The 239,543-nt window shown below is 42.5% G+C and overlaps 9 protein-coding genes and 1 long non-coding RNA gene across 22 annotated transcripts; 6 read left to right on the plus strand and 4 right to left on the minus strand.

Annotated features, from left to right (window-relative positions):
• The first annotated feature begins 25,713 nt into the window (after positions 1-25,713).
• On the plus strand, positions 25,714-28,198 carry LOC121614507 (aquaporin-1-like). Its single transcript, XM_041948391.1, has 4 exons — positions 25,714-26,117; positions 26,869-27,030; positions 27,222-27,302; positions 27,619-28,198. The coding sequence occupies exons 1-4, from the start codon at positions 25,755-25,757 to the stop codon at positions 27,796-27,798; spliced, it is 786 nt and encodes a 261-aa protein (XP_041804325.1). The 5' UTR covers positions 25,714-25,754; the 3' UTR covers positions 27,799-28,198.
• Positions 28,199-33,700: 5,502 nt separating this feature from the next.
• On the plus strand, positions 33,701-36,816 carry LOC121614902 (aquaporin-1-like). Its single transcript, XM_041948999.1, has 5 exons — positions 33,701-34,063; positions 34,559-34,717; positions 34,894-34,974; positions 35,051-35,141; positions 36,707-36,816. The coding sequence occupies exons 1-5, from the start codon at positions 33,701-33,703 to the stop codon at positions 36,814-36,816; spliced, it is 804 nt and encodes a 267-aa protein (XP_041804933.1).
• A 4,052-nt stretch (positions 36,817-40,868) lies between these two features.
• On the plus strand, positions 40,869-47,882 carry thoc1 (THO complex 1). The gene is made up of 21 exons (XM_041949441.1): positions 40,869-40,933; positions 41,165-41,238; positions 41,354-41,414; positions 41,518-41,587; positions 42,542-42,660; positions 42,759-42,807; positions 42,889-42,984; positions 43,088-43,170; positions 43,263-43,336; positions 43,426-43,534; positions 44,166-44,300; positions 44,598-44,698; positions 44,816-44,882; positions 45,151-45,201; positions 45,335-45,405; positions 45,538-45,633; positions 46,411-46,476; positions 46,563-46,646; positions 46,764-46,911; positions 47,027-47,111; positions 47,440-47,882. The coding sequence occupies exons 1-21, from the start codon at positions 40,886-40,888 to the stop codon at positions 47,715-47,717; spliced, it is 1,965 nt and encodes a 654-aa protein (XP_041805375.1). The 5' UTR covers positions 40,869-40,885; the 3' UTR covers positions 47,718-47,882.
• Positions 47,883-47,947: 65 nt separating this feature from the next.
• Positions 47,948-55,533, minus strand: usp14 (ubiquitin specific peptidase 14 (tRNA-guanine transglycosylase)). Its single transcript, XM_041949384.1, has 16 exons — positions 55,407-55,533; positions 54,327-54,472; positions 53,714-53,746; positions 53,486-53,590; positions 52,459-52,562; positions 52,194-52,252; positions 51,942-52,072; positions 51,386-51,466; positions 51,196-51,278; positions 50,890-51,004; positions 50,613-50,678; positions 50,407-50,499; positions 50,178-50,306; positions 49,983-50,043; positions 49,173-49,280; positions 47,948-49,014 (listed from the first exon to the last, which is right to left on the minus strand). The coding sequence occupies exons 1-16, from the start codon at positions 55,420-55,422 to the stop codon at positions 48,869-48,871; spliced, it is 1,476 nt and encodes a 491-aa protein (XP_041805318.1). The 5' UTR covers positions 55,423-55,533; the 3' UTR covers positions 47,948-48,868.
• A 699-nt stretch (positions 55,534-56,232) lies between these two features.
• Positions 56,233-87,173, minus strand: rock1 (Rho-associated, coiled-coil containing protein kinase 1). 2 transcript variants are annotated; one of them, XM_041948661.1, is made up of 33 exons: positions 86,351-87,173; positions 75,962-76,043; positions 73,860-73,960; positions 73,622-73,759; positions 73,256-73,431; positions 71,637-71,721; positions 71,290-71,434; positions 70,954-71,092; positions 70,600-70,691; positions 69,458-69,617; positions 68,979-69,054; positions 68,761-68,849; positions 68,382-68,430; positions 68,027-68,162; positions 67,486-67,577; positions 67,147-67,393; positions 66,498-66,604; positions 66,208-66,358; positions 65,348-65,508; positions 65,064-65,248; positions 63,955-64,024; positions 63,762-63,865; positions 63,419-63,584; positions 63,202-63,295; positions 63,029-63,117; positions 62,735-62,926; positions 62,477-62,642; positions 60,252-60,322; positions 60,030-60,118; positions 59,854-59,932; positions 59,430-59,691; positions 58,427-58,634; positions 56,233-57,753 (listed from the first exon to the last, which is right to left on the minus strand). In XM_041948661.1, exons 1-33 carry the CDS (start codon positions 86,441-86,443, stop codon positions 57,750-57,752), a joined length of 4,098 nt encoding a protein of 1,365 aa, XP_041804595.1. In that variant the 5' UTR covers positions 86,444-87,173; the 3' UTR covers positions 56,233-57,749. The 2 variants fall into 2 exon arrangements, with proteins under 2 accessions (XP_041804595.1, XP_041804594.1); XM_041948660.1 differs by having other exon boundaries at positions 56,233-58,220.
• Positions 87,174-89,229: 2,056 nt separating this feature from the next.
• Positions 89,230-130,325, plus strand: greb1l (GREB1 like retinoic acid receptor coactivator). Of its 6 annotated transcripts, none has more exons than XM_041949427.1 (33): positions 89,230-89,366; positions 107,039-107,150; positions 110,473-110,641; positions 110,897-111,064; positions 111,287-111,463; positions 112,377-112,553; positions 112,689-112,811; positions 113,988-114,110; positions 115,252-115,380; positions 115,917-116,054; positions 116,342-116,527; positions 116,787-117,086; positions 117,207-117,335; positions 117,896-118,030; positions 118,480-118,680; positions 118,778-118,958; positions 119,560-119,749; positions 120,825-120,961; positions 121,080-121,422; positions 121,970-122,085; positions 122,219-122,451; positions 122,716-123,281; positions 123,545-123,650; positions 123,782-123,928; positions 124,045-124,184; positions 124,363-124,524; positions 124,714-124,918; positions 125,773-125,935; positions 126,397-126,624; positions 126,714-126,855; positions 126,958-127,158; positions 127,770-127,908; positions 128,146-130,325. In XM_041949427.1, the coding sequence occupies exons 3-33, from the start codon at positions 110,485-110,487 to the stop codon at positions 128,307-128,309; spliced, it is 5,706 nt and encodes a 1,901-aa protein (XP_041805361.1). In that variant the 5' UTR covers positions 89,230-89,366; positions 107,039-107,150; positions 110,473-110,484; the 3' UTR covers positions 128,310-130,325. The 6 variants fall into 6 exon arrangements, with proteins under 6 accessions (XP_041805361.1, XP_041805365.1, XP_041805364.1 ...); XM_041949431.1 differs by having other exon boundaries at positions 120,828-120,961; XM_041949430.1 differs by having other exon boundaries at positions 118,483-118,680.
• Positions 130,326-135,054: 4,729 nt separating this feature from the next.
• On the minus strand, positions 135,055-145,113 carry abhd3 (abhydrolase domain containing 3, phospholipase). Its single transcript, XM_041949851.1, has 9 exons — positions 144,952-145,113; positions 143,574-143,737; positions 141,578-141,760; positions 139,790-139,835; positions 136,662-136,774; positions 136,144-136,317; positions 135,673-135,721; positions 135,406-135,571; positions 135,055-135,236 (listed from the first exon to the last, which is right to left on the minus strand). The coding sequence occupies exons 1-9, from the start codon at positions 145,111-145,113 to the stop codon at positions 135,055-135,057; spliced, it is 1,239 nt and encodes a 412-aa protein (XP_041805785.1).
• Positions 145,114-145,813: 700 nt separating this feature from the next.
• Positions 145,814-150,791, minus strand: LOC121615374. Of its 3 annotated transcripts, none has more exons than XR_006007258.1 (4): positions 150,126-150,791; positions 149,972-150,048; positions 149,058-149,154; positions 145,814-145,969 (listed from the first exon to the last, which is right to left on the minus strand). It is a non-coding gene; the product is annotated as an uncharacterized LOC121615374 (long non-coding RNA). The 3 variants fall into 3 exon arrangements; XR_006007259.1 differs by having other exon boundaries at positions 148,672-149,154; XR_006007257.1 differs by lacking the exon at positions 145,814-145,969 and having other exon boundaries at positions 148,553-149,154.
• Positions 150,792-151,571: 780 nt separating this feature from the next.
• Positions 151,572-204,459, plus strand: mib1 (MIB E3 ubiquitin protein ligase 1). Of its 5 annotated transcripts, XM_041949390.1 has the most exons (23): positions 151,610-151,717; positions 152,214-152,454; positions 153,264-153,435; positions 156,145-156,274; positions 160,250-160,354; positions 161,447-161,513; positions 162,014-162,218; positions 162,653-162,836; positions 164,193-164,337; positions 164,460-164,593; positions 165,463-165,570; positions 165,705-165,902; positions 166,110-166,261; positions 193,284-193,416; positions 194,478-194,564; positions 195,074-195,232; positions 197,216-197,397; positions 198,146-198,335; positions 198,444-198,522; positions 198,679-198,819; positions 200,305-200,376; positions 201,115-201,215; positions 202,114-204,459. In XM_041949390.1, the coding sequence occupies exons 2-23, from the start codon at positions 152,226-152,228 to the stop codon at positions 202,252-202,254; spliced, it is 3,114 nt and encodes a 1,037-aa protein (XP_041805324.1). In that variant the 5' UTR covers positions 151,610-151,717; positions 152,214-152,225; the 3' UTR covers positions 202,255-204,459. The 5 variants fall into 5 exon arrangements, with proteins under 5 accessions (XP_041805323.1, XP_041805325.1, XP_041805326.1 ...); XM_041949389.1 differs by having other exon boundaries at positions 151,572-152,454; XM_041949391.1 differs by having other exon boundaries at positions 151,572-152,454; positions 200,308-200,376.
• A 21,879-nt stretch (positions 204,460-226,338) lies between these two features.
• gata6 (GATA binding protein 6) lies at positions 226,339-232,282 on the plus strand. Its single transcript, XM_041949082.1, has 7 exons — positions 226,339-226,408; positions 227,035-227,943; positions 228,484-228,656; positions 229,509-229,634; positions 229,747-229,834; positions 229,955-230,052; positions 230,495-232,282. The coding sequence occupies exons 2-7, from the start codon at positions 227,094-227,096 to the stop codon at positions 230,654-230,656; spliced, it is 1,497 nt and encodes a 498-aa protein (XP_041805016.1). The 5' UTR covers positions 226,339-226,408; positions 227,035-227,093; the 3' UTR covers positions 230,657-232,282.
• The last annotated feature ends 7,261 nt before the right edge of the window (positions 232,283-239,543 follow it).

Consider the following 239,543-nt stretch of genomic DNA (forward strand, 5'->3'; position numbering starts at 1 on the left):
TGCAAGACAGCTGCCTTTTCACAGCCTAATACTAAGGTACACATACTCACCATCAACTATTGCTTATTAGCATGCATATTAGTAGCATGTCGCCACTTATTAATGCATTATTCTGCATGACCATATTCCACGACTACTAAGCCATTAACTATGAGGTTTACCTCAAAATCCTCCTGACTGCTGCTTATTGATACTAAATAAGGAAGGTGTTTTACATGCATTACGATCTTAATAAGCCAACCCTGACCCTCAATAACCCTAACCCTCAGAGTTAGGCATTAGTAAGAGCTTTATAACGACTAATGGAGACATAATATGCTACTAATATGCCTGCTAATAACAAACAATCTGACCTGGTTTTCATATTTGACTTCCATTTTTCCAGTTGACTGTCTTCTTAGGGTTATTGCATTTATGTAAGACTATCTGTATTTTTCTGCATATATTTTCATTGTATTTGTAGCTTTTGAGATTAATACAACAGTCATTTGTAACAAGGACACAGGTTTGCATCAAGAAGCAAGAAGCATCATTCTTACATTATATCCCTCATTTTCTTTCTATTATTATTAAACCTTTAATTATTTAACCGGGTAGATCCCACTGAGATCACAAAATCTGCTTTTCAAGAGACTCCTGGCTAAGATGACAGCATGACAGAGTTTCAAACCACAAACACCTGAATATTAAGAGTCCAAACATTTCTGTCAGTGGTCTATAGTGCACAGGGAGATATGGATTTCAGTGCAGCATACCGTCACTCAAGCACATTTTCGACAGGGCTGGGAGAGAGCGAATAGTTATTGAGCTGCTACGCGTCTGAAAAAGAATGCTTTTTAGTAATCACAACATCAGCAGGGGGACATCCATCATCGATCTTGCTTCAGTTGTTTGTTTCGTGCTCCTCCGTTCCCAGCTTCCAAGCAGACTTCTGCCTCATTACAACTCTTGGCGCCTTGAAAGCCCAGTCGCTTAGAATCCACGCAGACGAACTGAAGTCAAGTGAAATCAATTTCACAGTGAGCCGATATAAAACGATACTGTTGGAATGATTCAACTCAACTTGTGGCGATGAAATAAACTCAAATTGAGAGCCGTGAAGAGATGGGTGATTAGATAATCCTCTCCCTCAGCTGCTCTGGTTATTTCTTCTATTGCTTTAGAACAATGTGGTGTAAATGAGATTTTGCATGCTTAAGAGCTAACAGCAGCTATTTTTAAACTGCTCAGGGTGGGTGTGCTGCGGCCTGATGTGATTAGAGGTGAATAAGTCACAGTTTACAGTTTAAAGGCATGCTTTCCAGTCAAACATACTAGAAGTCAGTGCTTTAGACAAATATGCCATCATTTTCAGTGTCACCAGTCGCAGTGGCGCAGAGGGCTTGATGGGAGAGGAAGAGCAAAGAGAAGGGCTTAAAGTTCTCGGTATGTTGCTGACTGGCAGTACGATTGTTTCAAAACAGATAATGAGTTGCCATTTCATTTGCTGGGAAAAAAAAAAAAACTTGCGATATCACTAACATTAGCCACATAAGCTAGATGGGTAATATTTGTGGCTATTGTATTGCCACATCAGCTCATCACATTGTTGCATTTGCTGACACTTGAACCACATGCAGCAGTCGCAGCAGCACCAGCAGCAGCAGTGCTACCATTGGGCTTTGTCTTGCAAGCTGTTTGTCCATTTCCAGAGGCCTCAGCCATAAGCAAAGTCAGAGTTAACAGCTTGACTATTGGTGTGCAACTTTTGCTGCCTCGTCGGCCACAAATGACCGCTATACGATACTGGAAAATGCATAGTATAGCAGCTTCATGTAGAAAGCAAGCAGCAAGTAGATAAGAGTAATAGTAATCTAGTGGTCATACCAGACCACATAAGGCTGTAGCAGCAAAATCCCCTTAGTGCACTGATCATCTGTGTGTTTTATTGTTCATGAATTCAAAAAAGTTTCATGTTTTTACTTTAAAACTTATAAGTACTTATGAAATAAAGCATGGTTGAAGAGGGCTGTTTAAAATTTCATTTGCTGATATGCCAAATGTTGCTAAATATTAGCTATTCGTGATTGCACCTTTAAGTTACGGGCGAAACAAATGTGTTTACATTCAGCTCTGGTGAAATGGAACTAACTGTGGTCCAACTATGATGACTGTATCCTTATTCATTCACGCTAAGGCACAGTATGTGTGATGCATGCAGGCTCACTGTATGCATTATTTGAAATGTTAGAACCTCATGATCAAGGCAGCGTGTAGTACTGACTCTTCGGGCCTAATTACAAAATCAGTAAACGCACCTGAAGTGTTTGTCCATCTATTCACTTGGTGTTTTTGTGCTTTGCTTGTGTAATTGCGTCTGTCTCATTCAATAAGAACATAACTAGACTTTGGTTTGAAGTGTTTCTCACACACAGCAGCACTGCCTGCCTGTTTCTTATGAAGCTACAAACGACAACTCCATGCACCTGAACTAACAGGCTGTAGGTTGCTCAAACTTCATGATTCGTGTTTACTACAGGGCGATGACGAGGCCGGGGCATGAGAGCAGTGACCCAGGAGTAAGTGCTGATCTCTTATCTCACGTTGCAGGAACATAGTGCATATTTTGTATCTCAGACTGCATCTGGAATGAGTGGAATTCAGATGGAAATCAAGGAGTCCACATTGAAGAAAAGCCTATTGGGAAATATCCACGGACATGTTTTGAAGTCGGATGCAATCACAAAGCATAATGCAGAGGAAGTTCAAGCGCCCTGCTATTTAAAGTTTTTGCACCACAGTAAACAATGAGATCTGTTCAGAGGGAAATTGTTTGGGGCATTATGTTGATTTCAGTGGTGATGGGAGTCAATCTGACCTGTGTCACGTGGAGTGAGTGTGTGACTTAAGCTGTATTGTATCCCAACAGTCTCCCACCTCGGTTGCACACAAGACCCCACCTTGTTGCTATAAATGCCTTCATGGCCTCCAATGGCTACACCATCTGGTGGAGGAGAGGGACAAATCCTCCCACTTATTCCCCAGTGTGCCATTTCAGGAGGTCAAGGAACTGTACGTTTCCCTCAGGCTAAGAAAAGACTCAAATCAAAAAAGAGCATATTTATGCATCACTCCCTTATAATATGACTTTGCTGTTGTTTAACCAAATCAACCATCAAGGACAGATGTGTGGGCAGAGAGAGATGAAAGTCAGGGCAGAATATACAGCACACAGCGACTCCCACAAGATAGCAATAAAGCACTCTCCCAGCCCTTTTTCTCTCGCATTAGCACATGAGGATGCCAACGAAATGCGCGAGAAAGGTCTTCTTATCAACATGTCAGCTCCAGCAATTCATACCACCAGATATTTGCCAAAACAGCTCTGTCAGGTTGGTCTGACCACCCTCAAAAGATAGTCAGAGTTGGGAGAAAAGCTTGTGTTTGAACCCATGAAGGCGTCTTTGGAGGTATAAATAACCAATGAAGACTTGTTTCATTAGTTAGTGATGTGCCTTTACTCCCTCGAGACCTATCAAGCCCTGTTTGATAGACCATACCCAACAATGTGTGGAATCAAGGAGGTCCACTACGTTTTAGCAAAGTAAAACTGATTTCATTTGACACAATTAAACTTATTCAGGATGCTTTGTGCAAGCGGGCAATTTCACTTGCTCTTGCATAATCCTTTTCTGTTGAACCACAGCTGTCTGAGATTTTGCGGAAATCCTTTTCACTTTGATCTAATATTTATCAGCACTGATGAAACATACCGGCTGTTTCACTTCTCCTTTCTCAAGTGTCATAGACGTGACCAGTGTCATCACTGCAGACATGTTGGCAGCCTTGTCATTTACGAAAAAGCTGAGGACTGAGGAGTTACCTCAGAGCAGTTAACTGCCAGAGCATCCCCTTTCACTCTTTAGACACAGAACCTGACGCAACATCCAAGCTTATCACAGATTGAAAATAACAGGAGGGCGATGACTGAGCATTCACCAAACGCGGTGATAAATAATAAACATCATTCATGGGATACAACTTCTTGCGCATCGAAGAACCCAAAAAATTCCATTAATGTGAACTTCGTGGGTGGCCTGATGGGCCTCTGGTGAATGCAAGGTATGCCCTGATACCAGCAAAGATAAAGTGATCTCTGTGTGGTGCTCCTGACCTCGGAGGCAACCTATAAAAGCTCTTCAGAATGTCAGAGTTTATATGTAAAGGTATATATTTACACTTAATGACTCTAGAGATCATCAAGTCAGATACTGGGGGGAGATCAAGCCTGGATCTACATGACGCTGTCACCGATCACAAGGACGTCTTTCTCCCCTCAGCTGATGACAGGTTTAGTTCACAAACCCCATTCTTTCGGTTGTATGTGATCCACTATAGTGGAAATCCAGTAATAAACTACGACTGAATCACTTTTTTAAGTCAATTCCTGATTTTAGTGCTTCCCATCCCATCTTACAATGGCAGGATACTGAGTTGAAATAACATGCAGCCCATACCTTCCTTATTTTGAGTTCAGCAGAGTGTTATCCTAATATTTGTACAAGTGCTTTGTCAATAGTCATGTTTCCTGTCCTCCCATTTTACTTTCCCCAAATAATCTCCATCATGAGACATCTGTAGCCAAATCTGACCTTCAGCGGTCCACTCAAAGCACTCTGATGGAATGGTTTCAATTAGCACCTGGGCAAAAAGCAGCAGTTAATGTCTTAAACAAGTGCAAAAAGCTGGTTAATATTTGCTTTTTTGCATATCTTAATTTTTTATGCTGAAGGCAAATTAGGAGGAGGGAAGAGGAGGAGGAGAGGAGGCATCTCTGACAGCATCTCTGAGCAGCAGTTTAAAGCACTTCACTGCACAAAGGTAGATAAAAATGGTTCTAGGTGTCCTAAAATGAACCCGCTTAGACAAAAACACTCACTCCTCATAGAAAGATGAATTCCATTGAATCCATAGCAGGCACTGTCAACATATTGTTTTAGTCAAAACTACCCAGACTGAGCTGGTCTGGTTGCCAAAGCTTCTGATGTGTTTGCATGTTCTTGGGAGGCAGAATGACGGGGGGACTAGTGCACTATGGGTAGAGATTCCTCTGTGTGAAAATGGCCATATTATCTGATGTGAATGGATTGTTTTGGGTCTGTTATGGTTGGCCCGGTGCAATGGTGCTGTGTAAGAAAACATGATAATGTTTTATCTCTCGCCTGGATACAAAAGAATCAAATCGGTTCCACAAGGCCTAAAGATTAGCGGAGAATGTCTGACTACATTTCTCTGAATTACAGGCCTAAATGTTTGCAGCATTCAAATCCTCATGCTTCTTAGAGGATTTAGCGAGACAACATTAGCTGAAAAAGCTGTTTTTTGTTTTTTTTTTGTCTTGCAGAAATGCCTAAAACAATATGTGGATTCTGCACAGGAATAAAAGCTTTTCAGTAAAATATACAAGTTACACAAAAACGTGTGCACTAGTGGATGGAGCTCACCAGCTACCCACTGAGACAGGATACAATGCACATATCAGACTTTCCAAAAGAAAACAAGCCAGCCAGTCCAGTCTGGAAGGCATGTTCTGAACTTGGCAAAAGGCTGTCACAATGACTGGCCCTTTGCCTGATAGGTCTTGATTTGTAGACGACATCTGCTCTTTTGCTACTTTAACCCATTGTGCAAACATTGCTACTTTGACCCATTGTGCAAAATGGAAAAGCTTAAGAAAGCTGTCACAACTGCACATGCACACACTTCCAACCTATATGCATAGTTTATCAGGAGAGCTTGGCAGTTATTCTCACGGCCTGCTGCTCGGTGGCTTTTTGTTTTACAGGAAGTAAATCGGAGCCACCCTTTATTGAAGTGATTGACTGGGATATTGCTCTAATCAAAGCAATGTAATTTACTCTGTGTGTACGTAGGGTACACCGAAAAGTCCTCTCTGCTCTCTGCTCTGAGTAAGAATGACTCACTCTGCTTTCACCTTGGTGACTTTTAATTTTGGCAGAGACCCCCGTCAATGAAATATGACAAAGTACTTCACCTGCCCAGAAAGGAGGGTCATTTCCGAAGCACTTATCATGTGTGGTGACTAATAGGACTTCAATGCTGAACAGCTGATGATCATTTGGACATTTATTTCTGCCGTACTGCTGTGCCCATGCATTAATGATGCGTGGAAATGAAATCCAAGAGTACATCCAGGAACATTTTGATGTCTTTTCTCCGAGTTTAGTGACAAGTGCGGAGGGTCCGCAGGGTTTAGGCTTCAGTCTTTTCCGCATCCTGAGTCAGAGCTGCTGCAGCGACAGCCTCTTGGCAGTGCTCTCTCATTAACATATAGGTCTGAAACAGCCTTCTGCTCGCACATTTGATCCCTTTTCAACTCAGGGGCCAAACACCCGAGTTGCCTCAAAAGCTTTTATTCCTCACTATGAGGGGTTTTGTAAGAAACAGCATTAAAAATGGCAGCGGATCCTTTCACTGGTGTGTTGCAGTGAGAAAGAGCCAGCATCCCATCCTTGGTTTCCAAAAAAAAAAGTAGGAGTGACCTTTTCAAATACCAGGGATTTTGTAATTACACTTTGTGATATTTATATTCTGACCTGGTCTCATTCAGAGAGGTAAAGCGCAAAGGTGGACCGAAGCAGTCAGAGTATTTTATGTCCTCGGGTCCATGCCACTTGCAGTTTTGTAGCCTCATTCTGTGCAAGTTTAAATTAGCACATATCATTTCCCAAATTAGTGCTGTGATTAGGCTACATGAGATGCTTTACATCCGAGGGGGTTGAGCTGCATCAATCGATGACATTTAAAGTAATGGTCTGAAAACTGCACCCCTTTAACCCCATTAAGCCAGTGGGCAGAGAGTGAGAAGTATGGCGTGAGGCTTTCTTGCTGCCATCTTTGTTAGTGTTTTAGTGGGACAGTGTGCTTTAATTGACCGTCTCAGTTACTGTTGCAACACCTGCCAAGCTTTCCATTCTATCATGTCACGTATGCAGTTTACAAAGTTAACGATGGAAGATTAGCTGTCAGCTAAAATATTATAATATTATTATAGAATGCATGCAAAAAAATTATCATAAAATAAGATGGAGAATAAAACACTTGATAATGATAGTGAGCTAAAAAACAGATTACATAGAATGTTCAAAATCAAGTAAAATATATCTATTTAAAAGAAGTACAGCAATGAAATGTATACTGATGATGCTGATGTTTCCAGATTATTTGGTTTAAACCTTGTAGAAGAATCTTAAGAATCCACATGATGGCTACATACATGATATGATGTGATGATTGAGGTATGCGTTCATGGAAAAAAGTCGGCGGCTGATGATCCATGCAGAAGACATGAAAATAAACCAGCAGCTTTGACCTTGTATTAAGGCAGAGCTTGCTAGCTTTCGCAGTGCGGGAAAGGGGTCTAGCTGACGGTCAGTTTGTTCCATACTGATTTGCTTGCTGACAGATCTCTAGAGAATAATGAGAGGGCACCAGATATAAATGCTGGCCTGATGATAAGAATATCAGCAATACCCTTAAGATGGTTTTAAACAAGCATCATTAATTTGAGTTTCTAAGGGTAAAAGTAAGGTTTCTGGAAGATTAATCTAATAAGGTGCACCATTCCCAAGTGAGGAGCCCCCTAAACGCCCTGTGGCTGCTGGATCAAGATTGAGTAAACTGTCTAGCTTTCAGGGGTAAGTGTTGGTCAGGTTACAAGTCTGTATTGTATCAAGTCCTTGGCCTGGACAGCTGAACAGCAGCCCAGGATTTCATTAAGCAAAGACCATAAATACTGCTTTAACTGTTGAACCTTTTAACAGCCCTCCTAACATCTTAGCACAGACCAGAGCTCGGCTCCAACTGTTACTGTGCGCAATTGGATATTGAGTCATCCATTGAAGATTGAGCGGCGTGGCAGCGAGGCTATGTGTGGAGGGTGCACTGAAAGACAAGTAATGGTTAAAAGTGTCAATGTTGTGATAATGTGGACGCCTACGGTGCTGCTGTCTGTCCAAGAAATGGAAAAGGACATCCTCTGTTCTTCTACCAAGTTGGCATTGCATGCTTTTTGGCAGGGTTGTCTGCCAGGGGAAGTGAATGCACAGGCCTCTTACTATGCAGCTGCACAACTCAGCTGTTGAATGAATTTCAGGTGGAGGGACAGTCACTTGTAGCTGCCGGATAAAAACTCACCAAGGGATTTCTAAGAGCACCAACTTAGTTCTGATGAGCGTGTCTGAAGATTTCTTCTTCTCATCCATGCATTTTTCCACTCAGGGAGAGTATCCTATCTTGTGTTTTCAGTTACTTCTTTCACAAATAGTTTTCAGCTCTCATCGGCTTTTACCGCCATGTCAGCTGCTTCACAATCGCTCACGTTCCTGTGTTTGTTTCCTGTGAGTCAAAACAACTGATATTCCTCGAAAGCACAAACAAACTTACCTTGAGCCACCGCTAAGCACCATCTTCCTCGTGCTGACTAATGCAGCCTCCTCTCACTAGGGGGAACAATAACACACAATGCAGGGAAGCAGCTCCCAGATTGTTTCCTTCCCTTGATAAGGCAGCGGCTACTACAGAATAGGAGACAGGAGAGCCCTTTCGGCACCCGCGGGACCTGCGCTGTGTGAGAAGATCCTGTGCCTTCGGAGCCAACACCTGCCCCGTTTGCCACCCATGAACTCCTGCTACAGTTCCCAGTCGACCTCCCACTGATTATCTGCCCTCGCTGGTTTCCACCGCTGCACACACAATGCTTTGTATGTAAGATTTAGCGCTGACACTCAGGCATCTAGGAAATGCTTGCAATGTGATATAACTGTCTGTCTGTGGCTTTGGGAGGAGTTCGCACAGTACATACTGTAATTGTCTGTTTTTTAAGCAATCAAAACTGGCCATTTGGTAAGTGCCCAGGTTGCGTAAGTGCTAAAAGAATAAAAAAGTTAATTTAAGTACTGAACCATGTGCACTATGCTGTTTGGCCTGTCTTAACCTTTTCAGACACGTTGGTCAATATATTTCAGATTTTTTATTAAAGCAGTGAACACATCCAAACAAACCTCAAACATTGTTGATTATGAATCCAAAGCGAGAGTGCATCCAAAATCTAAAATGTTTCATATTGATAGATTTTCTCAAAATTTTATTCAAAAATTTCTCCAATGCTCATAGCTTGTTACACGTACGCATCCTGTATTTTCGTCAAAATAAGGCTAAATAGGCTACTTCCGCCGGATTTTCACCGCTGTAAACCGAGGTGCGGCATGACACGTGTGAGTTTTTTTACAATCAGAATATACAATAGAGTCACCGCATATAATAGCTTACTGTGATGTTTTATTACTCCCTTCAGAGGAATTTTGTTGGCACTTACGTCAGACCAGGAACTAGCAGGGATGTGGTGCCTCGTTTAAAGCCGCTCGAGCACGTCAGACGGCGATTAACGCACATGCTGCAGCCGCTCTCTCTGTGCAGTTCAAGGACAGTTCGTCTGACCATGAGGCCACTCAGACGAATCTGAATCCCTAATGTGACTCTCTTCCTCACCCAGGAGCTTCAGAATACTGTCATTGATCATTAGGGAGAGACCTGCAGACAGCATGGGACCCTGTCCAACATCAGTACCCCACATTGTTCTAGTTATTGATTTTGACCACATCAAAGACCTTGACGTCCACCACCAATGACTCTCACAGAGGCAGGATTTCTAGGTCTCGCTGGTGGACATGGGAAGGGAAAGAGGGGTGCTTTCTCATTCCCCAGTGGACAGACAAAGGCTGATTTTTATTTATTTAATTTTTTCCATTAAGTTTAGACATACTTAAAGAAATACATTTAAGCCCTTATCAAACGAGTTCACATAATGCTGATTAAGCCACCACTGGGGAAATCTCTCTGCATTTTGCAGTTTTACCAGATTTTAAAATCTGCTGTCAGTCTGTGACAGAAAACATTTGGAGAAAATGCATGAGCTCATTCAGTCATTTAATCTATAATGGAGACATGAAAGGAGATAAAAAACGGTGCCAGCTGGACTGGATCACCAGGCAGTCTTTATTTTTTTTATTTTATTCATTTATTACGCTGTGCAATCACCAGTTTACCTCACAATGATACGCTAAAACAAAAAACTTGTCTAGTGCCACTTAAATGCTCTAAAACCTCTCATTCTCTGTCATAATTTAATTTATACAGTTTAAGGTCATAATGCACAACATACAATTTGCTTGTTTCTTTTTATCACATGTTTTCCAACGAGTTGAGTTTTTGAGTGTTTTCACAATCTGTACACTGTTCTTATTTGCACCTTCCAATGCTGTTTGCACCCTCCACTCCCCTTGTGTGTTCTAAAGAGCTTCTGTAACAGTGTAAGAGTGAATTTCTCTGATGTGAGATTAATAAAGTCTTATCTAAGGTCTTGTCTACTCATATTTCAATCGTCAGAGTCATTGAACATGTTTTAACTGTGACTGATACAGTGTCACATTGGTGAGTCCAAAGGGGAAAACGCAGCCCCGCCCAAATATCAACACTCTAAGTTCAATCTGCATCCTGGCTGACTGTCTCCGTCCAGTTCATCCTTTCTGGAGATTTCTTTTGTCTGCTCAGTATGTTTGTCTTGGATGAGGCTGCTGAGAGAGGGCCTTTCCCAACTTCTTCCTTTTTCTTTAATTTTTGAAAAAGCGGAATTCTGATGCATTTTAACCCACGTGCCTTGAAAACAAAGCATGAACAATCATCTTTTTAAATCAAAGATCTTGGATGACACAAGCTGCTGTTATACATGATGGAACCTGCAGATAGATTCTTTCTCTTTTTTTGTGAAATGCACATCCCACGGCAACGCAGCACCTTCCACTTCCAGTGCTGATGTTTATTTTTGCATGCGCTGGCAGCAGCCCCCTGTCTTCCCCTCACAGGAAAAAGACACACTGATCATCAGATAAACCTCTGACGCAACTTTCTATCGTGCTATCTGATCTCTTGCTGCCACAAAGATCTCATGCCAGATAATGCATCCCAATTCCTTGCATTGTCAGACCAAGAGCAGTAAGAGAGCCTTAATGCTGCCCTGGCAACTAATTGTACCAACTTCTTCTTTGGTCCCCAAGAAGCATTTAGACGTTCATTCATATGTTTATGAGCCCCTGTGTACTGTGGCTATAAAAGCAGAGATACTGCATGTTGCAATTATGAGCAAAATGAGAAAAGTGACAAAAACTGGCATCAATTCAGCAATAAACAGTTACAGTAAAGTAGCCTGGTAGTGCTGTAAAAGACTAATTAAAAAATAAGCAAGAGGGACACAATATAAATAGAAAGAGATCTTGAGAACATTGTTCTGTTTAGTTCAGTTGTTTAGCGTCATTTAGCAAGAAAATGGATTTAAACAAGCAAATGAAACAATGAGCCAGCAAGAACAAGCAAGAAATCCTCAGTAAGCAGCAGCTTGTGGTCAGCAATCCACAGTTTCTTTGAATGCCAGGCAAAAAGGCGAATTATCTGAAAGGTCTTTAAAACTGTACTGTACAGGTGCTCTTCAAACAGACAGAGAAGAAAAACCACCACTGACGATAAATCTCAGCACACAATACTTAGAGTGCAGCTGGCTGTTGAGTATGAAACACTCGCATGCTGGTGGTTTGACAGATTACAGTGAAGAAGTTGTCGTTTTCTTCAAGACATTCGGATTGTCAGCAGAAAGTTGTATTATCCTGCAGGAGCAGTTTGAGGCTTCTTTGTGGATGTGTGGAGGTCCTTTTTTTCCAATATACACAACTCTCCTGCCCACCAGATGAAGTCTTATTTGAGGCACTGGAGCATGTAATAACATGGTAAATCGACTGCATTTATATAACCCTTTTCTACCTTAATGGACAATATTGCCTCTCATTCAACAGCAACAGGAGGAGCCTGGGACTGAACCGCCAACCTCGGGATTAATGGATGACCTGTTCTACCTCCTGAGCGACAGCTTCGCAGAATAAATGAATTTTCCATGTTTGGGGGGCACTTTGTTTCCACCATGACACCTTGTCAGTGTTGGGATCCGTTGTAGCTACAGCGAATCAGGGCTGCTTCAAGCTTTCTTGGAGATCTTATACATATTGGTACAGTGGATGCATGTAAAATGACATTCACATCCCACCAAAAACATTACATGCTCTAAGACCTTGAATTGTGTAGTTTATGGAGGCAACAGGTCACTTGTGGAATGGCGTTGCCTTAAAGCCATAAATACAACACTGTATTTGTTGTTATTCATATTCTATCTATCTGGCTAGTTGCTGCTGTATTGTTGTAATGATCTCTCTATCCTTGACTGGTCTCTCTGGTCTACAGTTGTTTCTGGCAGGCTCTCTGGTCATGCTGTACTGTGGCTTCCTCTGCTTCTGCTACCGAACTCTCAGTGACGTGTCTCTCGCCCCCTTTCTTCGTCCCCCTGCCTCCCTGCGGCTGTCACTGGTCCTGCACGGCTGTTTGTTCACTGCTTCCTTTTTCTTTTGTCGCGTCTGGATTTTCTGCGTGGTCTCTGCTGATAGCCGTTCCTTCTGTTGTTGTTTCCTTGTACCCAGTACGTGTTGATAGGTGAAACCCACTTCACATCCTGCCAGAGGGCATCAAGGTGGTTCTCCTCGTCATATAGCTCCTGATGTAGTCGGAACATGGGGCTGACTGCCAACCTGTAATCTGTACGGATCTGTTGGACGTGCAGGGGCTATATATTCAACTTCTGCCTTTTGTATTACCTCATTGCTAAGTTCATTCACAGTTTCAGTCTTGCAGTTAGTACACAATGGTCTCTTTTGGCACCCGCCCTGCTTTACCTGCACATCATGTAGTGATGTTGAAACTTATTGGACATGCAGAAGTGCTAAATACAGTTCTCTGGGGATTGATCCAGGAAACCTGACTGGCTTGGGAGCAAAAAAGCTTCCTCCAGTGATCAGATTGTTCTCCTTAGTCCTTTCCACAAACTAATGCTACCTAGTGATCTCTTTGAGTCGCTTCTGGATTCTGGTCCTCCATCAGCACATGTGCATGTCTATCACCAAGCAAGGATTCTTGAGTGTTTCCACACTGTGATGATTTTGTGGCCCATAAAAGGAGTTTCGAAAGCAATAGCCATTATTCTTGACCTTGTCACCCCACCAAAGGGCCTCTCATGGACTGCACCCACTATCAATATAAGTCCTATACCCTGTGTGCGCAAGACATTATCGCACTCATGTCCAGAGTACAACAGCTTTTCATTTATCACTCTGTGTTCATCTCACTGTGGCCATCTGTATAAAGATAGGGGAGAAAGAATAGACACCTTAGGATTGGAAGACAAGATACCTTATCAGGGTGTCAGTGAAAGGTGACCAGAGCCTTTGCATAATCTGCAAGGGTATCACACTGCTGTCAGTCCAAGCAAAGGTAAATCATAGGATTTTGTTGAAGGGACGAAAGACAATGGTATAGGACCAGAAGATGAGACACTCACAGGCAGGACAGACCAGCTTCTTCCACCACACATAATCATGAAACAATCACTGGAGCACAATTCGTCTTTATATGCAAGAAGTTGGATCAGATAGGGGTCCCGGCCATCACCTTTTCTGTTTCTAACCGTCATTGATTGGATCATGAAGACACCACCAACAAGAAGATAGAGATCAAAGGAGGCCAGTCATTCTTGTAGACGTAGATGATGATGATGACTTGGCGGCACTTTCACTTTCAGAGACACCGTCTGATGTAGATAATGTGTGGATCAATTCCAACGGTGTAGAGCCAGTCATGTTAGAGGCGAAACGCTTGGTGGAACGCGAATATGCCTTCGACACTGTGACCACTGTGCATCAGGACACAGATTGCGCTTAAAAAGACCTGAGAGCTTACCGGTGCAATTTGTAAGAATATTGATAAAGTGATCAACACAATGTGAAGAAACAACAGATTTATTGTTATGTCAAAGGTGCCCATGTATTGTGTTGCAGAGGAGTTAGCATGCTAACCAGTTAGCCCCGGTCCACCCTGTCTCGTAGTACCACTTTGTACCTCAAAAGGCAATAGTCCGATAATATAGCCCCCGTACTTTCAGCTGTGAGATGTTTGCGAGGGGCGAGTTTGCTCTGTTTTACGATTTCTTTTAGTTTTTTAGCCTAATGAATAAAATAAACACACAAAACGTCAAGAAAAGCACTCTTCATTCAAACTCGATAGAAACAAAATAAAAGTCACCCAAACCGTCTTGGGTTGTCTTTCCACTGTTGCAACAATCACCAGCTCTGGTTTGGTCCAAATAAGGCCTCAGTTCATAAAGTTATATATGCTGCTTATGGCCGACTTTCCACCTCACACCTCCTGTCCCGTCTCGTCATCGTTGTGGCTGGAGCTAATGTAAATCACTTTCGTACCATATTTTCTGTCCTCAAACTGGCCTCCTTCAGATTCAGAGGCTGCGTTCGGTCCTAATCCAGACACGTTCACCGGGAGGCTCCTGAGTCCAGCTCCGTTGCCCACAGTGTTAACACCAGCAATCCCACCAGTGCTCCGAGCCCTCAGTTGACAGGATATTTTAGTATCATTAGAATATGTCAAATTATGATCTTAAAATCATTAGTTTAAACATTCATTAGGCAAAATGATTCTTCATTTGTTTTATATCTTTTTAACCCAAAAGATCCTTTTCAGTAAAACAGAGGCATAAATTAACATGTCATATAAAGATATTGGCAATGTTCCGTTTTGATATGAAACATGCCATAATGATCATAATTAATGAACTTGTAAACCAAATTTACAGAATTTTTGACCGGGCAGAGAAATGGGAACAGCTCAACGGGACTTGTGTTGCTTTTTCTCAGTGCCAGTTTCATCAGACACTTACTGCTGCACGAAAACATTTTGTTTTCAACTTTGGGGACCACAAGCAGAGAAGATTTATGGAGCCTTTGTTTTGGGTGGGACTCCAGACCGAGCTTCAGACGCTCTCCGCGAAATTAAAAATATTTGAGGACACGTCCTAAATCACTGCTGACCATATTTTCATTTCATATTTTCAATTGCCCTCCGATTCCTCTGCAGCGAAATCTCGGTCTGAAGCGTGCACCTGGAGACTGCATGGAGTCATTTGTGTTCCCTCTTCCTTATGGAAAGACAGAGCTATACACCGAGCACAGTCGCGCCCATTGGCATGTGTGGTATCACGAGGCTCGCTATATGATAAGGAAGTCAGCTTTATTGTCATTATTCCTGGACCTCAGTTGATTGTCTCTTAGGACATATTGTAATTTACTTTCATTGTTTCCCTTCTCAGTATGAAAACAGATGGCCGTACACAGACATGCACACACCCACGCCCACTCTCTTGTGCATCTGCACACACTGTACTGAGCAAATGTACTTCACATTCAATAATGTGAGACTTTGTGACTCCTGTTTATTCAGACAGGGGTTTGAATTTGTCTCCTCACACTGCAGGAGCTTATCAGTTGTGATCATACATATATATTGCATCTCTGGTTTTATAAACCTGTTGTTTTTTCTAAATTGGAATGAAATGTGCACACAAAGCTTATAATGTGTGCTATCACGTTTCATTTTCATTGCTTGACGCAGCACAGATGACTTTTTACTCACAGCAGCTTTTAAAGACATTTCCTGGAGGGAATTTTTTTGATATCTGGCCGAGCCTCTGTGAGCAGCAGGAGTGTTTGTAAGAAGGGAGTCTCCACCACCACAGAGGCCAGAGGGTCAGCCTCCCATGACAGCAAGTACACACCCTCATGGAGAGTCCCTCATACTTCCGAACAACATCGCTCTGCTGCTGACACAAAGCTCTGCACGTGGCAGGGGACAAACCGAAAGGCAGATGATACCGTCACTGTTATCTTATGTTGTGGCTTGATGTCTGAATCCAAATGATCTAACCTTTCCAAAAGAGATTAAGTGTGTACTGACACACTGTTCGATATAAATAAACGCTCTCAATATAAATGCTAATTTGAAAGAAACAGAATGATTTTTAAGAACCAAGAACGCTTAGATGACATTCAGCATTAAATCTGTGTACATTTTGATTAAATGCTGTTTGTATTTTCCCCAGATTAGTGTCGTCTTTCCATTTAGGGTATTAAACTGTTGCACGATATGTCTTTATCTCAGTAAGTTTGCCTGGAAAATCTTGCCTAATGTCTAAAGGATGATTTGATTAGTTCTGCCTGAATAGCAAACTCAGCCGAGACTGTGGTACCACCGGTTACTGCAGTCTCTTATCCCAAGCACTTTACAATTGCTGATATCATTTGAATGGATTTATGTTGTGATAATAAATTGTGCTGTGCATCGCTACTAAGATTTACTGCACGTGGTAATTGGAGAATCCCACTTTCACCAGAGGGAGGCCTTTCCACTATATACTGTATATATAGCATCTATATATATATATATATATATATATATATATATATATATATATATATATATATATATATATATATATATATATCAGTGAATCTTGGCTCCCAGTGAACCACGTTTTCACCGCAGCACCATCTTTCAGTAGGTTTAAGGAGTCTGTCAGGCTGTCATAAATAACTTTAGGTGCTGCTCTGTTTGAAATAGAAAGATCACCTTAATATCACTATTTCACTTCAAGCAAACCCCCACCAAACACACCAGGGTTCAACTGCCATGAAAGCAGCTTAGCTTATGAAATATTGTTTTTATCATATCCTTTATTATTATTTTATTTTCCAACTCATCACATACAACACTACATGTTGAAAAGTGATTCGTGGCCGAGGGGTGCTGACAGCGTATTGTATTTTTATATTAACAATGGACCACATGACTTCATGACTTCACCAAAACAGAGCTAAAAGAAGAGTAAATATTGGACTTACTGTCACTAGGTGGAAGATAAACAAGTACCAAAATGCTAATGTTGCTACATGTCTGCAGGATGTGCAACTTAGGCAGCCTGACACGTGTGTAGTAAATATGTAAGCACATGAACACATGTAGTAAATCCTCAGCGCCACTGGCTGGTAATACAGGGGTTAATCCCTTTTGACATATGGTCATACTGTGCCTACAGTTACCACCTGGTTGTATAGCTGCACGTCGGTGGTTGTCAGCATTATGTATACAGCTTGTTTTACTGCCAAGTCGCCAAAATTTTATTAATATTGATTTAAATAAGATATGCTCATGCACAAGTAGAGTATTTGAGTGTGATCTTTAGACTGCAGAGATGTGCAGACAGATATGCGGAACCATATAAATCAATGAAAACAATTTTGGCTCTCCCAGAGCACTTTGTGTTCCAGCTGTTACCCGATAAGGAAAATACAAAAATCGAAACACATCAAATGAAACTGGGCTTGTGTGGGAGTTTAGGGTTAATAATGTATCATTATCTGTGTTGGATTAAAGCCAGAGATGAGCATGCTGACAGTACGAAGTCCATCCTTATCAGTCAGCACACAAAATTTTATTATTTTATAAACTTGTTTTCATGCCAGAGAAGTTAATGTTATCCTAAAGCATCCAGGACAGCAGCCTGCCATAAAGCCTTTATAAAGGCCAGCGATCAGTTTCACATCACAGTTTTCCTGTTCGGCGTTCAGCAGTGAGCCGCTGGGCAGTCCGTCTGTGCCAAAATCCTAATTTGCTCAGTCAGAGAGGTCTCCTTGGTGATCTCGCCACAGAGATGCGTAAAACATGATATGGTCTCCGAAGCGGGAAGAAGTCTATAATGTTGGGGCTGTTGTCATGGCATCGCAGACCCCTCGCTAAGCCTTTCAGAAATGTTTTTGTATAGGTTTTGTAGAGGCGGGGGATACAGGCGAGCGGCTTTACAATGGTAATAAATAGGCAAAGAGCGAGGAGCTACACGTAACAATTGAGGGGAACTGATCCCCCTAATAAAGGCCCCCTGTGCGTTTGTGAGTCTGCCATTCTCAAAAGAACACACAGAGTGGAAATATAAATCTCTCTGGAGATGGACATACATGAGCATCAGCCCAGGACCAGATTGCAGAGGCTGGGTCGATGAATCCAATCTCAAAGCAACTTGTAACCGAACAAAAAGTGCGTTTTACAACTGAGATAAATCTCGACAATTCGCCACGGTCGTCTCATTTAATGACCTGAGAGGGCTGCATTTCATCCAGCGAGTAGAAAATTCCTTCAAACACTAATCAGTTAATGTGTAAAGTTATATGAACCCACCACAGATAAGACTGCCTTGATGCTGCTGCAACTATTGTAAAACAATCTGAGGGTGCTAGCAGAGTCGTTTGTTGCACTGAAGAGGTTGAGATGTTTCCGTTCCAGAGATAAAGTAGAGGAACACACACCCCGGGTGTTTCAGTGAGTTACAATACATTTATTTATTCACAGGGCCTCCACCAAACTCACATGGTAGCAGATCTGCCCAGTCTGGTTAAAGGAACTCACATGCTGACGCCCTGCCAAAATTCACTGATCAACGCTGTGGGGGGGGCACACAACTCTACTACTGTTCTCCTGAGACCAGACACATGCAGAATAAGAGGATATCCTACGATGGCTGCTGCAAAAATAAACAGTTTCACCTTATAACTCTCTAATTACGTTCCCACTGTGGAAGTCAGATAAGCCAAAAACCATTAAAGTGACATTAGACCTGCTAATGCTTCCCATTCTGCGCAGCCACGCCAAACATTACACCTTGGATATTTTCTAAACAAATAAAAATGACGCAGACGCAGCAGGAAGTTTCAGGGATGTCATAATTCACCTGTCTTTTCGAACAATATCTGGACTCAAGGCTGTTTTCGCCGCTTTGAGGTTGTTGAGAAAAACTGATCAAACAAGGGTAAGAGCTTAAAAATAGCCCTTGAATGCAACATGCGGAACCTGCAGGGACTTATTTATCCTTTTTCTGATGATCATGATATTTTAAACTCCTGCAACGAGAATGTTGAGAGAAGAAGCTAATTTGGGCCAGTCCTCTTTATTTTCAGATGGTTCGTGTAAGTTACATAACTGATAGTCCAGTCTGAGGGCGGCTCACGCGCTGACCCGAACTCACTAAGTAGCAGCAGTCTCATGATTGTGATTTGTTAGCTAATGCTACTGCCTCCTGGGGTTGAACCGAAGCCTTTGAAGGAAGCCGTTCACCGGTGATGATTTCAGAGTGTTTGCAGGAGGTTGTGTTTGGCTGTTTTCTGCAGCCAAACATGTGAAATCTGAGCTCTGGCAAATTATTTAATCCGTCATTTTGTCTTTTGTCCCCGTCTGGTTTCACAGGCTTGTTGCTAAATTCCTGTCCTTGTCAGTGTGAGGTCATTGTGAAGAATGGCCTCTCTTTATCCCGGCAATCAAAACATCTCTTCAGGAACAAATTTATCAACCTTTGCCACCAAGTGCTTTCTCTTTTTTCTTTCTATTGTGGCCTCGACAAAAAGTTTGATCTTTTCCATTTTTTTCTTTTTTTTCAGAGGAAATGATGCAAGAAACTATGCAAATGTTGCGTATTTGTTTTGCAGTGTAGAATGTTTCCTTTGGACACAGAAGACCTTGTGACCAAACTATAATTAGATAAGTCCGAGCAATTAGTAAAATGAGCTCCTAACTGTCACAGGCGGTTTTGCGGGTCACTGGATTTCTGTGTTGCTCATGCTTGACAACCTTTAACCCGTCGGTCTGTTTGTTCAACCACCAGCTCACAGTATTCACGGCAAACACTCGGAGCTGGTGCATGTTTTGATTTCATCCTTACCTTCTTCAGTGCATTGCACCACTTTGTATTGGCAGAAATGACTGGCACCTGAAACCGATGGAGTGGGCCAGAAAGTGACGATTCTCTCCTGTCAAGCTTTTTCTGAATTTGTTCTGTTATTCACTGTAGTCCAACAATAACAGCCACGAGAAAAGGCTTTAAGCAGAGTGTTTGGAATGGCATTTCCCAAATCACGACTTATCCATCATGCACTGACCTTCAGTCACAACAAAGAAGGAAATCTATATTCTTCTCTGTTTTTGATAGTGTTTGAGCATATTAAGCACATTTCCTTCAAGACTTTTTTTTTTTTTTTACATGTTTTCACTTTCTTTTCTTTCAGCACAAGAATAATGACACTGCAATCATGGAAATAATGGAAATTAACTGGTGCGCTCTTGCAGATTCTCTCATCCTCTCACATCCACACAACATCATCTCCTGTCGAGCGGCTGCAGATTCAGATTTTGAAGTGTTGAAGCAAACAGCAAAATTCCGGCAAAATTGTTCCACTTGAATACTCCTCACTTTTCTGAAAATCAATGCATGATTTCCCCTCATGTCAGAGAGGGTTTCACATTGGAGATCAGACTTTTGCTGCTGTTTGTACAGTTATTTATGGCTGTATGTGCAATCTGCATGCACGGTCAGATTATTATGGCGTAATAGCGGCGACCTCTGTTTATGGTATGTGTCACCTTTGAACCTAAATACCAAAACAACCTCGTGGGATAATCAAGCCCACCGTGACCTTGACCTCCCCTTGACGCTTCGCCTCTGCTGTCGTTACAGCCTTCGCCTCCATTAGTGGGAAATCTGAAAGGTTTTCATAACATTTGTTTCAACTCTGACATAAATCACTCACACGGAGCATCTCGCTGTGTTAATACTTTGTGTGTGTTTTCAAGCATTCTCCACATTCCTCTGCTCGCGGTCCCAGCACCTCGCAAATTCAGCCTAAAGTGACGTCCCTCCAGCAGAGGTGAGGCTGGAGTGGTCTGAAGGCCTGATAAGATGCAAAGATATCTGTCATGCTGTCAGCTGTGAAAGGCGTACACACACACATAAAGTTTAGGAAAGTTTTGCACTTGCGTCAGTGTTCAGGCTTCAGCTGATGGATGTTGATGCTCCTCTTCTGTACGAGGATGGAGCTCCACAAAAGCAAGACAGCAAGCTTAAAAACGACTAAAGCAAAGCTCATAATGTAGATGTGAGTGATTCTTTATATTTCTGTGTTTTGTTTTCTGTGTGGTTGCAGCTCACATCAGATTGAGGTGATGATAAAAAATGTTTGTGTTAGAATAGTGTTGAACATAATAGAAACAGGGCTAGAATGCAGTTAAATGGACAGTTTTAAATATTGATAAAGGTGAAAATATGAGGAAATATGGTTTGTTGCATTTTGGGGGCATCTGGATTATCTTAGCGTGCATGTTTTTCTATTATCCAGAGATATAATATAAGTACCACAGGTCTGACTGAAATTTAAATGAAGGAACCTAGTTAGTGAAGTTAATGACAAAACTGCCGAAGTTTGCAGCCGACATCAGGGCTTTCACAGACAAGCCCACCCTACGCCCCCAGAAATATTACAGCGTGCATAACTGCATAACTGTGAGTTACACATTACATCCTACATTATGTAAGCTCACCCTTGATGTATTTTTGACATTTGCCGTCTGAAATCTGATCCTGATTCTCTGACACTGATCATGACTTTGAATGCTTCAGCAAAATGTCCCTGACGGCTCACTTTGTCAATCTGCTGAAAACTCGCTTCATTCTTTCCAATTTCATATTAGAAAAATCGCCTGTAATCAGATGTAACTACTGAGATGTGACAAATGGCGATTTATAAATCAGCTATTTGTTCTTTTATCAGCCATCATGTTGGCTCTTTTAAATGTTAGCAAGTCATTACTTGAAAGGCCGTCTCTCTGCTGCACAGCTGTCAGCTCACCCCGGCAGCGCAACGCTTTTAAAGGGATTGAGAGGAGCTGGTTTGAATGACTGTTTGAAGCGGTGGCAGGCTTGTACTGTACGACTCTTGAGTCCCATCTCATTTGACTGTGCTGCATGTGCGCTGCACACCTCTGGCCATGAAGCTTTCCAAACCTTCACCTCTCCAGCACACACGCAAGTTATTCAGCATTTCCATTACAGCACTATTTCTCAACGTTGTTCTCGGGCCACACCTGTCCTGGAACTTTTTGCTCCAGCGCTGCACTTGCACACCAGACCACATAAAGGAGTCATGAAAAATGTGTAGCACTCAATTGCATCAGGTATGCAAGAGCGCACCTGGAACAAAATGTGCATCTGCAGAAGGTTGAGAACTGGCCTGATAAATGTTCCACATCAGTCTCTTCAGTTCAGGACTTCATTTTAAAATTAACGCTGATGCCTCCCGTTTGTCGCTGCAAGGAGCAGATTAGAAGAAGTCGATCCTCAACACATCAGTCCTCACTCATGAATGAATCTAGTTAGTTACTAGATTAAGCAGTACTCTAATTATTTTCATGCTAATAGCTTAACTGGGTTACTAAATTAAGGTCAAAAACGGGCTAGCCAACCAAACAGACACAGATTATTTGTCAGTCATTCAAATCATGTGGAATTAATACACTTAATCTAATTTCTTACACTGTCTTGATTCTGGACATGCTCCAGTAAAGCCAGACAATAATATGGACTGTATGTACTGTTGTTATTTTGTTTGGTTTTGTTTACATTTTGCATAACGTCTTGGCTAACCATGAAGGACAATTAAAGTCATGAGTGCCAAAAATACAGTAGCATTTTCCTTCTCCTATTTTGTTGTACTAATAAAATGCTTCCTGTTGGCTGCAACGCATTCCTTCGGATATGAGCGCAATTATCAGAGGGATCAGGTAAACCCAGGTCAGTGAGAACTGCGCACGCAGTTTAGTGAGACTAATAGCTTAAACAGTTTTCACAGGAGCCACGTGTACTGATTACGCGTCTACGGCCTCAGCTGTGCATCGCTAGTTTCATCTGCTGTCCATCGGGCTCAGCTGGGCCTCTGGCTTAATTGTTAACATGCAACTGTTAGCACTGCAGAGATGTAAGCTAACTTTTCTGATTGCATTGCATTGATACCATCTCAAAGTGCAGCTGATAAACTACAGATAACGAAGAGCTGAAGAATAGTAGTGCAGTACGTAATTACTGTACTACTTACATCTCATCACATTCTAGAGGGAAATCGTGTACTGTTGTAATTTACTACATTTGTTTGAATGCTAATACTCAATACTTTGCAGACATTTATATACAGAACATATAATAATCAGCTCAATACAACATTACAATGCTTGTTAAAGGACTGTATAGCAAAAATAATATCCAAAAAATATAATGTTTGTTTTATTCTGTAATTTTACTTGAGTGAGATTTTGAATGTGGGAATTTTACTGTAATGGAGTATTTTTACACTGTTGTACTGGATCTGAATACTTCTTGCACCACTGGCTTTTCCCGATTGGAGCTCAGCTGACAAATGAGCTTGAAATGTGAAATGTAGAAAATGCTCCTGTCATGAAACCCAGAGGCTTCAGTATGCCTGCTAACAGCTGAGTGTGCCGTAGTTTATCTTCTATATTCAAATCAAACTGTATTATGTGCAGGACTAAAGAGGACATGTGATCATTCCTTGCTGACAATTGTTGCTTATCTACATCCTGTTCCTGGCCAGCAAAGCACAGTACAGGAACATAAAAAAAAAAAAAAGAGCTGTACTATAGGTGTGTCCCGGTCAAAAATTTGGTGAGGTATAATATGAAAGTCAAAACAGGTACTTTTACACGTACAACCCATTGCCCTTTTGCTCTTAAGTAAAAGGTATAAAATGGAATAAAAGTTAAACATTTGCTGTGGTAAGTAAAGTAGTAAAGTAATGAATTTAAAATGTTACCCAAGTAGAAGTACAAAAGTAAATCAGCATGAAAGTATATTGAAATTAAAAGTACTCTTTTTGCAGAATGGCCCATTTCAGATTAATGAATATTATGTGAACAGGTTATGATTATTGATGAATTAATAAGCATCACTTTAATATTGCAACTAGTAAATATAAAAACAAACATACACACACACACATATATATATACATATATTTGTTGATTAATATTTTATAGTATTAATCTGAATCTGCAAAGTAACTTTAAAGTAATCAAATAAATGTCGTGAAGTAAAAAGTACAACATTTGCCACTGAATTGCAGAGGAGTAGAAGTATAACGTAGCAGTAAGTGAGTCAAAATTGTACTTAAGTACAGTACTTGAGTCAAAGTACTTTCTAGCACATTTAACCCTCGTAGTTTGCAAAAGGTCACATTAAAGCATCTGAGGATTCAATTAATAAGAAGCTGAGATAAGAGAGTTGTGACGCATTGTCAGCGCAACACCGACTGACACACATTTTATTTAATGAGGTAATGACACAGCGCTGAGCAAAGGGCAGTCGTCCTCCGAGCATTAGTCGCTTTAGTTTCAGAGCGTGTTTTATGGCACTGCTTTTGCGACTGTCCGCTCTCACTGCCAGGAATGTGCCAAATATGAGCCTCACGAGGGTACAAGCTGGCACAGTTGATAATTAAACACTCATAAATTTGTTTAAGGACAAAACACTTTCTCTCATCTAGCTTTGATGTTGCAGTTAATAAGAAATCCTGTGTTGCAATGACAGAATTAGTCATAACTACATGTACGTGCATTTTTGTAAATCCTAAAAAAAAGACAGCTTCATAATAAATGTTCCACCCTGTGGGAAATGATGTGTTTTGGTAACACGGTTCAATTTGTTTCATTTGAATTAAATCAGACACTTGATATCCTCTGAAATTAAACACAAAAATGAACGTTTTAACCCGAGAGCCAGAACACACGGCGACATCCACTCTCCCGCGGTGGTAGCAGAGTAAATTCCATGACAGACTTTGCGGTGGCTGCTGTTTGCTGTCGCTCCCCCCTGAGTTGGGGTCCAGGTGCAACAGGCAGCTCATTTCTCAGAGTTGATGTTTTACTCTGCTCCGACTTTTTTACCTAGCAAAACATCTAATAATTATTTAGCAGACCCTTCCAGTTAATGAGTTGCTACATGTTTTAATGTGCTTGTTTAGGTTGCTGAAATCAGTCTCATTTAAGTTTTTTTTCTTGTTTCGTAACGTACAAATGCCAGTTTCATCCAGTTTAAGCAAAGGAGGGCTGTGTTTTTTCTGACAATAAATTCTTTATGTTGTTTTTAGTCTCTCAACTTTTATTTTTATTCCCTTCCTTTGTCTCAAAGTGTGCCTCGGTGCTGGCATTTCAGATGTCATTTGGGTGGTCTTGTAAAAGCTTGAAAACCTTATCTGTGGAAGGAGGGCTGAGACCTGAAAAGACTATTTGGGAGTCGCCTGGCTTCTCTCTGGCTTTCCCTTACGTGCTGTCAGTCATCCATGGTGTGATTCAGCCCGCAGGAGCACAAAAACGACTGAGCAAAGTTGTATTTTTGTTGTTGTTGTTGTGTTTTTGCAGCTGAGGCACAAACATAAATAGGGCAAATTAAATATAAAATGCTTATTTGAAGCGAAAATATATTTCTGAAAACTCACATTCAGAAGCTCTGCAGTAAAACTGTAAATGCTTGTGTGAGTGGAAGACGGACCTTTGGATACAGCTATTTCAGGACCAACTTTTCTTACTCACAAAGGTCCAAAGACCACAAAGCGGTGGACAGGGAGGTACTGGGAGGGGGGCTGGAGGACAGGCAGAGGAGGAGGGAGGGTGAGGGAGCAGAGGGAGGGAAGTAAGAGACCAGTCTTTTGGATTTCTCATTAATTCAGCGTGGCCCTCTCTTTCAGTTTTTCTAAAGCCCGCCCACTGACCATTATCAGCCCAGGCCTTATATATGCAGCCTGTCACTGTTGTTTGTGAGTATACACACTTCACAGAACTCAAACCCACAGCCTGACAGCCACACTGCCACCGCCATGAGAGAGTTCAAGAGCAAGGACTTCTGGAGGGCCGTTCTGGCCGAGCTGGTCGGCATGACCCTTTTCATTTTCCTCAGCCTCTCAGCAGCTATCGGGAACACGAACAACACTAATCCAGACCAGGAGGTGAAGGTGTCTCTGGCCTTCGGACTGGCCATCGCCACGCTGGCCCAGAGTTTGGGCCACATCAGCGGAGCCCACCTGAATCCCGCGGTGACCCTCGGGATGCTTGCCAGCTGCCAGATCAGCGTGTTCAAGGCGGTCATGTACATTGTGGCTCAGATGCTGGGTTCAGCCCTGGCCAGTGGCATTATGTTTGGAGCACGTCCAAGTACCATTGATGCACTGGGGCTCAGCGCTGTAAGTGAAACATTTCATATTGCTGTTGTTGACAGAACACGTGATAACATGTGATTGAAAACTGGGAGCTCGAAAACAAGCCGCATATTGCTGTTGTTGACAGAACACGTGATAACATGTGATTGAAAACTGGGAGCTCGAAAACAAGCCGCACTACCGAGATATGTGATGCAACAGTATGTAAACAGTATGTATGTGAATTTTGAGGGACTTTTGTGAAGATGCAGGTGCTTAATTTGGCACCGTTTGTGTTGTTCTTGGGACATTCTGTCATTGCTTATTATTGAATAGTGATGACACATGATTAAAGCACACAGCACTGCCACAGCTGAAGGAATCTGCAAATAAAAATATGCAATGTCAACTCTCTGATTTCTCCTCAGCTGCTCGGCTGGTGAATTTCAGGTTTGGCAGACTAGAAATGCTAAAATGCACTTTTCTTTAATGATCTGTAATGTGTCACATCAGCTATTTTTTTTCTGAACAAAAATCACACCATCATCCAGGCACCTGCACATTGTGGGGAAACTGGACAGCTCTATACGCAGCTGAATTACACTAAATAACAATAATCAGGTTTTCCACAAATGAAGAATGAATTAGTAATGTAGCACTTGGGAGTCCCTGCCAAACTGCTGTCAGACTTCGAGGGCGATGCCAAATAGGAAGCGGTTGTGGTGGGAAACTATTGGTCTAACTGACACAGACTGATACGCTGTTGTTGTTTTGGATTCCTCCCTCACTCTCGCAGCTCAACGGTGTCACTGCCAGCCAAGGCGTGGGCATAGAGCTGCTGGCAACCTTCCAGCTGGTGCTGTGTGTCATTGCAGTCACTGATAAAAGGAGACGTGATGTCACCGGCTCAGCTCCCTTGGCCATTGGCCTCTCAGTCTGCCTGGGACACTTGGCAGCGGTAAGTTGTACTTCACACCGTCCCCACAGCAGCGTAATGTTTATCAGATGCGATAGAGCTCTTGGAGTGAAAGAATTACACGCATTTTCATTGTTTCAGCTAATGCTGCTAACCTGCAGATTCTATCATGTCACCGGGCCGTGCCGCTGAAGATGACCTCTCATGTGTTGTCTCTTTATTGCTGATTGCAGATCAGCTACACGGGCTGCAGCATCAATCCTGCTCGCTCCTTTGGTCCAGCTTTGATCCTGAACAATTTCGAGAACCACTGGGTGAGTCAGGGAGGGAAGCACGCAAGCTCTTTTACGCGTGCCTCACATTTTTCCGCATGCATGTTACATGTCAACCCTAAATAATCCAATAACTCCGCAGCAGACAGACGACTCCATCACCCGTGAATCCTCCTTCACGAGTTAATCAGTCATGGCATTCCTATTGTTTTCCAGTTAGCCCGGCTGAGATATTGACAAAAACGAACCTTTTGATCTTGACTGGAATCTTTGTGTTACTCCAGTTTCTTTCTGCAAAAACGATGTCAGGTGTTAACTTGTGCCCGATCCGGAGATTGATCAGAGTTATCCATTGCAGGTGTTCTGGGTGGGGCCAATGTGTGGTGGCGTAGCAGCAGCTCTCATGTACGACTTCCTGCTGTACCCCAAATTCGATGACTTCCCCAAGCGCATGAAGGTCCTGGTCGGCGGCCCAGTGGGTGACTACGACGTTAACGGAGGCAACGACACCACAACTGTAGAGATGACGTCAAAATAGACCCACACAGTCACAGCCACGTAGTTTCATTGTACATGTCTATAGTCTTGTAAAGAAAATAAAGTCTTGGTGTAGGATGTGAGTGTTTTGGAGCTGTTGTGGAAAACCAATGAGGACTGCGTTAACGGGTCAGTTAGCGTCTCTTTCTAATTCACTCCTGTGTTCGACCCCACACACACACATTTTATCAAAGCTGCAGCATGCAAGTCGAGGTTGTGAGAATCTTGGCGAAGCAGTTTGTTGAAATTTTTGTCCCATATCAGTATTCTATGATGAGCCATTTTTTTTTTTTTTTTGTATACTTCATGTGCCTGTATCACTTTTTATTTCTGATGGATAATGTATTTGGTGTACACTCTTGAAATGTCTCTCACTTTTTTAAGTAAATAAAACACTTGTTGTTAACAGCTGCTACTCTATGTGCTTTCTTCCTTATATAGATACTGATTAGGCATACAAATCCCTTCAAATCGTGATTATGAAAGCAGAAAATAGCATCGATTCTCACTTAAATATCTGATAAATATTAGCTTGACAAAAGAGAAAATATTCTGTCACATTGTGCAAAATCAAACCAGAGTACTGTATATCAGAATGTAGATACTGTTTACTGAATTTTCCAGAATATTTTCTGATAAATATATACAGAGTCAGTCATGGCTGGATTAACCTTTTAGGGCGACAAGGGCAAACATTTGCTGGTGGGCCTCTTCTCCTCCCCATCCTCTGTGCACAGTTTAAGTACCCTGTTGACTCCAAGTTCACGCAGCAAGAATTACATGACTTCAGGTTTACTGTCTGTAATTTGATGAAGCACAACTTTTTTATTTTTGAAAATGCACCATGCAAGCACAATTTAAGATAAAGATGAAGACAACTTTCCTATAAATTAGGTAATGAAATGAGGTAATGAGATTATCAGAATCATTTAACATGCAGTCAACCTAGGGTTTTTGGAGGTTTGTTCAGTTGGTTATCCAGTCTTGGATTTATCTGAAATAAGTGTGCAAAGGCCTGAATTCCTGAAGAACTTGAGCCTAATCATCCAATCATTATTTCTGCATTATTTATCAGCCAACATTTCTCTGTGGCAGGATGATTCAACAAACTAATAAGCAAAGCTGTAATCAGTCATGTCTCATATGTGATGGAGGCTACGGAGGCTACATGCTGATCAGGAAAACCAAGGACAGGCTACCTAAAGGGAAAAGCAGACAAATAATAAATATGAAGTGTGTAAAGCTGAGGAAACAACAACTCACATCAATAGCTAGTCGACAGTGAATTTAAAGACATAATTCAAGTGTAAACTAAGTCAAAATTAAAACAGAGGATCAGAACCTGCCACCAGACCCAGATTGAGCGATAGCAAAGATTTGACTTTGTAGCTGTTTGAAGTCCTGACTCCTTATAAGCGAATACTTAAACTGGTGACAATTTAAGTTGGGAAGAGAAAAGCATCATCATCCATATGATGAACAGTACGAATCCTCAGCTTGAGAGGAACGCTGGGTGCTCAGCTATCCTTCCACTTCCTTGTGCTTTCATTGTGCTGTGCAGCTGTTCTGGCTGATTGATGAACAGCTTCTCTCTCGCCGATGTTTTCAGCAGGTGAAGCATCCAATGGCAGCTTGCCAGCATAGTGAGAGTTTCTCCCCAGCAGCCAAGAAGCAGCACATGCTGGAAATTTTTCTGACTCACCCTTTCTCTGGTACTCCCCCGTAGGTCAGTTGGTCAGCTCGTGGCTGTTTGCCAGCGGGGTGGGACTGAGAAAGGCGGAACAGCTTTTTAACTTTGACCCTGCAGCTTTTTGCTCATCCTCTGACAGAGTAGGCTCATGTTAAGCTTCCATTTCAACAAATCGCTGCACAATGGTCAGCGGCAAAGATGAGAAAAGGGGCATCTGCACAGCATGCATGATAAGTGCTGGGTATAAGGATAAGGTTCATTTTTGCTTAGATTGCCAGAGCTACAGAGAGACACAATAGCGCTTACCATGTTTTTTTTGAAGGCCTGGCTATAGGAGAACTCATAGCTCACTTGTGCTGATCCACGGTCATCCACTGGTTCCAATGGGGCTGGACTTTGAATGGAAACAAAGTTTGGAAATGAAGACAAATTCCCCCATTGGTCAGCAAACAACTGCATCCTTGGCTGGATCCAAATATGTTTTAAAGCCACATTCAGACCAGCTTCAGCCACGCATGAAAAAACAACATGCACCATGACTCCATCCAGCAAGGCGCTGCGGTGGCCAATGAAATATGTGCAAGCATACATTCCTGTTGGATCAATTTATAGCATGAATGCTGTATTTCTACTATCTATCTTGCAAACGTCGTGGAAAAAAGATAACACACTTGCCAGGATGATAACTTTCCAGAGCTGTCCAACTGTGTGAGGAGTATAACGAGTTTTTCAGATAAGGCTTCGAACTCATATAGCTGTTACTCTTCATCACTTCATCCAGGAAGTCCACCTGTACCCAAAGCTGCATGCCCCCTCCGATCAGCGGATCACAAGGCTGTTTTTTTTTTTCAGCCCGAATGCCCTCGAATGAAGCAGCCACTTCTTACGTCTTCACTGATACATCCCTGAGAGCACAGCCAAGCACTTGATGAGAGCATATGCGATACATGGTCCAAACAATGACTCATCACTTCAGCCTACTTGAGCAATGCTCAGTATCTCTCAACACAGCAAAGATTGACAACCATACTGAGGTCTACGTCATCAAGCAGAAAAGAAGTCAGGTCTATGCATGACTTTCAGGCATAAAACAAAATCCTCGTTCTTTCTGGTGAGAATCAGACTTGGAGTGACTGGTTGCACATAAACAGTGAGGGATCAATGGAGGATCATTATCAGAGACAAGCACTTAGGCCTGCAAATGCAGAGTGAGATCACCTCTGAATATGCAGTTTTCCAGGAAATCCTAATTTTCAGTGTTTTCTAAGAATTACAATTCCCCATTTCAAGAAGTCTGTAATGGCTTGCTCCTGTCCCTCCTCTCTGTCGTGTGCCTATTAGGTCAGGAAGATGTTTCAAGGGGTATCATTATGTTATTAATAATCATATTTAAGTGTGGCACACACCTCTTCTTATACATTAGACAATAGAAACTCTTCCATCACCATTTAGACTTCAACACATTGTTTAAACATTGTTTTTTCTGTGGCTAAACACAATTTTATGTTTTCTCTGATTTTACACAACCCTTTGAAGCAGCAAGTATCATTTCACTCTGCCTAACAGACCAGCTTACATATTGATTATATACCTGACTTGCTTCCATTCCTGCATGGTTGAATTCTTTAATCTCTGAGTCAGGTTGAGGGCCAACTCTCATGACAGGCCGCAGTAATAAATCCTCTTAGGCTTTTCTCAGAACACCTGCATTTTGCTGCTATTTCTGCCTCTGGAAGACCAGCATTTGCGGGATGAGTCACATTTGTGTCTTATTTACATCTGAAAGCCGGAGGCGAGAACATCACGGTTGAGTGGAGGACACACGTGATGAAGTGGTCCCACTGGCACAGGATCAAAACAGGTTTTGGTGGGCTCTAAAAACGTTTGTTGAAAGTCATTTGAAAGCCATCCTTCTGTCTGAACAGTCAGCTGGTCGGAAATAAGTTGCCTCCGCTTGATAAATTCACACCACAGCTGTTAATGATATTTATTTGATATTAATGAGATGACATTTTATTTGATATAAATCATACTGATTCATTTTAAAAACTTTTTTCAAAAGAGTTCAATATTATAAATGAACACCTAAACAAAGCAGTTCAATAATGCGGCATCTCAAGTCCTACCCTATAACAAACTGGTCAAAAGCCCATACATTTCCTGCTTGTAATAATCATTTAGTTTTTTCATATTGTAGGCCCAACCAAATGCTCATATTGTCTTATGTCAACAATATAATACAATACAATATAATATGCTAGTTTACTTGAATCAATTGTTTACATTTTACTTGAATTAATTTGCCAAATTCAGTCATTTGGAATGGAGGTTAACCGCTGGACTCCTGAGCAGCATTAACACATTACACATTGTTGGACTTTTTATTGGTGATTTCTGTGTATTTGTGTATTTTTGAATTTCTGTCACAATTCCCAAAAAGCTGGGACACTGCGTAAAACATAAATAAAAACAGAGAGCAAATGTGAAGCTACATTTGCAAACAAACTGACAACAGCTTTATGAAGTGTCTCTGAGTCCATGTGCTAACATCCTTTATCCAATCATGTGTTCATTAAGTGGTGAACCTCGCTCAATTCTCAACCTGTTTACCTGTGGAATGTTCCAAACAGGTGTTTTTGGAGCGTTCCACATCTTTCTCAGTCTTTCATTGCTCCTGTCCAACTTGTTTGAAATGTGTTGCTGCATCAAATTCAGAATAAGTAGATATTTACAAAAATCAATGAAGTTGATGAAGTCAAACATTAAATATATTGTCTTTGTGCTGTTTTCAATTGCATATATGTCAAAAAGGATTAGCAAACTGCCACATTCTGTTTTACTTATGCTGCAACTTCTTTGGCATCAGGGTTGCACTTCATGATGTGCAGCTCTTTGCGTGTGTTACTATACTCCTCTTCCAACAGTGACAAATCCTACGTCCTCCCAACTGTGTTATCATCTATCATCTCAGGTATCTTGTCTGCAAATGCTATGGAGTAAAAACTGCATCAGATCTGCACTGCGCTTTTAAATGTCTGAAAACAATCGCTAACAAATCTCAGATAGAGGACGGAAACAACTGTTTGATTTGAGAACTCGCAGAAATGAACTGAAATAATAAATTCAGGTGATATTTGGCAAAAAATAAAGAAATGTTGAAGTGAAGCTACATTTGCTTGATAAAGAAAAATGGGGATGCCTTCCTCTTTTTGTGTGGAGTATTGTTGCCCAAGTCAAAGGTGAAGCTTTGATTTTCGACTGACAGAAGACAAGAAGCAGGGTGACCTTTTAACCCGTCGGCCCGTTCGCACAGAGAAGCAGAATGGGAGGCTGGTTTCCTTGTCGTGAATTCAAAAGGTCCCATTTCCTTCACAGCGGCACATGACTGATGTTAACTTCAATGCAGCCGGCCCTGCATGACATCTGCTCAGAATAGAATAAGAAGATAGAAAGATAAGGACACCATTTACAAAGGCTTGAAAAAAGGAAGGAGGCCGTGAGTGTCCTTCACACACTTGATGAGTGTCCTTCACACGTTTGATGAATGTCCTTCACACGTTTGATGAATGTCCTTCACACAATTAACAGCTCATGTGACTGCAATTAAGCCAAAATATTAAAAACTTGTCGCATAATATCAAGATGCATCGCATTATTTAAATCCCTGGCTCATTTGGAAGGCCTATTTTTCATTTTATGTTACAGCAATGATAAAAATGCTGAATAAATAATAAATGAATAATTTCTGCATGCAAGTTGCTGATTGCTACATGTGTTATTTTGCACTAAAACTCATTTTTATCCCAATTAAGCCTTCAGATCATTGAACATATTCTCCATCTTTTTTCCTCTATTGTTCAGTAAACACCTCATGTCACACATAGTAACAGTTTGAGTCTTCAATGAGCTGTGAATAACAGTAAAAGCAGCACCGCCTTCTGTTAAACTGGAAAAGTACTGAACAGAGCAGGAGACGTGGAGGTCATTCTCACTGGTGGAAACACATATCTCTCAGCTGTTTCTAATTAGGCCTGACTTCTTTTTTTTTTTTTTTTAAGCCACACACTTGATGAATGCTGAACGTCACTCATGATGTTTTCAATTGGGCTGCGGGTGGAACCAAATCTGTGCCTGTGCCACAGCCTGTGGTGCACCACTCAAATACTGCCCAAAACCTGTTTGTTAGCATGAAGCTGACATTCTCTGAGCCGCCATGTCTGAAATTAAAACGTGGGCATTTTGGAGGGCACTTCTGGCTGAGTGTCTGGGAATGATCATCTTTGTCTTCGTCGGCCTGTCAGCTGCAATAGGGGACCGAAATAATTCTTACCCTGACCAGGAGATAAAAGTGGCGTTCGCCTTTGGCTTGGCCGTCGCCACGTTAGCCCAGTGTATAGGCCACGTTAGCGGCGCCCACCTGAATCCTGCCATCACCCTGGGCCTCCTGGCCAGCTGCCAGATGAGCGTCCTCAGAGCCTTTTTTTACATGGTAGCACAGATTTTGGGAGCAGTCACTGGCAGTGCCATTGTGTATGGTATTAGGCCAGAAACCACAGCTTCACTTGGCGTTAACAAGGTAACGAGGAACCCATGTGCTTCTAATTTCCCTGTGCAGTGTTCCCCTCATTGAATGACATGTCCTTCTCGAGTTGAGTGGCATTTGGGGAATTGCCTCAAGCCTGATCTAGTGTGCTGAAAGCCAGACACTCATTGTCTAAAGTTTTGTTGTAATCCACATTTGCAAACTGCTGTCGATAAGCTGTTTAATTTAAATGTCAAATTTTAATTCGGTTTGTAGCTGTCCTGCAACAAAGGAAGGCCTTCTCTCACCAGACAGTGTTTACAGGATGAAAGCTTGTGCTGTCCTCTGCTGTTATTTTGTTAAAGACTAAATGAGTTAGGGAACTAAATACCCTAAGCACACTCCAACCATTGCTATTTAGCAACATGCTTAGTTCCATTTTATGTTTTTAAGGGCTTTTTCATAATGCAAGGACTGCACCATTAATCATAATTAACAGGAGACAAAAGAGGCAGAGCAGAAACTGAAGTGCTTTCTCCTTTATTGCAGCTAAATGGAATCAGCCCTTGTCAAGGTTTTGGCGTCGAATTCCTGCTCACCCTCCAGCTGGTCCTTTGTGTGCTTGCAGTCACCGACAAAAGACGTGATGTTGGTGGATTTGCACCTCTGGCGATCGGACTGTCTGTAGGGCTGGGACACCTTGCCGGAGTGAGTATATCAAAACATTTCCCCTCCTGTTAATTCACTAGATGGCTTCTCCAAATCGCTATGGCCTGATACAATGGATTGGCATAGGATGAACTGGCTGTAAATCAGGCTCGCATGTAATGTGCTGATGTACAGCCAGAGAGGCAAGTGGTGTTTTCCTCTGATGTGGTTTTCAGATCAGCTACACAGGATGCGGGATCAACCCAGCTCGATCCTTTGGGCCTGCAATTATACAGGAGTCTTTCGCTGATCACTGGGTTTGTATAGTGGAGCTGTAAATCCGATTTTATTTACTGTTTATCATTATTATTATTAATCATGATAATTTTTCAGGTGTACTGGGCAGGACCAATGAGTGGCGGTGTGGTGGCAGCTCTTCTGTACTATTATGTGCTGGCATTCAGAGACGAGCCCTTCAGCCAGCAAACACAAGTCCTGTTCTGCTGTGGCTCAGCAGTGCACGAGCCTCTTCTGGAGGAAGCTAAAGATGGTTCAAAAGAGCTGGTCTGAGTGGAAATTACTACTATCCGCCGCTTATTTGCATCCAATAAAAATACTCTTTCAACGTACAGAATTTTCTTCTCTCTGATGCTCGAATGTGTGACCTGAAGTCTTTTTCCTGTTTGTCTTTCTCTGCTGCCCTCTGCAACACAAACCTCTTCACTACACTCACATTGTCAGCTTTTTTTTTTTTAACTTACATTTGACAGGACAGTTATTCAGGAAAATAACTTTTTGCTTTTATCTTGTTAGTCTTTTGCAGCTAGACGAGGAGACTGCAGGACAAGGCTTCATCAGCTGCTTTACTACCCTTCAGCTGGTTTTGTATGTGATAGCAGTGACTGATGAGCGACAGAGTGATGTTAAAGGTTCTGCACTGCTGGCTATTGGGTTGTCAGTGGGGCTCAGGCACTTTGCAGTGAGTCACCTATCCTATAATTCTGCTCAATCTGCTGTCAGATTTTTCAGCAATTTTAACAAGACCAGCAGCAAACAAACATCTCAGGAGACAAATGTATGTAGTCGAGACTCTTCATGGAGAAGGTCATCTTTAAGACCAGTACTGTGAGGATTTCATTTAGAGGGTGGATAAAATAGAAGCACTTACAAAACAGCTCTGCAATAAAATTTTGCTGAAAGGTTTTGTTAGATTTGTTTAAAGACTTTCATGTATTGATATTTTTGGGGGCCATTTGTTGTGTCACGAGGAGAATATCACATTCAGTGCCGGTAAGGGCATACTTGAGACCACTTCTCTTTGCCATGTATTTCCTGTGTTTGGCAGGAATTGCCTTGTTTCAAGACTTTTCTTCCATGCCTTGTTACATAACTTTGCAGCGTGTGTTTGCTGATGTGCCGGCAGCTCAGGAAGCAGGCGCAGCAAATCACAGTTGGAACGACAGCTTCACAAACGGCAACTGCAGAGTTAGAAATGGGTAAATGCCTGGTGCCAAGAGTAACTTGCATAATAAGACCTTAAAAAAAGTTTTGAAAATCTTTAGGGCTCATGCTTAACACAGGAAAGCTGCATGACAAAGATGAACGGTGGTCATAATTAAGCTCTCATCATAAACAACTTTAAAAAAAACTTAGAGATATATAATACTGTCAAAATCTGTTTATTTTGCTCGATCAACACATCTTTATTGTACCACAAAGTGACCTTGCAAGAATTGCAGGAACAGCCTGCACATTTAATCTGTACATGTGTATGCTGACTGTGTATTCTCAAACAATTGTTATGCATTCCATGAATATGATTTGTCAAATAACTGACTTTTCCATTTCCATTTGAGTTTCACTGGATGCGGCATCAACCCTTGTCTCGATGAGTAGTGACAGTCTGAAGCTATTCCTCTATAAACCTATTTCATGCATTTTATTTTGCTGACAAATGTCTCACTCCAGGTGTGCAGGCTGGGGCCTATACAAAGCAACTGCTCTTATCTATGATTTCCTTGTGTGTGCAAACATGTAACTTCAGTCCGTGCAGGAACGTCCTGTTTAATGGCCCGGAAGATGAAAACGATGCATTCGAAATAGGAAAGAGAGAAGAGAGAGGGCGGCGGCAGCCCAGGGCAAAGTCAATGGTCGAATGACTGAAAATGCCAAATTTTAGCACTTCTGTGAACAACATAGGATTTCCAAATATGATTAGAATATCACTCTTGATTATATTTTTATGATTGTAGTGAGTGTTTTTGTAGTTACTTTAATCATTTGATATTATTTAAAAAAGATTCTTGTTTGTCCAGTTTCAGTGTTTTCATCTCAAACAAATTTCTAAGTTCAAAGTAAGGGCAACATATCCTTATTTACATTATGCAGCTACCAGAATAACACAATGTATATTTAGACCCGCTTCACCTTGACACTGCTTTCCTCATAATGTATAACATATTGTATGCAATATTATTCTATTCAAGGTGTTTGGCGAGAGTCCCAAAAATCTCTCTGTAATAAAACAACATGAGGATGTGGACCAGGTAATTGCACATAAAAGCACTTTGAGTTCTTCATAAGAAAAAAGTATGATTAGACAAGATGTGGCCATCATGGAGATTTCCTGTTTGGCTGTGTCACAAGAATGTCCTGTCTCCATCTACGTACACGGCCTCTTTCACATCCCGTTTTATGGCTTATGGGTATTTCATGATTCCCACACCCTGGGCTAATCATTGAATAACCATCAAGTGACTTTAAACTCCACAGCCGAAAATTTCTCAATAGAAACCCTGCGCTCTGAGGGCAGCGCAGCCAAGGACGTTCAAGTTATTGTTAGCTAAAGCGCCAATCAGGGGCAGGATGACCGCTGTGGTTGGATGCACATCCCCTTGTTGAGCATTCTCATTATTCTGCTCTGTGTGAGATGATCATTAACAACATGTCCCAAATTATTTTATGCTCTCCTGCGAGGGAGTAAAGGTGTACATTTTGTTATATTGTGACATTGTGGGGCAATAAATTGCCACACAGCTTGGCAGGTAAAATCCAGGATGGAAAGTCACTGATATATATCGCAAGCTTTGATGCACTGTTATGCATGAATGCAGCAGATAGACATGCATGAGGGAGAGGCTATAAGGAGCTACAAAGCCTGAATAAATCATCGCATTTCATTATATTTAATTGCAATGGCTGGAGTAATCAGAATAAAAATATTTATCCACATTTAGTATATACATCATCCTTTATGGCTTTCCTCCCTTCGAGGAGGAATATTGCTCTGCTCTGGTGTATGTTACCACAGCTCTGTCAGTTCGGTTCTTTATAAACACTAAGGTGCACTGCACTTTTAAATCTACCAATGAAGGATCTCTGTGCTGACGACATGACACTTCTTCACATGATTTTTTATGGTGGAATTTCAGAGGGCGGTCATGTGACGGCGGCCAATCTAAAATCTCCCCCTTTGTGTGCTTAACCTCGGAGGTCAGTGCATTGTGTTTGGCCTCTTGTTTTGAAGTTTGTCCTCGACAACATGGACAATGCTCTTTTTGTTGCCCCTCAGTCTTTTCGTCTCAGACTGTCCTTCATCAAATTATTTGGCTCTCATGTTGAGCTTGATTATTCCGTTACTTGGCCCGGGAGAGTGTGCAGTGGTCCACTCATTATCTTTATCTAGACAAAATAAACAAGTGGGAATGAAAGTTCACTCTGATCTCAACTGATGTGACAAGTTATCAGTATAATGTTCACCCCAACGATATGGCTTATCGAACACACATCCTGAATATTCTAAAGTGGTGTCCTTTATTTTCACTTTACAAATAAATAGCAATAAATAAAATGATAAAGCGGGCAGTATTACATATATTTTCAGCAACAAATTTTAATGCTGTTTGCCAATAAATAGCATGAAAAGAGCAAAACTATCACTGAATTGATGTGTAGATAAGAACTGATATACCTCTGTGCCATAGACCTCAATTGTTGTCAAAAAAAACAAATGAAAACATGAGCCAGCCAGTTGCATTCAATGACATTCCTTCATCACAATGAACCCCACATTCATTGCCATTTGTTTTTAGTCAAATCCAACATCCTGTTGCAGTAAATACTCACTAGCGCAGCAAATGTCTCCAAATCCCGACTGAAAATAGTCCCAAACAAATGCACTATTAACTTTTTTTGAGTAATATTCGCTTAAAGTTGCAGTGCCAACCCATTGTAACAAATTACTGAGCCAGTTTAAATATAAAACTAAAAAACTAAACAGACTGACACACTATTGGTTTTGCTCTTGTCATGGGATTTATTGTCAGAATGAAAAATCTAAATGTATGCATTCAACACCAGCTTACTTAGAGCCTTCTAGTAGAGTGACATCGCCAACTTGAAGACTACCTTAACCCCTCCCATCAGCACTCTTCTCCCCATCTTCACATGTTGACTGACGCTGGACTCTTATCTGCAACCCAAACGCTACTCGCTGTGCTCACTCCCCTTCTGCTTTACATTGGCTTTTGGCAACGGTTCAATAAGCACTGTGTCAGAAAAGGGGTGTTTTGGGAGGTGTGCAGAATTATATGCTGATTTGAGAAACAAGGCGCCAGTCAAAACTGCAGAGTAAAACAGCTCTCACTTCCCCTTTTTATGACCACTTCAACCACACAGATGTCTTAAAATCATCCCTCAGCTCTTGCGCCATGACACTGCTGGCCTATATTTTTATAGCTTTAGTGTTTTTCTCCAAACATCAGCACAACACCTGTTCACAGTCATTATAACTGCAGACCTATAAACACTTGTCAGACAGTGCAGAAGGGGAATGGTTCCAGTACTGCAAACTACTTCAGAGGACGTGACCCATGAAGCTGCTTTGTAAACACAGATCAAAATGGGTCATTGGTTCTGTCAAAGTTAAAGGCAGAGTGTGTGATTCATATGTAAACCAAAGGGTCACCCCCCCCAACCAAAATTCACAACAAGGGATTTGAACCTGCTATCACTCTCACATTGATTTACAGGTGTTTTAAAGCACCGACTAACACAAAACCCAGATTATTAATGTTTTCTGGGTTTGTTAAAGGTGTGTTTACGTCAATAATAAATACAGCATTAAAATGCCCTGCACGCAAATAACATCTGATTCTGATTAAAACAGCCTTATATTTTCAACTACACCCATAAAATGATAATCTAATCAGTTGCATAGCTCTATAGACCTTGATTTTATGTATCTAAAACATTATGGATTGGACCTTTTATGATTGATGTTGCAGTGTAATGCACCACTGGTTGTAAATGTGCTGTGTGACATTGTTGAACAGTGTCAAACCACTCTGTGTAGCAGAACTCTGATTGGATGATCGTATGACTCAGGCAGCTCCTATGTGCTTACACACACGCACACACAGCCACCACTCAGGATGTTATGTGTGCCTACGGAGGAGTGTAAGAGCTGACAGCCTCAACTAAAGGTGGCAAACACAGCGTGCAACACTGCCACCCTCTGGACTACATTGGATTTCGGCCAGCATGCTGATAGTCACACTAAAGGTCACAAAGCAGTTGCATCAATAACTAACAAATTCAACTTAGACTAACATCTTCCATCCTAATAGGAGAATGAATCTTCATTTTCCAAACACATTCATTTCACACAGGCCTTTCAGACAGAGACAAATGAATCCCTAATATCACTCAGTATCTTCCCTGCACACTGAGGCCTAATAGTTTTAGACATTTTAGATTTTAAAGAACGCATATTTCTGACGTGCATTACTTATTATATCCACCCATCGTATCTGGAACTTAATCTAAGTTTTGTCATTTTAGCAGGCTGCAAGATATATGTTGCTGGAACTGTTCACATTGGATTTATTTATGATTTCATATAAAACTTAAAGACTCTTAAAGACTCTTCCGCATTAGGTCTTAAAAATAGCGCTCGCTCTCTCTCTCTCTCTCTCTCTATATATATATATATATATATATATGTATATAATATTTATTTGTTTAATATATATTAAACAAATAAAGTAAAAAAGAGATTGACAAAAAGCATATTATACAAGTAGAAAGTATGTGTATTTATTTATTTTCACGATATTTGTGCGATAAACGGAATATTCTGAAACAGAGATCTCCTGCACGCGCACTCCTCCACACAGTCGAAGAAACCGGAAGAAGTTTAGCGGCAGTTCCGGTTGCAAAGGCGTAAAGATGTCGCCGTCCTTATTTAATTTTGTCGACGCTAAAGACAAATTTGCGGTGAGATATCGCAGAACTGCCTTTATTTACCAAAGCGCGTGTTTTTATACACGACGTGTCGTGATAAAATCATAGCTAAATAGCAGCCTTGTTACTGCAAGTTAGTGGTTGTTCTTGTTCTGTTAGTGTTCTCATGGCAGGTAGCAGATGCTAGCTAAGCTAACAAAAACGCTATCTTAACTATGCATTTTTCTCATACATGTTCTCTCCGTCCCTCTCACACACCCACAGACGTCTGCCAAACATGCCCTGGCTGGTAAACCCGGCAAGCATTTGGTAAATGCTTTCAACCAGATGCCTGGGAAGTAAGTAACAAGCTAATGTTAGCTTAGTCTGTGTACAAGTTATGAGAGCACACCAGTAACGTTAGTTTAGCCAATTGTGAAACATCTTTTCGCTAATGTGTCTCGTCTGTTACAGTGAGTCAGAAAAGAAGACCACACTTGACCAGGCGCTGAGGGGCGTTCTTGGTGACCAGATTGTTAGTAAATTAACGCTCATTCACTGAAAATGATGTCATCAGACTTCTTTAAAACAATCTAGCTGTATGTGAAAGTCTGACATTGGTGTGTCTTGGTCCACAGGTTGAGCAGAAGGCAAGCTGTGATGAGCACTTGTCTCTTATCTACCTGAGTATTGATGCAGTTACAGAAGGTATGTTACTCTGACTTGTAGAAAAGACAATGAATGAGGGAATATATTCAAATTGGCCGCCTCAAATGGGATTACATGACACTCAGTAATACCACATATTATCTGTATTGCTCTGATTGTAGGAAACTTTCAGCAGTTTACCTTCATGTTCAAAAGAAAGACAAACATGATGTATGATGATGATCTGTGCTGTATGATTCTTCCTCTTTTGAAATGATAGAAAAGATGGTAAAATGTGTTTGACACTAAAACAGAACTGAGACATCAGACGCTGCACATACACAACCTATACCCACAAATACCAACTTTAATAGTAGTGCTTCACAGCACAAACCCCCAATGAAATTGAGGGTTGAATCATAGTTGTTATCGTAAAGGACTTACTCAGTGTGGCTGCATCTTATGTTAGAGTCTTTTTAATTCCTAGAAGTCCACATTTTCACACTGTGTTTTTTTCTGAGTCCCAAATTTGAGTAAAATAGTCCCCAGTCCCGCTGCTCTGCTTTCAACTTGTTTACCACTGTCCATGTTGTCTTTGTCAACTAAGTGCTTGTTTCATTGCCAACCTCATGTCATTAGTAGTAGTAATGAAGTAGTACTGGTTGTGTTGTAACATGTGACTTGAGGTTGATCTTAAATTTTATCCTCTTCACATTTATCAGTGAGACCCTTTGTCATGTGTACAGTCTATGTTCTGACCAGGGTTTCTGTTAGAAAAAAATGTTACCGGTCCATGTTCCCTGAAACCCAACTTCTGACTATAGTCAAACTGTTCAGCAGCTCATTAAGAACTACTATCAGACAGACCACCTTGTACTGGTGCACATAGATTTCTTAGAGTTCTTGAGTGTTTGCAAAGTGTTCACTAAACTGCTAATGTGAAAGCAAGCCTGGAACAAGCTTTCTCGGCTCAAGTGTCAAGCTTTGCTCTCTTGTTTCTTTCTCTTCGTGCAGGTATCTGTTCTGCTACAACTCCTTTCATTCTGCTGGGAGATGTGCTGGACTGTCTCCCTCTTGACCAGTGTGACAAAATATTCTCTTTTGTCGAGGAGAATGTTTCCACCTGGAAATCGGTAAACAAGCTAGAGTCTCTCAGTAAAAGCAGTTGAAGTATTTCTCCAGCATGATGAAGATCGTGTGATCATTATGTCTGTACTGTCCATTTTCTCAGAACTCTTTTTATACTGCCGGGAAGAACTACTTGTTGAGGATGTGTAATGGTAAGGATAATATTTCACTGTTGCTGATGAACAAGACTTTATGTTTAGAGCCATTTTTAACACACCCCTCAATCTGTGTAGATCTTTTAAGGAGGCTGTCCAAATCCCAGAATACTGTATTCTGTGGGCGAATCCAGCTTTTTCTGGCTCGTCTATTCCCTCTGTCTGAAAAATCAGGTAGGAACAGTATTTGTGTTATTTTTGAGTGAATAAGACCAAATTAATTCCAACCTTGTCTGATTCCATTTCATTAATGTACTGCCATTTGTGTTTTTTCCAGGTCTCAATCTACAGAGCCAGTTTAACCTGGACAATATTACAGTGTTCAACAGAAACGAACAAGAAAGCACTCTCGGCCAGAAGGTGAAGGGTCGGCACCTCATAATGACTGTGAGAATTTTAAATTTAATTTGAAAACTTGAGTTGAATCGTGTTTTATGGTTTCCTGTCTATAGCAAACAGAAGAGAAGGAGGATGGTATGGAGGTGGAGGAAGGAGAAATGGGAGAGGATGACGCTCCTGCACCATGGTATATGAAGGCCCTCTCTGAAATTCACAATAAAGTTTATCAATGACTGTTTTTAAGTTTGTGAAAACTGAGTCAAACTTTACTTTCAGTTCCATCCCAATTGACTACAACTTGTACAGAAAGTTCTGGACGCTGCAGGACTACTTCAGAAACCCTGTGCAGTGTTACGATAAATTCTCGTGGATGACTTTCCTTAAGGTAATACACCTGATTACAAAACCATGGAGCGTTTTTCTCCCTTGCTTTACATTTGTCACATCAATACAAATGCCAAATTGCAAACCAGATTCCCAAAACATTGTGACATTGTGTAAAACATAAATAAAAACAGAATGCAATTATTTCTAAATTGTGTTTACTGACAGCAGCTTAACAAAGCGTTCCTGAGCCCATGTAGTAACATCCTTAATACAATCATGTGTTCACAAAGTGGTGAACCTCACTCCATCCCTGCTTGTGAACAAGTGAGCCTTTCCAGGATGCCCCTTTCATACCCAATCATGATACTATCACCTGTTACCAATCAACCTGTTTACCTGTGGAATGATCCAAACAGGTGTTTTTGGAGCGTTCCACATCTTTCCCAGTCATTGGTTGCTCCTGTCCCAACTTGTTTGAGACATGTTGCTGCATCAAATTCATAATAAGAAAAATCAATGAAGTTGATGAGGTCAAACATTAAATATGTTGTCTGTCTGTACTGTTTTCGCTTGTGTATATGTCAAAAAGGATTAGCAAATTATGGCATTGTTTTTTATTTATGTTTTGCACAGCGTCCCAGCTACATAATGACTCACTGCTGACGTGAATTTGTTTTTGTCATGCACAGTTCTCAGATGAGACCTTGGCAGTGTTCAAGAGCTACAAGTTGGATGACATGCAGGCCTCTAAGAGGAAGCTGGAGGAGTTGAGAGCATCTGGAGGAGAGCATGTCTATTTTGCCAAGTTTCTAACAAGTGAGAAGGTAAGAATACTCTTTTTACCCCGAGAATAATCAGCAGCTCAAATAATTTTATCCAGCGTTTAGAGTAAAAACTGGAAGAGATATTTAATTCCAGCAGGAATAAAGGTCTGATTTTTTAATATAATATAGATATTCATTTTTCCATACATGTTAAAATAAATTATGTTCTTAAATGTATTTTATAAATCCACCTGGATTCTGCATTAAATGTGTTCATTTGCATCCTTTATGCTACAAAGGAATGATAAAGATATAGGAGGCACATTATCTCACTTCTTCTTCCCTCTTCGTCTCCAGCTGATGGACTTGCAGCTCAGCGACAGCAACTTCAGGCGGCACATTCTACTGCAGTACCTCATCCTCTTCCAGTACCTGAAGGGTCAGGTCAAGTTCAAAAGGTGAAGCCTGTCTCTGCTCAGACTTGTAGAACAAAGAACAAACTTTCATTTGTGTGGATGAAACAGTCATCAGTTGTTTGGGGAGTTCATATTTTGTATTTCTTTGTCCTCGCACAGCTCCAACTGTGTTCTGAATGATGATCAGACTACATGGATTGAAGAGACAACTAAACTGGTCTATCAGGTCAGTCCTAAATCACAATGATAGATCATAAATTCTAGTAGCTACTGTAATCCATAAAGAGGTGTGCCTCACTGTCCTCCCATGATCTTACCTGTTTTGATGTTAAGATTTACCTGGATCATTTCAGACTTGCATACAGTTGTACAGTTGTATCCTGCCAGTGGCTTTGCTTTGATTTGAGCTCTGAGCTATCTGAGATGTCATTTGGACAGTCTTCATTTTTATAGGCGTTTTATTGGCCTGTATTAATTTGTAACTGTTCTCTTAGCTGCTGAGAGAGATCCCTCCTGATGGAGACAAGTTTGCCTCCATGGTTGAGGTAAGCCATGCTTTGGGAATACTGATATTAAATATTAAATGAGGCCCATCCGCACTCACTCACATTATATCAAGTTTGTTGTTAGTGTTCCCGGAACATTAGTGACACTAGAAATGTGTCTCATCTTTGACAGCATATCCTCAACACAGAGGAGAACTGGAACGGCTGGAAAAATGAGGGATGCCCGAGCTTTGTGAAAGAACGGTACAGCAGTTATTTTTATCGATTGATTTTAACATTGATTCGTCCATTCTTTCTAACAAAAGCATGTGCTGTGTTAGCTTGGGCAAGCATGAAAAAATGACAGCTGGTCCTACTTGTTTCCTCTTCTAACAGGACAGTAGATGACAAACCCAAAAGACCCACCAGGAAGAGACAAGCGCCAGAGGACTTCCTTGGAAAAGGGCCAGACCGCAAGATTTTCATGGGAAAGTATGTGATCTAATATAGCAGTTAGCTGAGTAGTGCAGAAATTAGGGAGATTTTTTTTCTTTAAAATTAGAGGACCGGTGTGAAGGATTTAGTGGCATCTAAATCCCCTCAGCCATTCTGTTCTAAGTGTGTAGGAGAACCTGGCTGCAAAATATGTGAACGGCACGCTCTAGAGCCAGTGTTTGGTTTGTCCATTCCGAGCCATGGAAACATGGCAGACTCCGTGGAAGAGGACCCGCTTCCTCTGTAGATATAAAGAGCTCATTTTAAGTTAACAAAAACACAACAGTTCTCATTTTCAGGTAGTTCTGCACCAATGAAAACATGTTTGTGAACATTATATTACACACGTCTGTCTGTTGTGCCAGTATATCCCTCTAAATCCTGCACATTGGTCTCAGTCTCAGGTTTAAACCCTGTAACACTAAGAGTCCACTCTGCTAAACTATCTATCTGTGAACACAGTAGTGAGGTGTGTTGCTATGTGCAGATCATGTGTTTGTCTGCAGTATGTAGAAACTACCGGAAAGAGATGTTTCTTTAATAATCAAATGTAGACTGAAGCTATATGGAATGAATAACAACGTGTGCAGTAGGGTTGCAGTGGTGTAGTGGAAATTGATGGTTATCATACCATGTGTGTTTGCTTTCCTCCTGCATTGAATGTTACCATATTTGTACCATTATTTTCTGAGACAGTTATCATACTGTGAAAATCTCATACCATTGCAACCACGATTACTTCCATAATCGAAGCTGTTGTGTGTGTTTTGTTAGTGATGAGTTGACTCGGCTGTGGAATCTGAACCATGACAACATGGAGGCTTGCAAGTCAGACAGCAGGTCAGTGAGCCAGAAAACTACACAGTGTATATGTTGTTTCATCTGGTGTATACATATCACATTTTTTTTTCATATCTTTCATTCAGGGAGTTCATGCCATCACTGGACGAATTCTTTGCGGAGGCCATTGAACAGGCCGACCCTGCTAACATGGTGGAGGACGAGTACAAGTAAGTTTGCAAGTCTGAAAAAGCTTTTACCCAAAAGAGCATCACTGGCTTTATTCCAACTTTCCTCTCTGTATGGATTTGTGGAACTCTTTTGATTCTTCCTGCAAACCAACGCAGGGTTGTGCGGAACCCAAACTATGGCTGGCGTGCTCTGAGGCTGCTGTCCAGGAGAAGTCCACACTTCTTTCAACCAACTAACCAGAAGTTCAAGAGCCTGGCAGACTACCTGGACAGCATGGTTAGCAAACTAGCCAAAGAACTGCCGGTGAGGTGTTTTGTTTGTTTTTTTTTTAACTTTAAAATGCTGTTGATTGTGCATTATGGTCACAAAACCTCACTACAAACACTGACATCTTCGATTTTTTATTCCACACACGCAGAAGGACATCCCCTCTGAAGAGATAAAGACAGGAGAGGAGGATGACGACGATAACGGAGACAATCTTCTCAAAGACAGCAATGACAGTGAGTTTGAACAGTAATATCATTTAGCCCATTAACAACTTTTCTTCTTTCATTTTCATCTGTTTTTAACACAGATACATTTATTTAGATGAGAGATCTTGAATTGAAGCTTTTCTCTATTAATATACGGAGCATTTATTTTCCCCCCAACATACATCAATTAACGCCTAAAATACTCTGGTTTATCCTTTCCCCAGCCTGACCTCTGTACTTTTTTATGTGCTAGTTTTGATAATTAAGTCACCTCATCCTCTATGTACCCACACATGTCCATTCTTTTGAGATCAAGAGTCTAATTTTATCCTCCCTATTGTGTCTTTTCTTCCAGGTCCGAGCATACAGAGCAAGATGGTGACAAACCAGCAGATGGATGACATAGCAGCCAAACTGGGTGCTAAGTGGAAGACGCTGGCTACTCATTTGGAGATGAAGGCGGCAGAGCTGCGGGAGATCGAAACAGACAGTGAAGATGTTGACATGCAGGCCAAACTGCTGCTTGTCGCCTGGCAGGACAGAGAGGGGACACAAGCGACTGTGGATAACCTGGTCACGGCTCTCAATGCTGCAGGATTTTCCCAGATTGCAGACAGCCTCAATGAGGCATGAAGTAGATCATTCTTTAGTTATATTATCCGTACCACCATTACATTGTTGCAGCATCCTTTTTCATACCAAATCAAATGGAGACTAAAATTTTTGTATGTAGTGTAGGTTGAAACACAAGTTTTTTCACTGTAGCAAGACCAATAAATGTTTTTTTTTCCTAATAAACCACTTGTTAGACTATTCATTATGATCCTGTGCTCAAATTAAAGGAATCTCACATTTTGGTATAACAGTTTATTTTCACCACCTATGAAAAGCGATCAGTCAATAACTTATTACAGAGTGGTGATGGTTAGGTCTTACACATTGTGGCAGGGTGATCAGGAAACCTGCAAGGAGAAACAAAGTGAAGCATAGCATTTTTAGCGATACAGATGTCTGAAATCAGTGTCGGCAAGAACAATGTTCGAGGCTTGTCGAGTAAACCTTCACAGTTGAATCTCAAGTCTTTATTTAACTGCGCACAGTTCACCACAAGGGCAACCTGTTCTGAACTGGTTCCCCCACACACACTTCCCCCAAAAAAGCATTAGTGAAGATTTGGCAGTAAGAACCTCATCTGTCAATGCATTTGAGAACAATTCCAGGAGATGATGCGAGCCAAGCACTTAAGAAAAGACCTGAGATTGAACCCAAATTTCCCAGCAGGCCAACAGGTGAACAAGGGCAAGTCTTTACAGTGTTACGTGAAAATCTCCATAATACATCTGAGAAGATACAAGCCAGAATGTCAAGGACAACAGCTTGGCTAGGCATTTTTGTACAAGTCGATTAAATGACTAAAGAGAAATATTTTGCTTTTATGATATGAGCACCTTATCAAAGGCTTTAAAAAATATACAATGTGTATAAAACATTTAATGAAACTGCAGAGCTAGACTTAAAAACCTCTTTCAAGGATCCAGTCCAGAGATTGCCTCTCGTCATATCTCCATTTTCAAAGCCCACTATGGTTGAATATTTAACACCGTTTGACAGAATTTGTTTTACAAGCATCCGAGTCGGTTACAAAAACAAACAAACAAAAAAATTAAGGTCATCAAATCTTTAAAGACACCAGTTTTACTGCACATCTATGCAGACAGTGCTTGGAAATGGCAATTTGTATGTGTGTTGGATGTTGTCTTTGTCTTCTAGGCAATCTTCCACAGTTACTGTTCCTCTTCAAGTATTTCCAGCCGCCGGGGACCGTACAGTAGAACGTATGCTATATGCCAGTCTCCGCCACCAGACAGTCGCAAGATATCCTCTGGAGACACCACACTCACTTTGTCATCATCAAACTTGACCCACTCATCTAACGGAGGCAGAGACCACAGCAGGAAAAGGAAACATTCAGTTCCTGAACATCTGTGTGCACTTAACATGACGCTCCTGTAGGCTTTAATGAGTTGTGACTGATCTACATAATGACACATACATGCTGAACACAGTGCAGTGTGAAACTATGGTTACCTTCTTTCCTCTTGACCCATCCCACGTAGTGTCCTGATGAGCTGGAGCGGCCTTGGTGTGTCAGCACAGCCTGCAGGTCATAGTAGCCACTGTTGTTGGAGCCGATGTCTGGAAAAGAAACAGCAGTGCGTTCCAGTTGAGCTTTGACTGACTGAAATGGGGAAAGCTTCTCTCACCTTCCATTACGCTGCTAGATACCAAAGTGTAGTGCTTGGGATTGTGCGACAATTAAATTTTGCAGGGGCTTGAAAACCTTTAGAGAGTTCACATTTAATTGTGACCTTTGCTAAGCATAATAGTATCAGCGCAGTAGGAGAAAACAGCTATCAGCCTTTTAAATAATAGATTTATGGCTGAATGTTGAGAAAAACATTTGTAAAATCTAATTGTTTGTCTTACATACAAATCTAAATCTAAAAAGATTTATCTCTGAAACATTAACACCAGATATTGAGGGCAGTTCAAGAATCCGACGGCTGTATACATTTTCTTCTTATGCTATTAAAAAGTGTGCATATATGTGCTGGTGTATTTTAATAATGGACAAGCCCATACATATTAAATTATTTGTATTATTAAACATCCACTTGAGCACCTGAAATCTGATTTTTGTTAGGACACACTATACGTGTGTGATGGCATATTTTCCTTCTTGGGTTTGAAATTGTCTACATTTCATGAAATGTGTATTGTGATAAATGCATTACATGAAAACGGTGAGGTTCATTTACAATGACATGTTTCTGCAGAAAGTGTGGAATCCAGCATTAAAAAGCGTATAAAGGGTGTCAGTATCATGTCCAAACGTACCATCAGAGAATGAGAAAGGCTCATATTTCACTTCCTTCGCTGAGTCTGGCTTCTTCACCAACTAATGCAACAACAACAAAAAAAAGAGAAACCTGAGATGCTGTACAGGGTTGGTTACAGTTAAAGTAGGAGCTTATCTGCTTTTAATATAGGCATGAGCTGTAGAAAAATAAAAAGTCTATAAATCAGCCTTGCCTTTTGCTGCTGCTTCTCTAGCTTCTTGTCTTCGACCTCCTTAAACTTTGACCTGATTGGCAGCATTTTCTCCTGGAGCTCTGCAGTGCACAGCTCATAGACATCCAGCATGAGCGGGAACTTGACATCCTTCAAACAATAAAACATACAATATTTTAGACTTAGAAGTAAATTACCAATTATAGAGAGCCCTGTTATAAATTAGAGTTTCCTGTGGCTGAGGACAAACCTTAAGGACTTTTGCATTGACAGACTCCTTCTCTTTGTAGAAAAATCGGACCATTTGAACAGTCAAGTAGGCAGGGAGACGGCTCAGCTTTGACTAGAGGGTTAAGAGGATGATTTCAGGGGGTAAATACATTTCAATCTTAAGGTTACAAATATAGCAGTGGACTAGAACACTTCTTTCAAATTGAAGGCAAAAGAAAAACTTACAGATTTTATATACAGGGCGTTTCTTTCCAAGGATGTAGACATTTTTGTGATTTCTTCCTGCAGTCTCTGGAGAGATAAAAACAGGCAGACACATGATTGAGCATTGTTACCTTGAAGACAAACATTGTGCCAATTTGACGTACATATGTTGTATTCATTGCTTTGCTCTGACTAAACCTGCACAAACAACATCCAAGTGCAGTTTTAAATATCCAGACACAGTGACAGCTTCTCTCATCAAGAAAACATGGGAGAGAATATTCAGTCTGATATATACCAGCCTCAGTCCTGTTGCAAGGTACTTGACTTCTTGGTTGATGAAGCAACTGAGCTGGAGCTGGCTTTCCTTGCCCTTGATTGGCTCCTCGTCCTCGGACTCTGTGCATTTCATTCTGAACGGGAGAGTTAAAGAAAAGCCGAGCAGAGTAATGTCACACGGCTGGGAGACCTTAGCTGGGTCTGACTTCAACACAACTGTGACACCACACGCTGTTGTTAATGAGCCGAGCTTTCAGGCTCAAACCATACTGAACCAAAAGATAAAATGGAAAGTGATGTGATCAGCAAAAGACAGCAAGGATACGTAGTTTCAAATTCTACGCCGAAATACTGGTCAATGAAGTTCTTCTTCGTAGAGGCAGAGGCAGCGCCGCTCTCGGAGTCGGTCTGTAGATCGAAATACAAAATCAAAAATGGAACATTTGTCCTCAACTAACTTATGAATCATTTCATCATTAAACATCTGAAAGTAAAAGAAACATTTAACATTTTACCTCCATCGGAGTCGCTGGCTCTAGTGGCTCCAGCTTTTGCTGAAGCACCCTCATCATCTGCAGCCAGCACTCGTTGGCATCCTGAGAGAGAAAAAACCCCAAAAGAAGTGAGACCATGTCCTATTGTATTCACATGCCATTTATACTATTAGGGCAGAACAACTAATCAAAATATTATTGAAACTGCAATATGGGCAAGTGTCATATCCAAATCCCTGCAGCTCTGCTTTTGTAATAAAGTGAAATGAAGCAATGTGGTGCTACAGAGATGCCCCGGCCTACAAATAATTTTCTCCAGACATTAGAGAACATGCTTGGCACAGAGCCCAGCAAAAATCACATCATCATTTTTAGATTTATTACAGTAAAAATGAAATAAAAAAAATAACACTCAAATCGCAATATCTGTGAAAATAAGTACAACATGTTTTCTGCATATCGTTCAGCCTTATATACTATGTTTTTCTTCAAAGTTTACGATAAAAATGAAGGTACAAGACACATGGCATGGCTGTATCCATTCCAGAGACAGTCACTGTGATGAAGAGTTTCTCACCTGCTGGAGGTACTGTCCCTGGTCCCCCTTCTCAGCAAACTGTGGAAAGGCCATGTGAAGGAACTGCAGTAAAATGATGGGTGGGAGGCTAGATGAGGTCTTGTCCATGGTCTCATACAAGTCACGAAGGGCTGAGGACACCAAGATAAATACATACTCATTTTATATGCATTAGTCAGTTGAAGACATTAACATATGCCTGTGATTTCACAACAACTGTGATTTCACTCTCCCAAATGCACAGTAACTAACCTGCTGTGATGTATTGTGATGGTGCATTTGCTCCTGAAGATCGCAGGGCACCTGAGTACCTAGTAGGAGAGGGAGGATTTCAGCAAAGTCGCAAAAGCAACGGCAAAAGAGGAAAACAAGAGGAAAAACACACTTCAAGTGAAAGACAAAGAGGTTATTTCGAGCAGTGCATTTCAATGATGTAGACCACTTAAACACAGCATCTATTTAAAATCAGTGTCTTAACCTTCTGACTGTATTCTGAGCAGAATAGCAGAAAACCCACCTTCTGAGTGCAGTTTTGAGCTCTGGCACAGAGCGCAGACACTGCACTGTGGCGTTCATGTAACAGGTGTTGCCCAAGTTGGTCAGCCCACAAGGCAGCTCCAACTAAAAATGAAAAGAGTGGGATAAGTTCCTCTACAACAATCAAGGTAGCATAAAGTTTTAAAAGACTGAAAAATATAAGGACTCCATCTTCCATTTAGTTATTAGCCAAGCATCATTAAACAAGTGTTTCCTAGGAGATGAGAATACAGGGAGATCAATGAGTCACTTTGTTTAGAATTTGAGTGTTCAATATTCATCCACTCCCAATAAGACGGATGTCAGTTCTTAACCACAGCTACAGAAACTGTTCACAAAACATGCTGTTTTTGCCCACTTTTTATGCTTTAATTTAAAAGCTTTTTTTCCCCATTTACATCTTCAATTCACAGGCTTGATTACCACATCAGAGTTTCTCTAAGTGCAGTTACAGTGAGTCATCCAGCTGTGAGGACCTTCTAACGCATGAAATAATTATATTTGTGAGGATTTCAAAGAAGAGCAGGCATCGTCAGAGACAATTAAAACAGCCACTCTTTCCTGTTGAAAAAGAGACTCTTTGCCATGAGAAAGTGACAGTTTTCTAACTGAGATGAGACTGCAGCCCAATCAGTATCAACAGAATCTAGTGACACAGCAGTTTGTAGTTCATATGCATTTAATGTCCAGGGCACAGTACCTCCTCAACAGAAATGTTTTGTAAGCATATGCATAAATTCATGATAATAACAAAACACCTTCCTGACTGTAGTTTAATTTGTTAAAAGTACATTTGTTCAGATCAACACAACTACTGAGCTGATGCAGCTTCTCATTTTCCAAAGTGGATCTTCCAAAAGAGGTGGACATAGTATATCTAGTTTATCATGTTCTCTACTTGGTAAACATCACATTGAGGAAAACATGCTCAATTGGCAATATCATGATGGTAAACAGCAATTACCATATTTGTTTTCGCCATACTGGTAATTTTCAGTCTTACTCACCGCTGAGGCCAGCTGCTCCTCAGTCATGTCCTCCACAAACATGGGCCGCACAGCAGGCTCCTCAGGCAGGGCATCTGCTGAGCCCATCATCAGCAGAGTCATTCCCTGCAAAAAGAATACAAATACACAAAGAGTCACTAACTTATTTGGTAAAATGCATCTGGTAGTATAGCTCTGTGAACTAAGAAATGCTTGTTATATGTATTCAAACAAGGCATAAATACTCACATTTTTCAGTTTAATGTTCCCCCACTCATCGTCCTAGAATGGAGACAAGTCATTGGTTAGCCTCTTATGAACACTTGAAGGATAGGGCTGGCATTACTTTTTTCTTATTGTCACAAAACCCATGAAAAGAGCAAAGCCAACTATGTGTTAAATACACCTAGCAATACATTCCGACTTTGTTTCTGTCTGTGGCACTCTGCCCTCCAAATCGTTCCTACTGAAAAGATAAATCTTAATTTTTTTTTCCCTTAAACAGCTGGACACTGTAGTTTTTAATAAAAACTACACGAACAGGAGTAATTACTGCATGTGTTGGGGATTATTTTGAGAGGTTTACTGATACACACATCAGAACTGTGTATGTCCAGCATTTGACTCACTGGTGCATTTTCATTGTTTGTTGACAACCAGTCCATGATGTTGATAATGCAATAATAGGCTTTGGCTAAACAGGCAACACTTGTTAGTATGATCAGTTGATTGCTGGTTTAGGTCTTTTCATTGGATTGCACAACCAGAAAAAAACAAAACAAAATGCTGCCCAATCCTTTAACAAAAGAAAGCCTGCAGCACAGTAGTTTTTCTGATCCAGATGCTTGACTGTTGTTCATACCTTCAGAGTGCCTCCCTTCACCATGACCTTCTGTCTGTCTGGCTGAACTCCTGTCAGGGCAAAGAGCTGAGCCTTGAAAACCATGGGTGGTTCCTCAGTGTTCAGCTCTACTGCATCAAACTTCTCTTTGCCCCATTTCACATTTACTGAAAACAACAACAACAAAAGAGAGGGACGGTACATCCTAGCATGTTAACTTCCCAGTGTGAATGTTGGTAGGCACCATAAGTTTGTCAAACTGCTGCCATGTATGACACAGCATCTAGATAGCAACAATAAAATACTCCATGGACTCACACAGCTACAATCAAACAACTATCGAGCTAAAAGCACAAAGTGAAAGCTAATACAATGCTACAGCTTCCAACGTAATGAGACAAAAGAAGGGCTGATTAGACATTATAGAAACAAGTATAAGATTAATGTCATGTTAACATGGCAAGCTCGTGTTCTGTAAGCATCGCTCGTCTCCAACAAACCGCAACTGCAGGTAAAAGCTTGTTAAGTGTACACTCATGATTTGGCTAACTTGTTAGCAAGGCTACCTGTGCTAATAAAAAGCATTTCATATTGATACAACATTAAGACATGTAAATGGCTTAAAGTAAACCAACACGAATACAATTTAAGCGGTACGTTGCTCTGATAAACAATAGTTTTAAATAACTACTTAAACCACCTCATTAACGTTAACTGATACTTAACTAACGTAGCTAAGTGACACTTAGCTGCAGTAGCTACTTTCTGTTTTGTGAGACGCCTGTTAGCCTAGCCGGCTTCGCCAAACACATTCTGTAAACTGCGCGAACAGACAGTACCACCGTTAAAGGAGTGTAACACTTTTGTATGTTGCCCTGTCACGAAATATTGTTTTTGTGAAGTGACGACTTCAACAATGGCCTAACAAGGCTAATAGAGTGCCTACTACCGTTAGCATGCAAACTGCATATCATGCTAAAGCTAGCTAAACTAGCGTGCTAAACGCAATTTACGTTATTGCACAAAAACACGTGTAAGCGTTCGTGTTTTTATAGTCTTTTTCCATGACAGTGAATGTGTTGTATTAAAGCAGCAACATACCTGTAAACACCGGCATATTTGGCAACCTTTTACTTCCTCAACTCTTTATTTTTCCGTTTCAATCCACCGGGGCGCGAATGAAGACTTAGCTAGTTCTCAGTCTGAACTTCATTCAAACAGAATGACGCTGCAACAACACGCTGGGAACTTATCGATGCGTTCTGACATCTGCTAGCCATCCTGCCGCATGCAACGCAACCAGACTACACACACCCAGCTTCTCTGGACGAATCATTCTGCCACATTAATTACAGTATTTATGAGTCAGGATTGTTGATACTGAGGCTTGTTCACTCCGAGGAGATGATAGTTTTTCCAACAAATGAAACTGACTTCAGCCTATCTATCCCTGTATCCCTGATGGGGGTGGATTAACCAGCTGAGGGTCCCCAGGACACTCCTGGGCCCCCATTCCTCCCATTGTTTGTGTAGTGTGTGTAGTTTTTTGACACACTAGAGTACAGCCATTAACTGTGGTAATCTGATTAAACATCAATTCATTTAGAATATGCAACATTTAAGCATAAAGAAGTCTAGTCTTAAAACTAGAGTTTGACACGTGGAACCTCTTGAGACGAGGCTTCAAAACTAGAAAACAATATCTTAAGGCCCTTAATAAGTCAATTGATATTGTGCTTCTGTGCTACACATTTCCAAATTTTCAATTACATTAATACAAATCAGCTGGCACAAAGTAAGCCTGGGGCTTTTAGGGCCCTTGGAGATGCTGCCCACTTTGCCTTGTAATCCAGGTTTGGGATGGTCCCATGTATATCCTGATAATAAAACCCGTGACAGTATCTGTAGTGACAACTAGTATACAATGAATGATAAAGATATGTTTATTGACATATCCATCAGTGCGGACTCCAATGCAATTAACCATGCAAATTATCCAAGACAAGAGTAGATCATAGTTCCAGTGCTTTTTTTAACTGAACAAAAAGTTACAAATAAAGAGATTGCGGAGGTATTCCATAATCCTTATGTCTCTCATTATATACACTGTGGGGGGTTTGCATTAACGGGACATTACCGTGTTGGAGAAACAACTTGTAATTGTTGACAAGGACAGTCACTGTCTGTCTGTCTGGGGACTTTGTTTTGACACACTAACTCTATTGCAATGTGTCCATAAAGAGGTAATCTAATATATATACTTTATATACTCAAACCAGAGAAAAGAAGTTCCGATAAAACCACAAATGTGTGGCCATTTCTTAAAAAATAAATGATGGAAGAGTTAAGATTTGTCTTGTTTTGGAGAAAAAAAAAACAAACAGATATGGCAGTAAAATCAATATCCAAACGTTAAGGCACGAGGTGGGCCAAATGCTACACCTGTTTAGTCTTCTACAAATAATTTACAATTCAAACAGTGCAGTTTTACATTTGTTAACTTAATGTTTTCCTTTTGAACCATTTATCTATGAATCAATGTAAGGCAATACATTACAAAAAATAAACAATACAAGAAAAAAAATATTACAGAGACAATGTACCAAATAAACAGAAAAAAATCAATTAAGTTTTAGGACTCCTATATGCCATTATAGTGGAATTTTCCTTATGGCTTGGAGCAATAAAAATAATTATAATAATAAAAATAATGCATAGATTTAAATGATGATCTTGCATGCTCCTCACTCAATACTCAAAACATCTAATACTCATGTCCCAATACTCTGTCCCAAACCTGATAAGTGACTTGCAGAGTGATAAGAATAAAGGCAAAAAGGCCAGAGATATTAGATGAAGGCATCAGTCTTTTTTTTTTAAGCTGGAAACAGAAGTATGCTTGCATTTAGCTCGAGTAACTGTCAGGTGGGGGAAGAAATTACAAAATAGATATTCATTTTCCACCCCTGAGACACAACCACTCACTGCAGATCTGCAATCCCTGTATGACAGTACCTTAAACTCAACACATACTTACAGGAGTCCCAGCAAAACCCCCTTTTACCTTCCCATTTCCATCACAACTGTCATATAAAATGAAACACATAATGTCTCCATGACACGAGTCCCTCTAGCAGTCCATTGTCCAGCTTTAATTCAAGACGAGTGCGCCATCTTCTGGTAGAAATGGAGAGCTGCAAATTTGTCGAGTTGATGAGGTTTATCTCTTGAATGTGGAAAGGTGGCGGAGGGGGGTATCAGGCCTCTTAATGTCCATGATGCTTTGTGTCTGACACGTGTTGCAATTATCCAGCGCTGGTTATTTTTCAATATATTTTTTACTTTTTAATGAAATTTTCATTTAATACAGGTTTCTCCGTTTTTTGAGGATGAGGAAGGAGGGAAAGTTTAGAGTCCAGAAAAAAATCCAAACGGTTCAGATGGTTAGCTGAAAGACAGAACAGAGACAGGTGTCCAGTAAAAGAAAGACACAACATCCTTACTCTGGTTAGTAACCCAATCTAAGTCAACATACAACAGAAAAGCTGGTTTACAGACACTGCAACACCATTAACACCTCTGCATCATGTTTGACAGGTAATGTAGAAATCCTTTACACGGACAATTCTGACGAGAGTTGCATTGTAAGTCTGTAAGTTAGTTACTGGCCCCAGCAACACATTAGTGCCAATTAGAAAAAAAACCCAAGTGTCAACTACAAAGAGCCCAGGAGTCAACAAACCAACCAACCAGGAAGTGTCTTGTGTTAGAAACACCCAGTAACACAATTAATAAATAGACAAATTTAAAGCTGTGGAGAAAAGTCTAAAAAAACACATCAACACTTTCTGAAGAAGTTCCTGTCAACAAGTGCTGGATGTTGTGTCTGCTGCTTGAAGGCTGGACTGCGCTCTGCTACAACACAGGAGACAAACAGCAGGTCACGCGACTGACTTGACCACATTTCAGCCCACCAGATGGGATAAAATGAGACTTCTGACTGCAGCACACCCTCACTTACTGCCTAAAACAACATTACAGTGCCTAATTGTATGTCATGCAATTATCTAATTAGAAAATGCCTCAAGAGCCTACACATCAGTCACAAATTGTCAAGTTACCTCAGTTTTCCTGTATTGCTTTTAGGGTTCTTGCGGAAGGACTGGTTTGGTCCAGAGCGAGTGGACATAGAACGAGGTGAGGCTCTTGAAAATGTGGATGGTGGGGTCTTCGGGATCTTCTTTCCAAGGTGGCCAATCCATTTCTTCTGCTCATCTTGGGTCAGGGCCAGCAGGAGCATGTCCCGGGCAGAGGTCACATCGTAGTTTACTGCAGGGGACGGCACAAGGTGTTTCCAGATCAAGAATCAATTCTTACAAATATGACTCAAGAGTGGCCCCTAAACATAAAAAATTACCTTTTTTTTGCCTGACTAACAGATCAAAACCCAAACACATCCAGTATTTTCAATATTCACATTTACAGAGCTGGAACTAGTACTTTTTAGGCATGTTGGTTAATAAAATTATTTTTAACAATTAATTGTTTATCAAAACAGTTTGCAATTAATTCTCACCATCACTAAACTTGTTGATTCAGTAATTGATTCAGTCAGTTCAGGGTGAGGCTGTATTTACTGCATGAACCCACGAAATATACTGAAAACAGTTTCCTCAAAGTCAAATAAAAACATCAAGTGGCAGCCAATTGTTAAATAGTTATTTCTTCTTTGGTAGTGTTATGTAATATTAATGGTTTACTGAGGAGCTTTTGACATCTGGTCACTCTGTGGAGCTGTTTTTCTAAAAGTGTGACCCTGGTTTTTTCATCCAGTGCACACAGACAGCGTTATACATGTTCCTGCCAGTGGTTTCACGTTATTCCACTGATCAACGAGTAGCGGTAATAAACCAAGATATGCTGCAATTTGGCAACACAGACAGGCAAAGAAGAAGTGCTAGCTGGTTAACATGGATGTAAACAATGCAGGGTTTAAAAAAATTTGAATAAAATAAAAATTGGCTTGTAAAATGTTACAAGAAGGAAATGTATGTTTTTTTAAAAGGCTACAATGACATAATATGTTTATCATTACAGCGTCAACTGTCATGGACAGTACTTTACCTTTGCAAGGAGCAATAACATCCTCCTTTTTGTCGAGGTGGTCCTTGTGGCACTTGACGTGGCAGCGGCGACACTCCAGTGCCGGAGGCGGCTTGAAGACGTGCCACAGAGGCTTGGCGCAGGCCTCACAGTTGGAGGGGAAGTGATATAGCGTTGGGATGAACTCGTGGCCTTTGTGTGGGAGACAGTTGGTCTTGTCGCCCTGAGGGACCGTCTCCATGTCCGCCTCCTTCCTGCACTCTCCCTCGTTGGCATACAGAATCTGAATACAGACAGAGGGCCATGTCAAAACAAATCTGCACTAAAATAAGCTTTTCTGTGGCTGAGAAGAGCTTCACAGAATCTGATTTGACATTCTGACAGCAGACGTCCACGCCGAATGCAAATATGAAAGAAATCTCGACAACAGGAAGAAGCCTCCGACCTGGAATATCCTTGGAATCTCTTCCGTCTCAGCTCGGTACACGTCTCCTTGTGTGACTGGTCTCACGTGAAACAATTTGCTACACAAGAGGGCACAAAATTAGCAATCACATATCACTAACACTACTGCATTTACAACATGACATCTGCGGATAGTTAGGAATGAAAAATACTTACTCGATATCTAGTACCATTGAGGGGCTGGACTGTTCCTTATCCTGCTCATCATTGTAGAACAGAATCTTCTTACTGCTCACCACCACGTACTGCAAATAATGAAAGGACAATGAGAGGAAGACAGATACTGCCCTCAAGGGGTTGGCAGCATTCTGAACGAACCATAACAAAATTCAAAACAATGCAAGCGTACAGAGGAAACGCCAAATAAACACAACATACCTGCTTCTTCCATCCGTATCGCTTGATATTAGCACGGTTAGGAATGGACAGCCAGCCCTCCAGTCTGGATTCTGAAAAGCAGCCCAGATGCAGAAAACAAATTAGAAATCTACGCAGAGAAATGCACTGCAGAAAAAAAGGTCATGCAGTGTTTAAATCCAAACTCTAAACTCAACTGGGCCGGGGGGGGAAAGAAAAGTTAAGTGACAAAGATCATAATTGTTTCAAAACACCACACGAACCCCTGAAGGAGTTCTGCCAGCATTAAGGTAACTGCACTGGAGTAAGGTGATAAGAGAGGAGTTTGGAAATCCCATGCTGCTACTGCACACTTCCCATGCAGGAGGAGAATATTAAATATGGGTAAGTCCTTCCTACAGCATGTTAATTGAACATGGACAATTTATCATCAAATGATGTTAAAAAGCTCTTTAATAAGAGTTTTGCAGCAGGAATTAGTATTTATTTTCTGTCAATCAGCTTGATCACTCACTCCTTTCATTGAAACAACCATTATTTGCTTTTAAATTCCAATTTCAAGTGCATGCAGCTGAAACAACACAAGTTAAATGGGAACAAGAGGGGAACTAAGAGGGGTTTGTCTACTAAATGTGAAATTGTGAAGGAGGTCTTTGTGTCCAAACGAGCAGTACTTCTGAGTGAACATGCTGCAAAAAACAAACAACAAAACCCCCCCAAAACATCAATAAGAGTGTTAAGTGTTACGTGTTGAAACACACAGTGCCATGAATTCAAAAGCAGCTTTTTCAGTTTCAAGACACGTTTTGAAAGGTGCTGAGAGTGAGGCGGTAAACCTCACACAGGGTGTAGTCGAGTATGACTGTAACCTTTGATATGATGTGGTTGTTTTACCGTTAGGCCTGACTGCGTGACATTAAGCAAATACAGCACCAGCATCTTTGCTTAACATCCCATTAAAGTTATTCTTTCATAGATTTTGCTGGTCAGGCTGTTCTGACAATTTGGAAAGATGTTTTTCTCTCCACTCCATCAGGCGTCTTTCAAAAGTGTTTCACTCCCCCCTCAACAGAGGTGGCTTTCTTACCCCTGGCAAAATAATACTAAAATCAGAGGCAAAAAGACAAAAAAAAACAAAAAAAAAAAACCACACAACAGCTGCGGCACAGGCCAGGCAAGAGAGGCTCGTCCACTCGGTTACTCACAGGGGGAAAGGAATAGAAGTTACAAAGATAAGAAGAGCAAGGAGAACCGGCTGGACATGAGGGGAATAAAGAGAGAATGATTTAACCACAGACACCACATACATGAAAACAGACCATATTTGTAAATGAAGACATGTGTTAGAGGAGTCATGGATTCTCACCAACTGTTCCACCAACAATTATTGTACCTCCTTAAGTATGGCAGTGCTTTAGCATTCTTCCCTTTAATGTGCCAGCGCACCTGTTGAACAGTCTGTTCAATAGACACCTGATATTATGTCTTAAATATACATGAGGTTCCTAACACTCGCTCATTACCTCAACCAGCCTCAAAACATAAGACCGATCATTCCACACAAAAAGCAGCAAAATTGAGAAACAAACTGATTTCGACGAGGACAAAAGACGCAACCTGAAATAAAGCTTAAATGCCAAAAGTACGCAAAGAATAAAATACAACTTTTTGGAAATAGGATGTTAAAATGCCTAAACCTGAGCTGATTCAATGCAATCATAACCATTCAAACTCATACTCACGTTAAGTAGAAGTTAAACATATTCATAATTTTCCCGTTTGGCAGTATTCAATGTTACATAAAAACAATTTCTTCTGTTTTTAGGAACCTTATCCAAATACAACTTATTTTAACCAAAGCCCGGCAAGTTAAGGTTTGTAGAAATCTTACATCTTTCCTACTTGATACATAACTTGATATATAACACGTTTGTATCATAATTGATAAACAAGAGGACCTCTGTTGCTTTCTTCCTAAAGGCTACAAGATGCAAACAGCAAGGCTAACAAAGTTGGCAGGTTTCCTTTTGCATCCTCGAGGTGTAACGTACCTAAAAATAGCACACAAACAGCAACACTTTCTCTGCAATTCCCAGACTATTTAGATACTCTCAAATGTGATTTCCACGCTTTTTTTTTTTTCAGACTGAATAGTCTCAGAGGAATCCTGCATTTGCAGCCTGCTTCTCTTATGCACAGTAAAAGCAGCAGCAGCAGTGTCCAGTTAGGCCCTGTGGTGACCCTACCTGCGATGTTGCTGTCTGTCTCATCTGTCTGCAAGCTGGTGACACTGGAGTTATCCATGCGCTGTTGCAGGTCGTTCAGTTTCTCTCGGAGCTGCTCGATGTCGCTCTCCTTGCTGTCCAGCTGCATCTGCAGCTCATTGCGATATGTGCATTCCTCTGCCAGTTGCTGTCGGTAGAAAACCACGAGATTTGGGTTAAAAACAGGGACATTTCTTTGATTTTAATGGGCTCTAGTATCCTAAGACTTTAATAACTCACCGCCTGCATCTCACTCAACTCCTTCTGGTACTTGATGGCCATGTGGTTAAACTTCTCCTTCTCCTGGTTAAGTTCCAGCTGAAGCTTGCGGTTCTCCTTCTCCTTCTTCCGCAGGTCGGCAGTACTGCCCTTCTTCTTCTGGTCCAGCTTCATGTCCTTGCGGTTCATGATCTCTGCCAGCTTGTTCACCGCCTGAAGAATTAAAGTAGGTCAATGGGAAAGCATCAGTCACCACTCTCCTCTGGGCTTACTTCCCTTTGCAAATACCCTCTGACATAAAAGGTGCATCTTTACCTGAGTCTTCAGTGTGCGCTCTGTGTTAAGGACCTTCTCATAGTTGGCCTTGATTGTATTTGCAATCTCTTCCTTCTGAGCTGCATACTCTGTCAAGAAAAAGAGACTCAGCTTGTATAACAACATGATTAGAACATAGCAAAGTGACATAAAGGTCAACGAAGAGACAGTACCTTCCTCCTGAGCATGAAGCTTCTCATTTAACTCAGCCGTCTCTTTGCTGAGGTTCTCCACATCTTTGGTCAGAGTTTTATTGGATTCCTCAAGCTGCCGATAAATTTCAACGTTATCACTTTTTCCACCCAAAATTGAGTCAATAAATAAAGATGCCTTTAACTAAATGTATAATACAATCACATTGTGGAGGATGATAACTGAGGTTTTGCTCACCCGTGCAATAGTAGACTCCTTTTCCCCAATCTCCTGCTTATGTCTAGACGATGCCTTCTTGTTCTCCTGGCTGAGCTCAAAGTACTGCTCCTCTTGAAGTGCCCGGGCAAGCTGCTCCGATTCGGCCTTGGTCACTGTCAGATCCAGCTGGGCGGAGAGGGAGTCCCTTTATCCAGGACAAAACACATTTCAAGTTATATAACCATGTCGTTTCAGCTTTATAGCTGTTTTTATCATCAGACCACAGTAAGTTTGGTTAGTTGATTAATAATAAATATTTGTGTGGTTAAATCAATAGCGGAATGGCGTTGAAGCCTCCTGTGAATAGAACTTCGTTTCTTACCTTTCACTGCACAACTCCTGCACCTTTTTATGAGCATCCTGTACCTGCCGGTTCCTTTCCTCAATCTCCTCCTTTAGTTCCTTGACCTGAGTTTTGTAAAGCGTCTGAGGGAGGACAGACAGATACTTTAACCAATGACTTTCACATGAAACAAAGAGGACACAGACACAGAGGAACGAAGACTTATACTTACAGAAAAATACTGTTCGGCCTCAAGCTGGTCCTGAAGTTCCCTCATCTGTCCCTCATTGCCTCTGTATTGTCTGTTAACGCATCACAATATTTCTTCATTAAAATCCAGGTATGCAGCTAACTGTACAAACTCAAAGGTTTGAGCACTTGTTAGCCAGGCAAACAGAGCCAGCCTCTAAGACCGCCCCCATAGTAAAATTTAACCAGTGACACATTAAGCAGCACTGGCTGCAGCACTAGCCAGAGGATTAGCAATGGAGTGGATGGAGCTGGACTCAGAGTAAACCCTAATCCTTTGATGTAAACACTGTCGCAGAACAGCTTTGGCGTAGTCACCCTCTAAGCTGGAATAATAGCACTTATTTGAAAATAGCAGGCAATTGTAGGGCAGTCTATGCCTTGACTTCTAAAGAGCATTACTGGCCAGTGCAGCAATAACAGAAAATAAGCGCTCCTGGCTGGAGCTACTGCCAGTTAGTTTCACAGTAATATTAAACGGCACTACTAACCTCAAATTGTCCTTATTTTTCCAGTTACCATAAAATAAGTGTTTATTCTTTTTACAACCCCAATTATAAAGAAGTCGCCATGCTGCGTCAACATAACAGAATGTGATATCTTTGTAATCCTTTCTGACATATAGTCAATTGAACATAGTACAAAGACAATATATTTAATGTTTTTCCTCATTAGATTCATTGATTTTTGTCAATAAATGTTGCCATGTTGCCAGAATAAGCAACATGTTTCAAACAAGGTGGGACAGGGGCAACAAAAGACTGGGAAAGTTGTGGATCGCTCCAAAAATACCTGTTTGGATCATTCCACAGGTAAACAGGTTGATTGGCAACAGGTGATAGTATCATGACTGGGTGTGAAAGGTTCACTTTGGTAAACACTTTGTTCTGCATTCTGTTGTTATTCACGTTTTACAAAGCAATCTTGGTTGGATTATAATTTCTATAATTTCTTTCTAGTCTACTTCACACACATCGTAAGAGGACAAGGTCTTATGTAAAGTGATTAGCAGATGGGCAGCATATGCAACAATTCAGGGGAAAAAAAAACAGCTGATCAACTTCAGAATTCTCGTGCAGGAAGGCCACTCACTTGGTCAGCTGTGCCAGCTGGAACTCCAGCGAGCGTTTACTCTCTAGTGCTGTGTTGATCTCCTGTTTGAGCTGCTTCTCTGAACACCTAAGGCGGTCCACCTCCTGCGTGCGGCTCTTCAGGTCACTCTGAGCCAGCACACGCTTGCTCGACTCCTGTTCTCCCTGTATCCGCAGATTCTTCACCTGGAGAGACAGGTGAGATGTGTCAGATGCGAGGCACGCAAATGATGTATTTGATATAGCTGATTTTCAAAAAGGGCCACAGTGAGAGGGACTACTTACCTCATCTTCCAGCCTTTCTTTTTGCTTCATCAGCTGCTCCATCTTCTGCACAGACTGCTTGAGGTCAAACTCCAACATTGAGCACTGCTTCTCAACCTCCACTACCCGGCTCTCCGCTCGCATCCGCGCTCCATTCTCCTCAGACACCTTCTGCTGAACAGCTGGAGTACGATGGTGACAAAAAAAACCAGTCAATACCTTTTTCTAGTCAATTGAAAACCTCAAATGATCATTTCAGTGTGCTGGTCACTTGTTAACCCTGAATTCACAGTGAACAATCCATCTGTCCAATATGTGCTAATTGTGACACTTCCCTTCAATTATCATTCTTCCACTTTCTCTTCATTTTCCATTCCTACCGTACGGGGACACTCTGAGCTTCATTTGTTCCGAGGGAATCTGTTGTCTGTAAACTACTCTTGATGATTTTAAACCTTTTTAAAAACAAAAATCTGGACTGGATGAAACGTCTACAATGATGAGCCTCGCCAAGGACATGCTGGAGTCTATTCCAGCGTGTAAGTGAAAGCCAAGAAAAATCACCTTGACAGATACTTATACCATTACAAAAACTGTCTCAGCTTTAATATGCAAAGAGACAATGTCCTGACATGCTGACTGGCTTACACTCCTTGAATTCCTCCCACCCAAACATCCCCTTAAGGTGAGTATGATCAGATTGTAGACACACAGAAGAGGAGGATGGGGTCAGAAAGAAGTTAGATGAAATAAAATTGGAGAAGCAAAAAAAATGGAGAGAGAGACATTGGCGTGGGACTCTAGACAAAAAAAGAACCAGATAGAAAAAGCAGAGTGAAAAACTGTGAAGGTGGGCATGCTCTGACATAGGGCTGGCATACCATTCATGGCAGCTGATTTGGCTTCCTCAATGGACTCATATTTGTCAGTGAGCTGTGCCCGCGTCACCCTGTGCTCAGTTTGTTCTTGCTCCAGACGCTGCTGCAATGTCTTCAGTTTGTAGTTCAGGTCTATCTCCTGGTTGTTCTTTTCCTATCGGGGGGAGTAACCAGCAGGCAAACAACATGAAGCAAGCAAGTAATTGCTAAAATAGCTATTTGCTAAAACAGGGTGGCAGCACTTAAATATATGCAGCGCTGCTACCACTAAAACTAGGACTGAATGTGTATACCTTCTCCAGGTTATTGCTCCTCTCCTGGGCCTGTTTGCGTTCTGTCTCCACTTTGGAGAGGCTGAGCTTCAAGCTTTTGTTGTCCTCTTGCAGCCCTGACATCCTCGCTGAGAATGGAGAACAAGGACAAACAGTCACAATCACTGTGTTTATGATCTGAAGCCGGTATTTTCATTCCTTATTGCCATTCACAATTTTCAATGTCTGATACTTGTTTGACTTTGAAAAAATTACTTCAATATCCCTCCATCACACTCCCTTCCTTCCACTCTAACTCTCTGACTTTCATAAGCTTGTTCACATTAAAAGATAACTGGCTGACAGATCAGCCAGAGACTGATTTAACTGCTGTGGTGCGTTGTCAGTGCTTGGGCATGTCTGAAATCGGTGGGAGAGTGAGGGATGGCTTCTATTACAAGGATTTTCTGCAGCTGTCTCAAATGTCTGAATGAGAATGAGATTACCAGTCTTAAAGAGTTATTTGGAACCCCACAGAAATGGTTTAATATATGAAAATTCTGCCTTCTAAAAGTATGATTTTCTCCTCTTGATGTGATAAACCAGATAAAAAATATATATATACACATGACAAACTTTGGTCATGCTATTATAGATTGTAGTGTTGTCAGTGTCATCATTTGTGCCTCACCTTGCAGCTCCCTGATCTCCTCAGAGCCCTGGCTGTAGTTCCTCCTCTCGGAGTCCAGGGTGCTCTGAAGAAGCAGGAGCTCCTTCTCCAGCTGGGCCTTCTCCCCGTCCACTGCGCGGCTCCTCTCCTGCAGCTCGCGGTTCAAGCTCTCCAACTGGCTCATTGACTTGGCCATCTCCGTGTGGCTCTTCCGTAGTCTCGCTGCTGTGTCCGACTCTGCGCGCAGGAGGTCATTGGCCTCTTCCAGCTGTCAGTCAAAAAGAGAGGACCGGAAACTTAAATGGATTGTCCTCCTCTTTGTCCAGACTGTGTGCATGTGCGTGTGTGTCTACTGTATACCTGATTCTGCAGCTGGACAATCTTGTCATTTGAGGCCTGAGAGTTCTGGCTGATCTTCCTCATATCTTCAAGCTGCTCCTTTAAAGTCGACACTAGACAAAAAGCAGATGGGGAATTAATTAGACGAGGCTTCATTTAATTTCGTATTTCAACCCCAAACACAGCCCCAATTTCCTGATTAAAATCACGTGAAATTATAGGTACAGAATATCAAGTGTTGAATTCTAACAGCTTATTGCTCATCAATCCACTTAGTGCCGTCCTCTGTTGCACATCAAAGGGAAAGTCAGAGAGACATGTGGCTGGTTTAACAGTTAACTAGATCTGTAGTTAGCAGTGAGCAAGAAGAAGGTCACACCAGGATACCAGATAATCCATCTAGGGCATGTGTCTTACCCAGACCAAATGATACTGAGAGGATGAGTGCATTAACATGCAACAAAAATACTTGAAATACTGTCTGCACCCCTGCTTCTCTCTGAATTACACTTTAATTGCAAAGTGCCTGAATCATACGTCAGCAGCACCTCATTGTCTTTACCCTCATTCTCCAAATTGCGTCTCTTCTCTGCCTCCTGGTCAGCTTTTCTTTGGCACTCGGTGAATCTGTGCTGCAGCATGATCTTGTCCTTTTCCAGCAGAGACACGCTGGCCTCTGCACTCTTCCTCAGGTTTGCCTGTGGCAATGAACAAAAGAGCAGCTGTGATGTGGCAAGACAAAACTAATGTATAACCTAGCCCCTGGTTTTAAACAGCTGTTGTTCTTCGTTGTCTGATTTCCATCACTACCCTTTTCTTAAGGTATTAACAAAGCAAAACCTGCACCTGAAGTGTACGTTTCTGTACATTATGAATTTATCATTTGTCCTTTAAGAAAATGTTGAGAGAAAAAAAACCTCTTCATCCAGTTCTTTCATGATCTTGTCGATCTTGGTGTTTGATGTCCTGGGGAGAACAGAATTTGAGAAAAATACTTAACTACATTCAATGTCTCTTCTCATGTACAAAAAATCTCACGTACATTTCCACGTACAAAAGTCTGCTTTAATCTTTATAAACAATCAAGGATGCACATGCAACCAAGGAGCAGAGAACACACCGGTACCCTGTTTACAAAGATCACAAATTAACTCAAAGCCATAAAATGACTTTTTCTAGAAGTAAAATACGCAAGGCTGTTGTCTGTGTTGCAGACCATAGAATCTGCATCATGTCTGTACTTTGACTGTATAAGTAGGTACCTTTTTGTGTATGAATAAATGTCACATTTCATACCTGCATTTCTGCTCCAACTCATCCTTCAGCTGCATCTCACTGTGAAGCTGTTCCTCTAGCTGGTAGATCCTTTTCTGCAGGTTCTCCAGCTAAACAGAAACATACAATAAACAGATACCTGCATTAAGGGAATGTGAAGTCAGGAAAGGGGGAAAAAAAAAAGAAATTCTACATTTCAACTGTGTTCTTGTTCTTAAAAGTTGTAGCCGCCTACTCACATGACTCTTGTCTTCCTTTGTGGAGCTGCTACGTTTATCACTGGTCTTTGTGGCAGTGGCAGACCTGCGCAAAAGGCTGCAAACAGAACGCATGTTTTATTATTGATATGATATTGATATCACAGCGGTTATATTAAAACCTCTTATCAAAGTGAATACTAACAACTGCCACCATTTCTTCACAGAAGAAATAAGTGTACATAGCAATGTTAGAAATCATGGGAGCGTTTACAAGAGTTAATATATACTGATGCTCCAAAATAAAGCATCCATATAGTGTCCACTATGACAAATTCTCCCATGAATTTCATTATGACAAATTCAGATAGTCATAGTGAAAACATCTAAGATGTGAAATATTGACTAAACAATGCATTATCATAGTTACCTCACTGTAAAAATCCTACATTTGCATAAATGTGTAAATATTGATCTAGATTGCTTATGAATACGGTACAGAGGGAAGTTGGCACACTTACTGATGATTGCTGTAATAAGTGAAGCCCACAAAGGGGAGCTGGTTGCCCACAAAGGCCTTTGGTATGGGGAAAGTCTCCTCCTCCCCCCGATCCTCCTCGATGTCATCAAAGTTACTGGTGTCAACGTCACTGCTCAGTTCAGGCACTACTGGGGCCGCCGCTGCACAGGGCACAAAAAAAGACAGAAGATTCAGTGATGATAAAGTGGGTCGTCCCCAGGGCTCATCAGGTATCATAAGTCATGGGGTGTTATAGGCACAGTCCGTGACGCAATGCAGGTTTCAAAACACACTCCTGAAATGATTAGAAAGTCTTTGAATACAGGGACGGACTCCAGAGAAAGCATGAATCGGGTCACAGCTCAGTTTATGCAGCAGCAAAATAAGCCTAAAAATTTGATTTAGATCTGTTCATCAACATGTTCATGCTTTATCATTAATTATATGTGCAAATATATCTGCAATTTATATGATATTATGCCTTGAAAATGGTCAGTTAACCCAAATCACATTAACATATTATTTTTCTTTATGTTTTTCTTTATATTTTCTTTTTGTTCAATCAATCAGCCATAACAGTATTTTAAAGTAGACTGGCTTCCAGATAGATAAGGGACACAGAAAGCGTTTCAGTTTTCTCTGCACACAGTTTGTCCGGATCACAGATCTCTTTTGAAACCCCCCTTTAAAACAAGGGAACCCAGCCAGCGAGCAGAGCTGGTCAGCTAGTGGAACGACAGGGGTGGTCAACACCAAAGTGCTGACTTCAGCCTAGTGAAGTATTAAATATAAAGCCACTAAAGAACTGACTGTAGCTCCTGGATTTAGCCGTACATTTCTAATCTCCCTCTGCTCCATTGTCAATCCCAGCGCATTAACATTTGCGATGGGCTGCTTCCACGCTGATGGCCTCAAAAACCACTGTGCTGCCAATTGCTCCTATAGGAGCAGGAATCACGCTTAGTCTTGGAGAGGATACGGAATGAATGGCTCGTCTACAAGAATTTCCTGCAACTGTCTGCAGTAGGTCAAATGGAAAACATGATTGCTGGGCTGCATGACTGCGGTAACAGTTAGCAGCCTGCTAAATGAAAAGGGAGGCGTGAAAGTAATCACAAATCTCAACAGTGAAAATGTTCTTACTCTCTCTGATGTTCTCCCATGTCCACTGGTCATTCTTGAAGAAAGGATGCCTCTTGATCTCATCGACACCATTGCGGCCAAGTCGAACTTCCCTGTGGGGGTCAGTGAGGCCATGCTTAGTTTGAGCCTTGAAATTTCAACAATTATGTGCATGGCTTTCATTATGCTTTCATAATAGAAAGAAGGTCTTAAGGGGCACATCTTCATTGTGTACGTTTAAATCAAGATTCTTTCCACTGAGGTTCCTCTAAGCTGGAAAACAATCCGTGCCTAAACAAGGAAAGGGTCTTGTGATAAGAGCCCTCTTCAAATATGCTCTTCAAAAATGCAGTGCTTAGTCTGCCACTATCTAACCTGTCAGTCAGGAAAGCACAGATGAGATTCTTGGCGTCATTGGAGATGTCACTGTCGTCAGGGAAAGTCAGGGCATTCTTGTGGTTCATAATTTTGCTGTAGGTCCCCACCAGCGAGTCTGCATAGAAAGGAGTGTCGCCTGGTGCACAACACAAGACAAAAACACAGGTTACTGCAATGTTCTACTGTGTGAAACATACACACTGAACATGAAAACGGTCTATACTGGGAAGGTTTGGAATCTCACTTTGGTGTTTTAGAATGGAGAGAAAGGTAAAAATGATCCTGGGTTTTTGTTGTACAACGTTAAACTTGACCAATTCAGCAAATACTCACCAACTAGCATTTCGTACAGGAACACTCCAACTGACCACCAGTCACACTCTCTGCCATAATAGCCATCTCCTCCTTGAGATTTCAGTACCTCAGGCGAAATGTAGTCTGGAGTTCCCACTGCTGTGTCACATCGTACCATACCATCCTGAAGAAGAAAAATATTTCAAAAATCACAATTGCAGTACTTTCTTGTAACAATGAATACCTCAAAATAAGTGTCGAAAGCCTAGAATGTTTTTCACAGTCCTAAATAATCACCAAAACCACCTGAAATTTTATACTTAACATATTCAGGACATATGTGGTGTGATATCATTCATAATGTTGACGGAAACCGAATGGGATACCTTGTTCATTTTCATGCAGGTTCCAAAGTCTGCCAGCTTTAAGTGGCCTGCTTTGTCTAGCAACATGTTATCAGGCTTCACGTCCCTGAGAAGGCAAAAATTAAGTGATATCAAACACACAAAACAATACATCCAACTCATAAAACAAGAAAACTAAAGCATGCTGCATGTGTGTATGTGAACAGTTAAAGGTTAGAGCTCCTTCAGGGTGCCATTTGGAAAAAATAGTTTTCCAAATCACAATGTGTCTGAAGGTGCAGCACTATTCTGCAGCGACAGGTCAGATGTAATGAGGTATGAAGGAGGCTGGGAGCTGAGGGAGCGGAATTTATGTTTTCTTGAAATTTCCTTTCACTGCAACTTTTAGCAAGCTAATGGGAACACAGCGAGAACTATTTAATACAGCTGTCTGTCATGGTGCGAATTTTCCACCATCTCAGCTGAGCTTAGTGTGTAAAATAATACTAGTAACCATTTTCGAAAAAGAAAAAAACAATTTCAGGACTGTGGCGTATAGCATTTACATCACACACAAATGGGGCGCTGTCCAGTGCAGAGATTGATTACCCCGCTACTCCAGGAGAAATTACAGACCTACAGCCTGCATCATGGAACTAAACTGAACAGAAACAACTCGAATTGACAATTTAAATCTCATAAATCATTGCTAAAAAATAACAAGAGAAGTGAGATGACAATGACAGTGACTATAAGCCATTTAAAATAATTAATTATAACTGGTATGAGACCCAGGTTAAGAAGCTAGAAATAAAATGCATGACACATGATACTGTAATATTGGAAAAGCATTAGTATGTGATTTCTAAATGAAACTCATGTGGAATTTGGTGTTCAAGTTAACAACAACATCAGTTTTCAGCAGTAATGCAGCATGAGACGTATAGTCCCAACTAGAGCTGCACCAATCCATTAGTTGTAAACTATTAAATTGACCGCCAACTATTTTGATAATCAATTAATTGGTTTGAGTAAATTTTTAAGGGAAAAAAGGCAAAATTCTCTGATTCCAGCTTCTTAAATCTGAGTATTTTCTATTTTCTTCACTCCTCTGTTACAGTAGACTGAACAACACATGACATTTGAAGATGTCATTTTGGGCTGTGCAAAACGCTGACTGACATTTTTCACCATTTTCTGATATTTCATAGACCAAACCACTCAATGAATAATCGAGAAAATAAGAGACAGATTAAATGACAATGAAAATAATCACTAGTTGTAGCCCTAGTTAGAACACTAGCAACTAAAAAGCATTTATGCTAAAAACAGTACCTCTGACCCTACACTACTTCCTTCTTATTACAAAGCCTGATGAGATCATAGGTTGCCACCACACCTTCTAGATCCTACTGCATATCTTGCAGTTGTCATGAACCATAAAAGATAAATGATTTTACACATTGACTTTGGACAAGGTTTAACAGGAGCTTCCTAACACAGTAAAAAAAACCTTAAGGACTGCTCTGCATAGGTAAGAAACTTACCATTAGAAAATTAATAAACATGAAATTTTGCCTCATTTTCACTGCAGCCAAATTGAAAACCAAACCAGCAAACACAAAAGGGAGACATGGAGAAGGTAGAAGCTTTGTTTTTACCTGTGAATGAAGCCCATGGCGTGGATTCCGTCCAGAGCCAGCACCACCTCAGCGGTGTAAAAGCGGGCCCACTTCTCTGGGACATCGTAGTTGCTCATCAAGTTAACCAAGTCGCCGCCGGGCATGTATTCCATCACCATGTAGAGGTAGCGGTCATCTTGGAATGCAAAAAAGAGCTGCAGAATAGAGAAGAGAAGAAATATATCATTGGAACAATGAATAAAAATAGAAAAATGGCAGTCAAATGTGAACAAATCTCTTACTAACTTAATTCCTCACACACATAAGGGTGGGTTTATGTGTGTGACTTCCACATAGTAACTAGGTTAAGTAGGTGTTCGATGCTTTTTCTTTATCATGTCGTACCTGCACTACCCATGAGCTATTGGCGAACGCCATGATGTCCCTCTCCTCCCAAAAGAAAGCAGAGTCCGACCTCTTGATCATCTCAAACTTGCTCAGCAGCTTCATGGCATATACCTTGCTTGTGGCTTTGTGTCTTACCTGTAAAAGATGAAGACATAACAATCAAGTTAGGCTACAAGGTACATGGTTTGTAGATAGGGTTACTCACAACACAAGAAACACAAAATTGCATTCTTACCAACTGCACCTCTCCAAATGCTCCCCTCCCAATAACTTTCACCACCTCATAGTCCTCCGCTTTCATACGCAGATCACGAATTTTACTAATGGTTTCCTTGTCTGGAAAAAAACAAGCAAAGATAGATGTAAATGAAGAGAATGATACTTTGCTTAAGTTACTGCATTGCTTTAAGAGCAGTTTTATCCTGAGTCTTGTGCATTGAAGCATCACAGCAGATCACAAGTATAGGTGGAAAGATCAGTGACCTCAAGGTAACACAGTATAAGGTGGCTGAGAGAGCTTGCAAAGTGTGGATTCTGTTGTATGGATGATCAGCTGACTGCTACCCTGTTTTATTATCCAACTTCACTCAGCTGTCAGGTAACATCTACATACAGCAAAGACCGACTTTCATAGGAACATCCAGCCTGCTGGCAAGCAGGGCAGAGAAAGCTGGCAACGCCTCTGTCCAGCTGGGGGATGCCGTTTAGGGAAAGTTTGTTACATCAGGAAGAAGCCAACTCTCAGTAAGCAACAATGCTTGCTCCCCTAGGGGAGATAGTATTCACTGTTAAGCCAAATTTGGTCATACTTGAACTAGGGGGATAATTTTCAATTCACATGGGTCACAACTGGCACGGGAACGCATGGAAAAGGGGCGTGCGGGGGCATCCAAGTTCAATTGATCTAAAAATAAAAAGCAAGGCCTGAGTTATTAGAATAAGAACATTTAAGAGTGAGTCATTTCCACTCTGCGCACTGGTTCCCGGGAGCATGAACCCTGGTTGAAAAATTCCAGAGGACCAAAAAGACATACAAACCATGTTCAGAAAAAGGTACAAATAGGATCTTATGTTGCTGTTGCATAAATATACTGTTAATATTTGCATGTGTGTGGGGGTGGAGGAGGATTATTTCCAGTAGGTCCCAGCATACATAGAGTAAAGAAGTCAGCTTAGGTGATCAGGGTGCAGAGCACAATGCACGGAGGAGAGAATTCAGAGTAAAGAGCCCTTCAGGCAATGCACGCTACTGAGGACCAGTGTCTCACAAGACAGCTAGTCCATTAGTCCATATCCATCAAAGCATTTCCAACACTTGGCTGATAAACACAAGAGTACTGTACCAAGAGTAATTGAGGAGATGCCTAATAGCAGTTTTTGCCCAAGGGTTTACAGTAGCTTGGGTTGATTATCAAATCCCAAACCGTGAATATCAGTAATCAAAATCGAATAGATTTTGACATGATTATTAGAAAATGCATCAGTATACTGTATTTGTCTTGCAGCCCTAGCGAGAGAAGGCCACATGCAACAATCTGTGCTCTTCCACAGTGCAGAGTGCACGGTTTCCCCATGAAAACCGTCACTACCCGATCACGAGTGCACATGAATTACAGATCTCAATAGATTTCACAGCAAAGTTTATTTACTGGAGAAGAATTCCTTGAGAAACCAAGGAAAATGAAAAGTGATGCCACAAAGGGAGGAAGAAAATGCACAGTCATAGAGGAGGCGGACAGAGTAAGGACTTGTTATTTAGCTTAGTTTGGTTAGAGGTGTTTTGGTTAAATTATATGTTGTAATGTATATGTAATTCTGGAAATTAAAGACATATACCCCCTAAATATAATCATGATGCCCTGGCCCCACCTCTGACATTGTTGGCTTTACAAGTTCTGGGGAAACACTGTAACATAATATTTGCCATTTCCTAGAAATGTAAATGGCATGAATTGGGTAGTTACACGAGCTCTCTTACAGAGAGATAGAGCCTCACTATCAACCTTGTAATTGGTATTTTGTGATGTTCTGTCTAAACATAGTTATGGGGGTTCCCCAGTCTGAGGACGCTGTGAAAAAGAGAAGCCATCACGATAGGCATCATGTGGGTCACCAGCCATTTATGAAAGCCCCTTTGTTGGGGACACGAAGCAGCAGACACCTATTGTGTCCAAGCCTACATAGAGGCGCTGACCCAAAAACAGCCTTCTTTTCTGAGCCTGGGTTTATACACATATGTAACAGGGTCTGCAAACACAAATGGTCCAAGTGAAAGACACGGACAGATCGACGTTGAAGGCGGACATGAGGGGAAAAAGCATGATGTGAGCTACTTACATCTATTCAAAAAGTTGTCAATGCTCTTGTTTTTCCTCAGGGCAGGAAAGTCAAGGTCATACACCAGTGCGTCCAAGCCATCCTGAGGGGAGAGGACAAGGGGTTAACATGCAGGCAAACAAAGCTACAGTGTCGACTACTGCAGCCACATTACAGACAACATGTCAAAGCACACACAGTGTCCTGTCAGGCAGTTGGTCTCTGTAGAACGGCTTTCAACAGACTTCTGCATAAAGCCAGAAGTGGGCTTCCAGCCTGGATTACAGTAATGTCTACGAGGGTTTTATCTTATTACAAATATCCGGATTTCAGTGCTACTACAAACATTCACAGTTTCTTAAAGCGATTAAGAAAAGATTCACTGAAGGATTGCAAAGGGCAGCTGTTTATTAAACAGTGCCTCAAAACATGTCTTACATGCCGTGCACCATGGACTGTACAAAATCGTTGTTGTAAACCCCTTTAAACTCACGCTGTGCATCTTTAAATGTATGTTTCAAACAAATGCTTGCAAAGGCCAAACTGATATCTCACGCATTCACTTCTGCTTCTTTAAGAGGTCGCAGCATCACTTAAAAAAAGACCTAAGGGAACGTGTCTGGTTTTATTGCCGTCAAGGTTTTGTTACTCATACCCAAACAGATGAAAGTGCACATCTGCTCATGTGAGCATACGCATTCTGAGACAAGTTGTTACATCTGGAGGCTTGAGTCAGCTGCTGACCAGAGACGCGTTTATGAGCCATTCTGCCGGAAAACCTCGAAGCCAGTGGGCAGATGCGGACATTCAGAAAAGGAGTATGCGTGGCTACAATGTCTTCACACAAGAAATGGATGATGTAAAAATCAAGGGCAGGGTAGATTTTGGCTGGATGACCAGAATTTCCCACCCTGGTCACAAAGTATCTAATAAAAGCAAATGACGAAACAAAGTACCTTTTGATGACAGAGGCTACAGGGTGGCGCCTAACAGTAACCATACAGTGACGTAAACTGTGCCTGCAACACCCACTGAACTTAAAGAAGTCACTCCCACCTCACCAGCTCCTGACCCTCATTAGAATCCCTTTTATGACAACTGTTAGATTTGTAAATGGGGTTAAGAATGACGGTGTTAATAAATAAAACACCCATAATAAATACCGATTTCAAACTATGCTGTGACAGCTACAATATTGTAATTCCAAGCGCTACAAACATACAGTGCAGGCTAGACTGGCTCGGGCTACGCAGTAGCATAAGCACTACAGGCGGGATTTAATCTAATCTTCCATAATCCACAATGGCTGAAAGAAGACAGACACACAAGCACTTGAACACAACATACTGTTTTGCATTTCCTCTAGCCGGTGCAAGCCAGATGTTGAAACTGAGCAACTTCAGACACTTTGCCACAGGTCAACTAGCCTATATTTTCTTTCTTCAAAAGGCCAGAGATAAATATTTTATCTGATCTAAAGTAAACAACTTTATTTCACTTGTTGACATAAGCTACATCATCTCTGAACTCATTCTCATAGCAAGAATCTTGTTTTTCCTGTATCATGAATGATCTTCTGTTACATAGTGACAGGTTTCTTTTTGCATCTCCGAGCAAAACAATGATGACACAAGGTGAATCAGCAGCTCAGACGAAGCGAGGAATCCTCTTAAGTAACTCTGCTGCTTCTGCTCAGCAGTGGAGGTTAGAGACATGCCCCCCCTCTATGAGACATAAAAAAGCAAGCGCCCTGCGGGATGGGTGGAAGCAGGGAAAAAGGCAGATGGGAGGGGAAAAGGAAAAATGGGAGGTGAAGAACGGCTGTGGGAAGAACAAAAGCAGCGTAGACATTCACAGGGACAGAATGTGGGAAATTAATGAGAGGGTAGGTTGTGATCAACACACATGGCTGAGCTGAGAGCCATCATCTACTCAGCTTTTTATTTAAAAAAAAAAAAAGCTTACAGTCAACTTTCAGGAAGAAGAATTTACACAAGACAGACCATAGGCTGGGAGAGAAAAGGGGCCTTGTTGGCCATACAGTATCCAGCCAGCTTGCACTGGGAAAAAAAGATGAAGAACCGAGTCCTTCAGGACCCTAATCACAAGGCTCTGTGCTCAGCAATGCACGTTTGCATAACTTCCTGCCGCAGAGAACTCTGGACAGCCACAGTAACATTCCTTAACAGGACTGTACACGTCAGAGAGCTATTTTAGGTATGTGGCCAAACAAGTTCTCAACAAAAAGTGAAGGAAGGGAGGAAAAAAAAATCCATCCCAAGTACAGAGCCACATAGTGAGCCTCATTTTCAATCAGCACTACTGCCTAACACTACAGTATGACGGAAAGGAGGAGGGAGTGGCGGCCTGGTGCATGTGGGGCTGGCAAGTCCAACAGAAGAACAAATGAAGGAAAAAACAAAGAAAAATCGGAAGACATCACAAGCCACACTAAGAGCTCTCTACTGAAACACCAGTGTGACAAAAGAACCAGGTTTAGTAAGGGAAGGGGGAATCACACTGCAGGCTAAAAACAAAAACAAGAACAATGCAGGTTTAAGGAACTGTGCAACATTAAATAGCAATCTGAAGCAGTACGCTGGGTGTCTGAGCTGCGGCTGTGCCAGGTTTTAATATCAGCATTTGCATCTCTGCAGCGGTGTCGGTTATCTTCATGGAAAGAGGGACTGCATCAAGGTACTGGGTCGAATTGTATTGAGAGATACAGCGACGTTAGGAGTGGCTGATATTGATTAAGTCCTCAATCTCAATACATTTCCTGTTTGTAATGACATCTCTATTGATATCGTAGATTTTCTGGAAAGCCAATTGAGAAACTACTTATGAATACAGTGTCTGTTTTTGGCTATTCAAGCATATTTAATACCACTGATACTGTCATACTGTCGTCCTGTTGAGTGATTTGCAGGACTACCTACAACTGCCACACAGATATATTACCACAGCATAAATGGTGTCTGTAGTGTATATGTTTATACTGGCCAACACTAAGCGGTGTACCTGAATGCCTCACACATCGGTATATCAGTATTTTTATCTGTAATATCTGCATTTTGTATAAAAACACTAAACGCACACACACAAACGTACACACAGAGAGGCAGGGTGATTGGGTTCAATATATAAATATGAAAAATAAATAACCTCTGCTAACTGGTTTGTAATCATCAAGGTTTAGGGTTAGCAACCAAACATCATTTGTCACTATCTGGCTTCAGCGATCAGACCACTCTGCCGCTGAGCCAGATGGAGCAGCCAGTAGCATCAACATGGCACAGCCCAAAATCAGCTCCAGATGACGCTAACAAATATGAGGCTGAGGATCACTGACAAAGCTTTTTTTTTTCAGCTAGTAATTCAGACTAATTTCAAGAGGTGAAACTGTTCCTAGGTATGCACTTCTACTGCACTTCTTACAGCTTTGAAATTTCCAATGGCTCAGTAGTTTCTGTCTGCCAAAGCATATCGAGGCATCAACGATATAAAATGTTTAGCACAAAATAAACTAAAAGAAATTCTGCAGTAGTGCAGAGAAATAGTAATACAACACCAAATTCTAGCTGTATGTGGATTTAGCCTTTAGCCTGTGATATACCTTCATTCACTCAGTGCTACAGGCACTGGGCGGTAGCAGTCCTCAGGCTATGCTTCATTATGTGGCAGTCTTGGGGGAGGAAAAAAAAAAAGAAGAGAAAAAAAAATTGCTGGGAAAACAAACCAAGAGCTTGCAGGACTCAATGTTATCCTATTTCTGCTGATGCTGCTTCAGCCAGAGGGCAACACATCCCTGGGATTACTAAATAATGTGAAAAAACATCTCATCACCCTATTAATGAAATGTGGTAATTATGTTAAAAAATGTACAGTTATACAAAACGCACAAGCCGGCGGTTGACATTACATATGGCAATTACTTCTTTAAGCTTCAGGGGAGAGAAATCCACACACACATGCACACACACAAGCTCTTTTCCAGACATTAAAGTCTGAGTTAAAATTTCCATGGGAGACTCAGCCACATCATCCCTTTCTGCATGCCAGCACAAGGCATGTGGACTGGCCCTAAGTCGAGCCCTACTTCTCACTTCCTTTTCTGCCACCTCTTCAAGACAATATGCTTTCCACATGTGAGACATTGTGCAGACAGCCATTCAGTTTGCCATGCAAATAAAGGCAGTTCCATTGCAAGCTGTGGCAGTGTAAACACAAATGTGATCATACAAACCAATGGAGGCATTCAAAGCACGAAATACCACACTGCTTCCCCACAGCTTGCTTTCAGGTACAGGCGGTCAGATAGAAATGGAAATGTAATCCATCTGCTTTTGGTACACTTTGAAATCCACCACTGAGAGATTCACATTTGAAACACTTGGTTCAAACTCCTTTTGCACACTCCTACTGTACATAATATCTACTGACAGGAAATCCCACTTACCTAGAAAGACTGCATATCTAACAACTGTACTGGATAAATGGCAGTGACAGTGAACCCAGGGGTGGCAAAACAGGGGCATTCCATTTACTTATGAGGTCCCAGTGAGCGAGAATCACTGTCACAAAGGCTTTCATGTCAAAATATAATTGAGTTATTCCAACAGTGGAGAGCACTCACGAGTTTCCACTGACCGAGCTTTGGATTCTCAAGAAAAACTCTGCTGTCCTGCCTGCTCTGACCAGGATTTCTGGTCAGGATACTACCTCATTACCTCCACAGAGGAGGTTATGTTTACGGTTTGTTTGTTTGTCTGATTGTCAGCAGGATAACAGAAAAAATACTGACCCAATTTTCATGAAACTATTTGGAAGAGTGTAGCATGGGCCATTGGTGAATACATTAAACTCTGGAGGGGATCCGAAACACAGGGTGAATGCATGAATTATTTGTATCTTTTATTAACAATGCGAGATAAAGCATTAAAGCCCAGTAAATGGCAGTTCACTAGTGACAAAATATAGCCAGTTGCTGAAATACAATGACTCCACACCACAATCCACATTCGCAGGTAGCAGTAATCCTCTGAATTAACCCACAGGTATTGTTGCTCAAACTTGCAGAAAGCAGTTGTTATGGAGTGCTAGGGCACAGTGTTTTTCGTGTGAGAACTGGTACAATTGTAACAACGTTTTTTTATAAGGTGTGACTATGGAAACATAATTGCACACATACCATGCAACTTCTTAAACTCTTATCGACATCCAGATGTAAAATTCTAACTGTTTGGGAAACATATCCAGACATATACAGTCTCCTGCTCTCTGAGTGTCCTTATAGTTACGCTTCAACTAAGTTCACTTTGGCCATGTTTACTGGGCAGGGGTCGCAGACTCCCTTGTAACTGTGACAAACTAGCTGGATTTGTAGCCCTTAAGAAACAACATGACAGAAAAGCAGGAGGCTTTAAAGTTCAGTGGGTGAATCAAACGCAAAAGCGTTTCATTATTAAAAGACTGGATCATTTGAGTATGCATTCCTGCACATAACCAGTCAGTTGAGGGAATGCAGCACTACAAATAGCTCAGCCAATTGTTGTTCCCATAGCTGAATAGCTGAGGAGAGCAGTTTACAACTGACAGCCCCAAACCTTACTGACAATGGGGATGGATCAAATGCTGACTATAACCGTTGCAACAAATACAGATGTAATTTATCATTAAAGGACCAAACCAGTAGTTTTCAATATTTAGCCAATTAACTACAAACTACAAATAGATTAAATAGTTGCTGTCTATTTTCCAAAGCATACCAAAAGTTATTAAAGTGCTTTTGTTGCCTCCAGGCAGCACACTATGAAAATCAACTTGTAGAGAATTGAAACACGATTTAAGTAGGTAATCCACCACAATGAGAATTTAGAAAAAGATGACAAAGAAAAAAAAATCATGTCACACTAATATTACCAACCTGCCTTATCATGAATTAGTCTATATATTTGGGTTGGGCGGTATGGCGGTGTATACCGTGCAATGGCGGAAATATTTCTAGCAGCAGAAATTTGCCAATATCATTTTCACTGCAGGAGCTATCCCTTAAGTCGCATTTCCACATTCATTCATTGTGTATGTAATGCAACCCTGCTAGACAGCGAGCAAGTGGACATGCTGATGACATTGCACGGACTGTAGTGTCTTCATACTCTTTTCTGCATGCCTGTGTATTGCTTCCCACTCTTCTGCTGACATTGCAGATGCGCCCAAATACATGTAGTATTGATATCAAAACAAAAATAGTCATCAGTACAGATGGGTTCTCCTCCTGCACACTCGACCCAGGCGCCACCAATTGACCAAACCAAACAGACTACTTCAATAAGTGAGAACGCATCCAACATGGACAACTGTTGTGCATGTGTGAAAGGGCAATTCTGGACAATGTTCGGACCTGATTCTGCAGAAAGTCTGGGATTCATATGACAAAATAGCTTAAGTGTCTATGGTATATAATGATTATACAATGTAGCAATCCATCTGCCTCGCAAGGTCATGTGATTTAGGCAACAGGACTATTTTAAGTCTTTTGTTTTTAAATCTAATGTGATGAATTATGGTGCGGAATGTTCAGCACACTCTTTTGAATATATATGTCAATCACAAAACAAGGCGAGTGACTGAACTTCACCTGCATAACCTGAACTCAACAGCTGCCCAGAATCTTAAAGCATGCGTTAATAAATGGTCACAACTAATGTGAAGTATAATCAAATTAAATGCAGTATGTAATTTAACAGACATAATGAGTATGATCCAGGTGACAAAAAATGAGATTGAATGATTTGATTCATAAGTCACATGATTTCATTTTATTACATCTTTGGGTTAATAGTCAGGTGAAAACTTTTAGGTTCACCCTCTAAAAACGTCATGTAGTGTAAATACACTATTCTTGACTGACAATCACTTCCTTCTGTCAAAACTATGCAGAATTGTCTCTGCGTTTAGAACCAAATACAGACTGCAAGCTGCATTATCAGGTCAACAGCTTGCAGGTAAGGTTGGTCCATTTATGGCAAAGGTCGTCAGAACAAGGGCAGGAACTCCACATGGGCAAGGCAAGGATGGACTTTACTCTGGCTGTTACTGACGCTGGGCCTTGGCAGATTGACTATGCACGCCAATTAGGAAGCATCCCAGTGAAATAGGAAAAAAGAGAAAAATCATTATCATAGCCCAAATTTAAAAAGTTACGAGTGAAAACTGTTTTACTGGCTATACAACAGTCCTTCATGGCCAGCTTTCAGTAGACCCTCATGTTGCTATATGATGGTTTTCTTTAAATACCACAACTCTGAGAACTGGGGTGAATTTAGTTTGAACAACCATCTTAAGATAAGTAAAATGTTTCACACTAGCAATTGTTATTCTATAGCTTCTTTGAAACACAGCACATTTAACTATTTATAATGACATAAGAGGTAATAAGCACTTCCTTCAATTAGTCAATATAAATATTGCTGTGGGACGACATCTAATTTGAGGCAGGTGTTAACCAGCAAATATGATTTTAACACATTTATTATCTCACTCATTAATAAAGCAAGTGTTTCTTCATCTGTAAATTAGCTCATAGCTACAACCTATCTAATAATTCTTAATGAGACCTACTTATCAACTGTCCTACTTAAGTGTTTTTATCATCTTATTCAACGAATATCCTAACTCGCAGAGAAATACCGGCATCCAACCTGACATGTACACACAGCATTCACATAGTCAATCGCTGTCTACAAATAGGGTTTACTAGCCTTGAAGCTTCCTGTAATTACTCTTATTACAGATTTAGAGTCCAAATACTAGATGAAAGAGGGATCAAAACACAGAAGCTAATGCACACCAAGTGTTAAAGTAAGAACAAAGGCTGTGCCAGGAGGCCTTTATATATCTCAGAGGTAATGTCCTTGCAAAACAAGTTCCAACATATCAACTTTCTCAGTCATTCTAATTCAGCAAAAATTATGAACAGACTCTACCTCTGAAGGACAAAGTGAAAAAACTACTCGGAATTTCTATTCAGTAAATTGACAAACACACAATTTCCTCCATACTAACTTGCAGAGACTCCAACCAAGGTGAGTATGTACAATCCAGACATACCATTTGATAAAACGATTTGATGCAGGATGTTGATTGTTGCCAGTAAAAAAAACATACAATGCTCACACCCTGAGTGTCAGTGAGCTTTCACATGACAATGTCAGGAATTCTGTCTGTTCAGATTGGCTCTTAGAGGCTTGTCTAGAGCACAATGATTGGGGAGGGGGCAGCCCATCCAGATAAGGCGCTCTTCTCTCCTAGCAGGATTTATTTAGGGGGTGAAGATAAGGGCGACAGGGTTGGAACACTGTGCTCAACAGGCCAACCCAGGGCTGAGTGGTAAGGTGCACGCCAAATGCCGCCATCACACAACATAGACCAGGTTCCTATGGGAGAAAATGAATAATCCCAACAGGGCTATGGCTTTAGACAGGAAGCAATGCCAGCTGAAGACTCAGGTACAGAAACATGGCCAGTAAAAGACCTGCATTGTGCATTCTGATGGAAGCTATTACTCATAGCCAAGCATGTTGGCTGCTTTATGAGTTAAATGTCCTGATTCACGGCATTCAGAAACATGAGTCTTCAGTCCACATAATTTTGGTTTATGGGTAGAGAGCAGAGCCCACACCCAGCTACCTCAGAGCTGCCTGCCTGCTCTCAACTCTCTCCAGACGTGCAGAACGGCTTTGGGACACACAGGGAACTCCAGGCCAGTCAAAGACAAGAGGTTATTTGATTAGCATGGAATTTTATTAAGCTGTGGGTGGAGTTGCATGGTGGCAGAGAGAGCCTCAGCAAAAGGCCTCCATTCATTGATCAGGCGAGATTGCAGAAAAGGGGAAAAAGAAGGAACAACACCCCTGTGTGTGTGGCTGCCAGCAGGAACAGTCCCCACAGCCTTTTGCCATTAAAAATGCAGAGTGTGTGCACTTTTAGGTGAGCTTAATTGCCTCTTTCTGCAACAGGACGGGAGGTGATAGAGACTAAGCAAGTTTTCTTTTCTAAAGACAGCTATGTACAAACACAACACACTGGGTGTGTGGGTAGGGTTTTAGCCCCCGTCCTAAAACAGCTTCCCTGATGTTCTTTTGCTTGCTAATACATCCAGTATCATATAATCTAGACACAGAAATCATTAATCAAAGACCATGAATGTATGTGCATAAAACAGTTGAATTACAATGAAACTACTACATATAGGAGCCCAGAACCACCAGTCCTTCCTTGCTAATTAAAGCAGTGAATATTGGGGCGAAAGCTCAGGTGTACAAGCAAACACAAATGTAGGTCCCAAGGTCAGTGCCTGGAAATTCAGGTCAACATATTCCATCCAATTACCCACATGCATTTTGGTTTCATCACACTATACATCTGAGTCACAAGAGAGCCAAATCCTTGTGAAAACACTGAGTGCCACTGTCACCCAAGCCGAAAAGGCCTCTGATATCAACAAACACTTGACACAACATCCCCTTGGCATCCACTCCACAGTGAGTCAGTTCCTGGGATTGCCGCATGTAATAAAAACCCATGAAGGTGTTGCTTTAGGGTTTAGCACGTGGCAGCAGCCGCCTTCTATCCTCAAATATGAAAGTCACTTCATGACTTGTCGCCCTGTAGACAGGAAGCAGGCAACGCAAACTCCAGCCAACAGGTGTACAGACGCAGCTGGAGGCCTGCAGGTTACAACAAGCTTGCAGGCAGCCTATCACTTCAAAATGAAGCCTAGATAAGTAAATCGACAGAACAGCACACCTAGCCACTCACTTCCTAATGATCTAAAAGAGGACACTGGTGACATCACAAGCCATTATCAGTTTGTAGTGGGTGGACAGAAACCAATCCAGACTTAACAGCACGATTTGTTATAACTGGCCTAACTAAACATAATCTCAAAAAGTGCGCCTGTATTGTGGAGAACAGAATCACGGTTGCCATCTGTCAGTCTATTTTAGTTACCACTGCTTTCTAATTACTTAACCTCCTTTATTGAAGCTAGGTTATCGAGCACTGACAGTACATAGCCGATACACATCAATCCTACTACTAGAAATTAAGTTTCGATGTTTTACGGGTTTACACAGTATTTGACTACAGAATACCAGAGTTTCAGACTGCTTATTGTTTGCTATTCGCAAATCCCTAACACATTAACGATCACACACAAACACAGGTGCTTGAACTTGATCAAGTGTGTGAGCCAAAGAGGACTGTCGGCGTCGATATCAGCACATTCCTTCAGTAACAATTAAGACGACTTGTTGGTCTCGGAAAGAATTTCTGCTCCAAGGAGTAGACTGACCCCGAACGGTTGACTCGTTAGCTGCCTAGCCAGCTAGCAAGCTACAAACTTACCAGAAGACAATCCGTGTTTATTTCTGACTTTGGGTCCTTCAACATGGCATCGATTTTTTCAAATCGAGCCTCCATACTTTGCCCAGCAGACATTTTTGCTCTTAAACTCAGTCCCGATGTTGGGTTGTGAACAAAAACGGCTCACTGACGAGGCAGAGGGCTGGCTAGCTAGCTTTAGCAGCCAGCTGTAGCTAGCTAGCCAAATGTTCCTTTCTTCGTGTGAACTTTACACCGCACTTCAAAGAAAATACATCGTTCTCCTCGAGCTTTCACAAACGATGAAACGCTTAAGGTTGCGTTGAATATACAAAAGCCACATTTTCAGAGTCGCAAGATGTTTTCCCAGTATGAGTGGCCAGCAACTTCAGTGGCAAAAGATAAATGCGGCGACAGATTAGTCAGCCTCCGCAGGATGCCACTGAGGATAAGGGCTTAAAATGTTGGTGCATCCAAACAAAAGGCAATTAAAACTTAAATGTAATGTCTATTTGAAAAGCACGGTTTGTTGGAAGGTTAGTCCAGGCCCGTTCCCATATCTGTGCCAGGCCCTTGCAGAAAACGACAATTGAATATGACAGCCCAAAAGTAGAAGTGGTGGGAAAAAAACTTCTGCTTCTTCCAAATTTCGATCACTTTAAACACGGAGTCGATACAACGTTTAACGGCAGTCCTTCCGCTGCATCCCGTACACTGTCACTGACTGTCGACTGTTTCCCGTCCAAACGGCTTCATCTCTCACTTCGAAGACACAGAAATGGGGTTTTGCTGTGTGATAGTTTTCGGAAAAAAAACAGCAGACGATGCCCGATTTTCTCCCACAGCCTGACCAACATGTCCGCCTTCCTGTTCAAACACCCCGGAGAAGCAACTTCAAAATGTCAAGTACTGCGCATGCGCCAAGTCGAGGCGCATTCAAAGAGTTCACAGCAATGGCAACATGTTGCAGTTGAACAAATTTTTCCAGTTTTACGGTAGGATCTCATTGAAAAGCCACCCTCACGGGAGGACTAAAACATTAAAAAACAATAATTAACATGCTTTCTAAATGTTTCCCAAAGTTTAAATGTTGTATTCTGTTCTATTTAGCAATGTAACATATCCCTATGGCTTACATACATTGGTTTTAGAACATATTTAAATGGCCTTTTCTATTCTATTCAGCAATGTAATACATCCGTATTGGTGGCATATATTGGTTCTGGAATATATTTAAATGGCCTATTCTATTCTATTCTATTATTTTCTTTTCTATTCTAATCTGTAATTCGTACATTGTTCACATGGGCTGCAGATGCTCTTATTTCTGGACCATAATTACATCCCCTATGCCTTTCTGTTGAGTAATAACTAAGTTAGTCGTGTGGATTTCCTATGCTCTTTGGTCTGGACCAAAATCAAATATTCTATTCTATTCCACTATTCCACACACACACACACATATTTATGTATATATGTATATATATATGCATATGTGTGTGTGTTTGTTCTCAGGTGTCACTTACAAAACTGTAATTATCATACAAGTGCTCTTGGTATGGGCCATAATTTAATTGCCATTTCTATTCTATTAAGAAATTAAAATTAAAATTAGTCATATGGGCTACCAGCGGTCAGACTCATTTTTACTGACTCTGGACCATATTCTATTTTCTTCGGTTCTGTTCTATTCTGTTTCACAACAACAAAAAAAGAGATATGTGAGAACATTACAATTATCATTGACATGTGTAAGATTTAGGAATACCAGCTCCAATAAGGTCACTATACCTCACTCGAGTCCCTGTAATGTCTATCAAGGTCTATAGGAATAGATATATTTTATAAAAGTCAGTAACTCTAGGCTAATCATCTTTTCTAGCTTATGCTGCAGTAATTAAAAAAAAAAAACTTCAGATTTTTCCAATCAGAAGCCTTAGTTTTGTTGTCTTTCTTTTCTCAATTTGGCGGCGCACAAGATTTGATTCAAGGGTTAAAAATTAATATCACCACCTCAGTTTAGCTGTTTATTGCCTTTTATGATGACACATGCACTCTGAATGAATGAATGACGATCTATCTATCTAAATACTTGCCCTTGCCAATACATAATAGAAATACTTGCTACATAAAAACTGCTCTACCTTTAGAGAAATCCTTTAATAGTAACATAAAATTAGAAGCTGTAAAGTCTTGCAGATATTCTTTAAAACAGGTTTTTGTTGTTTCTTTATTCTGCATGCCCTTCAAAAGAGGGCGCTGTTCTACAACTTTTATGGTCAGAGCTCAATTATCAAAACTCTTGAGTCCCATGATATTAACTTTATGTCATTGAAACCTGAACCTGCTGTCGCGTTGTTCTTCATCTACAGTGACAGTCCTATGTGTATTCAGTTCAGTTGCAGTTCAAATCGACTAAATATGCATCCTTTTCTTTATATAAAGCTGGTTTCTGGGCTTTACAGTGCGGCCTGGACTCAACGCATGAGTTGTGTGTTTGTGCCAACAGAGGGAGATGTTTTATCCTTATAGACCATAAGTTGTACAACTACCGTATCTTACACAGGCTTCTTTATGAGAAACTTCAAACAGGTAATGGCCTGTGCCTGCACATTAAAAAGAGAATATCGCTTATAGGTAGACTAATAAAAATATTCAACATAATATATAGCATTATGTGTGTATGAATGCATGTTTGTTTGTACCCAACATGTATGTACTGTATGTATCTGCTTATGTATGAGTGAATGACTGGCTCATTCGTTATTCTCGCTTTGTTCGCGTGCTCGGTACGTTTGTGACGGAACAGATCGTCTTCCTCCAGCTTGTTTTTTTGTCCTCTCGAGCCGAACAGAACTTTTTCTTCCCTGCAGCTGAGCCAAACGGTGCGTACGGTCATTTCCTGACGTCACTTGGCGGCTCCCTCGCCGTGCGCAGATCAGCTGTGGCAGAAGAGAGCGAGCCGAGCTGCCGGCGGTGGTGGTGTCGTCGGAGCCAGGGACGCGAATTTACCCACGGAGCCGCGTCGGTGCGGATCAAGGTAGGCACGCACGCGGACTTTCCGTCCACTCAGCCTCGCTTACAGTCGCGTGTCACGAGAGAGCACGTCGGCCGTCGGGTTAGGGCTGTTGACGCTCCGCGGAGGATGGTCGCCCCGCAGCCTGCGGTGGATCCGTCAGCCGGGCTGGAGCAGATAGGCTTCTTAAAGTTTGTTTCATCACTGGATTTCAGGCGGCATTAAAGCTACTGTTAAACAAGAGAAGAGATGTAATTAAAGTATGACTACAGGCAATTAGGTATAATCAATTCCTAAATCTGCCAGTAAGCCCGTTTGAGTGCTCGAGAAAAAAAAATGCACTTTTTAAACCTCTTTTTTTCGTTTTCTTCTCTCATTTGCGCAAATTACGCACACTGACGCGCACGAACAAGCCTTGCACAATGCCGTGGCTGTCAGGGATGCTCCGCCGCAAATGAGTGTGCAACCTACCTACATCCAAGCGCCTAAATAGCCCTTTAATTAACCTATTTTGCAGCGTAATATGAATGTCAATGTGAAACGCTTGTGAAACCTGGAGCACAAGAGAAGGCCAGTCAAATCATTCTTACGGGTCTTTAAAGAATTGCCTGCTGTGCCTTAAATTGAAATGCATTTTTATTTCATCTTCGAAAAAAATGTCCCTCCTGCTGATGAATCATCGTTAACAAAGTCATGTCAAGTATATCTGCAAGCAGGCGACTGGTTTACACGCTTGCCTGTTGAATACTGGCGCAGTTGCCCGAGGCTCCCTGTTGAAACAGGCTTCGGCAGCTTAGATAAAGTCCTATCAGATAAGAGTGACCAGGAGATGTATTTGGAGGCTTGTCATTGTAATTACAGGCAAACCAGTCTGTCTTGACTACATCTAATCTAATTACTGGTGTTTTATGTCCCAAAGGTTGCATTCCTTATGTCTCAGCTGCCCCCTTCTGTACTTTCCAAAATGCCATTAGAGCTGAGGGCAATTACATGCACATCATAAAGTCCCACACTACATGGACCGTGGACTAGTATGTCCGTCTTTCCAGGCAGACACAACAGCTGCAATGTCAAACACTAGACAACTTTTAATAATAAAGCATCCCATTTTAGCTTTAAAATATTTGCATGCTTGATTACAAATATTGCCAAATTGTTGCTATCAACTGCAAGTTTATCGTATCTGACGTTCATGGTTAACCCCTGCAACTAAACATCCTGTGAAAAGTAACCCTCTGCTAAAGAGAAACATGACTTTGAGTCTGACAGGGAGTACAGTATCATGTGTGGTACGAGCCGTGCGGATTGAGAATTTGCTGGGTGGCCTGTCCCGCCTGGAGCACGCGCAGCCCTGTCAGAGAGGGCAAGGGCTGGAGGGGTCAGGGGGCTCTGAACGCTGACCATCTGGCCCTTGGGGGGGCTGGTTTCCTCTCTGGCTGTCTTTGTTCCCAGCGAACAATTGGGACTTAATCTGGGAGGAGATAAGTAAGGCCCCCGTGACACCACTCCTGCACCCGGACAGGTTTCCCTCTTTAGCCTTGAAGGAGACATCTCCGTCCCATGATGCTTTGTGAAGGCCGTGAGTCGTTGAGGCTTGGCAGTGAGCAGTTTCTTAAGCTTCTATGTCTCAAACACGGGTGGTAACTTGGCTATGGGGATACTGCAAGTGAGCTGGATATAGTTTTGAAAACAGATATCTGCTACTTAGTTTGGTCAGGCCTTTGTTATTTCCATTTTGTTGTACACATGCAGGTCCTCAACCAAACCAAAATTAGATATACCAACCTCAAAATCTGCCCTATTTAGAATATGAATTCATCTTTTTAGCATGCTCAAAATACTGTTTTCCCTTGCTATGACAATGGTTCCCTCTCTATTTTTAGCCATTGCTCATTCACAGTTATTTTATTGTGCAAAAGACCTGCTGTGAGGCAAAGAGGTTTTCCCAAAAAGGCAGCATGTCATTTCTCATATGAAAAAGCTCCAGGCTGTGGACAGAGGACTAGTTCATATCCATTTATACATAAGGCAAATTGTCACCAGGGTAACAGATTGATTTATTCTCTCTCATTATTCCCTCGGTATCATTTGGAGCACATCAGGACTCCTCTTTTGCTGTTATGCCTCGTGTTTGCTCAGTGTTTTCTGGGAGAGAAGATGCATGTTCATTTGAAAGCCATCCTTTTTCGTTCACATGTTCTCTGATTAACGCTCTCTGTTATGACAAACTAGCGTGTGATAGATGGCTCAGGTTTGTGTTGTGTGTCGTAACAAAAGCGCATACATAACAATTGATTACCAATCCAGTCGGTAACAAAGATGTTTCAGTTTCTGTCATATCACATATCATCTTGAGGATTGATCAGCATACAAACCACCCTCACAGACACTCGCAGTACCCGTTTAGATCACAAACACACCACTGGGACTCGTCAGCAAAGCGGGCAGATGCTTCTCTTGATCCTTTCAGAGTTGCTTCTTAGTGACTGTGGGCCTCTCTGATCCTGAGTACAGATGGTACAAAATCCCGACTAGAGAGATCAGTGCTATTGTTTCTCTCTCTTTTTTTTTAAGCGCAATGCAAGGGGACCCAGAAAACAGGTGGTCCTCAACATAGGCGTCATTCATCAAACTGCTGAGGCAGAAGTCACGACCATCTTTTCAAAGTTTTTCCTGGTGGCACATGCTTACGTTGACACGGAGAGAGGATTGTGTCATTAAAACACTGTATGATCCAGTTTGAAAAGGCTCAAACACAAGTAAAAGTACATAATAAGTAAGAAATATCAGCAAAATGTAGCAAAGATATCAAACTAAAAGTATTCATTATGTAAAATATGGCCTCTCTAACATTGTTATTACTGTTGCATTATTGTCTGATCAGCTTTTCAATGTTGTAACTGAGGTGAAGCTAATTCCTGCTAGGTTTGCCAAAATCTGTAAGAATGCATCATATTTCACATATTGATCATATATTTTGTGTGTAGAATATTAACCTGCAAAGTGACTTGTAACTGTGTCAGATGACTGTAGTCAAAATTGAATATCTGTTTTGTAGTACTTGAGTAAATAGCATTAACAGCCTCTAATGTGCGTGCGCTGAAAGAGGTGTATTCCACGTGGACGGTTGTAAACGTTCACAGACTGTAATGGTGGTGTCAGGGTTGTATGTTTTTCTTTCCGTTACACAAAACCAGGTGTGCTTGTGATGAAATGAGTGGCTATTCATAAGCAGTCACCCGAATGGTTTGCTTTAACTGAGCGCCTATCTTGAACCGCTCACCCAAAACCAGAATTTTAGATTAATGCGATGTTTTGCTTCCTGCTGTTTCACCCAGATGATATCCACGGAGAAAAATGCATCACAGGCACAGAGAAAGCGCTCGTCTTCTCCTGCCTTGGCCTTTTTCAGTGACCAAACCCCTCTTCAAAAAAATGCGGCATGAAAGAGGAGGGAGGGAGAGCGCAGATAAAGTCTGGAGAGGAGCAGGGGAGGCTGAGGACAGGAAGTGATGGGAGAGGAGGTTAAAACAGATGTGGGAGTGATGAAGGGCGAAGCAAGGCAGCTGGATGCAGACAGCAAGGGAGATACAGGGCAGCGCTTTTTAGCCTGGCCTCACACTTGGGGCTAGACGGCGTGGTGAGTGGACATGCGCTGACGGTGGAGGGCGCACAGGGTGGAGCAAAATGGGAGAGATTCTGTATGTACTGTATGAAGGTGCATGACACAGTCGACAATTGGATCATTAAAGCCAATCTCACAAAGGCCTCTCCCCCTCCCCCGGCTGAAAGGAGATGTCAAAGGTCTGTGACCTCTTCCATTTATGTGCATTGATCCCTCTGGTGGGGGTGGGGCTTCCTCCTCAAAGCCCTCCACCATCAGCTGTTATATCTTAGTTTCACCTGCAGGAAGCGGAACAATGATTTCATTTTGTTTTTTTCCCCTCAGCCTTTTTTTTTTCTTTTTGTGAGTCTACTTTAATCTGAATTTAATGTTAATGTAGCCCTACTGCATATCAGCTTTAGAGGGTATGGTGTCTTCACATGAGTCTGAGGTATATTCATATATGTAAGCGCGTGGGTTTAATTCGCTTGATCTTCTTTTTGAGTGTGCTTTTGTTCTCAACTGAAACAATTAGTCAATTAAGCAATCAAGAAAATCAATCAGAAGCAATTTACTTTAAGCAAAATCTCAAAAATTCTCATTTTCTTAGCCTTTTAGAGTTTTTTTTTTTTTTTGCTATTTTCTGATGTCTTATAGAATAAACTATCAATTGGGAAATAAGTCTCAGAGTAATTGAATATTAGGATGAGTAATCTGCAGCCCCGTTGTTCCAGAGTTCAGGACACAAAGCAAATGGAGGAGCTACTCACAGCTGGAAAATGAGTTTCAACTACATATTAGATGACGATGTCGGTGCTAACAGCAAAAAAAAAAAATTCAAAACGTTTCTTCTCCGTTGTCTCTCACTTTAAAAGTCACAGCTTAATCAACATCTGTCACCGTGTATCTTGTTTCATTCCCCTTCATTACAAAAAAGTGAACATACATTCAGTGAAACCATGATGCATGATAATTGGTATGTGGTATTGAACTGGGAACCAGTTTATTGTTTGCAATTTGAGCAGTACAGTTGTAGCAATTCATTAACTCTGCAGCTTAATTCTGGAACAAACTCCTCTTCCCTGAATGTCTGACCATGAATTTGTGCTGTTGGGTGTGAGCCTATTCACGCCTTGGCGTTTATGGCCTGCTCAGGAATGAAGGGGAAAGGGAAAGGTTGTGAGGATGAAATTCCTTTAAGCTAAAAAAAAACAAAAAACAAATGTGGCTTATAGTGACGGATGAAAGGAACTTACAGTCAGGAAGGGGGGACGAACAGTGCGTGGGAGTGCAGCCCAAAAGACTGGACTGAACATCCAGCTCTTTGTTGTGAGGGAGGCTTGGGATGCTAATCGTGTGTGTGTGTGTGTGTGTGTGTGTGTGTGTGTGTGTGTGTGTGTGTGTGTGTGTATGCACATTTATGCATGAGTGGAACACACCCAGGGAAGATGGCACTTCCTGTTGTCCTGTTAGTTATCTCTGATTCTGACATGCAGGGCAGGTTCTTATCTGTCGGATCTCCTGGTTGACTAACCGAAACACTCGCTGAACCCAATCCCCAGTTTATCAAAGCCCTCTGTGTGTATAACAATAATAATGCTTATTCGTTTTCATTAACTCTCTTATTGCCAGAAAGTATTTTGTAAATAGCTGAAAGAGTCATAAGAAGTTAAAAGCTCCAAATTTGTTCCCCCGCTGCGCTCCTTTTCTCTGTCCTCCCACCCCCAGATCAAAGCTGAAATAGCTCCCCGGCAGAAATGAATGGAACTTATCAGGACGTGGCCACAAGTCGTTCGTCAGGAAGCGTGTCCGGGGCGAAGTCAAAGGGTCGCCATTAAGCGCGAGCGCGTTTGTGTGTTCGCAGGGGTGTGATGGCATGTCAAGGTGAAGGAGGAATTCCAGTCTTTTGTTCCCCGAGTTGAACTCTTTCATTTGCAGCCGTAATGAACAAATGAGGCCAGTAACCCAGACGCCTCTCGCATGGAAACACGGCAGAATGGTGGCATGAAGTGCTTATATCGTGTCTGCAGTGTTCCTCCTTTTTAAAAAAAAATCAATCTCTTGGATTTTTTTTTTTTTTTTTTGGTGGGCTCCGTTACAGCAGTGTGAGCAGAGTGCATAGAGAGCACTTAGTAATAATATATCCTCATTCTTGCCATTGAAACCTGGGAAGTGTCCAGCTGAGAAGCCCTTCTCGTACAGTGCTGTTGTGGAACAGTGTGTTCTCACAGGGTGTACTGCTGTCCCCCCCCCCGACCATGCAGATGCCAACCCTTGTGGAGCAGCAGTACAGAGATGACTTCTTCAGCTTACGTGTTCTTTTTAAAGAGTACAGTGTGTGCTGTGCCTCGGGCTGGATCATAGTGCAACAGGCTGAAGGAAAGTTCATGATTTTTAGTTTGGATTTCCTTGTTTTAGCATCTCCTACTGGGGTCAGCTTTTTTTTCTCCTTTTTTTTTTGGCAAAGACGATTATTTGAGTCATTCATCACCATGTTGGGTTTCTGTCTTTTGTTTAATGTGGTAGCTAGACGCACCAGATCACTCTCTGTATTTGTTATTTTGCTTTTAATCTGTGCTGCAACACTTTTCAGAACTCCTCTGTCCTTGATTAAATACCACAACTTTTGTGAGACAACTAGTGATATACTGGGTTAGTACAGTATGCAACATTATTGCTTTTTTTCCCCTTTATTTCAGACTTGACGCATATTGGTGATGATGAAATTAGTTCGCACTCAAATGAAGTGATGTTGTGTAAGACCCTGCTCATGATAGATGAATAATTGTGATGCGTGTGAGATTTTATCGCAGCTCTGGCTGATGCGTGCGGTTCATTTTAAACTGTGTCTTCGGTGTTGTTGTCGTGAAGGAACAGGACGTGCGCTAACAAACAGCTGGAAGCGGTCGGGCTTGTAGCCAGATTTCCCACATCACCACCATCGTTGCCTTTGCCCACATGTATTGTCCTGCAATCTGCCTGCCTGCACACACAAACACACACACAGGACATTCACTCTCCCTCTCTTTTCGTATTGAAACACAAGGTCATTTTGTGTTGATGCTGCCAGGCTTTGTGGGGGAGACGGCTCTGTAGCTGAAAGCTTTTCCATAGGCTGTCACAGATTGTTCAAGGCTACGGTGACCAAGACCCAGACCCTCTGCTGCGAGGACTCAGTGTTTCTCTGTGGCGGGGTAGGTCATTCTCTCTCTCTCTCTCTCTCTCTCTCTCTCTCTCTCTCTCTCTCTCTTTTTCATTCCCTGTCTATGAAATGTTTGCAGCAACCAGCACAGACAAGTCAGTAGCACATTCTTTTATTTGCATTCAGGACTGTCCTTAATGCCGTACAGAGTGGTGACAAATGACCGGAAAACCCTGAATGCATGGGTGGAGAAACATAACAAATGCAGATCCCTCTCAGGTAATGATTGTTGAATGATGAATATGAAACATTTGCTATGGACTTTGTGATCACCTGATCTCAACCCAGCTGAATAACAGTTTGGAGTTTTTAGAGCAGCGTGTCTGATGGAGCTCTCCACCTTCATCATTAAAACACCAGACGAGGGAACGTCTTTTGGGAGAATGGTGCTCATCCCTGCAGAATATTTCCAGAGAACTGAGCGGATCTGTGCCCAGGAACACTGCAGCCATCTTCAGTGTGACTGTCTGTATGTTATCTGTTTTGTTGGAAGTTTACCTGACTGCAGAAAACCTCCAGAATCTCATGATTCGATGGCTAAAGTCTCCCTCTGTCTTTGTCCCCTATATTAAGATCCCCTTTTAAACACTTTGCTATGCTTGTAATTTGATAATCCATACGAGTTGTGTTTATGCTGTTTTTGCCCCCTTTCTGTGAACCTTACAACACAAAAAGCAACTAGAGAAACAGCTCTTAAAACGTTGAATTTTCATTTACTGTACACAATTTTTTGGATATTAAGCAAACAAGACACAAAGTGCTAATTAATTAACTCGAGCAGTGTTTGTGGCTTTTTAAACTTTTGAATATGCTAGCAGTTCCCCTCCATTTCCAGTCTTTATGCTAAGCTAAGCTAATCAGCTGCACAGTTAGCGACAGTTAGCGGTTACTTCAGTAACAGATAAAGCTATCTGTCCCTCAGGAATCACCAGGCCGAGCAACAAGAGAGCATCAGAGAGAAACCCAGACAACATTTTCTCCATCAAGTATGAATCAGTTTCACCGAAATCAGTCATTGGTGGTGCATGACGTAGCGCCGTAAAGCGTTCCACACTTCTCATGGCAGATCGAACCCGCTCAATCCAGGTTCCGTAGCGCAAGAGCAGGTGTTCGGGGGCGCAGAGTGGGAATGAAAGAGGCACCATTATCCCTATTGTAAGTCAGTGTACCATCAAAACGATTTTGAAGCTGTTATTTTAAGGTGGAATAGCTAAATAATGTTGCTTCAAGCAGTGCCAACTGTGTCGCTGTGCTAAAGTGTGTTGATTAAAGTAGATTAGGCCTATTTAAAGAGAAACTGAAGCCAGTGTATTACTCAGCCCAGAGTAAATGGAGAATTTTACCTATCATGAAATATCTGTTTTAGACAAACTGGCTCTGTGCTTCAGTATGATAAGTTTCACTTTCTTGTGCTTCGCTGCAAAATTGTTAAGTAGGAACATTTTGAAATTCACTTTCGGATGGCCCACTTATTCATTAATTCAGCATCCTGGCTGTTTTAAGGAGCATGGCTGAAGAGACAGTAGAACACATCTGAAATTACAACATTTTCCTCATCTTTTTATTAAAACTTTCTATCACTTTGCACCCAAGTGCCCATTGGATGTTACTTCTGCCTGGTGTACCACATTTTTCACGGAGACCTGTGTTAACTATCACATCTGTCACTTAGTAAAATATCTCATCTCTCAGAGGGATCAGTGCAGGATGAAGTGCACCAGACCTGAATAGGTTTACTGTCACCTTTTCTCATCAGCAAGGTTTGTGTGTGGGGTCAAGCCCGCCACAAAGGATGGCCCTGCTTCCATTGTCCCACTAAGACAAAAAGAGTCCTGCTGATGCTGTGGCTCTTGCTGCAGTAAGGAGGACTGATGGGATTTAAAGTGTGGGTCCTGTCACCGACGGCAACCTGGTGCTTATTAATCGGGAGGAGGGTGGGGGGGATGATGGAGGAGATGTGGCAAGAGAGTGACGGGGGGTGGGGTGCTGCTGATGCAGCAGTGCCGCCTGGGGTCAGGAAGAGGGGGCATGATGGATACAGCTGATCGCCCGGTAAGGAAGTTTTGAGGGAAGGGGGAGGAGGCTCCTTCGTCGGGACATTAAGAAGCCTCTTTGTCGCGGTGTCACTCAAATGGATTCAAGGTGGCGGAGGCTTTTTTCAGGGAGGAAAAGAAAGGAGAGGTCCTATTGTTAAAGGTGGATCTCTCTCTGGACGCCTGATGAACACAACAGACCTCTTTCTTATGCCCTCTCCGTGAGAGCTCCTGCCTGGCTATAATTGAGTTAGTGTGTCAGTTGTGGGAACTTTTCAGGGAAGCTTTTTGACTGAACTTTGAGTGGATCGCCCCTCTTTTGTGTCTGTGCCTTTTATGTGTATTCCTTTATTTGGGAAAAACAGTTAAAGGTATCTAAAATGCTTAGTAAAGAGCCTCGGACACAGACAATGGATGTCTTTATTTTTTACATGCCCTCTACATTTCTCATGAGTTGCACAGGGCAGGACTCCAACTAATGGCTATTTTCATGATGGGTTGATCTGCTAATTCGTTTCTCAGTTAATTAATTAATCGTTGATATATTCATATATCCATCTCAGCTTCGTTATTTCAGATGTCTTGTGTAGTTCAATGAGCGGTGCCAAACCCAAAGAGCTCACAGAGAAAAGCAAATCCTGATATCTGAGAAGCTGAAACAAGGTACTGCCTTGCATTTCATTCTTGTAAGTAAGCTTAAAATTATGAATTGTTGCATCAATTAAGTTTCAGTTCTAGAGCAGGGTACTTTTGGAGTACCGATCGAAGTGAGCTTGCAGCATTGTATGTGAAAAAGGCTCAGTGTTTTCTCATTTAATTAATTATTCTGGTAACTTATTCATTTCTTTTATAAATGTTTTGTGTATACACAAGCACACAACTTCCCATAATAATTAAAAAGTGAATGAATTATTGGTTTGGTTTAACTGGTCTTTCCAAGAATGTCTAGTTCTCCCTGTAGTTAGCTCCAAGTTACACAGTTTTAAAGTTACAGAACCATGAAATAACATGTTGGTTGTTGTTGTCATGTGACCAACATTCCACACTTGCGTCATGTGATACTATGTGAACCTCTTCCATGTTCTGATGAAGAGCGTAAAATGTGATTGAAAGCTCAGAAAAAGATAATAAATAGAGATTAATTTGCCACACGTACAGTTTGTTTTGGTGTTTTTGAGGTGTCGTACAGGCACCAATGTTTAAAATTGCCACCCATTATGAGGCCATAATGTATTTGAAATGTTAGCAGAGGCGGTATTAGTATCACATGCTCAGCTCCTCAGTTTGATTGACATGTAATGTGGAGGCAGGGTGGACTGCAGCTCAAGCCAGCTCCTGGAAACAGAACCTGACCCCTTTGCTCATTCTGTCATCTGATAAGAGCCAGTGTTTTGATAGCGCCGGCCCTCTCAACGTGATCCATGACTCTCCTTTTACACCCCATTACAAATAGGGCTGTCTAAACAACAGTTTATGGCCGGGACAAGGCCTGGTCAACCATCATCAAAGATCTGCTCCGGGATGAGCCGTTAGGTGTGGACCAGATGTTAGGAGGAGCTGTGGTGATGGCGGAGGATCAGCTTCTATCTCAGAGTGGGATGAGATAATGCGTAGTAAGCTTAATTTGACCTTTCTTTAAAGTTTCATACGAGGTTAGAGATGATTGCTCCAGTCTTGGAAGTAAAAATGTGGATGTGAACAAAGCATTTTGATTCAAACTTGCTTGTGTTTTTAAGCTTTTTTTCTCCTTCCCTCACCGTGCCCTTTACCATTGACCGGTGTTTGACCGCTGCCTCTGACAGCTTTACAGTATGAAATAGAACTCATTGTTGTCTTATTCAATATGGCTTCCCTGAATAAGTCCATAAATGCATTAGGGTCCTGTGTCTCTCCCTGTTGTTCAGACTTAGGTGAACTGGCGTTCAACCCGGCCACGTTGTAAAATGCAGATTGGGTTCACTGACAGGCCTTCCTTTTTATTACACAGTCATGAACAGCATTGTAAACTGTCACTCGTCCTTCACTTTCATTCACTTATTCTGTCAGGGATAACGGCCATGAGAACTGATCTCTCAGCTTACTGATCGTATTATCAAAGAACTGACGCTTTTGGCAAGACGTCCTGGAATTTGACCTTTATTTGTGGCCAAGATGCCTAGATTTGGTGTTTAAAAAGATATTTTTGCCTTTGCAGAGGATGAATTTGGGAGAAAATGTATGTTCACTGTTATAACACAAAACATTTTGAATAGCAGTCGTCAAGTTGTTTTGCTCAGCCGTGTCAAAAAACCCCAAGTAGGCATTATTTTGAGTTGAGCAGAAAAAAAAACTGTTCGTTGGTTAATTGATTATTCAATTCAATGGAAATCTCTCACTATTTTGGTAATTTATTAATCTTTTCAGTGATTTTCCGAGCAAAGATGTCAGACCTTCTCAGGTTCCAGGTCCTCAAATCTTTAATATTTGCTGCTTTTCTGTCATTTTATAGACAAAATAATTAACTTATTTATCAAGAAAATAACCGATTAGCTGCAGCCCAGTTTAGTGTATGCAAAAGCTCTTTATCAGGCTGCCTGTCATGGTTCAAACACCTGAAACTTTGACTGCACCCTAAGGCACACTGTAGTTTTACTGTAAAAAAGTAGAGTGTAAAGTGAACTAGCGGCTCTTAACAAGCCTTGTTTTCCATTCGTGCTGCCTTAGTTATCTGATGGGCCTGTGCCATTAAATGATGCTGCCTTTTGTTTGTGGCTGAGATTTAGTTTAAGGTTAAATGCCTTGCCCTTAAACCCATCCGCTGGGCTAGAGTGTGTGGCAAGGTCACCACTCCAATCAACCTAGTGTTAACACAAAGCCTGCTTGTCCCCTAATGAATTAGCGCTACAGTTCCTCGGCGAGTCGCTACACCGCCCTCCAGCCCCTCGCAGGCCTTCCCAGCCCCGCTGCCCTTTCACACGCACCCCCTAGCCCCTAATTTTGCAATGAGTTTTATAACTGGACAGTAAACTTCCAGTGGCTTAATGATGATGACTTCTTCATCTGCCCAAATGCTCCTTTTGTCCACCCCTCCTCAGGCCCTGGACCCTGCCCCCGTTCCCTCTGGTCACACCAGGCCTTAAACCCTGGTTCACCCCACTTTATAGTTCCACAGATAATCCCCTAGAACACACACACACACACACACACACACACACACACCCTCAGGCCATTATCTCCACTGAGCCCTGCTCTGTCTCCTTCTCCCTCTCTTTCTCTCTGTTGCTGCCGACTTCAGCAATGGCATTCAGCTGGAATGTTTGCCTTTGTTTGTGTGGCCCACTGGAAAGCCATGAATGACCTTAGCTCATCTGCTATCCTCACTAGCACCGATTTGCACTTCAGGGCCCAGCAGGTAGTCCCGAGGAGCGGGAGGAGGGGGTCTTCGGAGAAGCTTGCGTGGGCTTTTATAAGGAAATTAGAGCCGTGGACTGCCACCCGGATAGTAAACAACAGCGCGAGTCCTCACACCCTTGGCGTCAGGTAGCCCACGTGAATCGGGCAGGAAAGGGAATTCTGTCGCGGGAATTTTCACATGGTGGCAGCTTCGTTTTCTTGTTTTGTTTTTGACAGTTGAGCTGCAGGATTGTTTTCTTATTATAAGAGTCAGACGTGCTACTTAGCACCTCCGCTGCTGTACTTCCTCCCCACCTGATACTCATCTCTCATCTCTAGATTTGTCGGTTGAACCTCGTCTGCAGAGCTTTTCAGGGTCCCTGCTCTAGCCATCGTGTGTTTGGCAACTGCTGAGTCAGCTAAGACAAGGCAGTGGCGCTCCTCTGGGAATCCTAAGAAAGGAAGAACACCAATCCCCCTAAATTTAAGAGCTCCGAGCCCAAGAACCCCCCCACAGCTGATCATGTGACTCGTCTTTCCTCAGGTGGCGGTGGCAGGGATACTTCCCCTTTGTCAGGGACTTAAGCAGGAGCTCAATGCGGCGGTGAAGGATGGGCTCGGGGGCGGGCAAGCATTCAATCCACACTCTTTTGTTTTTTTGCACAGCGTCTTTTGAGGCCAAAGAAAATGCCGGGTTTACTCATTAGCTCCGGTTTAAATGGGCTATTTAAGGCAGGCCATGTCAAAGTCAGGGGCTTAGAGATAAATCACACTGACAGCCCCTTTCCCTCAGTTGAACTTGATGGATCCTTGATGGATATTTTTATCACTTAAAAATGTCTCGCTCGCGTGTCTCGTGTGTGTGTGTGTGTGTGTGTGTGTGTGTGTGGTCTCAGTCAGCGACGGCCGGACGCTTTTCACAGTCAAACTCAAGCCCAATGTTTAGACAAATGCGGCTGATTGAGAGAAATGAGCGCATGAAAGCCCCGTAAGGACTAATGGAGGCCCTGATTGGCTCGCGCGGTGGTTTACAGCAGCCCTCGCAGTGACTGTGCCCTAATATAACCATTGGAGGGGAGGTGAGAAGAGCTGCACACAACCTGATTAAAACAACTGTTGACTGTGCCTGTGGTAATGAACTGGAACATCAGTCACACGGCTCAGCGAAGCGAGAAACCAGGGCCAGTAAGAGGAGATGTTTAAAATGAGGAAACATTAGCTGCTATTGTTATTTGGGGTTTTTAAGAAGGTAAAAAAAAAAAAAAAAAACATTTTTATTTCTCCCAATTGTAACTCCTGGGGGGAAATGCTGCTGTTAAAGAGAGACTCTGTCAGGGTAAGTGCTGAGAGCATCTTCCCTGCCATCAAGTAGACGTGAGTTGACTCAGACCTACTATTTACCTGACAAATTCTTGCTGACTCGACATTAATTAGTCGGCCGGAAAACGGCCACAGAGGCCAGGGCAGTTCAAATCCTAACTTTACACGTTCAAGCTCCACGGTAAATGATTCATGCACTGTCTGATGTTAGTGACAGAAACATGGAACTTCAGTCCGAGCAGTGACCTGGCAGTATACAGTTAGACTTGGCGGTCTGACAGCTGGATGTGTTTACCATTCAGAGTCAGGGGCCCGTTCACTGCAGCAACCCTGAATAGCAAGAATGAAGATTTAAAATGTTATTGTTGATGGTGGATTGTCAAAGCATCCCAAACACCCGAGGAATCTGGACTCAGCGGAATTGACAAGTCTTAAAGTTGTAAATGCAGACGTGCATGTTTTAGCTGTGGTGAGTGGGAATGAGTGCCCTCTCCGTTAAATAATACCACGATAAGGCATTAGCGCTGGTCACCGGGCTGTAATGACGCACAATCCCCAACATCTGCCTGCGCCTGTTGATTTGCGGTGCATTACCGTTTATTTATTTTGACCAGATGAGCCCCCTGGTATTTATAGGGGGAGTAAAAGCCCAGTGTGGGGTCAATCCCGGGCAAGGCTACGAAGACAAAATGCTTGAGCTGACCTGACATTCTGGTCCCCATTTTGCTGGGGACGGACTCTCCTGGCTCTGAATTGGCCCCCAATAAAAAAAAAAAAAAACGTCGGCTGTGACAGCAAGAGACTGAACCGAGAGAAAGTTTGATTCAAACCCCCCCCACCCCCACCCTAACTTTTTCCTGAAAATCCAAACCTCCACCTGACACGGTGCCCACGGCGGCTGTGTCGGGGGGTCACGCGTGCCAGGGCGCAGTGGATGTGTGGCTGCGGGGAAACGCCGGGCTTCGTCTTTGTTTCCCCCCCACGGCTCTGCAGGCCTCCGAGAGCATCTGTCACCACAGGGGGTCAGCAGGGCCAAGATGAATGAGCCCCCGGTGGATTCCCTCCCTCCTTGGCAAATGGCACGGGACAGAGGAGGGCATAGGGGATTAGGGGGAGGGGTCTGTGGTTATGTGTGTGTGTGTGTGTGTGTTTGTTTGCATGTGAGTGGGAGAGAGAGAGAGAGAGAGAGAGAGAGAGAGAGAGGGTTTCTGCTGGACTGAGAGGACGACTGGGATTTCTTTCTACAGTGTATCATGACAAAGGTGACTTGAGGCGCACCAGAGAAGAGTGAAACTCCATACGCTGCTGGGATAACGACACATTCTTAAGGATTTATTAACTAAAATGGACTATATTTGAAAAAACAAAGCTTCACATTTGGGATTTATCGCATTTGTTTTGGATTTTAAGGGTTCATCCAGCGGTCGGGTGGTCATGCAAGGTACAGGAGAGGCATTTTAAACTGCTTGTTGTGTGTCACATGTGGCCCTGACGTAGCATTAATGAGATGGGCTCTTAGCACCTAATTTAGACAACATAGAGAGATGTTTGTCGTTTTTTCTTTTTTCTTTTCCTCATTTCTTACCCCATCCCCCTTTCTCTCACGTCCGATGGGCAGCGTCTTTTCACCGCAGCTTTTTCGAATGTTAAGAGCGCGCTGAGCTCTTTCCCGCATTTCAGCCATTGGTATGGACCTTAAATGTTAAAGCATAACAATGAGGTGAAAACAATTAAGATATTTATCAAATTTTCATTAACATTTTATCTGCGATTGAGGTGAAAAGAAAAAAAACAGCTTAGTTAGTTAATAGATTAGATTTTTCAGCATTTTTTAATTACCTGCAGTTGTTTAAGGGCATTTTAAACAATAAAGCCAAGTGTCAAGTTTAACTGTATGGCCTCTATTTCATTGATATTTCTATGCAAAAGTATAAACAGTAGAAGGATTACTCCACATTTATTTAGAAATGTGATGGCTTTGACTTGAAGGATCAAGTCAGGATGTGATGAAACCAGGAGGGGAAGAAAGTTTCATCCTGCCTCTCTGCCTCTATTGTGAACGCTGTAATGTAATTATGAAACAATAGAGAGACTGGAGAGGAAGAAAAGGCTAGTTTAAAAGTCAGAACAGCTCATTTCACTTAAATATCCAAAGGAAAAAAAAAAGGTTTAACATTCAACGTGTGATTTAAGTCAGGATTTTAATAATTTTACTCAAACTTAAATTAATTACATTCATTCTAAGCATTTACATTTGAATATTTAGACCTCAAATTTAACGTTAAAAGCGATCAAAATGTGTTCTTACCTGCTTCATTTACAGCAATGTTTTAAATTATTTGTCCAATTTTTGATAAGCCGAAGTATTTTTGAAAAAAAAAAAGCCTTATTTACAGAGACTTTGATTACAGTCTTCAGTGTAAACTAAGCAGTGATACCAGCGAAGGCAGTACAGATGGAGTTTTATGACTGTTTATACAATTTAATAGTTGCATTTGTGCAAAAACAGTTAATGGAGCCATTGAAAGATCATCAAATACTCTGAACCCAGCAGTGTGCAATATATACTGTGTGTATTACAGGTGGCCATGCACGTGAAACTGTGATTTATTGTACATGTGTTGGGTGTGTTCGTGCTTGCACATGCAGTTGCACTTGTATTAGAAAGTATATGTGAGAAATGTCCTTGAATCCACCTTAGCTCTAAATAAGAAACTAAACCAGCAAGTTAGCCTAAACATTACCTCAAATGTCATTGCTGGAAAAGCTTGCTGAGCACCTCGGGCCGGGCCCCGGTCAGTGTCTAGGTTTACGGCTCCTTCGTCTTCATCTCGGGAGCCATCTGCGTCTCCCTCTGTGTCAGTTACCCCTCATGACTAGATAAGCATCAAAATATTTCAAGACTCTGCTCCTGGGGTAATTAGCAGAGTGGGTGACCTTTGGTTGAGATTCTTTCCTTTGTGGGAACACCCAGCACATGAACTTGTGTTGTGAGAGTTGTATATTTCGCACGATCGATGCCACATCGAATTCTGGTGTCATTTCCTTCCAAATTATTTAAGTAAGCAATGCAGTTGCCCAGAAGGTAAAGGAGCGCAGGTTTCTGACATATTGACATTTTCAACTCTTTGCTTTGATTAGCTGTATCAAGCTGGCTAATCATTCACAAAATACGGTCCAGTGTGGTCAGTGAATGCTAGTTGAACCAGCTTGTGTACACTTTCTGTTTGAAGGACTTGGACCCCAAACCAGCCTCCCTCTTACAGAAGAGCACCACACAGTCACAAGTGACGAGGGGGGAGATTGTGACAGTCAGTGTTTTCAAGGGAACTTTGCTTATGTTATATCAGAGCCTGAGTGGCTAAACAGTACGTTGTCAAAGGGTCAAAGTAACTGGCAGATCCATTCAGAGTGGATTGACTGTGTGTGATGAGCGCAGCTACAAACTAAAACACCCAATTGTGTTTTATGAAAATAGCCCGGGGGCCGCAGTATCACATAGCGCCTTTTTAGCCTCAGAACAGTGAGTACATATGTCGTGGGTCGAGCCTCTCTTGATGTTTGAGTGGCTGTAAGTGCCCACATTCATTCTGTGAATGGGCGTTCTTTGGACTGTGGTGACCTGCAGTGAGAGACTGTAGCGTACATGAGTGAGTCCTACAATATTGGTGTTTTTTTTTTGTTTCAAGTGAAAAAAAAAATGGAAATACAATAAAAAAAATGTCCTCTCAAAGATTTTCCACAATAAATTGCAGTATTCTTGAGATGTGCTCCTTTGATATGCCTTAGCCTGTTGTTTTATATCATGTTTTGCAAAAAAAAAAAAAAAAAGAAAACGTGGGAAGGAAACAAGTACAATTTGGCTAAAAAGCTCATGTTTTTTCCATGTTTTAGGAAAAATAAGTCTTGAAAATTGATTCAGACACTAAATAACTTGTTAAAAGAATGTTTCTGAGGGTTTTCAGCACTAAATTTGCAGCCCACAATTAGTTCCAGGGACCCTACTTGTTGACTTTGTAATAAATTGCTAATAAATTGCAGCTACTGAGAGAATATCTAACCCTGGTATGCTACAGCATGTCTTCAGGAGATGTATAACGTTTCATCTGTGTGTCGTTGTATCCCTGTCAATGAGCTAACTAGAGATCTCCCTGCTCTCCCCCAGGTCTCAAAGCGCTGAGTGAAATGTCTTTGCTGAAAGTTTCTGCTGAGTGGTAGCGATACAGCATGTAGCAGAGGTGAACAAGTCCCTTCACGCCTCGGAACAGACCGACAACGTAAGTCACCTCGCTTTTTAAGGCAGTCCTTGTGTGCTGGCTCTTAGAAATTCAGCTCTTCTTTCTGCGCTCCCATGTGTCCTCTGTCTCGATTCCACCGAGTGGAGGTTAGACCGGCTTATTTTGACCTGGGGTCACATTCATGCAATCTGTCGCTGCCACCCAGGAGCCGAGGAATGGCCTTGACTGACCATCTGATTGGCTGGGAGGTCATTTTAAAGCCACTGCTCACTGACATGAATGCCTTCTTTTTAGCCATTACTCATTGAACATTAAACTGCTTCTCCCCGGTAGAGTCCGCTCATTATGCTTGACTGTTCATCAGGCACGCTGCAGCTGCTGGCTCACCTGAAATACCCCCTCCGCCCTCCACCCTGCCGCTGCAACTGACCTTAGCAAACACCTGAGTCACACCCCAGAAACACCCACTGAGCGACCTCTGCCACACGCAGGCTTTGTTTTAAGTTGCGCAGGTGATAAAAGGTCATTCTCAGTGTTCACCTCCGGGCTGCGCGAGATTAATGACAAATCTGTCCACTGAGACTTGAGGGTCAGCCGGCCAAAGAGGCCTCTGGAGCCCCCTTTGACTCCTCAATCGAACAGGCCGCTTAAGAACACCCTCAGGCTCTTTTTACCCCCTCTGTCTTTGTTTCTCCATGCAGCCGCCTTCCTCCATCAGTTAAGCAAGAAATACTGTAGCTCCATTCTGTTAAGCCTCTTATCTCTTTGACAGCACAGTCAGGCACTGTTAATCTTGTCTTTTGTCTGGGTTGGTCAGATTCCTCCCCAGGAAGGTTGTTAGGTAAACATGGGGTCTGGAACCTGTCCAGGCGTGGGCAAAGTGAGACCAGAAAGGCAACTCCAGCTTTATTCCCACCCTGCCCACTATTGACAAAATAGAAAGGTTCAGGGTGTCTATGTGGCCTAAAGACACTGCAATCTAGTAGATGTTGATGAAGTGACTGCTTCAGTGTGTGGTACAGATGATCAGTATAACCAACATAGAAATCATTGATTTAATTGCAGCAAAGTTCTTTTATTCTTCTTATTTATCCTGCATGAGTGCAATACAAGCACCCACCTCTGTGAGTTTGAGATGGTGTTTGGATTAAGAGTCATCAACAGAAAATTGATTGACAACTTTATTAATTGTCAATAAATTATATTTTCAATTAATATTATCAATTAAGAGCCTTTTTTCGATCCAAAATGCCAAATGTTCTCTGGCTCTGGCTTCTTATATGATGCTTTGCAGCAGTTTATTCATCATATACGATAGAAAAGTGAATATATTTGGCTTTTGGACTGGTCTTGGATGGACATTTTTCACTTCTTTCAGATCATTTATAGACTAATTGACAAATTGAGAATCTGCAGATTAATTATAAATAATGAATTTAGAATGCTGATTAAGTAATCTACAAATCTAGCACAATCTAACACCTTTTGTGACCTATGTGAGGTGCCAAATATCTTAAATTATTTCAGTGTTTTGTAAATCTGCTTCAGTTGCAGCTCATGCAAATAAACATGTGCATCCACATCTACAATCCAAAGCTAATGTTGTGCTGGAGGAAAACATTTGTAGAAGGCCAATCCGCGGATGCAAATCATTACTGTGAGCTCAGGTTGAGCTGAGTTGTGCAACTGACTATCGTCAAAACTGAAGCTACAAAATAACCTTGTCATGTTGGTGCTTCAGCAGCTGCACGGGATCTTTGTTGGAGCTGAAGGAGGATTCGGAGCTGTTCCTCAGCAGCTGAGGTCTTCAGCCTGGCCTCCGCTTGGCCTTTGCTGTGTTGATGAACCACAGCACTGGTCTGCACCAGTCAAATGTTGTCCAAGGACAAACATTGCAGGAATTTCAGGCCAACCTGTGTGTCAGGAAAGCCGCCAAAACTCCCTTTAACTACTTTTTCAGGCCCACACAATTTGAACACCCTTGATTGCTGGCTTGGTATTAAAAACAGATCCTGTGAAATTGTTATGACAAACCAAGAAATGGGAGTTTGAGTAGGATGCTCCATTGTGTAACGAGCGGACGCCTTGTTATGGCATGTCCATGCTTCAGTGCTGCCTTTTTGGACTGCGTTCTTTCTTTCTTTCTGTCTCGTGCTCTCCTCTTTGAGACGGCGTGCTTAGCCCTCTGTCCAGCTGCCACCTGCCACCAGAGAGCCAGCCAACCTCAGGCCCACACAGCCGACCCCTCCACCCCGGCAGATGTCCGAGAGTGGACGCCGGGGTGGAGGGGGCACGGGGGCAGAGCAGGCAGAGTGACACAACAGACAGAAAGAGAAAAGCCAAAAAAAAGGATTGGAAAAAGCCATTGGCCTTGGCTATTATGTTTGGGCTGACATAGAGAAAGTCTGTTTGTGTGTGTGTGTGTGTGTGTGTGTGTGTGTGTGTGTGTGTGTGTGTGTGTGTGTGTGTGTGTGTGTGTGTGTGTGTGAGAGAGAAAGAGAGAGAGAGAAAGAGAGAGAGAGAGAGAGAGACTGCAAAGCATCACAGTAGCCTCTGGTGACAGGACAGATAAACCCAGCAAAAGACAACACACGTGGTCCATAAAACATCATAACACAATTACACAGAGCCCGATGTGGTGTCTAAAAATAGTTTGTTTCGTCTGACCAATAAACCAAAACCTTAAGATGTTCCATTTGCTCTCACAAACGTTGAAGAAAATGAGCAAATCTTCACATTTGAGCAGCCGGAACAAGCAAAGTTTTAGCATTTTTGATGCACAAATGGAAAGATGCGATTTGGGATTGAATGCATCAAAGCTGATCTGCACCTCCTTTAAAATATAACCACACTGTTAATTACAGACAGCATGAAGTGTTATTGCTAAGTTTGGGCAGGTCTGTCTTCTTTATTGCGTTTTTGCAAGTTTGCATTTCATGATCTAGCAAACCAGTGTACAACCTTTCCTCGCAGCGAGTGCCACTGTCTTTCACCGAGTATAAAACACGATTGCTTCAGATTTAAAGGTACGGCACAGCCTGAAAATGCAAAACATTCGTCTGGTGCTGCAACAATTTACTTGTAAAATCTTTTACTGAACCATGAGACACCTGCAGCTTGATGCACGAAGCATAAATCCAGCTGAAGGACTTCTAGAATAATCAGTTTTCATGCACTGTTTGATATCTAATTTTAAATAAAAAGTCAGAGGAGCTCGCTGACCCACCAGAAGGACACAGCTGTGTTCATTTGAAAACATGGATGGATTTGCATGAGATACCTGTTGCTGCTTTGTCTTTGCTGTTCTTCTGTAAGGAAGCTAATCAATGAATTGACATGCGTTTGTGAATCCTGCTCTTAGCTCCCGCAAATAATGGGGAATTCATATGCCGGGCAGCTGAAGTCTGCTCGATTTGAAGAGGCTCTCCATAACTCCATCGAGGCGTCACTGCGCTCTAGCAGTGGAGATCCGCAGCCCATCTTCACACAGCTCTACCTTGAGCCGGAGCCGTATCCTGGTAACATGGAAGGTAGGAAGAACAGGGATCTGGTTTTAAACTGCTTCTTTTTCATTTTCTGAAGAATTTCATTTTTATGAAATTGTTGCAGTTTAAATGACTGATGTTTTGGCCAGGTTCACTACGATTCACTGCAGATTATGTATTTCTTTCCAGCAAGCTTTTCTAGGAAAATATTAAGAATTTCCAGACCTGTAAAAAAGCAGTGTTACAGATGATTTTAATCCTGCTCTGGTGAAAGTAATTGTGATTTAAAATGTCCATCAGACATGAAGCCGAAAGCTGACCTCCATGGTCGAGAGCCGCCAGGCCTTATGAATGGACACTCTTCCAATGATCTGGAGGAGCTGGAGGAGGAGGATGACTCAGACAGCAGCAGCCCTCCGCTTCCCTACCTACAGGCCCCTGCACCCGACGGCTGCTGCACCCTGGACGGTATCCCCCACACCCAAAAAAGCCTTGATTTCAACTGTAAAAGCACAACACGCTTTTGAAGGACAACACCTTGTATTTAAAATGAAATATTAAGCTTCTTGTTAGAGATGATAGAATTACTGATATTATTTCAGTTTCACTTAATTTGTAAACCGTATCTACCCTAAAGCCCTTCTTTACTTCCTCAAATATTACATCTGTTTCCTCCTCTCCTCTCCTCAGGCTTCTGTCAGGCCGGCAAGGACCTCCGCCTGGTCTCCATAGCAACAGAGTCCATCGAAGTCCCAGCAGGCTTCGAGCTGGTCGGCGCCAAATCCCCCAGCATCCCTGAGCACATCCTGGTGTGTGCCGTGGACCGCCGCTTCTTGCCTGACGAGAATGGGAAAAATGCACTTTTAGGTCAGTCTGTTCCCGTGGTCTGAGACAAGAGTGGAGGAGACAGATAGCTATGAGCATCACTGTAAGCGCCGGGTAGAACGAATGCTGGGCTAGACTGTACATAAGCTCTGTAAATGTAAGATAAAACAGGGTTTGTGCAAAGTCTTACAAGTTTGGAAAACTTGTCACAGTACAACAACATGATGCCAGACATCATGATATGCACAGCATCTGGATAACAAACATTATATATTATAGAACAGGGACCGTGGGTCTTATACAGCACTATGTAATTTGTATTTGAGTATCCATGGATGCAGATGCTGCAGAGCATACAGCAAAAGGACGGTAAATAGCATTTTAAAATGCAAGGATGAGTGGGCAAGCCACCAACCGTGGTCTTTACTGCAACGAGTATATTATCCATTTTGTCCATCTTGTGCATGAGTGGGATCTGCAGCCCAAGAATATGCTGCATGGTTCTCCAAGTACTTTCCCAAAACAGTTGTATCTTTGGGCAGATCCAAAGAATGTGGTGGTGATTTGCCTCATCCATTTCTCCAACATGTCATAATCTGGTGTTTTATCCACACAATCACTCACATAAGCCAAAAGAAGTTTTAATATTTCAAATGAAACAATCCCATCATCATGTTTGTAGTGTCCCGGAATTAGGGAACAAGAAATAGTCAAATTACCAAAGTGAATATGAACAGCTGGTAAAATAAACAAAGTATTTGCTGTGGCTATGAAGGAATTTTGTAGACTTTTTTTTTCCATAAATGCAGTTATAGTAATGATTTAGATGTGATGATGAAGGTTTTAAGAGCCTGGGAGTTTTTGGTTGAACTACCTTGAAAGTGCTTGAAAAGTGCTTGAATTTTACTCTTAAATGACCCTTTCAGTAATTCCATTTCTGTTACATTACTTGCAGGTTTTTCAGGAAACTGTGTGGGCTGTGGGGAGAAGGGTTTCAGATACTTCACAGAGTTTTCAAACCACATCAACCTGAAGTTATCCACCCAGCCCAAGAAGCAGAAGCACTTAAAGTACTACCTGGTGAAGAATTCTCATGGTGCTCTGTGCAAAGGACCCCTCATCTGCTGGAAAGGTAACCCCCCCCCCCCCAAATCCAAGTTTTTCAATGCTATGCTTCTATTACATGTCTGTCTAGAGGTGCACAGATTTATCTGCATTGATGTGCTGCACGTCACAGTTTTCATCATTCGTCCCTGTGCCTTCTCAGACTGTAAAACCCGTCAGTTCTCCAGCAGCGCGTCGACGTCCAAACCCAGCTCGTCCTCCTCCCTCAGCAGTAAAGAAAACGGAGGCACCAGTGGACACAGCTCCTCTCCCTTTTCCCTCTCGGGTGAGACTGCACACGGCAAAGATGCATGGATGGATCAACCTCCATGCAAGATGATCAAACTAACATTTACACAGCTGTGCAGCTATAGTTATGCTGAATGTATTGCCTACATTCTCACTGAAATGCACCAGAAACATAAATATTTCACCAAAAGGACTCATCGCCTCTGTTGGTATACGCTGACAGGGTTATGTTGTTGCCATAGAGACAGCTGGTGGTGGCTAAGCCCTGAAATGTATTAGGCGAGCATAGTCTGAGACTTGAACCACCGCACTGATTCAGCTGTTTATAAGTCAGTTTGTGACAAGGACGAGGTTGTGTTTCATCTCTTGTTGCTGCTGGTTTACATACTGATTTTGAATCAATAGTAAATAGCCTTTAAAGTATATTTTCTATCGGTGTTGTTGCAGCAGCTATGACATATCAGAATATTTTTAGGCTAGAAGGGAAATTTTATGCAGGTGGCACAACTTCAAACTTTCACTTCTTAGCACATGTATTCATGCCAAGTAAGAACTGAAGTGTTATATATTACAGGCCTGAATCATTTCTTCAGGTAAACCAATAGCTAAATTCCACATGACAACGAGGCAGATCCTCCGTCTTCTTAACGAGATGCTGTTTTTCTCTGACCTCTTGCAACAGGAGCGCCCTTTCCTGCTTTGATTGAAAAAAAGCTCCTGGGCTTATGCTATTGATTTGTTCTGAACCTGGAAGCTGCCTGTCAGCAGAGATCCCACACATTAATGTGTTAGACAGCCGAGCTGCAGGGCTCGCTGTTGACATAAGCGTTGCCTCAAACCTCCTGACTGTGACCTCCAGGTACATCCTGCTCCCGAAGAGGTCGCTGACATGCACTCCTTGGCTCCAAATGACTGTTTACCCTGAAATGATTAATGAAAAGGAGAGCGGTGGTGTGTTTGTATTGTGCAGTGGACATTGGATACAGTCAGAGGGGTCTGCTAGCATTTGTTTGATACATAAAGTCCAAAGGCAACCAAATGACCAATCAGGGGAACAGTGGGCGTTAAGGCTGCAGCCTGAGTTTTGGACTATCCCAAGAATTTGCAGCCCGTCGGCGGACAAAGGAACATCAGGCAGGACGGGGAGTTGACGAGTTAAATGTGTATTTTATTGATAAATTCCTGAATGGCAATATTTTGTTTTTATCTCCAGATTCTCCGCCTACCAGAACAACACAAGCATCCTCTGTCTTTTTCGGGAGTCAGGACCTCGGCAGAGACTGCAGTTTCCTCAAACCTCTGGCGTCCACACCTGGAAACAAGACTCAACCAATAGGTGAAGCTCTTTTTTTTAATACGCCTGTAATTCTCATATTGTTTTATCAGCTGATTCCCTTATCAGTTTGTCTCCCCTTTGCATTAGGCTGCATTATTAAGCTTATATATGGCAACACACACCACATGTATTTTTATTCACACTCCCACATGGTTGTTTGACACTGGTGGCACTGGTTCAGCAGAAGACGGATGGAGCTGTGACTGACCATGGAGCCAAGATTAACATCAGGCCCGGCCTGCTCAGACGCGCGCACAAACAGACGCACACACGCACAAACACACGCCTGTGTGTGCACTTGTGTGTACACACTAATCAATACTGAAGGAAGGAATGCTGTAATGACTTTTTAAGGCCTTGCTATCCATTAGTCCCTTCACAAGGTTGTGATATTGACAAGTAAAGGCTACACATACCAATCAATGTTTCAGTATATTGCAAACATGGTGAATATGAGACTGGAAAATGTCCGATGCGGTCATTGACGATAGACATTCATGTATAGGAAATCAATAAGTCACTGTTAGTACTGACTCGTTTTTATGTATTGCTCAGCCTCTGCAGGTAGTTATGCTTACAAAAACAATTTAATTTTTGCAATTTATTGCGTTATTTTAGCCACTAATCATTTTTTAGCTAGTAGTAGTGTAGTGGATGGCAACTACGGCAACTACATGATTTTCTTTTAGAGAGGTGCCCAGAGGATGAATCCTAATTATGTTGGTGATCTGATGAATTCTTCTGTAGCGCCATCATCAGGTCAAAATTTAAACCTAATACCTGCACAGCTAATGGCATTTTTATCAGTTCCTGGCTGTTCTTTGTGTTTCGTGCAAATTAGCAAATGCTAGCATGCTAATACTCTACCACTCAGCCGTTTATTGAGCGTTGTCACTGTGGGCATATTAGCATTTAGTTTAAAGCAGAGCCGCTCTTAGTCCTGTTTCCACAATACGACATTCAGTAAGGTGACTTCAAGGTCACGGGTATCACGCTGCTGACCTAGAGGACAGTCCTGCTAAGTCCTTCTCTGTGAAGACAAAACGAAGTCACATGTTTTTAGACGCACAGTATGTTGTTCGTCCATCATCATCTATTTTCTGTATTGATGTTGTTCTCTGTGTCTGTTTTTGATGTTCAGTCTCCCCTGCGATGAATTCGGGGCCTCCAAAGAAGCGCCACCGGAGCTGGCACCCCAACTCGTTGGTGCCCGTCCCACCGCCCACCGCCGTCCCCGTGCCAGCCATCCGGCCGATAGTTTGCTCTCCAGGTCAGCCCAATCAGGGTGGCTCTTTGAGCTAAAGTGTATTCCACACAAGTCTGTGTGAGATGGGTTGTAAATTGACCCTCTTATGTCATGTTTCTTTCTTTTTTAGCTCATTGCACTGTGTGTGTGTGTGTATGTGCAGCAGTGTGTGTCTGCCCTGTGCCAGCATAGGCTACATTGTTTATAACCCCCCCCCCCCGTCATGAGTGTGCCGCATCCCTGACATTCTGTGGTTGTTAGGGATGATTCACTCAGCATCTCCATGGAGACAGAGCTGGACAGTTTGTTGCAGAAGTAATTTTTTTTAAAAATTGCATGATTTCAGTCACATCATGTAATTGTGGTTATATATACCACCATCCTTTCAAATAAAGTGTCAGCCCTGATTTTCATTTCCTTTCATTTATAACATGTCTGTGATTACAGCCTCAAATGTAACTGCAATGTTTTCTGTGAAACACTAATATGTTAAAACGCACACCACAACTTGGCTGAAAGTGACCAATCCTAGTGTTGACAAGTACTTTACTTCCCTCCAGGCTCTGCGTTGGTAGTGTCGTCACCTCAGCCACCCGTAGCAGGAGTGATTCAGCCCCAACCCGTCACCGCTGGAGAGACAGTCATTGTCCCTGACAACCTGCTCAACTCCTCAGGAGTCCGCCCTGTCATCCTCATCGGTACAAGCTTTATTTCAGTGATCTGCTCCTTCCTTGCTTTCATCAATCAGTGTCCAAAAAATAGAATCAGAGTCATCATTTGGGTGCAACATTCACCTGATTCATCTGTTATTTGTAATTGGCCCCCAGTTTTGGTTAGTTTGCCATTTCCTTGTGCCTGTTTTGACATATTAAGTGCATCAAAGGTAATGACTGTTTAACTGTACACGTGTTTTGAAAGTGTATTCATCTTAACATATATTCAGTTGTTGTTATTAGTTTAATCTAATGGTAACTTTTCTTTCCAGGGCATGGCACTTTACCTTATTTCTATGGGAATGTTGGGGATATAGTTGTGAGCCCCCTGCTGGTCAGCTGCTATAAGAGCAGCCAGCTGACAGAGAAAACCCTGGAGACGTTGGGCCTCAACAGCAGCCAGCTTCTCTGTGTGGAGACAATGATTCTGCTCACTTTGCAGTATCTTGCACGTTTAGGTAAGCAGCAAACTCAAACCTCTCTGACATGTTGGGTGTTGCTGCTGTCAAACACTCAGTGGGGTGGGGTGGATGACTGGGAGGTGCTGGTGTCTTATTTGAACAGAAACTTCACCTGCAAAACAGATATCTAACTTTGTTGGATGTTTTGTTACATGGAAGCTTCAATATTCTGCAAACTTCTCATTACTGTGTGTGCATTTGTAGGAAATGGCCCATCAGTGGTTCGGGGGTTTTCACTTTTCAATTTTCCTTGCAGGCTCGGAGCAGATTCCTCTGAGGGAGGAGCTGGAGCAGATTGTTTTGAAGGCCATGCTTTGTTGTCCCGGGGGTCCTGCCATCTCCCCATCCCAGCTGCCCTGGCTGGCTCGGCTGGAGGCCAGCGTCTCTGGTGGCAGCGTCCAAGTCGTGGTCACCCACAACTCTTTGGGAGAGGGCATCTCTGAGTCACTTCGCTCTCTCAGCGAGGGTCCTCACCACCAGCAGTGCCTGCCCACATATGTAGTCATTATATGTGCCTCCAAAGTTAGCGGCAACGAGTTCTGTGTGCTTGTTTTGGGTGAGTGCTGCAGCTTGGTTGCTCCATTTCGGTATCTGCAATCATTTATGACCTCACTACCTTGACCAGTCTGCACAATTTCTATGTGAAAGTTTTAATAATCTTATGTGTGCAACGCAGGAAAGTACCAAGCACGGGCCTTAGCTGAAGGCATGCTCACAACCAACGAGTTTCTGAAGGAAATCAGCTACGAACTCATCACAGGGAAAGTCAGCATCTTGGCGTCTCACTTCAAGACCACGTCACTGGGTGAGTGCCGGGTCCATGCTACATATAATGACTGGGGCATTTTTTTAGGCCGTCGTCTACTAATTGAACCGATCACAGGACAGGTCGAACCTCTGATAACGGTTTCCTCTTGGAAACTCTGCACCTGACACCTGTCGACATTTAGATAGTTGATTAAATATAATGGTTGACATAGTTTTGTCTCATGAATACATTTTAAAAGTGTCATCATTTGTTTTAATTAAGTGAATTCTTTAGTGCATGCATGCCATTTTATTGACATTGTAGTTATAACATGTATATTTGTACAGGCTGCAAAACAGCAGTGTCTGGGTCCGATCAGATTGTAAAATTACAGAACAAGGACACAGCTGTGCTGTCCAAATATTTTGTGAAAGAGCTCAAGGACTAAAATAGAACATGTTTTTCCACATCAGTTTAACATGACTGTGGTATGATGACTGCATTTTTGAGGTTGTGTCTTACAGTGGCTGTACTGTATATCAAAGAGAAGATTTGTGCACAGCTGTGTGCGCCCCGCTCTGGCTCTTTGTGTGATTATGGTGATGGGTTGTTTTTAGGGGACAATCTGGACAAGCAGCTGGTGCGATACCAGCGCCGACGGAAGGGACAGGTCATCCAGCCCTTTCAGGGCGATGTCACCGAGTACATCCACTCCCAGGAGGCTGCCAGCATGTCACCGCCTTCAGACAGAGGTTAGATCGCCGTTCGTTGTGCTCGTTGTCTAAACTGAACTGCTTGGCTCACCTTGCCAGGGGCAGTTTTATACCAGCTGAAACTATCAATATAACACAATATAAGCACAGACAACAATATATAATATGTTGTCTGTGCTTCGGGTTTCATGGCATCCCAGTCACGTGTGGGCCTTAAATCCAGATCACAGCCATAGCCCCGCTTTACTCAGAAATACCTGATAATAATATATAACAATATAGACAAAAGCTGTAGGTTTAACTGTACTGTGAGCAGCAAATGATCACAATCTGTCAATAAATACATAAATTCGTATCAATGTTCATCACTAGTAGCAACATTCTCTGCATTTTAAAGGTCTGTGTTACTTGGGGTCATTTTTAATTTTTTGCATTAAATTGACATTTATATTGATGCATACACTTTCTCCCTCTTTATTTTCCTGCAGCAGAACTTTTAAATAAGGTCTTTCAGATCTACCCGACCCAGCTGAGCGTGGCTCGGAGCCTCCTCTCTCAAGTCTGCTCCATCGCCGACTCTGGGACCCACAATCTTGATTTGGGGCGTTTTTGTAAAGTGGACTTTCTGGTATTGGTCCCTCCATCTCACATCCTGGTACACCAGACGGTCCAGCGCATCCGACAATCAGGTTTGTGTCCGACGGCAACTTCTGAAGATTCGGGGATGACTTTCCCTCCCGCTTAGGTCTTAAACTTTCAGAACTTTGAAATCTTTGTTTTGCTCAGGGGTGCTTGTGGACCTGGGCATCGAAGACGCCTCCTCAGCCCACCAGAAATCAGACAAGTATGTGGTGCGTTTGGACGCCGACGTTCATGCCAAGATGGACGCCTTCATGAGGAAAGTCAAACAGAACCCCTACACCCTGTTTGTCCTCATTCACGACAACTCGCACGTCGACCTCACAAGGTAAGACGACTCCAGAAACATAGGAAGTTACCGACATTACTTTGACATGCTCTGCAGATAATCTGCAGGTAATCTCAAGATGTGTGGAAAGATGAGTTGTTATGGCTGTAAATGTAGCCTTGTTCGCCTTTTTTTATAGTGGAGGGAACAGCTGCCAGCAAGTGAAAAGCAAATAACAGGGCAGAGTATCTGTTGCCTTGAATTGTGGTCAAATGTAGGCCAGATAATTTGAGTTCCCTGTGTTGTATTTATTATTTGCAGACATATTTGGTTTTAAGTGATATCTGACAAACATTTTTTGTTGATGCAGTTTGACATTTTATGTTCCTGTTCTGATATCTTCTGCCTATTCCAAGCAAACTGCCGTTTTCACTGCCAGAAACACAGAACACATCACTTCCTGTTTTCCAGAGCATTTTGTCTTGGGAATGACCTACAACACAGTGGGCATGGTTAGCACAGCAAATGTAAAAGCCTTCACGAACCATGCCCCTAATCGGGTTGTTATTTGCGTCCGTTAGTAACAGCTATGGTATGACTCACACAGGAGTCTAGAACATCCTTCACAGCTTTCAAACACGTTGCCCTGCTCCCCCTCCAGCGCTCTGTCAGGCTCTGTGTGCCACGGGGAGCTGCAGGGTTTGGCTGACCGAGTGGTGAACTGCCAGGAAGTCCTGGACGCAATGAACCTCCTGGTCCTGCAGGTCAGCTGCTTCCCGTACACGCTGCAGACCCGCCAGTCCCGCATCAGCATCCACAACGAAGTTCACTGGCCCTCCAACGAAAGCCTGGTGAGGATCATTTTAACACCAAAAAGCCCCCAAATACTCTGAAGTTGTGAGGAAAAGTTGTGTTTATGCTGCTCCACCTGGTGGACTTCAACTGCACCAACAGCAGAGGGACTTTCCTTCTTTTTAACCATCTTTTTTGGCATTGTTGCATTAATTTGACAGTTGTAGAGGTAGACTTAAACATGGGGAGATAGAAAATCAGAATCAGATTTATTAGCCAAGTGTGTGTGCACATACAAGGAATTTGACTCTGGTTTAAACATTGCACCTGATGTAAAAAAAAAAATAAAAAAGGACATACAAAAATGTGTAAAAATATAAAATGCACAATAAACAATTAAAACAAAAGGTCCACAACTAAAATTATCTTAACTTTTGGACTACTGGGATGCCCCAAGATAATTTTCTAAACATATATCAGTATATCATAACAGTTTCAGGTCTTTTCAGGAGTGTTTGGTCAGAATTCTCTTAACACTTGCTCCATAAAACGGTTTAGGTTAGTCCTAATGATATTTAAGCTTGTGCTGTTCATTATGTGAATGCATAATTCAAATGTTTAATATTATATTTTTCCAGAAGTTTCAGAGCAGAGGAGGGGTGTTAAGGTCATTCAGTTATACTGAGTTGAACTTACGGCAGCATTATGTAATATCGAGGTATTGTATGGAAGACGGCATTCAGAGCAGTGGCCCCCAAACCGAGACTTAACAGGACAGCAGAGCAGATAAAAGAAATTGCTCCACAAAATTAGATTAATAATTTAGACTTTTTAAAATTCAGACTGCATGCTATTCAGGCCTATGAAAGAGTACTCAAATAATTGATTCTGCCTTTTTTCTTTTGTTGATGTGCTTGTAACCCATATGCATCTGTTGCAAGTAGCCTCGTTTTTGAGGAAAAATAATAGTGAAATGAAAACATTTGCTCATGTGTCAGATCATCATGCAGTGAGACTCATTATTTGCATGGTAAATTACTTCTGCTTTGCAACACACTGTACTTGTTGCAGCATTGTGACTGCGTAAAGCTGGAACTGCCTTTGGACACTCAGTCAGGTGTAATTTTCCTCCAGCAGGGGGAGCAGTCTCCTAATGAGTTGCTGTACTTCGGCCTGAGGGACTACAGCAGCTCCCTGCAGTGGGGCGTGGCCAGCCCCATTCTGCGCTGCGATGATGCTTTTGAGAAGATGGTCCACACTCTGCTGGAAAGGTCAGTGTGGGGCCATCACTGAGAAACCGTGAACCCAGAGGGCTGCAAAGAAGCATATCAAACATGTGCCTGTGTTGATAAGAGACATCCGTTATATCTTTACCTGTTTGTGTCCCAGACATCCGCACCTCCACAGCATGGTCATCCGCAGCTACCTGCTGATTCAGCAGTACACTGAGGCCATGATGGCCCTGACCTCTTCCCCGTCCCTGAGAGACCACATCACCCCGGAGACCCTGGCCATGGTGGAGGACCTGATCAACGCCCCAAGCAGAGAGGGCTCCCAGGGCCGGGGCCACATGCTGCTTGTCCGGGTGCCCTCCCTACAGCTGGCGATGCTGGCCCGGGAGCGACTAGAGGACGTGAGGGACAAACTGGGGCTCCAGTTGTGCTTCGCCGTGCTGCTGGGAAGCCCCGCCACCGAGCTCAGCCTGCCCAGAAACTTCACCAACCGCCTCCGGGTGAGAATGACAGGAGAGCACGATCACATTAGGCTTTTTTTGTATTGTGCTTAGTTACTGTTACTGTGGTGCAAACTGGGAATTAACTTGACTCTCAGAATTCACTTCGCAGACATCTCAGGCCTCATTTTAACCACCAGGATACATCAAATATAAATATCTCTACTAAAACCCTGCCAGTGTGTCACCTTTTAAACTGGCAATAGACAAGCTTTTTGCATTAACGTATCATTATGAAGTAAATGTTGCTTGCACAATGTAATGACGATAGAATAATGACACCACTGGTGTTCAGATTGGTTCCCTGTAAGCCTCGCTCGCACGTGTAATTTTGTCTGCCGCTGGCTACGATCACCTGGGAAAATGAAGGCTGGCTGGTGATCCAGTAAGACCGGCACCGTCTCTGATTTCATGTCTCCATTATAGATGGATTCTAATCTGCCCTGACACCAGCCTCTACCTCGGAGGTAGACTGCAGGGACAGATCCTGTCTAAACACCACTTAACTAAACGCTAAACATTATGTAATAATGGTGTTTTGCTGCAGGCGTGGAGAGGCTATGAGAACGAAGACTGGGTGCCGCACACTTATGAGGATCTGGAAGGGCTGCCCTGCATTGTCATCCTTACGGGGAAGGACCCTCTCGGAGAAACTTTCCCCAGGTAAGCTCATGCGTCTGTGTTGTGTCTGACTCAGTAAACCATGCCAGATTAGAAGACAGAAATATACATTCATTTAAAATCTAAATATATGAGCTTTTCTCACAGACTTCTTCATGCTTTTTTACCCTTCTAGGTCTCTGAAGTACAGCGACCTGCGTCTGATAGACTCCAGCTACCTGACTCGGACAGCCCTGGAGCAGGAGGTGGGTCTGGCCTGCACCTATGTGTCCATGGGCGTGGTCCAGGAGCCCACGAAGGCCACAGCCCCTCGGGAGTCGGACGGAGAGAAGGCCGCCACTGGCTTGAACGATGGCGATGAGCTTGAAAGACCTCAGAGCAACGGCAGCGCTGCAACCAGAACTTCTGGTGAGTCCCGGACCTCGCTGAGACAGTGAATCTTAGAATTAGGGATGCAAATGGCACAATTGGCAGCAAGTTAGAAAGTGGAGGGTTTTACAGACATCACAGAAACTGGAAGAGAGGCACGACTTAAGCTTTTACAACTGTTCACATTCATCAGAAGGAAAACTGACCTGCATGCAAATCAGTAAATGATTGGTTTTATAAGGACAATATCACAATATATTTTATTTATTTTTCCCATTTTATTCTCTTCGTGTCTCCACGCAGGCTCTTTGGCAGAGAACGGCGTCAGTTCATCTGACGTTGCTGACTCTTTCCAGCGGCCCTCCACCTCCTCCTGTCCACCTGAAGGTGCCGTCACCTCCGACGTGAGCACAGTGACACACGTGTTCAAGCAGGAGTGCGATTCCCTGGGAAGCCAGCTCTCCTCCAACCCCTCCAAAGCCTCCAAGGCCCCTCCCTCTCTTTGCTCCAGTTCCTCCTCTTCCTCCCCCTCTCCATCTTCCTCCTCCACCCAGAGGCCCAGCCAGTCCACACAGTGCGGCCGAGAGCCTAAGCCCGCCCGGGTGTCCCCGCGGACGGTCATCATGTCACGGGCGGCGTACAACCTGCTGGCGGGGGAGTCGGGGAGTCAGCTGAGCTCCTTCTCCTTGCTGCCTCAAGCAGATGTGGCCTGGAGCAGCCCGCTGAGGCCCCTTATCACGAACAGCCTGCAGGGGGCGGAGCAGAGCATGTACTACCGCCAGTGGACCATCACCAGGCAGCATCACGCCGATTATGAAGCTCCACCTGTGCCACATCCGCGACGCCTGCTACTCAGCGGACCCCCACAGGTAACAAAACACAAGCACTGCTTCCTCTTTAAGTGCATCAACTCAGACCAAATTTGCTATTTTAATAAGTCATATGAGGAAAACAGCAAATTTTAATCACCAAAAATGATTTTTTTACTGACATCCTGAATATTTTTAGCTAAAAATGTGTGTCAATGCTAACTCATTTTTGTCTGTTTCAAACTCTGAAAATAAAATCAGAAAAAATAAAGTGTCAAAAGTGTCACTGTACAGGTATGTTTTTGTTTTGCTAACGTTGCTAGGTGGGGAAGACCGGCGCCTATCTGCAGTTTCTTCGCATCCTGTTTCGAATGCTCATCAGACTGTTGGAGGTAGATGTGTATGACGAGGAAGAGGAGGAGGAAGAAGGTGAAGACCGCTTGGACTTGCTGACTCATGTTTAACAAGAATAACGTAGAATAACGAGGAACTACTAGTCAGATTGTCTTTTTCAGGATTCAGGTTCTGTTCTCACCTTTTCGTGTTCTTTTCACCTCCAGAAACATCAGAGGTCACAACTCCAGTAAAGACCCAGTGGCCTGACATTGAGGAAGTTCGAAAGCTGCCCTTTGACCCCTACCCCCGAGACCCTAAGTTCAGGAATGCCAGCCCTGTTTACGCTGACAAGATGCCAAAGTGCTTAAAAGGTCAAACACACAACAGTGCCAGAGTTAAACATGCTAATTCGCCATTATAAATACAACACGGACGTTCATTTAATATGAACTTAAAAACACTCATGTTTGATTTTTGCTCTCTGCAGACTTTAAGCAAGATGGAGAGAGCCGAGCGCCAGCCAAACGAGTGACCAAGTCCATACGTCTGAGCAGGTTTGCTGCCCACAATGCCTTTCATCACTGCGAACAGTGTCACCACTACTGTGAAGCAGGCCCTGGCACACAGGTGAGGCAAACATCTCTCACCTGCTTCGGCTCGACTAGCTTCAAACGTTGCTCACTTATAGATGCACATACGTATATCCTAACCTGTCAAAATACTTTGCCACTTGAAGGCTTGAGAGCTCTTTGCTCTCTGTCCTCGCGCTCAATGGTGGTTAATAATACATGTGTGTGTGTTGCAGCTGTCGGAGTGCACCTTCCATGCTTTCACCTTCTGCTCGTCTATGCTGGGGGAGGAGGTCCAGCTCCAGTTTGTCATTCCCAAAGCCAAGGAGCAGCACTTTGTCTTCAGCCAGCAGGGCAGCCACTTGGAGAGCATGCGCCTGCCTCTGGTCTCCACCAAGGTTAGTGTACTGTGTGCACATGGCAGTATTTGTGGTTGTGTGCAGGTATGGATGTGACTGGAGAGGCCAGGCTTGCTCATCCCTTCCTGCTAAAGCTAAAACTGAGGCATCACAAATGAAAGTGTTAAAAAAGTCTTTGGATCCTGTTTTTACTCTTTTGTTTGTTTTACTCTCCGTGTCTGTCTGTAGGATCCAGATCTATTAAAGAGTCCCATCTTCACCCCGACTACAGGACGCCAAGAGCACGGCCTGCTCAACATTTTCCATGCCATGGAAGGCGCCACTCATCTGCACATTCTGGTGGTCAAGCAATGCGAGATGCCACACTACAGGAAGTACTGGCCCAACCACATCCTGCTCGTCCTGCCGGCTATGTTCAATAATGCGGGAGTTGGTGAGCAGCTTGATGGCTTAATTAAACTCAGACTGACTCTGAGCTGAGAATAGAAACTAAATTGCATTTAGTTTTTATCACAAAAATACATTGTGTGTATCCTCGAGACCCAACAATCACGTGGACTGCATTTAAACAATTCAAAAAACTTGGCTTGTTTACATCCTTGTGCAACAGCTTGCAGTCTTCCTTTTCCTTGCCTACTTGGTGCACTGTTACGCTTCTTTGCGTGTTACTGCCACCAACATAAGACACCACAACACGTGCACGAAAACATGGCTCCGCCGCGATATGGGCGGTCAAAAAGGGGCACACAGGGGGCCTTTTAAGTCTCCGTCACCTTGTAACTCAGCTCTCTGCTGATAATGAGCGATTTATTACATGGCCATATATTTATGACAGTCAGTCACGTTTGTTTGCAGTAGGTAAAAGGTTAAATGTTCTCTTGAACATGAGCTGTCATGTGTGGAAACACCTACAGCACAGTAATGATCAGGTGCATGGCCTGTCTGAAACAGGTGTAACTAAACTAAATTTCTCTCAGTAACGAGGATCAGTGAGTCTGTTTGCCTGTTTTAGACATTTTATTTTAATGTGGGTGCCTGCTAATATTTCTGCCCTGGACAGACCCAGTACTCTTTGTGCTGTACGTGGAACATGCATTTTCTGAACGGCACAATGCAAAAGTCTGCTTGTAAATTTTGAATGCCTGCACAGACTATGCAAATTTTCTGCTCGGCTTTGAAGTTGGAGCTAGTTTTCATCACCTCCTGCAGCGCTGGTTGAAGGGCATTCGAGGTGCAACAGAGTTGAGAGAGTATTAAATGAAAAGCTGACATGCCGGTCTGTTTAAGGTGCCGCCCGCTTCATGATCAAAGAGCTGTCATACCACAACCTGGAGCTGGAGAGGAACCGACTGGAAGAGCAAGGTGTCAAGAGGCAAGACGTCTGGCCTTTCATTGTCATGATGGATGACTCCTGCGTGCTGTGGAACTCCCACCAGTCAACAGACAGCAGGTAGTAACTAAATCGGATTAACAAAATGTACAGAGACGGGAGTTTGTGGCATTTTAGCGCAATAATTATTCACGCTGGCCGTGCATCCACCAGCATCTTGTCGTACACATTTTCGGAGGTATTTTGGTTGTTTCCGCTTATCTTGATGAACCAACTCCTACCAATCACATAACAGTAGTGGGTGAAACAAAGCATTCATTCGCATTTTTTTCAACCGATTTTATCTCGAAATTCAGTTAAAATCTGCGATAAATTTGGATGCAAACACAACTTTTGATTATTTTTAGCTAATATTTAGCTGTAGTTGCCCCTGTTACTAAGGTTGAAAATGTATATATGATATCTAGAGACCCTTCTTAATTAAAAATGTGGAAATGTTATATTTCTCCAAGCTATGATGCCTAAAAAATAAGAACATTCTCATGTTTTTGTACCCTCTCCTTCTTTTCTCTGTCTCTCAGTGAGACATCAGATGGAGGCTCAACCTTCACCAACGTGTCTCTGAAGACGGTGCTGCAGCACATGGAAACCACACCGAAGATCTCCCAGTACGCCATGTGTGGCACACGCAAGTGGAGCAGCAGCCTGGCTCGCAAGTCTCCCAGCCACCCCTTCAGCCGCTGTCACCTCCACGAGTTTGTCATGCTTAACGTGGACCTGACGCAGAATGTTCAGTATGACCTCAATCGGTAAGTTAGCGGAGGACCGTGTGAGCCGGTCTGGTGATTTGTGCTGTGTCGTCATGTTCTGACATTGCTGCTCTCGGTCACATGTACAGGTATAGCTGTGAGGAGGTGGACTTTAATCTGAGGGTGAACAGCAGTGGGCTGCTGCTGTGTCGCTTCAACGACTTCAGCCTCATGAAGAAACACATTCCAGTTGGGGGAAACAAAGACTTCCTGGTCAAACCAAAACTCATGGTGGGTGTCATGTTCATACAGCGTACGCCCGTTTGTAAGTGGGCTTCACGTGAAATAATTTAGTCTTCTTTTGAGCACTGACCTGCTTTCTTCGCTCTCCAGGAAATAGAAAACCCCGCCCCAATCAGCCCATTCCAGTATGTTTGCGCCCCAGACAGCGAGCAGACCCTCCTGGACGCCCCGGCCCAGTTCCTGCTCGAAAGGTTCCTGCAAAGCTGCAGCCACAGACTCTTTCCAAAGGCTGTTCAGAACAGAAACAACCCAGTTCTGTCCATCGACAGCTACCTCAACATCAGCCCGGAGGTAAGAGCTCCCAGGAGGCCGCGTCTGAAGGCAGGAGAGGACTTGTTAATCGTGAAAACCTCTTTTGGGATGGAAGTCGGGTGCTTTTGTGACCCAAACGTGCTGACTTTCATACATTTGTACAACTATTATTGTTTCTGGGGAATCTTTAAGGTGTCAACTATTAAAAAACAAGCGAAACCTGCTGACCTAGTTAATTTCAAATGCTTCTACAAGCCTAAAGTTTGTAGAACAGTCATAGAGACCCACAGAGAAACACGTAGCATCATTTCACCATCTGTTTCGCTCAGAACATTCTGACCTGCATACTTGCACACGTGCAAACCACGAATGCGAACAATGCATATTTCTACTGTGCATTTGTGCATATGAGGTGATAAGTGTCCACACAACGTCATGATGTGCACACCTACACATATTTCTTGTGTTTTGTCTCCTGAAGTGGACATAAATGACGATGCACAGTTGCACACAATGCAACCTATACATTTTGCTTGTAAAGATAATGATGAATTTGTTCATTTGCAACCTAAAAGATGTGCGCTTCATGTTTCCTTTAGTTTGCTTTCGTGGGATCAATGAAGTGTGTCTTGTTGCATCTTTTGTCACAGATTTCTGTGTGCTACATCAACTCTCGTCCACACTCCACCAACCTGAACCACCAGGGCCTGCTGTTCAGTGGCCTGCTGCTTTACCTCTGTGACTCCTTCGTCGTCTCCGGACTCCTCAAGAAATTCCGCTTCCTCAAAGGTGACTGATCAGTGCTGCCGTAGTTACTGCTGCAGCTTCTGTTGTCGTTGTCTCTGTTGTTATATCATCTACTTAAAGTTATCTTACCCCACAGTGGTCTCAAGTGCTAGTATATTGATTAGATTTAGACTATATTTTTTTAAATACGTTTGTATGTCCTGATTTGTAGCATGTGAGAGAGATAATTCAGGATCATAATACTCCAGGTCTGACTTTTTTGCCTCGATCTGTCCACAGGTGCCACTCTCTGTGTGATCAGCCAGGACCGAAGTTCCCTGCGTCAGACCATCGTCCGACTGGAGCTGGAGGACGAGTGGCAATTCCGCCTGCGGGACGAGTTTCAGACAGCCAACTGCAGCGAGGACCGCCCCCTCTACTTTCTGACCGGCCGCCATGTTTGAACCCGAAACGCCCTGGGTCCAGTGGGCTGCTGCAGAAACGCAATCAGAAGTGACGACAGATTTGATTCCAAACCAGCCGGCAATCACAATTCTTGCCATTCCAATGGAAGGTCAGAGGGGATCTGCTGGAGCACGAGATCCAGTGTGCCCCACGAGTGGACACGTGGCCACCTAACATGGCTTTCCCTACATTTGTACTACCACAGTGCACTATGCCTGGCTCTGCCGAGGGTCGGCGCATGTTTCAACTCTTGCTTGTTGCTGGGCTTGTCTCCATTTGAGCTTGTGTTCTACTGAAAAATGCTGTGGGCGAAAAAGAGCACAGGTGAAACTGAACTCTATTTGTTTTGTTGTTGTTATTTAGCAAAAATGGACGCTCTCAGATCAATGACGTGACTATTCGAAGATTGTACGTGTACATGGACTTTGACAGTATGGCCCGTTCTGGACATACTTGTGTATCTCAGGGTTTTAAAGGGAGATTCAAGGGAGGTCGCTTAAAAGGGTTCGAACTTTTCTCCAAGTTCACCATGTATTTTTAGCTGTTGCTGGCGCCAAAGGCATCCTCAGCCATCCCTTCTCTTTTCCTTTCGCTTTCCTTCTCACCTGCTCTGCCTCTCAAACTCCACAAAGGTCAGCTCGTTACATACAGAAATATAAACATAGAGGTTTTGGATTTATATCATCGAGAGTATCAGATCCAAACAGCAGGCGACCATTAGAGCCGACACATTTAAACCCCTTTTCTCTTGTGCCTCGGAAAAATATTTATGTGGCATCGATAATCCGTCTAACGAGTGTGAGTGTAGTTTTCAAATAACCTCCACACAAATTTATCCAAAGACTTTATTCACAACTATAGAAAAGTACAAGTCGAGTCCTCTCAAGAATGTAGAACGTTAATGTTCTATTATGGGCTTGAATATATAACTATGAAGCAGGTCTGTTGTCCAGACAGACTCATCTGACTTGCCAAAGGGTTTTACTCATCTGTTCATGTGTATTACCAACCAGACGAGCCAACATGGAAGTAAGAGTAGTTTAGCGGTATGTTCTAAATGATGTTTTGTACTTTGGCATCTTCTGGCTTAAATATTGGGTATTTTAAGCATAATCACATTGCGTCAGTAAATGCTTTAAAAGAATCACTGCCAAATGTCCTGCTACTGACTGTGCCTGGGGCGTCACCTCGGAGTCACGCTCGGAGGCTGATTGTACACCGATGGTCTTGGCTACCGCCCAATCATCGAACTCGTAATCTGCCATCTACTGCCGCCAAAACAAAGGGTGATCAAAGACGCTCTACGTGCTGCCGAAAGCAGCTGAACAGATCATTTCATGTACTTGAAAGTAGAATGTTTTTATATGTTTCTCCACAGGGTTGTCCAAAGAATATGCCTTAAGTGACGTTTCATACAGTCACTGCTCATGTCACTATTTTTTCTTTTTTTTGACCAATGAGAATGAAGAAACCATTTAACTGTGAGGCGAAGAAATGTTTGTCTGAGTGAAGCAAAACGAAATAATTGGATTTCGAACTACTGTACTGTTTAAAGCTTTGTTTACATTATTAATATATTATATCATCCCCTTCACCACTGAGGGTTACTGATGTTTTTAAGTCTTGTGTAACTTTTGCCAGTATATTTTGGTCATAATGTCTTTCTGCATTTTATGTTATGTTGCAAAGGCAAGAAGAATCTACCTAGATGTGTCCTTAACCATATGTCTGTATTGAAAATGAAATTCAGGTCCATGAGGGAATCTTATTTATTTGACAAGCATTTTGGCCTGATAATCATATTGAAGTGTAATATTTGATTGCATGCTAAGCTCGCCTAAACAGGGGGAGTGTGTCCTCTTCATAACCATCCACAAAGGCTTTGCACAAGACCCAAACAAATGATTGTTAGATCTACTGAATGTCATTGGGGGTAGGAAATGTGAACTTGCACTATACAAGTTGCCAGCAGAGAAAAAAAAAAAATCCCACTATAAAATAAACCCCAAAATTCGTCCAAATATGAGACTGGTGATCGAAACATTAACTTAAACTCCAACGGTCCGTAGAATGTGTCTTTCTTTTTAATAATTTAACACTTAATATGCAACTTGCTCTCACAATCTTCACTGAAATGTGTTCGATAACCATGTGCGGCCCAGCGGTAGCCTTGGTGTCTCGGTGATCTACCTCATGTTTACCATTGTGGTTGCGGGCTGTGAACATTATATTAGAGCCATGCTATTGTTGTTGAAAATTTATGAATGTAATAAAATGACTTCTAAAATCATTTGTGTGGTTTGTTTTGTGTATGCTTTTCACAAGGAAAAAGCCGGAAACAATGCAGACACGCAACAAAAGCATAACATACAGGACAAACATTTAAGCACACACACGCTTACCTAATTGTCAGCTAAATCTCAGAATATACATTTGAGTATATTTTTAGCTGTTGACGGTATATTTTATTGTTTTACTGATTTTAGTATATTGTATTGTTTTAGTATATTTTTATTGTCTTAGTATATTTTATTTCTGGTATATTTTCTTTTTTATTGCATTTACACATATTTTTTTACTGCATGTTAGTTTATTTTATTCCCTTTACTGTATTTTCTTATCCTTCTAATCTTTCTTACATGGGGGTTGCAATGCAAATTTCATTGACATGCTCAATGACAATTAAGGATTCTTGATTCTTGAAATAGTTGTCATAGATTCCTGAGACAGAAATATTCTACTATTCCACTACTGAAGCTGTGCATCCAAAGATAATTCAAACCAATTTTATTTTGACTTATAGCACACATCCTCAAGTCCCCCAAATGCGATCGCAAATAGCACATGCAGAAATGCACAAGACATCTAATCCGTTTGATGGAATAGTGCAGCTGCAGAAAAATGCATCTCAGGTTTGAATATTTCACCACACCAAATTAAAATTCCTGACTGAAGCAGTGCTGTTTTCCTGTTGAGTAGCATTACACAAATGAGCTTTCTTTTTCCTCCTAAATGTTTCTCAGGAAGTGGCGAAGTGCCCCTTTAAGATTTGTTTTTGCTGTGCTTTCCGTGCAGCTGCTGAGTATTGTGATGGAGTGTGTTGCAAAGTGCATCGATACAAAGCTCAAGCAGCGTTGCTGAGATGCGTGTGCAGCCCAGTCCTTAGCCTGTGATTAATAATCCTCTCACTCTCCGCTGCATCCGCTCAATCCCAGATCTTTTTATTCCGCCAAAGAGTGCATCCCAGGACCTTGCTCATTTCCCAGTCAGCCCCTTTCCTAATGTTTGTCTCACCTCATCTCCTCTATACGCATGCTGTAGCCATGCACAACCGCACTCTTATCAAGAGCAGATAAAGCTTTGCAATGGAAGCTATAGGCTCTTGTCTGGCTTCACTGTAAGGGCACAGGGGCATTGCTGGTCCAGGGACAGTACTATTTCAGCTCCTGCGAAGTAATATTAGAGCATACTTTCCATCAACCTACAGCCCCCTGTGCGATATAACACAAGGCTATTTTCAGGCAGCTGCAGTCAGGATGGGATAAGGAAGAGAGGTCAAGAAAGAGCGGCTGGCGTGCTGATTCTTGAACCTCGTAATTGCTCTTTTGAGAAAAGCAGAAAGATGTTGTCAACGGGGCCCAAGGGAGTTTTGTCTCTAAAGATTTTAGACGTCCCAAAGTGATTAATTTATGACAAACTGGAGAATTCCAGTGCTTACAAAGAGGACAAAGGGTAATTGACTGTTTTACGACTACAACCGTGCAATTTGTAAAGACAGTCTTTCTTTGGCTTCTTGCCACTATGCTGTAATTTAACAGTTTCTGTGATCGATCGCATTGTATGATTCTTTCGGCTGATATTTCAGCAAATCCTTTGAAGGAAGAAGAGAAAATGTCTCCTGATAATTCCCTCTGACATATTTCTCTCAGTTATTCAGTCCTCAGGCCATGCAGTACTTAATATTAAACTACTTTCAAACACTGATGATTAAAAGTATGACATACTACTGAGAAATATCCTTTGTTCTGTCTTAACATTAACAAAATGTCTTGATTATTGATCTATAACTATATAATTAAGCAGAGTACATTCTCACATGAACAGACGTATCAACAACATTTATAATAATCCTGCCACATAATATCAATTTTCGTAGATGGTAAACAACAGTAAATTACTCATCCCTCTTGGCAGTCTACTCTAATTACTCTCAGGCTTCCATAAACCATCTAGCTAAAACCAAAGTTCATCTGTCTGTGGGCTTATGGGGGGGTGAAGGTAAGTGGAGTGCCGGGGGATTACAGTTCGCCTTTGGTGGATCACATCCACTACTGCAGCAATGCATATCCTATCGGCAGCTAAGCCCGTGAGTGCGGAGTCAATTCCAGGGACCAAAACCCAATACTGTGACGTGAGAGGCGAGGGAGTGTGACCCTGCAGCGACACGCTGGCCATGTGGCACAGCAGCTCCAGCGGCAAGAGCGCCAAATGTCTCGAACTTCGGGGCACGAGTCTGTGACCAGGGGTGGAGTCTTGTGCAAAGAAAGAAAGAAGGAAAGAAAGAAAGAAAATTGCTGACAAAAGGCAACTGCAGTCAATTATTCTAGCCGGCAGTACATGGTCAGTCGAGCAATCCAATACACTCTGTTCAGAAAATGCATTACAAGCAGAAGCACGAGAGACAGCACACAAATTAACCTAGGCTCTGTTTAATAATTTATTAAATACAGCATATTACACTCATGTTGATAATGTGCATATACTGGTATTCATACTATAGAGACATTTTTTTTATTTAAAATCTTATTGCTGCACATGTTAAACAGAATGTTTTTTTCATCTTTTTATGTAGTGTACAAAATGAAACGCAGCATCCTATGAAAACAAACGAACAAACACGTCCTTTGTGCTACAGGTTACGACGTGGTGTTAAGGTTCAGGACATGATGACGCTGATGAGACACATGCTACTTGATGGACACTTGGCAGAACAAACAGACACCAAAATTCCACAGGAACAGGAAGTCAGAATCCCTCATGCAGTGCATTACAGAGAGCCTGGCGGCCAGTCAGATCTGGCCGTTTCATCGATGCCATACTCGGTAGCCAGCCCCTTGATCATTGTTGGCGAAACAGACGCAAACCCGGACTGGCAGCCAGGCTCCATTAACGATACTATGCATCTTGTAAAGCAACATCCACCTCTTCAAGCAGCCTGTATGTACACTCTCTGTCTTCATATGTGCATTACTTCACTCGCATCACTGTATCTAGCACCCTCAGACTTCCGCACAATAATAACCACTGACATTTTCACAAAGAAAACCTTGCGGAGTTCATTTGCTGCTCTGCAAAGCCTTTGGGATATACTTTCACATATCGAATGACATGAAGTGCCTTGCATTAAGGAATTAGAGGCATGACAGTATCAACTAAAATAGTGCAATTTCACATTCCTTGTCATTAATGAGTTATTCTCCATATTATACATTTGTAGAACTATTTGGTGTGCATAAAGGTAGAATGTGTGAAAGTAAAAGTGCATGCAAATGGTTAAGGTAGGAGCAGTTTGATATGATGGCAAATATGCTAATTAGCGCTCTTGCCCGAGATGGATGGCAAGATCGATATCGCTCTCCTGCCGGTATGTTAAAAAATATGAAGTAGCCATTTAGCTTAGCTTAGCATAAAAACTGGAAGACTGGAAGCAGCTAGGTTGGCTCTGTCCGAAAGCACAACAGGTGGATTTTATATCCTTCAGGGCCAAGCTAGCTGTTTCTACCTGCTTTCAGTCTTCATGCTAAGCTAAGCTAATTGGCTGGTGGCTGTAGCTTCATATTTAATGAACTGACATGGGAGTGATGTCAGTCTTCCTGTCTCATTCTCGGCAAGAAAGTGAATAAGCGCATTTCCCATAATATCGTACTATTACTTTAAAGACAAGAAACAACCACATGTCAACAGGTAAATAACACCTACCTTGAAAGGGGGGAAACACAGACTAAAGCAGAATGATAGACACAACAAAATTACACATGAAGGAAAGAAGTATGAGTAAAGAAAGACAATCCCTGAGGGCTACAATCCTACTGATATGAGTACTAAAGGAGGCTTCATGAGCAATGATGATTGGATTCCCATGTACAGTACTTGTGTTAACTTCAAAAGAAAACAATTGCAAAAGGTAATCGATTTTTTTTAGCTAGCTAATGCAACCAAACAAGATGGACACAGATTCGGCTTTTCAACAGTGAAATGAACAGCTATGCTTGCTTTTTAATAAGCATATTATTGAGAGTATGATTACATACAATGACTGGTTAACTGTGCGGAATAAATAAACGAACGCTTAATGCAACACAAAGGCTGCATTCAATAAGATGTGCCTTTGAAATTAGAAAGAATGTTTTTTTGCATGTGGCAGGAGGAAGAATGGGACGGAAGGATGGAGGGCAAAGATAAACGAAAGTGAATGGAAGGAAGGGAAACAGGCACAATAGGATTAGGTAGGGAGGGAGAGATGAAGGGCAAGGATGACAGAGGAAAAGAAGGTCAATGGAAGGGATGAGGGAAGGAAGGTAGGAAAAAAACAAGGAAGAATGGAATTAGAAGTGGAAGGAATAAAGGATGGAATGCAGCAAGGAAAGACGGATGAAAATGAAGGAAAAGATTAAAGAAAGGAAGGAAGGAGAGAAGAAAGGAATGAGAGATTAAATTAGAGGAACACTTTGTTAAGTTCTCTTATCAGGAGAGGTCTGTGAGTCGGCTGCCCTGTTCGATGACCGCCTTCGCAAACTGCTTGAAGACTCGGTCCATGTACGTGCTCTGTCGAGGCCACAGGCCCTCCAGGAAACCAATATGGCCGCCGTGACAGGTGATGAGCAGGGCCAGGTTGGGATTCTGCTTCACCGCCTCCACTGGAATGGCTGCAAAGGAAACAACAGGTCCTGTTTTACTCCCTGTGGACTCGATTCTCATTCTTCATGCCACCATATTAGCAGTGCCAGCAAACCTACCACATAAAACCAGTTTCCCCAATGCACTCATCCCATAATAATTCAGAGAGAAAAATCTAGCGAGGTAGCTGGGGCTCACCATGAGACGGGGAAAAGACATCATCAGCAGCGTTGAGACACAGCATTGGCACCTGCACAGATTTCAGCCTGTGGACAGGACTGGCATCGTGGTAGTAGTCATCATTGGTAGGATAGCCAAACATAATGGAAGTGAACCTCTCGTCAAACTCGCGAATGGTCCTCGCCTGCAGGGACACAGCAAATTGATTAAATGCCGGCTACTTCGTTGAATTAGATTAGCATTTATGACATTTACCCTTTAAGTGTCACTGAAAATAATCCTAACCTTCATGACATGATCGATGTCGTAACACTTTTCCAGCACTGGTCTGTGTCTGCGGGGGAGATTAAAAATAAAACTGTCACCGACTAATGTTGGACAAAATGATCCGTGTCTGAAAATGTCCCTCATAAACGCTGACAAGGTTGTAACAACACAATGAAGCAACAATCAAGCTTTCAAAGTCGAACAACAAAAGCATTACAGTGCATTTGTATCATGGCCACGTTTATACAGATTGGAACATATCGAGGGTAATATCATTGTGCTAATGTGACCAGGCTTTTTTTATATGCTTTGTTCATCTACTGACAGATAAGAAATACAGCAGAAGTCAAGTATTTTTACATGGAACTGTGCAAAGCAAAGCCTTGATCAGCAAATAAAAAATAAATAAAGCACAGTTATTCAAGCTCCTGAAACTGGCACTAGCAGAGAGTTAGCGGCCGCGTTAATCCCGCTCTGGCCCCGGCCGACCTGTGCACGGAGGCTTGTAGGCAGCTGGTGAGGTAGGAGTTGAAGAGGAAGCGGTCCAGGGGTTTTTCCAGCGAAGCGGTGCACTCGAACACATCCCAGCCCGCTGAGAAGACGACGACCCCTTTCAGACAGGTTTCCCGGCCCTTGCGCCCCAAGTAGTTGGCCAGCATCATCCTGGACACGCAGAGAGGGCGAGAGGGAGGGACAGATGGGGAGAAACAGGGATTGGAACATGTTCCATTTCTGACCAATCCGTCACTTCATGGGATTAGTGGTGTGCAGTAAAAAAAAAAAAAAAAACACCTTCATTGGCAGTGCCACACTGAGCGACTGGGACCATGCTGAAGCAGGTTAAAAAAAATCTGATCACAACATCTCGGCTGATGCTAATTTCATTTAATGTTTGGTTACCACTAAGGCACCGACAAATGTGCCAGGATGTCTTTGTGTCTGAGATTTGTGAGCTGCGTCGCCGGCACTGAAATGTCCGGTCAGCTGGTAATGAGTGGCTTCATTACCCGCCCATTGATACTCCGGCAGCCATGAGAGGAGCGACTTCATGAGTCCTCTGGATGTGCTCAATAACAGTCTCCAGATCCTCTGTGTTGGCTGCACAGTAGGTCCTCGGGGTCTGTGTGGGACAGGAAGACAATACAGTCACTCTTTTATTTCAGGTTCTCTATCTCTATCTTATGTTCCTTTTATCAGATGTAAGCCAACTTAACTTTTGTATAAAGATGAAATTCGCAAACACCATGTGAAAATTAAGCGATGATCCTGTACACAGGATGGAATAAGAAACTAAAAGACCAGTAGCATCCGTCCAGCTGTGATAACTATGACAGTTCACAAAACTGCACTGAATTTTGCATTAACTTAGAGCATTGTTTTGGACCGTACTGGGTAAATATGGCTAATACAGCATCATATACAGTAGACAGGTATGAGACTCACAGACATGACACATACAGGAACTAATGAACAGACGGATCATTCTGAAACAGGCTCGTCTTCCTCGGCTACATCACAACCTTTGTTATTTGCGGGGAGAGAGCAGAGAGGAAGTGCACCTGCAGATTCTGTCCATGTGGTGCTGCTGCTCTCAGCTTTTGGTATTTTCAATCTCTAGGGAAGATTGATTGTTGTTATCTGCTGGTGCTGTACATTTATACAAGATGCTCTGACAAAGAAATCAATCAATATGATTCGTAAGGCAAATCAAAGTAGAACTTCATACGTGAGAGTATGTTAGAGTTCATATCCATTCACTGGAGCCCAATATTCACTGGTTCTAACTTCTCAAATATGACTATTTGGTGCTTTTCTTGGTCTTCTACAATAGTAAAGTGAATATTTTGTGGTTTTAAAGATGTCACCTGAGGTTTTGGGAAGCTGTAACAGGAAAGTTTCACCATCGTCTGATGTTTTACAGACTAAACAGTTACTCTGTAGTGTAGGAGACAAAAAAAACATCAGGCAGGGACTGAGCTGAGCTCTCTCATGAGTCCCTGGTTTTATTTCATACCGAGGATGCCACCCCTCTACATAGAAAAGGAAAAGGACACTGCCTTGTGTACATCAGCTTCCCCGGCAGCTGCAGGAGCTCCAGTGGCCTAATGGATAAGGCACTGGCTTCCTGAGCCAGGGATAGTGGGTGCGAGTCCCATCTGGAAATCCTCTGATTAGTCAACAATTTCACCAACTGAATATTAGAACCAACTGTTATAAAAAAAAAAAAAAAATCATTCAATTAACTGACAAAAAAAAATCATAAGATTGATAATTGGAATAATTGCTATTGCAGTCCTAAGCCAAACCGTAACATTATATTTAAAGGGTGTGCGTATGACTGACATGACACAATCATAATGACGATAATGTCCACATTTCATTTAACGGCACAGACCGTTATAACTGTGTCATGCATATTTTCTGGACTACGGCGACATGATTTGGGCTGATCATTACAACGTCAGCCTGTCGCGTCATGAATAATCACCTCAGTTATCTTGTCTTTAATAATGTCAAGTTGTCACAAAAACTCCTTCGTGTTCATGACAGGTGATGTCATGTCAGCCTTGTGCACACACATTCAGATAAAGTGTTCATCCCTTTAATGTATAAATAGTAATTATGCAATCGTTATTATGATTATGACTTTCTGCAGGCCAGTAAAGAGTTAATTTTTTACCTAATGTTGCTAAAGTATGACTTCACAGCTCATCTTGAAAAAATTTTCAAGTGCTTCTGCCTGTGAAAACGCAGATGAACACTGCTGAAGCCGTTTTTCAGGCAGAGCAGGTTACTTAACATTGTGCAACTCCGTAGGACCCTATTTAACAGGCCCAGTTTCTCAGGACGCTGTCGACTCTTCAGCTCTTCAAGGCCCGCCATTAAGATTCCACTCAGGCGACATAAATTCCTGTTCTTCTGCTCTCTTGTGGTTCCACCAATAGGCCTGAACAAGTTTTGGACTTCGCAGTCGAAACAGCAAAAACTTACACATTGAATTACAGCCTAAAAAAAGATATTTAAAAGGAAAATATCAATAGTTGGGTGAAATATTTGAGCAAGACTTAAACCCCTGCACTGCAAAGCTACTCCACAGGGAGGTGACATGTAATAGGCTTTTTACCGGGTTTAGAAATAGGGCACTAGCACTCAGGGCGGTCTTTGAGGCAGGGGGCATCTTTCACACAGCGGGTCATTCTACAGCGTCGCCCAATTTAAACAATGGACGATATTCACACTAACTGGACACAGAGAAAACACTCACAGGGGCATACAAATGCTAAATCGTTTGCATTGAATATAGCACAATTCCCGGCTGAAATGAGGGAGAAAATTCCCTCCTTACCACCACCACTTGATACAGTGCCAAGAGTAAAGAGTTTAAAGTTTGTCTGGGGGCAGCTGAGCCAGCAAAATTCTGGATATGACCTAGAAGGCACGTTTAAATCAAACTCTTTGGCTTTGGTGCCACTTTCACCCGTTTCGTTTATCATTGGCGGGTGAGACAGAACGCGACACAGACAACAGCAGGACACAGATCAGCCACTGATTCAGATTTACACGCACTAAGAGCAACATTAGATTGATTGTGGGCAACCCCCGCCTGTAATGAAACACCATTTGTGCCTCAGATGAGCTCTCTGTATGGTCGCGATGGTATGATTAGATCAGGGTGATACAGTCGTCCATAAAGAATGAGCCTCTGTTCCACAGCCGACACGTACAGGCAGAGAGGGGGATATGTGAAACACAGCGGGCGCTATCGGAGCTTGGGCCCATTTTGTTGGCTAAATATACCCGGGTGTATGAGGACAGATTAAGCCAGGTGTCAGAACAGCACGTGCGCTGCGAGGTCATATTTCCGTGGATCGGCATTAAAATACAGTATCTGCCTGCAACTTAATCCCTGCTGTGCAACAACAATGTCTGTGCGGCGTCCGCCCGGGCTCCCTGTGGGCCGAGCGACACGTGTGGAACAGACGTGCTGTGTGTGCTGGCCGGAGCAACGAAAAGGACAACTCTGCTGGGAAATGGGAAGACCAACTGTTCTCGTCTGCCTTTCTGAACACAGGCGAGACAAATGAAGACGTGACACGACAAAGGATGGATAGTTGGAAACAGGTTCGATTCTTACCAGCAGCACTTCACCAGAAACCCCTCTGTTGTTGAATACGACGCATCTGAAATACACAGCACATATACTCCAGTTAATTATTGTAGTCTCCTAAATGACTCCTTGATTCACTTCATCTATTGATTGCAATTGAAACAAGTTCAAGATGAGCTGAAATGATGAGTCAGTTAATCTGCAGAAGAAAACTAAACCAAACAGCAACAATTGTGTCGATTGATTCCTTATTTAAATCATTTTTGAAGCAAAAATGACAAAACTTCACTAGTTCCAGTTCGTCAATTTCAGGTTGTCACAGTCTTATGTGAGTATTAAAGAAATATCTTATATCTTTTGGCCTGTTGGTGAGACAAAACAAGATATTTGATCACCACAGGCAACTTGTGATTTTTTGCTGACATTTTATAGATCAAACAATTTCCACAGAAGATGACAGTTATGATAAAAATAATCGCCAGTTGCAAGGAACGCTTATCCAGTGATTGGAACTGGACAAAAAATTAGAGCTAAATTTTTCAGCCGATGAATCAAATTGATGAAAATTAGCAACTATTTTGAGAATCGGTTACATGTTTTACTCACTTTTGAAGTACCAGCTTACTAAATGTAAATATTTCCTGCTTCCATATACTTCTAATTATATCTAATTGGGGTTTGGGTGTCACGTTTTGGCTCTGAGAAATTGTGGTGCCATTTTTCATGATGGCTCAGATGATTTCAAAAATAATTAGCAGGTTAATCAATTATGAAAATATTTGTTAATTGCAGCCCTGAATTCAAGGGGTTGCTTTTTTGATCAAAAGCACGTGTAGAACAGAACAACACTTAGAAACTTCAGCAGCCTTACGCTTGCTTTTTTTTGTTGTTGTTGTCCCCACAAGTCACTGACTTTGCATGTTCAAAGGTGCACGGTGGCACAAATTCCCTTTAAGAAATTTTCCTTGCTTTAAAATAAACTGGGGACATGATGAGGCATGCAGAGAGGCACAGCTGTGTGAGGAGCATCCTGTTTGTACTGTAGAGCAAAGGCATCAGCGCCTCTCCTCGCCCCACGTCTCTCGCCAGTCATGTATTATCTGGTGGAGTCAGACCTGCTGTTTCTATCGGTGTAACCCAGCAGCAGGGCGGGGCTGGATGGGATGTTGGGCAAGAGGATGGGGAGGTGTGTGTGTGTGGAAGGGGTGCTTAAACACACACTGCAGCATAGACTCGGAAGCTGGTCTGGGCTAAGCTGCAAAGCTTGTACCGGGATAAGCTGTAATTCATTAAGCTACACAGACAGGGGTGAGGGGTGGAGGGGTGGAAGATGCTGAGTTTGCCGGCTCTCTTCCCATGCCTTGCCAAATCTGGGTGAAAGAATGAGTGCAGAGAACACAGTGAAAGGGCCTATTGCAGAGGGAGAAATGTGGGGGGAGGGGGGAAACTGCCTCCCTCTGCAACTCTTCAAGCTTGTGCTACGTTTGGCTATTTACAAAAGCAGCTCTTGACACAAAGCTGAGCTGCACACTTTTTTCTGCACTTCACCTGAAATAACCCCAAACTCCTGTCCTCATGCGCCCATTATATAAAAATTACAAAATCGCGACAGACGCGGCTGTCGGGTTTTACCTTTTAATCAATAGTGTTGTGAAATATGCTGACATATTCTGACTTTGATTTGACATAATATCTGTGTGCTAGATGAAAGGCAAATTAGAGGATAAGACAGAGAGTGTCAGTTGTGGGATTTAGTGTCCTGAGTGTGTGCTCAGCGCTGGACCTCAGCCAGGGTCTCCGGCCAAGACCACCCACCTATAGCCCAGATCCCGGCTCTGTTGGACCATGTGCAGGATGTAGGACTCTCGGCTGGTGCCGGTCAGACCGGGGAGAAGAAGGACTGTGGGCCTGGTGGCGGGGTCGGGATGAGAGAAGCTGTTGTCGTTGTCAAACCAATCCAAAGAGATCTGTCCTCCATCTGCTGCCTTAATAAGCTCACTGCAGAGACGAGTGGGACACGCAACTCAGCAACGAGGATCCCTCTGAACATTATCCTCTGTCTGTATCTCTGTATTTTCTATTTATTTGTCTCATTCAAAGACATGCCGACACTCAAGCACACACGCAAAGGACAAAAAAATGCTAAAATTAACATTAGGTTTGGTTTTAAATGCATATCTGCTCACCGGACGGTCATTAAAAGCTGTTTAAATACTCCACATAATTAATAATTTCTGTTCAGTTCCAGGTAACATGATTACTTCATTGAATCCTCCACAAGCACTGCCAAAGGGGAACTGGATATGTGACGGGAACGATCACCGACAGCTGCCTCATTTCCCTTGTGATCATCTTGTCGGTGTGAGCTTTGCAGCACACAGCAAGTTAAGATAAGGATGAGGGCATTGCACCAATGGGCTCTTATGATCAATCAATTTCTGGGCTATACAACCCTAGCCTGGCAGATGAGGTCATTCAGTCCCAGTGCTCGAGCATTTTAAAACCTGCACTACATACGCACACACACACTCAAACACATACACACACACGCATGCACACAGCAGCCAGCGAGCTAACTTGGCCAGCCAGCGGTACATCAGCGTGAAATTACAGAACCGCCATGAAATATACACCTGAGGCTAGACTTTAAAGTCAGCGTGGGCCAATACAGAGTGACCGGCACACAAAGTGGGAGGGGACCTGGTGCTAATCCCCCGTTCGGACAACGAGATGAGTGAAGTGTCATCAGGACAGCCAACGACAAATAGGATAATTTTCACGGCGTCCGTCCTTGGGTCAACCTTGGATAACTTCATTATGGGAGAGGACGTCCTGTTGTCCCCGGAGGAGACTTAATAAGAACAACAGTCAATCTGACCATCAGTCTTACCACATTTTGATAACGGACAAATGGACGAGCATGAATACAGTCGCTGTGCATTATGGGAATATTTGTCTCCTTGACTAAAGAGGCTGCCAAAAGCAGATGCAGTGTGAATGTGAATGTGAAAGAGATAAATTAAACTAATCAATTTAAATTTTTATGTCTGGGGTTAAGATTTATTTTTTATGTTCAGGGTGAACAAAGCAAAAAAAGAATTAGAGGATTTTTTTTTAATTCTCCAATTCCAAACCATCACATCCCATAATACATGTACAATTTATACAGTATACAGACACCATGGAAATTTGGGAGTGCCAGAATACAAATAATGTGAGAATGAAATAAGAATAAATCAGTAATAAATAGCATTAATGAAAAATAAGCCACTCTTAATTAATTTTAATCTCCTTTATGTGTGCAGGGGGCCAGGAATGCAGTGCCAATTAATCTTCAACAGAATGTACATTATCAAGGAGCAGGCAGGGTGGCCTGAGCCAGCATCGTGGCACAAAAGATCTCTTTCTCCTCTGAGCTTTTGAGTCCTGGCTCGGAACAAGAATGGGATTTGTTTCCAGTTGTGAAATTGGTATGAAAGAAATGAAGAAATTGGCAATAGCATTTTCTCTGTGATGAAGCTAGTTTGGAAGTTTCATGATAAAGCTTTTCGCTGTGGGCATTGGAAAGTTCTGCAGTGGCGTTTGATCAACTGTACATTTACTGTGACTATGTCAAAAGGTGAACTTTCTAGCCTGCAGGCTTCACACTTACCTCTTATTGGATTTGACCTCTTTGACTTACGCTTGTTTTAATGAGATCAAATGCACCTTTAACCAGGTGAAGCATGTCCGCTTGCAAGGAGAAATGACACGGAGAGAAGGCAAATAAACTTGTGTGATGGATAATTAGTATGTCAGTCACGGGACTTACTTTCTGTAGACGACCCCGGGTTTGGCTGTGACAAAGGGTCTCAGCAGAGTCTGAATGCGGCTCTCCCAGCACCAAAAGGTGGGGTAGTAGGTCTCTGACACTACCGGACATTGCTCCCTCAGAAATTGGTAGAACTTCTTACCCCCGGAAATGAGCTGTGGCTTCTGCAAAATACAATCAAATGGTTTGAGTCAAAAAAGGGATTAATTAATGTGACATCACTTATGGCAGTAAAGCCATCACTAGAATAAAACATTTTTTTTTTTACTCTAAGCTGTATGATGTAAATACAAGAAAAAATAAGTAAAAGTAAAGTAAAAGGTTTTTAAGTTGTTTTCCTAAATCCTGATTCTCTGTGTGCACTTCAGGGAATATCGGTCAAACTGTTGTTGGGTTGTTGTGATGTCTCAAACGTTTCCTTTTTCATAAATCATGTCTTTTTATTGTGCACTCAAGAGAATATCAATAAAACTGCTGCTGGTTTATTCATTTTAAAAATGCCCTTTTACCTGCTTTTGCAAATCACTTGAAAGCAAGGTTATTACTGAGTACCTAAAGCCTACTGACATGTGCATGACCCTGCTTTTAAAGGTCTCTATCACACTTGAACATGCTGCTAATAAACGTTATACATGCACTGGCCCTGCATAAGGGAAATCAAAAGTGTTACACGTGCTGTGGCATGGTGGTTTGCACATTTAGCATCATAGATTTGTGCCATAATTTGGTCTTTTAGCAAAGAAGAAAGAAAAGAAAGAAAATGTTGGGCTGTTTGGAAATGCAGCGATCACTCCAGCTCATTTCGCTGTAGCTCAATTCACAGATTAACGTTTAATATAACTTGATTATATTTTTTGTTCATTTGATATTTTATTTTTAAGATCATACGTGATTAACACGCTCAACGGGTGATTAATTATTACATAAAATCGACACTGAGTCTCTCAGCATGCGTTACATAAATCCATCTACCGGCATTTCTAGCTAACATACAGTAATGTTAGCCTAGCTTCATCGAAATGGTCATTTAACTGAAGCTGCCTCGCTATTAATTGAATTAATGTCACTTCAATTAGATAAACGCCGCATATTGGTGTAGCTACACTAGTTTCAGGTGAATGTGCCTGATTAAAATGTCTCGCTGCCTGAGAGCCATCCCACATGTGCAGGCGGTGTAACGTTAGCCCACCGGTGGACAGATGCAGCCCGGTCGAAACCTCCATCAGTAAACGCACCGGTCGACTGTCTTTAATCGCATGGTAGCGATGATGCGCCGTCACGAAAAGCGCAAGTAGCGGTTTTAATTAAAGCCATGTGGCAGAAACAGTCCCTTTAAAACAGCCGGTGTGGTCATAAACAACACGTTAACGGTTCTTACCTTCGCTACTGAAATCAAATAGTAGCAGGTGTACGCTGCGCTAAAGCCCAGGACCAGAGAGAGTCCAACGCCCGAACCGAACAGCCCAACTTTCACTTGATTTTCCAGATAATGTGACAGGTCCCTTGTCAAAATGTTGAAATTGAAGTCCAGCGAGATCATTGCAAGGTCCCTGTTGTCACCCGTACTGTAAGGACAGCGGCCAGCTCGGTTCAAAGTCAGCTGTGTCTGCCTGCGAGCCCACTGTGAAGGAGACAGTCAAGGGGACCTGGAGTGGGGAGATATATGTATCAGCGAGCGGTGGCGCTCTTTGACCGGACAGCAATGGAGGTGCTCACAGCAGTCCGACGCCCCCTGCAGTTAGCAGAGGGGATGTGCACCATGCGGAGCTGCAGTTTCAAGCCCGATGATGAAAGTCTTCCATTCAGCAGGGTATAACCTCAGCCAAAGACAATTAAGGAGGCATTTGCAAAGACAGCATGAGCATCATTACACAACTTCAGCTTCTGAAAAATGATCACGGATTTCCTGCAGTGGTAGTCCACACCCACTGAGCCATTTTCCGTTGACTGCATGTCTAAATGGTGCATAGCCGTCCAGGTGAAAATAAGGTCAAATTTGGTTCAAAAGAAAGTTTAGTAGACATCTCGTCAGAGCCTTGATCTTGTTTCAGTGTCTTTTCAGTGACCACACAGGCATTAATCACATGTTCAATAAATATCTGACTTTTCAAGACATTTTCAGCTTAGTCATTGAATCAAAGTCCTTAGACATAGAATAACACAGACAGCTTATTATAGTGACATCTTTTATTTGAAAACATATATACATTCAAAATATAAAATATGACATTATTAGAAAATCAAAATATGCAAAAAACACTGGCTAAGAAGAAAATAAACAGAAGATTAAATAATAATAATAATTTAATTATCCAGGCCAGTGCAAAAAAACAAAAAAATTAACACAAGGAAGACAGACTGCACACCTGATCTTCTCATCTCAGAACTCAGGTCACCTGGAAAAAAATAAAAAAATCCAATGTTGAAAGACCACAAACAACCGCATTACACAAATAAACTGAGAATTGAGCATGAACCTTTCCCCAACTAACAAGAACAATTAATATCAGAATTCAGTCTTTAAAATCCATGTAGTGGATGGCAATCTTAAAAATCATTTTCCATTAAAAAGACATATTGCAAAAGTTGTAAATGGACAGGATGGTCATTAAACAAAGTCTGTGGTAACTATGCAGTCAAGACAGCATGGTAGATGTGCATTGCCAGGTGTAAAAGATGCAAGGGATGGAAGGGACTCCAAGGTAAGCCGGACGGCAGGTGTTCGATATTATCATAGTGTTCGACAGTGTAGGATAGAATAAATGATAGACGGTAGAAGAGTGACACTGTGTATGAGGGGAACATACTTACAGCTAGGGATGCACGATAATTATTGGGCCGATAGTTATCGGGCCGATAACAGGAAATTATGATGTCATTCCGGTAAGTCCGATATCATGACCAACAGCCCCGATAACATATGTGTTTTTGTCAGCACGGCAGTGCCTCGCTCCCACTATGAGACCCGAATGGCCTGCAGTGAATGCTGCGTTCAGGTGACGTTAGCATAATCAGAAAAACTCTTTCTCACTGGGAAAAATCAAGAATACCCCCTCATGCCAGAAAACAACTCGTTAACTCGGTCATAATTTTGCTAGTTGCTGACTTGAATTAACATTTGCAGTATTTTTTTCACATGTTACACACAAAAAATAGAAACATGAACTTAAATAGGCCGAAAGAATGACTGGCAAACGAGGGAACGGGGGAATGTACGTTACACCTTGAATGCAGCATGCGGCACAGCGTGCTTATGAAAACAAGAGTTCAGACTTCTTCAAAGTTTCCGAAGAAGATTGTTCGCTGGTTATTCGTAACAAATGTTCCAAGCGAGTTCCACTAGGAGCGAGAAATGGCACAAGCTTTAATACCCGATCAGTCACCTGAAACGTAACCACTGCTTTGACGGAGTTTGGAAAGCGTATGAGGACGCCCGGCCTGCTAAAGACGCTAACGTTAGCAAGCCAGCCGCAAAGAAGCCACCGGGACTTACGCGTCGGCGAGGCTTTCGAAAAGTCCAAGAAATTTGCCAAAGATGACCCACAGGCAAGGTTATTGAAGATTTAATCATGGACATGATGGTGCTTGACTTGACTATGGACTGCCTTTTTTCAGTTTGTTTACATAGATAAGTCTAAGTAAGGGATCATGTATCTTCCTTCAGGATGACATAGAAGCCCGACGCGACGCTTCTCCATACATTATCCCGCTTAGAACACGGCTTATTACTAAAGCATTCAGTAGTGTGTCGTCACACACAGTGTGTCGACAGCGTGACGTCACAGCGTGTCATGTCACAGCGTGTCATGTCACAGCGTGACGTTACTGACATCACCATGTGATGTCACTGTGTGATGTCACTGTGTGATGTCACTGTGTGATGTCACTGTGTGATGTCACACTGTGATGTCACACTGTGATGTCACACTGTGATGTCACACTGTGATGTCACAGTTTGATGTAAACATGTACGTTGCGTAGCAACTGCCTCTCACTGTGCGCAGGACGGCAGGCAGGAAAACTTATTTCTTTACAGATATTCAGCGAAATCATGTAAAATGTGGAGAAGTGATGGGATATCCCAGACCTGAGAGAGACGTAGCTGGAGACAGAGTTTGGTTTACCGCTATTTTTTCGGACTGAAGGATAAAAGTCCTGCATCAGCTGATTTCTGCTTTCAGCGTCAGACATTAAAAAATCTGTCTCCAGTTTTGTCTCCACTCAGCAGTCTTTTAGCAGACCGATCGTCCATGCTGTGTTTCTCTTGGTGTTTTTTTCGTGTCTGTCGACTTCAATCTGGTCAATCTCTGCGTCCTCAAGTCTTTTGTGTCTTAATATCGCTCCTCCTGTCGGTCCAGCATTGTTCTTTACTTTTCTCATCTTTTTTGCAGGGGACATCATTCTCCAGCCAAGTGTTTGGTCCTCTCCAAACAAATTAAAAATAATGTACGGAAAATGCTCCATATTATGCCACTCAAATCAGCTGGCGATTTGTTATTGAGCTTGGTACATTAAGGGATTGCCCCTTTAGTCTGACTGTTAGGAACACCGCTGAATTTTCGCGATTGACCAATCAGAATTGAGTATTTAAGAGCGTAGTCTTTTAACGTCTGTCAGTACAATATGCACTGTGCATTATTTTTGTTGTCATTGAGGAATGCACTTTTTCAGTTTGTTTAAATAGAAATGTTTGAATCTAACTTGTGCCAGTGCATTAATTTTCTATGTATATTTATTTTTTGTAAACTTCTGGAATACACTTTTTCAGTTTGTAATCCTGATGCATGTATTTGCATCATTTCAAGTGGCCTTTATTTTTTATATCAGTAAGTAATGCACCTTATTTAAATTGATGTGAGACATCAAATAGGTTTGTTTGATAACATGTTTGAGAGGCTTACCAATAGTTTTTCATTGGAAAAATAAATATCTCTTCATTTAAAGAGTCAAAACTGTTTTTGGTTTTGTTTGTGGTATTGATGTCATGATGTTAGGTATATGTGTGTGTTATTGGTTATCGGTATCGGCCTTTAGGAGCTGAAAGTTATCGGTTATCAGTGTCGGTTTTAAAAAACAGTTATCGTGCATCCCTACTTACAGCTTATAGTCATTTAGTAGCCCCCATCACTGATCCCGGCTGGGGCCTGCCTGAAATGGTCACATATGTAGAGTTTCACATGTATCTCTTAGACGTCATCAAAAATTGGTGTCACAGCATCTTGTAATATAAAACACTAAAAAAGGGGGGGAATTACTTGTAAGAATTAACAGTAGAGTTAAGACTTCACTTAACACTCACTGTATCATTTACAATGCTTGAGTTCAGGGCTGGACTGGGACAAACAAACTTTTGTCCTGATCCAGCTTAAAAAAAGAAAAACAGGACAGCAGCATTTGGCCCAGACCAGCTCATGACAAACAGCCGGACACGTCCTATCCGTGTAAATGCCTTCAGTGCATGAGGTGTTAACTGTTATGTGTCACCTTGTCATAGAGGCCTTTTTGTCCCAAGAAGTATGATGGATGAGCCACACTGCAACAAATCAGAGGGAGATCAACTCCTCAAAGCAGTGAGGGCAACCTGTAATACACAGAGAGAGAGAGAGAGAGAGCGAGAGAGAGAGACAGAGAGGGGGGGTAAGGAAAGAGATAGATAGATAGATAGATAGATAGATAGATAGATAGATAGATAGAGAGAGAGGGAGAGAGAGGGAGAGAGAGAGAGAGAGAGAGAGAGAGAGAGAGAGAGAGAGAGAGAGAGAGAGAGAGACTGATAAATGATTAAGCCACATAATCATCATTTTGAAAATTGGGGAAAAAAACAGTAGTCAAACATAAAGTTTGTACCACAGGAAAGCTGTTATGCCACCTGCATAGAGTGTTTTGAAAAAGTGACCTTAGCACTGAGAAATGCTTTCACAAATTACTAAACAGTAACTAAATATGAATCATTTTGTTTTCAACAGTAACCGTTTCAGACTGCAGTTGCTCTGAATCATTCTGTTTTCTGGTCTGTATCTGCTTCATTCAAGTTGGATGGGAACACTTCTCGTGAGGCTCTCATTCTTGTGACAGGGAAGAGTTTAACAGACCAAACTTGGCTTCACCCGCAGCTTGTGTGGCATCAAAATGTTCCTCCACACCTGATTTCCTTCACACTCAATTACCAATGCAACAACACTTCTCATATGGAACAGAGGACACCTCGAAAATGCATTATAAACAGTAGCATTGCACCATATAACCTGTGACAGGGTTAAACTGAATTGTACGAAATTTTACTTAAAATGTACCTAAATGCATCATATTAAACATGTAAAGAGGTATAATGAATTGCTCTCAGTTAGTGAGATGTCCATCCCTAATATTGTGCCTGTTTATATAGTAATATTACATACCATATTCAACTTGCTGAACAAGCACCTGCTTTTAGTTTAAGTACCACCATGGCATCTGCACGTCCAGGTTTCACTACCTGTAGAGTAGAGGCTATTGATAAACAACATTTACCTCACTCAAACACTGTACCAGATATTGCTGAAATATACATACCAGTGTATGAAGTTCATGCCATCTTTGTTCAGTCTCAGTGCATGATAGGACAGAGGGGCACTAAGGACATCCTGCACTATGGGTAGTGGGCTGTCTGATGAAGTAGGGCAACCGCATTGGTTGCACAAGACACTTCCAACCGCATTAGAGCGGCTCAGAATCACAACTAATCTAAAATTAAGTATATATATAAGTATATAAAAGAGAAACTGAATCAAAGTGAACAGGAATACAGGGATTGCCGAGTGAGTGATCAGGTTTTTCTGTTTGTACACCTGACAAAAAAAGCCTTACATCCAATTCAGATGTTCCAAATACGAACGAACCGACACCTTTGTGGCCGTGTCTTTCCCTGACACTTGTGAGAAAAATATACATGTACATTTACAAGTACAGCAACACTATCACACAAAACTTCGGCTGCATCACACAATATTGACAGCGGCCGATATTGGTTTGCCTAGCTAGCTAAGTTAGCTAAAGTTAGCACTGGATACCTTCAAAACTGTACAAGACGACTCATGTAACTTGAAATCCTCGTTGTTTGGCATCCACACGCACGGTTTGTAATTCTCCGCACACTGTCGAGAGTTAATTTCGATAATTGTAACAAACACCGGGTATGGGGTGGGATGCCGTCTCTTTTCTTCCGGCTAAGGCTTGTGTGTCGCGTTAGCCGGAAGTTGGTTCAAATGCAGCGGAAGTACTGCGTACGTAGAGCTCGTAGAAACTCATTTAAAATTAAAGCCTTTTGGTTAAAATGAAATTTGTCCAACCCTTAACCCTCATACATACATAATGCACAGAGTGTGAAAAACAGGTAATCCAGGTCCACCATAGGTTTATGATTCTTATTATATATATATATACGTATATATGTATATGTATATATATATATACGTATATATGTATATATATATGTATATATATATGTATATATGTATATATGTATATATATGTGTGTGTATATATAAATATAAATATAAATATATATATTTATTTATATTTATATATATATATATTTATATTTATATTTATATATACACACACATATATATACATATATACATATATACATATATATACGTATATATATATACATATATACGTATATATATATATACATGTATATATATATACATGTGTATATATATGTATATATGTATATATACATGTGTATATATATGTATATATGTATATATACATATATATATATATGTATATATACGTATATACATACAACATTTACCAACAATTATATATTATGAGTAATATCAAATTCATAAATATCTATCTCAAAGTGTATCATTAAAAGGGTTCAAATACTGAGAATATGAAGAATATGTTCTTTATCCTTTACTGGCAATGGTGCACATGCGCACGCGCACCGTGGGCCGCGCTTGTGCTTGTTTTCCAAGCCTCGAGTCTTCGTGCTTTGTCGTTTACCTCCGTAGCTAGTTGTTGCTCGTCTGAGGACTGAACGATGATTGACAATAATGGCGACGCATTTATTCTGAGTTGACTCCAGGGAACCATCTCTGGTTGACAAAGGGAGCATCTTGGATGGATTTTCAGCACCACAGACAACAGCAGTAAGGATAAACATCCACCAAAAGGACTACAGTTGCCTCAACGATAAGGACTTGCTAGCCAGGAGAGGTTTATCTTGCTAGCATTGCAATAGCTAGCAACTCGGCTCGCTAGCTTGCTAAGTTGAAGAGGTGGCATTCTCGTGTGTGGAGTGGAGGAGAGAGCCAGCTTACTGAGTACTGAGATCAGGCTAAGACAGCAATGTGGCTACTCAATAGGCTTTTAGGGCAATTAGTTTCTTATTCTCAGATGCAACACTGAAGAGACACTGTCTTGCAGTTAACATTAGCTTGTGGGAATAGTTTGGGTAAGAGGGTCCAACAGCCTCCTTAGGAAGCTAACTTAGCTAGCAGGCTAGCTTTGTGGATCGTTCCAGTCTCTTTCCTGTTGGGACTTGCTTGCACTTGCATTTGGAAACTGTCCACCAGCACACCGATAGCTGACTAGCGAAGTCTGCTAGCGTGCCAACGAACTAACTAATTTCTGTGTCACTGCAAGATCTTTTCGTAAATGACCACCGGCAGGAATAACCGAGCAATGATGGAAGGAGTAGGAGCGAGAGTGGTCCGCGGACCTGACTGGAAGTGGGGGAAGCAGGATGGTGGAGAGGGACATGTTGGCACCGTCAGGAGTTTTGAAAGTCCAGAGGAGGTGGTTGTTGTCTGGGATAATGGGACGGCCGCTAACTACCGTTGTTCTGGAGCTTACGACGTGAGGATATTGGACAGTGCTCCAACAGGTAACTTTACAGCTGAGTTTGTTTGCCAGCACTTTCAAACTAATTTAAGTCAAGTGTCTTTCCATGCATCAGAGTTATTCAAGATTCCTTTGTCATTGAGCATGACATGTCAATGAAATTTGCATGAAATTATTAATGAAATTATGCACAACATACAAGATATTAGCCCTTCAAAGATATTTATTAAAGAACCAGACAATGAGAATTAATTTCTACCGGCAATAAAAGATTAGCAACGCAGTATCTGACGTTTCGAACAGAAACTATTGGTGCATAATGCAAATCTCAGAAGCAGCACATTAGCACATTAGTTGGAGCTTGTTTATACTGTGTGTTAAACGCAGACAATGTCTACTTGACCTTTTTATAAAAAAACAAGACGAGGATTCAAATACATCCTGTCTGAACAGATGTATGTCACAAACAGCTCTGTGTGCAGGATATGCAAAAAAGATGGATGTCAGCATAGCCTGTGACTCCAAATGGCACATAAAGACGAAAAACGTTTTTCGTGGTCATTGTATAGAATTATCTTTGTAGGATGTGCACTGTTAGAATAGACATGAATTACTTAAGGACCACTTCACCATTGTTTAGCTTTAGCTCTCTGTACTTCTCATGCATTGCATGCCAATATAGGTACACTGCTCAGCAAGTATCCCATTCCGTGCATACAGAATTAGTGTTTTTTTGGAGAGATAGTATATATATTGTTGACAGCAAGATGCTGAAAAGTTATTCCAGTTATTCATATTAACACACAATACAAACCAAATTGATTAATGTTGTCCTATTCTGCCTCCCCTCAGGCATCAAGCATGATGGAACAATGTGTGACACCTGCCGTCAACAGCCCATCATTGGTATTCGCTGGAAATGTGCTGAGTGCACCAATTACGACCTCTGCACAACCTGTTACCATGGAGACAAGCATCACCTGAGACACCGGTTCTACAGGATCACCACCCCAGGCAGTGAGAGGTTAGTTAAGCCAGCAACATTTACCTTTATTGTGCCTCACCTTGGACCCACCAATGATAAAATAGACACAAGGTAGCCAGGTCATCCCTGCACTTCATTACGATTGGTTGCTTTACCCTTTTACTCTTGTAGTTTGGCTTTATGTTGTTTTATGTGTGTGTGACATTTGAGAAGTCTTTTGTGCACCATGCCTCACAGGCAGACAGAATCTATCGCTATGCTCCCAGGCCTCAGTTGCCAGGCAACAACTCAGCCTCGTTTTAAGATCCAGTCAGACCTTTTTAAAAATTATATTAATGTAGTGCTTCCCACTTAAAGAATTGATTTGAGCAGATTTCCTAGATTTTATCTTCTGTTTACATTTTCAGAAGCTTTCATGTAGATTAAATTTCAGATTGATTGAAAAGTCTGTTTTGCAGCTGACTTTCAAATTTAAGAATTAATTGTTTTGACTTTATAGAAAGCATTGTAATTGCATGTGATGTGAACAGAGATAATAAAAACAAGACAGCTTCCTGTTGAATACAGCAGACTTATAAGTGTGTGATAACATTCCTAGAATTTACTGATCATACAGTAATAGTAGTAAAAAAAAAAGAATAACACTAGACATCTTCAGCCCAGTGTTTTTGCTTCATTCAATTGCAGCAGAGTGCTACAGAAGTCCCTTGTGCTTAATATTGCTTTATTTATCACTTTTTGCCTGCAGTCACTCAAATGGCATTATCTCGGCGGGAGTCCCATTGTTTTCTCTTTTGCTCTTTATTTGCTGCCAGAAGCTCATGTTGATCTGTAAAACTACCATTTACATGAACTCAGCACTTCCTCCATGTTCCCCCATAATAAACACCTTCTAGTGTGAAGATGTTTGGGTGTGAAGCCAGTGGTAGGTTTACTGTAAAGCCTCCTCAGTTGATGACATTGTCAGCAGGATCAGTTAGCATTATCAAAAGTTAACTAACTAAAAGTTTATCTGAAAGTAGAATGACTTTCTAGTCACTACGTTGGAGGTGCCCAGAAGCTTTTACAGTTTGGGCAAGCTTCAATCAGTGGAAATTAGACCAAGGGATCTGTGCACAATACCATTAATCCTGCATGAGGTTTTGTGTGCGCGCTGTGTGTGTGTGCACGTGTGTTTGTGTGTGCGTGTGCGTGTGCGTGAGCACACAAAGCATGTGAGTGCATGTGAAACATATGAGCAGGTGTATGTGATGTGTCACACCCACAGGTCTTACTGAAAGTTTCCAGTGGAAACAATGTTTTAGGCATGGTGTTTGGAAAGAAGAAACATTCTTACTAATTCATTCATGTACAGACAAATTCAAGTCAAACTGTTGAAGCCAGCTTTACTCTGTGCATTCACAGATGCTCTACATAGAGATTAAAGTAGCTGATGTGTTGTAGGAAAATCAAGCAAATTAATTACTGATTTGATTTAAAGACTTTTAATGCGTTATTCTGACTTATTAGCCTGTATGGACACTCACTAAATTCCACAAGTTGCATTTGATTGTGTTATCATATAGACTGTCAGTACTGTGTTGATGCTCCATCCATTTCAGCCGAAGACCATAGTTTAGTAAATGAACACATGGCCCAACAGCTGGCTGCCTTTTCAACTGAGTACGACTTCATTTCCCCCGAGACAGACATTGCATAATGCACAATGGGTGCTGGAGGTGTCCCCAGCTCACACTGCTCCGAAAGCGTGGTGGGGTGTTTTGTTACACCACATTAGACTCTGTCACTAACTGCCGAAGAGGGAGTGGTTAGAGGCCCCAAGCTGTTTGCATTGGTTAGACCTGCACTGTCCAGCTGCCGTGTCTACCATCAAGGCTCACATTGTTGTTTGATGGTTAGAGCTCAGCTGGATGTTTTATTTGCTTTTTCTTTTTCTTTGGTTAGGCTTGTAGCTAAGCTGGAGTTTAGATTAGACCACAGCTCACTGCTTCAGTGATATCAAAATGTAAAACAACAAAAAAAAGAGATAGATAGATCTATCTAATTAGGCTACCTAACCTCTGGCTTTTCATTTGTGATTGCAGAGCCATGATTGTTGGGTATAGATGAAAAGGGAAGGAATTATCAGTAAGGTGTGAATGTCGTGCTATTACCAAAAGTACTGTTATTCCTACTGTTACGTCATGACACCTGCCACTCAATGACACACAATGGCATTCCCAAAGACAGTAGTCAAAAATGAAGCGAATGTGAAGTGGTGTGTTTGTGATTTCAAAGAACTGAAAAATAGGTCAGTAATGATGTGTTGCTCACAACTCTGACAATTTTTTCTGGTTGGATTTGTTTTGCTGTCATCAAACATCAGTTGCTCAATGCTGAGGCAGTTATAATGATTTTCAGGGACTGCATGGTTGATACAGCAGATTAGATGCTGCTGAGGCCCAACGCTCACAGTTAGATTTTTCATCTGTAGCCTTGGCCCATTTGCTGAAAGTAATTTACACCATGACTCCAGAACAGTAGGCACACAGGGAAGGGCAGTTAAGGACACTGGGTAGCAGGAGGGAGGCAATGGCATCCCCTCTGCAATGCATATTTGCTAGTAATTTGAAAAAAACAATGAATTAATCCATGTAAACAAAGCCCCTGGAAACACCTGCTGTTCAATGCTCTGACAGTGTCACGTGAGTGGTTAAAGCCCATATGAAAATAATTGTTTCTTACTGCAAACTTTTTCTTCCTGAACAGAGTACTTTTGGAATCGCGTCGCAAGTCAAAGAAAATCACAGCCAGAGGGATCTTCACTGGTGGCCGGGTGGTGAGAGGAGTGGACTGGCAGTGGGAAGACCAAGATGGAGGCAATGGAAGAAGAGGAAAGGTAGGGTGCCAGTCAGGACAGTCAATCCTGTTACTCCACTCTGCCAGTTTTGTTTTTGTTGTGTGTGTACTCCTCAAGACAACGGTTTTGACCTGTAAATATGTACAATACAGGAGGAAGAGTTACTTAACAGTAAGCGGTACTGAGGTTTATAATGTGCAGGCTCAAGTAAGTGTGCCAGTCACCCAGTTTTGGCTTTGGCTTTATTATTCCCCGTACAGCGTATAGTGAAAAGCAGATTACCTTTACCTCTGCTTTGCCACTGATGGGTTTCCGCATCACCTGAGGCCTGGTGTTGGTTCCAGCCCCTCAGAGTTGTCAGCAGTGGATAAGTCATCAAGGTTTTTTAAATAAAAGTAAAAGGTGCTTGATGGTTTAAAAAAGAGACAAAGAAAAAAATGTCTCCTCTAAATCCTTTTTTTCTTTTACAAGTGAGGTTTAAGTGTGCAGATACCTTTCCATTTTTTTCGCCGAATGAATGAACATAACTGCTAAATGATATATTTCCAAACATCGTGCAGACAAACTTGTCTCAACAGGTTTCTTTCCTTTCTTTTTTTTTTTTCTTCTTCTTCTTCAAAGCTGCACAATTAAGTGGATAATAAATCCCTGGAGGTAAGGCAGGCTTGGTGAGCCTGCCAGAGGCCATCGCAACCACCCACATGTGTTGTGGTTGTGAAGGGAGCATGACCACCCTTAAGGGTTGCATATAAGGGAAAGTCGAGGATCCGTTACCTTTTACAATCTTAGGGAGGAAATATGGTTTGATTTGGAAATATACACGAACCTCAACCAAAACAGAAAGGGCACAGGCTGACTCAGCATGTTCGTGGCATGAATATATAGTAGGCAAACAAGAACACGGATAGTCCAGTCCTACGGGGTTCAGCTAGGTGTTGTTGTTGAAATAATCAGCGTAACTATATCACTGTTCTGCAGTTTTTTCTAAGTTCAGAAAAGTTATTTCACTTGTCTGCAGTCCATTGCAAAGCTTACTGCAAGAAAACAAAACCAATATCTTGTCTCATACTGTATCACTATGTCAGTAAAGTGTTTATATCAGCAACCTGTAGCTTGAGTTGAAATTTACAAAATGTTTTCTTTTCTTGTGACTTCCTCCACTAAAACACCCCAAAGAGTAACATACAGAAAACATACAGTGACACTCGAGAGCAAGATTCAGCATGATTTTCCATAAGTGAAGAATAACAAATTTCCTCTGTTGTTAAACTTCAACACTTAACACCAGTAATTCAAATTGAGTGGAAAATATAGGATGTTGCATTAAATCCTTTCTTAACTTAGTTTGACAAGAGGTTGACTTGTCTAAGGATTTTCAAAATGTGCACAATGTGTTGGAAAATTAACAAAATCAGTAAATCGATGTAGAAATGATAAAAGGAGCTAGCAGAATGTGTCACTGACAAACCTTTATTCTTTGCTTCATTCCGCTGATTCCTATATATATCTTTGCAGAGGCTATAAACAGACTTCCTTGCTGCAGGTTATTCCAGGCTTAAATACATCATTAGAAGGTAATACAATGTCTGATGAGGCTGCATTTGTTTAGCACAGTCTATTTAGATTTATGCTGTAAATGTGCTGTAAAGTGCTTGTATTTTGACTCCGGTCCAGACCCCAGAGTATTCAATTTAAGAGTCCCTCCAGGCAATTTAAGACTTCATTTTGCTGTGTTATTTAATGGCATATCTCATTACTGTTTTATGATGCTGTAAGCAATATGCTCTCCAGAAAACTGCTATTGCATGTCCTGCAGCTTAGATGTTCCATTAGTTTAGCATGAATATTACCTCCTAAGGCCCATTAATCAATTACCTCTGCAAGGGGCCTGAAAATAATTTAACGATTTGATTTCTGTATTTACTTAAGGCACAGCTTTTAATTAAAGAATTCATTCACTCCAATACAGCTCTTCTCTTGACACTTTCTCAATGTGATGAAACTGTTGCGCTGCTTGCAATGGAGAGAGAATTGTCTCATGTGACAATCCGAACCTTATCTTCCCAAATCTGAATTGATTTTGCAGTCTCCCATTCATACCTCATTGCATATTTATGCTTATAAGACACAATTTTCCTTGGCTTTTAGTGCCCTTCAAAAAAAATTTGCCGAAAGCTTTTAGCTGCTTTTCACCACAAAAGTCATGTATTAGTCATAATGTAATACAGGAAATAACTGAGGAAAGGCCGGTGTAAAAATGTTATGGCAGATGTGTCTGTTGGGGTGCTTTTGGTGATTTTGATCAGCTCTTTATATCGGAGCAGCAGGTGAGACAGTCAAGACTGTCTGGCTCACACTAATTCTTAATATTTTTAATGCATGCAGGGGGTTCAATGGAGCACAGGTGAAAACGATGGATTTATTAACACATTAATGGTCCAACCCACTTGGAAAAGACTGCAGAGATGAAAGAAATCAGCTTTTAGTCCTTTTCAATAGCTTTTCCTCTGTGAACAAGTAGCTCATTGACTGTTATTTGTTTAAATGTAAAGGCTTTGATTTTTGAGTCTTTGTAGGAAAAGGGTCACTGACTTTATTTATTCATCTTTGGGTTCCACAAGGATAGGAGAGTTTCTAAAGAATCTTCTAAAAGTGCGAGCAGGTTTTGCCTCCAAGTTCTATAAAAACAGTGGAAGTCAAGAACGGGTGTGACAGTCTGTTGGTATATTCCAAATAGATGTTCAAGATATCAAGTAAATTTACATGACAAGGAAGAGGAAATGCTTTTCTGGCGACTTAAACATTCTTTAATACTACTACCACAGTTTGGATCCAGCCCTTAAGTATATTCCCCTAGTGCTAATAGATGGAAAAAATATTGACATTTAGGACATCCTGAATTAATCAAAGATGATGCAGCTAACCATTTGTGGATACTCAGACTCTGATTTCCATTAATTTTTTTTAGAAGAATAACAACTGCATCAATTTCCCTTTGAGCAGGGGAGAAAGAGTCCTCTGAAACCCGCAGTACCATTTTTGAATAGAGGCCCATGTGTCAAAAGTTCCTTGCCCTGATGAGCAATGTTTCCCACATGCTCTGTCTGTGGTCTGGCTGAACTAGGACTGCCTTTGTCGTGTGTCTTGTTTTTCTCTGCAAGCAAACACAGTAATGGTTGCAAAAGTTTAATTAAAACATTCTTGAAGATTTCACAACTCTTCCCAACTGGTAAAATGAAATAAAACAATGAAAGGTTTAGTATTGACTATAAAATTGCATTGCAGAGAGAATTAAAACCAAATCTAATTGCGACCCCGAGAATCAAAGCCTAATCAGATTTGTTCTTGATGAGTCCCACTCCTAATATTTCTCAGGAGTTGGTGAATTAAATTTTCCTTGAGGTCAAAACACAGTGAATGCAACATACAGAGCATCTGACACTAGTGTGTATAGATTTACTACATCAGCTTGCCAACTACTTTGCTTTCCTCTGTCACATGCACAATATATCACCATGTAGGAAAAAAGTGGTGCATAAAACTAAAACTGCAAGCCAGAGAGTGCAAATTAGTTCCCCGTACATTGCCAGAAGATGTTGGACCCTTCAACCAGAGGAGCCCAAGTTCAGCTTGTTGTTTTAGGAGACAGCTCATTGTCTTTGAGCAGACACTGAATACTTGGCTCCACGGTTGCTGTTCTTTAGTTCAACCTTCACTATGACCTTCAATTTGAAAAGATAATTTCCCTACAGGGATCAACAAAGTATCCTAGTTTATGTCATTATGAGTTGTTTTTTTTTTTAAGATTAATAGCACCTGCTTGAAAATCCCCTGTAAGAAGATTATTCCCATCTGGCCAATATTATATTTTACACATACAGTATGCCAGAACCTTTATTCTGATATACAGCCAGTCCAAACCTTTTGGCATGAAATTCTGATTAGAACTCAACAATCTACTTTCAGTGTGTCTTTTTTTGTCTTCCTCATCTCATCCCTCCTCCTCCTCCACAGGTGACAGAGATCCAGGACTGGAGCGCAGCGAGCCCTCACAGCGCTGCCTACGTACTGTGGGACAATGGGGCCAAGAACCTGTACAGAGTTGGCTTTGAGGGAATGGTGAGCAAACTTCCATACTGACCCTCACGCTCAGTCACTCACTCACACACACACACACACACACACACACACACACACACACACACACACACTGAGTCTCACAAAAGATCAGCTGTCAGGTGGCCTTTGTGTTTGACCGCAGGGCTTAGGGTCTTTCTTTTGCTGCCAGGCCTTTGTGAGAGCCACGCAGCCAGCGTGAGTAAGGCGCCATTATACAGGCAGCTGGAGGGGGAAGGTATCTGCATAATAAAGGCAAGCTGTTCTTTCTACTTTTTAGGAGAAGAGAGTGAACATGGAGGTCAACTTTAGAGGAGGGGGACATTCTCTTGGGGTTGTTGCAGGGGCACCTACACACGCGTCTCAACTGAAAAGCATCTTCCTCATTGGTGCAGACGGTCCTTGCCTTTTTTCGAAAGAGGCCAATCAAGTTTCTCGGTTTCAGAGCAGATTTGTCCTTTTGTTAATCTAATAGGCAAATGGGAAGGTAGACGACATCTGCTTCTGCATTAAGTCAATCATGGAATAGACCCCACCAGTCTTGACAGATTTATTTTGGCTTTGTTTCTTATTTAGACAGTGATAAAATCCTTCTAAGAGATATAAAGGGACTGCAGATGAGTGTTTGTTCCAAATGCAGTATTTGAGGCCAACACCTTTTCCTGCTTTATTATATCTGCTTTGTGCACAAAGCATCATAAGATCAAAAGTGTCCTGCTGGCTGTATGCAGTAAGAACGACTTGAGTTATTAATTTGTTGAGACTTGTTGTACTCAGGACTTAAGTGTTCCATCAGTTCAGAGGAATGTTTGCTCTGCCTCACAGTCATCTCTGCCCTCTAACTCTACCACGGTGGCTGCGCATCTGAGTCATCACAAATGATATGATGCTTTCTCTCTGTAGTAATGTAGTGTTTCATTGTCCTGCCTTAGCCTTAAGACACTGATATTTTTGGTTTTCACAAGAACCTACACTGACACTACAGCTTGAAGTGTATAGATCCTCACTTTCATTATTCATGACCATCGTCCCCCTCCACTAATGGAATTACACTGGATCATTGTCTAACGCCTTCCACCCCTTTTTTTCTCTTAGTCGGATCTGAAATGTGTCCAGGATGCCAAAGGAGGCTCTTTTTACAGAGACCATTGTCCTGTTTTAGGTAAGTAAGCCACTGATCTATGTCCACCATCATTATTGCACCAATTCTCTCACCTATCGTTCTGGTGCAGTGAATTCAAGGGCATTAGGGGAGTTTCACTTGCAGTTTGTTTTGTTTGGCCACTAGATGGCAGCACCACATAGTCACCTGGCTGCCAAAACCATGTATAGGCCCAGGTCATGCAGTCATGGTGTTCCAAGACTTTCAAGAATGAATTGTCTCTCTGCATTGAACACTGCAGTAGAAGTCCCTTATTAGGTTTGATAGTGTTATAGCAGCGCTTTTTATGTGTATTCATTGTAGTTATGCTTTTTCTGTGCTTTCTTGTAACTAATTTGCTACCACATATGTACATGTGTATATATATGTAAATCGCTATACCTGTTTTTAGAACACTTGCAGGTTTGAAATGTTATTGTGCAAAACTAATACTGTTTTTGATAGACATTTAGGAATGTAGTTTTACGAGTAGTAGACCTAACGTTACCTTCATCTCCCAGGTGAGCAGAATGGCAACAGAAATCCTGGCGGTCTTCAGATTGGAGACCTGGTCAACATCGACTTAGACCTAGAGATTGTTCAGTCCCTCCAACATGGCCACGGTGGGTGGACTGATGGGATGTTTGAGACGCTTACCACCACTGGCACAGTATGTGGCATCGATGAAGATCACGATATTGTCGTTCAGTACCCCAGTGGGAACAGGTGAGTCCATAGATAGACTGGCTCTGATTTATTGGTTGCTAATGAGTGGGACCAATGAAATTGCATCATAGTTTCCCATATATTGAGTTCAGCTCTGTCAAAAGCCATCAGACACTTCTCTGGTTTTATGGGTTATATCACTTGAGAGAAGTTAGGGGTCCATTTGCAGTAAAATTTATAATAAAAAAGTGAATCTTTGCTAATTTGCAGTCGCTTCTAGTATTAATAAAAGTGTTATTACTGTCATTGATCATAGGTGCACTTTTTAAACAGTGTTTTTCTTTATTTTATAATGTTTTTATAACTTAATCGTAGCTTGCAAAATCCCCACATATTCCATGTGACTGCTCAGAATCTGTACTTGGTCAGGTATCATGTGAACTGTGAGTGAATTAATCTGACTTGTTTGAATGTATTCATTTTTGTATCTGCAGATGGACATTCAATCCAGCAGTGCTGACAAAGGCCAATGTAGTGCGCAGCGGTGAAGTAGCAGCTGGGGCAGAGGGAGGCAGTTCCCAGTTCCTAGTGGGAGACCTGGTGCAGATTTGCTATGACATCGACCGCATCAAGCTGCTACAAAGAGGCCATGGAGAGTGGGCTGAGGCGATGCTGCCTGTAAGAATCTGAAAAGATGTTCACACTCATTTGTGCAAATATAACCACCCTTTAACCTTTTATTCAAATGTCAATTGGAATTTTATGCTAACATATACGCATACGTTTAAAATGTTCAGCAGCCCTGTTTTGCTAACATGACGAGTTTTATGATTCATTTTCAAAAAATGTAATCTTAGAAATGTCTCTGTGTAGATTTTTTTAATTAATCTGGGTTCTACATCATCAGATGAAATTATCCACTGTAGCTATAAAGTTGTCTGAGTGACAGAACATCTTGAAATCTGAAGTACACTTTAGTGGATAGTTTCATTAAACCTGATGAGAAAAATCTGCCTTATTTTAGGCACTTACTGGAAAATCTGAGACAGTCAGTGCTGTTGGCACAAGGCATTTTTACCATTCTTTTTTTAGGTGGTCCGAAGATTTTGACGTGGACGTAATCACAGACATAAAATATGTGTGCAAGAACCTCCTATAGAACCTTCTATAATTCATATAACTGTAATTTTCCTTGTTGTTCCCCTCACACTTAGCAGTGCCAATCACTCGTTCTTTTTAAAGTTGTTGCATGTAAAACATACGATTCCTCCCCTCAAATCAGTCTATGGCTGTGTTGCTGACATTTATCTGTTTACTTAATATTTTTTTTCGGTTGCAGCGCGACTTTATTCTTCACTTATTATGAAGTTTATTCATTGCTGCCCAGCACGCCTTAGGTTATGTAACACTAGTCTACTCCAATATGCCACTTGTCCCTGCCAAACTGGCCCCCCTCAGCAGCTAATGAGCCTTAAAACCCTGAGATGGGTTGTAGCTTTGATCACTAACCACGGCTGTTTGCCGCCCGCTGCTGCTTCTACTGCAGCAGTCCCCATTATTGATGGCATCCTTCAGGACAGCCCCAGACCCGGCTCGACAGACTCAAAGTGCCTCTTTCTCATATAGCCAGGACTGAGATGATATGATTCAAAAGTGGAAAGCATTTTGCGCTGTCCTCTCTGTAATGCCTGCGTAGATGAAGAATAGCCTAGCCAGTTGAACGGTCTTTTTCTTTTATATCCATCTTCTTTCTGTTGCAAGTACATGTCCTCTGAATAATGAGAACACCGCCTAAATCTGTAATATAGTTTTTATTTTTGCCACGAGCTTTGTTTTTGCACTGTGTAGGACAATTGCTTTGTTGAGATGGTATTGTCTCCTCTTTATCCTTTCCTCCATCCTCTGTTTTTTTGCACTTTCTAGGAGTCTCTCTTCATCTTTCCTCGGCCACTTACAGGCTCAGTTACACAGAACATAGCCCAAAGACAACAGCCCTCCATATACTAATGAGTTTGTTGCAACATTTATCAACAGACACTAGGCAAGGTGGGCCGTGTGCAGCAGATCTACTCTGACAGCGACCTGAAGGTTGAGGTTTGTGGAACTTCTTGGACGTACAATCCTGCTGCTGTCACCAAGATTGCCCCCTCTGGCTCTGCTGTCAGCAACGCCTCTGGAGGTATGTATGAACATGCACTGGTGACATACAAGAGTGTCATCTTAATTCTTTGTCCTCACTGCTCCCTGTTCTCAGACATGTATGCACAATCCCTGTCTGATGTTTTTCTTCTGTTTGGCCAGAGCGTCTGTCTCAGTTGCTGAAGAAACTATTTGAGACACAAGAGTCCGGAGACATTAACGAGGAGCTGGTCAAAGCAGCAGCCAATGGAGACCTTGCCAAGGTGGAGGACATCCTTAAGAGACCTGATGTGGACGTAAGTGCTTAACATACATATATATATATTTTTTTTTTTTGCTGTGAGCTTCTGCTGGATTTCTAGATGAGTTTTTGATGAACACAAATTAATATTGCTGTTGAATTGATACAAAAGATCTGAGTACATTGATAATTGGAGGTGGAATACCCCTGGCTGTGCTGTGCTCTGCTCTCAGTATATTGAGGAGGCAGAGAGTCTCGTAGGAAAGGGCTCTGAGATCCTCCCACTCTGCACCTCTCTCAATCTGAAAAGCATTAAGGCTGGGCCCAGAGGAGGCACCAAGGAGCAATGGTGTGCACTGCAGCACAGACCCGATTCACTCTTAGAATCAAGCTGAGATCTACTAACCCCCCATATGGCTGCAGATTGTCCTCTGGCACAAGCTACTTGCCAGGAAAACACCCGTTTGCCACCGGACAGAAACCTGTGCCCTGTGGAAGTTATAAGAATTAGATACGTCAAGTCTGCAATACTGTCTTCACTCATAGAGCAGTGAATGAGTGCGTGTGCGTCAGTGGTGAAGGCTGGCCAGATGCCCTACTGCCTTTCAGTGGAATTATTTGCTTAAAGCTGAGCACACTGAGCTTGGCCAAGTGATCCGCCTGCCAGGACAAGAGACGTCTCGAGACTCCCAAAGGAGCCCACATTAATATTTATGCTCCGAGTTTTTGCAGTGCTGCAGTTGGTGATGAAACATGCACACCCAACCGTTCATGCACGTACACACACACAAACGCTTAAACACACCCTCACCAATCTCTTAGGCCCCTCAGGTGAACAGCTAATTCAGTCGATGCACATCTGAATATTAAACATGACACTGACACACTCCCGTATCCTCACTTTGACTCTTGATGTGTTTACAGGTGAATGGACAGTGTGCTGGACACACTGCTATGCAGGCAGCCAGTCAGAACGGTCACGTTGATGTCCTGAAGCTGCTGCTTAAACACAACGTAGACCTGGAAGCTGAGGTTCGTATAATTAAATATATTTCCTCGTTCTTGTCCATATTTTTCCTTATTGTAAAAACATCTTGACCCATGTAAGTAAGAATCCACACATAGACATAAATACTGAGTCATTATGTGTGTGTCGCTTTGCTCAGGACAAAGATGGAGACCGGGCAGTGCACCACGCAGCCTTTGGTGATGAGGGCTCTGTCATTGAGGTGCTGCAGAGGGGCGGTGCTGACTTGAACGCCAGGAACAAGAGAAGGCAGACTCCATTACACATAGCTGTCAACAAGGGCCACTTGCAGGTGGTCAAAACCCTGCTGGACTTTGGCTGCCACCCTAGCCTCCAGGTATCTATCACAATGACGTATTTAACTATCGAGACATGCTTTGTGACACAGGTTGTGACATGTCAGAACAGTAATACAGAAAAAAGTACATACAACAGTCACAGATCAGTCAGGTGGTAAGTTTGCTATAATATGGTAGTGGAGAGGTCAGCGTTTGAATCACAGATTAGTAGGGGAGTAGCAAGTAACATAAAGTTTCCCTTTTAGGATTCAGAAGGGGACACACCTCTGCATGATGCCATAAGCAAGAAGAGAGATGACATGCTGTCGGTGCTGCTGGAGGCTGGTGCTGATGTCACCATCACCAACAATAACGGGTTCAATGCTCTGCATCATGCTGCCCTGCGAGGAAACCCCAGGTACGAGACACTGTCCTGCTTTTGGCTAAATGTCACACCTGTTTGGTGTCTTTGAGGGAGTAGGGCATGTTTAAGTGGAATCGGTATTTTCAGCACTGCAGTAAATCTCTCAGTAAATCTTTCAGTAAAGCCTAGATCAGATTCAGACATGCTGAATCCCTGAATTCTTACCTTAAAAGCCTTGAATATTTCTAATGTTCACACCCTACCTGGTGGGAAAAAAATCTTCTTTGATGCATGAATGTTTCAGCGTTGACGCACAAGACACCTTAATTGGAATTCAGAGGGTTTACGGTCTCACAGAAACAGAAAGTCTAGAAATCAAAAATTAAGATGCATTTAGAATCTTAGCATTCTAAAAGCAAATTGTCACTACTTAGAGATTTTTAGCCCTTTGAATGAATGGGCACCAGATTAGTTGTTTAGATTGTATGTGTGACAGGCAAACCACAAATATTCTCAGTGCCCATATTGTTTGGCTTATTTAGACTTGAGTATTGAATGATAACTAATACGTTGATACTGATTATTCACCCCAGCACAACTGAAGCAGTCTTAACACAAGAAAAAAGATTCAGAGAATTATTATGATCCAGCCATATCAACCGTTGAATATATGAGTCAAAGCTACAAACACTAGGCTTTATGTTTTGCTTCTTAGCAGCCAGAGGCAGAGGCCATGGCAGAATTGCTTAGCTGTTACCACTAATCCGTTGCTTAATCATCCTCCGTTGGAATGAAAGATTTGAGCTCACCACCTTCAGGTCTGAACTAGGAGACAGACGAGGTCCAATCACTGACATAAACAAATACAAAATTTGTATTAACTGGCAAAGGATCCTGTTGAGGCATCAGAAAAACATGGCACGTGCATTTATTTCAAAAGTTGTTTGTTATAAAGATGAATTTTCAGTCATGGATTATTGTTACATAGTTCAATGTGTTCTAAGGAAAATATCCAAAGCCCATAGATGAAAGTCACAGATTAATATTTTTTTTGTGTGTGATGCTTCACCTTAAAATGCTCCTTGTGGACAAAAGTTTAAAACAGTTGTAAGTCTAAAATACATTGACCACTTAATGTGGAGTTTTAAGTAGTTTAAAGCCATTAAAACTAAAATAAGTTTAATTCCAGTACCTCACTGATCACATTTTATCCTGCTATGAAATTTACTTTGGGATCTCAATTTAGTTTGACATTGATTGAAGTTTGAAGCAGTCCTATAGGCTTCATCCATCTCCCCAGCAGATGGTATGGTCTCAAATTGACATTAGACTACCTTTGAGGCCTTGAAAGCATCTGTCTTGCTTTGACTTTTTTTTTTTATTAGTGTAGCTAATAGCCCTTGAAGTTCATTTGTTGTTTCTTTTTACTGTTATGCTGGTCCGTCACCGTGTGTTGTGAGCAGAGGCTGGCCTGAAGCAACTGGTCCGTTCAGCAGCAGCAATTTGCCTTGTCCTTGGCCATACCTATTTCCAGCTCAGGCAGGTTGCTGCTCCACTCTTGAGCTGTTTTATTCTTGTCTCTCAACCATGAGCATATTAAAGATGGCTCTATAAGACAGCTGTCTGTATCCGGTTGATCATCCAGGGCCTCATAAGGTGATGAACAGTGACATTACAGGGTCAGCATTATAGACTGGAGCTGTTCTAGTAAAGTTAACGGATTCTTCCCATTCTGAGCGCTTTGGGTGTGTTTGAGCATGTTTGCGCATGAGCGTGGTTATCCCAGGCTAAATGTCATTCCCCTTCACTGGCATTCATTCCTCTGGCATGAGGACAAATGGAATTGAGGTCAGAGGGCTGTGGAACACCTGCCACCTGCCACAAGCCTGGCCAGACTCAGCCCTCCACCTCTGGCACACTGCAGAATAAATTGTGCAAAGCTGGTGCCTGTTTCCTGTGTGGTACACTGATCAGTTGATTTGCAGATTGACGTAGACATACAGAATAACTATATAAAAAAAACCAAAATATTGCTTTTCACGGCTAAAATAAATTGTCAAAGGGTTAAGCTGCATTGAAATGTATTCGAAAATAGATTTAAACAACATACAGATTGTACATCAAGGATTTATTTTATTCAAATAATCAAAACGATAGTAGTAATAGCAATAATAATTTAAAATGTGACACAGCACAAAAAAAAGACAAGATCAGAAAATTGACGAGACAGAAATAAAATCTAAAATTAACAGATAAAGACGAAGTTTAGAAGTGCAGAATGATGCAGGGTGTAGAATAATGAAAGTAAAAGAAATTCTACAATAATGTGTTTTTCTTTCTTAGTTTCTTTTCTTTAAAGATACAGAACTTGCTTGCCTGATCCCCTTCGGCAGGTTGTTCCACAGTTGATGATCCCTGAAATTCTATAATTGAATGTAATTACATAGATATAGGTCTAAATGATTGATTCACATGTTACCGCATAGAGGACAGAAATAAATAAAAATCACACACAGAACACACAAAATTGTCTGTATGGTCAGCAGTCCCTGCCTCACTTTGTAGTCCGAGAGAGAAAAAATATTTCAAGGCTACTGTGTGGTCTTTTATTGCACAGCTCTTAAACTTTAATGAATAATAGTAAACGTATTTAGGAAAAGCTCACAGACTGGCAGAAAATTGCTTGCATTATAAATATTAAAATGCAATGAGTGTGTAATGGGCATATGTAAACCAGGATTCAGAATATAAAGGAGCAGGGAGCAGGTCTGCTGTAGGACTCATTGATTAAGTGGCGAAAAAGTGCTGGAGTGCAGAATTTTCCGTACCAGGGCTGCTGTTGTGGTGTGTGCGCGTTGCTTGCTGCGGTCCACGCTCTGTCCCCTTGCCTTCAGAGAAACGAAGATATATGTCGCCTTCTCCAGTCTGCCCATTTACTTTTATTTCACACTCGAGCTCCTGCAATATCGGAGAGACAGTCCACAAGTCCTAAAGCCCTCGAAAATCTCTCCCTTGGTTGAAGTGAAAGTACCTTGTCTGGTGTGTTTTCAGTGGACAGGCAGTTGTTTCGATGGAGTGCTTAGAGGAATTCCTACCATAGAATCATATTTCTAAAAAGTAGCTTCAATGACTGTCATGAAGAAATGCTTGAAGTTGGAAGTTGATCGTAAGTCCCCTGGATGAAGGATCATATGAAACCCCTCTATTTAATTATTGATGTCATTATTGCTTCCTGATAGTAGGTCCGCTCTTGCTCTCTTCGTGCTTACATCGAGCACTGGCACAGAATGTTGGAATTAATGGCTTAAACAAGTCTAATCTATAATTTCTCATCAAAACTACCACTATACAACTCCTATAAAGCAGGAAAAAACATGCTTCCATCTTGTGTTCTGTTACGATACGTCAGAGTGTGTGTGTGTGCGTGCGCGTGTGCTTTATGTGCCTGGGTGTTTTAAGAGCGTGGGTGGGTCTTCCAGCGGTGGAAAGAAGATTGAGGAAGACACATAGGAAGAACCCCGTGGGTGACAGATGAATCTTTCAACTTGGAGTCACAAATACAGAGACAAATCAACTCTACCAACAGGGGTGCAGGAGGAACAGGGGCTTCACTGTATTTCACCTCGTTCATTACTCACACACACAAGCCCCTACAGAGGCTAAAGGCATTTCCTCATAAATTAAACCTAGTTGTTAAGGTTTACAATTGCTAGTAAAGTGAAAGTGCTGTTATAACCAGTAGTAATGCACTCGGGAAAGAATTTTCGCGGACATCCACATTGTGTGTTTCCCCCGCGTGTGTTTACCGCAGCCCCAGCCTGCGAGGGGAGCCTGTTTCGTCTCCATGTCTTTCCCTCAGGCTGCTAGAAGCCAGTAGCTGCTACAGTACTGTAAACAATACGATTAATAGCCCATGACTCATAAACGGGCTCCAAACAAGCCCTGCAGCGGCGGTCTGTACCCTTTTACGTGTCACCTCCTTGTAATATTTGCCCTCATCCCTCTCTCATATAGTGCTCAGATTTCTTTTAATATGGCAACATACAGGCAAGCCCCATTTGGTAATCACATCACCTGAGTAGGCAGAGTGCTATGCAATCATACACACTGTGCTCCAAAATGCAGACAAATATGATGTCAGTACTAATAGGCAGCAGCACAATGGTAGTATTGTAACAGGGATCACAATTAGAAAATAGCATTGTGGGCCCGCGGAGACGATGTGAAATGGGTCAAATGTTTTCATTTCTTGGGTCTTGCCGCTATATTCACATGTTCTTAATGGCTGCCATTGATTGAATTGAATGAATTCACTCTCTCGTGCTTATTTCAGACTAGGCTAATCAAGTCAGACTACTGTGATTGAGTAAGCAAGTTCCTCTTACATTAGCCAAATAGATTTCATGGCTTTTGGTCCAATGGAAAACACTTTGAACTCAAGAGAAATGAGAGACTATACAGTGCTATTTCCAATTAATTTAATAATTGATTTCTCTGCTATACATACATCCTCAAATCATTTTTAGTAATGAGACAAATTAGATCACGTTTGTAACAAATCCTTCAGGAGTGTTTTTGTGGCTGTGTTGTGTATTTTCTGAGTTTAATAACAGGCCAGTTTGACATAGCGTTAGGCGCCAAATTAGAAGGCAAAAGAAATAGAGTGAAGTGAAAGGAGGGTGCGCAGGAGACAGTGTTAAGGGGGTTTTGGTCTGCCTGCTTGTTCTGCAGTAACAGCGAGTGAATGTGTGAGACTGTAACTGTTTGCGAGCGGTCCGCTCCTGTGATTTGTGCGTTCAGCTCCTGTCCTCTAGAGCATCTGGCTCTCATCTACCCCAGCTTGTCTAACATCACTGCAGGAGGCTTCAATGGAAGGAGGCCAGAGTGTTTGTGTATATTGCAAAGCCTCTAAACAACTAGTCGCTGCTTTTTTTCCATTTCTGGCATTCTTATTGCTGTATTTCTTCTTTTTAGATCTCTTTACAATTCCACTGTACCCCTACCGAGCTGCATTAGCTGGCTGTTTTATTTATTTATTTTCTGTTGCACATTCCCACCGACAGTGTAATTGACTGTTAGCATCCAGTGACAGTCAGTTTGGGAGGTGTCTTAGCAAGACAGCCGCACATTCTCACACAGACATGTGAGTGCTGTGTTTCTGAAATAGCGCACACTGCATGTCTACCCCAACCCCCCCCCCTGCTATTTTTGAAACAGCCATTGATAGTGTGGTCGGAATATCAATCCAGTTGGAGGCAGAGAGGTAACACTCAGTCAGGAAAGTAGAGCATACCAAAGTTTCAAAGCTGCGATTGGTTTCTTTATTAGTCACAAATGAGACAGGTTTGGCATTGAACATGACAATCACTGAACACTCCAGATGTTGTTGGTAGAGGAAAGCCATAAGCCAGTCATCATCAAGAAGTGGCCTGCTGTCACTGCAGTGATTGTGTTGAAGGCATCACAGCAAAAGGAGCTCCCGTAGTCATCAAAGCATAGCTACAGCTGGTTGAAGGGGACCAAATCCATTCAAGAGGTGATTTGGTTCCATTTTACCAGCTTTAGCAAAGCATTGTGGAATCACTGTTTCAGAGACGGACATGGCAACTGCTGCGAAGTCAAGTGAAGTGAGCTGTCTCAAAGGCTCTACTGCAGTAAAGTTTTACCCAAAAAGAACCAGAGCAACACTAAGCAAAGAAAGGCCATGTTGCAGTCAAATATCTTATTAAAACCTGAGATGTGGCTCATCACACCATATCCACCCACTGGTTGAAATGGACAGTGCTGCGTCTCGTTGTCTCTCCGGCCCATTTTCTCTTGCCCATTCACCTTCACCCACTCTGTATGACACTCAGGTACATTTGGCACACTACACCCCATTTACCACCACACCAATAACGCATAGGTACAGTTGATCAACCTTACCTAACTTTCTCCTTTGCTGCCTCCCAGGCAGACTATTTATCCTCCTCGCTATCTTTTTAAGTTTTATGCTTGCCCCCTCCCAGAGAGCGAGAAAAATTGTTCCCTGAGAAAAGGATAATAATAATCTGTGGCAGTGCACTTGAGTCAAATGTCCTGGAGTCATGAAGCAATTACAGGCTCTGACAGATGGGCCCTGCTGCAAGCTCGCAGCCGCTGCGGTCACCGAGACGGCCAACAGACAAATGCAGAGGCATAACCACATACACAAGCTCTCTCACTCATGTTCCTACAGCAGCACTCTGGGGTGTCAAGTCACAACATTAATTTAAACCAGTCATTTTAGTCCTAGAGACTGATTTGTAGTGTAGAGGGTACTGTTTGAACAGTGACTGAGGGCAGATTATTTTATGTCTCTTTCAGTGCTCTACGGTAGTAAAGTATTTTACACTTTCTGCTAAAAGTCCATCCCTCTGCTAATACAAAAATGATCACAGTAGAACCCACGTTAAGAACTTTGATTATGTTTTTGTGCATGTGTACCTAAAGCAAAATCATAAAATCAGTAAATCACTCCTGCAATTAGAACAACATCAAACAACATTTACCAAATTTTAGCCATACAAAGTATTGTGATTTGTGTTTTTTCTTTTCAATCTCACTGCTGCAGTATTTTTTTATTTGTACTGCAAAACATTCAAATTCTCAAGCACTGTGCTGCCTCCCAAAAAGTCGTAGTGTAGCCCAAACTTTGCATTAAAACACAGTTAAGTGATGCTTATTTGGGCTTTTTCAGATTTCATGACTGTCAGCGGTTATAATTATTGACTTTTTCTGCCAAGGCACGAAGGAGGTTCTCAGAGTGGCCAGCGACAGCTGAGTGATATACGGCACTGCTTGTAGACAGGATGGAGGTCAACATAGGGCCAGCTTGATATGGCACACCAGAGGCAGGTCTATTTGTAACATACACATGCACATTCATGCTTGCTCACTTACACACACACAGTCTCTCAGTCACTCAGAGTCAGGTGGCCAGGCTGCTCACCTCATCTAAGGGCCATAACAGGGCAAAAGCAGGGGGACGACAGGCACTGAGCATTTGATAATGTCAGCATCTGCTGTGTTTGTCACTCAGACAGCAGGTCAATGCTATTGAGGGCCGGGGAGAGACATGCAGTGCAAGCCATGCAATACTACACGTCTCTGATGGCTTGACAGAAAAGGGAGCTAGACAGACAGAATATCATGCAGATGGGTCTGAATGATGAAGCAACTAAAACCTAAACATGCAGCTTCATTCTGATGCTCTCCTCTAATAATTAAAAAAGAAAAAGAAACAAATTTTGCATTTTAGATCTGGACTAAAGTGGCCCTTTCTATTGTGTAATTTTGCCATTTTTCCTAGTAAATTTTTTTTAAAACTGATTTGATCCCATTTAGCAGCTGTTAAAATTCAACAATTCATCAATTTAACATTGTATAAAATTCTTATGAATTAAATGCAAGTCCTGCCTTCAAATTGAGTTCGTCCCCTCGGAAAAATTGAATAGGGCTCTTGTTGTATTCTTGATACATCACACTCGAAAGAAAATTAAATTAATGATCAGAAAGCGATTTATAGGCAACAAATATTTTTTTTTAATTTGTGATTTAAGTGTTTTTTAAATATTGTCAGTAAACTCTGGTAAAAAGAATGGAGATTGTTACTGTTTCTATCAGTCATGTCACTCTAGATTACATATGTCTTTCATTCGAGGGGAAAAGAGTAAGTCAGCCCTACACTCGGTATATTAATCATTTCAGAATTAACTTTCTTGTATTTCATTAGAATAGAGCTGTCGTACTACAGTGGCATATGTACACTTTTTCATTGCTCCACTGCAGGAGAAATTTTGTAGGCACCAATACATCCAAGCCTCTTTCGGAAAATAAATCTAATTTGATGAAGGGGCATTTTATATGTTCAGATACTGTATGTATTTGTAGTTGCATAGAGCATCATAGACCATCTGAGGTTTACTGTAAGTAGTGTACTGTTGTACATTTATATCAGGTATTGCCAAGCCTCTAATTATCTGATTTGTTGATCGGCCCTTAAACAGTAATGGCAGGTTATTGACTTGTATTAATTGTATTATTTGTTCCAGCTTTATTTGTTATTTTTTTCATGTGCTTATTCGAGCTAGAGCCAAAATGCAGTGGAAAGAATTATGCAGATCTGCATTAAAGGGGTTTAAAGAGAGGTAATTCTGTGCTAAAACTGGTAGAGACATTGTCTACGATCCAAGCACAGGCCAGAGAGGGGTCAGAATAGGTGAAAGCGCTAGATATGAATAGCTCGGCGTGCAAACTACTCCCCACCTCCCCCCTCGCTTCATTTCTCTCTGTGCCTCTGCCCATATTCTGTTGCCTTTTTTTGTTTGAAGCAGTCAACAATTGGAATCAGCTGACAGGCCATAGTTGACTCTGATCCTGCATTGTCACTTTTTGATGGTCTAATCTGACTGCCATGCAGCCCAGCAAAGCATTTGGCAAGCATAGCAAACGTGAACAATGAGAGCAGGAATCAGGGGTGGGGAGGGGAGCACGGGGCAGCCGGGTTGATGTCGGGTAGGGGTGCGGATAAGGGCAACGGCATAAAGGGAGAGCAGTCATAGTTAAACACACAAGATTGTTAACACGGAAGCCATATGATGCAGCAGTAGGATAGAGCCAGCTTGTGGCAGCAGCAGCAGCAACCTCAGTGCCTCCTCATTCTGCCTCCTCAGCAACTATGTCCTGCTCTTTCAGTTGCATGTTTTAAAGAAAGGCCAGTGACAATGGCAGAGTTTTGGTTCAATTCACCTTGCTTTCTTTTCCCCTTGAGCCATGTAGGAGCACTGGAAAAGATTATGGTATTAATGGTCAGGAGCGGCTCCAGCATACCACTCGCAGCCTGCTGAAGTTGGTGCTAAGTTGCAGCTGGCTGAATTTCAAGGGCTGTAATGCAGTAAAATCACCCAATAATGAAAGGAGGCCCTGTTCATATGGCGATGTCACAAGGCGGCCATTTGCCCATAGTTGTAGGTGTCTAAAGTAAGGTGCTAAACTCACACTGCTGACAGGGCAAGCTCAAAACGTGATAGCTATCATTTTATGCTAACTTACATAATTGTCTAATGAATTGTTGGCATGTCTTGGATGAGAGATTTTTATTGGCCAAGTCAGCCAGTTTGAGAAAGCACTAAGTTCCCTACAGCGATCATTGCTGCAGTGAGGCTGCCCAGAGACAGTATAGCTAATGTATGAGCCTTACAACTCACATTCATACTCTCTCTTTTCCTCTCTCTCACCCCCGCCCCCCCCCATACTTTGCCTGCTATTTTCTCTCACACCACGATCACAGTCATATTAACAATCTGCAAAGCACAAACATATCGTCACAGTGCTGTCCAACATCATTTTCCAAGAACGAGGACTCGCACCTCACCAAGAATACATACTTCTTTACATTCCATAGCTATCATATGTTCATATGGGTACATAAAGAAGTATGTACACCAAGGAGGTAATCTTAGGTATGAAATGTTCTCACCTTTCGCCAAGGTCAGGAAGTTATGAGCAGAATATTTTTCCTCACCGTTCTCTCTCCCAAGTATGGTAGTCTGCACTGTAAGGTGACTTTGAGTGTAAATTCAGTTCAACACTCAAGGCTTTCGTTTGGTTGCCATGTAAGGCTGAACAGCCAGTCCCCCCGCCCCTGAACATAACAGAAGTTTTGCAGTCCATACCATAGTCGACTGTCCCAGTGACCCCCGCTGTCCTCCAGACAACTGGGAGAAACCAGGAGGATCAGGGGGAGGAATACAGCTCCCTTTTTTATGGCAGTTAGACGGTGGTCTTTTTCTCTTTCCAGGAAAAGTGTTGAGGATGTAGTTTAAGGGGGTTGGATAAAACAAAGAAGGGAAGAGTGTTCTCCTCGACAGAAAGTCCGTGGTGTAAGGTGCCTCTGTGTGCACCTCGTCTTGTCTGATGGTCATTTGCTGCGTCCTGGGAGCAGGGGTGCACCTATAAGCCGTATTGCCCTGCTGACATACTACACATTTTCACTTCTCTCCTCCCACTTCTCGTTCAGCGTGTCTCCCTCACCACCATCTCGTTCTCTTATTTCACCCCCACTTTCTCTACCCTTTCTCATGTCCTACCTCTCACTTGCACCACAACGTACCCCTCTCTTGCCTGTCTCCCGTCTCTCTTGTGTCAGCAACGTCCCCAGTGGCTAGCTGGAGCGCTTGCTGATGTTTGAAAACGAGGGTGATCCAAGTGGAACAGGAAGCTATTGTGAGCAGGATTTGGGCTTTAGGCGCAGAGGCAGGCCATAGGTCACATGAAGGCGCTAATGCCCACTCAGCACTTGTGGATTGGTCCTGGCTATACCCCCCACCCACCACCACTCCCCCCTCTCTCTCTGTACCTTGTTCTCTCTCTTCCCACTCATAGATCGCTGTTTTTATGGTCATCTTTCCTCACTTCCTTTCCCTCTGATCAAACCTCACCTGTCTACAGTGAAGCCAGCTGTTCTGTTGCAGAGGGGGTGGAACCGATCAATAATCATTTGCATGGTGGCGAGAATTGTTCAGCAAGTCTCTAATGAATCTTTGCCCCAGACCAACACATTCCACAAGTCGTCACTGCCTCCAACCACGCTAAGCTAGCCAGCAGGCTTGGTGCGGAGGCAATGGGTGTGAAACGAAAAATGGATTAGGGGAGACCAGCTTAGGTTTGAGTTTGGAGACTTGGTGGCAGAGAAGTGAATAAATGGGAAAAGTGGTGCAATGTTTTTGCAGCGGAAGGCTTTGGAATAGCAATGAGCGGAGGTTGAAGTGGAGGTGACAGTTGGTGGATGAGCCTGGTCCTAAAGGTGTGACGTCCTGTTTAGGAAATGTCACAGCCACCCGAGAGGGTGAGCAAATAGGAGAGGGGGGGTGAAATTCCTTCCTACATGGAGGTTGGGGAACGTGAACCAGCGAATTAGCCCGGTGGTTGTTGTGTCTGTTCTGGTTTGGGCGATAGCACTGCAGTACTGTGTGCCCTGCATGCCCTGCCTAGCCTATAGCAATCCGTTACAGAGAGAGAGAGAAGAAACTGGGTTACTACCCTAAGTGCTGTGGGTTCAGCCGGTGACACACATCTACTCAGCCAACCATTGCTGCCCAATATCCCCTCCCGCCCATCCTCACCCCCCCCACACATCTGTGTTAATACACTTCTCACAGCTGTGTGCTGTCAATCCGCTTTTCCCCCTGTTCAGAACTCCCGACCTGCCCGCTGTTCATTATTCTGATGCTTCGTCATCCCTCTGGTCGCCACATTCCATCCTTCCGCCCCGATCAGCCAACCTTGGGCTTAAAAGTGCAACGTGTTCTCAAACTTACCTCCCATCAATTAAGAATGGCAGTGACCTCCCCCGCCCCTCAGTTAAATTGATAAGTGGTCTGGTAAGACCACCAAGAAAGAACCAAAAAAGATATTTAAAAAAGACAAAAAAAAATAACACATTAAAAGTCCCAGTAATTATAGTATCCTTAGTCATGGTGACAAAAACGTCTTGGAAGGTGTCGGAAGCAGAGGGCGAATTGTGCATAAGGGAATGTCTCTCCACACCAGTGCAGGTCTGAGTTAACGAGTCCGTCATTAGATAGCGGTAGGGCTGCAACCATGAAGCCTAATGAGCCAAAGAGCTCTGCTGCTGCAGCATGTCCGGCCAGTGCCAGGAACACAAGAGAGAGAGAGAGAGAGAGAGAGCAAGACAAGAGAGGGAGGGAGGGAGAAAGAACAAGATGAGAGAGATAGAGTGGAGAGTGCAAAAAACAGGGCTAAAATCCATGTGGGCCATAGCAACTCCCCAGCCTCCCTTTTCCCTGTTCCACCTCCTCCTGCATCCTCTTCCTTTCGATACTTTTTCTTTTTATAAAGCCTTTATTTCCTCCCTTCTTTTAAGACAAGAGGAACAAGAGAAGGAAAAGCCCAAAGGTGTTCTCTGGTTAAGTTCTGTCCCAGTGCTGCTGCTGCTGCTGCTGCTGCTGCTGCAGAACAGTGCATTCCACTCCCCCTTTCGACTACGCGACTCACAGGCAAACCATGCGGTTAATAACTGATCGCATCCGAAGAAGAGAGAGGGAAGAGACGGGACAGGAGACGTCAAGGCCCGTCAGGGGTAAACTCCGTCCGAAAGCCAAGGAAGAGCATATATTACCTGTCAGATCAGTTTCTTATCTGAGCTGCTCCTCCTCTCTTCCCCTCCTCTCCTCCTCTTCCCGTAGTGAAGAGAGCCATAATGACCTAGAGAGCGCTCCAGCTGCTGCAGCCATCGTGTGTGCCGGGTGCACGCCTGACTCGCTGAATCAGCTTCTATGATTGGGGGGAGGAGGGGTGGTGGTGGGCGGGTTGAGTGCCAGAGTCAGGGAGGGGAGGAGGGGGAAAGGAGAGAAAACGGGCATGAACACACATGCACACACATTCCCATACAAACACAAGTCATAGCTTTAGAAGAGGAAGACGTAGAGCTGAAATGAAGAGCTGCCATTTGAAAAAAAGGGGATGCAGAGAGAGAAGAGGGAGAGAAGGAGGGGTGAAAAAAAACTGCAGCACTCTCATCTCCATCATGTGCATTCTGAGGGAGAGAACTGGGAGGATGCCCTGGTCGGTGGAGGAGGCAGAAAGTGTACCAACCGTCCTCCCACCCTGCCTTTTTCTTATTCCATCGACACACAGGCGCGCAGCCCCTGAGCTTTATCCTGCTCCTAAAATGCGCTTTTATTATTCAGTGGAACTTTATACAGCAGCTTAGAAGAGGGAGTTTACTGAATGTTTGAGAGCAGAATTGTGATGGAGGTATTTAAAGAAGAGGTGGCTGTGCCTCTGCGGTAGAAGACAGCTGTACTTTTAATAGTCCCTTGCGATCCATGCAAATTTGGTTACCATTGTCTGGAACTAGAGATGGAGGATATTGCAACATTTTGGTAATACCATTTTTGGTATTTTTGGTGTACAGATTTTTTTTGCGCTTGTGAATCCTAAATACGCAGCTCATGCATTCTTGATATTGCACCGCGAGGGTCACCTTTTTTACTAGGAGAAGATCAAGTAGAGATGCAGCCGCAGTAAGGGGGGCAGAGAGCACAGGAAGAACACAGTGGCAGCAAATTAGGGACCAAGAGGTCAACCAGCCAGCAGCTTCCTACCCCACAGCGTGGAGGGTTAAGCTAAACGGTTAGCACTTTGTGGGAAGCCAAGCATTTGAAACATGCCTCGGCCCCTGTTGCTGGGCTGCTCATGTGTCTTGTCTCACCACCTCCCTGACCATATTTAGTCAAGCAGTGCAAAAAATAGTTCCAGCTCCGCTCCACTCCACTCTGCTCCTCTCCTTGCCTCACCCCCCACTCTCTTCCATATCCCCCCTCAGCAACTGTTGGCTACAGGCTCCGGGAAGCCTCCCCTACGGCTCCCTGCCTATCGATTCCACCGGCCTGGAAGGAGAGAGGAGCGTTAGGCCAGCTAGCCCCTGCTACCATTTGCTGCACTATTTTTAGTAGCTCCAAATAAAGTGGTCTCTCGTGCTTCCACTTGTATATTCTTGAATCTTTCCCCACCCTCCCCTGCTTTACATCCTTCACCACCAACACCACCGCCTCCTCTGATACCACCCCCTCACTCTCTGTGTCCTTTTGCCCCCCAGTCTCTATCATTCTTCTTTTTAAATAGAGCTGGAACACACTGCTTATGGTAGAGCTTCCGTCTGCTCACCTCTATACTTAGAATAACTGCATATTCGAGAAATGGAGGAGAGAGTAAGGGTGAATGTGTAGTGCAGAGGAGCGTGGAGGGTGTTAGGCAGCAGGAAATATTATTGTGTTTTTCCATTTATTTATTTATTTATTTATTTCTACTGCTTTTGGCTATGCAGGAAGACAAGTGGCAGCCTCACCTCTGAGGCACTGAAAAGTTTGGGCTGCTTTCTCTCCTTTTTGAGCTCTCATTAATTTTCAAGTGTCTTTTTCAAGCTTTCCCGAGGCGCGGCCACTGAAGAATCTGTTTAATTAGTTGGTCTCATCACGGGGCACATCTATACTGTACGAAAGCAATGTCCTCTGTGCCCTCCTCTCTTTTTCACTCTCTCCTCTCCTCTTATACCTCAATGACAGCGCACGAGTCCTCTGACTAACCCCACCTGCATTTTAACTGCAGAATGCCCCTGGATGTGTAAGCCAATGTTTTCGCTCTTTAAGGTGATCATACTGAAAGTCAGGCTGTGATCAAGTAGAGATCAGTTGAATGAGATTGTGACAATTCACAAACACCCTCAGAACAGCACAGACATATGTCAAAGTGTATTCTCACGAGCCAGAAAAATGTCAAGCAATTCTGCGGCCGTTGCTTTGATAAGCCTTTTAACAAGCTCCCAGTCATTCTGCTCTCACACTCAGTTATATCTCAGGCCTTTTTCATGGTGAAGATAATTCTGCATTCCCTGATTTAAGTGTGCAATTTAATTAATGTATTGTCACAGCAATTTATAGCTTTTGGATTACATTATCTTTACGGCTGTTACAAGAATTGACCATTTGCGAGGTAAAATGGATTCCAAGCTAATGTGCCTGCTCAAAACTTGACCTTACATGGCCGATCAAAGTGCAGAATTGCAGCTATATAAATGGCAACTGTGAATGTCCACCTGTTATTGCCTTGCAGTCTCTATGTTTGCACACCACTTAAAATTGGACCAGCAGTAATTCTCCAGCCAGCCTTAATTCCCTCATAGTGGAACTTTTAATATACTCTGTGTAAATTCACAAACACACACTACATGCGCTTACTGTACACATGCATATTTGAACTTGATGATGTACATTAATTCTCTACTCAGCTGGTAAAGGTTTTTGTGGTCTATAACTATCTCCATTGACGATGCCCTAGTGTGTTTTGCATATCCCTTCAGTGGGTCTCCACCCTGCCTGTTCCAGCCACCCAACCCACCAGTTTAATCTCAATTACATCCCGACATCCCATCTGCCTCTGAAACTCAGCAGCACGGCTTACATCTTGCCTCCATGATGAATAGCGCAGGGCTGAATGTTTAGCTGAGCAGTTAATCGATCAATAAGAAAAGGGTCGACTAATGGATGTGCTTTCCTTCACTGGCTGAAGGGGTGGGGTGGGTTGTTCTCCCTACAAGTACTGCTTAAGACATATCTCCATTCAAATAAAAAATATAGATAAAACAGATTGGTGCAAGGTCGGCCATTTGCTTGTTGTAATTGTACTTTATATTGTTCAGAAGATGCATCGTACATGGAAAAAATGCACCATTAATTTGCTCATTTCAAGTTTCTTGTAGAAACTTTCATATTTGATGCTATTCATTTCCTGTTGTTATTTAAGAATTGCGAATGGATGTCATTAGCGTTTTTGACATTGATTAACAGAAAAAGGGCGAACCAAATTAATCTCTACAAATTGATTTAAATTAAATACAAATATAAAACATTATTAATTGTAGGAGTATTCACCCTCCACATAGTTTTCTGATTCTGTTTCTAAATCATCCGTGGGGTAGCCAGCTGTTTTTAGACCTTCTATAAAATATTGAATGGAGATCACAATTTTTTTATCCAACATGTGACAAATTAATGTTAGATTAAACTTAAGTCTATGGGGAAGGCTCACTGCTGGGTAGTCAACGCGTGAATGTTGTGTTGTGCAAGTCAAACACCGCACACTAGCAGAAACACACAGTCCCCCACCATGAACGGTGGTGGTGGCAGCATCACGCTGTGAGGATGATTCTGTGCTGCAGGCCCTGGAAGGCTTGTGATCAAGAATTTGTGGCAGGACTTACAAAAGGCTTGTTTCTTGTTGATCTCATGGAGCATTACAGAGCTTTGGCAGTTTAGGAAAGAAAATGGGGGTCAAAAAGCAGTGTCCATACAGACCTATTCACTTCACCAGAAGCGCCTCTAATAAATATTGATTTGAGGGGATGACTTCAATCAGTTATTTTGTTTTTTGTTTGTACTTAATCAAGATAAATTTGTAGAGATTTGTTTTCGCTTTGACATTAAATAGTCCTTCTTTTGATCAATTTCAGTAAGCAGTGATTGCTTCCACTGTGAGTCAGTTATAAAACTATAAAACGGGAAACAGCAGGGGGGGTGAATGTGAATGTCTTTTAATAAGCATTGTGTACTGTAGTGTGGTTATTTCATATGATGGACAGTCTTGATGAGAGTGCATCCCTTTGAGTTTACAAAAATGAGAGGCAGGTGTCCTCTCAGATTGAAGCTTTGTACAGGGAATTCTGGTTAGCTTCAGATGATGATGTAGCCCCTGTTTTTTCTTTGAGCTTCAAGCCAGCTGGTGAAGTCTTGGTCCGTCTTTCAGCTTGTCTTAATTCCTCTTTTCTGTGCGTCTCTCTACCAGTCAACATCATAGAGGGATTAGAGCTATTTCTAATGAGTCCAGTTTGTGCTTTTTGAGTAAATCTCCGTGCTCCTCTTCCATCAGCCTGGCTCTTCCCCGTGCCTACTTTATCTCTCTCGTCAGTTCCTCTCCTCTGCCTCCCCCTCAAACCCCTCCCCTGTCCCCCATGCCGCCCCTCCCTCCTCATCCCTTTACACAGTGCATCATTTGAAGAGGTGAGGCTGTTGAGCGCTTGGAGGAATAAAAGTGATTTATGAATGGGCCAACCTACCTGGGTGCTGGAGGGGGAAAGCCAGTGGCAGTCAGGCTCTCTGATCCAGGAGCCCATTGTTCCCTCCAGCCTCACTGCAGGAGAAGCTCCTCTGCCTCTCCTGCCTCTGATCTTTTACAGTGCCGTACTGGCGCCGCATGTTACTGTTAAGTGACTCACAAACTGCACAAATACCTATGCACTGCAGGGGTGCATATATGGCCAAGACCATTTTCTCAGAGGCACACAGATACGCACCAACAGTATACTACTTACGATGTATGTTTATTTGTATGACCACTCAAGAAAACGTGTGCATACACATGCACAGTTTATATTGTTGTGTTCAGTTAGTCTTTTATGACTGTAAGTCTTCATTTTTCCAGATTTTGGAAGTTAGCACAGGTGAGGACAGCCAGATGCACCAGCCAACAACCCTATCGATAAAATAAAAAGAGGTGACAGGAAAGGTGTTGTAGCTGCTGCGGACCATGTATGAGTTCCTCCTTGTCACCATATGCTCATATGCAGATACACACACACACACACACATTCATACAATACATGATTGTAGAATATTAGGGTTTTACAGGATAAAATTGAGGAGGCAGGTCACTCAGGAATAGTGATTTGGCTGTTTGTGTGTTTATCTGTCGTGTGTATAATCTCCTAATGTTTACAGAGTAATATATGATAACTCCTGATGGCAGGATGGTGGAGGCGATAAACTTGGTCAGGGAAAGGTTATATACAGGTACCCATCTGTAATTCATTAAAAGATAACCGATCGCAGAGATGTGTCAGAGTAACCTTTGGAATTCAGATGAACTGCACTTAGTGAGTTCTTGTAGCACGCAATGGGAGGTAATATCTTTATGTTGGACAATTATCATAATATACTCTATGTAGTCTAGAGAGACTGATTCTGCTGATTTATTATTTGTAATTACAAATGTCTCCCTAGTATTATCTGTTATTATCTTCAGTTGTTCAATTAGGCTCTGCGTTATATTGCTGTATCTTATTGTAGTTAAATTACTCACTGAAGAGTGTACCCATAAAAGATGTAGTGCAGTGACTGGTCCATTCAGCGAGCCTGGGTACCAGTTTGCTGCAGCATGCAGTGTGACTTAATTGAAAAGTCGCCCAATCCTAGAAGCCCTCCCAGTGTCCACCTCCGTATGAGTTGGGACCAGTCCAACAGATCAGCCAGAGGACAGGCTGATACAAGCCCCAATCCCCCTGTGACCAATCAGAATGCCTACACTTCCTCCTTGGGCTGGGCCAACAGTGGCTCTGAGCCAATAGATAAGCTCAGCCATGCTGTAATGCTCTGTCTGTCCTGTGGCATGCTGAAGCATTGAGTCCTGGCTGCTATGTTGCTATAGCACATGTTGGGAGAGGGAGGGGTCGGGGTAGCAGAGAGAGGGAAGGATGGATGGATAGAGGGGAAAGAGAGAAAATGAGGGATCAAGGGATGGATGGATGGAGGGGGAGAGAGAGAGAGAAAGAGAGAGGGCTACATCCCTTACTGAAGGGACTCAAGGACATAAAGAGCTTTTGGGAAAGTGACTATAGCATAGGAAGAGAAAAGCTTGCATTGTGAAGCCGCTATAAGCACTGATGGTATGGTTCTTTCCTACTCGCCAAACCTAGAAAGAGCAGGATTTATTTGTGGCACTTTAAGTGCCTCAGCAATGCAGGTAATAAATATGACGGAGCAAGGTGATATACTTCCACAGCACAGCTGTCAGACATCTTTAATATTTTCTCCCCCCGTTTAAAAACAAATGTAGTTTATCTATTTACTTGACGTATTGGAATAAGTAATAGAATTTATTTTTGCACTTGATGGTAGTTAAACATCGGTGATGGCACTTTGGTTTGTGTTTTTAATGAAACACTGAGAGGCTGTCTTGTCTTAGCTGAGTGATCGTGTGTAAAATGTAAGTATAGACCTTGCAGTACTGTAAATGTGATTTCACACAACACAACACGACACTCAAGAAAACACAGTACATTCTTAACTAGCTGGTCACCAAGCATGATTGAATATTGTTATTATTTTTTTTATTAAAAACTGTTTTGCTTGGCTTTATATCAATCATATTGATGATATATACACACATAATAGTATTAATAAGTATTAATATCACCCTCAATTTTAATTAGTGATGTCTAGATCGTGCTGTTTTAATCGTAACCCAAGTCCATTATCAATTCAGAGCCTTTTTTAAAGGGCCTGAAATGGATCACGCTTTATGTATTAGATTGTTAAAATCATTTTTAATGTAATGACAAAAGAATTTTAAGGAATACACGGCCAGACACTAGATAATCTAAAAAAATGTTTTCACTATGAAAAAACAATGCTGTCACCTGTTTTAACAATATTAAGTGTGCATGGAGCCAAATTCCCAGACCTAAGTCTTGTGTGAACAGCTTCGAAATGATGTTCACCTGTTTGAAGTGTATGGTCAAACATGGTCAGAACTTCTGCCCAGTATCCCACGTCAAGACTTAGACAATTTTTGTCAGCGGAAGGGGTATTAGTAACCCTAATGTACTCTGAGGGACACATTCAGGCCGATGTTCACATCTAAACCAAGCTTAGCTGTTGAATAATGCAGGCCATGTTACCTTGGTAACCCGTACGGACACTGAAGTCAGTGGCTCCCATGTAAATGCAGTATGACAGGTCAAGGGGATAAGGATTTGTGTTTGTTTGTGTCGATTGGTGTGTGTGCGGATGCTTGCGTCCTAACATGTGAAGAATACTGAGGAAAATCGACAATGGCACAGTACTTTCTATGCAAAAAAGCATTACATTATTGGTATTAGGCAGAGTAGCTTACGTGGGAAATTGTAGGAGAAAACCTTCATTGCGCTATCTGTAGATTCGTGGATCTGTGTGGAATACCTTCAAGTTTCTATGGAGCCTTATCTGTGTAATGTATAGTGCATTCATACAAGCTCCATTCCCCTGCCATTAACAAGTTGGCTGTTAGACATTTTCTGTGCTGCTCTGGGGCATATGGCCTGTTGTCTCAGTGCTTAGGGGAGGCAATAGCTGATACAAGGCCCTTTGATCTCTATTATTTCCCACTGCAAACAATAGATTTTAATTACCAAACCGCTCTTTCAGCCACAGCTTCTTTCTCTGCATGTGTGCCCAGAAGTGGAACTGTGAAGAAGTCAGAGTCAGCTGCAATATGGCAATTTGCTTGTGTCACTTTGGATCTGTTCTGCCAATTACTGTGGAGGAGAATTTGATGGTGTGTTATCCTCGTTTTTCTGTTGTGTTTAAGGGACGATACTGTTACTGCTGGCTTGCTATGTGTGAGGGACCCTCACGGGTTACAACGTGCAGAGATGTGCATTTCAGGAGGAGTGCGAGGGTGAGCGTAATGTGTTAGTGGGGGCAGAAAGGTGGGAGGCTGGCTGCGGAGTGAGGGGTGATTTAAAGTGGTGGATTTGCAGTGAGACTGTAGATCATGGGAGCCTCTCAGACTGTTTGCCCATATGGTGACAGTGTGGCATGCTGCTGAGTGGCTGTCGATCGAAGGACCTTCAGCGCGGCCGAATTCTCCACCGCTCTGCAAAACCCAGAGTCAATCCCTCGGTTCTATTTACCGCTTTGTACCTCAGTGTGGAAGCACTTGCAGTTAATTTCACCAGGCAGGAGTAAGTCTGATTTTGTTTCACAGAAACTGAAAGGAACTTTATAATCACAAAACGGCCAGTATCTCAGCCACAATGAAAGACTCTTTGTCGGTCAGAAATGAAGCACTGGCTTCACGGATAAGAGGTAATTTAGATGCCGTCGGGTGTGTGAGCTTATTCCTAAAAACCTGATAATGAGTCAAATGACAATGACATGGTGGCTCATCACAAAGGCTACTGATGACCTAGCAAGTTAGAAAACATGTACATATTAAAGTTGAAATTCAGGATTTTCTGTAGCTCAACCTGAGGCCAAGAAGGTACAGAACAAAGTCAAGATTGGGGTAAGTTTTGCATAAGTCCCCTTGAATAAAAAGCAAGCATTGGTAAAAAGCCTCCAAAAAGGTCCCAAATTTGCTGCAGCTTGTAACTTTAGTTAGAACCTAACCAACATGAGCCGAGCTGCTCCCAGTGCCTATGGCATATCACTTTGTGTAGCCGCTTCACAGTACATTCACTTCTTTATGCTGTAAGGCTTTCACCGAGAAGTAGCTGCACAAATTGTCGATCAATAGTATCTCTGCACCTCGGACTGTAGAAAAACACATACTGAGCATGTGTTACGTTATACGTAGGTTTCTCAAGAGGTGTTCTGAAGCCTTGGTTTGGGTTCTCACCCGCCATCCTAACAGTTACAGGGGTCATTTCCTTTAAGTACAGCATATTAATGAGCTTGGTTTCTCACAACAGACACAGTGAATGAGCACAAAAAACACCGGAGATGTATTTATATGTCAAAGTGCTAAGTTGCACATATTGACAAGTCACATTTGTTTTCATGAATTTAATGTCTCTATTACAGTCACAGAAAATCTGTGCATGGAACAGTTGTGTGAGTGGGCAGTGATCTGTAGCATGTTCCAGAGGGCTGTTTGTAGAAAAGGGAGTGAGGCAGGTGAAGGGGTCAGAGATGATTTTCTTTGCTCTGTTAGCGGCTTGTTTGAGGTGCAGTGACTGTAATGATAGAAAAGAGAGGCCAATGTGTGGATGCTCTGGTGACAAACTACTCACGTCTGTTTTTATCTTCGGCTGATAAGTGATTTATGCCACAATTTTCATTTTCTTTGCCCCGTTTTTTATACTTTGTTGTATGCTAAGTCAACCATTCAACCATTTTACAAGTTGTCAAAGTGTATTAACTCCCTTTCAGTCCTATGTAAACTTGTGTGTCATTTTCATACAGCAGGCTAATTTGAGTTCAGTTTTATTAAAATTTATTTCCAGATCTCCAGATTAGGAAAAGACTACCGATGCATTATGATGCAAGCCTACAGAAGCCTGTGCGAAAGGTGCTGTACAACAGGCACATGGTTGTTTTATAGGTAATGATGCTAGTGAGTATTTGTTCAATATAGTATGCGTGATTTAGGTGTCACTTTATTCTAATATGATCTGCATGTCCTTGCTTTGTCTTTTATGTCATTCTTTGCTTTTTGGGTAAAAGGATGTATATTATGACTATTATGGGTGGTGCAGAAATGAGAATGAGGCTTTTTCAAGGTGCTGAGGAGAATAAAGTGCAAAGGAAGAGTAGCACGGGGAAATAATTGGGTCATCTCGAACCAATGGGACATTAACGCGCCATTGGGCTTCTCTGACTGTCTTGCTGCCTCCTTCTTCATAAATTGCTATGAATCAGGACACCCCATAATACCAGGTGATTTAAGGCTAATTAAAGCTAAGCTTTTATAGGCCCCCATCCACTTCCAAAATGGACAGACAACTGTACCCAAGTTGTTTGAGAATGCACCTTGCGTCTCCTAAACAACCTTCAAGGTACCAGCAATAGCTATAGTGATAACCAAAACATCATAGAAATGCACCCCTTTCCCGTCTTCCCCCTTCCCAGTTTATGCAAATAGTCCTTAATAAAAGCATGCTCACTCAGGGGCCTCAGGTACAGGCAGGCAGGGGAAGGTCACATTGTAAGGGAAATTATTCTCTTCACGGCATGGTAATGAAAGCCTTTTTTTATCGAGCGGAGCCAGTTAGGTTCTTGTCCTCAGCTCTCTGCTGCACTGCTGGCCTGGGCACTACCCGTGTTTATTTACTCTGTCCACAGCAGGACGGCTCGTGGCTGTGGGACCGCCCTGACAAAGTGAACTGGTAACTAATTGCTTCTACGGGTGGAGGGATGGCCAGGCTGGATTTTGAGGGCTCTGCAGTTCAACCAGCTATATTTAAATGGGAATTATAGGCTCGGCAAATTACTGTCCTATAGCTGTTGCGTCATATAGAGGCAGCAGTGGAATTGACACTTAAGTTTCCCCTTTTTGTGTGGAAATTTTGTCTGTCTGATTTTCACAGACAACATTTTCAGAAATGAGCAGTATGTAAACCAACATTACAAAGCAGCATGTTTTAAGATCAGTGAAATCCTGAACAGTTAAATGACTCGAACCCTCCCAGCTGCCGTTGGACTCCTTGCCTTTCAAACCTCTCACACATGATGGAGAGCATCTCCCTGCCCAAGGTGGAAGGGGGGAAGGGGAGTTCCATTTGGAGGTAGAGTGTTGAATTTGTAAATGATTTGTTGGAAACAGGGTTCACTATTTCAGAAAGTATTGATCTTGTCCCCGATAAGCTGACACCTCATGTATCGTCTGAGGTTGTCTCATCTCGAAAAGGCTTATTCCAATAAGGACTCTGCCTCAGGGAAAAAAAAAATCCTACCGGTACTGGGCAAGAAATATAAAGACGAACCTTGTGGAACAATGTGACCAGTTTTATGAAGGCAGTATGGATAAGGTTAGGCAACTAAAACCATTTTTGAAGAAAGAATTTCAAATAAATGCCCATGTAGGAGCTTTGTTTGCTCAACGAATCCACTTTTTTAGGACCTTTTGCCTGTGTTTACTTATAAGTTAAACACTTTTTTTGCCAAAAGTGGTATGGATAAAATCATATTTCATCTGCTGATGAAGTCCATGTGATATTGTTGACAGCCCTGGTAGAATTTAGTAAGTGGACCATGAGTTGGGATCGTGTACTAAAGAAGAATTGTGATGGTTAAAAAAACATTTTTGTTTGAAGTATTTGGGCATGTGAAGCATTTGTACCCGCTGGTATAGATTTGATCTGACCTTATCTGTCTGTTTGACTATATAAGCACACCAACAGTTGCAAGACTGATAATTTTCATTATCAGTTGTATAAAGCATTTTATTTTCCCAAGGCAGGTGGCACCTTTTTGTGATTAATTTCCAATGCAGAATCTGGATATTTTTTCTTGAGCTTGAAGCCTTAGTTAATGGATGATGGTATGCCAAACACGTCTCCTACATCAGAGTAACCATATGTTTGTGCGCGGCCATTAATCTCAGGCTGGATGTTGACTGTTCCCGTTTTGCCCTGTCCTACCCAAGTTATTGTCCCCCTGCTCTCACTTCCTGTTGTAATAACGGCTACTGACCACCACACAGATGGCTGTCAGCCAGGCGAGGGCAGCAGAAGGGCCCTGTCGACCCCTACGCTCGCACACACAATTGCACGCGCACACACTTCCGCTGTCTTACATACAATGACAAACGCCAACCCACAGAGCTGAGGGCGTCAGAGAGCGTCCTGGTCAATGACAAATTGCAGCCTAAGACAACAAGCCCCTGTGTAGCTCTCCTGAGGGACTCTTGAGCTCTCTCACAGGGTGACCCAGTTCCATCACGTCTCCCCTTCTACCTCTCTCCTCTACCATTCCATCTCCTCAGCTGCACGTCCTCCTGTGTTCACACGCACCATAGCACTGGATTTAAAGTTCAGTTGCAATAAGGAAATCCTCACTTCACTCTTAATAACGATCTCCTTCTCATGGCAGATAAGCCTGAGTTGTCTAAATGTTAACTCCCAGGTCAAGTCAGTGTCTTCTGCTCAGTGAAAGGTCTGCAGTCTGAGCTAGATAGAGTCGTTTGTTCTGTCTCCTGCTCAGCAACCTACCTCAAGGGCCAACACACAGTTTTTCTCCTACCCCCCTCAGTCACTGCTAACATCACTTATCCAAGAGATAAAAAAAAACAACAACTAGGATTTATTTCTTGGTTCTTAATTCACTCTCTTTTTTCTGCCTTTACAGCAAATAGCTTAACTGCAATGCAGCAGTGCCAGTATGGGGCATTAATATTAATGTCCGCCCATTTTGCCCAGCGTGGCAGGGAGCCTGTCAATCTAGACTTCTATTGGATGGGCTCCCTACACCAGCATACACCTGCCCAGCACTCAAGTGCCTGGTTCTGACACTAGAAGGCGCCAGTGTGCCCCTATAGTGTAGCAGGTGTGCTTTTATTGGCCAGTTGTTCTACATATAGGAGATATTTCCAGCCAATCCAGATCGCACAAATGTTCTACTTTGCACCAATAGCAGGAAGGAAATGGGCACAAAAAGAACAAAGGCTTTATGTGGGACAATTGCCCTTGATTCTAGTGGAAACTGTTGTAGTTGAGGAAAAAACAGCATTCCTGTGTTGTCTATCGTTTTACTTGAAAGAAAGCTAAAAGAGTGCTATGTTTAACCACTGGGAATAAGTTTTATGTTATAGCTTCAGGCAGGAATCTGATGTGGCAAGGTCTTTTTTTGAATAATTTGCTTGTTTAAGTCTCAACTCCTACCCAGTGGGAGCACCATGGATGAAATTACTCAAAAGTCCCCCCTGAGATGGTAAATCTACAGCAGCAAGCAAATAATTCTTTGTAACAAAGGCGACACATTATGAATGTGAGATTAGGCAGAATGGGTGCGGTTGCTATCACATTTAAGCAGTGCTCCTCTGCATTAAGTGGTTGAAGATAGCTGCAAGCAATGCAGGTGTGTGTGTGAGAGAGAGAGTGTGAGTGTGAGTAGTGTGTGTGTGTGTGTGTGTGTGTGCGTAAGCCTCTGTGCAATGAGAGGTAGAGAGAGAGAGCGAGGGAGCCTGGGATCAGTGTGCTGCGCTGTTCATCACTGCAGCAGTAGACCAGCCCCGGATCTCTGTCCGCGCAGAGGTGCTGACTGCCTGCCCCCCTGCCTCTCTGCCCCTCTTTCTCTGCTTTCCTCAAGAGGGTGTGCTGATGATGCTCTCTTTCATTACTCCAGAAGGATGGAGACAAGCTGTAGGTTTAGCAAAAACCCGCAGGGAACCAGCCATCCTGATTACCTTCAGTCTGAAAGCCTGCCAGCGTGTTGGTTTGCATTTCTTTCTTTTCTCTGTCTTAATAGTTAACAGTTTTCATTGATTGTGCAGGCTGTGGCCTTCCTGCTCTGTGCCGGAGCCCATTTCCTCTCTTTACTGCTTCAGACCCTGTTTACCTTACTGTAAACACTCCAGTGCTCGCGTGGGGGCTGTTCAGCCATATCAAAGTCAGAGTAAAATCAGCTGCCTCCTTTTGTCGCAGTTCAAAGATATGCCCTGCATGATTATTCAGGGTTAATCAAGGTCAGAAGTGTTCCCTCCAGCGTTGCTGCTTTAATGCTTATTGAAGGTACATTATGTACCTGACTACAGACAAGATGCAAGAACAATTGAGGGATATGGCTTTAAAGTGTCTTGCTTCATATAGCACAAATTCAAGAGTTGTGCTTGCAGCCTTTGTTTCTCATCACATATCCTCAACTCATGCACTAGTCATACATTAAATTAGGGATGAGTCTCGTTTCAGTTTTCTCATGTACCATATGCCTGGATGTGTGCCCATGGGCTAGAGCAGGAAGAGAGGTAGGGGCCAAAGAGATAATGGATGAGTTCAAACTATGAAGCCAGTTGACTTAGTAGGAAGAAGGGTGTTAACTCACATCTAATGTATTTATTTAAAAAATTACAACTGTATTACAGCTTAATAAATCTGCCTCTCATGGAGCTTTTTTCTCATTTCTCCCCTGCTGTCTTTTATGTGATCTTTGGATTTAATAAGGGATGGAAACGTATGTGGCTTTCTTTTACTAGTAAAACAAACTATTCTCATTTCAGTGACGCTGAAGGGAGTTACAGTCAGCCTCCCTCTTTATCCCCACTGTGACACTGTGACTCCCTCTCAGCCTTCCTCTTGTACAGTCGCCTTTGCAGCCACGTCTCTTTGTGGCACACATCCTCTAAATGACCTTGAGTGGCACAGAACTGGCTGGCTCTTTTCACCACACCAAGCCACCTCTGTTAAACAGCACTGTTTAAATAGTGGAGTTTTTTTCCCTTCCCACCCTGTCTGTTTCTTCCCCAGGAGAAGACCTGAGTGAATGCAGCTAAATCTTGTGTAATTACCATTTTGCCTCCCAATGATAGGCGCTTTTGCGCATCATCAAGGGAAAAGTGGCTTCCCTTTTTAACAGAAGAGATGGTAGCGGGACGGGTACTCTAAAATAACACACAGCACTTGTATCGTTCAAAGCTTGATGTAAATAACACTCTGTGTTGGAAAGCAACTCCTCCCTAAGTTGATTTAGTATTCTTGTCCCCATGTGTGAAAATGGGATATGCTCTGCTGTTAAAAAAAAGAAAAAAAGTGTATTGGAATATGCTGTGTATCAGCAGTAGAGACACTGTGATGTGTTTGCTTACAACAGCTTGTGTCTGGCCATAAGCTGTCATACAGTGTATGAGACAGCCAGTCACAGATAGATTAATTTTGGCAGTGGACATCATAAACTATCAAACTGACTGTACTGTCTGTGCCTTCTTGAGCTTTTTCAATCTTGCTCCCCAGCTTAACCCATTCAAACACTCACTTACTCGCCCTCTCTCCTGTCTCCTCTCTGTGCAGCGCCATGCGTGTGCTCCTATCCAAACTGCCGAGGCCTTGGATCGTAGATGAGAAGAAGGACGACGGTTACACCGCACTGCACCTGGCTGCCCTCAACAACCATGTGGAGGTGGCTGAGTTGCTGGTGCATCAGGTAGCAACACAGAAGCACTCACACACATATAAACAGCTAATTTAAATGCATTCTTAATCACTTAAACTGACAACAAATGCAATTATTTATACTCTGTAAGAGACCTACAGCAGCCCTAAGCATAGCTGCATCAGCTCAGCCTGCACTCCTGGCTTTCCCTGGCTACAGACCATTAAGAGCAGCTTCTACTGCACTCCCTGCAGCCAGCAAGCTGTAGACCACTTGAAGCCGCTATAACTGCCATTTTTTTTATTGAATCCATACGGTTCACAGGGCCTCCGGGGGTATTCTTTAGTGCTGTTGGGCCCTCATATCTTCCTCCTCTTGCAATCATAGCTTCATGCTTTTTTCCCTTCTGAGATTGCAGGTTTAACTCCCTGAAGCCTAAAACATACAGGAGTTTACAGCAAAAGTCACCTGACCAAGTAGGAACTGGGTTAATTAGGATATGGTGCAAGGCAGCAATGTTGCTGCAACATTCCAACGCATGAACGCTCACTGCTACCTTTCAGAGGGGACGGCCTTTTTCCCAAGTCCCTGCAATGGGCTGGTTCACAGTGATGGCTCAGCTTTCTATTCAGAAATTGCACCACACAACAAGGTGCACTGCAGATTCCCTGCCAGCCAGCCAGCCAGCAAGTCAGTCAGTCTTATTACTTGGGGATTTCACACACTGCCTGATCACAATGCTCATCTTCCCCCCACATCTCCTCAGCTGAGGTGTTTGCAATTGGAAATGACAATCACATGCAGCGTTATTGTTGGATGCATTTTTTCCTACCCCCCCCCCCGGGTCATACTTTGTTGGTCGGCAGGGTTGAAGGAAGAAACGTTCAGTCAAGACACATGAAGACAGAACAGTTGTTGCAGTCTTTCATGTGCTGAACAGTTATTTAACTTTTTAACTGATTTCTCTGTTTTTCTGTACATTTATCACTTGTCTGTCACATCTACATGCACATATTTATGTGCGAATCATTTTAGTTGGTTGTTAATGTATGCACGAATGCCCATATGTTTATTGCGTGTATGTTTGCTCCTCTCCTGTTCCCACTTCGCAGGGCAATGCCAGCTTAGACATCCAGAACGTCAATCAGCAGACGGCATTGCATCTGGCCGTGGAGCGTCAACACACCCAGATAGTCCGGGTTAGTGGGCCCTCTTTTCTTATCCTCCTTTCATATGCCTTGTATCATTTTTATCCTCCTTTCCCTTCTCATTTCCACCACATACTGAAGATCCTGTCTCTGGTTATCGCTCTATCAGTCCCTCATTCTGCACTATACACAAAAGGGAGTACAGCAACATCAGCGCAGACCAACATTTAATTTACTCTCAAGATTGTCCTGCAGTTGAATGAGGTCCTACTTCAGATTGATGCTGTGTACGGAAAATGCTCTCTGAGGCAGTGTCTTGGTTAGAGTCATTTGGCGTAGTGTTAGATTGAGATAGCCACGTTGCCATCTTGTGGACTCCAGAAAAAATGCACTCCATAATTGGGGCGTACAACACTGAGGCAGCTCATTGTACGCAGCAGCCTTATAAATCAGCACTGTGCCATTTGCTCTGTAGCATAAAATTTAAGTTGTTTTATGGTTGTTGCTAGAGTTTCTGTCTGTTTGTGTGGCTGTTTCATGTATGTGTTTTTTCTTAACAGCTGCTGGTGCGGGCAGAGGCCAAGCTTGATGTGCAGGACAAGGACGGGGACACACCACTTCACGAGGCACTGCGTCACCACACTCTGTCCCAATTGCGACAACTCCAAGATATGCAGGACGTCAGCAAAGTGGAGCCCTGGGAACCCTCCAAGAACACAGTACATATATTTCTATTGTTAACCTCACTGATCCTCCTACATGACAGTAATTTACTTGGGCCAAGGTCATTACCCAATAGGCTGATGTGATTCAATTAGACACACCCAAATATGATTGGCTAAGAAAGGCACGCACACTAATGCAGCATGTTATAAGAAGTTCAGACCACTTGCCATTGCTCTCCTGCCACTCATGGCTCTTGAAAATGTTCAGTTTAAATTTAAAAAAGTCATTCAATCCATTTTCTATACCTGCTGTTTTGTTGAACCTTACCCTGTATAAATTTGGCGCGTCACCAGTGTATTGCAGGGCTGATGCACATACAAACATATGCACACCAAGGGACAGTTTATTCCACTTCTACTCACCAGCCTTGTGTGTAAGACAGAATACTGCACACGTTGCAACTCGCTGCAACATTTACACTGGAGATTTTGTTTTTTGTTGAAGTTGAAGAACAGTTTTCATGGTTGAGAGAGCAAGAAATCATTACCAATAGCTAGCATGGTTCTGTTAATCCTAAAATAACTCTTTAATAACCATAAAGTTATAGTAACCCATTCTTAACTTGTCAAAGCTTAATAGTGTGAGATTTGTGTTAAATTTTGGTTGGCTAGCTCATGTTGACTCTTTCTGGTGAACAGCAAACATGGGTTTGTCTCAAGTCGCTGAATTGATTAGACTCATTAGACATGTAAGATTGGCTCCAGCTCATATGAGCTCTGAGTGGAGTATTTGTGCTGTGAGAAGATATCTGAGTTCCCAGAGAAAACCCTTTATAAACATGCACAAAGCACACTCACTATAATGTAGGCAAAACATTATTTTTAAAGCATCAGGTCCAGTGCTGTCACCCTTACAAATATGTGGCATGTCTGTTTTGTCAAGAATTCAATTGCACCACCAGTGATTAGACAGTATAATCATGAAATGTCATTTAGCATTTATGCTTTTGGGTGATTTTACTTAGGCTAGTCTTGGCAGCATTCTGCAGGATCTGTATGCCCACCTGTATGAAGATCAGTATGCGAACCACTTGCCCAATATGTGAAAAATGGTGACACATCACATTTAGACAGGAAACTGCACCACTGGACAGCCCAGTCTGCACCGGCCCATCACTCAGACAGCAGCCCCACACTACCACGGAGCAGCCAACCAGCTCGCTGCCACCTCTTGACCAGCCTGAATGAGCTTGTCCCTGTGTAGAGGCCAACAGGGGCATGTCAGACCTGAACCGTCTTCATGTTAACACCACATCACTAATCCCTACAGGGATGAGTGTAAGGCTACAGGGCCTAGACTTACCTGTCACCTTCTGTCTCCCTTCCACTTCTTTCTCTTCTCCTCTTCCACCTCCTCTCTTCTATCCCCCTTCCTGCCCCCTCCCTCGGTTCCCCAGCAGAGGAGCGGAACAGACAGACAGCGGGCCTAATTGAGATATGTGCAGTTGGGTCACTCTCCCTTAGTTCTCCCCCCCGCCACCCCTTCAAGATGAGAATTGAATTAGCCGGCCCGATGGCTCCATCAGCAGAGATGTAAAAGCTACTGGTTGAAGACAATCAGACATGGAAGGCCCAAATTGCTAGAGAGAGAGAGCGGCTTTGAGTTTGGGTAGACTCAGTGAGGTGATGAGCTGGAGGAGGGAGAGAGAGAGGCGGGACAGTTAATAGGATTTTGGGTGGGGATGAGGGGGTTACACTGCCTGACAGCCGTCTTAAGGCATGTCTTTGATTGGCTAATTAGTGGCGATCTGATAGTACTTTGACATGGTTCATCTGAATTTAACTCTACAGCCATCAAAATAATGATAAAAGCAGAACTCCTTTCTTTCCTCTGTGCGTTAATGGATTGAGTGTCAGTGTGAAAGGTGGAGACACAATGCCGTTCCCACTGGATTCAATCTCTTGTGTCAAAAGTCGAAAAGCCTGATGTGTGTCTGATTTTTCTCTGTTTTTGTCTCTCTGTCTGACTGTCTGCAGTTAATCATGGGCTTGGGCACCCAGGGGGCAGAAAAGAAGAGCGCAGCATCCATTGCCTGCTTCCTGGCAGCTAATGGAGCGGACTTGACCATTCGTAACAAGAAGGGCCAGTCCCCTCTAGACCTGTGTCCTGACCCCAGCCTCTGCAAGGCTCTGGCCAAATGCCACAAAGAGAAGAGCAGGTAAACATCCCTTAAAGGAATAGTTTGATATTTTGGGATATACACCTATTTGATTTCTTGCCAGGAGTTAGATGGAAAGATCAATACCACTCTCATGTCTGTCTGTTAAATATGAAACTGGAGCCAGGAGGCAGGTAGCTTAGCTTAGCCCCAAGTCTGGAACGTGGGGGAAACGGCTTGTGCACTCTCTTGTTGTAAGTCTCTTTGGACAAAATGAATGTAATGTAATGCCTAGACTGTCCAAAGGTAACAGCAGGCTATGTCAGGTCATGTCTGGTCACACAGACCTAGATTTATATATCTGTTAATTTGTTTAGTCTTCTTTTCTCATTTATTTGGCCAAATAACACTGAACCGTTCATCAAACTGACAGTGCGCTGCTTCTGAGCAGTCTTTAAACAAGCCGAAAACCCTGGTTACACACAGGGATGATAATCATCATCATCTTAAACGATTGTGTTTGGTGCCTTAAAGTATGTTCATTCTGCTCCAGCCACTGTAACAACACCTGAAAGAGAAAAATGAGGAAAGCACCATCTCAGGAAAATCAATGATTTCCTGTCTTTGCTAAGAATGTTTCATGTAGGGAAACACGTTTCCCTTGTCTTGCCTTTTCCTGCTTCTGTTCCTTTTTTAGTCTCTCTCTGTCTCCCTCTATTTTCTTTGTTCTCTGTCAGCCTCTCTTGCTTGTAATCTCCTCTGGACTCTCTCTCACACACACACTGTGGTTTTATTCTCAATTTTCCAGTGGCCAGGTGGGCACCCGCAGCCCCTCTCTGAACAGCAACATCGAGTCACTGGAGGAGTGCATGGTGTGTTCAGACATGAAGCGAGACACTCTGTTCGGACCCTGCGGGCACATCGCCACCTGCTCCCTCTGCTCGCCTCGTGTCAAGAAGTGTCTTATCTGCAAGGATCAGGTCCAGTCAAGAACCAAGGTATCAGAATGCACTGCTGCTGTCTGTCCCACCCAGAAACAGACACACGAAGAAGAGCGGACGGACACTTTTATTCCCCTTGTTGTTGTTTGATCTGTCTCTCCACAGATTGAGGAGTGCGTAGTGTGCTCCGACAAAAAGGCAGCCGTGTTGTTCCAGCCCTGTGGTCACATGTGCGCTTGTGAGAGTAAGTTGCATATATTTCAACATCAATCATAACCTTGTTTTTTGCACCCTGGGCTCAAATATGACAAGCTGCTGAACTGGGGGGGGGCAAAAACATGCTGCACATAGCATAAACTTAGCATTCAGGTCTGACCGATATGTGTTGTGTTGTCACCAGACTGTGCCAGCCTCATGAAGAAGTGCGTACAGTGCCGGGCTGTGGTGGAACGCCGCACCCCCTTTGTTCTTTGCTGTGGAGGGAAAGGTATGGAGGATGATGCCGCTGATGATGATGATGATGATGATGATGATGACCTTAGTGAGTGAATCTTCCACACATTCCCTTTTAATTCCCCTGCTTTCTTCCTTTTTTTCCTCCTTCCTTCCTTTTTAGTTTCCACTTCTTTCCAGAATATTTGCTTTAGCCCTTTTTATCCTTTGCTTTGTTGCTGCCTCGCTTATGCTTTTTATTCTTATTTGCATCACTGACACATTGTTTTTTCATCCTAGACATGTTAAGGCAGATGTTTGAATCTTACTTCCGCTACTAGATCTGGCATGTTTTAATCATTGCATCCATTTTACTCACGCCATTTATACTAGCTTTTTTTTTTTTTAGAGATTGGCCAGTGGCTTCATAAATGCTTGGCTGCCCAGATTTTCCAAAGAGAGAGGATTTTGTCTTTCAAATCACAATCTTTTAGTAGGATCTCTGAAGCCATTTCTCAATTGAATTTTGCTGACCTGCACTGAATAATACAATAATGTCAGAGTATACAGGCAACCTGATTACCTTATTCATGTTTCTGTGGCCTCTAAAAGTTTGACTAATCATTTTCGCATAAAATGGATGGACTTATTTGTAAGCATATGCTAAACATCCTGCAGTCATAATGATATATGCATATTAATACAGGCATGAATGTGAAAAAGAGCTGAATTATAATATCTCCCTCGCAGAGAAATTTATAAATCAGTATACAGAGCAGGCAAAGTATTTCTGATGAGACACCTAACAAGCATGTTTTCTAACTTAATGTCATCAGTTTTACCCAAAATATGACTTTTCACACTGTCCAATGAATAGTGATGTCATGCATTCACAATCCATCTTCTTGTCTCCAAGGTGAACACAGTATTTTATTGCCCACATCCTTCTTTGAGTGGTGTATCTCACTAGTGGCTATTCCTATCGTGTTTTCCACATTTTATTTTGAGTTAAAAGGGAAACTGTTGTAAGTTCACTAACTTCACGTCTACCCGTCTTAATTATTTAACATTTCTCCACTTGTCAGCTTGTTGGCATGCAAATCTTACTTGCAGTCGTTCCCAGACGCGCAAACACACATACACTCATGCAAGGGGCAGCATTGGTTGTTTATCTCCTTTCCCTTCATCCCAGTCCCACCGACTGTCGATGTCTGTTACAAAAACAAATCTAGTGCAGGAGATTCATCTGTCACTGTGATTATTTTGGCTCCGTACTTCTCTAGAGTAGTACTTGGTTTTCGTAATGTACTTCTAACTGAGAGAGCACAGGCATTAGGCTCATGCTTTAGCATTGGCTGATGGCAAAAAGAGAAAGAATCACTTGCCGCTATGCATTTTAACTATTAATTCTAGATAGAAGAGACTCTTATTTCCCTTTCTGTCCCTGATCACTGTTTCCAACTTGCTAGCTTTCTCTTCAAATTCTTTCTCTGAACCTCCCTCAGAGGCTGTAGTGAGTAGTTTTGGTCCTCAGGCCAACTGTTGATCTGGTGAGGACGGCTCCTGCTATAACAATGTGACTGGTTATTCCCAGCAGGGAGCTCTAACACTATGGCAGGGGGATCGCAGGATCTTCTCCAGCCCAACAATCTGGCACTAAGTTGGTGTAAGTATACCTCTATGATCCCCTCCCTTATTGGAGCCTTTTTTTCAAGGGCTCCCCACAGTGCTGCCCTGGCCCCTATCCTCTCCCCGAGACCCCCTCCCTTTTCTCTTTCAGCGATACACACACACACACTCCCTAAACAGTATATGCTGATACAGTTTATATGTGATGCACCTGCCAGGAATCACACTGGTGCTCACTATTTGTAGCAGATGTTTGCTAGACTGGAATAGAGTCCCCAACAGGGCCTCAGTCCAACCAGTCGTTGTTGAGTGCTCAAATAACATATTCAGGCAGTTTCACACCGGTATCATTATACACATGCATCCTGTGGCTCATACAATGCCAACAGCACTGTATGCCAGTTTATAGTTGAAATAATTACAAAGTATGCATTTCTGAATTCAAGTCATTTAAAAGTGAATGCAGTGCCAACACAGACGGCTAGAGCCAAAGTTTAGTCTGCCAAACATAATAAAATTCAGAGTGCATGTGTTTGTGATCCATGTTTGTTTCACAAAACTCATGTTTTAATTATAATATAGTTTCCAGCTTGTGACACAATGGCAACGTCAGTGCGGCTGCATTTCTGTTTAATTCGCAATATAGTTTATCTTTATGAGGAGGTGAGGTTTGATTTGGCCACTGGTGCAAAGTGTTAATGTATATAGTCTCTGGGCCCGGTACCTGAATCCCCTTTTTCCCTCAACATGCCTCTGTGTTGTTGTGTCCGAGCAGCCAGCGGAAACATCCCAGCACTGCAGAGAGACAAGGACAACACCAACGTCAACGCTGACGTACAGAAGCTACAGCAACAGCTCCAGGACATCAAGGAGCAGGTAAGCACTGCAGAGCAGAGGCCAGCAAGTGTGCCTCTCCTCCTTCTGCAGCTGTACCTCACTGTCCCATGCAAGTCTGCGACGTCTTGCACCAGGATTTGGTTGCTGGCTCCCATGTGGTCCGATGTGTCATCCAAAATGTCCAACATAGCAGTGACAGATACAGATTTTCCAGTATATTCAAACATTTTGCATCAGTAAACATATACGGAAATCTTTAAATATTTAATTGAGAGTTAGGGCTGCAATTTACTGTTATTGTCATTAATGATTTATCTATTCATGTGTTTTTCTAAATTAATGAATTAATTCTTATGTCAAAAAATGGCTTAAAATCTAGTTTGGAAATTCCCGTTTCAAGTTCCAGTTTTGACATTTAAGGATATTCAACTTTAAAAATTATATAAAGATAGGAAATGTACAAATCCTCACATGGAGAAACTTGAACCACTAAGTCTACAGCTTCTATCTTGATAAATGACTTAAAAGATGAATTAATCATGAAAGTTAATGACTATCAGCTAATCATTTCAAGACTAGAGGCAGAATTGAATTATCCGCTATAGCTGTGATTAGTACCAACGCTTTGCAGGACGTTCAGTGTTTAACCATAATGTGGCTGAGCCGGACACACCCTGTTTTTTTTTTTTTTTTTTAATGTAGACACAAACCAGGTGTGGCTCTGAACTGCCGAGACAGAATAAAACAGGATGCGATGAACGGTGTTGTAAAATAGTTATGAGATCAAACAGACGTCTGTGTCATAAAGCTTTTGTTGAGGCTTGGCTCCGTTAGTTATTCTCTGTGTGTTTGTTTATTTATTTATTTATCGATGGTCGAGATAACTTTATCACGAACAAAGCATGAACTGTGATTGCTCCTCTCCATCTGTCTGCAGACCATGTGTCCTGTGTGTCTGGACCGGCTGAAGAACATGATCTTCATGTGCGGCCACGGCACCTGCCAGCTGTGTGGGGACCGAATGAGCGAGTGCCCCATCTGCCGCAAGGCCATCGAACGCCGCATCCTCCTCTACTAGACGCCCCCCACAGACTCTCTCTCCCTCTCTCTCTCTCTCTCTCTCTTCTCTTAAAGCCCACACCGACCACGCCCGCAAAGCCACAATCACACCAGCTGCTGCTGCTGCTGCCGCTGCTCGACCATCCTCACAGCACCCGAGCCAGCCAGCCAAGGGCGCGCGCAAATGTCTTATTCGACACAACAAACGCTGTCTTAACGGTTTGGTTGTGCTGAGATGGAATTTCTGTTACAAAAAAAAGGAAAAAATGAACTGACTTCTATCAGTTTTGCTGTTCTGTCATCATTTGTCCTAACTGCAGCCAGAAAGATGCTCGCACCGCGGGCGTCTCCTCTTTTTCTCCTCGCCTTTCTTTTCCCACCACCCGCCTCTCATTCTCCTTTCTGCATAATTTTCTCTGTTTTTACTTGATATGTGAGTATTCTTTTCTCTGAATGAGTCTATGGTGGTTCCTTAAGGCTCATGCTCTTAGATATTTACTTTAGGGGCAAGTCCCGTTTCTGGATTTCATCCTAGAACAGCTCTGCACATCAGAGCAAACTCAGAAGTGCAGAGGAGGTGATGTAGAGGTCAGCCTGTTACCTTTTGATGTAAAGTTCTCATGCATCTGTCGCAGTCAGTGCCAGCTGCAGTCAAGTTTTAATGTATTTGTAAATCTTTATGCACGTGTATTGGTATCGGAAGCTCCAGATGTGGATTTTAAGTACTTCATTTTTCACGACAGTATGGAAAGTTTTGTGACACGTTAATTGTTGGCACCACTTAAAGTTTCAGCGAGTGTTTTAGCTTCACATCTGTGTGCAGTTTGGCCGTCGTGACACGCTGTTTGCCGACTGTCCTTGCAGTTGAAGTCCACATGTTGGCAGTTTTGCACTAGAAAAGCTGAGTCAGGGTAAAAGCTCTTTTCTGCACTGACTTTGGAGGTCCACTTCAGCTCAGTGATACAAACACAGATAGGGCTGGAGTAACTGCCAGGTAGCACACCACACCCGTACTTTGTTTACCAAGCTGTATCGAGAACGACGGCGGATGTCGCAACGCCCTTTTGGCTGCGAATTCCAGAGCCGTCGTGTCGAGGTTCAAGAATTCAAGACAAACAAAGTCATTCAGCTTCTGTCCAGTGATCGGCCCCCGTCGTACCCGTTTGTTGTACACACAAACCCACACGATGCAAACATTTCCTAAAAAGAGTATCTCGTCACTACTTGATGTTAAACTGTTGAGACTTGGTGGTATTTGTCTGACAAAAAAATTGTACAATTTAATGAGCATTGCTAATTTACCATTGATGACTGTGCCATTTGCTTCCAAAAATCTACTTGTTAAATAACTTGTATGGGGATAAGGTGCTCTTTATCTTGTATTACTTTTTTATTTAAGTGTATTTCCTTTTCTCAAAATCAACATTTATTGAGCTAGAGAGTACAATCTATTAGAACTCTAAGATAAAAATGTAGAATAAATTATTTTGTATTGCTGCCCAAAAAATAGGATTTATAGGTATCACTGCCTTCCTAATATGTAGCCTCAAAATCTCTCAGACATTCTGCTTCGATATTAATGTTGCGGTCTGTTTGTGATGTTTTTTTTGTTTGCTTTTCGTTGGCAATAGCTTCCTAGCAATCATCAGTAGAAGCATTTTTCTCTGAAATAGGTCTGTGTAAGCCTAACGTGTTCATTTGTGAAACGGAAAAAAAGACATTTTGTTGTCAAAAGTGTCAAGTGTCTTTTCACCAGTGTTTCATTTGGGAGGAAAGCTAATGGTTTTTTAAAGATAGAACTTGCCTTAACTCTTTTAAAAGGCAGTTGCCCATGTGGAGACTCAGCAAGGTGGCTAGCTTGCGCCGCTATGTGGGAATTTGCAACCACATACAAGCATTTTCTTTTTTTTCCCCCTTTTAGGACTGAAAGCAACTTTTTTTAGATTGATGATTCTTTTCATTGGTTATGATAACACTTTAAGCTAGAAGCACTAATACGCTTTATGGTAGTGTTGTCTTGTTATGGTTGTTATGAAAAGCCTATTTTGTACTTTATTTTCAATACCTGTAACTGTCCTGTTGGAAATGTATCAGTAGTATTTTCTTTGGCATGAATGTTTGACATATGCAGTACGACATGTATCATGCAAACCTTTCAGTCTGTATTGCTAAGAAGTGCTTTTAAAACAACCATATAGCTGAAATAAAGTTCTAAATGAACCACGGGACATTAGAAGTTTGTCTTTCTCACTTCTACTCTTCATTAACTTGTTTTTTTTTTCCAGTGGAGCTCAGATGTAGTTAGCTTCTTAAAAGCAGAAATTAGCATTTTGTTGCTTTTGTCCTGCTGTGCAGCGTCTGCCTCACAGAGGAGACAGGGTGGCAGAGATGGGAGGTGTGAGGTAATTGAAAATGCTAACACCTAATAATGACTCAGCACCAGCGTGTGATAGGTCAGCTATGCTAATCAGAGAGAGAGAAGAGAAAGGAGTAAGGAAAACCACTCAGGGGAGATGAGAGAGACCCAAATAGAGTGATGCATCTTCTCCAGTGAGCGGTGTGACAGCGGGACATCTCGCAAGGCATCTCCATAGCACTAAGAAATTATGACCAGAGGCCATTTATGTTCTAGCTCATTGACTAGTCCATTCATAACCTGGACATCTTTGGGCCTGGTTCACACGCAGCAGCGGTATGCAGCTGCTCATAACACGACATTCATCATGCTGTCACCCTCTCGCTCTGTCAGTGCAAGCTGACTGTAGGGGAGAGTCTGACGCCTCCTTACACCCTCTCAGATCTGTGGCTTGGCACAAGGCCTAGACAGTTGGTGCGGAGTCTGGTGTCGTGTCTTTGTCATTTTATACTGAAGTACATGTCTTTAAAACAACGGGCCCACATGGTTTACCTGCTGCGGTGTTAAACAGCGAGTGAGTGGCAGCTGCTGCGTGCCACTGAGTCACCGTTTATGGCCATAAGTATGTGGACACGTTCTTAATTCTTCTGCAGCTGCTGCCCTTGCTTCCACTTAAGAGAACAGCATGCAGTGATGTTGTGAGATGAGATTTATTTTTGTGCTGTCGTTTTTAAATATGTTTTGTAGGATGATCGACTTGAATTCATGGTACTTCTATATTTGATATATTCTATATTTCACTCTTCAGAATGTCTGTTTTTGTGAAGATGGGGAGATAGAAAATGCACATTACCTGTAGTGTTAGTAATCCACTTTTAGTGGTAATCAAAGTGGACCTGCAGAAGCTGCCCCTGTGCTTTGACTTACCCATGAAACTGCAGCTGCAACCAGGGATTATTTTCATTATTGATTAATCGGCTCATTATTTTCTTGATCTTGAACATAATTTCCCCTAAAAAAAACCTGTGTTAGTTGACCAACAGTCCAGAACCCAAAGACATTCTAGTTATGATAATATAAACAAGAGAAAAGCAACAAATCCTCACTTTAAATGACATTACTAATTGTTGCAGCTATAGTTGTATGCAGTAAGTATATAGTTAACAGTTAAGAATAATGAGTATTACAGTATTTTAGATAATGTGATAACAGTGTGCTTCCTGTTTTGCGGTGGCTGACCTCACTGATGCTCTTGTGGCTGAATGGGAGCAAACCCCTGCAGCCAGGTTATCAAACTCTCATGGAAAGCCTTCCCTGATGAGTGGAGGCTGATTGGCAGCATATTAATGTCCAGGGTTTGGCCCTGAGATGCTTCGCTATCACATTTAAGTCTGATTTTTGCATGTTCACACACTTTTGGCCATGCAGTGTATGTCAGATTCCTAAACATCATAATGTTAGAGCGACAGCCCGCACGCTGAATAGAGACATTCAGAGGTGAGTGTTGGGACCAAGCTGCTTGTCCATCATTCTGACTGACTGCAGACCAGCGACCCATGCTGACTGACTGTCAGGGTGCTGGAGACGCCACTATCTCTCCTGATCCTGGGGAGGATCCCTGACCGCCCACGCCTGCCGGTTTCAGCTGCTCCAGGACCGCAGTGTTTGCTGACTGGACTGCAGGGGTTGTTACTCCCACACCAGGGGGTCAGCTAATCCACCGGCTGCCCCGCAGAGTGTGAGTGATGGTGGCCCGGCGCTGCGGGCTTGACTGAGCAGCAGATAGAGATGAATTGAACCCCTGGAGGGGAGAGCGGGCAACCGCCATCAGGAAAATGACTGTGACCCAGCCGCAAGTCTGTGCTGTGATCACTGAGGAGGGTGGGTGACATCCATCTGCCACCAGAGTCAGCACGCCCCTCCACCCTCAGGCTTTGCCCTTGGTGCCGGCTCTGAAGTTATGACCTGACGGAAATGAATTTATTCTCTCCACATTTGCTGGAGGTGAAGCTCTGACAGCGCTCTGACATGCAGGTTTCAGAGCACATCACAAGGTGGCAGTACATCCAATGACTAAATACTGTAGGCCTCGCCTGTCAGATGCACTTATATTTGTGGTGCAGAGGACAAATCAACAAACTCCACGGCGGGACACTTACTCATGTTTCCTATTTTGGTGTGACAGCTAGCCATAGACGCCATCGTTCATCTGGAGGTTACTCTTCAGCTGTTTCAGAGCTCTCTTTGAAACTGAGTTGTTAATCCTCGCCTTGGCTGCCAGCAAGAAATACAGCAGCGTAAATTTACAACCACATCTTGATACAGGACTTGAACCGCGATTGTTGTGATCCCAGTCGTGCCCCGTTGCTGTTAGAAACCGCGTCTAGCTGAGCTTTCGGAGCAAAACCTGAAGAGAACATTCAGGGTTTCAGCGGCGAACTATGAAAACAAAAACATGCATTTTTCTGATTTCACTGTACTGACCTATGAGGTCTTGGTGGGAAATGAATTCTAGACTCACATATTTTCCAGCAGCAGAAAAAGAGGGTAAAGTTAGAGTATAAGACCTTGACACGTCGCCATTTCTTATTACACAACATGAAAATTTCAGACTTCAAATTCTCAGTCTGTGTGTGTGTGTGTCTTTTTTTTTTTTTTAAGACAAAACCTGTAGCTGCAGAAATCAATTCATCCCTGCGCTCGCTCAGACCACACAGATTCAGAAAAGGGGAGAAATGCCTCTTTTCATCTGCTTTGGCCGCAGGGGCTTTCCTTCCATGTTGGAGGAATTGATCGCTGACTGTCTGAAGGTCCTCTCCTTCTCTTTCTCTCTCATGTCATGCAGTTCAGAAGTCCGGTTGAATTTATTGTCTCAGTTTATGGTTGGGCTGAGCAAAGTGCAGCCTGGCTGCCTGGACAGACTCTTCGAGGGGCCAGAGGAGAAGGGAAGGGCCTGATGTGGGGCCTGAGGGTTTGTGTTGCATTTTGGGACCAATTTTTGAACTTTACCCCAGTTAATTGGTGAGATTTGCCAAACTGCTGCTACATTCGCTAAACTCTCTTTATTCTCATTCATAGCTGGGGGTACAGCTCAGCGTATATCAGCCATGGTTACAGTTATGGTAAACCTTCAGGGAATCACCCAAAGTCCCTCAGAGGTGATATAACCATACATGTGCTTGTGTGTTTGTATGGGCTGGTGTACCTGAAAGCAGCGGCCCCACCTCCACAGTAAAGCCATAAACTCTCCCACAGATCCCTCCTCAAAACATGCAGGCCCCTGACATGCTGATTGCTTTATTGATATTGATCAGGGCAAAGTGTCAAAGCACTCGTCCATCTCTCTCTCAGTGGGTGATAGTTATTTATGCACAAAGGGGGAGAAGGTTCACACAAACAACGCTCAGTAAAGTCCTTTACGTATGTGGGCATAGAGTCCCTTGAATCAAAAACAGGTAGCGACAGTTTTTCTAGCATGGCTTCCTCTTTTTTTGGGATTTTATAACATTTTTTTTGTGTTGAAATGTGATGTCACTCAATTATTTTACTTTTCTAATTGCATTTTGTATTATACAAACATGACATGCACTCACATCCAGTATTCCTTAAACTAACACTAATTATTTACGAGCTTGCCATTACAGGATGAATTGCATCAGTTTCCAGATATTACTTATTATCACAGTTAATTTACCTTCAGGCCTGCAGGAGTTTAATTATGTTCAATTTAAGATTGTGACAAAATGTGTCTTTCAACATCCACAAAACAAATATTTTCTGGCTTTTGACCTATTGGTTGCAGACCCACTCATTGCTTGTCCTTATCACCCCAGCACGATTGGAGGCTGGAGCCTGCATGCCACATTTACAGTGCAAATGTTATCGTTCCAATGACACTTTAAACAGTCTTTATCAATATATAGTCATTCAAGGTTTATGAGCTTTGATAAAATGCCACTAGCCAAGCAGGGTCATTACAATGTGCAGCGACGAGGTGTCTATTTTTTTTATTTTTTTTTAAATTCTAAATCCAATTTTCTGAGGATCACCTGGAACTTTTAACGCTCAACAGGTAAAATAAACACTCAGCATGTGGAGAGGACAAAGTGGCCTAAGTGCAAAAGATATCGATTTTCTCCTCAGGAAGAGCAGCGTAAGGGCAAACTGCAGTGTGAGTTTGGCAGAACCTTATCATCCTATTATCTTTAAAACAGTGGGTTATCATAATTGCTTACTTAATAATTCTATAAAACGGCAGAGGTGCAACCTTTGCCTGGGCAGTAAACTGTCAAGTGCTTTTGATGCAGAGATTGAAAAGATTCCTGACGGAGTGAGAGCTACGTGATTAAATGTATTAACTAACACAGAAAGCATTATTTATGTCCATAATTTAGATCTCTTCCTTTTAAAAAAGCAATTGCAGCTACCGGTGTTACCTGTTGCATCAGAGCGACAAGCAAATTCTTCAAATAATTAACCAACAGAAACCAGAGCTCTCTTTAGATGTGATCAGTTTCACGCCTCTACAAGTATGTAGAACAATGGGGGAGACATACTTAATCAACAAGCGCAAACCTCATCACATTCAGCTCTTAACTAAGCAAACGAGGTGGTGTTGATGACACCGTCCCCCTGCGTGGTGCCAGGTGACGGTCTCTAAACAAGGCTGGCTTTGGGATCAGTATTTAGGCCGGATGCGAAGCAGAGAGTCCAGCGGTTTGTGAACTCAGATAGAGCCAACAAGGAGTCAGAGGCAGAGTTTACTGAATTTCCCCCTGAGCTTCTGTTTCTTACAATTTCTCTCTATTACTGGGGGAAAAGGGAGCTTCTGTGGAGGCAGCAAATGCTACAAAGGCACGTTGTGTATAAGAAAACAAGCGTACATCTGACAGGTGCTCGCCTCCGCTGAGCAGGCAGTAACCTTGGAGGGAGTAGACAGGAATGCGGCAGCCCTATCTGAGCTCAGAGGGAAATACTGACTGCAAAGGCCTTTTTTTGTTCCAAGAGAAAAATCAATATTCCAGAGTACATCACACAGGCAGGCATTTCGGTGGGCTTTTTTTTTTCTCTTTTTTTTCCATGTGGGCTGCAGCTATGTGAAACAGGCTCAGAGTGACCCCTGGAAAACTGGTTAATGCCTAACTTCTTTATCTTTGTTTTACAGCCAGGGGTTGTACCTCCAAATCAATACACGATACACAAATATCCCAGGGCTCCATGTTCTAGACAGAGAGCGCTCGACGAGAGCATGAGAGTCAGGCAGCTTCGCAGCACCTGGCGGAGGGAAAGGTCTTTTTTTTTTTTTAAAGGCCACAAGCCGCCGGTAGAGTCAATGTGGAAAGACTGAGGCTAGATTATACAGCAGGCCTCCTATAGAAAGCAAATAAAGGCGAGATATCAACACTCAACGGTGTTAAGTCATGTTTTGACAAATTTGAAGGTTGCACTTGGCTAATGTCTGAATATAATAGTTTGACATTTTGGGAAATACTCTATAGACACGAAGATCGATACCAGTTTTATGTCCGTACGATGAATATGAAGCTGCAGGGTTATCTTAGCATAGGCCTGAAGACTGGAGATTATATGGCAGCCAAGAAATAGTCCCCCCATAACACCCCAGCTTTTGATTCTTGTACAGTTTAAATGCAAGATCAAATGCGTTAATATGGAACTTTAGAGGTTAGCTGTATCCAGTCTTTATGCTAAGATGCTCTATTTAGCATGCAAACATAAGAGTGGTATCAATCTTGTCACAAAACTCTTGGCAAGAAAGATTAACCAGTCTGCCCATAAACATCTTTATATTTGGCTTTATTTTTTAGGTTTTTCTGCTTTTTACTTTCTCAAGAAGAAACTAGAGTCCGCTGGAAGAATTTTCACAAACAAAAGCACCCTGTTAATATTAGCGTTGAAGGTCTCAGCATGCAGCCTGGGAATGCAGCATCTGGACCTTGATAGCGGACCGGTAATTTTCCGTCCTGTTATTACAAACCCCCTTGGATGGACAGCCGAAACTCTTGATGTTTACAGCAAAGAGCAACAAGCTTGAGGTTTTCTCTCCTCTCCGCCAAGATAGTTGATATCCGTCACTGTCTGGTACTCCGTCCCTGCAGACCTTGTAGCGAATCAACAGAGCAGCTCCCAGACAGATAAAATGCCACATCGGCGTTTCAGAGGCCTAAAGCAGGTTCCACTTCCCAACCCGTGTTATGGTGAGAGAAAGGAGCATCCACTTAGGGAAGCCAGACCCCCACCCCCTCCTTCTCTGATAGTAGCTGGTAATCTCTGAGGTCGACCTGTCAGTCAGGTCCTGGAGACAGATGACGTGAGGCCCCTGATAGGCTGTCTCCACCGGAGGAGACACCAGGCGGCCGCACGGGCTGCCGGGACAGAGAGCAGGACCCGAGGCGACGGACGGATTGGCGGGGGCCGATGGGGGAGGGCAGGCGAGATGAGGACGAGGTGGGTCAGGGAGGTGGTGTGGCGGAGGAATGCCAAGGCAGAGAGGTGGGGGGGTCACGGAAAAGGTCTCCTGATGAGCAGAGAGACAGCTCTCTGCTGGAGATCGTTGCGTGGCTGACAAAGTTTATTTAACACCAACCCCTGGGAGCTCGGGTCAGCAGGGGGGGAGGAGACCCCCGTTCACCTCCAGCTCGCGGAGTTAGGAACAAGATCTGAAGGACAGTGAGGAGGCCGAATGATGAGGGGCCTCTGTGGTACTGAGAGAAGGATTTTCTGATTTTAAGAAAACATCTTTTGTTTGAGGCTCATGCAGGTGATGCAAGAAACCGCAAAAGCTCCTGATGTAACTCCCACAACATCCGAGTCAATGTGCTGTTTGTCGTCCAGGTTTGATTTCCTGACCCCGCGTCTCGTAAACGCTTGATCTGCAGCTGACTTTTCCCACAGTAAAACACACCGACGAGGAAGCGCTTTCAAAAGCGGCCTCTCGCAGCATTGACCTCACAGCGGTAATTAAAAGAGACAAAACAAAATAATGTTGGCACAAACGTAAATCCAAAGCGATTCTAGCCTGGAGGAAGAAAACAGTTTTTCAGTCATCCTCCCCTCCTCTGGCTGGGGTGCAAAGTTAGCCACCTTCTAAATGCTCAGACCTCACTAATTACCAGCCAAACCCCCCGACTGTTGATCCAAACAGTCCAGTCAGATGAAATGTGCTACAGTGTGCTGACTATCTACTCCGAGGTCTATCAGAAACATTGGATGATTGTAACTCTTATCAAATTTTTGCTACTGGGCTACAAAGTCAGGTTATCAAATCATTTGACAAGTGGCTGGTAAATAAATACTGTCTGATTATAACCTGAACCTGATTAGAAACTTCCACGAAAACACCAAAAGCAACGTTTTACTTCAAACCTCCATGTTCCCAAGCCTGTCTGAGTACCGCGCTCAGCCCTGAAACTTGTTCCGACTGAAGAGGTGAGTCTAAAAACTAGATGTATTGGTCCATTTTAAATTTCTATAACAGCTTGGTGCTGCCGTTTTCAGCACAAGCTCCTCAAACTAGAGTAAATAGTGAAATCGTTGTGGACTATTTTCAGCGGCGGATTAATGTACACACAACAGCAGGACACTGTGTGTAGAATGGATTTAAAAAATATGAAAGCAGCCTTGTTTTGTGTGAATGTGAAAGCAAAAATAGAATAAAACAGTTTTCCAGAATTGCTTTTAATATCTAGATTAGTCAAAGTCCCCATCACCCAAAACCATTATTTCTAATTATTTGCAGTTATCTGCCTGTACAATATACAGAAGTAATGTGGACATTTCAACCCCAAAGGCCCCCAAACCCCAAAAACTGGGACGCTGTGTAACACATAAATAAAGACAGAACCCAGCTTTATGAAGTGTCTCTAAGCCCATCCTTCATACAATCATGTGTTCACAAAGCGGTGAACCTCGCTCCATCCTTGCTTGTGAATGACTGAGCCTTTCCAGGATGCTCCTTTCATACCCAATCATGATGCTATCACCTGTTACCAATCAACCTGTTTACCTGTGGAATGTTCCAAACAGGTGTTTTTGGAGCGTTCCACAACTTTCCCAGTCTTTGGTTGCACCTGTCTCAACTTGTTTGACGTTTTACACAACTTTTTGGGTTGTAGAAAATAAATTACATTGATTAGTTGTATCTCAAACACCCTCTGTGAAGGTAGTTATCATGAAGGCGTTTTGATATAAATGAGGTCACCATCTTGGCCCCGCCTCGGCTGATGTATGCGGGCCAAACGTTTCCACTTAGTTTCACTTTGTGGCTCTGAGCACTGTAGCAGAGATACACTGTCACCAGGCAACTGGCAAAGGCTATCAGTATTACTTTAATGTGTCAACAAATTCAAAGTAATCCTGAATGAGTAGCGATAGTCATTTGTTTAATGTAAAGATGTTATCAATTTTTACAAGCTGGCAGCGTTGGCTAACTTCTGCCCTGGTCTTTAATCAGAGCGGGCCTGAGCGTTCGCCTCGGCCCGCCGCAGCAGACAGGATTCCCTCGATGGAAGCCACTGCCCGTGACTCCTATTAGATTACAGCGGAGATTTATCGAACTGGCTTCCGGTTTTCAGATAGGACAGCGACAACACTTATCTCCAGATATTCCCTTATCAAAAAACAATTTAGTGAGAGAAACAGACATTAGCCCAGATTTTTTTACACTGCCGAGTGCTCCAGCTTAGCCTCCTCGGTACAAGGGTCTGTTTGCACTGCGCACACACACACACACCACTCCATCTGCCCGCACAGAAAAGCATTAACATTGCCTTAGTGCGCTCTTGATGTCACTGCCATTACGTTCGCATCAAGCTCTTGGACTTTGAGACTTGATCAATCCCGCTCGGACGTGGAATACTGAAACACGGCATCAAATGGTAGAAAGACTGCTGGAAGGTTTTTGGAAGTAATGGTGCGCATGTACATGCGTGCACAAGTGCTGGGTGTGTGTGTGCGTGGTCGACCTGGCAGCAGGGACGGGACGACAGGCCAGACTTAGCAGCTGGTGAGAGATGTCAGTACAGGATAAGGAGCCCGCGGGTCACCACGAGGTTATCCTGACCCGAGCTTGATTTTCTGCCTCTGTTTATCTAGAACATGGAGAAGAGAGACTGTGTATTTGTGCAAGGTTTTGTTTTGTGTGGTTGTGTGCCTGCCAAAGCGAGCTTGTGCGCGCGCGAGCAAAGGCTGAGCAAGGCGACGGAAAGTAACGGCTAATTTCGAGGCAGCTACAAGACTTAGACGGAGGTGTTTGTCAAATATTCATTTGCGTGCGTGTGAAGCCAGAAGGCCGTCTGGGGGAGTCAGGCAGACTGATAGCACTCACGCCTGTTGCTGTGACCCTGGAGGGAAAGCTGGAAGAGAAGAAAACTGGGCAATAAAGTTGTGCAGCGCATGCCAAGGCTTTATGGAGCTAATAACAAAGTCTGATCTCCAATAATTGAGCCTGTTCTAACCAAAGATCTTGCTTTTTTTTTTTTTTTTTTTGGAGCTCTTTTCGCCAAACACCTGCTGGCATCTCAGATGAGATGTTTCATGTAACACTGATGTGCCCAACAAGCATTCAGACTATTTGTTCTTTCCATGGATGATGCCTGTAAAAGGGGCTGCAGGTGCTTGGGCCAGGGGCACAGTGTCTAGGGGCCACGTTAATGATTAACACAGCCATATAACACTGTTACTGATTAGCGCCTCTCGCTCTTGAGACTCCAACTGACCCGAGCCACAGGCAGGAATCCCGCTAGGTGTGTGTGTGTGTGTGTGTGTGTGTGCGTGTGTGCGTGTGCGTGCTGCTACGGCACGGCTTTTGCACTCTAGCCTTCACCGTGCGCGGCGTCGAAAAGCAGCCTCCCTCCGAGCTATAATTCTTTCTTCTCCCTCCTCTTCCTCCCTCCATTTATCCGTCTTTGCTTCCTTCTCTCCCACACGGGCTTGCTCACGCGGTTCAGTCCTCTCCCTCACTAGAGCTTTCCAGTGACCTTCATGATGACCTTTATCCTCTCTGCCATAAACCGCCAAGGCGTAAAGATGTCTTGTACAAACTTAAGAGGAACCATGTTTGACGTGTAGTGCTCCAGGTACTTTACTCTGGGGCAAAAGTCTAAGGTGTAGAGGGCACTGACGGATGACTCACAGCACATGTACAGCAAGGCCGCGGGATGAGGAAATGTTAAGGTGTCGTACATCAATGTGAACACGCTTCTGCTTGTGCTACATCACCTGTAATGTTTCCAACACGGCGCAGGGCAACAAAGACTTTCATTAGCAATTTATCGATTATTCTTTTAAATCAAATGAAACATCACCAAAGCTCTGTAATGTGTTGATTTTAACCCTAACCCTAACTCGCACCCTATTGGGCAGCCAATTTTCATAGTCAACTGTTAGATCTTTCAAACTGCGCCGGGCTTTGAGATGACGCATATGAGAGTATTCAGGAGTGTTTGTCCTCAGGGGGCAACAAAATCAACAAAAATCAAAATTCCTTGTAGCCGCTTTAAGGTTTGTAACCCTTGTGCAGAGAGAGATGGTTCTGCTCTGGACTGTTTCATGTCTTCCAGATCATGTTTTAAAGAATGCATTTGTATAATATGTATTTCTGGCAACGTTTAAATGTGTTGTCAGTTCGCTGAAACTAGAAGCTGCAAATTTCTGGCAAAGAAATTGCCATTTTTCAATATTGTGAGCACCACAAATGAAATGACACTATACTGGAGGCAGAAACCTTAAAGATGGCTTTTCATCTCACAGCGGATGAATATAGATCAGAAGCAAACTGTGAAAGACAACAGTGTCGGTCATCTTGGTTCATCGTCGCTCTATTCGCATCATATCACGCGGGACATGCAGCTGTGACATCCTCGCCTCCACTCAGCAGCGTTACCACGTTCCATTAATCGTGTCTCATGGATGATATCAGCCGGTCCAGACCTCAGGCCTCTGCGACGTCTGCCTGCCTGGACGCAGCCTCTTGAGGCTGTAATGCTGCGTTCTAGCACGTCTGCAAACACGGGGCTTAGCGGAGACGAGGCACTAAGCTGCTGACCGGTGTCTATCCAAACAAACCACACACACTGGCCAGGGGTTGTCTCTGAGTCTGGGGTCACGCTAGAGAACGCCTCCTTTTGAAGGTCAGAATAGGATTTATTTCCATCTTGGTTCGGAAACAGAATCAAATTTGATTTTTTTTTATGTTCATAAAATTATCTGCCAGCATTTTTCCAGCTCCAGGTGCACCATACACTCGTTATGTATTTATATTATGGTTATACAACTTTGCTTGTGATAACGACATTCTTGTGAAATAACTGCCAATGTGGACGTGACTTTGACACTGAACGGAAGTTGGGCCAATCGAGGACTGAGCCAATGGCAAGTCAGATCAGCGTGTCTTTCTTAGCCTCCTTTGTTGAGGCCTACAGTGCAAGTCACAATAAGGGATTTAAGTGTACGTGCTGCAGATCACCCTGATATGGCGTCTTTTATTTTCTTGAACAGGAGACCCAGCGGTGGCGGTCGGAGCAGAAACCGGCCGTGTTTGTTAAATCCTGGAGAAAGGCGAAGCCGCTCCTGTTTAATTTCGCTGTGATATTTCACACCAGGAAGTTCTGCATTTGAAACCAATCTGTTACTGCGAGGTAAAAGGGATCGTGACACAGTGTTTTCTGCCAACAGGGACACAAACCAGTCTGAGATATTGTACTCCCACCATGGGCAAACACGCAAACACTGCGAGCCACTGCTCCGTGTGGTACAGTACACACCGTTAGAGAGGGCACAAAGGGAGGCGCATGATTGGTGTGTTTGACAGCGATCTGATAAAGCCATAATTGGAGCATGTAGAATGCATATGTTTCTCAGTCAAACAAAAGCCCCGGTCACGCCATAGAAACTACCTCTCAATGTTTTCATTGTCTGGCAACTGGCTAAAGTGAAGGAGAGGGCGACAGAAACCTCCAAGTCCGTCTGAGAGTGTGTTTAATGAGTGCGGAAGGGGAGCCATGCGAGCGCACGTTTGTCCGTGCGCGTGAGAGGCCGAGGCGAGGCGAGGCCGCGCGGTCACGGAAGGACAAGTGGCGTGCAGAGGCGGCCATGTCTGGTGGAGCTCCAGACCTCTTTGAGTGGAGCTGGAATCTTATCAGATCTCAGAGGGCTTGTTTGTTCTCCTGAATGAAAAGCTACAGACACATTTGAACACATTTTCCCCCTGCAAAGAAAGTTTAACTGTATTTACAGAAGTTCAAGGCCGAACTTCGGCACTTCCCGCTCTGAGAGACGGTTTATTTGAAACATTGTTTGGCATCTTGCTGCTGTTTCTGCGTGCAGTTAGAAGCTCTTTTCACCCAGGTTTTCTCATTAACCTCTATTGGCATCCAGCTGTACACAGATACACAGATAGTTTTGGTTTTATCTGCCCAGGTTTATACATATTTGTCTAAATTAACCACTTTTAAGGTAGAGTTATCACCTCGAGAGGTCACGCGACGTGAGAATCCATCCTGCAATGCTTTAAGCGCAGTCATTTGGACCAATCAGCATGCTATGAGGAGCTGCTGGCAGCTACGGCCGTGTTTTAGGTGCAACTACAATGTGACAGTTTGTTCAAACACAACAATGGCAGCTCCTAAAGAGGCCTGCGCAGATGTTGCTGTAACTGGAGGGTACTTCTTCTTTCACTGAAAGAAGAGCAGAGATCGGCCCTGAAGGCTTTTCTCTCTTCTTCTTGTTGCTATGCGGTTGCAGTTCGTTGACCCGATTTTTTGAAGTTAGCCCGAGATGGTTCATCCAATCATCTGCCAGGTATTTTTTGGCCCTGCCCTTTTCCACACAATTTCCAAGGACGACTTCCCAGATATTTAGGCTACTGGATTTATGCTTCATGCAAGTTACAGATACAAACTGGAGCTGATTACAGCACGAGTGCAGCAGCAGATAGATGTGCTGTACGCAATCAGTGATTCTTTTATTCGCTTGGTGATACAGAGTGACGATGGGACGGTTTCCCACATCTCATTTCCAAATAAAAGTTTTCATGCACAACGTTAACATTCTTTCATGCTCTGTGATAGAGAGCAGAGGGTTTGCAATGGACACGGCTTTGTTAGGCGGTGATGAAAAGCAGAAGACTACTGAGCTTCTTCTGGCAAATTCTTTGATGCCGTGTCCCGACAGTGGCATCGGGAACTAGCAGGAGAAAACACAGGCAGCCCAAGATAGCCAATCGCAGTCCTTTCTGGGTCCACGTGGTATCTGATATGAGCTACAGTGGGTGGCTGCACTCGTGCTGTAGGCTCCACAGCTATGTCTGATTACACTGCCCGGGAATAGATTTTCATGATAGATTTTTTTTCTTTTGTGGTATTTTGCTCAGTTATTTCAGAGCGGACAGTTTGAGAGACGGCAGGAAAGGAGAGTTCAAGCAGCTTTTGTCCAAAGTGATGTGCAAATGAGGCACAACCCAGGCCACAATAAATCAAGGAGAAGTCTTTTAAAGTAGGTGCCACAAGGATGGAGGTCCATGATGAAGTGCGTAGCAAGTCACATTTTTCTCTTTTGGAAAGAGATAGATAGAGAAAGATGGAGAGAAAGGGAATATTAGGTGAGTAAGTTCTTCTTGGCAACCCTGGCCCATAATTCAGCCATCATTAATTCTATTATTTACACCTTATTTGCGCTCCTGGGAAAATAATTTATACTGATTATTAAAAAATGTAATGTGTTAAGGTGGAGGCAGTTATCTCACACAGGGATAACCTGGGCTGAGAAAACCCAAGCAATGTATTCAATGAGACCCCAACCGAGTAAGAAAGAAAATACGCCTTTTAGTAACATAGTAATTTGTAGTTACACTTTAAAATGAGACTTCTCAGAAAGAACAATATGAGGAACTAATCTGGGAAAAGGCCTTTTATCGCTGCAGACATTTTAACTCGTCATGTGAGTCTTGTAATAGTTGAAGTCTAATAAGAAGACTAATAATATTTAGCATCCCAGTCAGCCATGGCGGTGTGACAGTGAACCAGCACGCACGATACCAGGAGTCTGAAACTGAAGCAGCTATGCTACTCTATCCATACTCCACGATAATGCACGCCCAAGTATCCAACCCTACGTACCCACCACCGCCACCACCACCACCCACTCACCTCCATAATGTCTCTGTATGGCTATCAGTGACATCACCTCTGGCCCAAGGCTGTTTTCTCTCTGGCTGGGGCTCCAAACAGCTGATTCAGGGAAAGTCACAAAGTGTACTGGAGACCTGACCTTCTCTCCTGAGACAAAACACATGGAGAGGGGCTGGCTCCACAGGATGGAGACGTTGGCGTGGAAACAATAACACGAGATGAGGCTCGCTTTTCCAGAGACAGAGAGACGGGGCGGTCAGGCGTCTTTGAGTAGATGGAAGTCAGCGTCCGCACTTGATCCCTCTTTGATTTCAAACCATTCACTGTGTGGAGCATCTACGAGCTGTCAACGGTCCAATCAATTAATTGGATTTGATTTCAATTTATTGGATTTAAATAATCATAGAAAGGCCTGAAAAACTTAAACAATCCAAAAATTCCAAAAAAAAAAAGCCTTGAGTGAGAAAAACATGAACAGAATTTTGTGTAGTTTCAGTAGTTTGTTTTTCTTTTGAAGGAACAGTTAATCATTTTGGGAAATAACGCTTATGTGCTTTCTTGCCAAGGGTTAGATGCTAAATATGAGCTAGCAGCTGGATAGCTTAGCTTTACACAAACAAGGGGAAACAACTTGACTGGACCTGTCGAAAAGTTAGAGAATCTGCCTGTCAGCATCTCTAAAGCTCACTAATTAGCACGTTAAATCTCATTTGTTTAATTCATTCAGAGCTAAGCTAGTCGGCTGCTAGCTGCAGCTTACATTCATCATCCAGACACAAAAGAGGTATTGATCATCTCATCTAACTCTCAGCAAGAAAGCGAACAAGCACATTTCCCAAAATATCCAACTTTAAATCATTTTACGACCCCCCAGATTTATCTTGTGACCCGTTGGAGGGGTCCCAACCCTCAGGTTTGTTACCATCGGTGCTCAGTTATTGTTAGGAACAGCAACAATGGAAGTCTTCTTTAAGATCCTCTGAATCTCCGACACAAAGAAGGTGAACTGAAATTAATTAAAAATCCTTTTTGGGCTAAGAGGCCTAAATTAAAGGTTTGCATTATAGTTTTTTACATATATATTTTTAAAAACCCTCTAACTCTTCTGGTATTTCTTTTACTTTAACACTGTCCCACTGTAGTGATCACATTGTAAATGCAATTCGGGGCTAAGTGTGTTGAATTGTACACCTCTGCCTTATCTTGTTTTAACGGCTTTTTAAACACTTAAGTTTTATAGGTGATGGATGGGGGGGGCTTATCTGGCTACTGGCTCTTTCCTTTGACGTGGGACCAAAAGTAAAAGCAGAAAACGATCATGACTCCCTGAAGTCCCCGAGACTCCCGCTATGAGTCGGCCGCTCGTTAAACAAAAAAGTTATGAGTCAGCTCCTGACTTTTCTGGAAATTAAAGTGAAGTAAGGATGCTGTTCCACTGACCCTCCAGGTCTCTTCTCTCATTCAGAAATACAGCAAACTGCCTTGTGTCAAAATAAGCCCTCAAAAATAAAAGCATCGTGGAGCTCTGTCATCCATCCACATCATAGGATCGTCTAAAAATAGAAAGTGAACTTTGGCCTTTTTGCTGACAACGTGCTGCGGATCGAAGAGTCCACATCAAAAATGAAGCACGAGCTTAAAAAGTGTACAAACTAATTTCATAATTCAACGCGGCAGGAGCTCATTGCCCTTATCCTCTTAAACCCACGTCCAATATGACTAAGCACAACCTGATAAATGTGCAAATTAATATTATAATTACATGCAGCGAGACTTTGCTCTACTAATCCACTTAATCCCTCACATTACAGATCATATGTGCTTAGCCTCAGCTTGTCCTGCCAAGGCTTTGTTTGAATTTCAAGCCCACAGAATAACAGAGCAAGCCTCCGTGTGAAATCTTAAAGTGAAATATTGACGCTGACAGGCAATGTGTTACTCTTATCTTCATTTAACTGGAGTATTCTCGCTGATATTGAGGCTCTTTTTCAAGGGAAGAAGACAAGAACAGCACAAATGATAGAAGCGGTTGATAATAGTGGCGGAACAGCTGGAGCCAAAGTTATGAGAATAGGTCAAGTGAACCCTGAAGCTCGTGTCAGGCTGATGTGACATTGTAACACTGATAAACCGGAGATGCTGGAGATGCAAATAATGACCCGTAGCAACAGATAAACATGCCTCCGTCTTTCTCAAGTCACACATGTGCCTGCATCTCGTTCCCCAGGAGTGTGCGGTATCATTTTTTAACACTTCATCTTCCTTTTACACAAAGCAGCACTGAATGCACAGACAACAAGCTTCCACCTCTCCAACCAGCAGGAGTGTTTGTCACTCATCACATGACAGGAAGTGTGATGGTGCAGGATTTTTAGCAGCCTCCAATTAAACCCAGCCTGAAAATACACCTCCAGTACTGACTTTCACACTCAAACACACACACACACACACATGCACACACACACACTCGGCATGAGCAGGCAGGTGAGCGGGGCGTTCTGTTGTGGGCGAGCCAGGGAAGCAAGGACGGTACATGTCCAAAATGACAAAGGTTGCTTTTACACCTGTCATGGCCCGTTTAATCATCTACCACTTCAAACAGGAGAGTCTGACGCTCGCCGCCTCCCAGCAGCCTTTGCTCCTGCGGCTCTGGACAAGCTGCCATTCAGTGGAAGACGGGGGAAAACAGACCTGTGCAGGTATAAAACTGAACTGCGTCTTCCATAAAATAAGAGCAAATAGGTCAATGTTTTAAAGGCTCCAGCAGAGCGGCGAGCTAGCGAGGTGATAAACACAGGAAATGGCTTTCACAGGTGCTGTGGCTGATTTAACTTTAGGAGTAACTCAGAGAGTTCCCTCAAAAATTGATCTACATTGATTTTTTACGGATTTACACCTTTCCAAGTAAAAGGAGAAATACATCTGTGGCTTTATTCATGTTGTTGTTCTCATTTTCAGTTTAGGGGCTAAACTTGTTTGTTTGAGCTGCACAAACAAAAACTCCAGCCAGCAGTGAAAATCAGACTCTTTTTAAGGTGACTGTGGCTCAGGATGTCCAGCACATGACTATACTATTACTCAGTAATGTAACATAACAGGCTAATTAATAACTCCCTGCAGATATTTCTTTCAAAAATCAATTATGAGTTTTAAAACGTAACACATCTTAAGAGCACTAAACATTTTACAAACAAACTCACATGTTTATGTTTCATCCCAACAGGAAGAAGTTTTATGTATTTATTTATAACCATGGCATTTTATTCTGAAATTGAGTATTTCAGTGTCTTTATTTGAAAAGAAAGTAATGATTTAGCCATTTAATATAAATATAACGAACCACCAGTGCATTATATGTTTAATATGTTATAATGTATATGTTGACAATTAGATAAGTTTTAAATATTCAATATTCTAGTTTAGAATGCCGCGTTTTTGAAACGATGCAACAAAAATGTAATTGGTTTATAACAGTACATTAGGCTCCTTTTTTTGTCCATAACAACACGTAACAAATACACGTGAACGTGTCTTCAAAATAAAATCTAATGTGCGACCTGAAGCAGGCTTGGTGATGTGAATTCAATTATTCTGTTTTTACAGTGCAGGTGCAGTATTATCAGCAGATAAAACTTAATGTAAAATAGTCCTGTGTACAGATTTAACAGGAAAAATGAATTTTATTGTGACAGTTTGCGAAAAGAAAAATATTTGCCCAAATCAAAATTAATCCTCCATTGCAATTAATTGCCTGATACAACACAAGCATCCTCCATGCAAAGCGAGGAAAAGAAAAAGAAAATAACGCTGAGAGGTGATTAAAATGATGAATTAAGTCTCTCTCCTCGTGTTTGACATGCAGCTCCAGCCGCTTCTCGCTAATCATAATCGAGACACCGGAGACATTGTTGTGCACATGGTGTGTTTAATGTCCACAGTGCCTTTTTATGACCGAGTGACAGAGGAGAAATCACACATGCATTCGGTGGCTTTTTGGATGAGCCACACCGAGGAGGCGACGCGGCAGCGGCCCCGCAGACTCACCCTCTCAATCCGCGCTCGGTAATAATGCGGCTTTAACCCTTGTTTTCTGTTCCTGTTATCTCCACAACATCGTGCATATTGCAGCAGTATTGGCTCATCGGCAGCGGGCTGCAACAAGTGCTGGAGTGCTGGAGATAATCATTATCAAGTCGGTACATAAGGCAGTGACACCTGAAGAGGGTCGGCCATTAGCCTGCACACCTCCTGAAGGAAACAAACATTATTCAGATAAAACCGAGGCCACGGACTTCTGGGTGAAAAAACAAAAACAAAAAAAGTCTTTAAAATTGACAATAATATAAGGATTGAATTAGAATTTGTATTAGCATTTTTATTAGTATTATTAGTATTATTATTTATTTATTATTACTTTTCATTTTGTTCTAACGGAAGTAATATTGCTAATATTCTTATGATATTTTAGAATATTCCGAGTGTGACCCAATATTCTATTTAGAGCTAAAATTGCCTTTATCATACTTAAATGCAATTTAATCAAAGGCTTTATATTATTATTATTATTATTATTATTATTATTATTATTATTATTATTACTATTACTATTATTATTTTTATTGACAGCAGTGATTATGGGCCCATTAGCCCACAATTACAGGATGTACACATCTGAAAAGGCGTCTTCCAGTGAAACGCATGATAAAGATAATTAGATTACAGGCCGCTGTCTGCGGCGGTACGCGGTGTTTGGCCGTCTGTGGATAAATGTGGAGACAGGGCGGCGTCCTGCCACTTCTCCTCACAGTCTCCGTGTGTCAGACCAGCACACTTTGACATCACTGCGAAAACACCTCATTCATCAAACTCGAGGCTCCGCAAGCCAGTGAGTAAGATGGGAGAGAGAAAAGGGGGGAGGACAGAGGAGAGAAAAAACAACAGGATTTTGTACTCTCGCATAAGGAGGCACCTCCCTGACAACTTCTCACTGAGACTATGGGATGGAAGACAGGAGCTTTGGTCACTCCCTCCGAGGAAATCACCTCTCCAAAACCTCTCCGGTCAACGTGGCTGTTGCGTCCAGCTTGATCCAGCATGACACCCACAAGGCAGCTCAGTGCGACAGCATGCGTAAAAATACCACGTCCCCAAAAATGACCTCATGTGAGCGGCGTTATTAAAGCTCTGTGGGAACTCGGAGCTGTGGTCGGCAATCAAATGCGGGGACATCTAGCACAGAGAGCCACAGAGCAGCAGACATGCTATAGCTTTGATTCTGCAGCAGTGACAGTAAAAAGCAGCACACACTTATCTGCGCGCAACAAGCAACATCAGCTGCTGTGGAAGTGGAGCTGCAGCCTACATGCACGCGCAGAAATAATGCTTTAATTCTTACACAAACTTCCTCTTATGACACCCCAATAAATGAAGTTAAACCGTTTGCCAAGAAGAAAAAGAAAGTAAATGTTAATGTTAATATTGTAGCAGTGGCATCACAGTAGTTGAACTGAAGTTATTGTAGCAGCACAATTAAAGGTAATATAGCAGATGCAGTTGTGGCAACTGAATAATAGTAGCATTAGTGACAATGGAAGCAGTAGTAAGAGTATAAAAAGTGGCAGTAGCAGTATAGTAATAGAGTTTCTAACAGTAGTGGCTCCAGTAGTTATAGTAGGAAAAGTAAAGGGTGTAGTAGAAGGTGTAATAATAATAATAGTAGTCGTAGAAATATTACAACTAGTTTCCTAATTACAGAAATATGTTAGTATGAAACTGTGAGTCCAGCTCTGCAGCTTTCAGTACTGTAGTGAGGTAGAAGTAGAAGTACAAGTAGTGATGTTGTTTAACTGGAATGCACAGCCCCCCTCTGCATTTTAGTAGTAGTAATATTAATTTTATTATGGTTTATTATGTATTGGTACTAATGAGCAGTTCCTTTGAGTACTGGCTCTGCAGCTTTCAGTGCAGACAGTAGTGGTAGTACTGGTATTAGGCTTGTAGTAGTAATATTAATAGTAAATGGTGGAGTCCTGGTATCTCTCTGCAGCCTGCAGTCCAGCCCGCTGTGCAGTATTAGTATTAGTATTAGTAGTAGTAATGGCGGAGTCCTCGGATCTGTGTGCAGCTCAGTTATCTCCCATCCAGACAAAATGCAAACACACACAATTACCTACTGACTGGCCGTGCGCGTGACGTACCGGGAGGGCTGTTTGCTGACCCGTGTGAGCGCGCACGAGGACACCAGGTGAACGGGCGAGTGATTGGATTGACACCTGGCCACTTTTGATCACTTCAGCCGCTCACAATGTATATTGTGGCTGAACGAATCATCGGCGTTCAAGGTGGCGCTCCTCACAGCGGAGACGTGCCGAGAGTTAGTGCTCCAACTCAGCAGAAGCCATTTAATCCTGAACGAAAGCGTCTGACTTAAATAAACTAATTAAGGAGGACATTTATTGATCACCGCGTTGAATATAGTGAATAAACAAAGGGAAGGACATTAAATCAAGAGCTTGAATACAGATCAGAGTGGGAGCGGAAATTAAAAATACGCATAAGTAACTCTAAACTTAAACCCCTTTAGAAAATATATTAGACACATATTCTTGAACGGCTCTACACAATGATCCACGTCCATGTTATCACTCAAAGTAATCTTAATTAATTCAGCTGATACAGGTGTAACAACCAGCCAGTGTTTTAGGACCTATTCAGTTTTTTTTTCCTGAGGAAAAATAGCGATAACAATGCGCACACATACTCCAGAAGTAAGTATTTATAAGTGAAAATCTTGCAATAGAGTGTTAGCAACAAAATTTACTTAAAGCTATCAAAAGTAAAAGTATTTCTTCCGCACACTAACAGGCCCTGTGAACGTTATTGTCTTATTTTCTATTATTATAGGACTATTGGCAGTGGTGCGTTCACGTGGAAACAGCATTTTTCCGTTTAGTGGTGGAGCTAAGTTTAGCTACATTTTTATATTTTTGATTAGTTTAATTGTGTAATAATTAGCCATATTTTATTATGCGACCATATGATTTATTATGTAAAATCGTAACCGATGAAGCAAACAAATGCATTTAGCGCAATAAAGATGCATTGATTACATTAATTACTTGAGTAAATCTAATTAGGCGCATTCCAAAACTGTAATCAGCACACGGTCAGTAATTTAAACGAATGTTACAGAGCAAAACAGCAACTTTACAAATCTGGAAACTAAAATATGGCCGGATTGTTCACAATGAAAAACATGTAGGGTTAGACTTTGGACTGATATTAGTTATTGATCAGGAGTGACGCGGCGGAGCTCCAGCTCCACTGTCACAACAACTCTCTCAAACATGATTGCATTTGCGGATCCTCATCATGAAGTTTCAGACGTGATCAAGTCTCTCCTCTCTCTCCCTCTCTCCCTCCCTCTCTCCCTCCCTCTCTCTCTCTCAGCTTCTCCGTGTGATTGATTGGAGGAGTTCACAGACTGGCACCCCCATCGCGTTTCCAGCCGCTCGCTCTCCACATGATTGGTCCGCCCTCTGCAGCCGCAGCCACCAGAGGCGCCTCCTCTCATAAACCTCGTAAGAGCGCACTAACGTTTCCCATTACTTCCAGGAGAGGCAGCGGCTCACTATTAGGAACTTTGCGTGCGACCTATGGCACACAACTAGCAGGTATGTTGGTGGGGAGCTCCTAATGTCTTTACTTTTCCCTCTTTCTCTCCTTCTGACAGCTGGATTAAACATCTGGCGGCGCGGCGCTTGGTGAGCGCAGCAGGACCGAAATCATCATTTCGGGGGTATTTTTTTTTATCGCTCCAGCCTGCCTCTCGGCCCTTATCTGTTTTGGGTCTTATCAAACGGTTATCTCTTTTGCTGTGACATATTGCGTTTTGTTTCCTATCTGTTATGTGTGTGAGTGTGTACTTGTGTGTGTGTTTTGAAGGGGAGGGAGGACAGAGATTTGACATGGAGGGATCCAGTGCCACTTTAAGAGCGCCTGATGGGAGTATGGCAGTCACAGTGGACTGGATGTGTTTTATTGGACTTGTAGATGATATAGGGACAGCGGACATGACGTGAAATTAGCAGTCAGGTTCACAGTTTGGTCGTTTTTATCGTGGAAATGTAGGCAGCTCTTTTAAAGATGAAAACGAGCTGTGCATCAGAGGCGGACTGGCGAGAACTTTGGCGAGTTTCTATCCAGATGTTTATGTGTTAGATTTTTAATTCACTCGTTCATAAATTGGCACCACACGCGTAAAGCTTATTTTCCTCCTACTCTCGTTTTCGTGTTACAGGGTGGACAACTCCCTGACGACTTTTATTAACCGCAACGGTGTATGGAAAGTGCTCCTGGATGGACCTGGGCGAAAACAGCTGGTCCATGGTCAAGCGAGAAGTATCCAGCAGCCCAGGGTCACCGGCTGAGCAGAGCTACCTGCCCGGTGACAGCAGGAGGGACGGTCCCACCTCGGATGAGCTGAGGACTCCTCCGAGCGACCTTGACGCACTGGGGCACCGCCGCTCCGACGGCAGATCACTACACTCCTACGTTCACTTCGGACACCACAACAACACCCTGACCACTGCCGAGGACATCCCGCTGTTTACGGACTTAGACCAGGGCAGCAAACTCGTCCTTTCCAGCGGAGCGCACAAGGCGAGCTTGCTGGTGGACCCGGCCGACATGTACCAAACACTGGCCATCGCCGCCGCCCAGAGCCAGACTGGATATGATTCCTCCTCTGGTGGTTATATGCACTCCAACCCCAACTCCCCCGTGTACGTCCCCAGCTCCCGGGTGGGCCCCATGATACCCAGCCTCTCTTACCTGCAGGCCAGCGGCTCTGCGCAGCCCAGCCACGCCGTCTCCAGCCACTCGGTCTGGTCGCAGTCCACGCCGGAGAGCCCGTCATACAGCACCGGGAGTCCGCACACCTCCAGTCGGTTCCACTACCCACCAAGCCCTCCCATGAATAACGGGACGCCCAGGGACGCCGGCTACAGTAACACGCTGAATGTGAGCAGCAGAGACCAGTACGGCCTCTCTCGGCCCCTCAGTGGGACCTACGCGAGTCCATACTCTCCTTATGTTGCGCCGCAGCTGTCCCAGCTGCCCTCGCCTTGGACCGGGGGACCTTTTGATAACACGATGCTGCACACCTTGCAGAGCAGAGGTGCGCCCTTGATCCGAGGACCAAACGGAGGTAAGAAAAAAAATGCTAAGTAGAGGAAAACATTCTGGAATAACTTTCATTCTTTCTATCTGATCACCATTAACATGATCAATTTTTTTAATCAGACTTGCAACTGCTGAAGTGTCTTTAGGCAAGGCACTGAAACTCCAGTGCGCTTTTCTAACATCACCTGAGCCAGAATTAGAAAGAATTAGCCAATTCAAGTTAAAGAACCACAGAAGTGTTCTTTTGTTTTTAAAGTTTTGCTGGATTTGGTCTGAAATGCTACGTGCGCATGAGGGCTGCAAGAAAAATTAGGCCTATTTTGCGTGCAGGCCTTTAACTGGCCAAAATATGTACGCTACAAGCACAGAATACAAAACACTTTATTTAAAGTCTGTCAGGTTTCTAACTAATTTTATTAAAGTATCCTTTACATAGACAAATTATTTTACTACATGAAATCTGTGGTTCTGATTTAATTTGCTTCACCTGACATGTTAATGTCCGAGACGCTCGAGCTCTGGTGGAAATCACAACCTGTGGGCTGATTCAAGTCTTTCTTTTAAGTTTCAGATATTCTGGACGACATGGGGGAGAGCAGAGAGTGCGTCAACTGCGGCTCCATCTCGACGCCGCTGTGGAGGCGCGACGGCACGGGCCACTTTCTCTGCAACGCCTGCGGCCTTTACAGCAAAATGAATGGGCTGAGCCGGCCATTAATTAAACCCCAGAAACGGACGGTAAGCAGGCGGCCACTTCACCGCTCAATTTCCTGCCTAATTGTCTCAAACAATGGCTGGAGGTTATCGCCCAGGTGGCCTTACATAGTGTCTAATGAAAGGAATCAGACTTTGGTTCAGGTTAGATTTTTAAAAGTAATTTCTGTTATATATGTGTGTGTATTCTGTATGTAGCTGTTCTTGTAAAATGACCAGAGGTCTATTTGTTAAATATTTCGCAACAAATTTGACATTTTATTTGAGGGTTGTAGATTTTTGTGAAAATTGTTTAGCACAACACTAAATAATTTTAATTTATCAGTGAACAATCATATAAATTCAGCTGATGCGAGATTTTAATATTTAGACGCGAAGACGTCTATTTGGTAAATTTTCTAGAATTTGGCTTTAACGGAGTTGAAGACGCTGATTTAATTGGATTAAAAACGATCCATACATGAGGACAACTGTCCACGTAGCCTAATTAATCAGGCACTTAATCTGTCAACCCATTCAGTGTCTCTGCCGGGTAATTTAATCGCAACAATAAGGGCAAATCTTTTCCTGGTGCCATTACGCGCATTACGCACAGTTTTTACAAAGAAATCTGATGTCTGTATGGACTCCCTGAAAATGAACATCCTGTGCGAAGTCGTGCGTAAATAGCAGTTAAATGGAGATCATAATAGGCCCCGTATTATTGTTAGGAAACAGGGTGTGAATGGCCGAATTCTAATTGAATTAGCGGAGTGTGGCTTTCACTTTAAAAACATTTTCTTTAACTCTAGCTGAAAGACAAAGACTCCGAGTCTAAGTGTTCCAGTTACGCATTGATTCTAATCGTGAATTCAATGTTAACATTTTCGTCTCCAGTCAACGTCCAGAAGGATCGGCCTGTCCTGCGCGAACTGTCAGACCAGCACGACCACTCTGTGGCGCAGAAACGCGGAGGGAGAGCCGGTGTGTAACGCATGTGGACTCTACACAAAATTACACGGGGTGAGTCGACGATTTTATTTCACATTTCTCTCAGGTACCTGGGTATTAAATTCAGCGCGTCACAAATCAAAAATAACAACCGCTCTCCACAAAAATGGTGTGAAACCCACAGGTACCTCGGCCGCTCGCCATGAAGAAAGAGGGAATCCAGACGAGGAAAAGAAAACCGAAAACCTTGAATAAAACAAAGGGATCGTCTGGTGAGTCACTGATTATTACTGCTCATATGCCTGTCGATCATTTTCATCAAAAAAGCTTCTTTTTATAACTTGATCTCAGCAATAAATTTGATGTATTTTATTTTATTTTATTTTTTTTAGGAAATAACAACTCTGTCTCTATGACTCCCACATCCACATCTTCTTCCAATTCTGAAGACTGCTCGAAAACCAGCTCTCCCTCCGGACAGGTGTCAGGGGTAAGGCTTAAAAAAGTCAAAAACTTAAAAAGTAAAATTTATGTGTTTTAATAATTTGAAAACTGCATCCTTGCAGTGATTTTAAACGTCAAACTTCGCCCTGGATGCCTCCTCAGGGTTAAATATTTGGAAGTGAGCAAATGGAAAGCAGTGCAGCATTTCGCAGGTGTTTTGCTTAAAAGGGGTCACATGCAGGCTGAATGATGCTCTGTGGTGATGACTGCTGCTAACCAATGCGTCACCATTACATTGCAGTCATATGAGCTTTACATTGCTCAGGGTCTGGTGCTTTTTGTTTCCAGTGGCGTAATGCAAGTGGCTTCTTCTCAGCCTGAAATCCAAACATGACTCACACTCACAAATAGAGACAAATGCTTACTATAAGCAAGAAATGTCTTCTTTGAAATGCAACTTGGCTAACAGCGTGTGTTTTTTGCTGCAGGTCAGCTCGTCTGTGCTGTCCAGCTCAGGGGAGGGAACAGGCTCCGGCTCAGCGGTGAAGTACCCGGGACAGGACGGCCTGTACACCAGCGTGGGCCTGTCCCAGCCATCAGATGTGTCTTCAGTGAGGGGTGAACCCTGGTGCCCCATGGCCTTAGCTTGAACACCTTAAATCTATGGGAGGACAGCAATCCCTGGCCCCTCTGTCTGGATGCTATGTAGTGTGGAAGTATTCAGGGGGGGCATTGTTTGCTTCTGTCCCTGCAGTTGATGCAAGAAGGGTCGGACAGGCTGGGAAGAAGGGTGAGGCGACCTTCAGTCACACTGCAAGCTTGAGCCGAGCATGGAATAGCCGGGATTGGTTTCCAGATTGGTGTGGGGATCTTGTTGCCTTAAGAAAACAAAGGGAATCTCCAGGCCAGACGACCAATCAGGTGGCCTGCTTTGGATGGTTTCTGGACCTGCCATGCACTCGATATCTCTCCCATCCCCGTGGCGCAGAACCGCATCGTGTTGCTTAAAATAAAGCCATCATGTACATAACGGATTTCCTCTCCGAAGAAAAAGCTGTTGATTGGATACCACTGCTTCGTAAAGCGCTGTATTCTTTAAGGACATTTAGATTTTTTTTCTTTTTCCACAACTGGAATCACGCCACAAGTGCCGAGACAACTTTTATGAATCAAAAGAAAAAAAAATATTTATAAATCTTCCATTGTTGAAAACATGGCTATGATTGTTAATAAAGAATATCAATATAGAGTAGAAGTTAAACCATTCTGATGTCTTCTTTTCTAATGTTTTTTTCTGGTTGTTTTTGTAGTGCAGTAGTGTTGAATCTGCACATGTTTTCCACTGAAAGCTCTTACTGTATTTGACTGAAACTAGTTTGGTTTAAACAGGGTATATTTCATCTAGTGGTTTTGTTTAATTATTTACTGAGAAATAATCAACTCTTTCAGAGTAATTTTTGACACTGATTTGTGAATGTTGTCAGCTGTTGGTTAGCATTAAGGTACTTTTCTCAAAGCAGAGCTGCAAAAACACTTTTACATGTAAAGCAGTTGGATGGCTTGTTTGAACAAAGCGCACCCAGAATAGCTGTGGACCCACTGACCTTTATGTTACAAGACATAAACTGCAGAAGAAGACTGTCGGCTGCACTACCTGACTCACTATAAACTGTGTACCATTCACAAAGCAAGTGCTGTTGCATCATTTCATACCAAAATCAGACCAAAGCGGAGAGTGAGGACACCTCTGAGCAAATTCATGTTACTTTGATGACTCTGATGTGAGGAGTGTAATGGCCCAGGTATTAAAGTGGACGGCTGAAGAAGGAAATAAAAGAAACAGTTTAGATTACAATGCAATATGTTAATTAAGATTCACACCCTTTGTGGTAAAAACAGCTGCACAGGTGGCAGGCAGAATCAAAGTTTGAGCAGTTATGTTTGATTTCTCTCACAGTTCATCTCCATGTCCTCCAGCAGTGGCGTGGACGGTGTCTTAAAAAAACATTTCAGCCCACAAAACAATCGTGGGACGATTTAAACCTGAATGACATCTGATGAGTTACATGTGAAACTTGGCGTAAAGATGGTTATTTCTTATTTTTATTTTAATTTTTTTCTTTCACTTTTGCTTCATCACAAAAAAAAACAAAAACAAAAACATGTCATTCATTCTTCTGGATTTATTTATTTTTGAAACATCATGTTTATTTTAGCATCATTTCTTTTGCTGTTGTTTTATTTTCTAAGAAATTATTTTTATTTAAATTCAGTCCAATAAATTGTTCTGGTGATGCAAATGGATTTACAGTCACCCTTTGTTTTAAAGGAATCAGTGTGTTCAAGTGGTGGAAAGAACCGTGTTCTTGCATAATATTAATATTGCATACTTTTGTATGAGGCAATCACAGCCGTGCCTTAACTCCCCATTTCTCCCCAGCTGAACTAAAACTGAATCTTTTCTCAGATGTTTTCATGATTAGGAGGGACGAACATGAAGGGGGAGAAAAAAATCAATCAGCTAATGCAAGGCAAAGACTTCTTACGAAAAAAAAAAGAGAAATTGCTCTTCACTTTCAGAAATCCAACCTAAATGCTTCAAAACCTGAATCTCAAAACAAAAAAATATGCAAGCAGACTTCAGTTTCCAGTTTTGCCTCCACACTCTGCTTACGTTTCATTAAAACAAGCCTTTATTCTTCCGGACAGCTTTTTTTACTTCAGAATTTCCCTTTTCTTCTGGCCCCCGAAGGCTCAAAGCACAATCCACTTTCCTGTGTCCTCTTGAACCAGCAGCTCAAAGTACCTGTCACAATGTTTACTGTACTTAAGCGAATATGGCCTGTGAGTAATACCACATGAAAAGATTTTAGAGATGGTTAAGATTTATGTCTGAGCTTAGTGTTATCTGTCTGCTCTCTGACATATTGATTTAGCTGAGTTTATTGAGTGTGGAGGAATGTGCTACACTGCACAACGGCCACATCCACAGCCCTCCTTTTTCTTTCTTTTGCAAAAGATCAAACTTTGTGACGTTTTATTAGAATGATGCAGCCATTGACATTTGTTTAAGCCAAGAAGCCATCATAAAGTTTTATTTTTTTCATTATTAGTGTTACGAGTGTCGAGTGTGGCTGTAATTGGCAAATGGAGACGTTTGGCATGTGTTCATTTGCTGCTGGGTGTTATATACAACCCAGTTTGCACACAGAGACCACCGGGCATTAAGTCCTTGAGCTTCCACGCAGATAAATTACAAAAGCACCTTTAGATATGTAAATGCAAACTGGTTTTGAACTCAAAACACGAGCAAATATTTATAGCTTTGTGAATTTATGAGGTGGTCCTACCTTGGCACTGTATCCATGGTGCTGCGAGGGAGGAAATATAAACACAACAGTGCAGAAAGCCTCCCTGCGCTCTCATCTGGATAGATGTTCGCAGAGCTGAGGGTCACATCAACAGCCACGTTCACATAAAGCGATGCAAGCGGCAAGCTTACAGTTATTATCTGCACTGCGATGGAAGGTAATTGTGAATGATGCTTGTCACTGAGTTGCAGCTTTGGTGGGAATGCTGTCCAAAGGGACGATTAAAAGCTGGAAAGAGGGGAAAAGAGAGAGCATGTTTGAGATACATGTCAGACAAAGAGGGAGAACACAGCGATCTTATGGCAGTGCAGGGTTGAAAGTCCTCCCAAAGTAAACAGAGCAGGCTAACCCAGCAGCAGGAGCAGCAGCAGCAGCAGCAGCAGACTATGGGCCCCAGGGCTGTTTGGCCATCGGGGCAGCAGCACAGTGTGGCCCATGGCTCCCTCAGGAGATGCCCGTTGATCTTTCCATGTTGCCTTTCAAAGGACAGCGCTGCTGGCCCTGCCTCCGGAAGAGATGGGATCTCTGACTCAGCCCTTTTGGGTTTCCTCGACAGACACGCCGGCACATTCTGGGAGAGAGAAAAAAAAAAACACTTAAAAACATGGTGGCTGTCTTGTTTGTGGAGTCTTTTCATCTTGTGTATTTAAAGCATTTATTGTTCTGGATTATTATTCTGTGATTTATTCGCCTTGTCAGATTCATAGAAAGCCAAACTGTGCTTTCAAAGCTATGTCCACAGAGCATTTTGCCTTCTCAGTTAGCAAACATACCCATGACTGTGTAGGAAAGAATAAAGGTGCCTCCTACACCCCTGTCATAAACCCTCACAATCTTACTCACAGGAAGCTTGTCACACTAAAGGGGAAGGTTCACAAGAAAATAAGTAATGAGGAGAAACTCCTCTATCGCTAATTATACAACAGCAGCAAGGACGCTGCTGCTGCATTTCACTGTTAAAAACAGTGAAATGTTCTGCTTCATGAAGGAATTACATCACATCACTATATATAGACAGTGTTACTTATTACAGAAACAGTGGGAGTGTGCTGGGGGAGGGCTGAGCGTCGGAACGAATGACACTTCTGGTGGAGAAGAGTGAAAATCAGAGGGTGGGACACGCCGAGTGTGTGATGTAAGGAACGCCATTAAGTTATCAGGAATTTGAGCTAATGGGAGGAGGTGTAACTAAAGGCCGAACGACCAAAGGAAAGAGCTTTGTTATGATGAAAAAGGAAAAGCTCCCTGACGACTGACAGCCCTTTAACCCGAAAGTGAATCACAAGCTACTCGAGTTAACACCTAAAAAGCTATCATGGAGCACATCACTGCGAGGACGCTACCTTTGTTAAACTCTGTTCTGGTGATTTGCAGAAATACTGTCTGTTTATAATGATGGATATATAATGTACATTTAATAACTGCCCAATTTTGGCTCTCTTGATAGTGAGTTGTTGCAAGTCATACGGCACCATGACTCAGTAATATACCTTGTAGCAACTGAATTTCACGTGGATTTGTCATGTAATTGTCTATACGTGATACTTAATAAGGTAATTTGCTGACTTAGCTATACAGACATTCCTGTCTGTTTATTTTCATATGCATATGCATGATACCATGACATATTATGACTTACTGGCACACATACATGCAGCTTTTATACATATTTTCCATCTCTACAGCACCTGTTGCCTTCTCTAATGTGTAATTAAGGAACAATACAACTTAAAATATAACACGGAGCAGTATAATTTTATCCCTGGTTGGCATCTTCTCTTTTTTTAAATGTTTTTCCAATGTGACACAAAGCATTCCTCACCCTTTTCTTCACCTAATGTAGAGGTCCAGAAATGAAGTGTGATAGTAATCCAGGCTGCAGGCTGCATCTAGGCTGATTTGAGACCCACATGTTTTTTTAAACACCTGTCCTGCGGTTGATAGAATTTCTGTGGCCCCTATGTCCCCCACCCCTTATTAAACATTTACGCTGCAGATGCTGCAGAGGAATAATACATACATGCGTATTGGGGAAAAAACATTTCTCTATGTGAAAAATTATAGCGTCTGGCACTGTAGGCAGAGTCAATAAAGCTCTACTCTGATATGCAAACATTCAAGACAAATGAAAATGTTGGTCTTAAATGTCTGGCCTAGCCCTGGTCACGTTTTGTGTTTGTTCAATCTGCTGTTCCTCCTAAAGGTGCACGCATCTGGGAACTCTGCTATGAATAGTGTGCCAAACTTGCTCACTCGGCACACACAAACACAAGGTTATTGCAAAGGAGAGTTGTAGACTTTTCTTTTTTTGATAGAGGGCAGAGAGCAGAAAACAGAGTTAGTTCCAGTTGGGATATGCATGTGAGTTTGCTACGTTTCGCAAGTCCTTTTGGTTTTTCTAGGCTAATAAATAAACAAAATAAGCTCACAAAATGTCAAGAGAGGATATATTAAACAGAAAAATACAATTTACCGAACAAGCAGAGCTTAATTGCCAAGTTAACTCACCGTAAAGCACACTTCATACAAACTCAACAGAAACTAAATAAAACTCACCAAAACCATCTCATCTTCCAACTGTTACAGCAATCACAGACTCTGTTTTGGTTCTCAGAGTGTTTTTAAAAATATTCTGGCTCTTCTGCTTTTCCACGCTGGTAACGACCAACCTTCTCGGCTGTAAATCACCATGGCGCTGTTTTCCCTGCCATCAAACTGGCCTCCATCTTTCTCTGAGGCTGCTTTCAGTCTTGATCTGACCGTGTTCGCTGGGGGGCTGCTGAGCCCCGTTCTGTTGGCCGCAGGGTAAACACCAACAATCCCCCTGGTGCTCCGAGCGCTCGGTCGAGGCAGACTCAGTGAGCTAACAGGCCCACTAGCTGCACGGCTAACTGAGCTAGCTAGCTAACAGCAGCTAGCAGCTACTGCCTAAGAAAGCTACAGCATAGTACTGTGAGCAGCTGTTAGCGGTTACTCTGTGATATGCTAATTTAGATCCAATTGACTTTTCACAGAAGCTAAAAAGGTGATGCCTTGGAATAAATGCTCTGATGGGCACAAGGTAAGGCTGTTTTAGTCATGGGAGATGTTCCTGCTACACCTCCCAGACATCTCTTTTCCGTGACTAGGTGGTGCTGTTTTGTGTATTGTGTGTTGACTCAGCGAAAGCCGCTCATGCTAACCCCTCATTGCTTTTTTCTGTTTATTTACAAGACTAACAGTCATGCTAGCACCTCTGTGAAGCAGTTCACCTTTGAGTAAGATTTTAACTTCAGCATGCTAGCACACTCACAATGACTATGCTAACCCGCAGGTGTTTCGCAGGTAACGTTTACCATGCTCTCCATCTTAGTTTAGCATTTTAGCTAACTTTTGCTAATTAGTGCTAAGCACAGAGTACAGCTGAAGAGGACCACCAAAGTTCATCTTGAGGAGGATATGAATCCATCCATCCAATAGCTGTTGAAATTTTTCACCATACCACAAATGATTGTGGTGCTAGAGGAAAAGTCTGAACTAAACCACATGGCAATCCATCCACGAGTCACTGAGATATGTTGTTTTGATGCTGTGTTTATCTGCTGGTGCTAGAGAAAGTGCTAGCGAAAACTGATTCATATGAAGACTTCATGAATAAAGGATTATTATTATTATTAAGTCACTGTAGTTGGCAGAAACATGATACATGATGAATTACAGGAAGTTTAAAATGGAAAATGATACCTAAAAATAATAATACATGGACATCCAACATCACACCAAAAAAGGGGCTGATATTGTGACCTTGAATCATGTTGCTACCCTGATCTCCTCACTGGCCAACGCTTCAGTGAACTCCCTCTCAACGGCAGAAACGTTTCTTTTCATGCTGTGCGCATTTGCTGCAACTATGTAAAGCACGGAACAAGCCTGGCACAATTTGACTATCAAATCTATTCCTATTTCTATGCAATGCAATGCCAGTTTTGTCAAGCAACTGTTACTCTCTAATGGAGAAGTTATTTCATTACCAAGCCTTCTTGCCTAAAGGGGTCTGGGCTTTGAAACTCAGCCACTAAATCATGTAACTCGTGTAAGTATTTTCTGCTGCCGCGATCCAAGGAGTACACTGAGATTCTTGGGAGTTCAATGCAAGGTTACGGCTATCTCTCCTCTCCTACTAGCCCGACAGTCAGCCTTGTGTCCAAGGCGTTTTGAATTAAGTTCAGCGCTCTCGTGTATGGGAACCCGAGCTCGCCGCCAAATGCAATACTTCCCGGAGTATTTCTGTCAGAAGCCTGGCCTTTAAAAACAAAACACAGTGAAATCACAGCAGGCCTGTTTTAATCAATTAAACATATGTCAACAAGCAATATGCTAATCATTGTCTCGACGGGGAGAGCAAATTCTCTCCCTGTGATGTATGAGCAGAAGTCAATCATGACTGTGAAAGGACGAGCAGACAAAAAACTGGATTCACTTTCACTTTTTAGACAGATGAGAAATATAAAACAATGATTAAGTGAAAATAGGTGGAGTGGAATACATTTTTCCTAATTGCTGCCATGATAGTTATTTTTCTGGTGTGACAGGGACAAAACAATAAAGTGAGTCAGAGACTGGTGATTTCCATGCTCCGTGGGGTACTGCATGCTGTGTGCTCATGTTCGTGTGCCTGTGTTTGATTTGGATGAAGAAGTGACGGAGAAACAATGCCGTCCTGACTGGTATCACTTGTTTAGCTCAAAATCTCCCGGCTTCTGGAGAATCTGCATGGATAGCTTTAGTCATTTGGGTCAACTGAGGGCTATAAAATTTGGTGGGATTTTACCAACTCCTCCTACCCAGAATGCAATGCTGTGTCTCAGACTTTAGGACTTCAGAACGAGGTATGCTTGTGTAAACACCATTTGGCTCACTGAAGTCTTGAAATGTAATAAATTTACATCTAGAGCTCAAGATAGCAGCACAGCCACACAGTGAAGACGGGGGATAAATTGCAGGATGCAGCAGCCTGACAGAGGAGACCAGCGAGGCTCCTCACTTGCCTGCTGATAGGGCGTCTCTCTCTACTGAGACCTCTTATGAAAACTCCTGATAACCAAATGAGCATCTAAAATAAATAACAGGCTGACGCATGGCAGGCCCCCAAACAGAAGAGACAGCCGCTCATTAAAATCTCGCCAGCCGCTGTAGTCAGATTTTTGCGATTTTTTAACCACGTTTTTACCAATTTCCAAAAACGTTGTGTTCTGTTTCAAATTCCTAGAGCCAAAAATCGTAAAAGAAAACTTTTCATAACTTGGGTTTCGGAGCTTCAGCCGTCTGTGATGATATCATCGTATTCACCAAAGTGGTTGTTGAGATCTCAAAACTTTTCGGTTGAAATTGATGTTTGAGAATGCAGTTTTTTTGTCTTTCTGCTGCAATAGCACTCAGCTGTTTCCTCTTCATTATCTGGTGTTTTTTCAGCGAGACGTTCTGAGTCGGTGGAAGTATTTGCTGGGCAGCAGACCAACACATTTAAGAATGTGAGGGAAAATTCAGTGAAACCAGAGCCGTAATACAGAAAAGTCTTTAAAATCTGCTTGCTTGATTCATCATGAGGGGCATATATTTTGGAGGGAGGCTGACCTTTCACAGGTTTGCTTCCCTAATAACTTGTTTTTACATTTTAACATTTTTGCATTGATCATATCGGAATCGCTGATAAGTTGCTGCTTGTCAAAAATAAATAGAGGCCAAAGAACAGCGAATCTCAGCAGTTAGATTTTTTAGGGAAGTGTTATGTTTTTCTCCAGCTGATTAACTTCTTGCAGTACAAGTTCAGTTCAGTTCAGTTCTTTATTGTCCTGCTGGGGGAAATTCGACTTGCAGCAGAGCGCAGGTAAACAATGACTGTACACACATAACACCCTGATAATAAAGTCTACAAAAAGTTGCATTATCATAGGACTGGATAAGATAAAGTGCAATGGCGTGAAGTTTGAGCAAAAATTGCATAGGTGCTAACCAAGCATGCATACCGCACTGGACAAAGGAAGTCACTTTGCCCAGGAAACCCTGTACCTCAAGCTAGCAAGGCTACCGAAAACTAGCCTTTGCATGTTTTCACCGGTCATTAGACATTTGCCTTTCAAGTTGTAGCGGTCCATTGAGAGTCTCCAGAGGTTACAGCCTTACTTCG

This window comes from Chelmon rostratus, chromosome 12 (genome assembly GCF_017976325.1).
Source record: "Chelmon rostratus isolate fCheRos1 chromosome 12, fCheRos1.pri, whole genome shotgun sequence".
NCBI classification, from domain to species: Eukaryota; Metazoa; Chordata; class Actinopteri; order Chaetodontiformes; family Chaetodontidae; genus Chelmon; species Chelmon rostratus.

Excerpts from the sequence above, each read along its gene's own strand:
- LOC121614507 (XM_041948391.1), top strand. The coding sequence starts at position 25,755 with ATGAGAGAGTTCAAGAGCAAGGACTTCTGGAGGGCCGTTCTGGCCGAG. Across the intron at positions 26,118-26,868 it reads ATGCACTGGGGCTCAGCGCT|CTCAACGGTGTCACTGCCAG; the intron begins GTAAGTGAAACA and ends TCACTCTCGCAG. Across the intron at positions 27,303-27,618 it reads ACAATTTCGAGAACCACTGG|GTGTTCTGGGTGGGGCCAAT; the intron begins GTGAGTCAGGGA and ends TATCCATTGCAG.
- LOC121614902 (XM_041948999.1), top strand. The coding sequence starts at position 33,701 with ATGTCTGAAATTAAAACGTGGGCATTTTGGAGGGCACTTCTGGCTGAG. Across the intron at positions 34,064-34,558 it reads CTTCACTTGGCGTTAACAAG|CTAAATGGAATCAGCCCTTG; the intron begins GTAACGAGGAAC and ends CCTTTATTGCAG. Across the intron at positions 35,142-36,706 it reads AGACGAGCCCTTCAGCCAGC|GCAGGAACGTCCTGTTTAAT; the intron begins AAACACAAGTCC and ends ACTTCAGTCCGT.
- thoc1 (XM_041949441.1), top strand. The coding sequence starts at position 40,886 with ATGTCGCCGTCCTTATTTAATTTTGTCGACGCTAAAGACAAATTTGCG. Across the intron at positions 43,171-43,262 it reads AAAGCACTCTCGGCCAGAAG|CAAACAGAAGAGAAGGAGGA; the intron begins GTGAAGGGTCGG and ends TCCTGTCTATAG. Across the intron at positions 46,647-46,763 it reads ATGGTGGAGGACGAGTACAA|GGTTGTGCGGAACCCAAACT; the intron begins GTAAGTTTGCAA and ends AAACCAACGCAG.
- usp14 (XM_041949384.1), bottom strand. Across the intron at positions 52,563-53,485 it reads AGGAGCAGCTGGCCTCAGCG|TTGGAGCTGCCTTGTGGGCT; the intron begins GTGAGTAAGACT and ends TTTCATTTTTAG. Across the intron at positions 51,005-51,195 it reads GGCGTAGAATTTGAAACTAC|AATGAAATGCACAGAGTCCG; the intron begins GTATCCTTGCTG and ends TCTCCCGTTCAG.
- rock1 (XM_041948660.1), bottom strand. The coding sequence starts at position 86,443 with ATGTCTGCTGGGCAAAGTATGGAGGCTCGATTTGAAAAAATCGATGCC. Across the intron at positions 68,431-68,760 it reads GAGTTGGAGCAGAAATGCAG|GACATCAAACACCAAGATCG; the intron begins GTATGAAATGTG and ends TGTTCTCCCCAG. Across the intron at positions 66,359-66,497 it reads GGAGCAATAACCTGGAGAAG|GAAAAGAACAACCAGGAGAT; the intron begins GTATACACATTC and ends TCCCCCCGATAG.
- greb1l (XM_041949427.1), top strand. The coding sequence starts at position 110,485 with ATGGGGAATTCATATGCCGGGCAGCTGAAGTCTGCTCGATTTGAAGAG. Across the intron at positions 116,528-116,786 it reads GCAGTATCTTGCACGTTTAG|GCTCGGAGCAGATTCCTCTG; the intron begins GTAAGCAGCAAA and ends TTTTCCTTGCAG. Across the intron at positions 118,031-118,479 it reads GTCACCGCCTTCAGACAGAG|CAGAACTTTTAAATAAGGTC; the intron begins GTTAGATCGCCG and ends ATTTTCCTGCAG.
- abhd3 (XM_041949851.1), bottom strand. The coding sequence starts at position 145,113 with ATGATCTCGCTGGACTTCAATTTCAACATTTTGACAAGGGACCTGTCA. Across the intron at positions 143,738-144,951 it reads ATTTGATTTCAGTAGCGAAG|AAGCCACAGCTCATTTCCGG; the intron begins GTAAGAACCGTT and ends TGTATTTTGCAG. Across the intron at positions 135,572-135,672 it reads ACATCGATCATGTCATGAAG|GCGAGGACCATTCGCGAGTT; the intron begins GTTAGGATTATT and ends GTGTCCCTGCAG.
- mib1 (XM_041949389.1), top strand. The coding sequence starts at position 152,226 with ATGACCACCGGCAGGAATAACCGAGCAATGATGGAAGGAGTAGGAGCG. Across the intron at positions 198,336-198,443 it reads AGGTCCAGTCAAGAACCAAG|ATTGAGGAGTGCGTAGTGTG; the intron begins GTATCAGAATGC and ends GTCTCTCCACAG. Across the intron at positions 201,216-202,113 it reads TCCAGGACATCAAGGAGCAG|ACCATGTGTCCTGTGTGTCT; the intron begins GTAAGCACTGCA and ends ATCTGTCTGCAG.
- gata6 (XM_041949082.1), top strand. The coding sequence starts at position 227,094 with ATGGACCTGGGCGAAAACAGCTGGTCCATGGTCAAGCGAGAAGTATCC. Across the intron at positions 228,657-229,508 it reads TTAAACCCCAGAAACGGACG|TCAACGTCCAGAAGGATCGG; the intron begins GTAAGCAGGCGG and ends TTTCGTCTCCAG. Across the intron at positions 229,635-229,746 it reads TCTACACAAAATTACACGGG|GTACCTCGGCCGCTCGCCAT; the intron begins GTGAGTCGACGA and ends TGAAACCCACAG.